The following is a 288,358-nucleotide window of genomic DNA, read 5'->3' as shown; positions in this document are numbered from 1 at the left end:
TACCTTTAGTTGTCTTCACTCAGCCGAGCCACCGATGGAACTGAAGAGGACATCCTGAGCGGAAGAAGTTAATCCTCCAAGCGGCGCTGAAGAAATCTTCCATCCGATGAAGTCATCATCCAGGCGGCGCTGAAGAAAAGTCTTCGATCCGGCCGATGTCATCTTCAAAGAGGCGCTGAAGAGGTCTTCTATCTGGGCGAAGTCATCTTCCAAGCCGGGTCTTGAATCTTCCTTCCGCCGACGCGGAACCACCTTCTTCACCGACGGACTACGACGAATGACGGCTCCTTTAAGGGACGTCATCCAAGATGGCGTCCCCTCAATTCCGATTGGCTGATAGGATTCTATCAGCCAATCGGAATTAAGGTATGAAAATTCTGATTGGCTGATGGAATCAGCCAATCAGATTCAAGTTCAATCCGATTGGCTGATCCAATCAGCCAATCAGATTGAGCTCGCATTCTATTGGCTGATCGGAACAGCCAATAGAATGCGAGCTCAATCTGATTGGCTGATTCCATCAGCCAATCAGATTTTTCCTACCTTAATTCCGATTGGCTGATAGAATCCTATCAGCCAATCGGAATTGAGGGGACGCCATCTTGGATGACGTCCCTTAAAGGAGCCGTCATTTGTCGTAGTCCGTCGGTGAAGAAGGTGGTTCCGCGTCGGCGGAAGGAAGATTCAAGACCCAGCTTGGAAGATGACTTCGCCCGGATAGAAGACCTCTTCAGCGCCTCTTTGAAGATGACATCGGCCGGATCGAAGACTTTTCTTCAGCGCCGCCTGGATGATGACTTCATCGGATGGAAGATTTCTTCCGCTTGGAGGATTAACTTCTTCCGCTCCGGATGTCCTCTTCAGTTCCATCAGTGGCTCGGCTGAGTGAAGACAACTAAAGGTAGGATGATCTTCAGGGGATTAGTGTTAGGTTTTTGTAAGGGGGGTTTAGGTTAGATTAGGGGTATGTGGGTGGTGGGTTTTAATGTTGGGGGGGGGGTTGTATTTTTCTTTTACAGGCAAAAGAGCTGTTTTCTTTGGGGCATGCCCCCACAAATGGCCCTTTTAAGGGCTGGTAAGGTAAAAGAGCTTTGAAATTTATTTAATTTAGAATAGGGTAGGGCATTTTTTTTATTTTGGGGGGGTTTGTTATTTTATTAGGGGGCTTAGATTAGGTGTAAGTAGCTTAAAATTGTTGTAATATTTTTAACATGTTTGTAACTTATTTTTTTATTTTTTGTAACTTAGCTTTTTTTATTTTTTGTACTTTAGTTAGTTTATGTAATTGTATTTAATTGTAGTTATTTGTAGGTAGTTTATTTAATTAATTTAATGATAGTGTAGTATTAGGTTTAATTGTAACTTAGGTTAGGATTTATTTTACAGGTAATTTTGTATTTCTTTTAGCTAGGTAGTTATTAAATAGTTAATAACTATTTAATAACTATTCTAACTAGCTAAAATAAATACAAAGTTACCTGTAAAATAAATATAAATCCTAAGATAGCTACAATATAATTATTAATTATATTGTAGCTATCTTAGGGTTTATTTTACAGGTAAGTATTTATTTTTAAATAGGAATAATTTATTAAAGTATAGTGTAGTGTTAGGTGTAATTATAACTTAGGTTAGGATTTATTTTACAGGTAAATTTCTCTTTATTTTAGCTAGGTAGCTATTAAATAGTTAATAACTATTTAATAGCTATTGTACCTGGTTAAAATAAATTGAAAGGTACCTGTAAAATAAAAATAAATCCTAAGATAGCTAGAATATAATTATTATTTATATTGTAGCTATATTAGGGTTTATTTTAAAGGTAAGTATTTAGTTTTAACTAGGATTCATTTAGTTAATAAGAGTTAATTTATTTAGATTTATTTAATTAATATTTAAGTTAGGGGGGCGTTAGGGTTAGGGTTAGACTTAGGTTTAGGGGTTAATAATTTTATTACAGTGGCGGCGGTGTAGTGGGGGGCAGATTAGGGGTTCATAAATTTATTATAGGTGGCAACGGTGTAGGGGGGGCAGGATAGGGGTTAATAGGTTTAATATAGGTTGCGGCGGGTTCAGGGAGCAGTGGTTTAGGGGTTAAACTATTTATTTAGTTGCGGAGAGGTGCGGGATCAGCAGGATAGGGGTTAATAATTTTATAATAGAGGGCGACGGTGTAGGGGGGGCAGGATAGGGGTTACTAGGTATAATGTAGGTGGTAGCGGTGTCCGGGAGCGGCGGTTTAGGGGTTAATACATTTATAAGAGTTGCGGCAGGGTCTAGGAGTGGCGGTTTAGGGGTTAATACATTTATAAGAGTTGCGGCGGGGTCTAGGAGCGGCGGTTTAGGGGTTAATACATTTATAAGAGTTGCGGCGGGGTCTAGCAGCGGCGGTTTAGGGGTTAGTAACTTTATTGAGTTGCGGGAGGCTCCGGGGGCGCCGGTATAGGGGTAGAACAGTGTAGTTTAGTGTGAGTGCTTAGTGACAGGCTAGCAATAAAGCTGGGAAAAAGCCGAAGGGCAGCGAGATCGGATGAGTGATAACTCTCACAGTCCGCTGCTCATCGCCCCGCGGCTTTTTGACAGCTTTATTTGATAACTTAGGCGTATTTTTTCAGGTCCGCGGCGGCGATGTGAGGTGAGCTTAGGCGGGCGTATTGGGCCGGCGAAGCCAGAAAAGTAGACGGCTTGATAACTACCCCCCTTAGTTACATGTATTATCACAAGTAAACATTGCCTAAATTGCAAGTGACAAGTCTGCATCGTCAGAGCAGACCCCTTTTTTTAAAGACCAGACCAACAAAAGGAGTTGAATAATTAGTTGTATTTGTTACAGCTTTTAAGCACATAAAACTCAATGCATCCTAAAAGTAAATAATTCTCCACAATGTATTATTCCCTTTATGCAATAAAGAGAAACCATATCCTACCCTGACAGAATTAATTCCATGCATATGCTCCCTCACATCTAAATAGGCAGGCTCAATTGTGGCAATGAGCCCACCCACCTGAAATCCTTATTGGTTAATATGATTAACCAATCTGGATTGAGTTCATTCTCTCTATTTAGAAGGGTATACCTTGTAATTGCAAGATGGCAGAGAGGATAAAGATGCTGGGCATTGTGTACTCCATAACTAGATGAGGCTGAGGACAGAAGAATTGTAAGTTTTTTCACATGATTATTTATTGGTTTAATAAAAATAACTAGAATGTGATTTTCCCAATATTCATTTAAGATTGTGATTTAGTGTTTGGATGTTTAAAAAAGGTTAATTTTGCAATTTATTTAAAATGAATATTCAGATCCTCCAATAGAGAAAATGGAAGGTTGGAGAGGCCTGAAAAGCAGGAAAGGCTTAGTAAATCTGATCTATACTATAATTGCGTTTGTAATGTCCGTCGCCGTTGTCAGTTGCGCACGCAGCTAAAAGAGTTCACCTGGATGCAGTGAAATAAATATAATATGTCAGTATATAGCTGGGTTATAATACAATATATTTATTAATTATTCTTTAAACAAACCCCCAATAAAATACATATACAAAACAATAAAATGAATATAAATTCCGAAATTCTTTATATTAGTTAAAATTTATAGACACATTGAATTATATCTATAGAAACCAGATTATGAATCAAACTATACAGTTTAAAACTGTTACAATATCCTTTACAAAGCAAACCAAATATATCTTTAGAATTAACCTTATTCACAATTGGATTGCATTAAAATACCACAATGAAATATCATAGTATCGGTCCCTAACTTAAGAGTGCCTAGTTAAATGATAAAACAAGACGCTTTAGCGGCCAATTTCTCTGAGCTGAAAAACTCTTTTTAGCTACAATTAAGGTAAGTTCTAAAATATAATATAGTTACCAATAACTTAATGCACACCAGAAAGATTTACTTACAATAATGGGCCTTACTAGAAATATGCAACACAAAGGATATTTATCTAGCAAATAAATTAATTACTTAGCATACAAGAGTGACTAGTTAAAACTACACAGGATTATGAATGCAAGCTAAAATACAAAATGCTCTTTTAAATCTGTTAACTGCAGTTTGATTGTAGCAATAATGAATGTATTTGCTTTAAAATATCAAACTATAGAATTCATACATTACCAACATGAGCCAATTTAGTATTCCAATCTTTTCTTGTTTCACCTCATATGAAAATAAGGGTATTTGCAATGTGGATAAGAAAAAGTAGCCCAATTTGCTTAAAAATGACTGTGTCCAAACGCAGCAAGTTATCAGTCCAGAGTTCAGCAAAAAGTCAGCCAGCCTCCTTCTCTTCTCTTGCATTCAGCTTATATATCTTAATCATTGGTGAAACAATTTGATAGGCCCTTTGGAAGCTTGTCCCTCTCATCGGTCACCTGGGAGATGCCTCCCTGATTGGCTCTGTATATGCTCTAATAGGCAATTCATTTGGCTGTCATACCAGTTTTAATCCCCTAGGGCGCAGCAAACAACCAGAAATATAGTCTTGCCATCCATTTTTGCTACAATTTAATACATCCTTATAACGTGATTATTTCCAACATATTATAATCTCTTGTATTAATAAATCATATGTTTCATATATGATCCACACAGTGTCACTTCCTCTGATCATTTTAAGACCAAACGTGAAGATATTCCACTTATAATATATTAAAATGCATCTAAAAATCCTATTTTCTATGAACGATTTAAAAGGATTATAATACCTTCATCATGAATATAATTACTTTTTCAGTTATTATCTTCATATGACATACGTACCTTGAGATCAGCAAACATATGTCATTTTCAAATAATTATATCTACATTGGATTACTATCCCATACAGATTAATATTTCATATCTGTATATTTCTTTTTTAAGTGTATAAAACATGGGATATTATTTAAAATACCAATTATATATGTACTTATCTGATGCCTGAAAAATATAAAGAAATAGGTTATTAAAATTGGCCATTTTAAATCCTTAAAACATTCTATGCTTTCAAAAAAAATACATAGGTTAAGACATGCTGAAATTCGGATTCTGAGGTTTTCAGCCTCCAATATTACCTTTCTTAGGCATAGACAATCTCCCAGATTCATGCGTTTATATTTAATATGTTGTCTGAATATATATATATATATATATATATATATATATATATATATATATATATATATATTAATTTGAGTATCTTAAACTTACATGAAGATTAGGCACAATTTCTATATTTGAGATCTAATTTCCCATGTCAGTTGGTACTTGAGTTCAGACATCCTATGTGTATTTAGATCTCAGCAAGGATAATTTATCATGTAGATGGTAAAAATTTAAATTCTTTGAGCCTGTTTGTATATTCAACCATTCTCACAGACGGACCGTCTATTCTCCACAGGGGCCTGTGAGTTCATTATCCATCTTGGGCAGGAAACCCATATATGGGCATACACTTCTGAGGCTCCATCATGCTAATATTTACTTTGAAGTAACTGTCTGATCTAAGATTTGCAATACACAACCATATAGATGACCATCTTTTTGAAGTAATTTGTCTTTCTTTGAAATGACTGCCTGAACTAATTAGGCCAAATGTTCCAGAGCAAGAAGAATGGGGGTTGTTTTATCCAGCCAAGACCATCTGGCAGAGAGGATTGCAATCTACAGTAAATAAAACTGATGCAACTAGTCTCATATATAATTAATCCTGTGGTCTTAACAACCATATATATGTTATATATACATATATATATATATATATATATATATATATATATATATATATATATATATATATATATATATAAATTTCATTTAATAATCTTCACAGATTTGTAATGTCCGTCACCATCAGCATTTGCGCGCGCAGCCAAACAAATTCACCTGGATTCTGAAAATGGCCACCACAGGTGGATTCTTTAACCACCCTGCCATTTTTGGAATCCATCAAAATGCAGCGAAGACAAACGGAGCATTAAAAAAAATAAAAAAAATACTGCCCGCAATAAGTATGATAAAAACACCTAACTGCACGCAATAAGTATTAAAAAAAAAATTACTGCCCGCAATAAGTATTAAAAAAAAAAAACTAAGCGCCCGCAATAAGTATTTTGAAAAAAAAAAATAACCGCCCATACGAAGTATTAAGACAAAAATAAACTAACTGCCCGAACAAAGTATTAAGAAAAAAAAACTACCTAATAAAATTATTAACCTCTAAATCCGCAAACCCCAACATCGCAAACTACCTAATACATCTATTAACCCCTAAACCGCCAACCCCCACAACGCAAAAAACTAGTTTAATGACTAAGCCTAACCTAACACACCCTAAATTAACCCCTTAATTACAATAAAAATAAACTACACTACAATAAAAAATACAAAAAAATTACATTAGATTAATCTAATTACAAACAATAAAAAAGGCTAACATTACAAAAAATAATAAACATATTATCCAAAATAAAAAAATTACACCTAATCCCTATGAAAATAAAAAAGTCCCCCCCTTAATAGGGCTTTTTGTAGGACATTGCCCTAAGTTAAACAGCTCTTTTAGATTAAAAATAAACAAAGTCCCCCCTAACAGTAAAACCCCCCTACCCACCAAACCCCCCAAAATAAAAAACCTAACACTAAAAAAACCTAAACTACCCATTGCCCTGAAAAGGGCATTTGTATGGGCATTGCCCTTAAAAGGGCATTTAGCTCTTTTTCACTGCCCTTAAAAGGGCATTCAGCTCTTTTTCAAAGTGCCCAAAAAAAAACCTAAGTTAAAAAAAAAAAAAAAATATTTAAAAAAAAAAAACTAACACTAAAGCCCCAACTAGGTACTCATGGTTCCTGAAGTCCGGCAGAGAAGGTCTTCTTCCAGACGGGTCCATCATCTTCATCCAAAGCAAAGGTGGCCCGGAGTGAAGGTCCAGAGCGGTCTTCTCAGATGTGGCAATCCTCGGGGGCAGTCATTTGCGGCGGGGGCGCTCCTCAGCAGCCGCGGTCCTCGGCGTGGAGGTTCCTCTTCATGCAATCATCTGCCGCACACTAAAGAAAGAATTCAAGGTACCCCATATTTATTGGGGTACCTTGAATTCCTATTGGCTGAAATTTTCAAAATCAGCCAATAGGATGAGAGCTACTGAAATCTTATTGGCTGATTTGAACAGCCAATAGGATTTCAGTAGCTCTCATACTATCGGCTGTTTTGAAAAAATCAGCAGCCAATAGAATGAGAGCTTCTGAAATCTTATTGGCTGATTTGAACAGCCAATAGGATTTTAGTAGCTCTAATCCTATTGGCTGTTTTTTAACTTAGTTTTTTTTGGGGCACTTTGAAAAATTGCTGAATGCCCTTTTAAGGGCAATGAAAAAGTGTTGAATGCCCTTTTAAGGGCAATGCCCATACAAATACCATTTTCAGGGCTATGGGTTGATTAGGTTTATTAGTGTTAGTTTTTTTTTTTTGGGGGGGGGTTTGGTAAGTGGGGGGTTTTACTGTTAGTGGGGACTTTGTTTATTTTTAATGTAAAAGAGCTGTTTAACTTAAGGCAATGCCCTGAAAAAGCCCTTTTAAGGGCTATTGGTAGTTTAGTATTAGATTAGGGGGTGTTTTTATTTTGGGGGGCTTTTTTATTTTCATAGGGATTAGGCTTAATTTTTTTATTTTGGATAGCTTTTTTTGTAGCTTGGGGGGTTGTATTTACAACATATAGACTTCCCTCTGGGCAGGCTTACCAACTAGTTAGCTATAAATTCAAAAACAAAAAAAAATTTAAGGTTATTTTTGCTCCATTAAAATGTTTTTGGTGTACTTTTGACATATGATCAGTACAACCATATTGCAATATCATTAATTCCACCTAAGGTAAAACCCTTCCCTTACAAATACTGTACTGAACCGAATCTAATGGACAGCAAATTATAAATGACTATAATGTGTACATAAACTATAATAAGACTAACTGAACCCTAATATATATTTGCTACCAGAAACAAGTGGAGTGGCACTTAACGCTCCCGCACTACCTCAGCTAGAAGTAAGGTTTTGGACGTCAAGTAGTTGAATGTAAAAAGTTTTCCCTTGCTCAATAACCCAATGCGTGCAAAAAGTCGAACTTTATTTCCCCCAAATTCCCCTATAGAATACAATGGAGCAAGTGAAGTAGTAAAAAAAATAACACCCTACTTGTGCACAAACCCCACATAAAAATATGAATATTTCCCATTCCAACTAACACCAACACCGTCTAATAAAAATTATTAAAAAAACATATTGCACACAAAGGTTATAAGGGCTCAAAGGTTTCAGGTGTTAGAAAGAAAAGACAGGCAAAGGGTTAAAGGGTTTAACATAGAGATACAAATACATGTCTAAAGATATATATATTGTAAATTATGTTTATATGTGTTTACGTATGAATTTATGTATTTATATTTGCATATATATATATATACACATACAAACAGATAAATACATATGTACACATATCTTGACATATATATATATAGTAAGCAAAGTTGTTAGTAACCCTAATGAAGCTGTGCGCTAAACACTACAAGCTGTCTTAGAGGCTATCAAGAGAAAGGGGACCGTCTCTAAATATAAGGGAGTATACTCACAGATGTGTGGCTGAAAACTCTCTCCCCCAGGTAAGGGAAAAAACTTACATCCGGATCCTAGGTTTTCTACTCCTCGAAGCTCCAATAACCACTACCATAACCTGATGGGAACCGAGGGGTGTTCACCTGACCGGAAGGTTACCTCCTTATCCTTTACGGTAAATGAGAAAGAAAGACTCTCCTTGCAGTCTCAGCTGACTCCTAAACTCCCACGCTGTCTGTAGCGTTCTGTAGCGTTCAGCATCTGAACGAAGGTCCTGCCCCTTTCTCTGCCTATCTGAATTTTGCCTCCAATGACCAAAGGAGCTGTGCTGCAACGGAATCTTTACGGACCTGAAGGTGCTCAGCCTAATGAGAAAAGTTCTTTAACGATGTGTTTGAAATAGAGTCCGCAAGCACTTAAAAGGATTGATAAAAGTAAAAAAATCACACAGCTTTAGGTAGCAAGAAAGTCCCACAGTTTAAAAGGATTGATAAAAGTAAAAAATCACACAGCTTTAGGTAGCAAGAAAGTCCCACAGTTTGAATACATCCTGGGAATATGAAGATTCACTGTATCATTGGTTAAGCATAGGCTCACATAGGTCTATCCACTCTTTGTGTATTACATTTATATTAGAGACCAGATGGCTTCAGATCATGCCGCACATGAGAAAAATTCATCAGGAGGGACTTAAAACTTTATGATATACAATACACAATGAAGGGTACATATATAACATTATGAGCATTAATACTATGTACTAACTAATATTGGTGAGACTAAGCAAGTGATAAGGGAAAAAGTAAGCACAATGTCCAGAAATTACAAGTAGTATCAGTCATGCCTGTCACAGAGTTCAATATAATATAACATATTAAAATAATATGTATTCTAATACAATCTAAATGTTATGATAGTGAAGGTGTTTAAAGTGATTATTTGTAGCGTTTGCCACCAGTGTCTATTCAAAATTCATTGTATACCCTATGTATATAGCGAAATACACTTATATGCTCACATTTGTATGCAAGCATGCCCACACTAACACCTAGACCTATATGTACGTATATATAATTATATATTTATTTGTATATCGGCAAGTGATATGTCACACAAGATATATTTGTTTATATATGCAATACTGCTTGAAAACATGAGAGGTTAAATTGAGGCGAGGTATATTGAGTGGCAACATAAACATAAATATAAATACATACAAAGATAGCAAAGTGTGTGTTTTTTGCAACATATGGTAGGCATAGGGTTAACAACCAAAGTAGGTGTTACTATTGCTGATTGTTTAAAGGGTATTTCAATGAACCAATGAGTAACAAGCTTAAGGTATAAATTTTAATGGCACATATGGTTTTAACTATGTCTATGATTAAGGCTACGGCCAAAACAGGTCAGACTTTCTTGCTACCTAAAGCTGTGTGATTTTTTTACTTTTATCAATCCTTTTAACTTTATGTTGAATAAACTTGAACTTTTTAAACGAAGATAAGTGCTTGCGGACTCTATTTCAAACACATCAATATATATACAAAGCGGTCAGACTATAACAGTACTAACCACATCAGTGTGATTTGTGAACTCTGTGGGCAGATCTTTTAGTCCCACCTCCACTATTAACACTGTCCTTACAATTGTCTGTGACGGTACACAGTATACCCATCAAAAGTTTGGACTGGTACATTATCATCAAGCACCAGGATCCTTTTATTACTACCAATTCTACTACACCTAAGGACACGGCTCCTCATGTTGTATACATGTCTATTACTTACCTCATACTGATTGAGGGATTTTAATGTAAGCGCATATTAATACTTAATAAATACTCACTTTGTGTAAAAACAATATTATGCTATGTGCTTCTGTTTTTTTCCTTTTATGAACAACATCCTGATTGCATACTGAGGGAACGGAGATTCTCACCACCCAAAGGCACCTCTCTCTAAGGGATATTACTAACAAGTATCAAGTATTCCTACCACCATCGAAGAAAGTTAAAAAAGACGGATTACAGTCTACATTCTTCCATCTAAAGAGAGTCCAGGATCTTCATTCCCATAACGGAAGGACCTATTCTGAACAACAGACCTCCAGGGATACCACCAGGACATAGAAGTGGCTTTACAGCGAATCACCTTTAAACCAGGGCAACTCACCTTACCTCATACGATTGAGGTAACAGCTGGTAAGCAGTAACTCCTCAATTGATTCAACTCTTGCGACCCTATTCACCAACGAGAGACTTATATTTGATATACATATATTTACAATTCATAATTTATATTGTATATATATATGTACATTGGAGCCCTTTGCCATTAAGAAGATGAAAACATGCAAAAGTATATTTATGCAATATTATTTTTAATAAAGGTTTTAACTATGTATTTACAATAAATATTTCACATTCAAATGTTCTGCACATAGCAGAATATGTTCTTTGTATTCAGTCTATTTAAAAAAAAACTACAACCCCCAAAGCTAAAATTACAAAAAATAAAAAATGTTAAATTACAGAAAAAAATAAGCAAAGCTATCCAAAATAAAAAATTTAAACCTAAACTAATACCCCTATAAAAATAAAAAATCCCCCCAAAATAAAAACACCCCCTAATCTAATACTAAACTACCTTAAAAGAACTTTTGTAGGGCATTGCCCTAAGTTAAACAGCTCTTTTATCTAAACAAATTACCAATTACCCACTAACAGTAAAATAACGCCACCCACCAAACCCCCAAAAATAAAAAAACTAACACTAAAAAAACTAAACTACCCATTGTCCCTAAAGGGGCATTTGCATAGGCATTGCCCTTAAAAGGGCATTTAGTTCTTTTACTGCCCTTAAAAGGGCAATCAGCACTTTTCCACCCATTAAATCCCTAATCTTAAAAATAAAAAAAATAAAAAATAAAATAAAAATCCTAACACTAAGCCCCAAATAGGTACTCACCATTCCTGAAGTCCGGCAGAGAAGGTCTTCTTCTAGGCGGCTCCATCATCTTCTATCTTCATCCGGAGCGAAAGCGGTGCAGAGCGAAGGTGGCGCAGAGCGAAGGTGGCGCAGAGCGGAGGTACAGAGCTGTGGATCCTCAACGGCGGTCCTCACCAGCAGCACTGAGCGGAGGTGCGGAGCTGTCTTCCCTGATGCATGGATCCTGCATTCAATCTTCAGTGTGCGATGGACGATCGCATGAAGAGGAGCCTCCATGCCGCTAAGGACCACCGCCGCCAAGGATCGCCATTTAGGACCGCTGCTGAGGATCCACGCATCAGGGAAGCCAGCTCCGCACCTCCGCTCTGCGCCGCCTTCGCTGCGGTTAAAAATAGAAGATGATGGAGACCTTCTCCGCCGGACTTCAGGAATGGTTAGTACGTATTTGGGGCTTAGTGTTAAAAAAATATATTTTTGTGTTTTATTTTTATTTTTAAGACTAAGGATTTAATGGGCTGGAAAAGAGCTGAATGCCCTTTTAAGGGCAATGCCTATACAAATGCCCTTTTAGGGGCGATGGGTACTTTAGTTTTTTTAGTGTTAGTTTTTTATTTTAAGGGTTTGGTGGGTGGGGGTTTTTACTGTTTTACTGGGGGGATTTAGTAATTTTTAAATGTAAAAGATCTGTTTAACTTAGGGCAATGCCCTACAAAAGGCCCTTTTAAGGACTATTGGTAGTTTAGTTTAGGGGGTGTTTTTATTTGGGGGGCTTTTTTATTTTCATAAGGGTTAGGTTTAAGTTTTTAATTTTTGATTTATTTTTTTGTAATTTTAGAGTTTTTTTTTGTAATTTTAGATTATTTTTTGTAATTTAGTGTTAGGTTTTATTTAAGTGTAACTTAGTATTGGGGTTAATTTAGGGGGTGTTAGGTTAGTGGTCTTGCGTTGTGGGGGGGTTGGCGGTTTAGGAGCTAATAGGTTAATTAGGTTTATTGCAATGTAGGGGTTTGGCTGCTAAACGGTTAATAGGTTAATTAGGTTTATTGCGATGTTGGGGGTTGGCGGTTTAGGGGTTAATGGGTAAATTAGGTTTATTTATTGTGGGGTTTGTCGGTCTAGGGGTTAATAGGTTAATTAGGTTTATTGCGATGTGAGGGGTTGGCGGTTAAGGGGTGAATATTTTAATTATGTTATATGTGGATTAGGGGTTAATTACTTTATTACTTTGTGATGTGGGGGTTTGCGGTTTAGGTGTTTGTTAATACTTTGTGCGGGCGAGAATTTTTTTTGTTATACTTTGTGCGGGTGGTTACGTATTTTTATTTAATTCTTGTGGGCAGTTATGTGTTTTTTCGATATTTCGTGTGGGCAGTTGCATGTTTTTTTTTTTTAAGGCTTCAGTTTTGCCTACACTGCATCCAGGTGAATTTCGAAAATAGCAGGGTGGTGAAAGAATCTACCAAAGGTGGATTGTTTACCACCCTGCCATTTTCAGAATCCTTCGGGATGCAGCTTTGATTCTTTTGGCTGTGCATGCAGCCAACATTCCTCTGAGAATGCGTGTGCAACTGGCGACACCTACAGATGCGTTACAAACACGATTATAGTATAGATATTCATATATATATATATATATATATATATATATATATATATATATATATATATATGTATATATCTATACCTATATATAATCATCTATATATATAGGTATAGATATATATTTTACCAATATACCATCAGATAAATGTAGATATATTTATTTATGAATAAATAGAACATATTCTGTTATTTGAAGAACATTGGAATTTGAAATATTTATATTTTCATGTTGGGTAAGCGCAAATGAGATTATGCGATCGCGTTTGCGCGAGAGTGGGGTGTTAAGTTTTTTCCATCTTTCTTTTCTCTATTGACTACTATAGGAAAATACACGAACGCGCATGTGATATGCAAACTTCTGGGGGTAGGTTTGCAAAAATCTTACTTCTAGCGTAATTAATGCTCAAGCAGGAGCGTTGAATTGCACTCCACTCATAATCTAGCCCAAAAAGTATTATTAAAGCATAAGATAAATTAATTATCAGAATTGAAAAATAAATCTAATTGTTCTTGATTTTGAAAAGCCTACGTTAACCTACCACATAAGTATGGAATGGAATGCAGGCATTTAGCTCGAAAGAATACACTTCTAGTTCTTGTCCTATTCAGCAAATAATGCAATTCCACTATATTGCCTTTAATATGTAATCTTAGAATCCCGCCTATTCTGTAGATAAGAGTTCTTCAAACCAGGGCTCGGGACCCATTACTGGGTCGTAACACCATGTTTATCGGGTCGTGACTTGTGTGTGTGTGTTGTAGGAGACTGTGTGTGGTGATTGTGTTATGTGAGAGTGCGTGTGGTGTGTGTTATATGAGAATGTGTGTGTGGTGTGTGTTATATGAGAGTGTGTGTGAGGTGTGTGTTATGTGAGAGTATGTGTGGTGTGTGTGTTATGTGAGAGTGTATGTGGTGTGTGTTATGTGAGAGTGGGTGTGGTGTGGGTGTTATATGAGAGTGTGTGTGTGGTGTATGTTATATGAGAGTGTGTGTGGTGTGTGTGTTATGTGAGAGTGTGTGTGGTGTGTGTGTGTTATATGAGAGTGTGTGTGGTGTGTGTGTTATATGAGAGTGTGTGTGTGGTGTGTGTTATATGAGAGTGTGAGTGGTGTGTGTGGTATGTGAGAGTGTGTGTTGGTGTGTGTGTTATGTGAGAGTGTGTGTGGTGTGTGTGTTATATGAGAGTGTGTGTGGTGTGTGTTATATGAGAGTGTGTGTAGTGTGTGTGTTATGTTAGAGTGTGTGTGTCGTGTGTTATATGAGAGTGTGTGTGTTATGTGAGTGTGTGTGTGTTATATGAGAATGTGTGTTTGTGTTGTATGAGAGTGTGTGTTTTATAATATTGTTTGACAACAATCATGAAATAAGGTACAGACAAATTGTTGTCACTTTGCCAAAAATTGTAGCTACCTTGTTGTATATTACTTCAGAAATTTTCAGATCAAGCATAAAAATAGTGTCACAAGGTATGTGTTATCTTTGCACTGGGTCTTAGGAAAAAAGTTTGAAGAACCCTGTTGTAGATCATGTTATAGAAAGTCGATTTCAGCAAACTGTAGCTCATAGGCAGAGCTCTCTATCCTTTATGGCTCATATATTGTATCTCTATTTGCTTGTTTTATTCTTCCGCCTTAAAGTACCTGAGAGTGCTTTTAACTTAAACATCTTATTTTATGACTTAATAAAAGTTATTATTTGCTTGTTACTAAACCTAATACACAGCACCTCCTACCCATAACGCAATTGCTATAAGACGCATTGGGGCATATTTATTAAGCTCCATATGGAACTTGAAGCCCGTGTTTCTGGCGAGCCTTCAGGCTTACCAGAAACACAAGTTATTGGAGCCCTTTGCATTCAATTGTCTAAAAACATGTAAAATCATATATATGCAATATTTCTGTTTAATAAAGTGTTTAACTGTGTATTTACTGTAAATATTTCACATTCCAATGTTCTTCACATAGGGGAATATGCTCTAAGTATTTTTAAATAGATATTCCTATATATATATATATATATATATATATATATATATATATAAAATCAAATGTAGATGAAAGGCGCACTCCCACTGGAAAATTCGATATAACACAGTCCAGTAATTGCACTCTCTGGATTTAACTCACAGCAAACTTTATTGTGAATGTTTTCGGAGCATTCACTCCTTCCTCAGACAATCAAAAACTGAACAAAACAGTGCTTAAATGGAAATACAGGACCCTCCCATATCCCCTGCAACCAATCACAAACTAGTATCACAAATCAGCATCATTGCATATAGGTGATAGAATCAACACATTAATAAGTGTACATAAACATGTCAATCATATCAGGATATGTAGTCCATATCATAAGTGCAAATCATATTCATAATCTTAACAAAATATACAGTGCATATATCTAGTGATGAATTATACCCTATATACATGTAAAAAACTACATCCAGGAGACAGATCATCACAACCGTTAATGTCATTAATGTTGTAATACCACGTCCGGCTGTACGGCTCAAAACATCCATGATTACATCAAGAAAAAAAAAAAAAATAATAAGAAAACATAAGAATACCCACCTTGCATAAAAACCTGCTATGCAAACAGTATCCAATCCATATTATTCTTCTAAATCGCCATAACGGACCCCATACAAACAAACATTTCCAGCATGGTGCTCAGAAACACGCTGTGTGAGGGGGAGGCGTGAATCCACATAACATGGCATGTCAGTGGCCAATAGTGTCTGCGTTACAATAAGCCACGCCCCTTTATATAGATAGCTAGATAGATATATATGTATATATCTATACCTATATACAATCATATATATATATATATATATATATATATATATATCAATATCCGTTCAACCCCTAAAGGCAGAGAAACGCTTCACTCTCCGGTCTTATCAAATATCCTTTATTAATTGGGATAGATATGTTCTGATTACCCATTGATAAAGATACCAACCGGTATCGAAACGTTTGGGGGATTTGTCAATTAATGCTGGATACCTAATAAAGGATATTTGATAAGACCGGAGAGTGAAGCGTTTCTCTGCCTTTAGGGGTTGAACGGATTTTGCTATTTGTCTTCTACGCAGCACCCCGGCGGATGCCTTGTGTCACAGTGAGTGCACCTGTTTGGATACTTGTGTATATATATATATATATATATATATATATATATATATATATATAGCTATAGATATATATTGTTCCAAAATACCATCATATATATAGAAATATTTATTTAAGAATAAATAGAACATATTCTGCTATGTGAAGAACATTTGAATGTGAAATATTAATATTTCATCTTGGATTAGCACACTTGCGAAAATGCGATGGGGTTTCCAAAAATAAGGGTGTTTTTTTCCACTTGTCGCACTCAATTGAAGTCTATGGGGTCTATTTATCAAAGCATTCGTTAGATATAGCCCGAGCGCCTCACCTCTGTGGGGGCTAGGATGTAATGATCAGTAAGGAATGTGATATACTGTATATGTGGCATATTTATTACTTAAAAATAAATATAGAGAATGCAAAATGTAAAACAACAGTTAGAAACAGTTACAGACAGTTAAAATTACAGAGTGTTAAAATTATAGGCAGATTATCATGGATCCATGCACAAAGTAACAGTGTTGTTACACACACATATATAGTCAGTGGTAACTAATATACACAGTAGACAATGCTCATATATACATATGACATATGAATTTCCTTTACTCCTAATGGGCACTAAACCATTTTTGTGGCTTTCTAATGTTGTACTGGACCCCTGGTGGGGTCTCCACAATAATGTTGTAAAGTCTCCAAGAATGTTTCTGTTAGTATTTTAGATTATCTAAATGATCAAAGGTGACCAAATCAGTCAGTATACTGAGTGTTATGTATAATCCCAGAGTAGGTGAAACTTCCCCTACTCTTTCCCAAGGTGTATTTCCAATAGAATAAGATCTAATTGTATTGTGTTAAAGATGGCTCCACACTTCAACCAAAGATAAGCAAATTAAAAATATGCAAGTGGAAAATAGAGCAAGTGAAAAATTTGTCTTTGTGTGCTAAAAATAAGTCAGTGGAAAAATATAAAAAATATTAAAAATATAAAAAATATGAAAGTGTAAAAAAACTAAGTTGTGAAAAATTAAGTTTCTCAAATTCCAAATGTGAAAAGAAAGTCTGCAGAGCTGATGCTGCGACCAAAGATATATAACCAGATTTCCTGGAGACTGTCCTGCTCCTAGGTGGGTTCTTCTGTGGAAGAAAATGAATATAGTGTAGTATGTTCAAATATAGATTTGTATATAAGAATAAGGCTTACCAGGTGCTTGGTCAACACGTTTCGGCCTCTCAAAGGCCTTTCTCAAGAGTCTTGACACTCATCACACTTTATTCTCATTTTACACCACTATCAGTGTGCAACCATCTTTAACACAATACAATTGGATCTTATTTTATTGGAAATACACCTTGGGAATCTTACATTGGAAGTTTCACCTACTCTGGGATTATAAATAACACTCAGTATACCGACTGATTTGGTCACCTTTGATCATTTAGATAATCCAAAATACTAACAGAAACATTCTTTGAGACTTTACAACATTATTGTGGAGACCCCACCAGGGCTAGGTTTCTATACATTTATAACATAATTTATGCTTACCTTATAAATTTATTTCTCTTGTGGTGTATCCAGTCCACGGATCATCCATTACTTGTGGGATATTCTCCTTCCCAACAGGAAGTTGCAAGAGGATCACCCACAGCAGAGCTGCTATACAGCTCCTCCCCTAACTGCCATATCCAGTCATTCGACCGAAACAAGCCGAGAAAGGAGAAACCAAAGGGTGCAGTGGTGACTGTAGTTTGAATTAAATTTTAGACCTGCCTTAAAAGGACAGGGCGGGCCGTGGACTGGATACACCACAAGAGAAATAAATTTATCAGGTAAGCATAAATTATGTTTTCTCTTGTAAGGTGTATCCAGTCCACGGATCATCCATTACTTGTGGGATACCAATACCAAAGCTAAAGTACACGGATGAAGGGAGGGACAAGGCAGGCTTAAATGGAAGGAACCACTGCCTGAAGAACCTTTCTCCCAAAAATAGCCTCAGAAGAAGCAAAAGTATCAAATTTGTAAAATTTTGAAAAGGTATGAAGCGAAGACCAAGTCGCCGCCTTGCAAATCTGTTCAACAGAAGCCTCATTTTTAAAGGCCCAGGTGGAAGCCACAGCTCTAGTAGAATGAGCTGTAATCCTTTCAGGGGGCTGCTGTCCAGCAGTCTCATAGGCTAAGCGTATTATGCTCCGAAGCCAAAAAGAGAGTTTGTCGAAGCTTTTTGACCTCTCCTCTGTCCAGAGTAAACAACAAACAGTGTAGATGTTTGGCGAAAATCTTTAGTAGCTTGTAAGTAAAACTTCAAAGCACGGACCACGTCCAGACTATGTAAAAGACGTTCCTTCTTTGAAGAAGGATTAGGACACAATGATGGAACAACAATCTCTTGATTGATATTCTTGTTAGAAACTACCTTAGGTAAAAACCCAGGTTTTGTACGCAGAACTACTTTATCTGAATGGAAAATCAGATAAGGAGAATCCCATTGTAAAGCAGATAACTCAGAGACTCTCCGAGCCGAGGAAATAGCCATCAAAAACAGAACTTTCCAAGACAAAAGTTTAATATCAATGGAATGAAGGGGTTCAAACGGAACCCCTTGAAGAACTTTAAGAACCAAGTTTAAGCTCCATGGGGGAGCAACAGGTTTAAACACAGGCTTGATTCTAACCAAAGCCTGACAAAAAGCTTGAACGTCTGGAACTTCAGCCAGACGCTTGTGCAAAAGAATAGACAGAGCAGAAATCTGTCCCTTTAAAGAACTAGCTGATAATCCTTTTTCCAAACCCTCTTGGAGAAAGGACAATATCCTAGGAATCCTAACCTTACTCCATGAGTAATTCTTGGATTCACACCAATAAAGGTATTTACGCCATATCTTATGGTAGATTTTCCTGGTGACAGGCTTTCGTGCCTGTATTAGGGTATCAATGACTGACTCGGAGAAGCCACGCTTTGATAAAATCAAGCGTTCAATCTCCATGCAGTCAGTCTCAGAGAAATTAGATTCAGATGATTGAAAGGACCTTGTAGTAGAAGGTCTTGTCTCAGAGGCAGGGTCCATGGTGGAAAGGATGACATGTCCACTAGGTCTGCATACCAGGTCCTGCGTGGCCACGCAGGCACTATCAAGATCACAGATGCTCTCTCCTGTTTGATTTTGGCAATCAGTTGAGGGAGCAGAGGAAACGGTGGAAACACATAAGCCAGGTTGAAGAACCAAGGAGCTGCTAGAGCATCTATCAGTGCCGCTTCTGGGTCCCTGGACCTGGATCCGTAACAAGGAAGCTTGGCGTTCTGTTGAGATGCCATGAGATCCAGTTCTGGTTTGCCCCAACGATGAACCAATTGAGCAAACACCTCCGGATGGAGTTCTCACTCCTCCGGATGAAAAGTCTGACGACTTAGAAAATCCGCCTCCCAGTTCTCTACACCTGGGATATGGATTGCTGATAGGTGGCAAGAGTGAGTCTCTGCCCAGCGAATTATCTTGGAGACTTCCAGTATCGCTAGGGAACTCCTGATTCCCCCTTGATGGTTGATGTAAGCCACAGTCGTGATGTTGTCCGACTGAAATCTGATGAACCTCAGGGTTGCTAACTGAGGCCAAGCTAGAAGAGCATTGAATATTGCTCTTAACTCCAGAATATTTATTGGGAGGAGTTTCTCCTCCTGAGTCCACTATCCCTGAGCCTTCAGGGAATTCCAGACTGCACCCCAACCTAGAAGGCTGGTATCTGTTGTTACAATTGTCCAATCTGGCCTGCGAAAGGTCATACCTTTGGACAGATGGACCCGAGATAGCCACCAGAGAAGAGAATCTCTGGTCTCTTGATCCAGATTTAGCAGAGGGGACAAATCTGTGTAATCCCCATTCCACTGACTGAGCATGCATAGTTGCAGCGGTCTGAGATGTAGGCGTGCAAATGGCACTATGTCCATCGCCGCTACCATTATGCTGATTACTTCCATACACTGAGCCACCGAAGGGCGCGGAATAGAATGAAGAACACGGCAAGATTTTAGAAGCTTTGATAACCTGGATTCTGTCAGGTAGATCTTAATTTCTACAGAATCTATCAGAGTCCCTAGGAAGGAGACTCTTGTGAGTGGGGATATAGAACACTTTTCCTCGTTCACCTTCCACCCATGTGACCTGAGAAATGCCAGAACTATGTCCGTATGTGACTTGGCAATCTGAAAGCTTGATGCCTGTATCAGGATGTCGTCCAGATAAGAGGCCACTGATATACCTCGCGGTCTTAGGACTGCCAGAAGCGATCCCAGAACCTTTGTAAAGATTCTTGGAGCTGTAGCTAACCCGAAGGGAAGAGCCACAAATTGGTAATGCCTGTCCAGAAAGGCAAACCTTAGGAACCGATGATGATCTTTGTGAATCGGTATGTGAAGGTAAGCATCCTTCAAATCCACTGTGGTCATGTACTGACTCTCCTGGATCATAGGTAGGATGGTCCGAATAGTTTACATTTTGAATGATGGAACTCTGAGGAATTTGTTTAAGATCTTTAGATCCAAAATGGGTCTGAAGGTTCCCTCTTTTTTGGGAACCACAAACAGATTTGAATAAAAACCCTGTCCCTGTTCCGTCTGTGGAACTGGACAGATCACTCCCATAATTAGGAGGTCTTGCACACAGCGTAAGAATGCCTCTTTCTTTATCTGGTTTACAGATAATCTCGAAAGGTGAAATCTCCCTTGAGGGGGGGAAGCTTTGAAGTCCAGAAGATATCCCTGAGATATGATCTCCAACACCCAGGGATCCTGAACATCTCTTGCCCACGCCTGGGCGAAGAGAGAAAGTCTGCCCCCTACTAGATCTGTTACTGGATACGGGGCCGTTCCTTCATGCTGTCTTAGAGGCAGCAGCAGGCTTTCTGGCCTGCTTGCCCTTGTTCCAGGACTGGATAGGTTTCCAGCCCGGCTTGGATTGAGCAAAAGTTTCCTCTTGTTTTGTAGCAGAGGAAGTTGATGCTGCACCTGCCTTGAAGTTTCGAAAGGCACAAAAATTAGACTGCTTGGCCTTTGATTTGGCCCTGTCCTGAGGAAGGGCATGACCCTTACCTCCAGTAATGTCAGCAATAATTTCCTTCAAACCAGGCCCGAATAGGGTCTGCCCCTTGAAGGGAATGTTAAGTAATTTAGACTTTGAAGTCACGTCAGCTGACCAAGAGCTGATCCAGAATTCTTAGCCATTAGTTTAGTCAAATGAACAATGTCATCAGAAACAAAAGAATTAGCTAGCTTAAGTGTTCTAAGCTTGTCAAGTATTTCAGTCAATGGAGTAGCTGTCTGAAAGGCCTCTTCCAGAGACTCAAACCAGAACGCCGCAGCAGCAGTGACAGGCGCAATGCATGCAAGGGGCTGCAGGATAAAACCTTGTTGAATAAACATTTTCTTAAGGTAACCTAATTTTTTATCCATTGGATCTGAAAAAGCACAACTGTCCTCGACAGGGATAGTGGTACGCTTTGCTAAAGTAGAAAATGCTCCCTCCACCTTAGGGACCGTCTGCCATAAGTCCCGTGTGGTGGCGTCTATTGGAAACATTTTTCTAAAAATAGGAGGGGGGGAAAACGGCACACCGGGTCTATCCCACTCCTTATTAATAATTTCTGTAAACCTTTTAGGTATTGGAAAAACATCAGTACACACCGGAACTGCATAGTATTTATCCAGTCTACACAATTTCTCTGGCACTGCAATTGTGTCACAGTCATTCAGAGCAGCTAACACCTCCCCAAGCAATACACGGAGGTTCTCAAGCTTAAATTTAAAAGTAGAAATATCTGAATCAGGTTTCCTCGAATCAGAAATGTCACCCACAGATTGAAGCTCTCCTTCCTCAGCTTCTGCATATTGTGACGCAGTATCAGACATGGGCCTTAAAGCATCTGCACGCTCTGTACTACGTCTAACCCCAGAGCTATCGCGCTTTCCTCTGAATTCAGGCAGTCTGGCTAATACTGCTGACAGGGTATTATCCATGATTGCCGCCATGTACTGCAAAGTAATCGCTATGGGCGTCTTTGATGTACTTGGCGCCATTTTAGCGTGAGTCCCTTGAGCGAAAGTCAAAGGGTCCGACACGTGGGGAGAGTTAGTCGGCATAACTTCCCCCTCGTCAGAATCCTCTGGTGATAATTCTTTTAAAGACAACAGCTGATCTTTATTGTTTAAAGTGAAATCAATACATTTAGTACAAATTCTCCTATGGGGTTCCACCATGGCTTTTAAACATAATGAACAAGGAGTTTCCTCTATGTCAGACATGTTTACACAGACTAGCAATGAGACTAGCAAGCTTGGAAAACACTTTAAATCAAGTTAAACAAGCAATATAAAAAACGTTACTGTGCCTTTAAGAGAAACAAATTTTGCCAAAATTTGAAATAACAGTGAAAAAAGGCAGTTAAACTAACGAAATTTTTACAGTGTATGTAACAAGTTAGCAGAGCATTGCATCCACTTGCAAATGGATGATTAACCCATTAATACAAAAAACGGATTAGCAAAACGAAAAAAAACTTTTTTAAACAGTCACAACTGCCACAGCTCCACTGTGGCTTTACCTTCCTCAATACACGACTTTTGAAGCCTTTTGAGCCCTTCAGAGATGTCCTATAGCATGCAGGGGACTGCTGAGGGAAGCTGAATGTCTCTGTAATTTTAACTGCGCAAAAAAGCGCTAAAATAGGCCCCTCCCACTCATATTACAACAGTGGAAAGCCTCAGGAAACTGTTTCTAGGCAAAAATCAAGCCAGCCATGTGGAAAAAAACTAGGCCCCAATAAGTTTTATCACCAAAGCATATATAAAAACGATTAAACATGCCAGCAAACGTTTTATATTGCACATTAATCAGAGTATATACCTCTGATAGCAAGCCTGATACTAGTCGCTATTAAATCACTGTATTTAGGTTTAACTTAGATTAATCCGGTATCAGCAGCATTTTCTAGCAATTCCCTAGAAAAACTTAAACTGCACATACCTTATTGCAGGATACCCTGAATGCCATTCTCCCTCTGAAGTTACCTCACTCCTCAGACATATGTGAGAACAGCAGTGGATCTTAGTTACTTCTGCTAAGATCATAGAAAAACGCAGACAGATTCTTCTTCTAAATGCTGCCTGAGATAAAATAGTACAACTCCGGTACCATTTAAAAACAATAAACTTTTGATTGAAGAAAAAACTAACTATTTTACACCACTTTCCTCTTACTACCTCCAGCTATGTTGAGAGTTGCAAGAGAATGACTGGATATTGCAGTTAGGGGAGGAGCTATATAGCAGCTCTGCTGTGGGTGATCCTCTTGCAACTTCCTGTTGGGAAGGAGAATATCCCACAAGTAATGGATGATCCATGGACTGGATACACCTTACAACAGAAATTATATTTATCAAAGCGTCAACTGAAAATACATTTGAATTCCACGTCGTATTGGTCGCGAGATTGATCCGCCGTAGTTATCAAAGCGTCAAGTTCGGCATGTTAAAATTTGTGATGTAAAATACAATCCCATGATCTCAATAATGCTTGCCTTAAATACAGATGTTTCAAATTCACATTCGACTCTATTTGACACTTTTCCCAATTTATCAAACATTTAACAGGTACGCTTGCGTCTATTCCAACACAGTGTATCTAGCTTTCAATCCGCCACCCTTGAGGTCATGGATGCCATAGAACTCAGTGGGAGTCTGGAAACACAGAAAGCTTATGTTCGATGCTGCAAGAGATTGAAGTATATTACATAATAAAAGTAAATTAGAAACTCTATTAAAATTGTATACCCTTTCTAAATTAAACAATATTATTGCTCCATATTTGGTGCACTAGTAGATATAGGGATAAAAATGAAAAATACATTACTACTTATGCTACAAATTTGTCTCTCATTACAAAGCCAGGGGACAATATTATTTCGACAATTTTGTTGAAAAGTTTTGCCCCAAACTTGTCGCACTAATAGATATAGAGATAAAAATGAAATACACAACATAATATAGATAACATCCTTTTTATTTTTGTCAAAAATCTATGTGCATAATGTTTAAGCCATGTAATACAAGTCACACTTTCCACTTTGCACCAATTTTGACTCAACACTTTCGCACCAATTATGAGGCAAACTCCTAAACAACCCACACACTAGTGAATTTTTCAACCACTTTTACTGGAATATGCATAATCACATGATTTATGACATCAGCCAATCTGATTCAAATATACATTTTAAACTATCCCTAACGAATCAAAATGCTTGATACTTGTGTCATTGATCACTCATCAGAACTTGTAATTGCCATTTGTTACATTGTGTATTATACTTTGAAAGTATGTATATGTGAATTTAGAATTAAAGATAAACATTGATGCTGACATTATGACACACAGTGTAATATTTTAGACAAGGATTTTAAAATTCGAATTGATGTTTAATTCAATGTAATCTTAAAATGATAGCTCAAATGGATAGCCCACCTAACATTAAACTGTCATGATTCAGACACAGCAGAAATTAAAATCACCTCTTTACTGTCATGCTATTTTCAGTGTTTTTCTTCCTTCTCTTGAATTTCTTTATCAGTAAGAAATGCCATCTTATAGGCCAGCCCATTTTATAACACCTGTGAAGGGGTGGTTTGTAAAGCTAGACTGCAATCAGGAGGGGTTACACAGGTACAGAGAGAAAACTGGCCCAGCTCTTAAAATACCCATTGATTGCAAATAAATAGATATGATACTCTGATAACATGTTATATTCATAATTATTCCTGCTCAGAATAATAATACATTTACACTATATACACACAGTAGTATAAATAAACACAGAGCTATGAAAGACAACATTGTTTAGAACAAAAAAAATTAATTTAGGGACATGTAAATATGTTTGCAAAAGATTTCTGACATAAAACACACACACGTGTATGTGTGTGTATATATATATATATATATATATATATATATATATATATATATATATATATATATATATACAAGTATGTGCTAAGATATATGTACAAATTCTAGCATTAATAATCATTTATAAAAATAAAAAAATGAGATAAAAGCATATCATGACTTCTAGAAATACAAATACACATTAATTTATGTGAAAGTATCATATAACAGATTTCTTTGTATAACAAATAAATATAAAAATAACTTTCTATGATATATTGCTTGTTGAGGTATAAATGTAGGTATTTCTTGGACATTAACAGTTGAAAAATAAAAGATTAGCTTTATAGAAATGTGCTTGTTCATGGAAATGGTATAAATAAAGTCGGGAAAAACCCGAATAACCGCAACATCGATGACTGTTAGTTAACAACAGTCCGATGCTCTTCGCACCGTACTTGACGCGCGTGTTTTTGACGGCTTTTTTGATAAATAAGGGTATCATATTCAGATCATTGTCAGCGATGTCTGGCTAGCGTATTGACGCCAGCGAATGCACTGAGATTAACGTTTTGATAAATTGACCCCTATGGGGGAATACGTTAACGCAGTTGCGATATTTTATGTTCAACTTTTTGTGCATGTCGGGTTAGCGCTCATGTGAAAACTTTTTGCTTTCAACTTGTAATACGCACAATACCTGACGAGCACAAAAAGCCTTGTCTAGAGGAGTTAAAGGGACATTGTACACTAGATTTTTCTTTGCATAAATGTTTAGAAGATGATCCATTTATATAGCTTATACAGTTTTTTTTTTTTAATGTATAGTTTTGATTATTATTAAATAACATTATGCTGATTTTCAGACTCCTAACCACGCCCCAAAGTTTTAGAAGTCGACTGTTGTCTACAGTACCTACTCCAGCTGGCTCCTGTTTGTGTAAAGGGTCTTTTCATATGCAGGAGAGGGGGAGAGTGTCTGCTATTTTGCTTTCCAGCCCCTTTCACTTGATGTCCCAGACTAACCTTAACAACAGTGCTAAACTGGGAGCTTCTAAGTAAGTTTTTAAACGGTTTTATACTGGATTTGTAGATCAGTATCTGTGCATATTCTTCTTTATAGTGGTGTCTATTACATGCAGTTATATAAAGACTGGTGTATACTGTCCCTTTAACACATAAACGGGAAAGCAAACTACCGCTCCACACATAATCTAGCCCTTTGTGTGATATGTCTCCATTCTTGTGAGTTATCGGTCCTTAGTCACCTTATTTTCCTTGCCTAATAGTTGTTGAATTAGTTGGAAACCCAGCTTTTTCCAACTTGTAAAAAGTTTAGAGACACAACCTTCAATCAAATCTTGATTGCCACACATAGAGATGAATTGATATGCATAGGTCTACATATATTATGCCACTCTACCAGTGGATCTCTGAATAACAATTTTTATTTTATGGATATTTGTAAATTATTATTTTTTATTTAAATAAGTGGAATAATTTCAAACTATCAGTTTCTACCATATTATTTTCTTTTTCCAACAATGTAGAGTGGTCAGTGTCTAAAAAACAATATGTAGCATTTTTATTCTATTAAATTGTATTTCTCAATATAAAGTAAGGATAATCCCAACCTTCCTTTCTGTGCACAAAATTTACTCTACCTAATCCTAACCTTCTGACCTTTCCAAATAAAATTATTTATTCTTAGTTTCCATCTTTTCAAATCTTAAATTTTCTGCATTACGGGTTAATAATGTAAAGTGTACCATCTCCCTGGAAATAGTGATATTTTTATCTAAATAAATAAATAAAAACATATTTAAAAGGACAGTGTACCCTAAATTGTTCTCCCCTATAATTTGTTCACGATGATGCTGAAGTGTATTAAATATTGTTTACAAATAGCTAAATTATCTTTATTTTATCAGTTGAAATAGCTGATTTTACCTGTGGTATCCCTACCTATATTGAAAGATTCTATACTTAAAGGGACAGTCAACACCAGAATGTTTTTTGTTTTAAAAGATAGATAATCCCTTAATTACCAATTCCCCAGTTTTGCATAACCAACACAGTTATACACATTTTACCTCTTTTATTACCTTGTGTCTAAGCCTCAGCAGACTGCCCCCTTATTTCAGTTCTTTTGACAGACTTACATTTTAGCCAATCAGAGCTGACTCCATGGTAAATTCATGTGCATGAGGTCAATGTTATCTATATGAAACACATGAACTAATGCCCTATAGTGGTGAAAAACTATTAAAATGCATTTATATTAGAGGTGGCCTTCAAGGTCTAAGAAATTAGCATATGAACCTCCTAGGTTTAGCTTTCAACTAAGAATACCAAGAGAACAAAGCAAAATTGGTGATATAAGTAAATTGGAAAGTTGTTTAAAATGACATGCCCTATTTGAATCATGAAAGTTTTTTTTGGACTTGACTGTCCCTTTGGTTATAGAAAAGTTGTGAAAACATAGGCAGTAGAAAACATTACAATCCCAATTTTTTTTAAATTATTCTCTCTAAGTATTAGGCTTTGGTATACATATAGAGATAATATAAAGAAGCATGTGTGTGTACAGAAAGTGGTAAAATAAGGAGATCTGATTTCCCTACAAGCTCAACCGATTGTAATTTAAAACATAGAATTTGACGATAGATAAGAACCAAAAGGCCCATCAAGCCTATCCATATTATATGTTCTTAGGAAAGCTTTATGCATGTTCCAGGCATTTTTATTAACTATTTTACAGTCCCTGTGTTTACCACATCTATTAGAAGTTTATTCCATGAATCCACCACTCTTTCTGTAAAGAAAAAGCTTCCTCACATTTTTCCTGAATCTGCTACCACTAAATACAATAGAATTACATAACTAACAATTGCATAATAAAAAGACAATGCAATAACACTCGGAATCATAAAATCTTTCTTTGTATGGTTTATATTTTAGACCACGTACTATTTTAGAAGCCCTTCTTTGGACAGTTTCTAGTTTATTTCTCATAAATGTTATACTATGCAACTAGTATAATATGTCATTGGAAACACGGAAAACAATGTTACAGTATACTGTCCCTTTAACCACTTTAAAAGGATGGCTTCTAATTTTTTATTATCCAAAGAAATCTCAGATTTCATTTGTTTAATTATATATCCCTAAACAGTACCACATGCATCATATACAGGGAGTGCAGAATTATTAGGCAAGTTGTATTTTTGAGGATTAATTTTATTATTGAACAACAACCATGTTCTCAATTAACCCAAAAAACTAATTAATATCAAAGCTGAATATATTTGGAAGTAGTTTTTAGTTTGTTTTTAGTTTTAGCTATTTTAGGGGGATATCTGTGTGTGCAGGTGACTATTACTGTGCATAATTATTAGGTAACTTAACAAAAAACAAATATATACCCATTTCAATTATTTATTTTTACCAGTGAAACCAATATAACATCTCAACATTCACAAATATACATTTCTGACATTCAAAAACAAAACAAAAACAAATCAGTGACCAATATAGCCACCTTTCTTTGCAAGGACACTCAAAAGCCTGCCATCCATGGATTCTGTCAGTGTTTTGATCTGTTCACCATCAACATTGCGTGCAGCAGCAACCACAGCCTCCCAGACACTGTTTAGAGAGGTGTACTATTTTCCCTCCTTGTAAATCTCACATTTGATGATGGACCACAGGTTCTCAATGGGGTTCAGATCAGGTGAACAAGGAGGCCATGTCATTAGATTTTCTTCTTTTATACCCTTTCTTGCCAGCCACGCTGTGGAGTACTTGGACGCGTGTGATGGAGCATTGTCCTGCATGAAAATCATGTTTTTCTTGAAGGATGCAGACTTCTTCCTGTACCACTGCTTGAAGAAGGTGTCTTCCAGAAACTGGCAGTAGGACTGGGAGTTGAGCTTGACTCCATCCTCAACCTGAAAAGGCCCCACAAGCTCATCTTTGATGATACCAGCCCAAACCAGTACTCCACCTCCACCTTGCTGGCGTCTGAGTCGGACTGGAGCTCTCTGCCCTTTACCAATACAGCCACGGGCCCATCCATCTGGCCCATCAAGACTCACTCTCATTTCATCAGTCCATAAAACCTTAGAAAAATCAGTCTTGAGATATTTCTTGGCCCAGTCTTGACGTTTCAGCTTGTGTGTCTTGTTCAGTGGTGGTAGTCTTTCAGCCTTTCTTACCTTGGCCATGTCTCTGAGTATTGCACACCTTGTGCTTTTGGGCACTCCAGTGATGTTGCAGCTCTGAAATATGGCCAAACTGGTGGCAAGTGTCATCTTGGCAGCTGCACGCTTGACTTTTCTCAGTTCATGGGCAGTTATTTTGCGCCTTGGTTTTTCCACACGCTTCTTGCGACCCTGTTGACTATTTTGAATGAAATGCTTGATTGTTCGATGATCACGCTTCAGAAGCTTTGAAATTTTAAGAGTGCTGCATCCCTCTGCAAGATATCTCACTATTTTTTACTTTTCTGAGCCTGTCAAGTCCTTCTTTTGACCCATTTTGCCAAAGGAAAGGAAGTTGCCTAATAATTATGCACACCTGATATAGGGTGTTGATGTCATTAGACCACACCCCTTCTCATTACAGAGATGCACATCACCTAATATGCTTAATTGGTAGTAGGCTTTCGAGCCTATACAGCTTGGAGTAAGACAACATGCATAAAGAGGATGATGTGGTTAAAATACTCATTTGCCTAATAATTCTGCACTCCCTGTATACTGTATCTACTATTGATTAAGTTATTTTTAGAAAAAGTTCCAATAAGTTTTATTAAATTATTTGTGCATATTATTAAAAATGGAATCTTTGATTTACTAATAATTATTCCTTCTATCAGATTACTTAATGATAAGGTTAATGACTCAAATGCAATGTTAACAAGAAGAGGGAAATTTGGCAACCTTTACGTGTACCTCCATATAGCATAAAACTAGTTGTATGAACTGAATTTATAATTAGCAAAGCAGTTGTGTTAGAAAAAATATACACCTAGATTTAGAGTTCTGTGTTAGCCATCAAAAAGCAGCGTTAAGGGCTCCTAACGCTGCTTTTGGCCGCCCGCTGGTATTTAGAGTCAGTCAGGAAAGGGTCTAACGCTCACTTTCAAGCCGCAACTTTTCCATACCGCAGACCCCCTTACGCCAATTGCGTATCCTATCTTTTCAATGGGATCTTCCTAACGCTGGTATTTAGAGTCTTGGCTGAAGTGAGCGGTAGACCCTCTACCGACAAGACTCCTAACGCCAAAAAAAGTCAGTAGTTAAGAGCTTTATGGGCTAACATCGGTTTAAAAAGCTCTTAACTACTGTGCTATAAAGTACACTAACACCCATAAACTACCTATGTACCCCTAAACCGAGGTCCCCCCACATCGCCGCCACTATAATAAATATTTTTAACCCCTAATCTGCCGACCGCACACCACCGCCACCTACATTATCCCTATGAACCCCTAATCTGCTGCCCCTAACACCGGTGACACCTACATAATATTTATTAACCTCTAATCTGCCCCCCCCAAACGTCGCTCCTACCTGACTACACTTATTAACCCCTAATCTGCCCTCCCTAACATCGCCGCCACCTAACTTCAAGTATTAAACCCTAATCTGCCGACCGGACCTCGCTGCTACTATAATAAAGTTATTAACCCCTAAAGCTAAGTCAAACCCTAACACCCCCCTAAATTAAATATAATTTTAATCTAACTAAATAAATTAAATCTTATTAACTAAAGTATTCCTATTTAAAACTAAATACTTACCTGTAAAATAAACCCTAAGGTAGCTACAATATAACTAATAATTAAATTGTAGCTATTTTAGGATTTATATTTATTTTACAGGCAACTTTGTATTTATTTTAACTAGGTACAATAGCTATTAAATAGTTATTTACTATTTAATAGCTACCTAGTTAAAATAATTACAAAATTACCTGTAAAATAAATCCTAACCTAAGTTACAATTAAACCTAACACTACACTATCAATAAATTAATTAAATAAATTGCCTACAATTACATACAATTAAATAAACTAAACTAAATTACAAAAAACCCCCACTAAATTACAAAAAATAAAAAAAGATTACAAGAATATTAGGCTAATTACACCTACTCTAACTCCCCTAAGAAAATAAAAAAGCCCACCAAAATAATAAAGGTCCCTACCCTATTCTAAATTAAAAAGTAATCAGCTCTTTTACCAGCCCTTAAAAGGGCTTTTTGCGGGGCATGCCCCAAAGTAATCAGCTCTTTTGCATGTAAAAAAAAATACAACCCCCCCAACATTAAAACCACCCACATACCCCTACTCTAACCCAAACCCCCCTTAAATAAACCTAACACTACCCCCCTGAAGATCTCCCTACCTTGAGTCGTGTTCACCCAGCCGGGCCGAAGTCTTCATCCGATGGGGCAGAAGAGGACATCCAGACCGGCAGAAGTCTTCATCCTATCCGGGCAGAAGAGGACTTCCGGACCGGCAGACATCTTCATCCAAGCGGCATCTTCTATCTTCATCCATCCGACGAGGAGCGGCTCCATCTTCAAGACCTCCGGCGCAGAACATCCTTTTTCCCCGACGACTACCCGACGAATGAAGGTTCCTTTAAGTGACGTCATCCAAGATGGCGTCCCTCGAATTCCGACTGGCTGATAGGATTCTATCAGCCAATCGGAATTAAGGTAGGAAAAATCTGATTGGCTCATTGAATCAGCCAATCAGATTCAAGTTCAATCCGATTGGCTGATCCAATCAGCCAATCAGATTGAGCTCGCATTCTATTGCTGATACTGAGACTGTAACCTAAGTTACAACATGGCAGCTCCCATTGTTTTATAGACACTAAAACTTTACACTTATTTGTCAATATTTATAAAACTAATGAAACTTAAAAAATTAAATCTACATGTTATTCTCCGTTTCTTTCAATGAATCATTCTATCTAGCATTTATTGTATCTGAGGATGCAATTGCTGCTCCATAATCATTGTGATCTTTTCTTTTGCACATAATAATGGGAAAATACAAGAAATACATTTTGTAGATTTGATACTTATGTCCTCCCATTCGTGGCCCCTGTTTGATTTTTAATCCTGGCTAAAAGCAGTTGGTTTGAATCTGCTAATATTTTTGTAACCATAATATAATCCATGTTTAAAGTGATTGAAAAGTATAATGAATAAGTGCCCAGTGAAAAGCAAACCTAGGTAGGCTCAGAAGCAGCAAAGCATTACTGGGAGCTAGCTGCTGATTGGCAGCTGCACATATATGCCTTTTATCATTGGCTCACCTGTGTTCAGCTAGCTCCCAGTAAAGCATGCTGCTCCTTAAACAAAGTATACCAAGAGAATAAATAGATTTGATAATAGGAGAGAACTTGAAATTTGTTTAACATTGTATGTTCTCTTCTGTTTGAATCATGAAAGAAACATATTGGATTTCATTTTAATATTTGAAGTGGCAGCACAAGTAATTAAGTGATTTCTGAAAAATGCAAAAGGGTGCACAAGAGGTATTGCCAAATTACCACAATAAATAATAAAAAAAAAAGTTCTCAGCACTTCAAAGGAATATAGTTTTAATCATCAATGCCCAAAAGAGCAAATAAATAACATGCCCAATACACTCTACAATCACACAGACCAATCTATCAAAAATGAAAAATAAAAAATGTGAACAAAATGCAGAAAAAATAAATCCTAGGCGTCCCCAGGGAAAAAAGGTTGCTATCAGCGTCACGAGAACAGATAAATGGATGATTACACAGAGTTAATGTCAAAAGTCTGTATATCCTTAAAGAAATGTCGCTTTAAGAATTTTATGGTTCAGACTAATATCAGTGTCAAAAGTCCATTTGTCGTCAGAATAATGTCCCTTTAAGGATTTTGTGGTTCAGACTTAGTAAAGTCTGTAGTAGGGTAAAACAATTTAATACACTCCAGCAGGTAAAGTAGATCATTGGGAACAAATTAAAGCGGACATTTTTTTTTGGAGTAATGATAATAAAAATAGTGGTGGCAATGAAAATGCCTGATTGTGATCTTATGGACATCAAAAGGGGAAATTATGGATTATAATCAACCTCATAATTACTAGGCTTGTGCATTTGCTTCATTACCATTAATGCAAATTTGTAACGAAAACAAGGATATTTGTTTTGTTTAATGGAACAAATATCGGAGCAAATGCACTCATTTAAAGAAAATTAAGAAATACTAATGAAATGTCTTAGTATTTATTGTTTCATTTAAATTAGCTTTAAAAGGTTAAATACTTACCTGTAGCATGCTGAAGAGCTGTGCTAATCCCAACGCTTCTTTACAGAGTCCTGGGCCCCACTAAAAGGAGCAAGCAGAACAGCACAGCTCCAAAAATCTGTGAGCGATCTCCAAACTCCTAACATGAGTGGCAGCGATAGAGGGATCAAGGCTGAAAGACTACAGATAGTCAAGAGGTTTAAAAAAAGCCACTGCGGTGCAGGTGCAAGCCTAACGGTTGGTCCTGCCGGGCAAAACAAAGTCAAAGATAGAAAGGCAGCACTCCGGTGATAATATAAATGAAAAAATACATCTTTATTGAAACGTCATTAAAACAGTCATATCCAGTAGGGAAGAGTATAGAATCCCTTTACGCGTTTCGTGCCCTGCAGCACTAATAGGAGGTTCAGCTTGATGAATCCCAGAGCCTGCACTAAAGGAGACGGTCCTCTAGCACAGACTCGGATCTGCTGCACAAACCTCCTATTAGCAAGACTGGGGGCTCTGTGAAGAAGGGTTGGGATTAGTATAAGGCTACATGTGAACTTTTCACCTTTAGCAAAGGAAGGTTTAAATCTTTTAATAATAATGAATGTAAATGTTCCCCCGATTATTGAGAATTTATTTCATTTTCAACAAAATGAATACCAAATAGTGCAGTAAATGAATATTTAGGAAACATTTTTATTCATATTTGTTCCGAAAGATTTATCCGAGACAAATTTTTTGCCACTGCACAAGTCTAATAAATACTAATGTTTTAAAGGGAACAATACAGAATAAAGGCAGCTCTCACTAAATATTATAATACTGGGCACAAAGATATAAGAATTCAGGATCAACATCTCATTTTAACATTCTGACCTTTCCTAAGGAACTGCGGCAGTACTGTCAGAAAATTATTATATTTTGACATTGATATTTGTAGTGAGAGGGCTCCAATGAAGTAAACAAATATAGGGAAAAAAAGACAATTTAGATGATGCCATTCTGTCATAAAATAATAACTTTAAGATGTTCCAGCAATGTAATTCATTAGGTATGTTTATGGAAATAAATTTGTAATTGATATCACCAGAATTTAAGAAGTTAAAATTATACTCAGTTAAAAAATAGAGGCATAACACTAGTTATGAATTCTTTAGTAATTAGACATATTGGTAACATCTCTGATTTACTGTAATTTGTAAAATTAAACTGCTGAAATTTTAGTGTAAGATTTTATGTAAATATATAGGACTAGATTACAAGTGGAGTGTGGAGCGCTAAATTATTGCGCTCCCACAAACAGGCAAATTTGCCCATTTGTGGGAGCTCAATAATTAACCAGCCATTACAAGGTCGCAGTAGCAGTTAGCGTTCTGAAAATTAACCAGAGATCCGATCTCTGGTTAATTTTCTAAAAGTGCTCCAAATGCCCTCAAAAAAGAGGGTATTGTAGCTTTTTATTAAAAAAAAAAAGTTTAGCATTATTTTTAATTAAAAAAAAACTGCACTAGGCACTTTTGGCACTTTAAAGTGGGGTGTTAGAGACAAACGGCACTGAAAAGTGCCTTTACATTGCGGTCTATGCGAACAGTGTGTATATGTGTATATGCTTATATACAGTATATGTATGTGTTAATATGTATTCAGTCATAAACATATATATTTAAAAATGCTGCCCATCGCTGCGCTACTTAGCTCCTTCGCTGTGCAAGGTTCCAATGCCATCTTTGAAGCGCCTTTGGAAGCATGCTCTCGTTAGCGCAATGCTTCCTAGCAATGCGAACAGGATCTCGCATTCGCATTGTGATTAACTTGCAATACTAGCGCACATTATCTTGCGCTGGTATTACAAAGTGGAATGCTAATATCGCTTGCATGCAAGCGATATGAAGCTCTCCACTTGTAATATGGCCCCTAATATAGGCTTACTTTGGCTAAACTGTGTTAGATTATTATATAGTTAAAAGTGAGAGTTCATTGTTCTCACAACTGAAAAAGTGCACTCTTTTTTATGAGTAAATACTTTCCCTTTTTTGAGTAAATGTTCCTTTTTTTTATTTTGTTATTACTATGTAATGCCCAGCAGGGGTAGCTCATATGAGACTTGAATGAACTTCTACCATTGTCACATCTGATGAGTTAAATGTTTACAGGCGATATGTTGTTTCAATTTAGAAATAAACCAATTAGAAAATAGTGTATTATCTAAATCCCTACTGAATTCCTAGTGGTTTAGTTCAGCATCAAACCTATTAGATTGTGGGGCAATTTACCCCCCGTGCATAATGTTTTTGTAAGTGTAAAAAGTTTTTAATTTATGAATTAATTTATTTCACTACTCTTAAAAAAAAAAAGAATGGAACACACAGAGTGATACATTGCTAGACAACTTAAAGGGACACTGAACCCAATTTTTTTTTCTTTCATGATTCAGATAGAGCATGTGATTTTAAGCAACTTTCTAATTTACACCTATTATCAATTTTTCTTCATTCTCTTGCTATCTTTATTTGAAAAGCATGAATGTAAGTTTAGAAGCCGGCCCATTTTTGGTTCACAACCTGTGTTGTCCTTACTGATTGGACAGCATCAATAAACAAGTGCTGTCCATTGTCTGAACCAAAATTAGGCTGGCAACTTAGCTTAGAGGCCTTATTTTTCAAATAAAGAAAGCAAAGTTGCATGCTCTATCTGAATCATGAAAGAAAAAATTTGGGCTTTGTGTCCCTTTAAGTGAGTCACATGCCCAACAGATAAGGCATACTTAGGGCAGCAGCAAACACTTCAGTAACCTCTGGGGCAGTACTGTGATACTCATTTCCAAAATATGATGTCTATAAAAAGCAGCACATAAAATGCAGCAAGGTCTAACAATTTTACATTCTTTGAAGCTAAAAAACTTGTTTAACAAGATTGTGTGTACACAAACATTTAAAGATAAGGTCATAGTCTAACTTGTTCACAAATATTTTTTGCCAATGAAGTCACATACGTGAAAAAGTGTTTGAAAAACTTTAATGATATGATGAAAATGTATATTAAAATGCGATTGTTCAGCTTTGTTTATTCAATTTTATGTTTATTATAAATTATATTGGGGTGCGGAGCCGACTGCCAATATGGACAGTCGCAAGTAGGAGAAGCTCCGTGCAACAGCTCATGTTAGGAGAAAGAAATAGTATGTAGCTGAAATTCTTTTTGCCATCAGACGACTGCCAACCCCTCATAAGCAACACCGCTGCGGCCAGAAACCCGTTTGACAGCGGAATCAAGCGCCGGAGCTGTACTGACACCGCGGCATTACACAGGCCGCATTGGAGCCGAGAGCCTCGGCGGACTGGCACGGAACTTAGACCCGGAGCTTGAGAGCCCTGTCTTGTGCAGCAAGGGGAGAATCGTAAGTGGCGACATAACACATAAGCAGCGCAATACCTTCCTGCACACACCCGGGTGCCTGGAAGCTAACCGCGCCATCTTCCCTTCCTCCCCCTAGCATATTAGGCCACAGCATCATAAATTTCTAGCGCGGGAACAGAGCAAATACACCAAGAGGGGGTGCAGGTCTGGGGCTAGAGGGACAACAGGGCTCTGCATAACAAGTATAGTTTTCAAAAGGACATTTATAGCAATCCGTGGAGGGCAGGAGACAAGAAAGACAAGACAACTCAAGCACCCACGTGGCTACACACGATAACAAAGCCACACACAGCTACACGCAGAACCGCAGCAAGGACAGCTCTTAGCTCAGAGAGGTGGATATACTGCAAGAAACTATATGTGACACAACATGACAACAAAAAGACAGGCCAGAGTGGACCAGACAGCTAAACTTACCACGAACGCTGCTACTAAGTTAAATACCTACTTTAAAGCATTAAGTACCTCGCAGCACTCTGATATTGATCCAGAGGGAGAAGCAGAAGAAATGTTAAACACACCATCTCCTCCAGCTGCTACGGCAGAGAAAAATGCCCCATTGACCAAAGCAGACTTGGAGACCTTGCCAACCAAAGATGACTTTAACACCTTATTGCACCAAGTGGCAAAAATAGTGAAAGATGGTTTGGCAGAGGTTAAGAAGGATTTGGCGGAGATGGGTGAGAGGATAGATTACATAGAGGAACAGGTTAACAACACTAACAACACTATAGATGGACATTCTCATTGTCTCTCAATTCAGGATATTCAAATTCAGCAACTTAAGAGCCAATTAGAAGATTTAGACAACAGGGGAAGGAGGCAGAACCTAAGAATCAGAGGCATTCCAGAGTCCATCACATCTGACCTCATCCACCAATATCTGCAAAGGCTTTTTCAGCACCTAACTAAAGATACCACATCGCCTCCATATCAACTGGACAGGGCACACAGGGCACTGAGGCCCAAGCCGAGGGAAACCGAGCCCCCACGAGATATCATTATGACATTTCACCAATACCAGGATAAGGAGCTGGTAGCACAAGCGTCGAGAAAGATGTCACCTCTGACCTTTGAAGAGCACGTTCTCCAGATATATGCGGACTTAAGCCCGATGACTTTAAATAACAGAAAAGAAGCTAGATATCTTACAGACCACCTACGTGAGCAGAAAATACAATACAGGTGGGGATTTCCCTTCTGTTTGAAGGTCAATAAAGGAAATAACACCATTACCTACAAGTCACCGGATGATCTAGAGGAGTTCTGCAGGCTACTTGAGATTCCTTTACCCACTCCGCCATCTCTGCACAGCAATGACTCTAAAGGGAACAACAGACCACTGGATAAGCAGCTCCCTCAGAGACCTCATTGGCAGAAAGTCAACCAAAAAAGGCAAAGAAACCAGACCCCAGCTGCTACTTCCAGAACCAAGGAAGCTGAGATTACATGAAAAAGCATCAAAAGAAGTAAAAGAACTCTATAAAAGACATTAAAAGAGAGTCCATTCTCCATTGATATGATAAGTTACATAAATGAAGTGCTCCAGCACCTGCTGGAATTTTATTTGTGGTTAGTGATGGCTGTTTTTGCTGTTTCTATTTGTTATGTTCTTTTATACCCTAATACAAATATGCAGGGCTCGTTAGACTTACTGGACTTAATAGGCATACATACATAAAACTGTTACCAGATAGCCATCTCCAAGGTGAGCTACAATAGTGATTTAGTTACTATTCACCCCCCAAGTAGTCCAGACACTACAGTGTCTGATTACTACAGGTTGTTAATTGTTAGTTCTAAGTTTTCTGTTACTGTGTTAATGTTTATATTTGTTCTTGTTATTTTGTTTTCAAGAAGTCAGCTACAAGCATACCAACAGCACCACTTGTGTTCACCCACCACTCAAATTCACATGGGTTTGAGATATCCTGCTGAAAGCCAGCTAAGAAGCAGAGTGAGCGGGGGTAAGTGTCCTTTGTATATCTGGGGGGGGGGGCTGAGCATTTTCACCATACACCAGATGATAACACGCTATTTCAACAGTGTAGATTCCCCAAACCATATATATCATGGCTAGCAATCCATTAGTGTTTTTGTCTCAGAATTGCAGAGGCCTCAACTCTCCCACGAAGAGGTCTATAGCACTAAACCACTTCCGTAAACTTAAAGGGGACATAGTCTTCGTACAGGAGACTCACTTCCTAAGAAACAACACGCCCAAGTTCTCTTCCCAAGACTACCCGGTGGGTTTCTTTCACTCCAACCTACATAGAAAGGTCGCAGGTGTGGGAATACTGTTTCATAAAAATGTGCCCTTTCAGCTATCCGACAAACATGAGGATTTAGAGGGAAGACTTCTTATACTGCAGGGCTCTATATTTGATACATTAGTTACACTGGTATGCTTATATGCTCCAAACACGAAACAGGCTAAGTTTATTAGAAAGATTAGTGATAGAATACTTGAGATCAAAAAGGGAGTGCTTGTAGTTGGTGGTGATCTCAATGTGACACTTGATCCAGGTTTGGACTGTTCCGCCTCTAGATTACGCGGAACCTCCAGTACCGGTAGCAGTGTTAAAGATAGCCTTAGGCTGATGACAGTGGTATATGTTTGGAGGTTGCAACACGCACGCTCCAGAAATTATACCTTTTTTTCCCATGCACAGAAATCATTCTCACGAATTGATTATATACTGTTGGACCATCACTACATTTCCCTGGTATCCCATACAGAGATTCTACCAACAGCTTGGACAGATCATGCAACAGTCACACTATAGATAGGTTGGCCAACGAGACCCCAGAGACACTCACAGTGGAGACTGGATGACTCACTACTTCACGACCCAGACATTGTGCTAGACATTAAACAAAAATTAGAGGAATACTTCAGACATAACCTACACTCGGTAGACAGCAAGGGAATCTTATGGGACGCCCATAAGGCGGTAATAAGAGGTAATTTCATATATCATAGTATAAGGCTGAGAAAAGCTCATGACCAGACTTATAAAAAGCTCTCTTCAGATCTTTATCAGGCGGAATTGGCACATAAACAGACTCATACCAACAAACGGTCCCTTAATAAACTTACGGAAGCAAGGCTAGAATTAAACACTTATCTTGAAAAAGCTGCTCACAGGAAGGCATTGTTTTTAAGAAAGATCTACTTTCAGGGGGGAAATAGAGCAGGAGCCCTATTAGCGAAAGCTTTGAGGAAAAAGACAGCAAAGAATCATATTTTTAATATAAAAGATAACATGGGCAATATAAAACACGATAGTCAAGAGATAGCCGAAGTCTTCAGAGACTTTTATGACCAAATATACAATCTATCCAGGTCCATTTCCCCTCCAGACAACAAAGATATTGCAGGTTACCTAGAGACTTTAGACCTCCCACAATTAAATGATCAACAGAAATCCACACTGGAAGTTCTGAAGGCTATACACTCATTGCCTATAGGTAAAAGCCCAGGCCCTGATGGCCTTACAAATAAATATTATAAGACCTTTAGCGAATTACTAGTGCCACACTTACTATCCCTATTTGGAGCCCTAGATGGATTTGAGCAGTTTACCACCTCAACTAAAGAGGCGCATATCGCGGTAATCCCTAAATTAGAAAACTTATCAGATTCCCCCTCTAAATTCCGACCGATCTCGCTTTTAAATACAGATCTAAAAATTTATGCAAAGATATTAGCAACTAGGATTAGTCCTCTCCTTCCAACATTGGTACATACTGACCAAGTAGGTTTTGTCCCTGGAAGGGAGGCCAGGGATAATACTATCAGAGCCCTGCAGTTGATTGAGTATGCTAAGTTAAAGGGAATAGGTTCCATATTATTAACATCAGACGCGGAAAAGGCTTTTGACCGCCTTAATTGGTCTTTACTGTTTGCCACCTTAAAGAAATTTGGTTTTGGAGATTTGGCCATTAAGAGAATACAATCTCTGTATGTCAGACCCACGGCAAGAATAAAATTGAATGGCGTACTGTCAGAAGCCTTCCAGATAGGGAATGGTACAAGACAGGGGTGTCCCCTGTCCCCCCTTCTATTTGTACTGGGGATTGAAACATTGGCGACACGCATAAGACAGAACGAGCAGATAAGGGGCATACCTCTAAGGCCAAATGATTACAAAGTTTCGCTATACGCGGACGACGTACTGTTGTCTCTTTCCTCCCCGTCCACATCCTTACCCGCAGTGTCTGAGGAGTTTAAGGAGTTCGGGAGACTTTCATACTTTTCGATCAATCATCAAAAGTCAGAGATACTGAATGTAAACCTGCCGAGGGCAGAACTCGAGGCTTTGATGGAAAACTGTCCTTACCAACTCCAGCCTAGGGCTATTAAATACTTAGGTATTAGACTTACCCCCAACAATAACTTACTCTTCAACCTAAATTACACGTCGCTATATAATACTACACAGACTGATTTGAGAAAGTGGGCTCAGAAACCTTTCTCCTGGTGGGGCAGGATCCAAACCTTAAAAATGACAACTCTCCCGAGAATTTTATATACTATGCAAGCACTCCTAATCCAGGTTCAGATCAGAAGCCTACAGGTAATGCTGAATAGATACGTATGGGGTTCAGTTAAGCCTAGGGTTAACCGGAACACACTCTATAGAACACTTGCTAATGGAGGAGTTGGTCTCCCTTGCTTGGAGACATACTATAAAGCCGTCAGTATACAAAGGATACTGGATTGGCATAGGAATGCTTCCGTGAAAGCCTGGATAACTATCGACTCCCACATCTTAAAAATTCCCCAGGTTGGAGCCCTGTGTTGGATCCCTAAATCACATAGACCGGAAGTAGCCTGTTCGTGCAAAATCTACACCTCAGTGTTCACAGTCTGGGATGAGATATTGAAATCGCAGCCTTACATATCCACGTCTTGGTCGCCATTAACTCCGGTCTCCCCGAACACGGAATTCGTGGGAGGGTTGGAGTATAGACAGACTGATAATCTGCCAGAAGAGTTTGGTTATACTGTGCCAATTCATTCAATTTTAAGTGGACAGAGGGTGAAAGCAAGGCAAGAGCTAGGTGGCATACTAAATGGGGCTTTCACAAATTGGTTAAAGTATAGACAACTTCAACACATGGTAGACACATCTAAACATAAATCTGACTGGACGAGACCTCTGACACGTTTTGAAGGTATTCGCAGCTCCCAGGGCCCCCTTAGGCACACTCTATCACTGGCAAAATCTATACTAACAGCACACAACAGCTTATCGCGACCAACATATACATACAAATGGCAACAGGACCTAAACATAGAACTTAGTGATAAGGAATGGAACCGTATTTATTCTCTAGTTAAAAAATTCTCATCATCAACGAAGATGTTAGAGCTCAATTTTAAAGTACTATCTAGGTGGTATTTGACCCCCTCACGTCTAAAAAGCATATACCCACTCTCGTCCGACATTTGTTGGAGAGGGTGTAAACAGAGAGGATCAATGTCACACATGTGGTGGAGCTGCCCTATAATCAAGCCCCTATGGCAGGAAATTGAAACCTTCCTAAAACACTTATTAGGTGATGCATTTGAGTTGACACCTGAAATGGCCCTCTTGAATGCTCTCCCCAAAAACATGTGTCAACTCAGACAAAGAGTGTTCGCCCTGAATTCGGCTAAGTCCTTAATAGCCAGTAAATGGAAAAACCCAGTGTCGCCTACAATTAGTGAATGGCTGAAACACGTAGAAAACACCCTCCAACTAGAGGAATACGGTTACTTTAAAACACAGAGAAAGGAGGTCTTTCTGGACATAAAACTATACTGGGATCTGACAAAATCCCGGTTCTCACAAGCCCGGTCTGCTCAGCCCTCCCCGGCCCTGGTATTGGACACTGGTCCTAGATAAAGTAGTTAGGAATGAGAGAGTTGTGATGAGTTGGGTTAATAACTGATACGAATATTTATGAAAATCTCTCATTTACTCCAAATCTCAATTTGAAAATTGACTTCTGTAAAGTTGAATTTGTTTTTGTTCATTTTGTGTTTCTGTTTTATTTAAGTACTAACACGTGCACTCAAGTATCAAGACTGTATGTATAGCGATGAAACTCAATAAAACCTTTTTTGAAAATTATTATAAATTATATTTTATTTAAAAAGAGCATGAAAAATAGCATCTCATAAAGTGATTTTAAAGTGAATGTAAAGTTGACGCAATGCGTTAAAGTCACACGATAGAAGTTTCAAAATGAATGAGAGTTTAATACATGAAATCTTTACTATATGCTTATCTTTAGAGATATTTCAATAGAAACACTCTACTGATAAGAGCCGATCCTCCAACCAGAATAATCAGCAATTGATTGACAAATTACTCATCTGCAATCAACTAATTGTAGTATCCACCCTGGGGCATTCAGCCCCTTTACACAAACGTCACTGCCCAGGGGGAAACAATGATTAGTTGATTGCAGATGAGTAATCGGTCAATCATTTGTTGAATATAGGGACCGGAACTTCAGTTCTTATCCATAGAGCGTTTATATTGAACTATCTCTGAAGATAAGTATATAGTAAATATTTCATGAATTAAACTCTCATTCATTTTGTAACTTCTATCGTTTGACTTTACCGCATTACGTTAAATTTACATTCACTTTAAAAATGTCAGTTTACATGACCAAATCAGTATTTTTAACTATTATGTTCCTTATCAATAAATTATTGAAAACCAAAATATAAAAACAAAGGGGATTCTGTTACTGTTTGACGGTGACTGCACCTGAAAACTCATCCATTACGTATTTTCTGGTGGTTGGGACCAGTTTCCAGAACCATTTAGTTTATAAAATAAATAATGCTGGCAGTTAGAAGTTGCCAGATGAATGAGTGTTAGATTGGTATTCTTGCCCATAGTTAAAAACCATATCATTATTATTATCATTTTTTTGTATAGTAACACAACATTCTGTAGTGCTGGGCACAAAAGTTGAGAATAGAGTCTCTAAACAGTAAGAGAAATTTCATATGTGGTATGTCTAGGAGTGGGGGGAATTAGAAGCAGCTCATTCTAACTTAAATTTGAGCTGCTGTCCAGTTGCTCCTCTGCGCCCTGAAGACTTTTTCTATATGAGATAAACGTCTTGGAAATAAACAGCTGGAGCATTATAAGCATTGTCCGAAGCTGGATCGTTCCAGTATTGAAGTAAAGTATACATATGAAAATAAAAGAATGTTTATTAATGTTAAATAAAAAATAAAAAAAGCAGATGATTGGTAGTGATACATTAAACATATTGCACTACTTTGTTTTGCTGTTGCTACTATTCAATCAACACATGTATGATAACAAGACAATGCAATACCAGTGAACTTCAAATGAGTAGTAGACTTTTTTCTCCTCCTCCTGTGCCATGTGACAGCCATCAGCCAATCACAAATGCATATAAGTATATTCTGTAAATTCTTGCACATGCTCAGTAGGAGCTAGTGACTCAAAAAGTTTTAATATAAAAAGACTGTGCACATTTTGTTAATGGAAGTAAATTGGAAAGTTGTTAAAAATTGCTGCTCTATCTGAATCATGAAAGTTTCATTTTGACTTGAGTGTCCCTTTAAGTTTACACATCTCGTTGATTTCTGTCCGCGGCCTCAGAGCAGGTGGACAAGTTATGGAGCAGCGGTCTTTAGACCGCTGCTTCATAACTTCTGTTTCCGGAGTGCCTGAAGGCTCTCCAGAAACAAGGGGCATCAAGCTCCATTTGGAGTTTGATCATTTGGCCCCATGGAATGTGATTGAACCCTCTCTGTGCTTTGTCGAGATCCACATAGTGAAGGTTAAAAGGAAAATCTATATTTTATTCATGTTTCAGCTATTTGTACTTAGATTAGGATAATGCACATAGAAAACAAAAATCTCTATAGTGCCCTTGTAACATGCAGTGACATTGCAAGACCTTGTGTCATTCTTTTAAAATAGCAGATTTATGTATTACAAACATTTTTGTCACGCAAGTTACAGATTTACAATTGAGATAACATTGGTTTACTTTGTAGTGAGTGTTTATTCAGTTTAAATATGTCACATAAGGTGGGATCTCTATCCTATATACACTACTCAACAGCACTTCACAAGATAGCAAGCCACCAATAATGCTAAAATGGGAAAATGACACAGGGAAAACCTGGTCTATAGAGACATGGAAGGAGAATTTAGCCAGTGGGTTATCTTTCTCACAAAATGCGGCTCTTAAGGAAAACTTCGTTAAGGTAGCCTTCAGATGGTATTTATTCCCAACTAGGTCGGGGGGAGGGGGAGACCCTCTCACCAAACTTTGCTATAGAGGGTGCGGCGGAACTGGGACATATGCCCACATGTGGTGGGACTGTAGACTAGTCAAGGAAGTTTGGAATCAGACCTCCTCCCTGGTGAGTGAGATTCTCCAAAAACCAATAACGCTGACAATGGAGCAGGCTCTCCTCCACTTCCCGATCCCAGGAATTTCCAAACATAATAATAAGTTAGCGAGATGGATCTGTACTATTGTCAGACTGAGCATAGCCCAATTTTGGAAGGGAACCCCCCCTAGTTTTGATATGATCAAACAAAAGATGACATATCACTTTGATATGGCGAGCGCCACAGCAGAATATCTAGACGATAAAAAAACATTTCTTCAGCAATGGGAACCCTTCATACATTACTATGAAGCCTCGAGGAGGAGGGGGGGGGGCAGGAATGGACTAGGCCAAGCAAAACATATATAAAATAGAACCACAAAACATCCTAGGAGAGTGAAGACACATTTGTATTCATATGTCAAAGTGCTTTTCTTTGTAAAGTATGTGATTTGTACCGAGCGACTTGAGAATGCTGGAACTTTTGACCACTGTTTACTGTTTTTTGTATTTGTAAAAATTTATGAATAAAAATATTTTCACCATAAATATGTCACATCATAATTAAATACCATAAATTGAACAGGATTTATGCAAATATATTTTTTCCATTAATTTTCAAAGAAGTGGCGTAGTAAGGGGCAATGAAATGTATTAACTGTAAAATAAATATTCATATGGGTCAACTACCAGTAATCTATGTCATCAATATGTCTGATAAAAGCCGCAGGAATGTTATTGTAACATTACTATGGAGAATGTCTTTTTGCTGGAGAGAGAATATGATCAAATTTTCTACAGAATCGGTTAACTATCTAGCTGTCACCATAAGTCTATTGTTATTTCCACAAGGAGGTAATTCTTGGAGAAGAAAGAAAGAATGTTCTGCAAGCTCTAAATTCTGTGGAATGCTAGTAGTTGTAATAGATTATTTGTAGTTGCAGGGGATTTGTAGGGATAATCAAATGTTTTTTTAATTTGTTTGCTCTAACTGAACTTTGAATTTTTGCTAAAAATTCAACAATGTTTTATTTCAAATTAATCTTAACGTTCCCTAACACTTGAATATCAAACATAACATTCAGATATGTCATTATTGATATTCAAATGTTGATTTTCAAAAGACTAAAGAAGAGTTTAAATGAACTTAAATTAGAATTAGAGCTCAAGTGTGAACATTTGCTCTACAGAAACATTTGAATGACAAAATTCCACCATCCATTAGGCCTCAGTGTTTTAACCAGAAGAAAACTGCCAGTGCCGAGTGCATTGAACTATTGATTACCAGAGAGAGTTGTAAATGTGTGTAGGGTTGCAGCCCTTTTCGGCATCCAAGGGTTTAGCAGAATTTAAAGGGACAGTCTACCATAGAATTGTTATTGTTTTAAAAGATAGATAATCCCTTTATTACCTATTCCCCAGTTATGCATAACTAACACAGTTATATTAATACACTTTTTACCTCTGTGATTACCTTGTATCTAGGAACTTTCTTCCAGCCCCCTGATCACATGACTGTGACTGTTTATTATCTATTGTCTAAAATTTAGCATTGTGTTGTGCTAAATCTTAAATAACCCCCTGTGCTTGAACACAGTGTTATCTATATTGCCCACGTGTACTTTCTGTCTCTTTGTGTTGAAAAGAGATTTAAAAAACATGTGATAAGAGGCAGCCCTCAAAGGCTTAGAAATTAGTATATGAGCCTACCTATGTTTAGTTTAAACTAAGAACACCAAGAGAATAAAGCAAATTTGATTATAAAAGTAAATTGGAATGTTGATTAAAATTAAAAGTCCTATCTGAATAATGAAAGTTAAATTTATACTAGACTGTCCCTTTAAAGCTTGAACTGTATTTTCAAGCTATCACCTTATGTTTATTAATTTGTTTAATTAAATCTCAGATAAACTAGCTACAACTAACACAATGAAAAAGAACCAGTTTGGATGACAAGTTTTTTTGCACCTGAATGGCTTCTAATGACTCTTTAACTAAGTCAGACAGTCATCTGATAATGCATAGTAGCTGCAGGGGTTGTAACACCTGTTTTGCTAGGTTGTAAATATATACAGTCATGGCCAAAAATATTGGCACCCCTGCATTTCTGTCAGATAATGCACCACTTCTCCCATAAAATTGTTGCAATTACAAATATTTAGGCATTCTCATGTTTATTTCTTTTGTTTGTATTGGTATGACACAAAAAAAGTTGAGAAAAAAAGCCAAATTTGACACATTCCACGCAAAACTCCAAAAATGGACTGGACAAATAATTGGTACCTTCTTAAAATTGTAAGAAATAATAGCATTCCAAGTTTGTGATGCTCCTGTAATTTGTAATTAAACTCACCTGTATCAATTAGCAGGTACTGACAATATAGAAATCCCGCTGGCAACCAGTTAAAATGGTGAAACATTTACTCAACCTTTCTGTTGTGTGTCTGTGTGCCACACTGAGCATGGAGAAGAGAAAGAGCAGCAAATAATTGTCTGAGGAAAAGCATGGACAATCTCAAGGTTACAAGTCCATCTCCAGAGATCTTAATGTTCCTGTGTCCAATGTGCACAACATTGTGAAGTAGTTTACATCCCACGGCACTATAGCTAATCCCCTGGACTTGGGTGAAAGAGAAAAATTGATCAAAGATTGCAACGAAGGATTGTTTGAATTGTGGATAAAGAACCTCGATCAACTTCCAGACAAATTCAAGCTGTCCTTCAGGCACAGGGTACAAATGAGTCAGCTTCCACTATACGTCGCCATCTGAATGAAAAGGGACGCTATGGTAGGAGACCCAGGATATAAATATGTATATATATGTCAGCATCAACCATTTCACTGTGCCTTTAAGTCAAGTTCTCCTCCCCTCAGGTAGACTATTTAAACACACTTTACCCATAAGACATTGCTTGATTATTAAAGAGTGTTTTGAGACAGCATCTTGTCTCTTTATATCTTAAAGAATAATTAGCCTTGAGCAATCCTTAATATTGGAGGATAATTTCAACCTCTCTCTTTCTAAAACTTTGCTCACTTTTTGGCTTTTATTTTGATGGCTTTAACTTTTCGCTATAACTTGATTTACTAAGTTGAAGGGGAAATCAATTTCACTTATTCTTTTTCACCTGTGTCAAGCTGCATCTCTCTTCGTTACCAGTATTCAAACGGACGCTCAGACTATTGCTGACGTCACCTCCGACTCTCAGAATTCACTGCGCAGCACGCCGGAGTTGCTCACACGCTGCAGGCATCAGACGCTGCTCTCCTGTCTCCTTAGACATTGAACTAAACACCATATCCAAGTAAGACACGCTGTATCTGTAACTAATTTCACTTATTCAAGGTATGTGCACCATCGATAAAGTATATAAGCATGCTAGGACAACTTTATAAAGGGTAATGCATTACTGAAATTCCTATGTTTATATATTTGGAAATCGTCAGCTTTCACTGCTCAATTTCTATTATGTGTCATATCAAACTCATTACTTATATCGAATCTCCAAATCTTAACCTACTTTCTGAGAAGTTCATTCATAACATACATATCTCAATATATAAATTATCTTTGTCTATAAATAAATCATATGAGTCAGTCACAACTACAGAGAATCATAGTTGTGTCAATAAATACTAAATCCACCATTAAAACTGAATACACACAGGAACCTTATATCTAAGTAATGGTATTAAGGAGATTGTGTATTCATACAAAACCTTTATCAGGTAAACTTCAATTGCTTACTGATAATATTATTAAAATCAAAACTGTATCCTCACAATATATATATATATATATATATATATATATATATATATATATATATATATATATATATATATATATATATATATATATATATATATATATATATATATATTCTGCATATATACAGTATATATGTATATATATACACACACAACCCCCATTCCGGAAAAGTTGGGACAGTATGAAAAATGCAAAAAAAAAAAAAAAAAGAGTCATTTGAAAATTCAATTCACCCTGTACTATATTGAAAACACATTAATAACAAATCATTTGATGTTTTACTTTGTGAATTTAATGTATTTTTTCAAAATATACACTCATTTCAAATCTGATGACTGCAACACATTACCGAAAAAGTTGGGACAGGGGCATTTTAGGACTAAGCAATGTGACAAGTTAAAATAAGAAGGTGATGTGAAACAGGTGATGCAATCGTGTAATCATAGTATATAAGGAGCCTCCAAAAAAGGCCTAGTCCTTCAAGAACAAGGGTGGGTTGAGGCGTCAGTGAATAATCCGAAACTTTGAGAACAATATTCCCCAAAGTCAAATTGGTACGATTTTGGTCATTTCACCTTCTACAGTGCACAATATATTTTATTTAAGATTCAAGTAATCCGGTCAAAACTCAGTGCATAAAGGGCAAGGCCAAAAACTACTTCTGAATGTGTGTGATCTCCAATTCCTCAGACATCACTGTCTCAAAAACTCTGTAATGTCTGTAATGGATAGCCTGACATGGGCTCGGTAATACTTTGGTAAACCTTTGTCAGTCAACACCATTCACCGCTGCATCCACAGATGCAAGTTAAGGCTTTACTATGCAAAGCAGAAGCCATACATCAACACTGTCCAGAAGTGCTGCCGATTTCTCTTAGCTCGGTCTCATCGGAGCTGGACAGTAGCACAGTGGAATTTTGTTTTGTAGTCAGAAGAGTCAACCTTTCAAATAGTTTTTGAAAAAAAGCAGCCGTCGTGTTCTCCGGGCCAAAGAGGAAAAGGACCATCCAAGCTGTTATCAGTGCCAGGTCCAAAAGCTAGCGTCTGTCATGGTATGGGGGGGTATCAGTGCCCATGGCATGGGTAGCTTGCACATCTGTGAGGGCACCATTAATGCAGAAAGATATGTATAAATTTTGGAGCAACATATGCTGCCATCCAGACATCGTCTTTTCCAGGGACGTCACTGCATTTTCCAGCAGGACAACGCCAAACCACATTCTGTCTGGATTACAAGTGCATGGTTGTGTAAGCAGAGAGTATGGGTGCTAGCATGGCCAGCCTGCAGTCCTGACTTGTCTCTGATTGTATTTTCAGTGCCCAAAAGCGTAATAAGTGTTATTAAAAGAAAAGGTGATGTTACACAGTGGTAAACAGTCGACTGTCCCAACTTTTTTGGAGTGTGTTGCAGTCATCAGATTTGAAATGAATGTATGTTTTCAAAAATTCATTAAATTTACAAAGTAAAACATCAAGTAATGTGGTAATAATGTGTTTTCAATATAGTACAGGGTGCGTTAAATTTTCAAATGATTCTTTATGTTTGTTTTTTGTATTTTCCATACTGTACCAACTTTTTCTGAATTGGGGTTATATATGTATATATATATATATACACACATTATTTTGTTTGTGTAGGTTTCTAAGCAAACATTTGGTAGTCCTTATACATAGATAGGAATATAAACAGAAAATAAAAACATATTTTAAATATCAGTGTTACAATATGAGTAATTTGCTAAATATGATGAAATTATATATATGTATTTGTGAGTGTATATATATATATATATGTGTGTGTGTGTGTGTGTGTGTGTGATGTAACTACTTGATGTCCAGCTTAGTCTGTAAAATCCCAGAGGGGGATATATAAAGGTGCGCTATAAAGGAAATATATTTGTGAAATACAATAAATAATTATTAGATGTGTTGTGAGACGGAACTACCGTATTCGGCTCTCAGGATCTAGCCATAACAGCTAATGTTCATATGGTGTATTCTCAGCCGGTGTTTCTTTGGAAAAGGCAGCTCCTCCTGGTCCCAGAGAGCGGGGATGATACTGTTAAAAGATGCAAATAGAAAGAGGGCGCCACATAGCGTAATAACGTTTCATCAATGTGATTGTGAGCTTAAAGGTAATGCGCTTACCATAATCTGTAGCACTGTGCTGTGACCAGTGCAATTTTGCCTGCTAGCACTTAATCAGTGGCTAGTACACTGCAAGTGGATACGCCTCCTGAAGGTTTCCCCTTTTTTTAGTGAAGGTTCTGTGAATGCCTTCAGTCGTAGCCGTAAGATTCTTTGTTTAAAAACAGGAACAGTCTGTTAAATGTGCTTGACAGCACTGTGATAAAACGAGGTGAACAACTTCCAAAGTTTAAAAAATAAACAAGCTTTATTATGACGCGTTTCTCAACCACCAAGGGTCGTTTCATCAGATACAAAGCGAATAAAATTAGTAACTAATCATAACAATATATAAACATTTGTTTGATTTAAAACGGAAGTTGTCACTGCAAGTTTTAACCAATAAAATGACCTAAAATATTCAGCTGCGATGCCGTACTAGGTTCACAGCTGTTACAATCAGAACCATGATCAGTCAGTCCCATACATAAACAAATGAAACTCCAAATATCAGCTGGCGAGTCATCACAGGCTCGCAGCCGTTACATATGAAACAGTGATCACACATTGCACTTAAAGTAAATCACACATCCCAAACTTAACTTTTGTTACAAATCAGTGTTACTAAAAAGATTTTCCTAACCTGTCTATGATGGCTATGTCTATAAGTCATTTTTCAGTTCGATCGTTTGTATAAAAATGTCATGATAAAAACATTTTTAAAAAAAATATCTATGATGGTTGTGTGGTTTTAACCTGTTTATGATGATTGTATGATTTTAACCTATTTGTAATTATCGTTACTTCACTCATTCCTATCATTAATGTGAAGGTGCCGTAATAATTCTGCCATATATGTAATAGTATTAACTTCTCTATAGTGTTATCACTTTGTTTTTTCTTTTTTTGTATCCTTTATATAAGAATGTAAAGGTGGTTTCAACTATTTTTGATGAATCGACTCACATCTAATTTAACTTATAATCATATATATATATATAAAAGTATACCTATGCCATAACTAATCCTTTATTGTTTTTGTGATACTTAAATTAGTATCTAATCGAGAATCTATTTAAGACGTACTCCGGGCGAAACAAGTTGAGCATTTTGTCCACTTCATGCCCCCGTAGCAGGCTGCTGGAACAGGTGTTAGTAGAGGATTGGAAATTTGCAGAGATCGTGAACACCGACTTTGGAACCGACAGCTAACTGACCACTACAGGGAGGATTTTGTTATATAATGACAGCTAGCATATGAATTCCGGGTTCTCTGAGGATATTCAACTGCTTCTATGCTAAGGACACAGTGTGCTGGACCACTGCAAAGTCTCAGCCCGCTCCATTTGCACCAGCTGGGTGCATTTTGTTTGTGAGTAATTTTATTCTTCTGTGCTGCTGTTCTTATTTGTATTGGTGATATTACGCCATGGTGGCGCCTCTGTGTTTTACTCTCTTCCAGATTCTATACATCAGGACAGCCATCCTTTGACAGAGTGCTGCCTCCACGTTTGGATTACTGTATCACCTCGGACTTATAGACTTTTATACAATTTATATATTTTTGGGTTTGTTTTTTATATATTTTCAAATTTTCTTATTTATTCTCATTATTTTTATATATATTTATATATATTGTTTTTTTGTTATTTTGCACTGTATATCCTGCTGATAATATCATATGGTTGGTGTATAATACACACAACTGTATGATCACTCAATCAAGAGTTTTCTACAAGTCCCTCACATATCTGCTGTGACTATTCATATCAAGGAAGCGCCCCCTAAGGGCATGATGTGTTGCTAGCTTACATCACTCTCTTTTATTCTTCATTTTATTGGTTAAAACTTGCAGTGACAACTTCCGTTTTAAATCAAACAAATGTGTATATATTGTTACGATTAGTTACTAATTTTATTCGCTTTGTATCTGATGAAACGACCCTTGGTGGTTGAGAAACGCGTCATAATAAAGCTTGTTTATTTTTTAAACTTTGGAAGTTGTTCACCTCATTTTATCACAGTGCTGTCAAGCACATTTAACAGACTGTTCCTGTTTTTAAACGAAGAATCTTATGGCTACGACTGAAGGCGTTCACAGAACCTTCACTAAAAAAGGGGAAACCTTCAGGAGGCGTATCCACTCGCAGTGTACTAGCCACTGATTAAGTGCTAGCAGGCAAAATTGCACTGGTCACAGCACAGTGCCACAGATTATGGTAAGCGCATTACCTTTAAGCTCACAATCACATTGATGAAACGTTATTACGCTATGTGGCGCCCTCTTTCTATTTGCATCTTGATGTCCAGCTTGCTGAAAGTCTCTCAAGGACACACCTGTTTATGTACAGAGATAGGGCAATAAATTCCTTTAGTTAAAATAGTTTAGTGAAAAAGTCCAGAAGACAGAAGTCATGTAAGCAGCTGTCCAACCATCAGAAATAGCATACAGAGACAGGTAAAATGCTGAGATACAATTTACTTTAGAAACAAAAATATACATTCAGCTCTTATGAACCAATCACACTCTTAGCCAACACAAAGCATCCACCATTATCCATTTTTGGGTTGTATTAGCTGAAGAGGCCTGTCAGTATAGGTATATAAGGTATAGGGAGAAGGGAGAGAGTAGTAGAGTAGTAGAAGACAGGAAAGGAAGGAGAGAGAGAGGTTACAACCTCTTACTGGGCATCAGAGGTAATTATATTATGCACTTATTTACTTTATAGCTATAAGGTTGTTTTTATGTCTGTTTGCATTTGATGTAAGAAATTGTATGCAGTTATGTCAATGTGTTTTATGTAATTTATTTAATGTAACTCATATTAATGGTACCATATCAAGAAGCATAGAATATCATATCGTGTGATCTAAGATTTTGGGTGCTGTGACTAATAAAGTTGTTATATTAAGCTGTCTTTCTCACAAGCAAAATCTTTCATAAATAATAGTTATTATTATTATTATTATTATTAATATAAATATTATATTCCAAAATTAATAATTAATCTTCAATAATTGGCGACCGCTTGGGTATTAGAACTTGTCGTGTCCATTAATGTATAAGATCCGGCATGTATGTTTTATACATATGATGAGGCTTTTAGATGTGTTGGGGTGTTTCAGTCCAATAACAGAATCATAGCATATTCTGCTTATTGTTCTAATAGTAAGTTATATCTTTTTGGAACGATTACTTCTATTCAAAGAATCCTCACAGATTAAATTTGGTTATAATATTTATTTTATTTTAATATTTATATGGGTTTAAATATACATTTATATATGTTTATGCAATAGTCACACATTTGTGCGGAATAAAATTCTAGTCATTTTAATTGTAAGCTGCACATGTTACTTTGATATAGAAATATCTAGTCCCATACTATAGAAATATTGTATTGTGGCCCCACTAATTAAAACAATAAGCCAGAATTTATATAGTTATATCATGCATGGTCATGTACTGTAAGTATATACTTCTGGATTAATTAGTATTGAATTGTTAATTTTTCCAATGAGCCACAGGAAGCTATGTAAATAAATAGTTAAAATCTTGTGGACATAAGCTAAATTGTCACATTGAAATAAAACAATTACTATTGCATTAATATATACGCCTAAAGTATTGTATATTATGTGATTTGCTGTTTTGAAACAAATAAATAATTGTGTCTGTGAGAAATTCAGTATAATTTTTAACAACGTCTAGCTTTGTCAAGGAAGAAAACCTAGCAAAAATAGAATATTAGGTGATGGAAAGGATTTAAAACCTACCCCACGCTAACAAAATCATGATATATATTGTTTAAAAGTGTTTGATTAGAGTAACCCTTACGACTAGTGAACATAAGGGAGAGGATCTACACTGAAAATTAAAATTTCCCAAATAATATTTTAAAGCATATAAGTATATTAGAAGAACCTGTAAGTGCTGGCCAACTTAATGGGGAGGATATACAAACAAAGAAAAAGTGAATCAATTAATTTTAATTTAAGTTTTTTTTCTCAAGATGGCTACATTATCTGCTTTGGAAAGCTTTGTACCTACATACATCACAAGCCATAAAAGTAATGATTGTGCTTGTGATGTTTATGACAACGAGAATCCCTGGAAATATGTCCAGGATGTATTTGAAAAAGAGATTAATATCTCACAAAAGTCCAAAAAGACAAAAGGAAAAGCAGTTGCAAGTATCTTTGCAGCATGCTTGGCAATGATTGCCAAAATAGAAACATTGAAAAATGAACTGCAAAGTTCCAAAAATATAATAAACAAAAAAGAAAAAGAGATTGACCAATTAGAAATTCAAGTGCAATCTCTAACATCCCTTAATTGTGAACATAACAAATCCAAACAGGAGAGTGATAAAAACTGCTTAAATGCAGAAAAAGAATTTGAGATTTGCAAAGAAAAATTATTTGAAACAGAAAAAGAAAAGGATCAAATATGTAATGCATATTCTGTGGTACAAAATGAATTGGAAAATATTAAATTGGGGAATTCTGCTGAAAATTCCAAGTGGTTTAATGTGCTGCAGCAAAGCACTTCAGTTATTATCAATAATGATGATTCCTCCACCTTCACATTTGTATGCTTAACAGACAGTAATGATACAGTAAGGAGTGGTGGAGAATGCATTTCATCTAGCCAATTCAGCTATGATTTACCTCTTGCCACAAGTAAAGCTAATAGCAAACTCACAGGGGACTGTTCCATTATTATGGATACAGTATATAGTGGCAATGGAGAATTTAAAAACATAAATAAATCTACTGCTGTTGTAATATCTGTGTGTCCTCCTACTGGTGGTCAGAATACACAGTTAGAAAATATAAGTGTGAGGCATCTAACAGCATGTCTGACTAATTTTCAAACCTTTGACACACAATCCCCTAAACACTCATGGTTGTGGGTAATTCAGTGGAATCTATAAATATTCTTAGTGCTAACATGTCAAAATCAGCCAATGTTCTGGGAGCCAAATTCCCAACCAACAATTCTGCAAATTTCAAAAATGCAAATAATCCACCAGAAAAAGGCCTAGAAATGTCAAATCCTCTAGAGCTAAATGCTTTAAAAAATGATTTACAGAGCAACAAATGGGTAAACATAATGGACACAGTCAATGGTTTTACACTGATGCTGGGTAAACACTATCCACACTGTGAATGTATTTTTTTACATTCTTTGGATAAACAAAAATACACTTGGTGCTTGGATGTATCACATGGTCACCCAGAATTAAATGCAGAATATAAGATCATTCTCACTAAGCTGTCTTCCCTAGAAAGTATGTTTCAGGCTCCACAGGAAAAACACTCAGGAAATGGAATTAAACAGCAGCAAAGGCACCGCAAACACTCATCTATGGACATAAAAGAAATAGGAAGTATGCCTTCAACTACGGTGAGTGCATTGACATTGGTGTCATCCCTGATAGTAATATACCATTTGGTTCCAAATATATTTAGCTATCCCCATTTCTTTAAAGAAAATAGTTTTAAGCAACAATCGTGCCCAAGGGGGGGGGGGGGAGGTTCACTTGCTTGAAAAAGAGTGTTCCCATTTGGGCACTCTTATTTGCTAAACGTTAACAACAAAATAGTCTGTACCTGAATTGAGTATTGTAAAACTTAGGCCATTCAAACACCATTTTATTCTATAAGACAGATTCAGGACAGACCAAACCCCAAGTTATTTTAATGTATATATTATATGTAGATTTACATTTTATATTTTTGTTTAACAGGTATCACAAAAAAGGAATGACTGATACCAAAAGCAGAGCCATGACTGACATCAGATACCAGAGGCACAATTGCATCTAGAGAATCTCCATCTTAAAATAACAGAACTAAAGCTGATTGCTATAATTTAGTTTGTAATAGAACATAACCATATAAAGGTTACTAACAAGTACCTTTACAATGAGTCAATTAATCCTTGTTCCAGCATTTACTGAAAACTCTCACATATCTATGATGATTAAACTACTGTTCCTATATGTAAATGTATATTTTTACAAAATGTATATGGTACCATAGTATATCCCTGCAGGTTTTCATTGTTCATCATACTATTCCATGTAAAATCACAATAGGTGCTAACAGGACTCAGGTAAACTAAGCAGAATGATATACCCTATAGTTTAATAGTCTAAATTTGCAGACTATTATTTTATCTTTAGAATGTCTAGGTCTTAAGATAAAATAATTAAACAACATAGTTTTAAAATTGGTAATTATTTCTTGCTTATTTAATTCAAGAGGGGTATCCTTTTAAATCATCATTGCTACAGTCCTGTTAAATATTATGTTAAGCTATTTACCTGGTATTTCTCAGTAACTGTTGAATATATATGGCAATCATATGTAATGGAAATCAGTCAGTGTTATAGATGCAATAATTCCCACTGTAGAAAAATAAGATATACAGTATGTAGATGTAGGGATATTAGTGTAGGTATTAAATAGCCTCTATTGTAATTATTAACTGGTGTCTATTTAGGTACAGGATATATGTATGAATGTATGTGTTTGATTTATACAGTTTCTGTAGAGTACCAAATGGTGGTCTGTTCAATCCTAAATTAGGAATGAGGTGAATGTGACTAGGAAATTCTCAGGAGATACATTTAGGGTTTTTCTACCCTAACATTGGCCACATAGACACTGACACCACATTCAAATATAATCCTCAGTCTTTTGCTGATAAAGAAAAAGATTTCTCACAAGTTTTCCACTATTATGACAGTAGATGCTCATCCATCAGCCTTCAAAATGGTGACAACAAGAAACACACAGACCAGCTCCAGACCAGAGAGAAGTATACTGCCAGCAGCGACAACAAGAAACCACAGACCAGCTCCATATAAGAGAGTAGTGCACTGCCAGCAGCGACAACAAGAAACCACAGACCAGCTCCATATAAGAGAGTAGTGCACTGCCAGCAGCGACAACAAGAAACCACAGACCAGCTCCATATAAGAGAGTAGTGCACTGCCAGCAGCGACAACAAGAAACCACAGACCAGAGAGAAGTCTACTGCCAGCAACAAGTAATAAACTACTCCAAAAAGATGACTGCAAAGCCAAAAGTAAGAGAGTGTTTCAAAAGGATGCTGCCTGCAAATTAAAGTCCTCACCATCTGCACAAGAGGGAAGCATATTAGCTGGGAAAAGACTTAGAAGAAAAGCCCAGACCAACTGTAGGTGAGAGAAGTTTCCAATATAATTGCTGCATCAACAAGAGCCTCTGTGAAACTACGGAAGTCATTAAGGAGAAAAGCTTTCTGAAAAGTAAAAGGACATTCCCACTTTATGCTTTATTAAATGGGAAAATAAGGGTTACAGAAGTTTATTTGTTGCTGCCAACCCCAACAGTGAGAAAGAGCCTCTGTGACATGGGTGATTATAGTCTCAGACATCATCAAGAAGGAAAGACTTGCAAAAAGAAAAGGAAGAAAAGAACATTACCATTTTACAGGTGCCATGGTCAATGACTTATGAGAAGAAGTATTACAGAAGCTAAAGTGTTTTTGCCAAACATGAGAAAGAGGCCTATATGGGTCGGTCGTGTACTGTTTCTATGCTAAATTATGCTTCACCTCACATGAACACATTACCATTGGTTTATATATAAAAATAGATCATTGTTAGTTTTGTAATTTTCTTTTAATAATTTAGATAGCGAAACTCATAAATAAATAATAATTTAGGATGTTAACAGATAAGATACAAGCAATTACTCTCATAATGTGTGGCCAATCCAAAAATGTCTCATGGCCACAATGGAGCGACTGTTACAATATGAGTAATTTGCTAAATATGATCAAATTATATATATGTATTTGTGAGTGTATATATATATATATATATATATATATATATATATGTGTGTGTGTGTGTGTGTGTGTGTGTGTGTGTGTGTGTGTGTGTGTGTGTGTGTGATGTAACTACTTGATGTCCAGCTTGCTGAAAGACTCTCAAGGACACACCTGTTTATGTACAGAGATAGGGCAATAAATTCCTTTAGTTAAAATAGTTTAGTGAAAAAGTCCAGAAGACAGAAGCCATGTAAGCAGCTGTCCAACCATCAGAAATAGCATACAGAGATAGGTAAAATGATGAGATACAAATTACTTTAGAAACAAAAATATACATTCAGCTCTTATGAACCAATCACACTCTTAGCCAACACAAAGCATCCACCATTATCCATTTTTGGTTTGTATTAGCTGAAGAGGCCTGTCATTATAGGTATATAAGGTATAGGGAGAAGGAAGAGAGTAGTAGAGTAGTAGAAGACAGGAAAGGAAGGAGAGAGAGAGGTTACAACCTCTTACTGGGCATCAGAGGTAATTATATTATGCACTTATTTACTTTATAGCTATAAGGTTGTTTTTATGTCTGTTTGCATTTGATGTAAGAAATTGTATGCAGTTATGTCAATGTGTTTTATGTAATGTATTTAATGTAACTCATATTAATGGTACCATATAAAGAAGCATAGAATATTATATTGTGTGATCTAAGATTTTGGGTGCTGTGACTAATACAAGTTGTTATATTAAGCTGTCTTTCTCACAAGCAAATTCTTTCATAAATAATAGTTATTATTATTATTATTAATAATATAAATATTATATTCCAAAATTAATAATTAATCTTCAATATCAGTACATTTTATTTCCTTTATCCCTTTACAATACACTCGGCTAAATCCATACCTCTCCAGCAAATTTACCAAAGAAAAGTCATCACTCCATTGTTTAGTGAATCAATTCTATAGATTAAAATACAGACTGGTAAAGCTAGAGAGACAGCTTAGTAACTGTTCGTATGTTTCCATTTAAAGGGATACTGAACCCATTTTTTTCTTTCATGATTCAGATAGAGCATGCCATTTTACGCAACTTTCTAATTTACTCCTATCATCAATTTTTCTTTTTTCCCTTGGTATCTTTATTGGAAAAATCAGGAATGTAAGCTTACAAGCAGGCCCATTTTTGGTTCAGAACCCTGGGTAGTGCTTGCTGATTGGTGGCTACATTTAGTCACCAGTCAGCAAGCGCTACCCAGGTACTGAACCAAAGACGGGCCAGCTCGTAAGCTTACATTCCTGCTTTGGCAAATAAAGATAACAAGAGAAGAAGAAAATTTGTTAATTGAAATAAATTAGAAAGTTGCTTAAAATTGCATGCTCTTTCTGAATCATGAAAGAAAGAAATTGGGTTTGGTATCCCTTTAACTCAGCATTTGGTATTAATTTGAAAAACTATGTCCTAAATATATCTAAAAACTGTCTTTTAAAAACTTTATATACCCTCCCTACTCATGTAATTGCACACCTAAAATGACTACTTTAATTTTTATTGAAAGTATGTTACAATATGTTAGAGAGATGGTAATTACAGCTATCAAAGATCAGTAGATCATAGCAAGATGGCAGCATAACCCAGCATTGTCTCAGGATATTTTGTTATTATTATTATTATCCGTTATTTGTAGAGCGGCAACAGATTCTGCAGCGCTATAAACAAAGGTGGAGTACAACAAAACAATTATAGGGATCAAATGGGTAGAGGGCCCTGCCAAGAGTTGCACTGTTGTAGTCAACTCTTAAGAAGGTGATCTACAAACAGCTGTACTCTTAGGCTTACATGCTAAGGGGGTTCAGGGGATAGCAATGAAGGAGAGGAACTGGTATAAAGTAAGGTTAGTGTAGTTTGTATGCATCCCTGAACAGTAGAGTCTTTAGGGAGCGCTTGAAACTTTCAAAACTAGGGGAGAGTCTTGTGGAGCAAGGCAGAGAATTTCACAAGATGGGAGCCAGTCTGGAGAAGTCCTGTAAACGGGAGTGTGATGAGGTAACAAGGGAGGAGGAGAGTAGGAGGTCATGAGCAGAGCGAAGGGGAGAGTATCTGGAGACAAGGTCTGAGATATAGGGGGGAGCAGTGCAGTTGAGGGCTTTGTATGTCAGAGTGAGAATTTTGTGTTTGATCCTAGAGGCAAGAGGAAGCCAGTGAAGGGATTAGCAGAGAGGTGCAGCAGATAAAGAGCGACGTGTAAGGAAGATGAGTCTGGCAGAGGCATTCATTATGGATTGTAAAGGAGCTCGGTGGCAGGTGGGGAGACCAGAGAGGACAGAGTTGCAGTAATCGAGACAGGTAAGAATGAGAGAGTGGATTAAAATCTTAATTCTGTCTTGTGTAAGGAAGTGTCTTGCGGTACTCCGACAGAAAGTGGTGACGGGGCAGAGGAGGCCCCAGAGAAGGCTACAATAAAGGTACAGTTTGACAGGTAGGAAGAGAGCCACAAGAGGGCTGTGTCACAGATACTGAAGGGTTGGAGGGTTTGGAGCAAAAGAGGGTGGTCAACAGTGTCAAAGGCTGCACATAGATCAAGGAGGATAAGCAGAGAGAAGTGGCCTTTTCATTTTGCTGTAAGTAGGTCATTGGTAACCTTAACAATTGCTGTCTCTGTGGAGTGAGGGGGACGAAATACAGATTGTAGTGGATCAAGAAGGGAGTTTAACGTAAGGAAATGGGATAAGCGTGCATATACTAGTTTTTCGAGAAGCTTTGAGGCAAGAGGGAGGAGGGAAATAGGGCGGTAGTTGGATGGGGAGGTAGGATCAAGGGAAGGTTTTTTGAGGATAGGTGTAACCAGTGCATGTTTCAGTGATGAGGGAAATAAACCGGTGCTGAGGGAGAGGTTTAAAATGTGTGTTAGTATAGGGGTAAGGGTAGCGGAGAGGGAGGGGAGTAGCTGTGAGGGGATAGGGTCAAGGGGACAGGTAGTGAGGTGAGAGTGCAGTATAAGTGCCAAAACTTCTTCCTCAGCAACAGGGGAGAATGAGATAAGTTTAAGGTTATGTGGGTTGTGGTTGATTGAGAGCATTTGAGGGGGTGAGAGAATGGAATTATGTTGAGAGCTGATTTAATTTCTGATGGAGTTGGTTTTGTTATTGATGTGGCTGTCAAAGTCTTGAGCTGACAGAGAAGTTGTATTAGGAGGTGGCGGAGGCAGGGGGAAGAGAGAGTGTTTAGGAATAGGTAATGTTCATGAGTACAAAAGTAAGGTGAGTTTAAGAGAGATGGGCTAATGAACAGTGCAGGTGGAGAGGGAGAAGGAGTAATTGAATAATGTAGTTTGTTATAGAGACAAGAGGTAGCAAAAATGATTATGAATATATTGAGCATTTTTACAAAAGTGGGAACCAGTTAAACACATAAGACTCAGTATTAAAGTAGCAATTGCATAAGAAAACAATAAGGTATATAAAACATAATTTTACAAAAGATCTTGCCTTGTGTCTTGCCCCTTGCCCAATCCTTGTTCAATTCTTGCTAATACATTATAAAGATCATCACATGGTACCAGAAGTGGGGTGAAAAGTGACATGGCAGCAAACAGCAACACAAAGAACATTCCTTCTCTGGATTTAGAGTCAGGGAACATTTCTGATAATTGGTCAAAGTGGAGGGAGCTGATTGAACTTGTGTTTGCAGGCCCAGATGCATACAGATGGACTGAGCAACAGAAGGCAGCACACTTTTTGATATGTGTGGGACAAAAGGGATGTGATGTATGCAGAGCCTGGCAGGCAAGTGGGGATATCACTGCAGATGACAAAAAAAACCCAGAGGTATTGTTTGCAAAGTTTGAAGCATACTGCAATCCAAGGAAAAACATCACAGTGCAGAGGAAAATGTTTTATGAGAGGAATCAGTGTGGAGGTGAATCTGTGGATGAATGGGTGACACAGCTGCGCTTGCTTGCCAAAGACTGTGCTTTTTATGATGCAGGTGATATGATAAAAGACCGTATTCTGATGGGCAGTAAGTTTAAAGAAGTTCAGGAAATGCTGCTGCAGGAAGAAGATTTAAATCTTGAGAAAGCCCTCAGGATTGCTAGAGCATATGAAATGTCAAGAAAGGACATGCAGGTACTGGAAGGAACACAACACCAGATCAGTGTTATAGAAAATCAAAGCAGCAGATACTGGCAAGAAAGAGGACACAAGGGGATAAAAGGCAAGTGGGACACTGGGACAAGTAACACACAAGCAACCTGTGGCTACTGTGGAAACATGCACAACAAAAATGCTGCCTGCCCTGCAAGGTGGCAGATATGTAATAAATGCAAGAAAAGAGGACATTTTGCCAGGGTGTGTAAACTGTTTTCCCATATTGCAAGGACACAAACACAGGCTGTACATGCAATAGAGGACAATGATGACAATGCAGGGTTAGACTCAGATTGCACCCCAATATATCTTGCAGCAGTACAGAAATCACACAAGTCTGCAGATGAAGCAAATGTAACCCTACAGATAGGGGCTCACAAAACTCCAATCACATTCAAAATAGATACAGGGGCACAAGTAAACTGTGTGCCAAGCCACACATACCTGGAACTCCTTAGAAATGAATTCCCCTTAGAGACTCAAGACCTACCAAAACTGTTGGGATATGGTGGTGAAAAGCTGAAAGTGATGGGTCGCTGCCATGCAAAATGTTTTTACAAGGGATCTGAAAAGGTCTTACAATTGTTTGTGATAGAAACAAAAGCCCCAGCAGTATTAGGTCTAAAAACAAGTAAAGATATTGGACTTGTAAAGATCATTATGGCTGTGGATGGTGGGTGCAGCGAACTGTCAAAGGACAACATTAAGCATGAGTACAGTGATCTATTCAAAGGCCTAGAGTGCCTCCCGGGGATTAGCCGCATACGTATAAAAGAGGGTGCACAGCCTGTCATTCATGCCCCAAGGAAAATACCTCTATCCCTTGAGGCTAAAGTCAAACAAGAACTAACTAGGATGGAGAAGTTGGGGGTAGTAAAAAAGGTCACAGAACCATCAGAATGGGTCAGTTCTATGGTTGTGGTAGAGAAGAAAAACACAGGCGCAATTCGTATTTGCATTGACCCACGTGATTTGAACAAAGTAATTATGAGAGAACACTACAAACTCCCCACCATAGATGATATAGCTCACAAGCTAGTAGGAGCAACAGTGTTTAGTGTACTAGATGCACAATCTGGTTACTGGCAATTGTGTCTTGATGAACCCAGCAGTCACCTGACCACTTTCAACTCCCCCTTTGGACGATGGCGTTTCACAAGGGTACCTTTTGGCATTGCTTCTGCTCAGGAGATATTTCAAAAGAAATCACATGAGTTGATTGCTGGTCTACATGGTGTTGAAGTAATAATTGATGATTTGCTGGTTTATGGAAAGGATCGTACAGAACATGACGAAAACCTTATTGCCTTACTCAAGCGATGTCGGGAGAAAAATCTTAAACTCAATCCAAACAAAATGCAAATTGGGGTAGAAGAGGTTACATATTTTGGACACCTTCTAACCAAAGAGGGTTTAAAGCCTGTCATATCTTATGTACCAACATGGGTTAACTTTTCTGCCTCTGATTCATTTCCCTCCTATAAAGGGGTTTTACCAATCCTCTATCATTGCTTGGTATAAGCTGTGATTTCCCAGCTTCCTGCTGTTGCTAATCAAGCTTCCTCTCTGAACTCAGTCTGCTGTAGTATTCACTACCTGGCTACTCCCTCTCCCTTCTGGTTCTCTGGAGATTGCTTCTATCTGAACGCTTAACTGAGGCTCAGAACTCTGAGCGTAACATCGGACCGCTCCTCTTCCAACAGCTGACTGGTGGGTGACGTCACCGACTGCCGCTTCACACACACTACCGTGTTTGCCACGCCACTGAGGACAAGCTGTAATTCTACAGCAGCTAAGAACTTGTAGATTACCTCCGCTCCCATCCTGAGCCGAAACTTTAACATATCCTTTACCACGCTTGGTAAGAGAACTTTAACTTACTCAATTTGCACATTATTTGATTACATATTTCGTTAATGAACGCACCTCCTTTTTGTCATATACTGTTAAATGACATGCTTACCACTTCATCTCTCCCTGCACAGAGTTGAAGATAGTAATCTTGTGGTTTCTCTATATCAAAGACAGGATTTACTAACCACAAGGAACTATATAAACTTCCCAGTATAACAGTTATTAGGACAGGATAATTCCTTCTAACCAAACAACTGGGAAAACACACCTTATGCTTAAATGAATCTCTTAAGTATATTTACATTGTGGATTATATTGGAACATTGTAACTTAAAGTATATTTGTAATTTGGATTGTTACAAAGCCTGATCCAAAGAAGATAACAGCAGTTATTAGCATGAAGGCCCCATCCTCCAGGAAGGAACTAGAGACATCATTAGGCATTTTTAATTATCTATCCAAGTTTTCTCAGGGCCTCGCTCAGCTGACAGCCCCAGTACGTGCATTGCTACAAAGGGATGCTATTTGGTCTTGGGACGCAAACATGGAAAAGACATTTGAGAAAGTAAAAAAACTGATCACTAAACATCCGGGGCTAATACTGAAATATTTTGACGTAAACTGCAACATTGTGCTTCAAGTGGATGCATCCCAGTTTGGGTTAGGTGCTGTGCTAATGCAACAAGGACATCCTGTTGCATATGCTTCACGAGCTCTGACAACAACACAAGCCAATTATGCTCAAATTGAGAAGGAGATGTTGGCCATTGTAAATGGATGTGAGAAATTTCACCAGTATATCTATGGTTGCCCAGTGGTTGTGTAAACTGATCACAAACCATTGGAGTACCTCATGCAAAAACCACTATCTGCTATACCTCCACGCCTGCAGAGGATGGTTATGAAACTACAACAGTATGATATCACAGTGAAATATAAACCAGGAAAGGAAATTCCGATGGCAGATACGCTGTCTAGGGTGTTTCCAGAAGGACATGAAGCACGGGATGAACCTGAATTGGAAGAACAGGTACATACAGTACTAGTAAATATTCCAATAGCTGATGTACGGCTGGAAAAAATTAGACAAGATACCAAACAAGATAAAGTACTAGAAAAACTAATTTGTGTCATGTGCAATGGCTGGCCAGAAAAACGAAAGAAGCTTTCTCCTGAGTTGCAGGGATTCTGGCCTGTGAGAAATTAACTATCCTTTCATACGGATATCATATTCATGGGTGACCGTATTGTTATTCCTAAATCACAGCAGGCAGAAATATTGGAGCAAATTCACCAGGGACATTTGGGCATTACTCTTTGTAAGCGCAGAGCACGGGATGTGGTTTACTGGCCTAATTTGGACCTTGATATTGAGACACTTGTGAAGACATGTGAAACCTGCCAGACATTTCAAAAAAACAATGCAAAAGAACCTCTCACACCATGAAACACTCCTTCACGGGCATGGCAGAGACTGGCCACAGATATTTTTCATTTTGAGGACAACCACTACCTGATAGTAGTAGATTACTACAGCAAATTCTTTGAGTTAGTACAGCTGAGAAATCTAAAAGCATCAGCAATCATATGGGCTTTCAAAACAATACTCTCAAGACATGGAGTGTGTGAAGAACTTGTGTCTGATAATGGCCCGCAATTCTCAAGTGCTGAATTCCAGTGCTTTCTGCGTGAATGGGGAGTCAGGCACAAACCAGTAAGTCCGTATCACTCACAGGCCAATGGTTTAGCTGAGAAGTATGTTGGCATAGCCAAATCCATTATCCGAAAAGCACAATCATCAGGGCAGGATGTGTACCTAGGTCTGTTAAACTATCGTGCAACATCCATGGAGGGTTTATGTTCACCTGCACAGCTGCTCATGGGTAGAGCACTGAGGACCACAGTGCCTATTGCACCACAGAAATTGCAGCCTCAGACTATCCCACAGGATCAGGTAACAGGTCAGAGGAACATAAACATGAAAAAGCAAAAGCTGTATTTTGACAAATCTACCAAGTTACTTGGTCCACTCAGGGCTGGGCAAGCTGTGAGACACAGAGTCACTGGGGATACATGGGAACCTGCTCGAATTGTCAGTGAAGCTAATTCACCAAGGTCATATATAATCAAAACCAAGTGTGGACAGAAACTGAGACGCAACAGGCGTCATCTTCGACCAGACACTGCAGCTGATACTCTTCTCTGGGAACCAAGCAGCAATGACAATAAAGAGCAAAGCAATGAATGCACAGAATTCCCTAACATGGATGTAAAGTCTACTGAGGACTTGGAGGACAACATAAGTGTATCAGCTTGCGATAATGCTGGGAATGACTCTCAACCTGACACTGATTGTACTGCTAGTGAGCCAGCAGTTACTTTCTCTCGTTATTGTCGAGCTATCAAACCAAAAATATGGGAAGACTTTGTCTCATATTAAGTGTTTCATATTTGAAGGGGAAGATGTAATGATGTGTATGCTTTATGTTATAGTTTAAGTTCAATAGTTATGCTTAGTTCACTCTGTGCACTACAAACAGGTAACATTTTAGTCATGTGATTGGAGGGGGCGGGCAGTTATTGTTAAGATGGATGCTGCTGAATAAAGTCTGTATTCCTGTTCTCTCTCCTTGCTGTTTGCTAATACATTATAGAGATCATCACAATATGTATATAAGCATATACAAATATATTTACAGGGAACACACAGTTCATCATAGACCACAATGTAAAGTCATTTTTCAGTGCCTTTTTTTTTTCCAAACACCCCACACCCGCCACTTTTCTCTCCTAAAAACTGCATGGTGCAAAAAAAAAAGCTAATGTATTTTATTTTTTAAAGCTAAAACACACTTAATTTTGGGGGGCAATTGGGGGACATTTTAAAAATTATCCAGAGGTCTTAACTCTGGTTAATTTTTTAGCACTAACTGTTACCGCAAGTTGTATTGGCTGGTTATTTATCAGAAGCCCGAATTTGCCCGTTTTAGGGCATATGTTAAATTTGTCCTCCACTTGTAATCTTGCTACTTGTTTTGCAAAAACTTTTTTACTGATTCTTGTGGATAATTAACCCTTGAGCCGGCAGCCCCCCAATGCAAAATAACCAACTAACATCTAAACCCCCTAAGCTAACACCCCCTAAGTTAACCCAAAATAGACTACTAACCTTTACCAACAAAAACCTAACTTTAAAAAAATAAAACTTACTTGTGAAAGTAAAAAAATCAAATTTTAACTTTTAAAATACAAAAAAAAACTACCATTAGTATTAAAATAAAAAACCCTATTAAAATAAGAAACCTAACATTACTCAAATAAAAACCTACCACTATTTTTTAATACATTACTTTAAAAATAAAACCCTAACATTACATAAAAAACAAAACACTAACATTACAAAAAAATAAACAAATTACCAAAAATAAAAAAAAGTTATGCCTATTCTAAAACCCCAAAATAAAAAAAACACAGCCAAAAATAAAAAAAAACTATTCTAAAACTAAACTACAAAAACACCTTAAAAGGGCCTTTTGTAGGGCATTGCCCTAAAGTGATCAAGTTTTTTTTTTAAAAAAAAACTACATCCTTCTAACATTAACCCCTCCAAAGCAAAACAAAAAACTATCTACAAAAATGGCATTTAGCTCTTTTGTTACCCAGATTAAAAAAAAAAACAACCCCCCCCCAAAACCCCCCCCCAAAAAAAACTAACACTAAAGCCCAAGATGGTACTCATCAAAAATAATGACGGCAGTGCTGCATCTTTATCCGCCGCCTGCCCATCTTCTTATCTTCATTCCGACAACTGTAGTGACGGAAGCAGAAGCGGTGGACTTCATCTTTAGAGCTTGAACACGGAGGTCCTTTTCACGTGGTCACTGAATGCGAGCTACCAGTTTTATATCCTTGAATTCGTATTGGCAGATTTGAACTTGAACATGCAAATCAGTCAATAGCAATGCAAGGGTACCCCTAAAAAAAGTGGAACCTCACATTCCAAATTCACTGTGCTGCTGGTGACCACATAAAGAGGACCTACCTCCATGTTCAAGCTCTGAAGATGAAGACCACCACTGCAACCGCCGCGGGGATGAAAATGTAGAGCGCCATCATCACCTTTGGTGAGTACCATCTTGGGCTTTAGTGTTAGGTTTTCTTTTGTGTTGGTGAGGTTTTTTTTTAAGATTAGTTGTTTTTATTTATCTGGGCAAGAAAAGAGCTAAATACCCTTTTAAGAGCAATGCCCAGCCAAATGCCCTTTTAAGGACACTTTTTAGATTCGTTTTTGTTTGAGGGGGATTATAGTTTTTTTTTAAGAAAAAAAAAACTTGATCACTTTAGGGCAATGCCCTACAAAAGGCCATTTTAAGGGCTATTTGTAGTTTAGTTTTAGAACAGTTTTTTTTTTGGGGGGTGGGTATTTTAATTTTGGGGTATTAGAACAGGCATAACTCTTTATTTTTGGTAATTTCTTTGTTATTTTTTGTAATCTTAGGTTGTTATTATTTTAGCAATGTTAGGGTTTTTATTTTAAAGTAATGTAATTTGTTATTGCTTTTTGGTAATGTTAGTTTTTTTAAATTTTAATAGTAATGTTAGTTTTTTTTATTCTAATAATAATGTTAGTTTTTTTTTAATTCTAAAAGGTAAGATTTGATTTTTTAAAAGGTAGTTAGGTTTTTTGGTAAAGATTAGTCTAATTTGAGTTAACTTAGGGGGTTTAGATGTTAGTGGGTTATTTTGGGTTGGGGGATGTTGGTTTAGGGGTTAATAGTGTAGAGGTTTAGTTTGCAATGTGTGGTGTGGTTATTTAGAGGTTAATAGTGTATAGAGGTAGTTTGGGATGTGGGGGCTGGCGGTTTAGGGGTTATCAGTGTAGAAGCTTACTTTGTGATGGGAGGTTGGCAGTGTAGGGGTTAATAGTGTAACGGGGTAGTTTGCAAAGTGGGGGGTGGTGTTTTAGGGGTTCATAGTGAAGTTTAGTGCAACTGTTTCATCTGGACAAACTAGCATCAGGCACACTATGAAAAAGTGTTACATCCATTCTTTAAATTTTCATTGTCTAATTAACATTACTTAACATAACTTGATATATGCACATAATATAAATAAATAAAATATATGTAGTTATAGTGCACAGACAAAAGAAATAATTTTTCATGGGGAAAAAAATGTCTTGTTTCTTTCAAGATTAGTTCAGAGGGTTGATTGGTTTTGTAAAACATTATTTATTTACATAAATTAATTAACTCCAAATTTTCTATGAGGAATGTCTTTAGGGCAGCAGAAGAGTAGCTAGACAGGAGTCTAACTTAAATAAAGTTTAAAAAGTAGCTAGTGCAACTGCTACAGGCAAGCAACACAAAAACATTTTGCTAAATGCATTTTTAAATGGGATCATGTTTTTCAAGAACAAATTGAGGCTTCCATACAAGAAAGTAGTTGAATCATTATTAAATAGTGTAAAACTGTAAATTTGAAGTATTTTCCTGCAAAAAGATTAAGCTTTTTTAAGGGGATGTGGGGTGTTAGAAAAAAAAAAAGGCACTGAAAAGTGCCTTTACATTGCAGTCTATGGGGACTGTGTTTATACTTTTAATATATATGTATATGCTTCTGTAAATATATATTTATGTGTTAATATGTGTATATACACATAAATATATATGTATATATTCATATACATATATATTTTAAATTTGTTGTCCAACTCAGCGCGACTTGCCCCCTGCACTGCGCTAGGTTCTCTGCCATGTCTTATAGCATGAGAATGAGGCCCAGGCAATGCGAACACGAGGTTTAATTTGCATTGTGCATTGTGCTTAAAGGAATATGAAAGTCAAAATGTAATTTTAAGACAATTTTAAATTCACTTCTATTTTCAAATGTGCTTCATTCACTTGGTATCCCTTGTTGAAAACAAATACACACATATCCTACACTAGTGGGAGCTAGCTGGTGATTGGTGCCTGCACATATTTGTCTCTTGTGATTGGCTGACTATATGGGGCCCATCTATCAAGCTCCGGACAGAGCTTGAGGGCCCGTGTTTCTGGCGAGCCTGTAGGCGCGCCAGAAACACCAGTTATGAAGCAGCATATTAAAGACCACTGCTCCATAACCTGTCCGCCTGCTCTGAGCAGGCGGACAGACACCGCCGCAATTCAACACGATCAAGTATGATCGGTTTGATTGACACCCCCCTGCTGGCTGCAGGGGGCTGCGTTGCACCAGCAGCTCACAAGAGCTGCTGGTGCAATGCTGAATACGGAGAGCGTACTGCTCTCTGCATTCAGCGAGGTCTGTCGGACCTGATCCACACTGTCGGATCAGGTCCGACAGACCTTTGTTAAATAGGCCTCATTGTGTTCAGCTAGCTGCCAGTAGTGCAGTGCTGTTCCTTCAGCAAAAGATAACAAGATAATGAAGCAAATTTGATAAAGGATGTAAATTGGTAAGCTGTTTAAAATTGTATGTTCTATCCAAATCATTAAAGAAAATGTTGGGGTTTCCTGTCACTTTAACTTGTAATAACAGCGTGCACTGGTATTACTGAGTGGAGCACAAATTTCATGCTTTGCCTTAGTGTTTAATGTCCCTTTAACCTATTCATTATATTTTGAGATAACTCAGCTTTAGGAGATTGATGATTCTACTGGTAAATGATCAGACAGTATAAGTATATTTGCTTAATATAAACCTAAGCCTCTGGCGTTTAACCACAAAAAAAGATTAAAAATGCCTAGATTGAAACATTTTAGGTATTCATTAGCAATACTATTTAATTAGCCATCATTTGTTACTTTGGTCTCGTGTATTTACTTCCATGAAGGTCTGTGAGATTCCCTGTAAAACCCTATAGGAACGTGTATTGTTTTTAAACCAGATTTTCCTGTAATATTGTATATATAATCACTTGGCTTTTCTAATTAAATGGTCCGGCATCTTATAGATTGTAACAGCTTAGAAAATAAACCCAAAATTCAAGTTATTTCCTCTTCTAATTAAGTGGAATAGGCTCCACTGAGATTTAAAGGGTTTTTTTCCGTATAAAATACAGGTACATTATGTTTACTAATTCATTTTCTCTGCAAATTATTTTTCCTATATATTTGTTTGCAAACAAAATAATTCACCATTTTGAATTTTTACTTAAGTTATTTAATTTCAAAAAAAAATATTTTAACATAGTGTCAGTTTTAGAGATCACAAAAGCATAGGCTATTTTGTTTAATATTATATGGTCATTAGGACATTGATTTCTAACATCCTTTTGCACATCCATTTTGTCTATGCATACAGTATATCTGCTTGAGATGGTGCAAAAATCACCAAAGTTAACAGAATAGAAAAAAATACAGATCTTATTATTGTACGAAGCTAGAAACCATCAAATGTTATAAGTCTAACAGCCTATTATTACGCATGTTGACAAGCTGTCTCTGATATGTACTCTGCTATGACCTTTAATGACTTGACTTAAATACTGGTTAAGCAAATGTCAGCTTGCTGGAAGTCTTGTATTATCTTTCCAACCTTTATTTTTAAGTGTCTTGATATTTTCGGAAACTGAGAGTTGAGTGTGATTTTTAGTTAATACTCAATTTGCATACTCGTGCTAGAGAAAGGTCTGTCACCCACCCGAGCGTGCGAGTTCAGGGTGATTTCTCTCTGCCCCCACTGCTTCTAACATTGCGGGAAGCAGACTCACATGTGCAAACCTGCCCTGCAAGGGCTCCAGGAGCAGTTTATGCTGCTTAGTATATGGAGCCTAAAGAACAGATTAGGACCTGCACAGCACTATTGGTCCCGAGCGGAAACGGCAGCTGTGAGGCTACAGCTTATTTGTGAGCCAGTTTTAACCACCAACTATAGAGATTCCAAAGACAAGTGTTACATGTAAAACCCCTTCCCCAGGTGAAAAAACAACAAATATGCTGCCATGGTGACAACAAAAACAAGGGTAAAATAAGAATGACAAAAATGAAGGTATGATAGAGGATAGAGTGTCAGATAGACAGGAAGACAGACAGGTAAACAGGCAGATATATATTCATCTAATAGATTTTGTTTCTAGTGCAAATGTTTTCATATAAAGAAACTAGTAAAATTAAAACTTAAAGGGACAGTCTACTCCAGAATTGTTATTGTTTAAAAAGATAGATAATCCCTTTATTGCCCCTTCCCCTGTTTTGCATAACCAACACAGTTATATTAATATACTTTTTACCTATGTGATTACCTTGTATCTAAGCCTTTGCAGACTATCCCCTTATTTCAGTTCTTTTGACAGACTTGCATTTAGCCAATCAGTGCCCTCTCATTTGTAACTTTAAGGGCATGGTCACAATATTATCTGTATGTCACACATGAACTAATGCCCTCTAGCTGTGAAATACTGCCAAATGCATTGAAATTAGGGCCTTCAATGGCTTAGAAATTAGCATATGAGCCTACCTAGGTTTAGCTTTCAACAAAGAATACCAAATGAACAAAGCAAATTTAATGATAAAAGGGAATTAGAAAATTGCGTACCCTATCTGAATCATGAAAGTTTGATTTTTACTAGACTGCCCCTTTAACTTCATAATTGTTTGCAATGTACTTTTATCATAAAAGTTAGAGCAGAATATGGGTTTTTCACTAAAAGTAACCAAAACAGTACATGTTCTTATCATACATGTTGTCCATACCATGATGCTCTAAGCAGGTGGGACAACCAATCAGAAGCGTGCCTCATTGATAATAGAGTGCATTGCCACATCCTCATTCACTGGCGGCATGGAATGATTGTCAGGTCTTGCAAGCACTAAAGTGCACCTAAACCTTTCACACCAAAACAAAACAGTGAGTCTCAGTTGATATTTGAACACTTCAGATAACAAGTTTCCATTTTTGCAGGATTTTGGACTTTTCAAATTCTACAACTTTCACGTAAAGAAAAAACCATTTTTAAGGCATACATTCCCCCCCCCCCCCCAAAGTTTTTGCTCAGTATTAATTCCAATAGAAGCCTTAGATTTCAAAGCTCTAAGCAATTCGGTAGCATAATAGAAATAAATGTGCCTGACTTTTTAAACAATATAATTTAAGTCTCTATAGAAAGCAATTGCAAATGTTTAACTGCAGGCACATTTGAGTGTAGCATCCTTCCAGATTAAACTGCAGAAACTTGTTCAGTCTCTGTTTTGGTGCAGTCTGTTTGGGAAATAAATTATTTGCAGGCAGCTCTACCTATTAATATGATGCAGTTATCTCTCCACATCCAGAACACTACATACCGAGATAAAATGCTCTCAAGCTAAAATTTGCATTTCTAAAATGCAGTGAGGCACCTCATAGTACTGATGAGGTGTCAGTTAATTTTGCCAGGCCAGGGATCTTTAGAGAATTGGGCTCGAAACCTTCCGGGAGCAAGTGCTTCTCATTCTTCTTCAACAAACTTGATTGTTGACCATTCTCCTGGAGCAGCTAGCTCTAAAGCTAAGAGAAACTGCTCTTTGGATCCTTTCCAGCTGAGGTCCTGGTGTGATACCTTCTTTACTCTGGGGAGGAAACAAGCTCCTTCCTCCACCTGGTCCTGTGCAGCACTGATTCCTCCTGTACAGATTGTACGGCCATCATTTTTCCATAATGACTAATATAGTGAATGATAGTTGGTGTGGTATCAGATATATCATACTATAATAAAAATATTCTATTATGAGTCCTTACTGTTTATCTTATTTTCTGTTAGAAAAGTTTTATACTAAACTTTAGAATTGTTTGAAATATAAATGAATTAATATAAAAGTTTAATCAGCATGTGTATTTTTCACTAAAAGCAACCAAGACAGTGCATGTTCCAGTCTTACATGCTGTCCATACGTTGATGCTCTCTCTAAAGTCTAAGCAGGTGATACAACCATCAGAGGCTTTTCCTCATTGATAATAGGGCGCGTTCCAACAACCTGATTTACTGGCAGCATGGAGTAATTGTCAGGTCTTGCAAGCGCTTTAGTGGAGCTAAACCAATCACACCACAGAAAACAGTGAGTCTCAGTTGATATTTGAACACTTCAGATAACAAGTTTCCATTTTTGCAGGATTTTGGAATTCAAATTCTACAACTTTGACTTATGGAAAGACCTATTTCAAGACACAGATGTTGTCTGAACATCTTTCTTTCTTTTCAAAGGTTTTATTCAGGCTCAGTTCCCATAGAAGCTTCAGTTTTCAAAGTTCTCAGCAATCCGGTAGTATAATAGACTTGCACAACAATTTAGAATGTGTTATAATAGCTTTAGAGTTTTGTTTTTTTTAATTTATAAAGTGATATAATAATTGATATACACACATACAGTTGTAATCAAAATTATTAATTGCAAATCAGGTTTATTGTCAATGGCAATGAGGGTTGAATCATTTTGATTACGACTGTGTATATATACTGTATATATATATATATATATATATATATTGTGATGAGAGTGGGAAGTGACGTCACCGGATGGGATGGGGGCGTGGTTTAGGGCCGTTATTGTCTATGTCGCAGTTACTAAGTTAGATGTGCTGTGCAAGTTGTATACTTCTATGCTTTGCAATAAAATAGCGTTGTACCTTCTATGCTGTGTCCTGCATCTCATGTAATGCCTTTACTTTCCAAGAAGGGGAAGAATTTAACTTTGAAATAGTTATGAATAAATTCAGTGCCTACTTTGTGCCCAAAAGAAATGTGATTCATGAGAGGGCTTGTTTTCACAAACGTGCTCAGCGTGTGGGAGAATCCGTGGAGTCATTTGTGCGCAGCCTGTATGAACTAGCTGAATTCTGTGAGTTTGGTGTTGCTAAAGAGGAGCAAATCAGAGACAGAATACTCATAGGAATTGCAGATGCTGAAGTCTCACTGAAGCTACAGTTGGAGACTGATTTAACATTGGACGGGGCTATTAGGATGGCCCGCCAGAGTGAACTGGTGAAAAAGCAATGTGCTGATCTGAGGTCTGAGAGTATTGTGGATAAAGTGCAGCAGTTCAGGGGAGCTGCTAGTGAAAGGCACAGTGTGAGCAGTAGACCAAGGGCAACAGATAGGCCCAGAAGCGGATGGGCGCAGCATGCTCGCTGCACGTGGTGTAGCCGTACCCATGATCAGTGTGTCGTATGCCCTGCTAAAGAAAAAAGATGTAGAAAATATAACCCAATGGGCCATTTTGAAGTGGTGTGTAAAACGGAATACATTAAAGAGATGCAGGTGGATAGTGACCAGGAGGGTCAAGAAGTGTCCTTTGTTGGGTCTGTTGTTGAACGGTCTGGTTCAGATGAAGATTAGTGGGATACTCTTACGGTAATGGGAGCCAAAGTTGACACAGGACAGCATTCACGAAACTGCCTCGTCAGCCTCAGCTCGCAAAAGTTACAACAAAAGTTCATAGTCCTGGTGGCAGCATCGATTGTGCGGGGAAATGTCTTGCAGAGGAAATTCACCATGTGGGTACATGTGATTAGAGGTCAGTGTGTTAACAAACTATTAAGCAGGAAAGCAGCCTGTGGTTTGGGCCTGGTCGCCAGAGTGAATGAGATTTTCAGAAGACATGTTTGGTGAATTGGGCCTACTAAATTGCAACCCAGTCCGAATATCACTTAAAGGTGACGCTGTCCCATACAGCATTACTACTCCTCGTAGGATTCCATTCCCGCTCATGCCTCAAGTGGAGAAGGAACTTCTGCGTATAAAGAATATGGGAGTAATTGAAGAGGTTGTTGAAGCAACTGACTGGTGTGCCCCTATTGTGCCTGTTGCGAAGAAAAACGGGAAGGTACGCATCTGCGTAGACTTGAAAAGGCTGAATGAGGCGGTGAAGAGCGAGAGAGATGTGCTGCCGACACTTGAAGACATAACTCCGAAATTGGCTGGGGCGAAGTTCTTCTCTACACTGGATGCTTCCAGCGGCTTCTGGCAGATACCTTTAGATCCAAAGTGCCGCAAACTGAGTACCTTCATTACACTGGTAGGTCGGTTTTGCTTCTGCAGACTCCGCTTCGGGATATCCTCTGCTCCTGAAATCTTTCAAAGAGAGATGAGTTCTCTCCTAAGGGACCACAAGGACACGGCAGTCGTCAAGGATGACATTTTGGTGTATGGGTCTACAGTGGAAGAACATGATCAGCGATTGAGCTGTGTGCTGCAGACCATTAGAGAGTTCGGGCTGAAATTAAATTAGGAGAAATGCCATTTTAGGAAAGCTGAGTTATGTTACTTTGGGCATATCATCAATGGGGATGGCATCAAGCCGGACCCTGATAAAATCAGTGCTATTGAACAGATGAAAAGTCCTTTGGATGAACATCAGCTGAGACAAATATTGGGCCTTGTAAATTACATGGGCAGGTTCCTTCCAGATTTATCCACAATACTACACCCTATCAGAGGGTTGCTAAAGAAAGATGTTGCCTGGGTCTCGGGACCTTCACAGGAAGAATCTTTTGTGCAGGTCAAGTCCCTGCTGGGGTCTGCCCCAGTGTTGGGGCTCTATGACCCTTCCAAAAAGACTGTGGTTAGTGCCTATGCAAGCAGTTATGGGTTAGGGGCTGCCCTCCTGCAGTTGAATGAGAACAAACTACAGCCCATCGCCGACTGTTCCCATACACTGATGGCTGCTGAGTCAAAATACGCCCAAATTGAGAAAGAGTGCCTGGCTGCAGTTTAGGCCTGTGAGCGCTTCCAGCGTTGCCTAGTGGGTTTAGAGAAATTTAGTCTGGAGACTGACCATAAACCGCTAATCCCTCTAATCAACTCCTATGATATTGACAAAACACCGCTAAGATGCCAGAGACTTCTGATGAGGCTGCTCAGGTTCAACGTTCAGGCAGTGCATGTGCCGGGGAAACAACTGGTAGTGGCAGATACACTTTCCAGGCTCCCGCTGGCTGCTGCTGAAGAATCTTCAACGGAATCAGATGTGAAAGTGTATGTAGATTCAGTTCTGGCATCCAAATCCATTTCGTCAGGGAAGCTAGAACAAATAAGAAAGGAGACATATTTAGATACTGACCTTCAAGAAGTTATTAAGTACATAAAAGAAGGTTTGCCCGAGAGCAGGGCAGCCTGAATGTCTTTAAGTTCATACCAGTCAGAAAGGTCGCTGCTCACGGAACTGGATGGGTTGGTGCTTTTCCAGGTCCGCATTGTTATTCCTGTTAGCATGCGGCAGGAGATGTTAAGCAGGATTCATGATGGCCACTTGGGCATTACAAAGTGCAGAGAAAGGGCAGCTACGGCAGTATGGCGGCCTTGGATCAGTTCCGATATCGCAAGCCATGTGTCAAAATGTGCCTTTTGTCGGGAACGCTGGCCTACTCAGAGAAGGAAGTCTTTGATTTCTACTCTGCTGCCTGCAGGACCGTGGCAGAAAATAGCTGCGGATTTGTGCGAACTGCACGGTAAAAAGTACCTAGTGGTGATTGACTACTATTCAAGGTATTTGGAGATTGCACCTTTGAATGAGATTACAAGTCAAGCCGTTATCACTCGTCTCAAGAGCTTGTTCGCCCGATGGGGTATACCAATGGAGTTAGTGAGTGATAACGGAATGCAGTTTGCTTCCACAGAGTTCAGTTCTTTCAGCAGTGAATATGATTTTGTCCATTCTACATCGAGTCCACATTACCCGCAGGCCAATGGAATGGCTGAAAGGGCAGTTCAAACAATAAAGTTCATTTTGAAGCAATCTGAGCCGTACCTAGCCCTCTTGTCCTATAGGGCAACTCCCATTCAAGCCACGGGTTTTAGCCTGGCACAGCTGATGCTAGGTCGTCAGATTTGCACCACTTTACCCTCTGTGGGTGTCTTCCAGCCAACTAGGGACAAGGTCCTTAAGAGGGGTGAAGAGGCTAAAAGGGGCTATAGTTTCTTCTACGACAGGAAACACTCTGTGGGGTACTTGCAGGATCTGAATGTGGGGCAAAGTGTCAGAGTTAAACTGGATGATGAGAAGAAATGGAAGACGCCTGCTATGGTAATTGGACGCTCTCCAGAACCAAGGTCTTATGTAGTCCTTACTGATGGAGGGACAGTCACACATCAAAATCGAAAACATCTTCAGCCAGTACCTGAGAGTTTGGGACTGGATGCCTCAGTACCACCGCTGGTGGGATCCCCTGTTTTAAGAGGGGTGCCTTCCCCTCAGCAAGATCACAGCAGGGGATACTTCTTTGCTTCCAGCAGACTCTCAATCACCTTCTTCTGTATCAGAGGACAGTTCATGTAAAATGACATCAAGTGGAAGAGTGGTGAAACTTCCCGCCCAATATCGGGATTAGCATTAGTTAGAGCAGTGACCGGAAGTATGGGCAGAATAATCCCATGGTCACTGTGCACTAGGGTAGTCTACCACGATGTTCAAGTCAGTATTGTATGTCATGTTGTTTATATATATATTCTCTTTAACTTGTTATTCGTTGTATACTAAACAAAACTATTTCTGTATGCTTTTTGTATACCTTGTTATTTGATGTATTCAAAGGAAAAAAAAAATGTATGCTTTGCCCTTTGAAAAGGGGGAAGATGTGATGAGAGTGGGAAGTGACGTCACCGGATGGGGGCGTGGTTTAGGGCCGTTATTGTCTATGTCGCAGTTACTAAGTTAGATGTGTTGTGCAAGCTGTTTACTTCTATGCTCTGTAATAAAATAGCGTTGTACCTTCTATGCTGTGTCCTGCATCTCATGACATATATATATATATATATATATATATATATATATATATATATATATATAACACAAATAAATCAAAATAAATTACCTTTATTCCAAAAAATGTGACATTTCAGGACTTCACCCCTTCATCAGACCAACCAGACATGTGGAAAGACAAAATTTTGAAGCCAAAATAGGCTCCTCCTCTCAAGAAACTTGCGTCCAAATCTCTGGTTGCTATAGCATCGTGAAGTAAATAAAAGTGAACGCTGACAAAAATTTTGACAGCTCATAGTGCAACAAAAATAATAATAAAAGTAAGTGTAATCACCTGAAGTGTACAAAAATTTAGCCAATTCAATCGAAGCTGCATATCTGGTTACATAGCTTAAAAAAAGAGACAGTATAGCAATATTAATTCTTGCTCTCAAAAATACTAGACCGTGCCTCAATTCAGTGTAAATGTAAATGCTGTCAAGATCTTGAAATTTCAAGTACCGGTGTAGGGAATGACAGTTTAATAGTATATACTAAGACAAATTGGGCAGCAGAGTCTACTATTTGTTCAGTGTAAACATACTTACTGGTCTTAAATGTTGTTAATGTAAATGTATCAGAAAGCATTCATGATATATCTCGATGTTACAAAAAACAACTATCCAATCTGATTGGATAAGTTGTTTGAACTATGCAAACTAGTAGTATGGTAAAGGTGGATCACTAGTGTTAAAGGGGTATAAAAAAAAAGGTGTATTTGTAATAATGTAAAGCTATTCTGGTTGCGTAGACAACATATTTAAGTATGTTACCACAGTAGATGTATTATTTACTTTTGTTCATACCGTGTCTACATATCTATTGATACATTAATGAAGGTAGCTTGCAGAACATTTTTGAATTTGAGTTATTATGATTTTATAAAGAAAGTTTGACTGATAGGTTACTATCACCCTGATTGACCGTTGCTATACTCAACGAATGATCCGATTATAGTGAGGTTGATAATCTTGTCACAGGGTATATATAAATTTACAGAATTTTACCCTGAATGACACTTGTGATAACTGACTAATGATCTTGTTAATGTGAAGTCAGTTATAGTTAATCATCACAGGGTCATTGTACATATATTTGACCTTTGCCTACTATTCATTTACTAAGTTGTAAACTGTTATTCGATGAGGTTAGAAGGCTGCTTTATAAACACAGCTTTTTGATACCCCTTTAACACTAAAGATCCAACATAGGTCACACACCTTAAAGGGATATGAAACTCAAAAAAAATATTTTGGGATTCAGACAGAGCATACAATTTTAAACAACTTTCCAAATTACTTTTATTATTTAACCTAGGTTCTAGCTGCTGATTGGTGGCTGCATTATATACCAATTGCCATTGACTCACCCATGTGTTCAGTTAGAAACCAATAGTACATTGCTGCTCCTTCAACAAAAAATACAAAGAGATCAAAACAATTTAGATAATAGAAGTAAACTGGAAAGTTGTTTAAAATCACCTGCTCTTTCTGAATCATGAAAGAAAATATTTGGGTTTCATGTCCCTTTAGCCATACTACTAGTTTACATACAATTATATTGCAGAATCAATGCTTAAGAGTAAGCCCCTACACAAAGCCTATTATGATTTATATTGGATAGATAATCTCTATTCCCAACTTTTCTTGCCTGTTAATTATTGGGGTTCTCTGTTAACCTTATGAATTGTGCTATTATGATTGCAAGATAAAAACTGCTGTCACCAACCATTATCAACATTTAATACACACTCATCATTGTAGCTGCATAGTTGAGACATTTGTCACATACATACAGATATCACTTTGCACTTATAATTACCTTGATGCTTCTAGTAAAAGTTAATACTCTTTTTCTGCTGCATATGTACATATCCTGTGAGGGTCTGTGCACCTGTATTCAAACACCATGGGATAAATTTATCATATGCAGGGCGGACACGATTCGCTTTAGCGAATCATGTCCACCTGAGATTGCTAAATGCCGACAGCATACGCTGTCAGCATTTAACATTGCACAAGCATTTCTTGTGAAATGCTTGTGCAATGCTGCCTCCTTGATATTCGCAGCCAATCGGCCGCTATTAGGGGCTGTCAATCATCCCAATCCTATCGGATCGGGATGATTGCAGTCTGCCACCTAAAAGGTGATGGACAGGTTAAGGAGAAGCTGTCTTACAACTGCTGCTTCTTAACTTAAGTTTCTAGCGAGCCGGGAACTTCAGGGGTAGAAAGCCGCATCTGCCGCTTGTTAAATCTACCCCCTATCTATTAATCAGATATGTGCGTATGACATTGAAAAACAGCAATAACTTTTACTAGAAGCATTCAAATTGAAATGTACCCATGCACATTTTATTTTTGACCTTTCTATCCCTTTAATGTTGTCTTTTATGTTTTATGAAGATGTTAAGTAAGGAATTTTCTAAAAACAAAAATGCTGTCAGACAAGATTTTATTCTAAAAAAAAAGTCATTATTAAATTAGTAACAGTTTCCTGGTAAGCGAAGTCTAAAATTAAGGAGATATTCTATGCTTGAGTCATGTCTTAAAATGACCACAATAAAACAAGCAAACAATATGAAAACTAGAAGCAGCAATGACCACTACTAGATATAATGGCCTCTAGTTATCAACGTGTCTACTTATCTGCCATCGCCGGCCCCAATACGCACGCCTAAGCTCGCCTACCATCGCCGCCGCGGACCTGAATACGCTCTCCAAAGTTATCAATAAATCTGTCAAAAAGCCGCACACCAAGTACGGGGCGATGAGCAGCGGACTGTTATAGTTATCACTCATCCGATCTCGCTGCTCTTCGGCTTTTTTACAGCTTTATTGACAAGCTGTCACTAAGCACCCACACTAACTATACTGTTCTACCCCCTATACCGGCGCCCCCGGAGCCCCCCACAACTAAATAAAGTTATTAACCCCTAAACGCCGCTCCTAGACCCCGCCGCAACTCTTATAAATGTATTAACCCCTAAACCGCCGCTCCCGGAGCCCACCGCCACTCTAATAAACTGATTAACCCCTAAACCGCCACTCCCGGACCCCGCCGCCACCTACATAATACCTATTAATCCCTATCCTGCCCCCCCTATACCGCCACCACTAATAATAAATAAATTAACGCCAATCATGCCAATCCCATACCCGCCGCAACTAAATAAATTGTTTAACACCTAAACCGCCGCTCCCGGACCCCGCCGCCACCTATATTAAACGTATTAACCCCTAATCTGCCCCCCCTATACCGTCGCCACCTATAATAAATTTATTAACCCCTACCCTGCCCCCCCTACACTGCCGCAACTATAATAAAATTATTAACCCTTAAACCTAAGTCTAACCCTAACACCCCCCTAACTTAAATATTAATTAAATACATCTAAATATTATAACTCTGAAAACCCAGAAAGGTTATGTTAGATGCTGCAAGAGACTGAAGCTTATCACATATTTATGTAAATTAGAAAGTTGGTTACAATTGTATACTCTTTCTAAATCATACAGAAAACAAAGACGCATGTTCAGTATCTAAATAATATATTAAATAATATTATAATCACATGTAATTTCAAAAATAGATTTAATGACAGGTAATGTCTGTATGGTAGCAGGACTAGTAGATATAGGGATACAAATGAAATAAATACATTACATACTATAGCTAACTTCCTTTTTTTGATCAATCTAATTTCACCATGTTTAACGCATGTAATAAAAGTCCCACTGCATTTCGCACCAAATTTGACGCAATACTTTGCACCAAATTGGACGCAATACTAGAACTCCTAAACAACCCACAAACTAGTGAAATTTTCCACCACTTTTGATTGGGAAATGCATAATGACATGATATATGACATCAGCCAATCTGGTTTAAATATACATTATATACTATCACTAACGAATCAAAGTGCTTGATACTTGTGTCATTGATCACTCATCAGAACTTGTAAGTGCCATTTGTTACATTGTGTATTATACGTTGAAAGTATGTATATGTGAAATTAGTATTAAAGTTAAACATTGATGATGACATTAGGACACACAGTGTAATATTTTTGACAATGATTTTAAAAATCAATTGATGTTTGATTCAATATAATCTTAAGATGATAGCTCAAAGGGATAGTCCACCTAACATTAAACTGTCATGAATCAGATACAGCAGAAATTAAAATCACCTCTTTACTCTCATGATATTTTCAGTGTTTTTCTGCCTTCTCTTGAATTTCATTTTCATTAAGAAATGTCATCTAATATGCCAGCCCATTTTATAACACCTGTGTAGGGGTGGTGTTTAAAACTAGACTGTAATCAGGAAGGGTTACACAAGTGCAGAGAGAAAACTGGCCCAGCTCTTAAAATACCCATTTATTGCAAATAAATACATATGATACCCTGATTACATGTTACATTCACATATTATTCTTGCTCATAATAATAATACATTTACACTATATACATATAGTTGTATAAATAAACACAGAGATATGAAAGACAACATTGTTTAGAACAAAATAAAATATAGGGACATGTAAATATCTTTGGAAAAGATTTCTAACATAACACACACATATATATATATATATATATATATATATATATACACGTATGTGCATTAATAATCATTTTAAAAAAAGAAAAAAACACGAAATAGTCATATCATGATTTCTAGAAAGGCAAATACACATTAATTTATGTGAGAATATCATTAACAGATGAAAAATAAAAGATAAGCTTTAGAAAAATGTGCTTGTTCATGACAGTAATGATATGGTATGAATAAAGTTGGAAAAAGCAGAATTTCCACAACATCGATGACTCTTATTTATCAACAGTATCTACTTGACACGCGTGTTTTTGACAGACTTTTGAATAAATAAGGTTATCGTAAGTGGATTCGCGGCAGCAATGTCTGGTGATGTCTGGCGAGCGTATTGACTCCAGCAAATGCTCCGAGATTGAAAAATGGCCCCTCAGGCTGTTACATTGTTGCAGCAACCAATCGTCACTCCTCCTGAGAACGGAATGGATCCTGGGGGACTGTCTGAGTTGCTAGGCGGCACATCCCCCAGTAAGATCCAGTGATCAGGAGGCATTGAGAGGGAGCAGGACGCCGGAACAGTTAGGATTTTTCATGCCGTCCTAAAGGCATTAAAGCCGGGTTCTTGCTTCTAGGGGTTAAATTTAAGTCATGAAATCTGTTACTTTTACGTTTTACATTCAGTGTACATAAAAAAGAAAAACATCTGAGTCATGCAATTAGCACTGCTGATTGGATTAGTAGGGGGTTCTGCTTGGAACCAGCAATGCACTGCGGGTCACTAGTGGCACTTCTAATGTGTGTTTAAGCCCTTTGTGGGTGCTGAACACACAGAAGAGCAGGGTCGATAGTCATAAAATGACATGCTCTAATGGATTAGAGAATGTAATTTTTCAACTATTAAGGCCCTTTATGGGTATGTCAAGGAGGTAAAAGTGTCTCAAAAAACATATGTAAAAAAAAATAAAAAGAGGAAGGAAAAGAACGGAAAAAATTGTCTCAAAAATCACTCGTGAAAAAAAAGGAAAAAAGTAATAGTTCCTGATTCCATACCTCATTTTTCCCTCCTAATCATCAAATCTCCATTTAACTCTTGCCCTTTCCTCTTCTTCAAACATAGAATTAACAAAAGGACATAATATTTGGTTTTGACTTAAAGGGACAGGAAACCAAAAAATATATTACATGATTTGGATAAAACACAATTTTAAACAACTTTCCAATTCACTTCTATTTTCAATTTGGCTTCATTCTCTTGTTATCCTTTGCTGAACAAACAACAATGCACTACTAGCAGCTAGCTGAACACATCTAGTTAGCCAATCACAACAGACAAATATGTCCAGGAACAAATCAACATCTAGCTCCAATTAGTGTAGGATATGTGCATATTCTTTATCAACAAGGGATACCAAGAGAGCAAACATCGCTCTAGCGCAACCTATATTTCAATGGAGATAGGAAACGCCTTAACGTGTGCTCATATTACAAGCAGAAAGTTATAAGCTGCACTCAAGTGAAAGTCAAAACTGCAGTAGAATATTTAGCACATCTTGAGTCCTACAGTAAAGTTATAGGGGCATATGTATCAATGTGCGAGCGGACATGACACGAAGTAGAGTATCATGTCTGCTGCACATCGATAAATGCCGACAGCATACGCTGTTGGCATTTATCTTTACATCAGCAGTTCTTGTGAACTGCTGGTGCAATGCCACCCCCTGCAGATTTGCGGACAATCGGCCGGTAGTAGAGGGTGTCAATCAATCCGATCATAGTCGATCAGGTTGATTTCTGTCCGCTGCCTCAGAGCAGGCGGACAAGTTATAGAGCAGCAGCTGAAGAATGAAGTTTCCCTTTAAGTGACGTCATCTAAGATGGCGTCCCTTACATTCCGATTGGCTGACATAATTCTATCAGCCAATAGGAATTAAAGGTGAAAAAATCCTTTTGGCTGTTGCAATCAGCCAATAGGATTTAACTTTCATCCTATTGGCTGACACAATCAGCCAATAGGATTGAGCTCGCATTCTATTGGCTGATTGGAATAGCCAATAGAATGTGAGCTCCTATTAACTGATTGGAATGTTGCAATCAGCCAATAGGATTGAGCTTTCATCCTATTGGCTGATACAATCAGCCAATAGGATTGAGCTTGCATTCTATTGGCTGATTGGAATAGCCAATAGAATGCAAGCTCAATCCTATTGACTGATTGCAACAGTCAATAGGATTTTTTCACCTTATTGGCTGATTGAATTCTATCAGCCAATCGGAATGTAAGGGACGTCATCTTGGATGACGTCACTTAAACGGAAACTTCATTCTTCAGCGACCATCGGAAGAAGAGGATGCTCCGCGCCGGATGTCTTGAAGATGGATCCTCTCCGCACCGGATGGATGAAGATAGCAGATGCCATCTGGATGAAGACTTCAGGCCGCTTCGATGAGTACTCCTGCCCGCTTTGATGAAGACGTCTGCCCACTTGGATGAGGACTTCTCCGGCTAGATGAGGATGGATGTCCGGACTTCGAAAACTGTAAGTGGATCTTCAGGGGTTAGTGTTAGTTTTTTTTAAGGGTTTTTTGGGTGGGTTTTATTTTAAGCTTAGGGTTTGGGCACTTTGTAAAAGAGATGATTGCCCTTTTCAGGGCATGCCAAAAGCAATGCCCCTCCAAATGCCCTTTTCAGGGTAATGGTTAGCCTAGGTTATTTAGATAGGTTTTAATTTGGGGGGTTTGGTTGGGTGGGTGGTGTGTTTTACTGTTGGGGGGCGTTTGTATTTTTTTTTACAGGTAAAAGAGCTGATTTCTTTGGGGCAATGCCCCGCAAATGGCCCTTTTAAGAGCCATTGGCAGTTTAGTGTAGGCTAGGGGTTTTTTTATTTTGTGGGGGCTTTTTTTATTTTGATAGGGCTATTAGATTAGGAGTAAATCGTTTTTATTTTTGATAATTTTGTTTTTTATTTTTTGTAATTTAGTGTTTATTTTTTTGTAATTTAGAAAATTGCATTTTATTCATTTAATTTATTTTATTGTGATGTTAGATTTTAGTGTAAGGCAGGTTAGGATTTATTTTACAGGTAACTTTGTATTTATTTTAACTAGGTAGTTAGTAAATAGTTAATAACTATTTACTTACTAGTCTACCGAGTTAAAATAAATACAAACTTACCTGTGAAATAAAAATAAAACCTAAGCTAGCTACAATGTAACTATTAGTTATATTGTAGCTAGCTTAGGTTTTATTTTTACAGGTAAGAATGTATTACGTTTTAAATAGGTTATTTAGGTAATAATTGTAAGTTTTATTTAGATTTATTTTAATAATATTTAAGTTAGGGGGTGTTAGGGTTAGACTTAGGCTTAGTGTTACGTTAGGGTTAGGTTTAGGGGTTAATATATTTATATAGTGATGCGGGAGGGCGGCGGTTTAGGGGTTAATAGGTTTATTATAGCGGTGGTGTGGGCGGACGGGAGATTAGGGGTTAATTATATTTAAATAGTGTTTGCGATGCGGGAGGGCGGCGGTTTAGGGGTTAATAAGTTTATTATAGTGGCGACGATGTCGGGGAGCGGCGGAATAGGGGTTAATACATTTTTTAAATGGCGGCAATGTCCGGAGTGGCCGATTAGGGGTTAATTAATTTATTATAGTGTTTGCGATGCGGGAGGGCCTCGGTTTAGGGGTTAATAGGTAGTTTATGGGTGTTAGTGTACTTTTTAACACTTTAGTTATGAGTTTTATGTTACAGCTTTGTAATGTAAAACTCATAACTACTGACTGTAGATGGCGGTACGAATCTAGTGGTTATAGGGTGTACCGCTCTCTTTTTGGCCTCCCAGGCAAACTTGTAATACCGGCGCTATAAAAGTCCCATTGAAAAAGGAATTTTTAAAAGTGCGGTACTGACGTTGGATGACGGCCAAAAAGGTGTACGGTTCACCTATACCTGCAAGACTTGTAATAGCGGCTTTAGGGAAAAAGCATCGTTATGAAGCATAAAGATGCTTTTTCACTCATAACGCAAAACTTGTAATTTAGCTGAATATGTTTTTATGTGTGTGTGTGTGTATATATTTATATATATGTATATAGAAATATCTGTGTAAAAATAAAAAGAACATTTTCTTCTGTGAGTAACATAGGAATGTACAGTATTCCTAGTGCACCTTTGGCTTTACCACAGTTGATCTAGCGCAGTGTTGGATTAGTGCGCAAGTGATAACTAATAGACTTTTTTTAAGCGCACCCCATAAAAGTCTATGAGGAGAAGGTGTTAGTGTGTAATATCCAAAGTCCTTTCAACTTGTAATATGTGTGCTAATTCGGCCAAGCTAAGTTTTTACTTTGAGCGCAGTTATCACTCAAATAGAAAAAAAATAACGCCCCACTTGTTATCTTGCCCTTAGTGCAGGGATAGGCACGGATCAAGGCTGTGGCGGACATTTTCCAAAGTACAGACCTTAGTGAAGGACACCAAGGTACGTTTCAAATTAAAAACATCAAAAAAATACTCTCTTTACCGAGAGGTTAGTGGATGCATGGTGGAATAGCAATCCAGCAGAAGTGGTAGAGACAGTGAAGGAGTTTAAAAATGCATCGGATAGGCATAAGGCTATGCTAGATATAAGATAAGGCCAGGAACTAATAAAAGTATTCAGAAAATTGGGCAGACTAGATAGGCCGAATGGTACCTAACTGCCAACACATTCTAAGTTTCTGTAAGTCAGAAGAGCAGCACTCTGCTGTCAAATGGGCTGCTTGTTGGATGCCCCTGGTCTAGTTCCACAAGTACAAATTAGTCATCTAATCAAACAAGTTTAAAATAACATTTATATAAAGACTGCTTGTAGTATACTAGTATAAAATGTTTTCAAAATTCTAACCTTTCTTTCTTTTTTTTTTTGTATTAAGAGTCTGCAACTCCTAACCAAACTCACCCACCTTGATGTTAATCGCATGATCATCATGGTTGGTTACCTATTTGGCTAGGTAAGGTTTATAAGAGTAGGAGGCGGTCTTCTACACACCAGCACCATGCTGCCGCACAGATCAGGGAATTGGGACGGATCACGGCTCACGGGTGGTTGACACAGGCTGCACTGCAGGCAGCTTGCTTTTTCCCTCTCTCTCACTCACTTTCCCACTACTAGGCGGCGTCCTGTGGGTGCGGCCCCAACCTCGCAAAACATGGTGCCGCCTGCGTCAAGGAGGAGTCAGGACCAGCATTCATCTGTCCTACTCCTCCCTCCCGACCGCAAAATGGGTGGTGGACACTGCACGGGCCAGTCACGGACACCAGTGTCTGTGTACGGACACCTTGCCTATCCCTGCCTTAGTGTTTAATGTCTTTTTAAAGGGAATAATTTCTTAATTTAATTTAAAAGAGCATTTTTTAATTAGAGCAAATTGAATTAAAGTGCTTTTTTTTTTCTTTTTTTAAAAACTAGATATTCCTTTGTTAAATAAGCTTATTACAAATGACATTTACACTTCCTGATTTACTTTAAATTTAAACAGCTTTTATTTAACCTCTCTGTTGCTGTGTTGCAGACATATAATTCTGAGTAGAATGTTCCTTTAAAAGTTTGCTTTGTTTTTTTTGTGTTTTGTTTTTAAAGTGACGGATTGGTTTGCCATAGAGACCTTTACATGGGTACATAGTAGAAAACTTTTACATACTGCAATGCAAAAAGAAAGTTCAGCAGACATGACAAACTCCCAATACTCTGGTACAAAGATCACACTTTAGGATTATATTTTGCTTATTCCAGAACATAGAAGTTACCATTGTGTCAGAATTGTATCAGTATTTTCTTGCAGGCTGAGAATAAGTAAACCTAACAGCAAATCTTAGACCAGGCATAGAAAAAGATATATATTTGTTTTTGTAATTGTGAAGATAAGGTTAAAAGCAAGGCCGCTCCTCTAATTATCACAGTTGGATCAGAAAAAATATCAAATTGCTATGGTTTGCCTGGAAAAGACAAAAGAGGGTGCCAGACAGTGTATACCATTTTACTAAATTCCAAATTTGTCTTGAAAATGTAGCTCACTCACAAATGTAAGGAACCAAAATCTAGGTGCAAGGCAAGCAAACATACATCACACAGCTTCTATGCTAACTGCCCATTGGTCCATACTCTTCTAATTAATATCAACCCTCTTTCAGACAAGGAGTTGGCAAAACACTTTTTTGAGCAACCCTCTTGCAGAGTTTTTAAGGGACAGTAAACAGCTTGTGATTGGAACATGTCTGCAGTCTTAAGAAAAAAGAGGTATTGGGTACACACTGTTACATATAAATTAAAGGGACACTTAACCACATTTTTTTCTTCTGTGATTCAGATAGAGCATGCAATTTTAAGCAACTTTCTAATTTACTCCTATTATCAAATTTTCTTCGTTCTCTTGCTATCTTTATTTGAAAAAGAAGGCATCTAAGCTTTTTTTTGATTCAGTACTCTGCACAGCACTTTTTTATTGGTGGATGAATTTATCCACCAATCAGCAAGAACAACCCAGGTTGTTCACCAAAAATGGGCCGGCATCTAAACTTACATTCTTGCATTTCAAATAAAGATACCAAGAGAATGAAGAAAATTTGATAATAGAAGTAAATTAGAAAGTTGCTTAAAATGTAATGCTCTATCTGAATCACAAAAGAAAAAAATTGGGTTCAGTGTCCCTTTAACTTTTATTTAGATTACAATCTGCAAATAAATAGTGATAGGCTATTTTATGAGTATATATAAGAAAGCAGGCCCCAAACAGATCTATAATTACTTTAACTCTTCTTTAAAAGCGATAAAAATATAAGAACATAGAATTTGACAGTAGATAAGAACCAAAAAGGTCAGTCTACCCATATCACATGTTGCCGTTTCTTAGGATAGCCGCATGCATGTCCCAGGCATTTTTAAATTAGTCTTTGTGTTTACCACCTCAATTGTAAGTTTATTCCACGAAACCACCACCCTTTCTGTAAAAAAGGGTGGTAGATTCATGGAACAAACTTCCAGTTGAGGATAATCATAACTGAAAGTGGGCCCTCTGTCAGAAAATATTAGATCCGAAAAATCTGAAGGAAAAAAACAGGTCAACCGCTTTCCTGGCCGATAGCTGTAATTGTCGGTGTCAGATGTGGACGACACCCTTTCAGAACTATCTAAGTAGTCCAAAAAAGGAGAAAAAGCAAAAATAAGGCCATAACGTGTTTCGACCGGAAAACAGGCCTTTGTCAAAGCCAAAAAGTAATGTATAACTCCAGGCTGGCAAACATTTAAGTTTAAAAAGTCTACAGTCTTCTAATAGATTAACGTATAAGCAGAACTATATTAGAACAGATTAACACCTTGTTTGATTTGTTGTTTTTATTGGTCAAACTTCACCCACTACTTTCTTTACTTGAAGGAACTAAGCTGGAATTAAGTTTGTAGATGGTTGGGCTTGCCACTGTCATTGTGTCTGCAACATTTCCATTGTTTGTCTTCATCAGTATAGATTATATAGCAAGCTGCTAATTAGGGATAGATATGTGGCAGGGTTAGGCTTGTGAAGTCTGCCGTGTACTTTGTCAGGAGTAGAAAATCTCAATTTTCAGACTTAAATTACAGGAAAATAAACAATAAAAGTTTATTACAAATTTGTTTTACTGTGCATAATTAAGAATGAAAGACACATAAATCTCAGTGTTTTCTGTCCCTTTAAGGAATAAAAATAGCACAGTAAAGAAGAGGCTCCTAATGCAGTTGAATCTTTTTTTCTACAATAGGTTAGAAGAATGTTCTGCTGATATGTAGGTTTAGTTTGTACCCAGCAATGAGGTTAAATCGTTTAAAAAGGGTTTAACATCCAAAATAATTGAGCAATTGGTTACAAAATGAATGCTTCATAAAATAATCTTCTACAAATGTTGCATGTAAATGAAAGGATAATTAACCACTTGCATCCTACAATGACATTTTTTGCATACCTCTTGTAATCTGGCACAAGGTGAGTTACAATTGTCTTGAAAAAGGCAGACTAAATCCAAGATATAGTAATATAGAACTTGGTGTTGAAAATAATTTAAGCGGCATACGCACATATGATATTAGCGCCTGTGCACCAAGCTCAGAGAGCTGGAGGAGGCAGGTATTGTGCCTACGGAGACATAGGGCCAGATTACAAGTGGTGCGCTAATTAATATTTACATTCAAGCGTTAATTGCGCTAGAAGTAAGCTTTTTGTGCGTGTCGGGTTGCGTTTGCATTATGAGTTGAAAGTAATCTGTTTTCGCTCACGCTCTAAACCGATGAGCGCAAAAAACGAGCGCATTCATGTATTCCCCCATAGAAGTCAATGGAGAAATACAAGTAGAAAGAAACCTCCCCACTCTTATGCTAACCCGACATGAAAATATGAATATTTCACATTCCAATGTTCTTCACATACAAGAATATGTTCTATATATTCATAAAAAGTTAATGAAGAAAAGGCTAGCTACAAAAATGTGAGTGTTCCTTTCAGATATTCATCTGCCCAAGACCGTGAGCTTGTACACTCTCTATCCCCCCTGCCTCCCTTGAACCCGGAATTTACCTTGTCCGATTAAATGTCCTTAAGAGTAAGGACTCGATGCATCCTCAGCTGGACTCTTATCGTGTGCTTCACGAACCGGGTACCTCCCGGTAGCTATATCAGCTATCGCCCGGCACTGCTGTGTTTGCACGCTTCTGCGTTTCCGGAAGAGGGATGGTCCTTGTATGACGTCCGAAATGACGCATCCACAAGGGGGGAGTGCAGAGGTACCTGGTGAACAGTGGCAACCCGACCAGGCGGGTACAGCGTCTCAGTAAACTGGAAGAAATGTAGAAATCAAGGATGAAGAGGCGCTGTATATAAAACGTAGAAATTGTATTTGATACGATTAAAATCCAGGAAGCATCCCACAGTGATAGGTAAAAAGGCGTACCACTGCTAGGTACGCCTTTTTACCTATCACTGTGGGATGCTTCCTGGATTTTAATCGTATCAAATAAAGTTTCTACGTTTTATATACAGCGCCTCTTCGTCCTTGATTTCTATATATTCATAAATACATATTTATATATATATATATATATATATATATATTCATAAAGACATATTCCTACACAGATCTGATGTTTTTTTTTTTTTGTACAATATATATATATATATATATATATTATATATATATAAAATTTGTTTAAACAACTTTTTGATATGGGTCTCTAAATTTCTTTTAAGCTCCTATGGTTTTAAAAAATTGTTTTGGAATATAATTTTACTCTAAGAACAGTAACTAGTCTTACTATACTATATAGTCTCTTTTTTTCTTCTCTATCATTTCTGCTCTTTCTCTTAAATAACAAAAAAATATGGTCACAGTATATAAGTCCAGAACAACTTATCTTTGTTTTGATGGCTTGGTAACGATCCAGATCAAGAGCTACACATCTTTGTCAGGAATATATTTATATGCATGGAATATGGAAAATCACTTTATTTTGTTCTTTTTTGATTTGTTATATATGAATATCTTGTGTTCTTTGTATATTTGCTATCTGATGTATCTTTTTTGTTATTATTCTTATTTTTTCCTTCTTAAAATGTCTAGACATGTATGCAAGTCCATTTAATCTGTTTTAAGATATATGACCACAAAAAAACTTATTGAAAAAAAAACTAGAAAAGAGAGAAAAAACACTGCAAAGCCAAGGTACTATAGAGAATCAATTAGACAAAAATAAAAATGTCTCATTTGTTTTGATACAAATATAGGGGCCTATTTATGATATTGCAAGCGGACATGATCCGATATAGCGGACCACTGCTTCATAACTTCTGCAGGCTCGCCGGTGTTCTGTGAAGGGACCTAACTTTTCAAAAGAGCGAACCATGTAACTTCCTGTGACGTTTCATCAGCTGTTGCTCTCATATTGCCCCTAATACGCATGCGTGCCAGCGTCTTCACATACCTGGCCGCATACGTCACAGGAAAACTATTTAGACTTGTTAAATTCTGAAACCATTGTATAGCGCATGCGTAGCCTTTTCTATCATAAATGGAGGTGTTTTATTAAACGATGTTTATTCAACACTGTATGTGCATTATGGTGTGAAACAGAAATAAATGTATAGTTATTCAGAAATATTTATTTATATATAACCTCAAACGCATACATTCAAAGCATTTCACTTTATGTTGACATGCAGTGGCGATATCCAAGTGGCTGTTTGTCATGCAGGGACCAATTAACCTAAATAAATATTTTTACATAACTATACATTTATTTCTGTTTCACACATACAGTGTTAAATAAACATTGTTTATGCACATACAGTGTTGAATACACATCGTTTAATAAAACACCCCCATTTATCATAGAAAAGGCCACGCATGCGCTATACAATGGTTTCAGAATTTCAGAAGTCTAAATAGTTTTCCCGTGACGTATGCGGCCAGGTATGTGAAGACGCTGGCACGCATGCGTATTAGGGGCAAAATGAGAGCAACAGCTTATGAAACGTCACAGGAAGTGACATTGGTCGCTCTTTTACAAAGTTCGGTCCCTTCATAGAACACCGGAAACACGGGCATCAGGCTCCATATGGAGGTTGATAAATATGCCCCTAAAAGTCTACTGCATGTATTAAACAGATAAGATCCCAGAGATAGAATAAACCACCTTACTTAGCAAAGCAAATCAATTTATTACACACAAATGAAAATAAAAAATGTATTAATATAAACGTGTTGGTTATGCAAAACTGGGGAATGTGTAATGAAGGGATTATCTATTTTTTTAAACAATAAAATATGGATGAATGGTATCTGTGCAAACAAACATTTTCATGTTTACATATATTCATATATTTAATCAGTATGCAGATATATGGATTTAACTAAGTCATCATTTTTTGTTTATTGTAAAAAAAAAAAAAAAAATAGATAATCCCTTTATTACCCATTTCACAGTTTTGCATAACCAACACGGTTATATTAATGCATTTTTTACGCCTGTGATTACTTTGTATCTACGCCTCTGCAGACTGCCCCCTTATTTCAGTTATTTTGACAGACTTGCATTTAAGCCAATCAGTGGTGACTCATAAATAACTCCACAGGAGTGAGCAGCATGTGATCTATATGGTACACATGAACTAGCGCTGTCTAGCTGTAAAAAAAGTCAAAATGCACTAATATAAAAGGTGGCCTTTAAAGTGAATGTAAACTCACTGTCACCTCTCATCCTCATGTTGTGAATCTCGTAAAATAAAGGCTAGTTTAATTCATCATTTTTTTTATAAATGCATAAGAAATACGAATATAAAAAGGTATTTATCAATATTTTTCTTACTTTATTCCTCCGCCCGCCATCTTGTCCCGCATTTCTCAGGTGATTGACCATTCCTTAAACAAATAATCGATTGCACCCCGTGGCGTCCAGCCCCTTTTTTTCTACGTCACGCGATGTAACTGCGCATGCGTTCCCTGCAGATTCGTGATTGACAAGCAATGAGATTGCAATAAAAATTTTGCCGTGCAATGTAATTTTCTTTGCGGATAACGATTCTCAATGGATCAGGGAACGCATGTGCATATTAGACATCGATTTAAAACGCATTTGCAAATGGAGTCCTCGTCGTGAAGGGGGTTTCAGAGGTGGGACAGCTCTATACGCAATGTTGTCTGAATAGAGGAAGTCCAGGATGGGAGGAGTTATCCTTCAAAACGGAGATAAGTTCTCATATAAATTATAATATGATAAAAATAATTTTTATGAATAAAAACATTGCGGTTTCAATGAGATGTTTATTGAGAATTGGTAGTGTAGATTAAAAAGTTTAAAATTTACATTCATTTTAAGGGCTTAGAAATTAGCATATGAGCCTACCTTGGTTTAGCTTTCAACAAAGAATACCAAGAGAAAGGGCAAATTTGATGATAAAAGTAGATTGGAAAGTTGTTTAAAACGGAATGCCCGATCTGAATCATGAAAGTTTAATTTTGACTAGACTGTCCCTTTAACTATATATGGCGCATTAATGAGGTTGGCAAAATCCAAGAAGCACAAGAATCAAATTCACAAATTGTAGGATGCAATTACCAGGGATCACACATTTTTGTCTTTACATATATTCATTTATTTAGTATAGTTGAATTTATTGCATGTCCACATTTGAATACAAATTTGAAATTATGTAGTTACCCTAATATCAGTGGACCATGTGTTAGGAGCTGACAATTTTCGCGCTATGTGCATTTTGTTTACCGACATCTTTTCTAATCCACCTTAAGGGGACAGAATCTGATTCATAAAAATTGACATATCGTGCCAGGGAAACATACACATATATGAGTTCTATTTACGCAGAACATATACAGCTGAACAAGTCTAAATGATATGAACATAACTACTTATTTTATTAAAATCAGCTCTATTATTTTAATAAACAAAACCTTTATAAGGAACAAAATGCTTATAATTTTGTTTCCTTTTTTGTGTTCAGTCAACACCACAAAATCTCTTCCACCTTAAAAGAGTAAGAAAGGAGAGAGGCGTTTTACGAGTTGACTGATGGTTCAGTAAAAGGATAGAGAATCTGATACTACACCAGCTCAGTCTGGCTGGATGACAACCTGTGATTGGCTCTCAATGACATCAGATGCTGCGCTCTCTAACACTGGATTCCAACTCCAGCACTTGATAAACCACCTTCTGACCACGCCCACCTGGCTCCAGCCAATACCACAGCAGTAGAGGTCAAATAGCCTCCTCCCCTCAACAGTGCGCAAAAGTGTCAGTCATCTCCAAATGCCCGCCCATTTAGAATCTTTCATTACTCTGAAAAAGAGAAAGTAACAATGCTTCAGCTGGAGATCAATGGATCCACATGAATGGAACCTTTAAATATATAAATCAATAGCTGCAGGACAAGAGCCAAATGCCGGAAGGGCACACTAATTTCTGCAAAGTAAGTGAGATGATATGTTGATCAACACTTAGGGGCACCTGATGATTATCATGGCTAGAAATGTTACTGTCATTTAATTATTTCGTATTTACTAACACTGAGGATACTAGACCTAGTTGATCTGTCTGACACATGGGGATGTGGGGCTTGTTTATAGTCTGCTACTGCTTTGCTGGAGATTGCTGCAGTGGGTGAGGTGAGTTATCATGAATTCATCATACTGACCTATCTGGACTGCCTTAGCCTTCCCTTCATTCAAGCATTTGGGACGTGAGAAAGTGGGAGGGATGGATATTTGATTTATTGCATCCATTTATTTTTACCAATAATATGAGCAGCAGCCTTACCATGGTATTATCCAGAGGAAAACACAAGAGCGTCTGCTGCATGGATGCGGATGTTATTAGGCTCACTTTTGACAGCGGATCAAAATGAACTTCTCGGCTATAATACTGCATGCAGGTAGTTTAAATGAGCCCACGGGAGCTTCTGAATGAGTGTCTGGCTCTTAGATGTTCTTGCAATATATGTGATTAATTGCTTATGAAAGGGGATAATGCAGAAATGTCATTAGAAAATGCATGTCTATGTTTATTGCATTTATTTGTATTTATTTGTATTCACCTCTGTTTATTTTAATTTAGTCAAATACAATATCTCACCATATTTTTATATATATATATATATATATATATATATATATATATATATATATATATATATATATATATATATATATAAATTAAATAAAAAATATATTTGTGTGTATATGTGTGTGTGTGTATGTATATATATATATATATATATATATACTGTATATGTGTGTATAATATATATATATATATACATATATATATATATATATATATATATATATATATATATAATGAATTAAAAAAATGTGTGTGTGTATATAATAAATATATATATATATATATATATAAATATACCTAATTCTTAAATTATATGTTCATTTCTTGGTTGATCTGGTGAAGTATAACAAAGCATAATGATATATTACACATATGCAGATAGTGTTCTGGCATGCATTCTGAGATATCTGTTATCATGCCCTTCATAAGGCATTTGAACCCAAGCACTGTCTAATGCCTTGTAGATATGTTTGGTTTAATTCCAAGGCCTTACAAGCAGTTCATCTTGTCTAAAAATGGGTATCACAGTTCACCAACAGAATTCTATATATGTGTGTTAAACACTTTCAGCAGTGCCATTAAAATTAGTTTATTTTTAAGAGAACATTGTGGATATACTTTGCATGCAAAAAAGTAAACTAAAAAGTAATTTTATTTAAACTTGCATAGCTGAGCTATACGTCCACAAATTATTTTATTTATTTTATTATTATTGTTTGCTGCTTTCGATCCCTACAATAAAAAAAAAGTCTTCCCTTTAGTTCTCTTTTTACTTGGAATGTGTATAGCAAATGTCAGAATGGCTTATTTAACTTCAATAAACATATCAAACTGATTGTATCTCATGTTGATGCAAAGCAAAAATATTTATTAGAGCACTCAGATAGAAATGAATTACTTTTATGTTTTGTGACAACTGTTACTACAAAACTGACTAGACTGGCATACATCTTTTCAGTTAGAATTCTGAATATGTGCTTAATTGTTACTTTTTTTTTTCAGATTGGTATCTTATGTTCTACTTGAATTGGCAGATTTCAGCTTCCTCATGCCTCCTTCTCCTTTAGACGACAGGGTTATTGTAGCACTTGCAAGACCAGTAAGACCCCAGGATCTGAATCTTTGTTTAGGTTCTGCCTATCTTGATCCCACCTCTTTGGACAACTGTAAATCTCTCCTCAGCACAAGTGTAGTGTGTCTAAACTCTGCTAATCTGACGTATATGCCCTCATCTACTGGATCTGCACGCTCTCTGGGTTGTGGATGCAGCAGCGCAAGTTGCTGCACTTTGGCAGCGTACGAAAAAGACAGTCAAACCCAAAGTCAGGCAATAAGCAGTACTACAATTTCCAGCACTATTGCAGGAGGTTCAACCACTTACCCACCAAACCAAATGGTCAATAATAATGAAAATTCTGGCACTCTGAGTCCATCTGGTGGTGTGGGAAGCCCAGTTTCAGGTGCTTCAAAGCAGTTTGCCAATGTAAAAATCATTTATCCTAATGATTTGGCCAAGAAGATAGCAAAATGTAGCAAAACACACTTACTGAACCAAGGGCCTGTAATCATTGACTGCAGACCCTTTATGGAGTATAACAAAAGTCACATTCAAGGAGCTGTTCATATTAATTGTTCAGATAAAATCAGCAGGCGAAGGCTTCAACAGGGCAAGATAACTGTTTTGGATTTGATATCCTGCAGAGAAGGCAAGGACACTTTCAAGAGGATCTTTTCCAAAGAGATAATAGTTTATGATGATAATACCAATGAACCCAGCCGAGTAATGCCTTCCCAACCACTCCACACTGTCTTAGAGTCCCTGAAAAGAGAAGGAAAAGAGCCCATGGTTTTGAAAGGTATATCTATTGTTTTCACAATAAATTAGAGGTACTAATTTCTAATTGAGAAATGAACCCCTTAGCTGCCAAATTGCTTCTCATTGCATTTAGACTTCTCAGGCAGCGAGGGTATTTGTGGTTATATTTTTATCAGCCTGGAAAAATAAAGATTCATACACCGCAAGATGGTACTGAGTAATGGCATCAAATTTAATGCTTTAAAGGGACATAGAATTCCAAAATTTTCTTTCACGATTCAGATAGATAATATAATTTTAATTAACTCTCTAATTTACTTCTATTATCTAATTTGCTGCATTCTTTAAATATTTTTTGTTGAAGAAATAGCAATGCACATGGGTGAGCCAATCTCATGAGGCATCTATGTGCAGCCACCAATCAGCAGCTACTGATCTTATTTATATATGCTTTTCAACAAATGATATGAAGCAAATTAGATTATAGAAGTAAACTGGAAAGTTGTTTAAAATTGCATGCTCTGTCTAAATCATGAAAGAAAAAAATGTGGGTTTCATGTCCCTTTAAATCAGTTGACACTGAGGTATCTGCACAATCAAGTTCAGAAAAGCCAACTGTGTTTTTTGTTTTCGTTCTCAGATAAAGCAGTGTTGGCTTAAAGGTACTCCTTAAACTATGATTAAAAGAATTCTGTTATATAATAACATGGTTTGCTTAATTTGTTTAGATGAAAGTTCCCAATATAAAACTAAAGCACATATCATTGATTAAAGAGGTTGAGATCTGAAATCTTGATTTAAAACAAACACGAGTGTTAAGCTGTTAGGCAATTTAGGCCCATCCTTAAGGATTTGCAAGGGTGTTTTTTTGGCTTAGCACCACTAACCTTATATTGCCCTACATCACCTATTCAAGTTTTAAACCAGCATGACATAGTCAAAAGTAAACATGTCCCCCCTTGGGTCCAAGCACTGTATACTGCCCTTTCTTACTGCTTTTTTTTTTTTTTTTTTTACCGGACTTCTTCTCCAAACTGAATGCGTTGTATATTTGATACAGAGAGAATTAATTTTCTTTACTTTGATTTTTTTTTTTAAAGAGAAATATCCTCAAGTAACAAATATTTACTGAGGAAGATAAGAAATCTGAAAGTTCTCTTGTATGCATCTGTCTGGGTGTCCAACTGTCCATGTATTTGTCCCTAATGTTATCAGGCAGATGCCATTTGTTTAAAGGGATACAAAACCCAAACATTTTCTTTTGTGATTCAGACAGAGCATGCCATTTAAAAAAAAGTTACCAATTTACTTATATTATCAAATTTGCTTTGTTCCCATAATATTTGTGTTGAAGAGATACCTAGGTAGGCATTTGCACCAGTACATGGCAGGAATTCGTACTTTCATCTAGTGCTCTTGCAGAAGGATATCATTCTTGCAAAACTGCTGCCATATAGTGCTCTAGTAAAAGGTCAGCTCCTAAGCATATGTCCCTGCTTTTCAACAAAAGATACCAAGAGAGCAAAGAAAAATTGATTATAGAAGTAAATTTGAAAGTTGTTAAAGTATCATGCTCTATCCTGAAAGAAAAATGCTGGGTTTCATATAAACCAAGAAAAGGTATCTACTCAATAAAACATTGCTCATTTTATATTTTGTATTTCTTTCTTTTATAAATAATTATGGTATTATTTTTATCTGATTTGTAGCTTTTTAAAAATTTGTTATGTGCTAAAAATTTCAATCATCCCTCATATTACTCCTGGCCACAAGTAAATTCATATGTCTGGAGTATAAGTGATATATATCTGTTGCACCCACAAACGTACTCTGAGCGGCACTGGTAAAGTTAAGCAACAAATTGATTTTGTTGTATATAGATCAACTGGTATTTTATATCCAGGACTCATTAAAGGGACAGTATACTATAAAATTGTTTTTCCTTTAATGTGTTTCCAATAATTTTTTTACCAGCTGCAGAGTATAAAATGTATGAGATTTGCTTTTTTAAGGCTTATTTGTGTATATGAATTAGCTGATTTTGTGTTTTGAAGCCACAACCTAATAAAATGGGTTGAGCTTGTAGGTATAATCAGACCATATTACTTTATCACATTGTGTACATATACCTGCTTCTTTATCTTATATCTGTCCATAAACCAACCACCAATACTGAACAATGGAAAATTAACATTTTATTACCTTATCTCTTCTATAACCCACTGGGAGTGCAATTTCCTCTACTGGCTGTGTTAAAGGGACAGTCAAGGCCAAAAAAAACTTTTATTTTTCAAATAGGACATGTAATTTTAAACAACTTTCCAATTTACTTTTATCAACAATTTTGCTTTGTTCTCTTGGTATTCTAGTTGAGAGAAAACCTAGGAAGACTCATATGATAATTTCTAAGCCCTTGAAGGCCGCCTCTAATCACATGCTTTTGTATTTGCTTTTCACAACAGGGGAGAGTAGTTCAGGTAAAGCATATAGATAACATTGTAATCATGCCCGTGGGTTGTGGCAGACACTGCACTAATTGGCTAAACTGCAAGTCAATAGATAATAACTAAAAGTCATGTGATTAGGGGCGGTCAGAAGGTGCTTAGATACAAGATAGTCACAGCAGTAAAAAGTGTATTAATATAACAATGTTGGTTATGCAAAACTCGGGAATGGGTAATAAAGGGATTATCTATCTTTTTAAACAACAAAAATTCTGGTGTTGACTGTCCCTTTAACACAGCTTGGCCTCAAGGCCAAAAACTTTTAGAATAGGTTGGGATACCACAGGCTAAATAAACTAATTAAAATGCCAATATAAGGTAAATGGAAATACTTGTAAACAATTTAATACACTCCAGCAGGTAAAGTGGATCATTGGGAACAAATTAAAGGGGAGACAATTTTTGAGTAAACTGTCCCTTTAACCCCTTAACGACCAACGACGTATGGGGTACGTCCTGCAAAAAAATGCAGTTAACGACCAAGGACGTACCCCGTACGTTGTTGGTCTTTGAAAGCAGTGGAAGCGATCCTGATCACTTCCAACTGCTTTCATGTTATAGTAGTGATGCCTCCATATTGAGGCATCCTGCTATAACACTTTTTAGCCGTCTGATGCAGAGAGAGCCACCCTGTGGCTGGATCGAGTGCGGGAGCGTGCGCGTTCATGGGGGCGGGTGCGTGGGCGGGTGGGAACCCTACACTATGGAACAACTGTAAGGTGGGAGAGAGGGTGGGAATATTACAAATTTCAGTCATCTGGGAGAGGGTGGGGGGTTGAGGGGGGGCAGCTACACTACAGAAAATAGTATTTTTAAAATAAAAATTAATAAAAAACTATATTTGATTTCAAACTGGGTACTGGCAGACAAACACACAGAAGGGCGCCTCCTAGTGTAATAAAGTACAGATGGTGTACAAATATGTGATAACAGATGTTCAGGTACTCACAAGTGTGGCAGCACTCACACGTGCTTAGTAGTGCATACTGGAATCTCACAGTGTCCCAGCTCACTGTTCTTTTCCCACAGGTCTCAGTCAAGGCTGTAGTCTCCAACCGCAAACAAACATGGACAGGCTCTCAGTCAAGTGATAAGTTTTAAAATCACTTTTATTAAAACAATGGTCTTTAAAAGCACAGTGTATACATATATCACTGTGTATTAAAATGCAACTAGTTTCTCAGCTAGCTTGCTGTTTCCTCAGGCATCTCTGAGGAAACAGCAAGCTAGCTGAGAAACTAGTTAACCCCTTCACTGCTGGGCATAATACGTGTGGTGCGAAGCGGCATTTACCGGCCTTCTAAATACTAAAAAGCAACGCCAAAGCCATGTATGTCTGCTATTTCTGAACAAAGGGGATTCCAGAGAAGCATTTACAACTATTTATGCCATAATTGCACACGCTGTTTGTAAATAATTTCAGTGAGAAACCTAAAATGTTGAAAAATTTGACGTTTTATTTTTATTTGTTCGCATTTGGCGGTGAAATGGTGGCATGAAATATACCAAAATGGGCTTAGATCAAAACTTTGGGTTGTCTACTACACTACACTAAAGCTAAAATTAACACTACAAGCTCCCTACATGCTCCCTAATTAACCCCTTCACTGGGCATAATACACGTGTGGTGCGCAGTGGCATTTAGCGGCCTTCTAAATACCAAAAAGCAATGCCAAAGTCATATATGTCTGCTATTTCTGAACAAAGGGGATCCCAGAGAAGCATTTACAACCATTTATGCCATAATTGCACAAGTTGTTTGTAAATAATTTCAGTGAGAAACCTAAAGTTTGTGAAAAAGTGAACAATTTTTTTTATTTGATCGCATTTGGTATTGAAATGGTGGCATGAAATATACCAAAATGGGCCTAGATCAATACTTTGGGATGTCTTCTAAAAAAAAAATATATACATGTCAAGTGATATTCAGGGATTACAGAAAGATATCAGTGTCCCAATGTAACTAGCGCTAATTTTGAAAAAAAGTGGTTTGGAAATAGCAAAGTGATACTTGTATTTATTTCCCTATAACTTGCAAAAAAAACAAAGAACATGTAAACATTGGGTATTTCTAAACTCAGGACAAAATTTCGAAACTATTTAGCATGGGTGTTTTTTGGTGGTTGTAGATGTGTAACAGATTTTGGGGGTCAAAGTTAGAAAAAGTGTGTTTTTTCCATTTTTTTCTTCATATTTTATAAAAAAAATTATCGTAAATTATAAGATATGATGAAAATAATGGTATCTCTAGAAAGTCCATTTAATGGCGAGAAAAACTGTATATAATATGTGTGGGTACAGTAAATGAGTAATAGGAAGCTAAACATAAACACAGCAAAAATGTAAAAATAGCCTTGGTCCCAAACAGACAGAAAATGGAAAAGTGCTGTGGTCCTTAAGGGGTTAAAGACTCTTTCTAGCCTTCAAAGCTGCTTTTCCCACGCTTGAAGTGTTTGGGTGTGATCAGTCAACACCTTTTTGTTGGTTTATTTTTTTATACTGCAATTTCACATCAGCGATTGTAATTGTGCACTTGCCATTATCTCATGATGTTTTTGTTTGTTTACTGTGCACAGTATTTTGAACTTCAATAGAAACAAAAAGTAGTACATAATATTATAAATCCATTCTCACCTGTTTATTGCTATTTTTTTTAAACATTTTTTTTCTTCTTATAGATAAACAGTAGCTGTATATGTCATACTAAGTCTCTGCTGTGAATCTATCTATTAATGTCAAATTTGTAGAATTTGTGCACGTGTGTTTGTATTATGGTCGACTGTGTGCATTTGTTTGCTTCAGCTTGTTACTGTTGAAATTATCCCCAAACATAGAACATTTTTAGATGCACAAAAAGTAAGACTTTTTTTTAAGAATATCATTGATTAGTGTACTATATAGTTGTTTTTACAAAATATTATGTATACATGTTGTGAATACATTGTTTTGTGCTATTAAGCCCTTTGACTACTAGTGATAGTTTACAGTGCATAATGCAGCCCTTGCTGGTCTATGGTTTAACTTTAGAAGTATTTAAAGGGACAGTATACATTCATTGTCATATAACTGCATGTAATAGAAACTACTATAAAGAATAAGATGCACAGATACTGATATAAAAATCCAGTCTAAAACTGTTTAAAAACTTACTTAGAAGCTCTCAGTTTAGCTCTGTTGAAAAGGTAGCTGGAAAGCCCACTGCAAGTGGGAAATAAGACACTCCCCCCTCACCCTTCTTTTGAATATGAAAAGACCCTTTACACAAACAGGAGCATGCTGGAGAAGGTGTCTGACGGTATTCACATGAAACTTTGGGGCTTGGTTAGGAGTCTGAAAATCAGAGCAATGCTATTTAAAAAATAAGCAAAACTATACATTTAAAAAAAACAAAAAAACTTTATGGGCTATATAAATAGATCATCTACAAAACATTCATGCAAAGAAAAAATGAGTGTATAATGTCCCTTTAACTTGATTTGAAGTAGCTCTTTTTACTTTGTGTGTGTGTGTGTGTGCATATATATATATCCCCAGAGGCAGAACATTTTTTCACTTTCTGCTATGAGAATTTTTTTATTGAAAGTTTTTCTGCAGGTCATTTTAAGTTAGGAAGTTACACTAAAGCACCAGTTCAATTGCAATGTGTTGGTTAACTAAAGAATAAAACAATTTTTAATGTTTTATAATGTAGTGCAGTAGATGAAAATTGCATTGCAAGTTAGCTGCAGACAAAAAAATGAAACTGTAAAATGTCTCTTGAATAAATTTGTTTCCTTTTCTCTTGGTCTAACATAGAAATGTAGTAATTAAAAAGGTGCAATGCTTATAAGAACATTTTACATTCAGAACAAACAGCTTTGCAGACTGGGAAAGGCTAGGGGAGGGTTTGAAAAAAAAATCTGAGAGCCAGTAAATAATCAATGCACTGCTGCTTTGCAGTGCTACTGCATATATGACTGTTAACTTTAAACAGCACTTTGCTCTGGATGCACAACTCTGTTTGAAGAGAACTGTCTAATGTGGAAAAGAGCTGCAAAGTTAAAGCACTAACAGTACTTGCATGGGTTCTGTTCTTTCTGCAGACATGCTGCATTTTCTTCGATGGCATCTCAGATCACTGTATGTTCTGCCGTGGGATATATATATATATATTCCATAAGTCTCAAGCCACTAATGATCCAAAATATTCTAATCTGGTTCAGTTTCAGCAATTAAATGTCTAATTTTGACCCTATCTTTCTGTCACAGTGCTGCTCAGATTTAAAGAGACATGAAACATATCTTTTTTTTTTTTTTCTTTCATGATTCAGACAGAGAATGCGGTTTTTAACAACTTTCCAATTTACTTCTATTATCTAATTTGTTTTGTTATCTTGGTATCCTTTATTGAAAAGGATACCTAGGTAGGCTCAGGAGCTGCTGATTGGTGGCTGCACATGTTATTACATGTTATTGGCTCACCTAATGCATTCATCTAGCTCCCGGTAAATGCATATCCCTTTAAGAAGTATAATCTGTGTGGTTATACTCTAACCAAACATTATTGTTATTAATAATAATAATTATTATAGTGTTTTAAATACAAATTCCTTTTTTTTCTCTAAATAAAGATACATACAGTGATTTGCCCCAAATTTACTGGCATTACCACTTAATAAACCAATCTCATACTGTATGCCTTTTAAACCCTATTTGTTCAGGAATGTGTATTAAACAAATGGCTATTCAAATACCTTTTCTAAGCACTGAGTTATTAAATATAATGTTACACACGCACTGTTTTAGTTACATTTGTTTTATCTGTAAGAATTATATGATTTTTCTTTGGGATATAGAGATATGCTGAGTAATATAATCTTATCTGAAGAGACTAGAAGCAGAATTATTTTACAAATACACTGACTTTGGACTCAGTGGTGTTAAGTAGATTTGGTATTGGGCTCGCTTAATTGAGGACATGTAGAGTAGCTACAACTTACTAAAGAAACCAGACTATGTATAAACATGTTGGTATAGTTCAGCTGTTTCAAAGAAAATACTTATTCTATGCGTCCTCCCATTTATTTAATAAGATTAACCTGTTGTTTCATTATGCGTAATTAAAGGGACATGAAACCCAAAATTTTGCTTTCATGGTTCAGATAGAGATAACAGAAGTGAATTGGAAAGTTGTTTAAAACAGTTATCTAATTAGCTTTATTCTTTTGGTAACCTTTGTTGAAGAAGCAGCTAAGCCCTCCTGGGAGTTAGATGAACACATGTCCCTTTTACATTGCGTGGTACCTCTACGGAACTATAGTTACTACTCATCATGCTATTGTTTTTATATTTGTGCCTGCAGATGCCTTCATTCTCTTATTTTAACCCATTATTACTTGGTAAAGTTTTCATCTTTATTACTAGGCACTGCCATCTTGGTACGCACGTATTGCAGCATACTGTGTCAGAAGCAGTGCCCTTTCTCTGGTCAGCTGGATTAGCTTGCACAATAAAACACTGAAGAGTCACATTTTTTGCTGTTTTTAACCTATAAAAGATAGTCTTTAAGAATAATATAGAGAAATTGCAAAAAACTGAAGTGCATGATACGGCTTATTAACAATATGACTGGCCTGTGAATGTGCACTGCTTTTTGTCAATGGGTGTGAGAATACTAACACTCCAAGATGGCGGCGCCCCGTGTCACGATACAGAATGTCACTGACGGGCAGTTGTAAAAGGTTAAAATAAGAGATCTGCAGATACAGAAAAAAATACATTAGCATGGCAAGTAGTAACCTCGCTACTTTAGTTGTACCCAGTAGTTTAATGTCCCTTTAAGTGTCCTGTATTGTGTGCCTTTTACAAATGAGAAAACCATACAATTACCAATAAAGGGCCAAATTATGAGTTGAACGAAAATGTGTTCTCCCGCTAGCACACTATAGGCACTAGAAATAATTAAAGTTTGCGTGTCGGGTAGCGCTTATATTGCAGATTGAATGCAATGTTTTTGCGCATGCGCACTACCCGATGCATGTTAAGCCCTCTACTGGAGAACTTGGGATTGCAAGATCACACTATGAGGCCCATTTATCAAGCTCCGTACGGAGCTTGAGGGCCCGTGTTTCTGACGAGTCTTCAGACTCGCCAGAAACACATGTTATGGAGCAGCGGTCTAAAGACCGCTGCTCCATAACCCTGTCCGCCTGCTCTGAAGAGGCGGAAAGGAATCGCCACAATTCAACCCGATCGAGTACGATCGTGTTGATTGACACCCCCTGCTGGCGGCCGATTGGCCGCGAAACTGCAGGGGGTGGCGTTGCACCAGCAGCTCTTGTGAGCTGCTGGTGCAATGCTGAATACGGAGAGCGTATTGCTCTCCGCATTCAGCGATGTCTGTCGGACCTGATCCGCAGTGTCGGATCAGGTTCGACAGACACTTGATAATTCGGCCTCTATACCTATAGACTTCAATGGAGCAGAATTTTACAAGAAACAAATACCCAGTTATGCGCTAACCCGACTGGAAGATTTCATATTATATATATATATGTGTGTGTGTGTATGTAAATACTGTATATATATCAGGGCTCGAAATTTCAATTCCTAAGCTACTAGCCAGGACAAAATGTTACTCACCACTTCTATTCCCACCATCACCACACCCACTACTTGAACCCTCTTTGCTTATGTTTAGCTATTGTAAAACATTTTGTAATATTGTTTTTATTTTATACCATAATAAATTAAATAATGCTACATACAGTAATAAATAAACAAAAATATGTTCATAGCAGTTAGAAACAGGTTCGGGGGAAGACAACAGCTTCCTCTCTTTTTCTCTCTTTTCCTCTCTTTTCCTCTCTTTTTCTCTCTCTTCCTCTCTTTTTCTCTCTCTTCCTCTCTACATTTGTTGAACACAGTTCTATACAATGATTGTTTGATTAGTGCAGGAGCTCATTTGAATATAGTGGTATGTCTCTCAATTTTAAACAATATATATTGTGCTTTATATTTATTCTTTAAAACAATTATCAAGTACTGATATATAATATGCATATATAAAAAGCATTTTACTTGCCCTTTAAGTCAGCTGACTTACACACCAGCATAGCTGATATTCTATAACAGTAATAACTGTACAAAACTATTTTTCGTTCATGATTCAAAACATACACATTTTATTGGTATCCTTTTGTTGAAAGAGCAGCAATTCACTACTTGGAGCTAGCTGAACACATGGTAAGTGCTGTATATGTGCAGCCACCAATTTGCAGCTAGTCCCCAGAAGTGCATTAGTGCTCATGGTATGCCTTTTTAACAAATAAAATTACATGCTCTATCTAATTATGATTTTACTATCCCTTGTAATTACATGTATGTTGTCTTGATATAGAATACCATATCTATCAAGTCTGCAATTGTTTTTTTAGTAGCCTAGTTCCAGCCACCAGTTGCATCATGTGGAGGAGCCATTCTAGCCTTAATTCTGGAGATGACAAGACTTGCCACAGTCATTGTGGTAGCATAGACTGAATTGTTTTACAATTATTATCTACTGGAGCCAATTAGAGAAATATATGTAGCAGGGTTAGCCATGCAGAGTCTGTGTACATTGCAATTTGCGAGAATGAGAAAATCCACAATTTTACATGAAAAGGGGGCAAACAATATTAAAAGTATATTGCAAAACTATTAAAGGGTCATGAACCCAAATTTTTTTCTTTCATGATTTAGAAAGAGCATGTAATTTTAAACAACTTTCTAATTTACTTCTGTTATCTAATTTTATTTATTCTCTTGATATCCTTTGCTGAAAAGCATATCTAGATAGGCTCAGTAGCAGCTGATTGGTGGCTGCACACAGATGCCTCGTGTGATTGGCTCATCCATGTACATTGCTATTTCTCCAACAAAGGATTTCTAAAGAATGAAGCAAATTAGATTTTAGAAGTAAATGGGAATATTGTTTAAAATTGTATTCTCTACCTGAATCATTAAAGAAACATTTTGGGTTTAGTGTCCCTTTAACTACACAACACCATTTTATATTAAAATCTCAAGGCGTTTACTGTCTTTTTAAAATGTTATAAGAAAAATGAAGCCAATGTAATGTTTACAATAAAACAAAATATTAAACTATTCTTGTAAAACACAATGTGACCACAGTGTGACCACAGATAAATTTGTCATTCCCAGTGCAGAAAATTGTATGTGTAACACTGTGACAGCCGTTTCCATTCACTGAAAGGATTATAGCAGCATTATTGGAAAGGAAACAGATTTAATTATTTTTCTATGTAAACATTCTCCTAGAACAGTAGAACATTTTGCACATTTCTTAGGAGGACACTGCAACCAAATACTTACTCCTCTTTTGCTACATTATGATCATAGAACCAATATAAAACGTTGCCTTCATCTTCTGAGCTCACAATATCAAAACATTTGCTCTTCTTTTTCTTATATATCAACAACACATCTTAAAAGGACACTAACCCCAAGTTTTTTTCTTTCATGATTCAGATAGAGCATGCAATTTTAAGCAGCGTTCTAATTTACTCCTATTACTCCTGGATAGTGCTAGCTGATTGGTGGGTACATTTAGCCACCAATCAGCAAGCGCTACCCAGGATCTGAACCAAATATGGGCCGTCTCCTATGCATTACATTCCTGCTTTTCAAATAAAGACAACAAGAGAATGAATAAAAATTGATAATAGGAGTAAATTAGAAAGTTACTTAAAATTGCTTGCTCTATCTGAATCCTGAAAAAAAAAAATAATTGGGTATAGTATCCCTTTAAAAGAGGTGCATGATAATTTAGAATGCATGTGCTGTTTAATGCTTTATTTATTTATTAACTCAAAAAATGTTGTTGCTTTTTTTATATAATGCCAGTTATTTTAAACAAATGTTATTTTTTCATTTTTGGTGTGTTTTCTGCAAGTACTTGTAATCCATATGAAGGCTTTTTTTCTATATTTAAGTGACAGTGCTCTTTCGTACGAGTCAGTTATGCAGCTGTAAGCTGAATTTGACTAAAATACCCTCTTTCTTTTTTTATATGTGGCTAAATTAGAGTCATTTTGTATATTCTGTAATTTCAATGAAAACAATTGCTGAATTAGTTTATTTGTGTAAAAATATATATATATATATATATATATATATATATATACATTGCAGCCCTTCATTTGAATCAATTGGAAATGTTAACATATTGGCATCACTAATGATGTAGCAAAATGATTCCTCTAAGGTAGTAGGTCAGTTAATGGTTAAAGCCAAGCAGCCCACCAGGAAATAGCTTGCATGACTTCTTTGTGAAATGCTGTTCCATTCATGATTCTCCTGACCAGTTTTTAACCTGATAAAGGGAAGCTCATCACAGAAAATATCGCCTTGTCGGCGAGCAGTTATTTACAGGTGTGGGAAAGCGTTCCTACAAAGACAATAGCTCGGGCTATACAGCCTCTGATTATTTTTCTATACTTGTGTCACCAAAGAACATTGCTCATATTATACAAGAATATAATTATTATATGAACTCTGATAAGGCTAGACAAATCATGGGTACCAGTGAGCCAATCCTATAGGTCTGCTTGCATTTTGATTTTACCTTATTCTATCTATAAACACCCAATCCTGGTTTATTAAAAAAAAAAAAAAAAGTGTATGATTTGCTCTTAAATATTCTTGCTGGCTCCTATATTGGAAATCAGTTTGTAAACCCCTAAGCTATGGAGTATGTATAGTCTGTATTATAAAATATGCACTATCAAAAAACAAAAGAGATTATGCTTGAATACCTTTCCACCTTTGCACTATATAATTGTGACACCCTACGCTATGGGATGTGCCGACACAGTTGTATACCGGATGTGCCGACACAGTTGTATACCGGATGTGCCGACACAGTTGTATACCGGATGTGCTGACACAGTTGTATACCGGATGTGCCGACACAGTTGTATACCGGATGTGCCGACACAGTTGTATACCGGATGTGCTGACACAGTTGTATACCGGATGTGCCGACACAGTTGTATACCGGATGTGCCGACACAGTTGTATACCTCTCAAAACTGAGATAGACAATCCTGTAGGACAGTTTTGGAGCACTGTTGTGGGAATTGCTTTCCAGACAGAGGACAGATATCCTGTCAGGGAATGCCATACATTTTGTATGTAGATAGAGGCAGATAAATAATGTAAGATAGGAAACTACAGAGCCAAATGAAAAATAAATAAATCAATTACTTATCCTTATGTCTGAAGTTGGACAGCCATGGTCTATAACAATAATTGTGAAAACCTATTTTATGTAAAGGGACTTCTTAATAGAATATCATAAAATGCTTAATAATAATAACAATAATGCCTTAAGTGAGATATATATACTGTATGTGTGTATATATATATATATATTTTGGGGTTTTATCCCCTTCCTCAGAGACAAAAAATATAATTATATTATATTTTTGTGTCTGAGGAAGGGGATAAAACCCTGAAACGTTACACTATTAAAATGGTGTTGATTTGAAAAATCCTGGAGAGTGCATCCTTTTGTTCTTGGAGATGTTTGTTACTTGGAAGCACCCTTTGTACTGACCATAGGAATAGTGCAGAAAGCTAAAGGTGCCCTTTTATTTGCCGGGTGTAAAAACAATTTTCCATTATGACCCAAACATGAACTAAGACTTTAAATGAAAAACAAAGTTATATATCTTTTCTAGTGCAGTGTCCGTGTTTATGCAGAATTGTAGGGCTGTTTTATTTTGGGACAAGTATTTTTGCTCTTTGCAGCTCAGTGTCATAATTTATTTCTGAGACAACTGATCCCCTGTTTAATGTTTGTAAACACTGGTTGCTAACCTGCTGGTCCAAGATTCAGACTCCATCCCCCAGCTGGTGCCACACATTCCATGTTTGGTGTGACTTGTCAAGCAGACTGCTCTATTGCTTTTTCAGTAGTGCAAGATCACATTGGGGAGAGATTAGTCAGAAGAGCTCAGAGCCACCGAGATTATATTACTGCCTCAGTTTTAGCTACCTTACAGCGGTAATTTGGGCATAATGCTCAGAGCACATAAAATAAAAAATTTGATGAAATAAATAAGGACCAGATCTGTCTGTATTACAATATGGATATTGATACAAATATGTTTATACGCTCATTCAAAGATACAAATGAAGAGCATTAAAGGAATATTTCAAGTAGTTTTATATATTCTTAGTTTAAAAACATTTATACACTGCTTTACAAAAGCACTGCATAAAAATAAATATTTTAGCAGCATTTAGAACCGTCATTTTGTTTAAATGGTTCTTCTCCTTAGAGCAGTCCAGGTAGAAACTGCTTGTAAATCCTTTTGAGTATGTGCATCCTGTTTCATTTGCATACAGTAAGAAAATCACTCTGCCAGGAACGAACAACAGCTCAGTAGCTTGTTCTATGACGAGTTACCACCTAGGAGCAGCCTCTTTTAGCCCAATTGTGCTTTTCACAGAGGATTTGTATTATGACCCTGGGGAAGTCTCCCTAAGGGTGATGGGGGAAACCAGACGTGAACTCCTTGCCCAATGAGCTTAGAGAGATATGGCTACTCCTTACTGATGAAGCCCAATGAAGGCTGAAATATCGTCTGTGGTGGACATGTTCCTTGTTCAGAGGAGAATTGCCTGGTATTTCGGGGGTTGGACTGACCTTACTTGGTGGGATCAGACTGATATACTTCAGGAAAGTTCTCCTTTGTGAAAAGCGCAATTGGGGTAAAAGAAGCTGCTCCCTCGTGTTAACCGGCCATAGAACAAGCTACTGAGCTGTTTGTTCCCGGTAGAGTGCTTCTCATTCTGTACGCATCCTGTTTTATATGCCATGGCAATTCACATGCTAGATTTAAATACGGTTGGGCAATCACTGTTAAGCATGGAGAAGGGTTCTTAGATTGAGCATATTGGGGTAGTGGAAAACAAACAATTTTTGGAGGTAAATTTAGGCGAGGTGCAGACAATATAAAAGGAATGTAAATGTAATTTATTTTCTTTATTAATATTTTTTATTTGTAAATTTCTAATTCTATTTCCTTGTACAATATTCCTGATGATTTAAAAGACGATCGCATCCTAAATTAGTAAGCACTCTGATGTTGCCTTTTAGGGAGTGTGTGGTTTTATTTAAAGTTTGCTTTGCAATGTTCCCTGTTGTTATCTTTATATAATAAGAAAGAAAAAAATACAGAGATGATATAGAAAATCTAAAGACAAATGCGGCCTTAACTCAAGCCTTGAACTACAAAAGTTAGTAGTTTTGCTCATGAAGGGAAAGTGCTTCACTATATTGGAATTAGCTGGCTTCTTGTATGTTAGTCTTGTTCCTACTTTGTTTTTATTCTGCATATGTCTAGATATATATTCTCAATTTTCTTATATCCAAATTTTAAAAAAATCAACCCCTTATACAGAGAGCCATATTTCAGTAGTAAACAAAGAGTTCTTTGACAACAAATTATCAGAACTCCCAATCATCAAAAACTTTTATTTAATAGTATTGTCCTGAATTGAGTGGTGTGTCTTGCTGTCCCTCCTTGATCTATTCAATTACTATTTATGTAATTTTGATTGTCTCCCAAGTTCAAACCCCACCTCAGAATATCCAAATCCCAACCCCAAACAGTCTAGACTTCATCCTTAATATTTGTTCTCTTCACTCCCTGGTCTGCTCAGACTTCTCATCTGGGATTCCCTGTATCACCCCTTTATGCCCACTGCTAGATTAAAAATAGTGTATGCTTGAACAAATGCATTGTTATTTTTTTTCATAGCTTTTCACATTTTGGTTTGGTGCACTAATCATTACATCAAACACTTTCAGTTCAGATATAAATTTTGAAAAGCTAATTTACTGTTTTGATTCATCTAAAAATGTTATACAAAATGATCTTCCTTAGAAACCTCAGAACACATATATCAAGCAAATAAATGTTTAAATGTTTTTTTTTATAGCTTTTACATTTCTAGTTCTGATCCATACATAAAAATATGATTCACAAATTTTTATTTCTGATACCGAGTTATGTTCAAACTCAACAGTCAACATAAAATCTTAACATACAAAAAAAATTAGCCTGGGGCTTTGTCGGGGTTTACAATTTGGGAGGAGAAAAAGTGTCAAAAGACTGTTTTTTAATGTAATGAGACATGCAGGGCTCCCAACCATAACACATCATGCAAGATGGTCACATTTTGGTATACTTGTCTCATTGGTCCACCTACCAAATGTTATGTCCTGTTTTAAACCACTTTAGCCATACAAACGTAATCATTTCCAACTATGGTCAGTTGCCTGGATTATTCAGCTCTCGCACAACCTTGATTATCCCCCACTGTCTCTGTCACAGTCCACCGACAGACTGACCTGACTTTGCCCATCTCTGGTAATGCATTAGAACATGTATGACATCACTAAATAAGGGTGAAGACAATAAATGTCCATTGCCTACCACTATATTGGGATCTGGCCGCATATACAATTAAACCTTTACTAGAAAAGTGATGAATTTTAAAATAATTTATAGTAGGTACACATCTATATTACAAAGTGCGTTGAATTAAAATTGAAGCGCACTGCAGTAAAAACATTTTATAAATTAAAGAAAGGATGGATTTATGGACTAACAGCTAAATGGGACTTTTGGGAATTACGGCAAATATTTTTACACTGCCATCAAATGCTTTGATTCACTCCTTCACTGCATTGGTGGCAGCCTTACTCTGAAAGGTTGTGATTTCGAATATTGTTTTTGTAGCGTTGTCATGATGATGAGGTCACCTTGGGTAGACAGCAACTTATCACCTAGAGTCTCTTGTTTTTTGATTTAGCTAATGTTAGATTCAAACATTAAAAAGCATGGTAGTTATGAAGTTTAACTACTCCATCAAATAATATTTTTTATTATAATAATTAAATATGTGGGTCAGAGGAGTTTAATTTGAAAATGTCCATGTTTTTTAATGTTTGATAGGGAACTGGCATTGAGAGTAGTTTTTGTTTTTGCCACTGACAGAGTTTTTAACCGACCACATTCTGCGGGGAAGTCAAGGTTTTGGAGCTCTTGTCTGTTTTGCCTCTTGCATCTATTTCACTTTGTTGTAAATGTCCCAGTTTCCAAAGTAAAACCAAGGACTACCCAATTTCCACCAATGACATACCTGACCCTGCCCATGAAACAAACCAACAACTATTAGTCTAAACTATCAATCTCCAATCCATTTAGTTGTCTGGTGCAGTACATTTTTCTGTTGCTCTTGGTAATAGGGTTTTCAATGTTAAGAGATAGGGAAAACTATACATTTTTGAACACTTAAAGGGACAGTCAAGTCAAAATAAACTTTTTTGATTCAGAAAGAGCATGCAGCTTTAAGACACTTTCCAATTTACTTCCATTATCAAATTTAGCACAGTATTTTTATATTAACATTTTCTGGGGAACAAGATCCTACTGAGCATGTGCACAAGCTCACAGGGTATAGGTATACTAATCTGTGATTGACTGATGTCTGTCACAGGATACAGGGGGCCGGAATATGGAAGAAAAAAAACATTTTTTACTGCTTATCTGAAATAATTCAGAGTACATATTAATAATTGTCTTTTCATTATGCACTTGTTAATTATGCAATTCTACTGCATTGAGTGGTCTTTTTAAGAACTCCAAAAATATTTTTACAATTTAGCTCATATTAGCCCCCAAACTGGTACCTCTCCAGGGAATATATTACCAACCACCCACTTTACTTTTTAAACAGCACAATATATATGTTGCTCCTCAATATGCTAAATGACTCATATGTTTCATATACTTTGAAATATACCATAAGCCACTGCCATAATGTAGATAATGAAGACTAATACAAATGACCAGACTATGGTCTAAGGAGCTCTTGTCCTATCTTTGCTAGAGTGAAATGCAGTTTGTGAGTAAATAAGTTATTCTATAAAAGTACAGTGTTGTACTAATATGCATTATGTATGTGCACACTGTCAGCCATGTCATCTCATGCAGAATTTCCTGTGATAAGAGGCAATACAGTTTTGGAATTCAGTTCAGGCTTTTACTTCTGTAAGTGTGAATGAATTATTGATTTTTTTTCCCTGCAAAGGGAATTGTAAGGACATCGTATACGACTGTGGTTTAAAGAAAAATACATCATAAACTATTTCATGGTAAAAATAAAATGCTTACAGAATATACTTGTCATGTTTGTTCAATCCATGTTTTCTTAAAAGCTTTCTGAATAGTTATAATGTTATTTTAATTGTATCTTGCACTATACATGTGTATATACATTCAGTCTTTTAGTGTTATACCCTTTACCCTGATGTTTATGTGTACATTTACAATAATCCTAAAATATACACTAGGGAACAAACTCTGAATCCATTACCATAATTAGCTTTTATTTCAGAATTTATGAAAAATTGCTTAAAGGGATAGGCTAGTCATAATTACATTTTCATGATTCAGCTAGAGCATGCACTTTTAAGCAACTTTCTAATTTACTCCTATTATCAATTTTTCTTCATTTTCTATCTTTATTTGAATTTAAGCTTAGGAGCCAGCACATTTTTGGCTCAGCACCTGGGTGGCGCCTGCTGATTGGTCGCTACATTTAGACACCAATCAGAAAGTTCTACCCAGGTGCTGAACCAAAAATGGGCCAGCTCCTATGCTTCCATTCTTGCTTTTTCAAATAAAGATACAAAGAGAACGAAGGAAAATTGATAATAGGAGTATCTGAATCATGAAAATTTAATTATGACTAGACTATTCCTTTAAGCAAATTAGTTTTTCATAAATTCTGAAATAAAAGCTAATTATGGTAATGGCTTCAGAGTTATTTTAGGATTATTGTAAATTTACACATATGACTTGACTATTCCTTTAACAAACTATACAATTTTGTTTCTCATACAAAGAATACATAATTTAACCAATACAAGAAAAAGGTTGGTTAGTCTGTAAATAGTAATTTTTTTCAAGATTTAGTATGGTCACTATTTTCCTTAATGACACATTCTAGCATTGATTCTACTTGTTGTTGCAGAATTGTACAATCCACATTATTCCTGCTCTGCTTTAGAGCATCCCAGAGAGTTTCTAAATATGTCAGTGTGTTTTTCATTTTAAAAATGTTTCTAAATGCTAATTAGGGTTGTGAATAGAATGGTACTTACTTGTCTTCTATTGTGAAATTTCTGTATTGTTTGGCCAATGCTAAATGTTTACTCTTTCTTTTTCTTTTTTTTAATTAAGTAGTTTATAGACAATTACTCTCCCATGAAGACCACACTTTTCCATTTATCTTTTGACTGTTCTTTGGCTTACTGGGTTAGGCATTCCTGGTTCAGCTGAGCTTGAATTGTAGCTATAGACACTGCTCTCTTCCATAATGATGTTACCTTAATATAATCGTCTTCTTATGGTGTGGTTTCTGTAGGTCTGCCTGGTCTTGCTTTGGATGAAAATGGTTTGGTTTTAGAAAATGATTTCAGTGTGGGTTGAACTTTCCCCTTTAGGAATATTCAACTTAGCTGCAATTTGAAAGTTTTTTCAGGAGAACAACATTTCCTTGTATATCTTAACTAAACTACTTTGACATAAATGCAAAAGGTATTTCAACTAGTGTGCCCATTTAAATTCTCTAACATGAGCCCTAGCAGTAGCACTAGCAGGACCATACTAATAGAATAAATGTAAGTTATTAATCACATGTTTGAAAACGTTTACACAAATGGTGCTTAAAGACATTATTTATTTATGTGAGGCAAGAGTAGAGTCTGGGAGCAGCCTAGCTGCCTCACCAACTCAAAACTTCCCCAGCTGCAACTGGTTATGAGTAAGTTGTTTTACAGCTATAGAAATATAATAATACAAATTTATAATTTTATGTCCCTTTAAGGGGACATGTAAGTCAGTAGTATGCTTGCGTGGTATAGTTCTGGATTCTGCAGGATGCTTTTTAATCCTGCCGGGGGCATTGGAAATCCACAAAACTAAAAAACAAATACATTGCAGGTGGGTTTTTTTTGCATTATGCATAAACATTTAATTTATTGTGAATGTATTATTTGTAATGTCCTTTTTAAAGGGACACTGCTTACAATAGAGTGGCATTTAAATATACATTATATAATGTTATTTAAAAGCTGTTTAAAATTCATTTCTAATCAAAACTAGCTGGTAAAGACAATTGTCTCTGTCTTAGTGGTTGATAGAGCATTCAATTTAAATTTTATTTCAGTTATCAAATTTACTTTGTACCTCTTGGTATCCTTTATTGAAAAGCATACATAGGTAGGCTCAGGATCAGCAATGCACTTCTGGGAGCTAGCTGCTGATTGGTGAATATACTTATGCCTCTTGTTGTTGGCTCACCAGATGCATTTAGCTAGTTCCCAGTAGCCCATTACTGCTGGAGCTGTGTCACATACACAATTTATGCAAGCAATAGTAAAATGCTTCAACACAGAGCATTTTTTAATTAATACTTTTTGTTCCTTTAACTTACTCTATTTCTTTTTTTAAATATAGGTCTTTATTATTATTTGTCACAGCAAGTTTTAAATGGCAAACATGCAGCAGACTAGGGTGACTTTTTTCATGTGTAACCTACATGCAGCCTACGGAGGTGACTTTTTCATGTTTAATCTACATGCAGAGACTAGGGTGACTCTCATATTTAAACTACATGCAGAAACTAGGGTGACTCTTTCATGTTTAACCGACATGCAGCAGACTAGGGGGGACTTATGTGTAACCTACATGCAGCAGAACAGGGTGACTCATGTTTAACCTACATGCAGCAGACTAGGGCGACTCTCATATTTAACCTACATGCAGCAGACTACGGGGACTCTCATATTTAAACTACATGCAGCAGACTAGGGGGACTCTCATATTTAAACTACATGCAGCAGACTAGGGTGACTCTTTCATGTTTAAACTACATGCAGCAGACTAGTGTCACTCATGTTTAATCTACATGCAGCAGACTAGGGTCACTCATGTTTAACCTAAATGCAGCAGACTAGGGTCACTCCTGTTTAACCTACATGCAGCAGACTAGAATGACTCTTTCATGTTTAAACTACATGCAGCAGACTAGGGTCACTCATGTTTAAACTACATGCAGCAGACTAGGGTCACTCATGTTTAACCTACATGCAGCAGACTAGAATGACTCTTTCATGTTTAAACTACATGCAGCAGACTAGGGTCACTCATGTTTAACCTACATGCAGCAGACTAGAGGGACTCTCATATTTAAACTAAACTACATGCAGCAGACTAGGGTGACTCTTTCATGTTTAAACTACATGCAGCAGACTAGGGTCACTCATGTTTAACCTACATGCAGCAGACTAGAATGACTCTTTTGTGTTTAAACTACATGCAGCAGACTAGGGTCACTCATGTTTAACCTACATGCAGCAGACTAGGGGGACTCTCATATTTAACCTACATGCAGCAGACTACGGGGACTCTCATATTTAAACTACATGCAGCAGACTAGGGGGACTCTCATATTTAAACTACATGCAGCAGACTAGGGTGACTCTTTCATGTTTAAACTACATGCAGCAGACTAGTGTCACTCATGTTTAATCTACATGCAGCAGACTAGGGTCACTCATGTTTAACCTAAATGCAGCAGACTAGGGTCACTCCTGTTTAACCTACATGCAGCAGACTAGAATGACTCTTTCATGTTTAAACTGCATGCAGCAGACTAGGGTCACTCATGTTTAAACTACATGCAGCAGACTAGGGTCACTCATGTTTAACCTACATGCAGCAGACTAGAATGACTCTTTCATGTTTAAACTACATGCAGCAGACTAGGGTCACTCATGTTTAACCTACATGCAGCAGACTAGAGGGACTCTCATATTTAAACTAAACTACATGCAGCAGACTAGGGTGACTCTTTCATGTTTAAACTACATGCAGCAGACTAGGGTCACTCATGTTTAACCTACATGCAGCAGACTAGAATGACTCTTTTGTGTTTAAACTACATGCAGCAGACTAGGGTCACTCATGTTTAACCTACATGCAGCAGACTAGGGGGACTCTCATATTTAAACTACATGCAGCAGACTAGGGTGACTCTTTCATGTTTAAACTACATGCAGCAGACTAGGGTGACTCTTTCATGTTTAATCTACATGCAGCAGACTAGGGTCACTCATGTTTAACCTACATGCAGCAGACTAGGGGGACTCTCATATTTAAACTACATGCAGCAGACTAGGGTGACTCTTTCATGTTTAAACTACATGTAGCAGACTAGGGTCACTCATGTTTAATCTACATGCAGCAGACTAGGGTCACTCATGTTTAACCTACATGCAGCAGACTAGAATGACTCATGTTTAACCTACATGCAGCAGACTAGGGGGACTCTCATATTTAAACTACATGCAGCAGACTAGGGTGACTCTTTCATGTTTAAACTACATGCAGCAGACTAGGGTCACTCATGTTTAATCTACATGCAGCAGACTAGGGTCACTCATGTTTAATCTACATGCAGCAGACTAGGGTCACTCATGTTTAACCTACATGCAGCAGACTAGAATGACTCATGTTTAAACTACATGCAGCAGACTAGGGTCACATGTTTAATCTACATGCAGCAGACTAGGGGGACTCTCATATTTAAACTACATGCAGCAGACTAGGGTGACTCTTTCATGTTTAAACTACATGCAGCAGACTAGGGTGAATCTTTCATTTTTAACTTACATGCAGCAGACTAGGGTCACACATGTTTAACCTACATGCAGCAGACTAGGGGAACTCATGTTTAAACTACATGCAGCAGACTAGGGGGACTCTCATATTTAAACTACATGCAGCAGACTAGGGTCACTCATGTTTAATCTACATGCAGCAGACTAGGGTCACTCATGTTTAATCTACATGCAGCAGACTAGGGTCACTCATGTTTAACCTACATGCAGCAGACTAGAATGACTCATGTTTAACCTACATGCAGCAGACTAGGGGGACTCTCATATTTAAACTACATGCAGCAGACTAGGGTGACTCTTTTTCATGTTTAAACTACATGCAGCAGACTAGGGTGACTCTTTTTCATGTTTAAACTACATGCAGCAGACTAGGGTCACTCATGTTTAATCTACATGCAGCAGACTAGGGTCACTCATGTTTAATCTACATGCAGCAGACTAGGGTCACTCATGTTTAACCTACATACAGCAGACTAGAATGACTCATGTTTAAACTACATGCAGCAGACTAGGGTCACATGTTTAATCTACATGCAGCAGACTAGGGGGACTCTCATATTTAAACTACATGCAGCAGACTAGGGTGACTCTTTCATGTTTAATCTACATGCAGCAGACTAGGGGGACTCTCATATTTAAACTACATGCAGCAGACTAGGGTGACTCTTTCATGTTTAAACTACATGCAGCAGACTAGGGTGACTCTTTCATGTTTAAACTACATGCAGCAGACTAGGGTGAATCTTTCATGTTTAACTTACATGCAGCAGACTAGGGTCACACATGTTTAACCTACATGCAGCAGACTAGGGGAACTCATGTTTAAACTACATGCAGCAGACTAGGGGGACTCTCATATTTAAACTACATGCAGCAGACTAGGGTGACTCTTTCATGTTTAATCTACATGCAGCAGACTAGGGTCACTCATGTTTAACCTACATGCAGCAGACTAGGGTGACTCTTTCATGTTTAATCTACATGCAGCAGACTAGGGTCACTCGTGTTTAACCTACATGCAGCAGACTAGGGTGACTCTTTCATGTTTAAACTACATGCAGCAGACTAGGGTGACTCTTTCATGTTTAAACTACATGCAGCAGACTAGGGTCACTCATGTTTAACCTACATGCAGCAGACTAGGGGGCCTTTTTCATATGTAGCCTACATGCAGCAGACTAGGGTGACTTTCTCTTGTTAAGTGTGTTCAGTCCACGGGTCATCCATTACTTATGGGATATATTCTCCTTCCCAACAGGAAGTTGCAAGAGGATCACCCAAGCAGAGCTGCTATATAGCTCCTCCCCTCACATGTCATATCCAGTCATTCTCTTGCAACCCTCAACAAAGAAGGAGGTCGCGGGAGGAGTTGGAGTTTTTACTTAATTATTCTTCAATCAAAAGTTTGTTATTTTAAATGGCACCGGAGTGTGCTGTTTTTCTATCTCAGGCAGTATTTGGAAGAAGAAACTGCCTGCGTTTTCTATGATCTTAGCAGGCGTAACTAAGATCCACTGGCTGTTCTCGACATTCTGAGGAGTGGGGTAACTTCATAACATGGGAATAGCATGCGGGGTCCCCCGCAAATGAGGTATGTGCAGTACAATATTTTCTGGGAATGGAATTGACTAAGAAAACACTGCTGTTACCCGTATGATGTAAGTACAGCCTTAAATGCAGTAGTAGTGACTGGTATCAGGCTGATAAATGTATGCACAGTAGAGTTATTTTCTAGGGACTAGAATTTGACTGGGAATATACTGTTAATACTGAAATAATGCTTAAGCCTTATCTGCAGTGGAAGCGACTGGTAGCAGGCTTAGTGATAACTTTGCATGACATTAAAAGAAGTTTGTTTTTAAAACGTTTACTGGCATGTTATTCGTTTTGTGAGGTACTTTGGTGATAAATCCTTTTGGGCATGAATTTTTTTCCACATGGCTAACGTATATTTCTACATAGAAACCGTTATATCAGGTCTCCCACGGTTGTAAATGAGTGGGAGGGGCCTTTTTTTAGCGCCTTGTTGCGCAGTTAAAATTCTAGCACAGTCTTCCTGCTTCTTCCTCCTTGATCCAGGACGTCTCTAGAGAGCTCAGGGGTCTTCAAAATTCGTTTTTGAGGGAGGTAATCAGTCACAGCAGACCTATGACAGTGTGTTTGACTGTGATAAAAACGTTAAATCTTAATTTGATATCCGTTTTTTTGGGTACTGAGGGGTTAATCATCCTTTTGCTAATGGGTGCAATCCTTTGCTAATTAATATATTTAAAGAATGGTTGACTATAACTGAATTAGTTCTTTGTTATTCAACTGTGTTTAAAAAAAAAAAAAAAAAAAAGCGCTGCAGCGTTTTTTATATTGCTTGTAAACTTATTGAAAGTAATTTCCAAGCTTGCTAGCTTCATTGCTAGTCTGTTTAAACATGTCTGATACAGAGGAATCTGCTTGTTCATTATGTTTAAAAGCCGATGTGGAGCCCAATAGAAATATGTGTACCAATTGTATTGATATTACTTTGAATAAAAGTCAATCTGTACCGATAAAGAAATTATCACCAGACAACGAGGGGGAAGTTATGCCGTCTAACTCTCCTCACGTGTCAGTACCTTCGTCTCCCGCTCGGAAGGTGCGTGAGATTGAGGCGCCAAGTACATCAAGGCCCTTACAAATCACTTTACATGATATGGCTAATGTTATGAAAGAAGTATTATACAATATGCCCGAGTTAAGAGGCAAGCGCGACCGCTCTGGGTTAAGGACAGAGCGCGCCGATGACACGAGAGCCATGTCTGATACTGCGTCACAATTTGCAGAACATGAGGACGGAGAGCTTCATTCTGTGGGTGACGGTTCTGATTCGGGGAGACCGGATTCAGAAATTTCAAATTTTAAATTTAAGCTTGAAAACCTCCGCGTGTTGCTAGGGGAGGTGTTAGCGGCTCTGAATGATTGTGACACGGTGGCAATCCCAGAGAAATTATGTAGGCTGGATAAATACTATGCGGTACCGGTGTGTACTGACGTTTTTCCTATACCAAAGAGGCTTACAGAGATTATTAGCAAGGAGTGGGATAGACCCGGTGTGCCTTTTTCCCCTCCTCCGATATTTAGAAAAATGTTCCCTATAGACGCCACCACACGAGACTTATGGCAGACGGTCCCTAAGGTGGAGGGAGCAGTTTCTACTTTAGCCAAGCGTACCACTATCCCAGTGGAGGATAGCTGTGCTTTCTCAGATCCAATGGATAAAAAATTAGAGGGTTACCTTAAGAAAATGTTTGTTCAACAAGATTTTATATTACAGCCTCTTGCATGCATTGCGCCTGTCACTGCTGCAGCGGCATTCTGGTTTGAGTCTCTGGAAGAGGCGATTCGCACAGCACCATTGGATGAGTCTTTGAGCAAGCTTAGAACCCTTAAGCTGGCTAATGCGTTTGTTTCGGATGCCTTAGTGCATTTAACCAAACTTACGGCTAAGAATTCCGGATTCGCCATACAGGCGCGCAGAGCGCTATGGCTTAAATCCTGGTCAGCAGATGTAACTTCTAAGTCTAAACTACTGAACATTCTTTTCAAAGGGCAGACCTTATTCGGGCCCGGATTGAAGGAAATTATTGCTGACATTACTGGAGGTAAGGGCCACACCCTTCCTCAGGACAGGGCCAAATCAAAGGCCAAACAGTCTAATTTTTGTGCCTTTCGTACTTTCAAGGCAGGAGCAGCATCAACTTCCTCCGCTCCAAAACAGGAAGGAACTACTGCTCGTTACAGACGGGGTTGGAAAGGCCGCCAGTCATGGAACAAGGGCAAGCAGGCCAGAAAGCCTACTTCCGCCCCTAAGACAGCATGAAGCCAGGGCCCCCTTTCCGGAGACGGATCTAGTGGGGGGCAGACTTTCTCTCTTCGCCCAGGCTTGGGCAAGAGATGTACAGGATCCCTGGACGTTGGAGATTATATCTCAGGGATACCTTCTGGATTTCAAAACTTCTCCTCCACAAGGGAGGTTCCATCTGTCAAGATTATCAACAAACCTAGTAAAGAAAGAGGCATTTCTACAATGTGTACAAGACCTCTTAGTGATGGGAGTGATCCACCCAGTTCCGCGAATGGAACAGGGGCAAGGGTTTTATTCAAATCTGTTTGTGGTTCCCAAAAAAGAGGGAACCTTCAGACCAATTTTAGACTTAAAGATCTTAAACAAATTCCTAAGGGTTCCATCGTTCAAGATGGAAACCATTCGGACCATCCTACCCATGATCCAAGAGGGTCAATATATGACCACAGTGGACGTAAAGGATGCCTACCTTCACATACCGATTCACAGAAATCATTATCGGTACCTAAGGTTTGCCTTTCTAGACAGGCATTACCAGTTTGTAGCTCTTCCCTTCGGGTTGGCTACGGCCCCGAGAATTTTTACAAAGGTTCTGGGCTCACTTCTGGCGGTACTAAGACCACGAGGCATAGCGGTGGCTCCGTACCTAGACGACATTCTGATACAAGCGTCAAGTTTTCAAAATGCAAAGTCTCATACAGAGATAGTTCTAGCATTTCTGAGGTTGCATGGGTGGAAAGTGAACGTGGAAAAGAGTTCTCTGTTACCACTCACAAGGGTCCCTTTTCTAGGGACTCTTATAGATTCTGTAGAGATGAAGATTTACCTGACGGAGTCCAGGTTATTAAAGATTCTCAATGCTTGCCGTGTCCTTCACTCCATTCCAAGCCCATCAGTAGCTCAGTGCATGGAAGTAATCGGCTTAATGGTCGCGGCAATGGACATAGTGCCATTTGCGCGCCTACATCTCAGACCGCTGCAACTATGCATGCTAAGTCAATGGAACGGGGATTACTCAGATCTGTCCCCTCTGCTAAATCTGGACCAGAAGACCAGAGATTCTCTTGCCACCTGTCAGCGATCTACATCCCAGGCGTGGAGAACTGGGAGGCGGATTTTCTAAGTCGCCAGACTTTTGATCCGGGGGAGTGGGAACTTCACCCGGAGGTATTTGCTCAACTGATTCATCGTTGGGGCAAACCGGATCTGGATCTCATGGCATCTCGCCAGAACACCAAGCTTCCTTGTTACGGATCCAGGTCCAGGGACCCGGGTGCGGTGCTGGTAGATGCACTAGCAGCCCCTTGGGTTTTCAACATAGCTTATTTGTTTCCACCTTTTCCGTTGCTACCTCGACTGATTGCCAGGATCAAACAGGAGAGAGCATCTGTGATTCTGATAGCGCCTGCGTGGCCACGCAGGACCTGGTATGCAGACCTAGTGGACATGTCGTCCTGTCCACCGTGGTCTCTACCCCTGAGGCAGGACCTTCTAATTCAGGGTCCTTTCAACCATCCAAACCTAATTTCTCTGAGGCTGACTGCTTGGAAATTGAACGCTTGATTCTATCAAAGCGTGGGTTTTCGGATTCAGTTATTGATACATTAATACAGGCTCGGAAACCTGTTACCAGAAAAATTTACCATAAAATATGGCGTAAATATTTATATTGGTGTGAATCCAAGAGTTACTCATGGAGTAGGGTTAGGATTCCTAGGATATTGTCCTTTCTACAAGAGGGTTTAGAAAAGGGCTTATCCGCTAGTTCACTAAAGGGACAGATTTCTGCTCTGTCTATTCTTTTACACAAGCGTCTGGCAGAGAATCCAGACGTCCAGGCCTTTTGTCAGGCTTTGACTAGAATTAAGCCTGTGTTTAAAACTGTTGCTCCTCCTTGGAGCTTAAACTTGGTTCTTAAAGTTCTTCAGGGTGTTCCGTTTGAACCCCTTCATTCCATTGATATTAAACTTTTATCTTGAAAAGTTCTGTTTTTGATGGCTATTTCCTCGGCTCGAAGAGTCTCTGAGTTATCTGCCTTACATTGCGATTCCCCTTATCTGATCTTTCATTCAGACAAGGTAGTCCTGCGTACTAAACCTGGGTTTTTACCTAAGGTTGTTTCTAACAGGAATATCAATCAAGAGATTGTTGTTCCATCATTATGTCCTAATCCTTCTTCAAAGAAGGAACGTCTTTTGCATAATCTAGACGTGGTCCGTGCCCTGAAGTTCTACTTACAGGCAACTAAAGATTTTCGGCAAACTTCTTCTCTGTTTGTCGTTTACTCTGGACAGAGGAGAGGTCAAAAGGCTTCGGCTACCTCTCTCTCTTTTTGGCTTCGTAGCATAATACGTTTAGCCTATGAGACTGCTGGACAGCAGCCTCCTGAAAGAATTACAGCTCATTCCACTAGAGCTGTGGCTTCCACCTGGGCCTTTAAGAATGAGGCCTCTGTTGAACAGATTTGCAAGGCTGCAACTTGGTCTTCGCTTCATACTTTTTCCAAATTTTACAAATTTGACACTTTTGCTTCTTCGGAGGCTGTTTTTGGGAGAAAGGTTCTACAGGCAGTGGTTCCTTCTGTTTAATGTTCCTGCCTTGTCCCTCCCATCATCCGTGTACTTTAGCTTTGGTATTGGTATCCCATAAGTAATGGATGACCCGTGGACTGAACACACTTAACAAGAGAAAACATAATTTATGCTTACCTGATAAATTTATTTCTCTTGTAGTGTGTTCAGTCCACGGCCCGCCCTGTCTTTTTTGAGGCAGGTTCTAAATTTTAAATTATAACTCCAGTCACCACTGCACCCTATAGTTTCTCCTTTCTCGTCTTGTTTCGGTTGAATGACTGGATATGACATGTGAGGGGAGGAGCTATATAGCAGCTCTGCTTGGGTGATCCTCTTGCAACTTCCTGTTGGGAAGGAGAATATATCCCATAAGTAATGGATGACCCGTGGACTGAACACACTACAAGAGAAATAAATTTATCAGGTAAGCATAAATTATGTTTTTTCATGTTTAACCTACATGCAGCAGACTAGGGGGGCTTTTTATGTTTAACATACATGCAGCAGACTAGGGGGACTCTTTCATGTTTAAACTACATGCAGCAGACTAGGGGGGCTTTTTCATATGTAGCCTACATGCAGCAGACTAGGGTGACTTTTCATGTTTAACCTACATGTAGCAGACTAGGGGGGCTTTTTATGTTTAATCTACATGCAGCAGACTAGGGAGTCTTTTTCATGTTTAACCTATATGCAGCAGACTAGGGTGACTCTTTCATATTTAATCTACATGCAGCAGACTAGGAAGACTCATGTTTAACCTACATGCAGCAGACTAGGGTGACTTTTTCATCATTAACCTACATGCAGCAGACTAGGGAGACTTTTTCATGTTTAAAGGGATACTAACCCCTCATTTTTTCTTTCATGATTCAGATATAGCATGCAATTTTAACTTTCTAATTTACTCCTATTATCAATTTTTCTTTGTTCTCATGATATCTTGATTTGAAAAAGCATTAATAAAAGGTTAGAAGCCGGCCCATTTTTTAGTTCAGCACCTTGGTAGAGCTGCTGATTGGTTTGCTACATTTAGCCACAAATCAGCAAGTGCTAACCATGTGCTGAACAAAAAATGGTCTGGCTCTAAAGCTTACAGTATTGCTTTTTCAAATCAAGATAGCAAGAGAATAAAGAACAATTGATAATAGGAGTAAATTAGAAAGGTGCTTAAAATCTCATGCTCTACTTGAATCATGAGATAAAAAAAAATGGGTTTAGTATCCCTTTAACCTACATGCAGCAGACTAGGGAGACTTTTTCATGTTTAAGCTTCATACAGCAGACTAGGGAGACTTTTTCATGTTTAACTTACATGCAGCAGACTAGGGTAACTCTTTCATATTTAAACTACATGCAGCAGACTGGGGGGGGGGGGGCTTTTTCATATGTAACCTACATGCAGCAGACTAGGGTGACTTTTTCACGTGTAACCTACATGCAGCAGACTAGGGTGACTTTTTCATTTGTAACCTACATGCAGCAGACTAGGGTGACTCATGTTTAACCTACATGCAGCAGACTAGGGAGACTTTTTCATGTTTAACTTACATGCAGCAGACTAAGGGGGGCTTTTTCATGTTTGACCTACATGCAGCAGACTAGGGTGACTTTTTCACGTGTAACCTAAATGCAGAAGACTAGGGTGACTCATGGGTAACCTACATGCAGAAAACTAGGGGGACTTTTTCATGTGTAACCTACGTGCAGCAGACAAGGAGGACTTTCATGTGTAACCTACATGCAGCAGACTAGGGTGACTCATGGGTAACCTACATGCAGCAGACTAGGGTGACTCATGTTTAAACCTACATGCAGAAAACTAGGGGGACTTTTTCATGTGTAACCTACATGCAGCAGACAAGGAGGACTTTCATGTTTAACCTACATGCAGCAGACTAGGGGGACTTTTTCATGTTTAACCTACATGCAGCAGACTAGAGGGACTTTCATGTGTAACCTACATGCAGCAGACTAGGGAGACTTTTTCATGTTTAACCTACATGCAGCAGACTAGGGGGACTTTTTCATGTTTACCCTACATGCAGCAGACTAGGGGGACTTTTTCATGTTTACCCTACATGCAGCAGACTAGGGTGACTTTTTCACGTGTAACCTACATGCAGCAGACTAGGGGGACTTTTTCATGTTTACCCTACATGCAGCAGACTAGGGGGACTTTTTCATGTTTACCCTACATGCAGCAGACTAGGGTGACTTTTTCACGTGTAACCTACATGCAGCAGACAAGGGGGACTTTTTCATGTTTACCCTACATGCAGCAGACTAGGGTGACTCATGGGTAACCTACATGCAGCAGACTAGGGTGTCTCATGTTTAACCTACATGCAGAAAACTAGGGGGACTTTTTCATGTGTAACCTACGTGCAGCAGACAAGGAGGACTTTCATGTGTAACCTACATGCAGCAGACTAGGGTGGCTCATGGGTAACCTACATGCAGCAGACTAGGGTGACTCATGTTTAACCTACATGCAGAAAACTAGGGGGACTTTTTCATGTGTAACCTACATGCAGCAGACAAGGAGGACTTCCATGTTTAACCTACATGCAGCAGACTAGGGGGACTTTTTCATGTTTAACCTACATGCAGCAGACTAGGGGGACTTTCATGTGTAACCTACATGCAGCAGACAAGGAGGACTTTCATGTTTAACCTACATGCAGCAGACTAGGGGGACTTTTTCATGTTTACCCTACATGCAGCAGACTAGGGGGACTTTTTCATGTTTACCCTACATGCAGCAGACTAGGGGGACTTTTTCATGTTTACCCTACATGCAGCAGACTAGGGTGACTTTTTCACGTGTAACCTACATGCAGCAGACTAGGGGGACTTTTTCATGTTTACCCTACATGCAGCAGACTAGGGGGACTTTTTCATGTTTACCCTACATGCAGCAGACTAGGGTGACTTTTTCACGTGTAACCTACATGCAGCAGACAAGGGGGACTTTCATGTTTAACCTACATGCTTATTTAAAACTAAAACAAACATGCTGAAAATACCTAAAAAATTAGTTATGAATAATTTTACTTTACAACATATTTTTTATCTGCAGCAAAAGTAATCTAGTATTATTTTGTATCACTGGTGGTTCTGGTGTATCCGTACACTTCTGTATTTGTAAATTTTCAATTTCATATATAACTGAGTTTTTTTTTTTTTTTGTTTTTTTTTTTTTTTTTTTTACAGGGCACTAATGTCCTTAAGACAAAATTGCTTACGGTGCATGAACATTTCCCTTGAATGCTGCACAGTTTAAGGCTATCTCTGTTGTCACATGCTATTTGTCATAGTGGGACAAAGTTAAAAATAGACTAATCTATTACCTACTTTATTAAACAGTATTTAGAGGGAAAGTAAACCCTTTGTAATTACAAGATGTTTCTGTTGTACTGCTAAAGAATATCAGCCAAGTCTTAGCGTTCTTAAAACAAATTAACATCATTTTTTAATAGCCAACCTGCACCCACCATTTGCCTTATGTGGAGGAACCAATCTGGTCTTTAGTATTTAGTATAAAATGCATTTATTTTGCAGTTATTAATTAAAGCCAATTAATGAAAGATATGTAGCAGAGTTAGCCTTTAAAAGTCAGCAGGGTGCGTTCCATGTTCTGAGAATTAGAAATTGCTCAATTTGCAGAGCTAAATTACATATAAGGGGGGGGGGCAAAAGAAATATTGAAAATATATTGTAAAGTAATTTCAATATGCGTAAGTAAACATTTTATATATAAATCTCAAGGTGTTTACTTTCCCTTTTAAGTTTAGTTTTTTTCAAGATTATTAGGGGATATATTTTTACAAGATTATTAGGGGATATATGCTATCTATCTATCTATCTATCTATCTATCTATCTATCTATCTATCTATCTATCTATCTATCTATCTATCTATCTATCTATCTATCTATCTGAACTACTTTACATTAAAAAAAGTTTTTCTTCAATATTATCTAACTGAAGTGCTCTAAGTACAAATAGAAATCCCTTCATGCACTTTAGATAAACCTGTGAAAATAGTGCAAATCCAACAAGAAAGCCCAAAAATACTGCCATCCCAAAATTGCCTCAATCATACATCCTGGGTCACTGTAGCTTTCTGGTCAGCAAAAATAGGTTACAAAGTTAGCTAAATAAATATGTGCAAACAGAATATCAAATTGAAGATCAATAATCAATAAAACAATAAACAATAGAACTGGGTTTATCAACAAGGCGCTAGATTACCAGTGGAACATTATTTAGCACTCCACCCTGAGCGTTAACTTTGCTAGACGGAGACTTTTTCTCCCATAGACTTCAATGAAGTACTAAACTTCAAAAAACCTTACACATACTCGCACGCTAACCCAACCACGTATATTGAAGAGCGCAAAACCCGACATGAAATATTAATATTTCACATTCCAATATTCTTCACAAAGCAGAATCTGTTCTATTTATTCTTAAATACATATTTCTATATATAGCTGTATATAACTATGTATCCCTATAGATATATAGGTATAGATATGCATTTTACATGTATTTAATAATAAAAATGACATTATTTTCTGTGGCCTAGATTTGGAGTTTGGCAGTAGCCGTGAAAACCAGCGTTAGAGGCTCCTAACGCTGGTTTTAGGCTACCGCCGGTATTTGGAGTCAGTCAAAAAAGGGTCTAACGCTCACTTTTCAGCCGCGACTTTTCCATACCGCAGATCCCCTTACGTCAATTGCATATCCTATCTTTTCAATGGGATCTTTCTAACTCCGGTATTTAGAGTCGTGTCTGAAGTGAGCGTTAGAATTCTAACGACAAAACTCCAGCCGCAGAAAAAAGTCAGGAGTTAAGAGCTTTCTGGGCTAACGCCGGTTCATAAAGCTCTTAACTACTGTGCTCTAAAGTACACTAACACCCATAAACTACCTATGTACCCCTAAACCGAGGCCCCCCACATCGCCGACACTCGATTAAATTTTTTTAACCCCTAATCTGCCGACCACCACCTACGTTATACTTATGTACCCCTAATCTGCTGCCCCTAACACCGCCGACCCCTATATTATATTTATTAACCCCTAATCTGCCGAGCAACACAACGTCGCCTCCACCTGCCTACACTTATTAACCCCTAATCTGCCGAGCGGACCGCACCGCTATTATAATAAAGTTATTAACCCCTAATCCGCCTCACTAACCCTATAATAAATAGTATTAACCCCTAATCTGCCCTCCCTAACATCGCCGACACCTAACTTCAAACATTAACCCCTAATCTGCCGACTGGAGCTCACCGCTATTCTAATAAATTTATTAACCCCTAAAGCTAAGTCTAACCCTAACACCCCCCTAAATTAAATATAATTTAAATCTAACGAAATAAATTAACTCTTATTAAATAAATTAATCCTATTTAAAGCTAAATACTTACCTGTAAAATAAATGCTAATATAGCTACAATATAAATTATAATTATTTTATAGCTATTTTAGGATTTATATTTATTTTACAGGTAACTTTGTATTTATTTTAACCAGGTACAATAGCTAAAATAGTTAAAATAATTACAAAATTACCTGTAAAATAAATCCTAACCTAAGTTACAATTAAACCTAACACTACACTATCAATAAATTATTAAATAAAATACCTACAATTACCTACAATTAAACCTAACACTACACTATCAATACATTAATTAAATACAATATCTACAAATAAATACAATGAAATAAACTAACTAAAGTACAAAAAATAAAAAAGAACTAAGTTACAAAAAATAAAAAAATATTTACAAACATCAGAAAAATATTACAACAATTTTAAACTAATTACACCTACTCTAAGCCCCCTAATAAAATAACAAAGACCCCCAAAATAAAAAAATGCCCTACCCTATTCTAAATTACTAAAGTTAAAAGCTCTTTTACCTTACCAGCCCTGAACAGGGCCCTTTGCGGGGCATGCCCCAAAGAATTCAGCTCTTTTGCCTGTAAAAAAAAACATACAATACCCCCCCCACAACATTACAACCCACCACCCACATACCCCTAATCTAACCCAAACCCCCCTTAAATAAAAAATAACACTAAGCCCCTGAAGATCTTCCTACCTTATCTTCACCATACCAGGTTCACCGATCGATCCAGAAGAGCTCCTCCGATGTCCTGATCCAAGCCCAAGCAGGGGGCTGAAGATGTCCATGATCCGGCTGAAGTCTTCATCCAAGCGGGAGCTGAAGAGGTCCATGATCCGGCTGAAGTCATCATCCAAGCGGGAGCTGAAGAGGTCCATGATCCGGCTGAAGTCTTCTATCAACGGCATCTTCAATCTTCTTTCTTCCGGATCCATCTTGTAGACCTCCGACGCGGAACATCCTGCTGGCCCGACGGACTACCGACGAATGAAGGCTCCTTTAAGGGACGTCATCCAAGATGGCGTCCCTCGAATTCCGATTGGCTGATAGGATTCTATCAGCCAATCGGAATTAAGGTAGGAAAATTCTGATTGGCTGATGGAATCAGCCAATCAGAATCAAGTTCAATCCGATTGGCCGATCTGATCAGCCAATCAGATTGAGCTCTCATTCTATTGGCTGATCGGAACAGGTAGGTAGATCTTCAGGGGCTTAGTGTTATTTTTATTTAAGGGGGGTTTGGGTTAGATTAGGGGTATGTGGGTGGTGGGTTGTAATGTTGGGGGGGGGGTATTGTATGGTTTTTTTTACAGGCAAAAGAGCTGAATTCTTTGGGGCATGCCCCGCAAAGGGCCCTGTTCAGGGCTGGTAAGGTAAAAGAGCTTTGAACTTTAGTAATTTAGAATAGGGTAGGGCATTTTTCTCCAACATAGGTGTGTCCGGTCCACGGCGTCATACTTACTTGTGGGATATTCTCTTCCCCAACAGGAAATGGCAAAGAGCCCAGCAAAGCTGGTCACATGATCCCTCCTAGGCTCCGCCTACCCCAGTCATTCTCTTTGCCGTTGTACAGGCAACATCTCCACGGAGATGGCTTAGAGTTTTTTAGTGTTTAACTGTAGTTTTTATTATTCAATCAAGAGTTTGTTATTTTGAAATAGTGCTGGTATGTACTATTTACTCAGAAACAGAAAAGAGATGAAGATTTCTGTTTGTATGAGGAAAATGATTTTAGCAACCGTCACTAAAATCCATGGCTGTTCCACACAGGACTGTTGAGAGCAATTAACTTCAGTTGGGGGAACAGTGAGCAGTCTCTTGCTGCTTGAGGTATGACACATTCTAACAAGACGATGTAATGCTGGAAGCTGTCATTTTCCCTCTGGGATCCGGTAAGCCATGTTTATTACGATTGTAAATAAGGGCTTCAAAAAGGGCTTATTAAGACTGTAGACTTTTTTTGGGCTAAATCGATTGATTATTAACACATATTTAGCCTTGAGGAATCATTTTATCTGGGTATTTTGATATAATAATATCGGCAGGCACTGTTTTAGACACCTTATTCTTTAGGGGCTTTCCCAAAGCATAGGCAGAGCCTCATTTTCGCGCCGGTGTTGCGCACTTGTTTTTGAGAGGCATGGCATGCAGTCGCATGTGAGAGGAGCTCTGATACTTAGAAAAGACTTTCTGAAGGCGTCATTTGGTATCGTATTCCCCTTGGGGCTTGGTTGGGTCTCAGCAAAGCAGATACCAGGGACTGTAAAGGGGTTAAAGTTCAAAACGGCTCCGGTTCCGTTATTTTAAGGGTTAAAGCTTCCAAATTTGGTGTGCAATACTTTTAAGGCTTTAAGACACTGTGGTGAAAATTTGGTGAATTTTGAACAATTCCTTCATGTTTTTTCGCATTTGCAGTAATAAAGTGTGTTCAGTTTAAAATTTAAAGTGACAGTAACGGTTTTATTTTAAAACGTTTTTTGTACTTGTTATCAAGTTTATGCCTGTTTAACATGTCTGAACTACCAGATAGACTGTGTTCTGAATGTGGGGAAGCCAGAATTCCTATTCATTTAAATAAATGTGATTTATGTGACAATGACAATGATGCCCAAGATGATTCCTCAAGTGAGGGGAGTAAGCATGGTACTGCATCATTCCCTCCTTCGTCTACACGAGTCTTGCCCACTCAGGAGGCCCCTAGTACATCTAGCGCGCCAATACTCCTTACTATGCAACAATTAACGGCTGTAATGGATAATTCTGTCAAAAACATTTTAGCCAAAATGAACACTTATCAGCGTAAGCGCGCCTGCTCTGTTTTAGATACTGAAGAGCATGACGACGCTGATATTAATATTTCTGAAGGGCCCCTAACTCAGTCTGATGGGGCCAGGGAGGTTTTGTCTGAGGGAGAAATTACTGATTCAGGGAACATTTCTCAACAAGCTGAACCTGATGTGATTGCATTTAAATTTAAGTTGGAACATCTCCGCATTCTGCTTAAGGAGGTATTATCCACTCTGGATGATTGTGACAAGTTGGTCATCCCAGAGAAACTATGTAAAATGGACAAGTTCCTAGAGGTGCCGGGGCTCCCAGAAGCTTTTCCTATACCCAAGCGGGTGGCGGACATTGTTAATAAAGAATGGGAAAGGCCCGGTATTCCTTTCGTCCCTCCCCCCATATTTAAAAAATTGTTTCCTATGGTCGACCCCAGAAAGGACTTATGGCAGACAGTCCCCAAGGTCGAGGGAGCGGTTTCCACTTTAAACAAACGCACCACTATACCCATAGAGGATAGTTGTGCTTTCAAAGATCCTATGGATAAAAAATTAGAAGGTTTGCTTAAAAAGATGTTTGTTCAGCAGGGTTACCTTCTACAACCAATTTCATGCATTGTCCCTGTCGCTACAGCCGCATGTTTCTGGTTCGATGAGCTGATAAAGGCGGTCGACAGTGATTCTCCTCCTTATGAGGAGATTATGGACAGAATCAATGCTCTCAAATTGGCTAATTCTTTCACCCTAGACGCCACTTTGCAATTGGCTAGGTTAGCGGCTAAGAATTCTGGGTTTGCTATTGTGGCGCGCAGAGCGCTTTGGTTGAAATCTTGGTCGGCTGATGCGTCTTCCAAGAACAAGCTACTTAACATTCCTTTCAAGGGGAAAACGCTGTTTGGCCCTGACTTGAAAGAGATTATCTCGGATATCACTGGGGGTAAGGGCCACGCCCTTCCTCAGGATCGGCCTTTCAAGGCAAAAAATAAACCTAATTTTCGTCCCTTTCGTAGAAACGGACCAGCCCAAAGTGCTACGTCCTCTAAGCAAGAGGGTAATACTTCTCAAGCCAAGCCAGCTTGGAGACCAATGCAAGGCTGGAACAAGGGAAAGCAGGCCAAGAAACCTGCCACTGCTACCAAGACAGCATGAAATGTTGGCCCCCGATCCGGGACCGGATCTGGTGGGGGGCAGACTCTCTCTCTTCGCTCAGGCTTGGGCAAGAGATGTTCTGGATCCTTGGGCGCTAGAAATAGTCTCCCAAGGTTATCTTCTGGAATTCAAGGGACTTCCCCCAAGGGGGAGGTTCCACAGGTCTCAGTTGTCTTCAGACCACATAAAAAGACAGGCATTCTTACATTGTGTAGAAGACCTGTTAAAAATGGGAGTGATTCATCCCGTTCCATTAAGAGAACAAGGGATGGGGTTCTACTCCAATCTGTTTATAGTTCCCAAAAAAGAGGGAACGTTCAGACCAATCTTAGATCTCAAGATCTTAAACAAGTTTCTCAAGGTCCCATCGTTCAAGATGGAAACCATTCGAACTATTCTTCCTTCCATCCAGGAAGGTCAATTCATGACCACGGTGGATTTAAAGGATGCGTATCTACATATTCCTATCCACAAGGAACATCATCGGTTCCTGAGGTTCGCATTCCTGGACAAACATTACCAGTTCATGGCGCTTCCTTTCGGATTAGCCACTGCTCCAAGGATTTTCACAAAGGTACTAGGGTCCCTTCTAGCTGTGCTAAGACCAAGGGGCATTGCTGTAGTACCTTACTTGGACGACATTCTGATTCAAGCGTCGTCCCTTCCTCAAGCAAGGGCTCACACGGACATTGTCCTGGCCTTTCTCAGATCTCACGGATGGAAAGTGAAAGTGGAAAAGAGTTCTCTATCTCCGTCAACAAGGGTTCCCTTCTTGGGAACAATAATAGACTCCTTAGAAATGAGGATTTTTCTGACAGAGGCCAGAAAAACAAAACTTCTAGACTCTTGTCGGATACTTCATTCCGTTCCTCTTCCTTCCATAGCTCAGTGCATGGAAGTGATCGGGTTGATGGTAGCGGCAATGGACATAGTTCCTTTTGCACGCATTCATCTAAGACCATTACAACTGTGCATGCTCAGTCAGTGGAATGGGGACTATACAGACTTGTCTCCGAAGATACAAGTAAATCAGAGGACCAGAGACTCACTCCGTTGGTGGCTGTCCCTGGACAACCTGTCACGAGGGATGACATTCCGCAGACCAGAGTGGGTCATTGTCACGACCGACGCCAGTCTGATGGGCTGGGGCGCGGTCTGGGGATCCCTGAAAGCTCAGGGTCTTTGGTCTCGGGAAGAATCTCTTCTACCGATAAATATTCTGGAACTGAGAGCGATATTCAATGCTCTCAAGGCTTGGCCTCAGCTAGCGAGGGCCAAGTTCATACGGTTTCAATCAGACAACATGACAACTGTTGCGTACATCAACCATCAGGGGGGAACAAGGAGTTCCCTGGCGATGGAAGAAGTGACCAAAATCATTCTATGGGCGGAGGCTCACTCCTGCCACCTGTCTGCTATCCACATCCCAGGAGTGGAAAATTGGGAAGCGGATTTTCTGAGTCGTCAGACATTGCATCCGGGGGAGTGGGAACTCCATCCGGAAATCTTTGCCCAAGTCACTCAGCTGTGGGGCATTCCAGACATGGATCTGATGGCCTCTCGTCAGAACTTCAAAGTTCCTTGCTACGGGTCCAGATCCAGGGATCCCAAGGCGGCTCTAGTGGATGCACTAGTAGCACCTTGGACCTTCAAACTAGCTTATGTGTTCCCGCCGTTTCCTCTCATCCCCAGGCTGGTAGCCAGGATCAATCAGGAGAGGGCGTCGGTGATCTTGATAGCTCCTGCGTGGCCACGCAGGACTTGGTACGCAGATCTGGTGAATATGTCATCGGCTCCTCCTTGGAAGCTACCTTTGAGACGAGACCTTCTTGTTCAGGGTCCGTTCGAACATCCGAATCTGGTTTCACTCCAGCTGACTGCTTGGAGATTGAACGCTTGATCTTATCGAAGCGAGGATTCTCAGATTCTGTTATCGATACTCTTGTTCAGGCCAGAAAGCCTGTAACTAGAAAGATTTACCACAAAATTTGGAAAAAATATATCTGTTGGTGTGAATCTAAAGGATTCCCTTGGGACAAGGTTAAGATTCCTAGGATTCTATCCTTCCTTCAAGAAGGATTGGAAAAAGGATTATCTGCAAGTTCCCTGAAGGGACAGATTTCTGCCTTGTCTGTGTTACTTCACAAAAAGCTGGCCGCTGTGCCAGATGTTCAAGCCTTTGTTCAGGCTCTGGTTAGAATTAAGCCTGTTTACAAACCTTTGACTCCTCCTTGGAGTCTCAATTTAGTTCTTTCAGTTCTTCAGGGGGTTCCGTTTGAACCCTTGCATTCCGTTGATATTAAGTTATTATCTTGGAAAGTTTTGTTTTTAGTTGCAATTTCTTCTGCTAGAAGAGTTTCAGAATTATCTGCTCTGCAGTGTTCTCCTCCTTATCTGGTGTTCCATGCAGATAAGGTGGTTTTACGTACTAAACCTGGTTTTCTTCCAAAAGTTGTTTCTAACAAAAACATTAACCAGGAGATTATCGTACCTTCTCTGTGTCCGAAACCAGTTTCAAAGAAGGAACGTTTGTTGCACAATTTGGATGTTGTTCGCGCTCTAAAATTCTATTTAGATGCTACAAAGGATTTTAGACAAACATCTTCCTTGTTTGTTGTTTATTCCGGTAAAAGGAGAGGTCAAAAAGCAACTTCTACCTCTCTCTCTTTTTGGATTAAAAGCATCATCAGATTGGCTTACGAGACTGCCGGACGGCAGCCTCCCGAAAGAATCACAGCTCATTCCACTAGGGCTGTGGCTTCCACATGGGCCTTCAAGAACGAGGCTTCTGTTGATCAGATATGTAGGGCAGCGACTTGGTCTTCACTGCACACTTTTACCAAATTTTACAAGTTTGATACTTTTGCTTCTTCTGAGGCTATTTTTGGGAGAAAGGTTTTGCAAGCCGTGGTGCCTTCCATTTAGGTGACCTGATTTGCTCCCTCCCTTCATCCGTGTCCTAAAGCTTTGGTATTGGTTCCCACAAGTAAGGATGACGCCGTGGACCGGACACACCTATGTTGGAGAAAACAGAATTTATGTTTACCTGATAAATTACTTTCTCCAACGGTGTGTCCGGTCCACGGCCCGCCCTGGTTTTTTTTTTTTTTAATCAGGTCTGATTATTTATTTTCTTTAACTACAGTCACCACGGTACCATATGGTTTCTCCTATGCAAATATTCCTCCTTAACGTCGGTCGAATGACTGGGGTAGGCGGAGCCTAGGAGGGATCATGTGACCAGCTTTGCTGGGCTCTTTGCCATTTCCTGTTGGGGAAGAGAATATCCCACAAGTAAGGATGACGCCGTGGACCGGACACACCGTTGGAGAAAGTAATTTATCAGGTAAACATAAATTCTGTTTTTTATTTTGGGGGTCTTTGTTATTTTATTAGGGGGCTTAGAGTAGGTGTAATTAGTTTAAAATTGTTGTAATATTTTTCTGATGTTTGTAAATATTTTTTTATTTTTTGTAACTTAGTTCTTTTTTATTTTTTGTACTTTAGTTAGTTTATTTCATTGTATTTATTTGTAGATATTGTATTTAATTAATGTATTGATAGTGTAGCGTTAGGTTTAATTGTAGGTAATTGTAGGTATTTTATTTAATTAATTTATTGATAGTGTAGTGTTAGGTTTAATTGTAACTTAGGTTAGGATTTATTTTACAGGTAATTTTGTAATTATTTTAACTATTTTAGCTATTGTACCTGGTTAAAATAAATACAAAGTTACCTGTAAAATAAATATAAATCCTAAAATAGCTATAATATAATTATAATTTATATTGTAGCTATATTAGGATTTATTTTACAGGTAAGTATTTAGCTTTAAATAGGATTAATTTATTTAATAAGAGTTAATTTATTTCGTTAGATTTAAATTATATTTAACTTAGGGGGGTGTTAGGGTAAGACTTAGCTTTAGGGGTTAATAAATTTATTAGAATAGCGGTGAGCTCCAGTCGGCAGATTAGGGGTTAATGTTTCAAGTTAGGTGTCGGCGATGTTAGGGAGGCAGATTAGGGGTTAATACTATTTATTATAGGGTTAGTGAGGCGGATTAGGGGTTAATAAATTTATTATAATAGCGGTGCGGTCCGCTCGGCAGATTAGGGGTTAATAAATATAATATAGGGGTCGGCGGTGTTAGGGACAGCAGATTAGGGGTACATATCGATAATGTAAGTAGCGGCGGTTTACGGAGCGGCAGATTAGGGGTTAATAATAATATGCAGGGGTCAGCGATAGCGGGGGCGGCAGATTAGGGGTTAATAAGTGTAAGGTTAGGGGTGTTTAGACTCGGGGTACATGTTAGAGTGTTAGGTGCAGACGTAGGAAGTGTTTCCCCATAGCAAACAATGGGGCTGCGTTAGGAGCTGAACGCGGCTTTTTTGCAGGTCAAACAGCCCCATTGTTTCCTATGGGGGAATCGTGCACGAGCACGTTTTTGAGGCTGGCCGCGTCCGTAAGCAACTCTGGTATCGAGAGTTGCAGTGGCGTTAAATATGCTCTACGCTCCTTTTTTGGAGCCTAACGCAGCCATTCTGTGGACTCTCAATACCAGAGTTATTTTAAAGGTGCGGCCAGAAAAAAGCCAGCGTTAGCTACGCGGGTCGTTACCGACAAAACTCTAAATCTAGCCGTGTGTGAAGAACATAGAAATGTAAAATATGCATAACGCGCATTGTGCTTTGCGATTTAGATTTTAGCGAGGTCGGGTTAGTGCACATGAAAACCTAAGGTGCGTTATTGACATATTACATATAAAATATTTTAAAAAAATTATTACAATTATAAAATATTAAATATATATAAATATTAAATATACTGTAAAATATTCTTAATACTCCATAGAATATATCTATATATTTTACAGAATGTTTAATCATTTTTAATACAGTAATATATCTCTATGTTAAAGCCCTTATAACACATATAAATACATATGTACATACACACACGCATATATATATATATATATATATATATATATATATATATATATATATATATATATATATATATATATATATATATATATATATATATATATATATATATATAAATATACAGTGGTATGCAAAGGTTTAGGCACCACTGACAATTTACATGATTTTCATTTACAAATAATTGGGTGTTTGGATCACCAATTTCATTTTGATCTATCAAATAACTGAAGGACAAAGTAATATTTCAGTAGTGAAATGAGGTTAATTGGATTAACAGAAAACGTGCAATATGCATCAAAACGAAATTAGACAGGTGCATAAATTTGGGCACCCTTGTCATTTTGTTGATTTGAATACCTGTAACTACCTAGCACTGATTAATTTGGAACACACAATTAGTTTGGTGAGCCCATTAAGCCTTCAACTTCATAGACAGGTGCATCCAATCATGAAAAAAGGTATTTAAGGTGGCCAATTGCAGGTTGTTGTTCTCTTCAACTCTCCTCTGAAGAGTGGCAACATGGGGCCTCAAAACAACTCTCAAATGACCTGAAAACAAAGATTGTTCCACATTATGGTTTAGGGAAAGGCTCCAAAAAGCGATTGCAGATGAGGAACATAGTGAGGAAATGGAAGACCACAGACACAGTTCTTGTTAAGGACAGAAGTAAAATATTAGAGAGGCAAAGGCAAAGTATGGTGAGAACGGTCAAAAACAGCCCACAGACCACCTCCAAAGACCTACAACATCATCTTGCTGCAGATGGTGTCATTGTGCATCATTCAACAATTCAGCGTATGGGAGAGTGATGCGGAAGAAGCCTTTTCTGCACACACGCCACAAACAGAATCGCTTGAGGTATGCAAACGCACATTTGGACATGCCAGCTTCATTTTGGAAGAAGGTGCTGTGGACTGATGAAACAAAGATTGAGTAATTTGGTTATAACAAGGGGCGTTATGCATGGCTGCAAAAGAACACAGCATTTCAAGACAAACACTTGCTAGCCACAGTAAAATTTGGTGGATATTTAATCATGCTGTGGGGCTGTGTGGCCAGTGCTGGTACTGGGAATCTTGTTAAAGTTGAGGGTCGCATGGATTCCACTCAATATCAGCAGATAGTTGAGAATAATGTTGAGGAATCAGTGACAAAGTTGAAGTTACGCCGGAGCTGGATATTTCAACAAGACAACGACCCAAAACACTGCTCAAAATATACTCTGGCATTTATGCAGCGGAACAAGTACAATGTTCTGGAATGGCCATCCCAGTCCCCAGACTTGAATATCATTGAAAATCTGTGGGGTGATTTGAAGCGGGCTGTCCATGCTCGGCAACCATCAAACCTAACTGAACTGGAGATGTTTTGCAAGGAGGAATGGTCCAAAATACCTTCATCTAAAATCCAGACACTCCTTACAGGCTACAGGAAGCGTCTAGAGGCTGTTATTTCTGCTAAAGGAGGCTCTACTAAATATTAATGCAATATTTCTGTTGGGGTGCCCAAATTTATGCACCTGTCTAATTTCGTTTTGATGCATATTGCACATTTTCTGTTAATCCAATAAACCTCATTTCACTACTGAAATATTACTGTTTCCTTCAGTTATTTGATAGATCAAAATGAAATTGCTGATCCAAACACCCAATTATTTATAAATGAAAATCATGGAAATTATCAGGGGTGCCTAAACTATATACACATACACACACAAATTATACATACATATACATATTTAGAGATGTATATGTATGTATGTCTATGTTAAAGCCCTTTGACTGCCTTTTTTTTTCTCTAACACTTGAGACCTCATATTTTTGAGCCCTTATAACTTTTTAATGCAAGTTTGTTTTAAAATAATTATCAGACAATGTTATCATGTAACTGCAACTTTTTTGTCTCGCGTAACAGTTAACCAGAGCTCTAAAGTCGCACTAACCAGACGCGCCTTGCATTTCATTGCACTCAAGTGAATGGTTTTAATCTCAGCTCGTAATTTACTGCCTTGATGAAAGAGCCACAATATAACCCTTATCACCCTCGCGCTACACTTAGCGGTAACACTCGTAATCTAGCCCAAAACTAGGTTGGGTTATTTCCAACAGTGTAAGAAAGTCAAATGCTTAACTTACATAGAATCAATATCTCTTGAGCTAAACTGTGTTTTTATCCTCTGGAATAACTAAGTGGATACATATGCTATCCCCTGAACCCCCTTAGCATGTAAGCCTAAGAGTCCAGCTGTTTGTAGATCACCTTCTAAAGAGCTGACTACAACAGTGCAACTCTTGGCAGGGCCCTCTACCCATTTGATTCCTATAATTGTTTTGTTGTACTCCGCATTTGTTTATAGCGCTGCGGAATCTGTTGGCGCTCTACAAATAACCGATAATAATAATAATAATGAATGAGTTTTAATGAAAAGTGTACACAGATAGTGGATAATTGGTAAGGCTGTTCAAGGTATTATTGGGTCTTTGGGAGAATTCCAAAAACCATGGAGGGTAGAGAAGTCAATTAAAGGGACATTCCGGTAAAAATGTAAATGCACATAGATTAATTACATGTTTGGATAGAAACATATTTGCAATATTCAAGTATTGACAAAAATGCTTCTAGTAAAAGTTATCACTGTTTTAGTGTTAATATTTTTCTCTGCACGTGCATGTGAAGCTTAGCTAGATAGTCTCAGTGCACCAGAATTTTAAATACTGCAGCTGCTCAGAATGCAAGTGGGGCTTGTATCATGTCAGCAATTAACAAATTGAGTCATTACCAGATGATACAAGCACCTTAGGCTCTCTGAGTAAGTGCTGTGTTTAAAATGCTGGTGCCCGGTGCATACTTAAATACACATTTGAAACAGCTATAGCTTTTATTAGAAGCATTTTTGCTAATACATGTATATTACAAATACACTTCTATTCAAAACTGAAATGCATCTGTGTGGATTAAAATTTTGGCTGGAATGTATCTTAAATGCATTTCTAGAGGGCTTAGTCTGATAGTTAAATAAACACAATGACATAACAGCTTCTTAAAGGAACAAATTAATGTTCAGTCTAGATTGTCTTCATACATTCATTTGTTGTGAATTTTGAAACGGTTTCTATCCCAAAAGTATATCTATATCCCACAGAGATAATTTAGCTTTAACATTGCACAAAGCTCATTACTTAGTTTTTGTTTGCTTGTAAAGTTACATCATTTGGTTAAGCAAATTTCTAATTTACTCCTATTATTTTTTTTTTTTTTTTGCTTTCTTGGTATCTTTATTTGAGAAAGCAAGAATGTAAGCTTAAACGTAGCCACCAATCAACAAGCGCTACCCAGAGCTCTGAACCAAAAATGGGCCGGCCTAAGCGTACATTCTTGCTTTTTAAAATAAAGATACCAAGAGAACAAAGAAAAATTGACAATAGGAGTAAATTAGAAAGTTGCTTAAAATTGCACGCTCTATCTGAATCATGACTATATATATATATATATATATATATATATATATATATATATATATATATATATATATATATATATATATATATATATATATAGACTATATCTCTTTAACATATTCATATTTGTGGTATACATAACAGAGTCTGCTAATGTATAAAGTGATGGAAAAACATATATAGGTCTATCATTAGCTCCAAATCTTGCAGGGAAAAAGCTTTTTAGGGCTATATTTGTAGTTTAGTTTTTTATTTTGGGGTGTTATTTTTTTTAAGTGTGGTTTTAGAAAAGGCATGTTTTTTTTTTTTTTTTAATTAATTGTAGTTTTTTTTTATAGGTAAGGTTGGTCTGTTTTGGGGTAACTTAGGGGGTGTTAAGTTAGGGGGTTTAGATGTTAGTGGGTTTATCTTGCGGTAGTGGGGTGTCTGTTTAGGGGTTACTAGTGTAGAAGGTTACTTTGTGATGTGGGGGTGTGGTGGTTTAGGGGTTAATAGTGTAGAAGGTTACTTTGCGATGTAGGTGTATGGTGGTTTAGGGGTTAATAGTGTAGAAGATTACTTTGTGATATGAGTGTGTGGCGTTTTAGGGGTAAATAGTGTAGAGGGGTAGTTTGTGATGTGGGAGTGTGGCGGTTTAGGGGTTGGGTTAATAGTGCAGTTTAGTGCAACTGTTTCCTAAGTGATCACATTTACTTTAAATTTGTAATACGAGCGCACATTACCGCTCAACGCTACCCATTGAAAATATGGGGAACTTAAAGGGACATAAAACAAGTTGAGTTAGAGACAAAATATAATAATATGTACATTAATTACTTTACCTGCAAATTTATACTGCAGTGCCTCACCATTAACCCTTTCTTTTAAGTTTCTAAATTGTACAGCTCTAACTCGCCCCAACACAATTCCTTTTATGGCTGTAGCTATATCCATTGTTTTGGTAAAATACACAAATGAATAGGGATTATCTACTGGAGCATGCCTAGAAGCTGTGAACTCAGTTGAAATACAATGCCTGTGCCTAAACTCTGATAAGAGGGATGGATCACAGTGTCCAGACAGCTTAGCTATTTTAAAGGGCCATGATACCCAAATGTTGAAACACTTGAAAGTGATGCAGCATATCTGTAAAAAAGCTGACTAGAAAATATCACCTGAACATCTCTATGTAAAAAAGAAATATATTTTACCTAAAAATTCATCAGTAGCCACATCGCATTATAAAGGACTTCTAAGCAGCAAATCAGTATGTCTGTCCCGGGACAGCTAAGGGAGTGAGCTTTCATGCACTCTCATCTTTCTGAATTAGTTTACTATGAAATCTCATGAGATCACAGTAAAAGAGTTCATAACCTCAACACTTTTTTTTTACCTGCAGCTGGGAGCAGCTGAGTATAACTTTTTACACAGAACTTACTCTGCTTAGCTGAGGAAATTGTGAGGTAAAATATCTTCCTTTATACATAGAGATGCTCAGGTAATATTTTCCTGTCAGCTTTTTACAGCTATACGGCATCAGTTTCAAGTGATTTTGCATATGAGTATTATGTCCCTTTAAGTATTTTTGCTTATTTTTGAAAATTATTTTAAAATGCTTCCCAACAATTTTTAAACATTTTTTTTAATGCAAACTATTTCTACTTAATTAGCCCTTTTAGTATATGCACAGATCTCAACCTGTTTTATGGTACTTTAAATTACCGCAGGTTTGCGCAAACATATTTGTGGTAATTTTAACTGTGTGCCACTTGTAATATGGAGCATAAAGAACACTGCGATCTTGTGATAACAATAGTCCTATTTCAGTAGGAGCATAGTTAGCTAGTTTAACGAATGTGGTATCCTGTCAATAAACATTCTTTAAATACTCTGGATAATCATGACGGCTAATTAAACAACCATGTAATCTTTTCTTTTCTTTCCTCCTAGTGGACATTTAACGGTAGATTAAAAGTAATTTAAATACAACTTTTTTTCTGCATGTTGGCAATACATTGACATACTAGATGGCTGTGACAATGTTATAAATGCATTTACACTTTGTTGCAAATAGATAAAGGTAAATGAATTAAAAGAGGAAGGTCAGATGAAAACATAAATACTTTGGAGCTGCTTTGTAGTCTTTAGGTTTTTTCATTTTTTTTTAAAGTGACCTTTATATATACATCAGGGCACAGTGCTGCTTTTGAAAATGTTCCAGGTACCAAGTAAGATACCCTGGTCCTGCTTGTAGGGTGGGGAGAAGTGTGGGGCTACTGCCTTTTGTAGGTGCTCTAGTAAAACAGCCGCCCATCCCTTCAACCTGGCTTTGCCTCTTCCCTATGATAGCTCCACACTTGGTACTGATAGAGACAATGTAATATGAGCAGCCAATCGGTCAAATCATTGCTGTGTGTATTCTTTGCAATGAGTTGAGCCATTGAATGCCCATCAATTTCTGCTGAGTCCTGTACTTTTAAAGGGACACTCAAGTCAAAATAAACATTTATGATTCAGATTGTGCAAAATTTGATAATGAAAGTCATTTGGAAGGTGCCTTAAAACGGCATGTGCTGTCTTTTCATAGTCACACTTTCTGGGGAACAAAATCCTACTGAGCATGTGCACAAGCTCACAGGGTATAAGTATACTAGTCTGTAATTGGCTGATTGTCTGTCACATGATACAGGGGGCCAGAAAATGGGAGAAAAAATAAATTTGTCAGAAAAAAATCTACTGCTTATCTGAAATTCAGAGTAGGTTAAATCATTGGCCCATATTTATCAAGGTCTGTCGGACCTGATCCGACAGTGTGGATCAGGTCCGACAGACCTCGCTGAATACGGCGAGCAATACGCTCGCTGTATTCAGCATTGCACCAGCAGCTCACAAGAGCTGCTGGTGCAACGCCGCTCCCTACAGACTCGCGGCAAATAGGCCGCCAGCAGGGGGGTGTCAATCAACCCGATCGTATTCGATCGGGTTGATTTCCGGCGATGTGTGTCCGCCTGCTCAGAGCAGACGGACAGGTTATGGAGCAGCGGTCTTTGTGACCGCTGCTTCATAACTGCTGTTTCTGGCGAGCCTGCAGGCTCGCCAGAAACACGGGGCATCAAGCTCCATTCGGAGCTTGATAAATATGCCCCATTGTCTTTATTATGCCCTTGTTAATTATTCAATTCTACTGCATTGAGTGGTCCTTTAGGTGAGGGTGAGGTTTTTTATATTTAACTCTAGAAGTTATGGGAAACCATTAAGAATTAACGTAGTAGCAGAAGTAATGAAAACTTACGTGAGATTGTTTAGGGGGAGAGTTGTTAAAAGGGCGACACAATAGAGAATTTGGGGTATAAGTGAGTGGATCAGAATGGCTTTTTTTTTTGTTCAGTCTCATGTGAAAAGAAAACCCATAGGTGATATAAAAATATGAGATGTGATGGCGGCTGCAGACTTGTGATGCTAGCATGGTGGTTAACAAAGAAGGATTGTGCAAGGGAATGGTAGAAACTTTTGCTTTGATCTTTGGATCTTTCAGTGGTGAGATGACATCTAGGAGGAGACACTGAGAGATATAAGTGACATGAGATAATAGGAAGAGGGTAAATCGTGAAGTCAAATATAATCAGAATGTAAGTTGTACTGCTTTCCTTTTTATCTTTCAAGTGACAAGTGTATATTAAAGGAACATACTTGAAATTTTGTATTGTTTAAAAAAAAAAAATAGATAATCCCTTTTATTACCCATTCCCCCGTTTTGCATAACCAACACAGTTATAATAATATACTTTTTACCTCTGTAATTACCTTGTATTTAAGCCTCTGCAGACTGCCCCTTATCTCAGTTCTTTTGTCAGACTTGCATTTTAGCCAATCTGGGCTGACTCATAAAAAAACTCTTCATGAGTGAGCACAATGTTATATATGACACACATGAACTAGCTGTGTCTAATTGGGAAAAGCTAATGAAATGCACTGAAATAAGAGGCGGCCTTCAAGGGCTTAGAAATCAGACCATGAGCCTACCTAGGTTTAGCCTTTAACAAAGCAAATAAAATAAAAGTAAATTCCAAATTTGCTTAAAATTGCATGCCCTATCTGAATTATGAAAATTTAATTTTGATTTGACTGTTCCTTTAAGTAGGGCAAAAGGGCATTTTGGAAATAAAATCCTTCTGACAAAAGAGACTTTGAAGGAGCAGATGAAGAGAGAACATTTGAACCATGTGACATTTTCATAGCTTCAGAGGTTATTAATGCGTTTTGATATGTATTTTCATTGAACATCACTTTGATGTTTCATCTGCTATACATACATAAGTGCTTAGTTTGATAACCTCATTCAACTTTGAGTGTAGGTAGATCTTTTGTTAAAGGAACAGTCTAGTCAAAATAAAACTTTCATGATTCAGATAGGTAATGCAATTTTAAACAACGTTCCAAATCACTTTTATCATCAAATTTGCTTCGTTCTCTTGGTATTCTTTGTTGTAAAGCTAAACCTAGGTAGGCTCATATTCTAATTTCTAAGCCCTTGAGGTCGCCCCTTATTGCAATGCATTTGGCCATTTTTCACAGCTAGAGGACGTTATTTCATGTGTGCCATACAGATAACATTGTGACCATGCCCGTGGAGTTACACATGAGAGGGCACTGATTGTCTAAATGCAACTGTGTCAAAAGAACTGAAATAAGGGGGCAGTCTGCAAAGACTTAGATACAAGGTAATCACAAAGGGAAAAAGTATATTTCTATAACAGTGTTGGTTAAGCAAAACTGGAGAATGGGTAATAAAGAGATTATCTATCTTTTTTAAAACAAAAAAAATCTGGTGTAGACTGTCCCTTTAAATCTTGTAACATAGTAACATAGTAGATGAGATTGAAAAAAGACAAGTCAATCAAGTTCAACCTATATAAATTAGAGTTGCACAGATACCATTTTTTTTAAGACTGAGTACAAGTACCGATACTTTTTTTAAAATACTCGCCGATACCAATTACCAATACATATTTTATGTCATGTGACAGTTTCCCAAGCACAATACAGACTAATGATTTAAGATAGCTTCTTTATAATTATAAATGAACTGTAACTCAACAGAAATTATAAAATAATAAAACAGTTTTATTTGCTTGTTGTCACTAAGTTGTAAAAACTAAAAGAAATATTACGATAAAATATATTAATAATAACAACAATAAATAAATGTAAAATCACAACCAACCAAAGTGCAATACAGTAAAAAATATAACAGTGCACTATTTAATCACGGGGAACAACACTATGGGCTCTGATCACATTTCCAACTAAAGCTTACCAGTCAAATGTGATCATTTGACTGGTAAGCTTTAGTTGGAAATGTGATCAGAGCATTGGTAAAGCTTACCAATTAAATGTAATTGAAATCTAGTCCTTTAATTGTAGGATGAGTGTTCATAGGAATTAACTTAATGTTTCCTATGAACACTCTTCCTGTAATGATATAATTTTAAAATGTTCCTCAGAGTACAGTATGTTTTGAACATAATAGTGCAAGATGAGAACTAGCAGTATAACGGACAATCTAGCAATTAGAATAATTTTTCAAAAGTTAGTGTCAAATTCTTTTTAAGGAGCAGAAACATCTCTGCATATTCAGCTATAAGTCTGTTTCTGGAGGTATTGGTTTAAGTATCAGAGCATTTGGACGAGTACATGTACTCATGCAAATGCTCTGTATTGGCACCAATACCGATACTAGTATCGGTATCGGTGCAACCCTAATACAAATCTTAATATTCTTAGAAAAAATCTCCAGTTGAGCTCAAATTAATCCCATTGAAAAAGGTGACCCAGTTAACACAAGCAATCATATCCCTGAATTTTGCTTCTAGCCAGAAATGTATCATATTTCTCCAACATAGGTGTGTCCGGTCCACGGCGTCATCCTTACTTGTGGGGATATTCTCTTCCCCAACAGGAAATGGCAAAGAGCCCAGCAAAGCTGGTCACATGATCCCTCCTAGGCTCCGCCTACCCCAGTCATTCTCTTTGCCGTTGTACAGGCAACATCTCCACGGAGATGGCTTAGAGTTTTTTAGTGTTTAACTGTAGTTTTTATTATTCAATCAAGAGTTTGTTATTTTAAAATAGTGCTGGTATGTACTATTTACTCAGAAACAGAAAAGAGATGAAGATTTCTGTTTGTATGAGGAAAATGATTTTAGCAACCGTTACTAAAATCCATGGCTGTTCCACACAGGACTGTTGAGAGCAATTAACTTCAGTTGGGGGAACAGTGAGCAGTCTCTTGCTGCTTGAGGTATGACACATTCTAACAAGACGATGTAATGCTGGAAGCTGTCATTTTCCCTATGGGATCCGGTAAGCCATGTTTATTAAGATAGTAAATAAGGGCTTCACAAGGGCTTATTAAGACTGTAGACTTTTTCTGGGCTAAATCGATTCATTATTAACACATATTTAGCCTTGAGGAATCATTTAATCTGGGTATTTTGATAAGATTATATCGGCAGGCACTGTTTTAGACACCTTATTCTTTAGGGGCTTTCCCAAATCATAGGCAGAGCCTCATTTTCGCGCCGGTGTTGCGCACTTGTTTTTGAGAGGCATGACATGCAGTCGCATGTGTGAGGAGCTCTGATACTTAGAAAAGACTTTCTGAAGGCGTCATTTGGTATCGTATTCCCCTTTGGGCTTGGTTGGGTCTCAGCAAAGCAGATACCAGGGACTGTAAAGGGGTTAAAGTTAAAAACGGCTCCGGTTCCGTTATTTTAAGGGTTAAAGCTTCCAAATTTGGTGTGCAATACTTTTAAGGCTTTAAGACACTGTGGTGAAATTTTGGTGAATTTTGAACAATTCCTTCATATTTTTTCGCAATTGCAGTAATAAAGTGTGTTCAGTTTAAAATTTAAAGTGACAGTAACGGTTTTATTTTAAAACGTTTTTTGTACTTTGTTATCAAGTTTATGCCTGTTTAACATGTCTGAACTACCAGATAGACTGTGTTCTGAATGTGGGGAAGCCAGAATTCCTTCTCATTTAAATAAATGTGATTTATGTGACAATGACAATGATGCCCAAGATGATTCCTCAAGTGAGGGGAGTAAGCATGGTATTGCATCATTCCCTCCTTCGTCTACACGAGTCTTGCCCACTCAGGAGGCCCCTAGTACATCTAGCGCGCCAATACTCCTTACTATGCAACAATTAACGGCTGTAATGGATAATTCTGTCAAAAACATTTTAGCCAAAATGAACACTTATCAGCGTAAGCGCGACTGCTCTGTTTTAGATACTGAAGAGCATGACGACGCTGATAATAATGGTTCTGAAGGGCCCCTAAACCAGTCTGATGGGCCAGGGAGGTTTTGTCTGAGGGAGAAATTACTGATTCAGGGAACATTTCTCAACAAGCTGAACCTGATGTGATTACGTTTAAATTTAAGTTGGAACATCTCCGCATTCTGCTTAAGGAGGTATTATCCACTCTGGATGATTGTGACAAGTTGGTCATCCCAGAGAAACTATGTAAAATGGACAAGTTCCTAGAGGTCCCGGGGCTCCCAGAAGCTTTTCCTATACCCAAGCGGGTGGCGGACATTGTAAATAAAGAATGGGAAAGGCCCGGTATTCCTTTCGTCCCTCCCCCCATATTTAAAAAATTGTTTCCTATGGTCGACCCCAGAAAGGACTTATGGCAGACAGTCCCCAAGGTCGAGGGAGCGGTTTCCACCTTAAACAAACGCACCACTATACCCATAGAAGATAGTTGTGCTTTCAAAGATCCTATGGATAAAAAATTAGAAGGTTTACTTAAAAAGATGTTTGTTCAGCAGGGTTACCTTCTACAACCAATTTCATGCATTGTCCCTGTCGCTACAGCCGCGTGTTTCTGGTTCGATGAGCTGGTAAAGGCGGTCGATAGTGATTCTCCTCCTTATGAGGAGATTATGGACAGAATCAATGCTCTCAAATTGGCTAATTCTTTCACCTTAGACGCCACTTTGCAATTGGCTAGGTTAGCGGCTAAGAACTCTGGGTTTGCTATTGTGGCGCGCAGAGCGCTTTGGTTGAAATCTTGGTCAGCTGATGCGTCTTCCAAGAACAAGCTACTTAACATTCCTTTCAAGGGGAAAACGCTGTTTGGCCCTGACTTGAAAGAGATTATCTCTGATATCACTGGGGGTAAGGGCCACGCCCTTCCTCAGGATCGGCCTTTCAAGGCCAAAAATAAACCTAATTTTCGTCCCTTTCGTAGAAACGGACCAGCCCAAAGTGCTACGTCCTCTAAGCAAGAGGGTAATTCTTCTCAAGCCAAGCCAGCTTGGAGACCAATGCAAGGCTGGAACAAGGGAAAGCAGGCCAAGAAACCTGCCACTGCTACCAAGACAGCATGAAATGTTGGCCCCCGATCCGGGACCGGATCTGGTGGGGGGCAGACTCTCTCTCTTCGCTCAGGCTTGGGCAAGAGATGTTCTGGATCCTTGGGCGCTAGAAATAGTCTCCCAAGGTTATTTTCTGGAGTTCAAGGGGCTTCCCCCAAGGGGGAGGTTCCACAGGTCTCAGTTGTCTTCAGACCACATAAAAAGACAGGCATTCTTACATTGTGTAGAAGACCTGTTAAAAATGGGAGTGATTCATCCTGTTCCATTAGGAGAACAAGGGATGGGGTTCTACTCCAATCTGTTCATAGTTCCCAAAAAAGAGGGAACGTTCAGACCAATCTTAGATCTCAAGATCTTAAACAAGTTTCTCAAGGTTCCATCGTTCAAGATGGAAACCATTCGAACAATTCTTCCTTCCATCCAGGAAGGTCAATTCATGACCACGGTGGATTTAAAGGATGCGTATCTACATATTCCTATCCACAAGGAACATCATCGGTTCCTAAGGTTCGCATTCCTGGACAAGCATTACCAGTTCGTGGCGCTTCCTTTCGGATTAGCCACTGCTCCAAGGATTTTCACAAAGGTACTAGGGTCCCTTCTAGCTGTGCTAAGACCAAGGGGCATTGCCGTAGTACCTTACTTGGACGACATTCTGATTCAAGCGTCGTCCCTTCCTCAAGCAAAGGCTCACACGGACATTGTCCTGGCCTTTCTCAGATCTCACGGATGGAAAGTGAACGTGGAAAAGAGTTCTCTATCTCCGTCAACAAGGGTTCCCTTCTTGGGAACAATAATAGACTCCTTAGAAATGAGGATTTTTCTGACAGAAGCCAGAAAAACAAAGCTTCTAGACTCTTGTCGGATACTTCATTCCGTTCCTCTTCCTTCCATAGCGCAGTGCATGGAAGTGATAGGTTTGATGGTAGCGGCAATGGACATAGTTCCTTTTGCGCGCATTCATCTAAGACCATTACAACTGTGCATGCTCAGTCAGTGGAATGGGGACTATACAGACTTGTCTCCGAAGATACAAGTAAATCAGAGGACCAGAGACTCACTCCGTTGGTGGCTGTCCCTGGACAACCTGTCACAAGGGATGACCTTCCGCAGACCAGAGTGGGTCATTGTCACGACCGACGCCAGTCTGATGGGCTGGGGCGCGGTCTGGGGATCCCTGAAAGCTCAGGGTCTTTGGTCTCGGGAAGAATCTCTTCTACCGATAAATATTCTGGAACTGAGAGCGATATTCAATGCTCTCAAAGCTTGGCCTCAGCTAGCGAGGGCCAAGTTCATACGGTTTCAATCAGACAACATGACAACTGTTGCGTACATCAACCATCAGGGGGGAACAAGGAGTTCCCTAGCGATGGAAGAAGTGACCAAAATCATTCTATGGGCGGAGTCTCACTCCTGCCACCTGTCTGCTATCCACATCCCAGGAGTGGAAAATTGGGAAGCGGATTTTCTGAGTCGTCAGACATTGCATCCGGGGGAGTGGGAACTCCATCCGGAAATCTTTGCCCAAGTCACTCAACTGTGGGGCATTCCAGACATGGATCTGATGGCCTCTCGTCAGAACTTCAAAGTTCCTTGCTACGGGTCCAGATCCAGGGATCCCAAGGCGGCTCTAGTGGATGCACTAGTAGCACCTTGGACCTTCAAACTAGCTTATGTGTTCCCGCCGTTTCCTCTCATCCCCAGGCTGGTAGCCAGGATCAATCAGGAGAGGGCGTCGGTGATCTTGATAGCTCCTGCGTGGCCACGCAGGACTTGGTATGCAGATCTGGTGAATATGTCATCGGCTCCACCATGGAAGCTACCTTTGAGACGAGACCTTCTTGTTCAGGGTCCGTTCGAACATCCGAATCTGGTCTCACTCCAGCTGACTGCTTGGAGATTGAACGCTTGATCTTATCGAAGCGAGGGTTCTCAGATTCTGTTATCGATACTCTTGTTCAGGCCAGAAAGCCTGTAACTAGAAAGATTTACCACAAAATTTGGAAAAAATATATCTGTTGGTGTGAATCTAAAGGATTCCCTTGGGACAAGGTTAAAATTCCTAAGATTCTATCCTTCCTTCAAGAAGGATTGGAAAAAGGATTATCTGCAAGTTCCCTGAAGGGACAGATTTCTGCCTTGTCTGTGTTACTTCACAAAAAGCTGGCAGCTGTGCCAGATGTTCAAGCCTTTGTTCAGGCTCTGGTCAGAATCAAGCCTGTTTACAAACCTTTGACTCCTCCTTGGAGTCTCAACTTAGTTCTTTCAGTTCTTCAGGGGGTTCCGTTTGAACCCTTACATTCCGTTGATATTAAGTTATTATCTTGGAAAGTTTTGTTTTTGGTTGCAATTTCTTCTGCTCGAAGAGTTTCAGAATTATCTGCTCTTCAGTGTTCTCCTCCTTATCTGGTGTTCCATGCAGATAAGGTGGTTTTACGTACTAAACCTGGTTTTCTTCCAAAAGTTGTTTCTAACAAAAACATTAACCAGGAGATTATCGTACCTTCTCTGTGTCCGAAACCAGTTTCGAAGAAGGAACGTTTGTTGCACAATTTGGATGTTGTTCGCGCTCTAAAATTCTATTTAGATGCTACAAAGGATTTTAGACAAACATCTTCCTTGTTTGTTGTTTATTCCGGTAAAAGGAGAGGTCAAAAAGCAACTTCTACCTCTCTCTCTTTTTGGATTAAAAGCATCATCAGATTGGCTTACGAGACTGCCGGACGGCAGCCTCCCGAAAGAATCACAGCTCATTCCACTAGGGCTGTGGCTTCCACATGGGCCTTCAAGAACGAGGCTTCTGTTGATCAGATATGTAGGGCAGCGACTTGGTCTTCACTGCACACTTTTACCAAATTTTACAAGTTTGATACTTTTGCTTCTTCTGAGGCTATTTTTGGGAGAAAGGTTTTGCAAGCCGTGGTGCCTTCCATTTAGGTGACCTGATTTGCTCCCTCCCTTCATCCGTGTCCTAAAGCTTTGGTATTGGTTCCCACAAGTAAGGATGACGCCGTGGACCGGACACACCTATGTTGGAGAAAACAGAATTTATGTTTACCTGATAAATTGCTTTCTCCAACGGTGTGTCCGGTCCACGGCCCGCCCTGGTTTTTTAATCAGGTCTGATATTTTATTTTCTTTAACTACAGTCACCACGGTATCATATGGTTTCTCCTATGCAAATATTCCTCCTTAACGTCGGTCGAATGACTGGGGTAGGCGGAGCCTAGGAGGGATCATGTGACCAGCTTTGCTGGGCTCTTTGCCATTTCCTGTTGGGGAAGAGAATATCCCCACAAGTAAGGATGACGCCGTGGACCGGACACACCGTTGGAGAAAGCAATTTATCAGGTAAACATAAATTCTGTTTTTTTGTTTTTATGTTTGTAGAAATCGGCAGGTAAATGGCTATGGAAGTACAGATGCACATATGCAGTGCTAAACCTGTCATGTCTGTGCTGTGAATATGATGTTGAATCTTAACATATATTTACAATCTACAGTTCAGTTGAATGACATTTACCTTTGGCATTTACTTCTGCTCTCCCATGATAAAAGGAAACGATTTACCTTCTGCACAAAAGACATATTCTTGTTCTGTTTGCTTTTGTATAAGTAAAAAAAAAAAGAATTTGAATTTGCTGAATTATAAAAGCTTTGTTCTGTGATTAAAGGACAATAGTGAAGAGACTTGTGCAACAAATGCTGTCATTTAGTGTTTCTGCATGTTTTTTTTTTTTTTTTTTAAGCTGTTGGGGAAAACCCTAATACGATTCACAATGGTCACAAATCCATTTTTTTGAGCTGGTTTCTTTAAATCAGGAGCCAATATATAGTCATATAAAAGTGTTTATGGGCTATGAAAGTCGCTTTTCTGAGATGATGTATTGCAGCTTTGATGGTTGAACGCCTTAGTCAAGTAAAGAAAACTAATTTATCTCTGCTGTTATTATTGAAAATAGATTCAATATTCTTCCTAAATATTTTAAAAAGTTTAAAGAGCCATTATAGTTGAAAAATGACGTGCTCTAATTTTTTTCAAAGGGGTTAAATACACAGTAGTGGGACTCGCAGTGCACTGCTGGTGCCAAGGGGAAACTGTCGCTGATCCAATCAGCAGCGCTAGTTGCACATTAGTCATGTGACTAGCACAGCTGATTGGATAAGCAGTGGGTTCTGCTTAAGACCAGCAGTGCTCCTCGGGTCCTGAACGGCTCTTCTTCTGTGTGTTTAACCAATTTGCAGTTATTAAACACACAGTAGTGCAGGGTCAATAGTTTTAAAATTGCACGCTCTAATGAATTAGAGCATGTTATTTTTTTACTTTTATGGCTGTTTAAATAAATTATTCCAGATTTGTGTCTGAGGGAACACTACAATTTCAAGTTGTGTGATGAAGAAAGTGATCTGATCTGCAATAGTCGAGGTACTAATATTAATCTAAATATTTTAGTGCAACACATAATACTCCAGTTGAGCACATAGCATTCCATGCACTATTATTAGTATAAGCTAAAAAAGATGTCGGCCGCTTTAAGATTCTCTTTTTAACATTTTTTTCCATCCCCTTGTAATAGCAGATCGTACTATATTCTTTGTGCAATTTGCTCTCCACTTGTAATCTTCTCTGTAATATTTGAAATTTACTAACTTATTTTTTTACTTTTGTATTATTATAGAGGTCCTGTTCCTTTTGAGATTGTTGTTTTCATTTTTTGGTAACTGAGGCTTTAGAAAATGATGTGAACTAAACTGGTCTTCCCAGATTGTAAGTATTAGTTTATGTATCTGATACACCCACAGTGAAAGGTTAACAAAGGTGGCGTAGTCTACAGATTGTCAACATGATGATCAAACACCTGCCATATGTCTAAATGACTGTATAATATAACAGCATTTAAGGCTGCCAGGATTTTCTGTTACAGTGTAAATATATAATATCTAATCTTATCTGGGAGAATACATTTTGTTTATGCAAAATCACTGAAACATTCTCTTAAAGGGACACTGAACCCAATTTTTTTTCTTTCGTGATTCAGATAGAGCATGCAATTTTAAGCAACTTTCCAATTTACGCTTATTTTTAAATTTTCTTCATTCTCTTGGTATCTTTATTTGAAAAGAAAGAATGTAAGTTTAGATGCCGGCCCATGTCCAGGGTTCTGAATCAAAAATTGGCTGGCTCCTTAGCTTAGATGCCTTCTTTTTCAAATAAAGATAGGAAGAGAACGAAGAAAAATTGATAATAGTAGTAAATTAGAAAGTTGGTTAAAATTGCATACTCTATCTGAATCACAAAAGAAATACATTTGGGCTCAGTGTCCCTTTTAACCATGCAAGGGAAGCAGTTGATAATCACAGTTTTGTTTTATATTTATTTAAAGGGATAGGAAAGTCAAAATTAAACTTGCATGATTCAGATAGAGCGTGTCATTTTAAGACACTTTTAAATTCACTTCTATTTTCAAATGTGCTTTGTTCTCTTGGTATCCCTTGTTAAAAAAGAATATGCACATATCATACACTAGTGGGAGCTGCTGCTAATTGGTGCCTGCACACATTTGTCTTTTGCGATTGACCACCAGTAGTGCAATGTTGTTTTTTCAGCAAAGGATAACAAGAGAACTAAGCAAATTAGATAATGGAAGTATATTGGAAAGTTATTTAAAATTGTATGTTCTTTCCTAACCATTAAATATTTTTTTGGGGGGCGTTTCCTGTCCCTAACTAGATATTAAACAGTAAATAAATGCTAAATATTTATTGTTTTTTGTTACAATTATGTTAGTTGTTTAAATATTGAAGACATAAGTGTAATGTTTTAGTTTCTGTAAAGCACATTAGTTTCTATAAAGTAATGTGTGCTGTCATGTTAAAACCTAGGTTTCCCCTCATCCAATTTATTTAAAAAACAGAATTTATGCTTACCTGATAAATTACTTTCTCCAACGGTGTGTCCGGTCCACGGCGTCATCCTTACTTGTGGGATATTCTCTTCCCCAACAGGAAATGGCAAAGAGTCCCAGCAAAGCTGGTCACATGATCCCTCCTAGGCTCCGCCCACCCCAGTCATTCGACCGACGGACAGGAGGAAATATATATAGGAGAAATCATATGATACCGTGGTGACTGTAGTTAGAGAAAATAATTAATCAGACCTGATTAAAAAAACCAGGGCGGGCCGTGGACCGGACACACCCTTGGAGAAAGTAATTTATCAGGTAAGCATAAATTCTGTTTTCTCCAACATTGGTGTGTCCGGTCCACGGCGTCATCCTTACTTGTGGGAACCAATACCAAAGCTTTAGGACACGGATGAAGGGAGGGAGCAAATCAGGTCACCTAAACGGAAGGCACCACGGCTTGCAAAACCTTTCTCCCAAAAATAGCCTCCGAAGAAACAAAAGTATCAAATTTGTAAAATTTGGCAAAAGTGTGCAGTGAAGACCAAGTCGCTGCCTTACATATCTGATCAACAGAAGCCTCGTTCTTGAAGGCCCATGTGGAAGCCACAGCCTTAGTGGAGTGAGCTGTGATTCGTTCAGGAGGCTGCCGTCCGGCAGTCTCATAAGCCAAACGGATAATGTTTTTAAGCCAAAGGGAAAGAGAGGTGGAAGTTGCTTTTTGACCTCTCCTTTTACCAGAATAAACAACAAACAAGGATGATGTTTGTCTGAAATCTTTAGTAGCCTCTAAATAGAATTTTAGAGCACGGACAACGTCCAAATTGTGTAACAAACGCTCCTTCTTTGAAACTGGATTTGGACACAAAGAAGGTACAACTATCTCCTGGTTAATATTTTTGTTAGAAACAACTTTAGGAAGAAAACCAGGCTTAGTACGCAAAACCACCTTATCTGCATGGAACACCAGATAAGGAGGAGAACACTGCAGAGCAGATAACTCTGAAACTCTTCTAGCAGAAGAGATTGCAACCAAAAACAAAACTTTCCAAGATAGTAACTTAATATCTACGGAATGTAAGGGTTCAAACGGAACCCCTTGAAGAACTGAAAGAACTAGATTTAAACTCCAGGGAGGAGTCAAAGGTCTGTAAACAGGCTTGATCCTAACCAGAGCCTGAACAAATGCTTGAACATCTGGCATAGCTGCCAGTCGTTTGTGTAGTAAGACAGATAAAGCAGAAATCTGTCCCTTTAGAGAACTTGCAGATAATCTTTTCTCCAAACCTTCTTGTAGAAAGGATAGAATCTTAGGAATCTTTATCTTGTTCCATGGCAATCCTTTGGATTCACACCAACAGATATATTTTTTCCATATTTTATGGTAAATTTTTCTAGTTACAGGCTTTCTAGCCTGAATCAGAGTATCTATTACAGAATCTGGAAACCCACGCTTTGATAAAATCAAGCGTTCAATCTCCAAGCCGTCAGCTGGAGGGAAACCAGATTCGGATGTTCGAATGGACCTTGAACAAGAAGGTCCTGTCTCAAAGGTAGCTTCCATGGTGGAGCCGATGACATATTCACCAGGTCTGCATACCAAGTCCTGCGTGGCCACGCAGGAGCTATCAAGATCACCGAAGCCCTCTCCTGATTGATCCTGGCTACCAGCCTGGGAATGAGAGGAAACGGTGGGAATACATAAGCTAGGTTGAAGGTCCAAGGTGCTACTAGTGCATCTACTAGAGTCGCCTTGGGATCCCTGGATCTGGACCCGTAGCAAGGAACCTTGAAGTTCTGACGAGACGCCATCAGATCCATGTCTGGAATGCCCCATAATTGAGTTATTTGGGCAAAGATTTCCGGATGGAGTTCCCACTCCCCCGGATGGAATGTCTGACGACTCAGAAAATCCGCTTCCCAATTTTCCACTCCTGGGATGTGGATCGCAGACAAGTGGCAGGAGTGATCCTCCGCCCATTGAATTATTTTGGTCACTTCTTCCATCGCCAGGGAACTCCTTGTTCCCCCCTGATGATTGATATATGCAACAGTCGTCATGTTGTCTGATTGAAACCTTATGAATTTGGCCTTTGCTAGTTGAGGCCAAGCTTTGAGAGCATTGAATATCGCTCTCAGTTCCAGAATGTTTATCGGGAGAAGAGATTCTTCCCGAGACCATAGACCCTGAGCTTTCAGGGGTTCCCAGACCGCGCCCCAGCCCACCAGGCTGGCGTCGGTCGTGACAATGACCCACTCTGGTCTGCGGAAGCTCATTCCCTGTGACAGATTGTCCAGGGTCAGCCACCAACGGAGTGAATCTCTGGTCTTTTGATCTACTTGAATCGTCGGAGACAAGTCTGTATAATCCCCATTCCACTGTTTGAGCATGCACAGTTGTAATGGTCTTAGATGAATTTGTGCAAAAGGAACTATGTCCATTGTTGCAACCATCAATCCTATTACTTCCATGCACTGCGCTATGGAAGGACGAAGAACAGAATGAAGTACTTGACAAGAGCTTAGAATTTTTGATTTTCTGACCTCTGTCAGAAAAATCCTCATTTCTAAGGAATCTATTATTGTTCCCAAGAAGGGAACTCTTGTTGACGGGGACAGAGAACTTTTTTCTTTGTTCACCTTCCATCCGTGAGATCTGAGAAAGGCTAGGACGATGTCCGTATGAGCCTTTGCTTTTGACAGAGACGACGCTTGAATCAGGATGTCGTCCAAGTAAGGTACTACTGCAATGCCCCTTGGTCTTAGAACCGCTAGAAGGGACCCTAGTACCTTTGTGAAAATCCTTGGAGCAGTGGCTAATCCGAATGGAAGTGCCACAAACTAGTAATGCTTGTCCAGAAAAGCGAACCTTAGGAACTGATGATGTTCCTTGTGGATAGGAATATGTAGGTACGCATCCTTTAAATCCACGGTAGTCATAAATTGATTTTCCTGGATAGTAGGTAGGATCGTTCGAATAGTTTCCATTTTGAACGATGGTACCCTGAGAAATTTGTTTAGGATCTTGAGATCCAAAATTGGTCTGAATGTTCCCTCTTTTTTGGGAACTATGAACAGGTTGGAATAAAAACCCATCCCTTGTTCTCTTATTGGAACTGGATGAATCACTCCCATCTTTAACAGGTCTTCTACACAATGTAAGAATGCCTGTCTTTTTATTTGGTTTGAAGATAATTGAGACCTGTGGAACCTTCCCCTTGGGGGTAGTTCCTTGAATTCCAGGAGATAACCTTGAGAAACTATTTCTAGCGCCCAAGGATCCTGAACATCTCTTGCCCAAGCCTGAGCAAAGAGAGAAAGTCTGCCCCCCACCAGATCCGGTCCCGGATCGGGGGCTATCCCTTCATGCTGTTTTGGTAGCAGTGGTAGGCTTCTTGGCCTGCTTACCCTTGTTCCAGCCTTGCATTGGTTTCCAGGCTGGTTTGGGTTGTGAAGTATTACCCTCTTGCTTAGAGGATGTAGAATTAGAGGCTGGTCCGTTTCTGCAAAAGGGACGAAAATTAGGCTTATTTTTAGCCTTAAAAGACCTATCCTGTGGGAGGGCGTGGCCCTTTCCCCCAGTGATGTCTGAAATAATCTCTTTCAAATCAGGTCCAAATAATGTTTTACCCTTGAAAGGAATGTTAAGCAATTTTGTCTTGGAAGACACATCCGCTGACCAAGACTTTAGCCAAAGCGCTCTGCGCGCCACAATAGCAAACCCTGAATTTTTCGCCGCTAATCTAGCTAATTGCAAAGCGGCATCTAAAATAAAAGAGTTAGCCAATTTAAGTGCTTGAACTCTGTCCATAACCTCCTCATACGAAGATTCTTTATTGAGCGACTTTTCTAGTTCCTCGAACCAGAAACACGCTGCCGTAGTGACAGGAACAATGCATGAAATTGGTTGTAGAAGGTAACCTTGCTGAACAAAAATCTTTTTAAGCAAACCCTCTAATTATTTATCCATAGGATCTTTGAAAGCACAACTATCTTCGATAGGAATAGTAGTGCGTTTGTTTAGAGTAGAAACCGCCCCCTCGACCTTGGGGACTGTCTGCCATAAGTCCTTTCTGGAGTCGACTATAGGAAATAATTTCTTAAATATAGGGGGGGGGACAAAAGGTATGCCGGGCCTTTCCCACTCTTTATTTACTATGTCCGCCACCCGCTTGGGTATAGGAAAAGCGTCGGGGGGCACCGGAACCTCTAGGAACTTGTCCATCTTACATAACTTCTCTGGAATGACCAAATTGTCACAATCATCCAGAGTAGATAATACCTCCTTAAGCAGTGCGCGGAGATGTTCTAATTTAAATTTAAATGTCACAACATCAGGTTCAGCTTGATGAGAAATCTTTCCTGAATCTGAAATTTCTCCCTCAGACAAAACCTCCCTCATGGCCCCTTCAGATTGGTGTGAGGGTATGACAGAACAATTATCATCAGCGTCCTCTTGCTCTTCAGTGTTTAAAACAGAGCAATCGCGCTTTCTCTGATAAGTAGGCATTTTGGATAAAAGATTTGCTATAGAGTTATCCATTACAGCCGTTAATTGTTGCATGGTAATAAGTATTGGCGCACTAGATGTACTAGGGGCCTCCTGTGTGGGCAAAACTGGTGTAGACACAGTAGGAGATGATGTAGTATCATGTTTACTCCCCTCATTTGAGGAATCATCTTGGGCAATATCATTATCTGTGGCATTACTGTCCTTACTTTGTTTGGACACTATGGCACAATTATCACATAAATTTAAATGGGGAGACACATTGGCTTTCATACATATAGAACATAGCTTATTTGATGGTACAGACATGTTAAACAGGCTTAAACTTGTCAACAAAGCACAAAAAACGTTTTAAAATAAAACCGTTACTGTCACTTTAAATTTCAAACTGAAAATTACTGAATATGTGAAAAAGTATGAAGGAATTGTTCAAAATTCACCAAAATTTCACCACAGTGTCTTAAAGCATTAAAAGTATTGCACACCAAATTTCAGAGCTTTAACCCTTAAAATAACGGAACCGGAGCCGTTTTTACATTTAACCCCTATACAGTCCCAGCTATATGCTTTGCTGAGACCCAACCAAGCCCAGAGGGGAATACGATACCAAATGATGCCTTCTATAAGCTTTTTCAGTGATTCTTAGCTCCTCACACATGCATCTGCATGCCTTGCTCTCCAAAAACAACTGCGCATTAGTGGCACGAAAATGAGGCTCTGTCTATAACTAGAAAAGGCCCCCATCTGAAAAAGGTGTCCAACACAGTGCCTGCCGTTTTTCTAAACAATCCCCAAGATTATAATAACCATTATTAGTTAGAATCTGCATAATATGCCTAGTAAAGCAATCGTTTTAGCCCAGAAAAATGTCTACCAGTTTTTTAAGCCCTTTTTGAAGCCCTTTATTCTTTTATGTTTAACTAAGAAAAATGGCTTACCGGTCCCCATGAGGGGAAATGACAGTCTTGTTAGAAATATGGCTAGTCATACCTTAAGCAGAAAGGTCTGCTAACTGTTTCCCCCAACTGAAGTTACTTCATCTCAACAGTCCTGTGTGGAAACAGCAATCGATTTTAGTAACTGTCTGCTAAAATCATCTTCCTCTTACAAACAGAAATCTTCATCCTTTTTCTGTTTCAGAGTAAATAGTACATACCAGCACTATTTTAAAATAACAAACACTTGATAGAAGAATAAAAACTACATTTAAACACCAAAAAAACTCTTAACCATCTCCGTGGAGATGTTGCCTGTGCAACGGCAAAGAGAATGACTGGGGTGGGCGGAGCCTAGGAGGGATCATGTGACCAGCTTTGCTGGGACTCTTTGCCATTTCTTGTTGGGGAAGAGAATATCCCACAAGTAAGGATGACGCCGTGGACCGGACACACCAATGTTGGAGAAACAGACAGTAAAGTGTCTAAACACTAACCTGTATGTAATACAATGTTAAAGCAACTATCTAACAGGGATTCCCCTTAGCCATAGTTTGCACAGTTCAGTGTTAGAACACAGGCAATAAAGTGTCCAATCAGATTAGCAAACGTATCAGATCAGCAAACGGAAGTGATTTTACCGCAAATACTCACCGCGCATGCGTTCCTCCGCATCATCGCATTCCAGTCTCAGCACGTCACAAATTACTATCTTCCGATCAATTTCTTGGCCACTTTTAAAGTGCATGCGCACACAGAGGTGTAGTTTGTATATGTAAGGCATGATGGGTAATGTAGTTTTAGTTTCACTATAGTACCTTTTATTTATATCGCTGTAATATACAGTTATAACAATTCACATACTCCCAACTGATTTGTATTAAACTTGTCAATAAATCTGGTTTAAAAAGATCAGCATCTAATTCTTTACAATACTAATACTACAGAGAGTGCAGAATTATTAGGCAAATGAGTATTTTGACCACATCATCCTCTTTATGCATATTGTCTTACTCCAAGCTGTATAGGCTTGAAAGCCTACTACCAATTAAGCATATTAGGTGATGTGCATCTCTGTAATGAGAAGGGGTGTGGTCTAATGACATCAACACCCTATATCAGGTGTGCATAATTATTAGGCAACTTCCTTTCCTTTGGCAAAATGGGTCAAAAGAAGGACTTGACAGGCTCAGAAAAGTAAAAAATAGTGAGATATCTTGCAGAGGGATGCAGCACTCTTAAAATTTCAAAGCTTCTGAAGCGTGATCATCGAACAATCAAGCGTTTCATTCAAAATAGTCAACAGGGTCGCAAGAAGCGTGTGGAAAAACCAAGGCGCAAAATAACTGCCCATGAACTGAGAAAAGTCAAGCATGCAGCTGCCAAGATGACACTTGCCACCAGTTTGGCCATATTTCAGAGCTGCAACATCACTGGAGTGCCCAAAAGCACAAGGTGTGCAATACTCAGAGACATGGCCAAGGTAAGAAAGGCTGAAAGATGACCACCACTGAATAAGACACACAAGCTGAAACGTCAAGACTGGGCCAAGAAATATCTCAAGACTGATTTTTCTAAGGTTTTATGGACTGATGAAATGAGAGTGAGTCTTGATGGGCCAGATGGATGGGCCCGTGGCTGTATTGGTAAAGGGCAGAGAGCTCCAGTCCGACTCAGACGCCAGCAAGGTGGAGGTGGAGTACTGGTTTGGGCTGGTATCATCAAAGATGAGCTTGTGGGGCCTTTTCGGGTTGAGGATGGAGTCAAGCTCAACTCCCAGTCCTACTGCCAGTTTCTGGAAGACACCTTCTTCAAGCAGTGGTACAGGAAGAAGTCTGCATCCTTCAAGAAAAACATGATTTTCATGCAGGACAATGCTCCATCACACGCGTCCAAGTACTCCACAGCGTGGCTGGCAAGAAAGGGTATAAAAGAAGAAAATCTAATGACATGGCCTCCTTGTTCACCTGATCTGAACCCCATTGAGAACCTGTGGTCCATCATCAAATGTGAGATTTACAAGGAGGGAAAACAGTACACCTCTCTGAACAGTGTCTGGGAGGCTGTGGTTGCTGCTGCACGCAATGTTGATGGTGAACAGATCAAAACACTGACAAAATCCATGGATGGCAGGCTTTTGAGTGTCCTTGCAAAGAAAGGTGGCTATATTGGTCACCGATTTGTTTTTGTTTTGTTTTTGAATGTCAGAAATGTATATTTGTGAATGTTGAGATGTTATATTGGTTTCACTGGTAAAAATAAATAATTGAAATGGGTATATATTTGTTTTTTGTTAAGTTGCCTAATAATTATGCACAGTAATAGTCACCTGCACACACAGATATCCCCCTAAAATAGCTATAACTAAAAACAAACTAAAAACTACTTCAAAAACTATTCAGCTTTGATATTAATGAGTTTTTTGGGTTCATTGAGAACATGGTTGTTGTTCAATAATAAAATTAATCCTCAAAAATACAACTTGCCTAATAATTCTGCACTCCCTATATTTAATGTCCCTTTAAGGCAGAGCTTTCCAAACTTTTCATGTTGGTGACACACTTTGTAGACCTACATAATTTCGTGACACAGTAATTCAGTTGTACTAGCAAACAGGAGGTTAAACTAACTTGTTTTAAAAGATACGGACACATACATAAATTATATAATAACAAAATGTATTTACAAGTAACAGTAAGTATGTGCAAGAATTAAAAAAAAATGTTTAATATCACCAATAGCTACTATTTTAATGGGATGTATGAGGCTGATGAGATGAACACAGTTTCTGAATATTTGGTGGAATATTAGATAAATACACTCACATTTCATCATCAAGCATTTTTAAGCTTCCACTTCCTATCCATATTTCAAGAGCAGGAGCAGCAATGCACTACTGGAAGCTAGCTGCAAAAAAATCCCACTGACTTCAGCTCAGCATTTAAGCTGCCACCCTCAGAGCTCTGTGAGTCTGACTGACTACTGCCCGCGCAATTAAGGAGACTACATGTGCAGCCAGGAGCCAATGTGTCGCCAAATCTGCCAATGGTAATAGTTTCAGTTCCCATTGAGCTGTGCCAATTGGTTAAGATGATCTGTGACCCACTAGGTATCAATCATGTGTTAACCATGTGATATGCGTAGCAGGCAGGTGGAAAGTCAGAAACCAAAAAACAATTTAAAAAAAAAAATTAAATTTAAAAAAAATTGTGCTGAAGCAGGGACACACCTACACACTGCTGCCGACACACTAATGTGTCCCGACACACAGTTTGGAAAGCACTGCTTTAAGGTGACATGATAGGCAGTTAATCTTTATGGCATTCCAAACTGCATTGTAGCTTAAAAAAAAAAAAAGAAAAGAATGTAAAAAGTATTTCTATGCTTGATAAATATAATTTTCCTTATTAAGCATAAAGAAATCTGGCAACTAATGCATCTCTAGATATGACACTTACAAAGCTGTCCAAGCCTTAAAGTATATTTAAACGTTAGATATTTGTTCTCTTCTGCGCATAAATATAGAATGTTTGCTTTCCATGACATTTTAACTACTTTTAAAACATAAAATGAAAGTTCTAATTGAAAAACAAAAAACAAATGATAGGTTTGCAATAAACCTGTGTAAAGCTGATTATAGTATAGTTCCACTTTTTTCTCTCTTCTTGTAAAGGGTAAGTTAAGCATATAAATCAATCATTCATAAAACAGAACAGGCACAATAAAACCAGAAAAGAATGGTAAAAAATTATTGGCACTAAAATAAGCATTTCAGAAAGTACATAAAAAATAATCAGGTTTAAAAAATAAAAGTACCCGAATAAGAGAGCTGTGAAAAACTAAATAAATCCCAATTGTAGATAGTTTATAAGGGCTAGCACATGGAATGTGAAAAACTTAAAGTATTATATTACTATCAATACATACAATTAATTTTAAAAATTAGAAAAAATATTTCCCATTAATAATACACTATAAACATCAACTTTTTAGTAGTCACAACACCTTACTGATTTTACTGATCACCGGCTAAAATTTAAAGGGATAGTCTAGTCAAAATTAAACTTTTATGATTCAGATAGGGCATGCAATTCTTTTATTTATTTTTTAAAGACATTTTTTATTGAGGTTTTGAAAAATAACGAAAAATAAAGTGTGTCCGTAAGACAATTCCAACATAATAATAACATGCATATACATATCAAACAAGGTGCCAGCATGAGAGATAACATCCAAATACAAATATGGTAGTCATATCTACCCTATCCAAATTATTATGAAGCTATAACCTTGAATTAGGATAATTAATGTACAATAACAAAGCGCTTTCTTAAAAAAGAGGGTAACTGCTATCAAATGCCATGGTACCACCTACACATTCCTTATGGATATTCAGAGGAGAGACACCATAACTGATGTATATTTCAGGGAATCATCTAGGACATAGAACTATGAAACCTCATTTTTCTTTTTATAGCAATAGTATTCCATCAGATGGTAATAGAAGGCAATAAGTCACTAGGACATGTTTGGGTATATGGTACTATCAATATAAGAGTAGGTATGGTTGAGTACATCTCTGAAAAATAAGAAGTAAGATTAAGTTGTACTCCTAGGGTTACGAATAGAGAGGTACCTCTATTCCAATTGAATAAGATGAAAAAAAAAGAGTAATCTAACATTGCAAGGAATAGTAGCTTATCAGGTGCCATCTGATAGTGATTATAGGAGATATTTAACAGTGGGCAAGAGCCGCTCTGAGTGGGGGAGGGGAGGAGAGGGGGCGAGGCTTTTTAAATTAGCAAAGGGTTTTAGAAGATGTAAAGAAAGGAATGTTTGCACCGTAAGAGAATGGAGGGAGATATACATAATACAATATCTGACCATAAACTTCACTAGTGGCATGTACTACAAAACTGGCATGTACTACAAACTATCTTAGTGGATATTATTTAGATCTTGGGTGATGCATGTACTGTATATACAAATAGGGCTCAGAGGTATTGCAGAGAACTCAGAAAACCATAGTAAGAGGTCAGAATACAGGCAGCGTAAAGATAAATTTCACAAGAATAAGTTGTTTTAAAATATAGTGTATGGTGTATGTTCTTTTACAGTGGTAACCAATATGCTAGTTACTGTCAAGCCTAAATATTAAAGTACCTAGAAGAGTGTGCAGGTAGCTCAAAGCTATAAATTATCACAGAGAATAGTTGGTCTGAAAGCAGAGGCTAAGCAGAGTAGATTAACAACATTATACAGACCCGGAAGCATTATACAACAAATTAACCTGTACATCCTAGATAAAGTTAAATTAGTAGCAATATTTTGTTTCAGCACAGGAAGATGTTTAACCAAGTAAAAATCAATACATGGAAAAATGTCCTTGCTCTATTAGATGTACCACATAAAAATGGCTTTAATATCCCTTTAATATATTGAATGTGTTCCACTGAACACAAGACCAGATCAAAATATTATCCATACAAATTGTTTAGCATTTTATTAATTTTACAAATAATGTCAACAATGAATCTTTTCATCATTATGCTTTATAGATTGATTCAGACTGTGGTAGACATATGGCTTTATAAAATGATATAGGCCTATTTTATATTCAGGCACAAGTGTCATGATTGTCTATGTTCCCTTTTTTAAGTTGGGTAAATAAAGTCCGAAGCCACCTGTTAGCATTACATCATGTGTTCCAAAGTTACACGGAGAGCGTTAAACAAAGTAGTTCTTCTTGTATTGTTTGCACTCAAAGAGTTGATGTCATGCCAGCTGATGTCATTGTATGCTTTTGTATTATTACTATAGTAACCAGGCAGATGGGATGCCTACAGTTGGTGTAATTGCAAAAAAAAGTGTCAAAACATAGTTAAATTGCCTTTAAACATGTATAGCAAAGGATGTACATTTACTGTTTTTTAATTCTTTGTTATAGTCATAACATTAAAGGGACATGAAACCCCAAAAAATTCTTTCATGATTTAGGTAGAACATACAGTTTTAAACAACTTTCCAGTTTACTTCTATTATCAAATTTGTTTCATTCTCTTGGTATCATTTGTTGAAAGAGCAGCAATGCACTACTGGTTTCTAACTGAACACATGGGTAAGCCAATGACAATCGGTATATATATATGCAGCCACCAATCAGCAGCTAGAACCTAGGTTCTTTGCTGCTCCTTAGCTTGCCTAGATAAACCTTTCAGCAAAGGATAATGAGAAGGACACAAATTAAATAAAAGAAGTAAATTTGTACGTTATTTAAAATTATAAGTTCTGTCTGAATCATGAATGTCTAATTATAACTTTTGTCCCTTTAATGATTTTCTTAATAATTTAAAGGGACATTAAACCGGAAACGTTTATATCCTGTTTCTGAAACAAAATTAAACATGTTAACAATACTTTTTTTTCTGTAAACAAAATTTTTTAAAGGGACAAAAGTGTGAAAAGAAAAGGTTTTTATGTAGTATAATATTTTATTATTGCACAGTTGGTATGAATAACCCCTGTACTCAGTAAAATTCAACTCCACAGTAGCATTAGTAAGAGATAGCTGGACACATCTGGTTAGCCATTGACAAGTGACGTGCCATATGTGTGTAGACCATGGCTTGGCACATATATTTTGGAATCAGAAACTTTTGACCATCCCTATCAGATATAGATACACACATATAATAATAATAATAATAATAATAATAATAATTTAAAAAATTACATCATTTTAGATGTGGCTAGTGGCAGCCAATGAGAGGCCTCTTGATTTTATGTAATAATTGTTCTTCCCCAAATGGGTTTCAAAATTATTTAAACCAGCTATTTGGTTTGCAGCATTGGCAGGTTACAGAATTTTGCTTTTTGGCCTCTCTAGGGATTGTGGGTCTATCACAATTTTTACATAAATGCAATGTGTTTCAAATGTACAGGTGTTCCATGTGATGCTTTTATAACAAATTTCCTCCTTCGGAGAAGTACATTTATTTAACCACACATTTTACAATTTATAAAGAAAATATATATGTGTTTACTTTTTAAAATTTTATTATTTAACAATTTATTTTATATTTTTTATTTCAATTCAGAAAAAAATTATATGTGTGTAGCTGTGCTATCCAGTGAAAGTATAGAGCGCTCTAAAGAGATGTCGGCTGCGCTAAACAATCTCTGGTAATTCTTTTTTACCATTCACCAGATGGTTCACTATTCTTATTATTCAAGCCTGCGATATTGTGATATAGTGCTCCACTTATAATCTGGCCCTATGTGTTTAAGCTCTTAATTTGCAAAACCTGCAATTGCAATTTCAATAACAAAATGACATCATTAAATCATTTAAAACATATATTGTTTATGAATTGCTTTATTGATGATACATGCTGTGAATTTAATATCCCTTTTACAGTGTCCACTTCCCTTTCGTATTTACGTTTTCTTTTATGTTAATTTTATTCTCTATATTTCTAATTATAGCTTCACTTTGGCATTTTTTCTATATACTTGTCCTAGTAGCATGAAGCCAAAACAATCTTTTCTGTTGTTTATTTCACTTCCATTATTAAACCACACAAACAACAGCTCACCCTCATTATATAAACCATATCTTCCTCATACTTTAAGACCAACACCCTTATTTAGGCTAAACAGAGTTCATCTTCTCATGTATGGGTGTTTTCCAATTTGACAGGTTCTAAATATCATATGTCTATCTCTGTAACAAATGAGTCATATCTTAAAGCTTTTGAGACTTGAGGGAGTGTAAACACAGACACAGGTGCTGGACCAGAGCAATATGTGAGCATATTAAATGATTTGCTTATTTAAATCTGCATAGTACTTAGTAGTCAAAAAGCAGCACAGTAAATGGGGATTTTCTTCAAAAAGCCGTTAACTTAAAGTTTATCTGAGCAGAAACGGCATGGTGCATAAAAAAGTGATGTCAAAAGTACTTAGAGCTACCTAGCAGCTACAAACAATGGCCATATTGCAGTGTGTGTCTTTATAGTTCCTTTTTGTTTTTTTAAATTACAAAAAAAATAAAAAATATTTCTATGAAAGGCTCATATATACACATGAATTAACAAATGCAGAATACAATTTTTTTAAAAAAAGTTTACTCCTATTATCAAATTTGCTTTGTATAACAATGTATAACACTGCAACATTGTTGCAAACACTGCTGCCATAGAATGGTAACACTAGCATGCTCTCTTGAGCCTACTTAGGTTTACTCTTCAACAAATGCTAAAATGGCATGCTCTATCTGACCATTTAAAGGACAGTAAATTAAAAATGAAACTTTCATGGCTTAGATAGAACATGCAATATTAAACAACTTTCCATTTTACTTCTATAATCAAATTTATTTTCTTCTTAAAAGGGAAGAGTCCACAGCTGCATTCATTACTTTTGGAAATTCAGAACCTGGCCACCAGGAGGAGGCAAAGACACCCCAGCCAAAGGCTTAAATACTCCTCCCACTTCCCTCATCCCCCAGTTATTCTTTACCTTTCGTCATAGGAAGTTGGCAGAGAAGTTTTCTGAAGTTCGAGATTTAAGTAGTTTTAAGTAATCCTGTCAGCCTCTCAGTGAGAGCATGGCGGAAAGTTAGAGTTCGGAGATGCACGGAGAGTTTTCCTGCGAATCCATCCCGACTCATAGTAACATCTCCTTGGTAATCAGCGTTGACGAGTTTCGCTGCCTACCTTTCTTCACTCAAGTCCATGTCAGAAGCGAGGCTACTATCTGTCACACTTGAAGGGCCATGTTCCTGTTTCCACGGCGTAGATTCCGGTAAGATTGTTTAATTTTATTTCAATATGAGATGTATTGGTGAAACAAGGTAGGGTCCCAGTGGGACTCCTTTTATCTTAAATGAGAAATCATAGGTTAATACCTCCTAAGGGGGTTATTGAACAGGGGGGACTTTAATCATGTTTGTTATATGGTTCTATCTGCAATGTGTAGCTATACTTAGGCTCACAGCCTTTACGGAACATAACGGCCTTCTTTTAATGACACAATCTCTCAAGATTGCATGCCCTATTGTGACTGGCACAGTGCACCTCGTGACGGTGTGGTTATGTTATTTTTTTCACTTACGTATGCTGGCTGTGTGCGACCGAGAGAGTCTACCTCGTGGGTTGTCTGGTTCACAGGAGGGGGTGAGTGCCCCAGCCATTGGGGGTGTGAAAGTGTGCCAGTTAGTTTTGTCTTTTTGTAATCCCAAGATTATGGAGGATTCTTATATACTCGACACAGATGCCTCTGATACAGAGGATGTGTCTTGTGATGAATATAAAATCAATGCCCATCAGTTATGTTCCGGGTGCCGTCCTAGAGTACTCTCTTCTCCTGAATCTAGGAGTTTAGAGTGTGTTGAGCCATCCGCCTCCGAGGTTTCCATGACCCTTGGGACATGTGCCCAAGACCCTTTCCCGGCTATGCACGCAGGTGTCCCTATGGCCTTCGCTCCTTCTCCGGAGAATGGCTTGTTTTTGCCAGAGGTTACAGTACGGTTCCCATGGCCATTTCTATGGCCTGAATAATTAATATTTCCCAAGTGAAGTATTTCTACAATACTGTCCGTGTTCTGTTAACCTAGGTCCATCGAGTGTGGGATCGCCCGATTCAGTTCGGCCTTCTGGGGAAATGTTGACCCCTGAGGCTTCAGGGGCCCCAATCTCGGAGCCAGAGTCTTCAGTAGATCCGGCGAGGGATGATTTTGCCTTCTGTTATAGACTGGCTCGCCTTCGGGTTCTTTTAAGACATGTTTTGGCATCCCAGTCCTAGAGGGCAGAGGGATCCGGGGCCTTAGAAGCTGGATGGCAAAATGTATATGACATTGGGGGATGAAAACAATCTCCTTATCGTCTTCATTTTATGTTTATTTATGTTTTTCGGTTCCAGTTCTGAGCTTGGGTGAATGGGGCTTCTACGGCTGGTTCTGTTGTCGTTCTCATTCTCCTTGGGCGTTAACCCGATAGTTGCTGCCTTCATTTTATTTGTGATCCGGATGGATGTGTTTTATTTGTTTTCCTTAAGCTCAGGTCTGTTAGATATTCGTTTTATGAATGTTCTTTTCTGGAACCGATATTTGCGACAAGTGGTTGCGTGGGCACTCCCTCGGGAGTTGCGCACTTGTTGAATATTAAAATTTTGTTGATCCTTCGGGACAAATTTTTCTTGGACCTTGAACAGTTCCAGAGTGTCCTTATACCAGGCTGGTACTGGTCAGGCGCTTTTTTGTCTGTTACCAGGGTTCATGTCACCTTTGTGGTGCTCTGAATGTCTCTTGGCCTATTCTTTGGACTCCGGGCTCGGAAACCTACCGAAGTATGAGGCCTGTGGTTTATATGCAACTCCTCCGGACGGAGGGTTGTGCGTGCCAATCTAAGGTTGGTTGGTTTGGGCTACTCGCCTGGGCTATGGATCTGCTTTCTTGCAGATGGCATCAGGGTTCTTCAGGTCCCCGGGGACTAAGAACCATTAAATCCATTCTTTGGAAGTTGGGAGATATGTGTGACCTTTATGGTCTGGTGTGCCGTGTGATTAACGTTTGTGTTTTCACTCAAAGTTCTTCCACACGCTGACTCTTTAGCCTATTGCGCACTTTCTTGCGGTGGTGGAGTATCACCCTTTTCCGCTTTTGGGTGGATCATCTAGTTTGGATGTACGGGCATGTTTGTCTTCCTCTGTTCCAAGTTGTATTTCTATGAGAGGTGGTGTGCAGGGGTTCCCTGCCTTCTGTGGGGGCTCCAGCGTTTGCCTGCTCAAGGTAGTTTTCCTTGAAAAACAGTTCCTTCAGAATCTCTGACTGTTGTCTATTCCATTTTAATACCCTTGGTCGGACTACGGTCTTCAACGTTCTAGTATATTGCATCCTCACTGTTACGCTAGCCTTAGGGCTTGTCAGTAGAAGAGTCGAGGTTGGGTACGGATGGCTGCCCTTTGAGGGTCAGACAGTTTTCCTTCTTTCCTTGATGTTCCGTTTGGGGTTTCGTGTGCGGTGCCTTCGGTTAATTCTATGAGATGGTGAGCAGGACCCTAGGTTATCATTTGCTCGGATATTGATGTTACCCTGACTGTGTGTGTGTAGCACGTGTTGCCGCTTGCCTACGAAATTTCTTGAGGCTATTTCTAGATCGCCAAGTCTACAGACTTTAGAGGTGCGCTTTTCTTTGGAGAAGGCAGCTTGGGGTTCTTCCGGAATTTGGATCTTTTGATCGACCATTGTTGAGGACCCTGGCCTTGGGCCATGTCTCTCCAGGGATGGGTGTGGACAGTTCGGTTTCACACTTCATGTTTGTGGTTCCGCTAGCCCCTTTCATAGGGGCTGAGGCTCTGTGAGAGATGCCTGTTTGACTGTGGCTTAGGCTTTAGGTCTTTCTGACGGGTCCCTACTAGTTTTTTGGTACATTTCCGATGTTCCTGTAGACTCCATTGAGGGGGTCTCGCCTCTAGGGTGCAGTGTTTATCCCGTTGTTTTAATTCCCTTCTCTTCCAGAGTAGGGTTTGGGTTCTCCGGGTTCAGAGTTACTTTAGTATTTGTGGAGTCCTGGGGGTCCTTGGTCTTACCTTGCAGGGTTTTTTTTTCCCTTCTTGCTTATCAGGATCCTGGAAGGGGAGCTGTGATGTAGTGTCTGGTTCCTCCGTTCCTGCAGCGGGAGGCTGAGGGTTTGCTCCCGTGAGGGCTTCTACTATGTGTATCCTATATATTGATGCTGAGGTTTTTGGAAAACTTCCTCCCTTGGGAAGTGTGCCCTTTTTGCCCACAAATGCATGTAGGGGGTCTTGTACCTGTGCACAATGTTTATCCTGTCTCACGGTAGCATGCCGTTTGTAGCAGCAGTTTAACTGGGGACTTTGTTCCTTGTTTATCCTTTTTTCTTTTCCAGTAGTCTGGGACTCTTGTCTTCGGTCTTTTAACTAGCCTTTGGGCTGGGACCGTTATCCTGGAGGGAAGGTTGGGGATCGGTTACTCTATGCTGTGTTGACCGTTTCTACTGTTGGTCCTTTCCTTTGAGGAAGGATTTTGGATGTCCTCCTCCTTTCCACTGGTGCCGGGAGGGGGCACTCTTTGGAGCCGCTCTTTGGAGGGCTGTAAGCCCTTAGAGCAGAGTTTTCCAAACTTCTCATGTTGGTGACACACTTTTTAGACCTACAAAATTTTGCGACACAGTAATTCAGTTGTACTAGCAAACAGGAGGTTAAACTAACTTGTTTTAAGAGCTACGTACACATACATAAATGATATAATAACAATTTACAAGTAACAGTATGTATGTGCAAGAATTAAAAAAAGTTAACACCAATAGCTAGTTACTATTTTAATGGGTTGTATGAGGTTGACGGGATGAACACAGTTTCTGAATATTTGGTGGAATATTAGATAAAGACACTCGCATTTCATCATCAAGCATTTTTAAGCTTCCACTTCCTATCCATATATCAAGAACAGGAGCAGCAATGCACTACTGGGAGCTAGCTGCAAAAAACCCCAAAATACTTTGACTTCTGACTTCTGCTCAGCGTTTAAGCTGCCGCCCTCAGAGCTCTGCGAGTTGCACTCACTACTGCCCACACTGCAAACACACTGCTATCCCACTCACTGACTACACATGACATGCAGTCACGAGCCGATTGAGGAGACTACACGTGCAGTCAGGAGCCAATGTCCCACCAAAGTCGCCAATGGGAATAGTTTCAGTTCCCGCTGAGCTGCGCCAATAGGTTAAGATGATCTGTGACCCCCTAGGTATCAATCACGAGTCAACCATATGATATGCATAGCAGGCAGAACGTCAGAAACCAAAAAAAAAATGTAAGAAAAATTTTAAATTAAAAAAAATTTGTGCTGAAGCAGGGACACACCTACACACTGCTGCCGACACAGTAATGTGTCACGACACACAGTTTGGAAAGCACTGCCTTAGAGGTTTGCAGTTGGGACCATCTACAGCTTGTTGCTCATTGATGGTGTAACCAGTTACAGGTAATTGCTTTTGTCCAGGATGCTAACAAGCTTTGAAGCGCCTTTAGGAGGTTTGATTTAGCTATAGGGTCAGCCTTCCTTTTGGAGGCTGGTCTTTGAGGAGTCCTGTTCAGGCAGTTTGAGTTTCTCTTGGAGAGCTCTTTTTTAGCTGCTGGGATAGTTATCCTGTTTTGTGCTGTCTCTGCCTATCTAGCCTCCAGATCTAGATATATTGTGGGGCATCGGAGGATTTATGATTTTCCTGGAGTACCTTAGGGTATGGTATGGGATTAGGGACATGAGGGGTTCCTCGAGTCCTTTTTGGGACATGTTTCCTGGATGTATGGCTCTTTTCTTTTTCCGTCCTTGTGTTCTAGGGAGTTTGTCTCCCTGGGTGTTGCCTTTGTAAGACAACCATGGGTTTTTCTCTAGGTGTTGAGTGGGAAAAGTTCCTTTGGATTTTCCTGGTTCCCTTTTGGGGAGCAGATGCAGTCCTTATCTTTGGCCGGGTTCCTACTTGGGTGTCGTGACCCGTGGCGCGGACGCCTTGGAGGTTGTTTGGGCCTGACGGATTCTAGGTCTGAGTGGTCTCTAGTTTGGCTTTGCCGGTGGTGTAACTGATGTGCAGTTCCCTGGGCTCGGGTTTTCTCCCATGTCGTTTATAATTAAAATGTTTAAGGTGTTGAGTAATTCAGGCTGTTGTGCCTTTCAAAGGGGCCACATTTTGTAGTCACCCGTTGTTTGCATTCTGTGTCCTCTAAGCTTGGGTATTGTTTTCCCAAAACTAATGAATGCAGCTGTGGATTCTTCCCTTCAGAAGAAAATGAAATTATCAGGTAAGCATAATTTATGTTTTTGTTCTCTTGGTATCCTTTGTTAGAGTACATAATAGGAACTCTTGAGAGTGCATATATCTTAAGCACTCATTGCTGTAATGTTGCAAAACACTGCTGCCATGGAGTTGTAAAAACTTCAAACAAAGGATACCAATAGAACAAAGCAAACTTGATAAAAATAAGAAGTAAATTGGAAAGTTGTTTATTATTCTATAATTTACTGTGTCTTTAACGTTGAAAAAAGCTATGTGAACAACCAAACAGGCAAGAAAATGGACTTCAAGTGTTTAAAGGGACACTGATGTCACAAAAAAACTAATCACAGATACAAAAAAAGTACTAAAACAAATTTACAATGCCCTATCTGTTTTAAACACTTACCGTTTTGAAGAAAAGTGTCTCCAAATTTTTAACCCTTTCCAAACCCACTCCGTTGTTAGCTTTTAGCGTTCTCCAATCCTGGCTGACAACCCAGGTTGGAAGATGATGACCGTTATCTGTGATGCGCATGCGCAAAATATTGCCACGTCATCGAATAAGTCACTCTCTTCATGTCTGTTCTGGATTCAGTAGACCCGCTCTATCGATCGCGGATCCGAAGAGTTTGCTGCACTGTAAAGGTAAGTTGTTTGCGTGCGTGCATGCGTGCGTGTGCGCTTAGATAATCTCCCTAGAATTAACAAGCAATCATAAACTCCCAATGGTTAAATCAGTTGGGTAACTGGCATAGAATAGTTAGGGGTGAGAGATGAGTCCATTTGACAGATAACTCTTGCTTTGTGTATGTGTAAAAGTATTAGTTAAACTTGGAGTTGGTTTCCCTCCTTGTAAACCTCAATTTGGAAGAAAAAAAGTGCCAAGTGAGATCTTAAATGTGAACAATTTATCTGAATTACAGAGTAAAAAAACAAGCAGTGAAATGAAGGCAATAAACAAAGCATTTGTCTTGGTGGACTATGCAGTCTAATAATAGTAGACTTATATTTGTTTCACAGTATTAGCCTACACCAGATAGTCTTTGGTCTCATAAGGGATTCAACAGGGGCAATTCTTAACTTGTAGGAATAAAGCTATAGATTCGGTCTGCAGATACAAGCTCACTTTGCACTAAAATGAACTTACTGAGGACAGTATGAAATAGCAAGTGGGCTTAGCGACCTTATTAGTATGGATAATCCCACCCCACTGCGGTTACACAAGGTAAATTCTCCAGCAAAGTCTTACTGTGTAGTTCTTGATCTTCGTATCTGCACCGTAACCAATGTTAGATATTTCTATATCGATAAGGCATTAAAACATAAAATTGTTTCTATTGCCCATAAAAAGTCTGGATAACCGATTACATGGATTATGATGACCAATGCACAAACGTGATTAGTATTTATATATGGGTAATTTTGGCTTCATAAGGAGCAATCACGCATGCACGATTGGAAGGATTAAAGTGCGCATGTGCAATGCTACGCAATCGGCTTATAATGAGATGCTAAAAAGAGAAATCCAATAGGTTAATGCTTCGGGACATGTACTGCCCATATTGGAGGGCTGGATTACGTGTCTTCCTCAGCAAATAATAAAAGTTTATTTTATGGCGTTATGCAGCTTCGTTTCTGAATCAAAGTAGGTCAGTTATTTATTATTATTATTTATTGTTGATATATATGTGTTGAAATGTGGGTTTCGTTTTTGATATAAAACATAAAAGTTAGTAACCCTTTAAGGAAGTTGAATGGAAAAGTCCAAAAATTATGCAATATTTGCTTAAACATAGTTTTCTGATTTCTCTCAATGCAAAGTATTATTTTCTTCCTCCCTTGTACCTAAACAGAGTCTCTCTGGCCGCCCACAGCAAAACACATTTTTGTCATTGAGGTGACGTTTCTACCAATAGCCGTGCTTTAGTGCAGTATGGCTAGCACAGCTATTGGCTAAGAAGTGGAAATGTCACCTCATTGAAAAAAAATGAGTTTTGCCGTGGGCAGTGGGAGAGGCTCTGTTTAGGTATAACGGAAGAAGAAAATAAAGCTACCTTTTTTCATTGATTTAACTAACGTTCATGAAGAAAGTAACCTTTATTGCACTGGTAAATCCTAGTGTTTATATATATAAATGCATAGTATATATCAGAAACTGAGTACCACTCTAAAAAAAAAAGACCTTCATTTAAAAGAAAATGTGGTACAACTACTATTTTTACACAAAGCAAGAATTTTATTTTACAATTTTTTTTCAGTGGGGCCTATCTATCAAGCTCCGAATGGAGCTTGAGGCCCCGTGTTTCTGGCAAGCCTACAGGCTCGCCAGAAACTCCAGTTATGAAGCAGCGGTCTAAAGACCGCTGCTCCATAACCCTGTCCGCCTGCTCTGATGAGGCGGACAAGAATCACCGGAATTCAACCCGATCGAGTACGATCGGGTTGATTCACACCCCCTGTTGGCAGCCGATTGGCCACGAGTCTGCAGGGGGCTGGTGCAATGCTGAATACGGAGAGCGTATTGCTCTCCGCATTCAGCAATGTCTGTTGGGCCTGATCCGCAGACATATGATAAATAGGCCTCAATGTGGTGACATTTCCACCTCTTAGCCAATAGCCCAGCTAGCCGTACCGCGCTAAAGCACAGCTTTTGGCTACGAGGTAGAAATGTAACCTCAATGAAAAAAGAAGGGAGGCTCTGCATAGGTACAGCGGAAGAAGAAAATAAAGGTACCTTTTTCATTGATTTAGCCAATATTTATGAAGGAGCGTACCTTTTTATTTATTGCACTGGTAAATTCTACAATTTGCTATCACTTTTTTTTTGCACTTTTATTTCTCTTTAAAGGGACATGAAACCCAAAATGTTCTCTCATGATTTAGACAGAACATACAATTTTAAACAACTTTCCAATTTAATTCTATTATTTAATTTGCTTCCTTCTCTTATCCTTTGCTTGAAAGGTTTATCTAGGTAAGTTCAGGAGCAGCAAAGAACCTAGGTTCTAGCTGCTTATTAGTGGCTGCATATATATATACTGATTGTCATTGTCTCATCCATGTGTTCAGTTAGAAACCAGTAGTGCATTGCTGCTCTTTCAACAAAGGATACCAGGGGAACCAAAAAAATTAGATAATAGAAGTAAATTGGAAAGTTGTTTAAAATCACATGCTCTATCTGAATCATGAAAGAAAATATTTGGGTTTCATGTCCCTTTAAGTTAGCAAGATGCTTCACCTGCTGTTGTAACAAATATATATAGATAGATAGACAGACAGATAGATACAATTATATTTTCATTGCTGAAGCTTTCACCATTTAAACTTAGTGCTATAACACTTTACTTTATTTGGAACTAGAGGCCTTGCCTAGTACATATGCACCCCTTACATTCTGAAGTGTCTGTTCATTGCTTGATAAATTAAGCCATTTTAAGTGCCTTGATTGGCTCTGCTATTTATGACTCTCAGAAGATTCTTCCATATTCAGTATGCTTGGCGTAGGATTATCTCCCCACCATGCATAGTAAGCTGAGCGTTTCACCATCTCTCAATATAGCATATATTATCAATCAAACATTTTCTATTTTTAAAGAACTCTCATTGTGCCAAAAAACTGCTTCACCAATCTCACTGATCAAAATTTTCTGCTGTGAAATATTGGTTTACAATCCCTACAGGTTGCCATAATTGTTATTATGCATTTAAAATTGCAGGTTTTCCATATTTTGTATTATTACTTGTGTGAACAATGAGTGCTGTAAAAATGTAGCAATATATTGTAGTCCTTTTTGGCAGTCAAGGGGTGCAGTTATTTAAACAAATGTTGGGTCCACTGTGGAATTGTTTGAGGTTTGTTGTGTAGAAATCAGTGACCACATTAGCTGAGTTAACTAGTTCTTTGTAGATAACTCCATCTGCAGGGAGCGTGGGAATGCCTATTGAGCATGGTACAGAAAGCATCCAATTTATTTATTAATTTACCTCTTTATCTTGTTATCCTTTTTTGAAGCTCCATATAGCAGTAGCATGTGTAGAACTTGTATACAAGCGACCTGTAGAGAGAGCTGTAGCAGGCAGTGCAGAGTGACAACGTAGAACACCCACAGCTCTGCCTTCACTTATTACTACTGTACGCGCTGAAAGTCTCCTGTCCTAAGATAGAAGTACTATCAGATTGTGTTCAGTCTTCTTCTAAACAGTGCTTCTAGCTATAAAGTTTGCTTCCTTATAGTTTTACTGTGACTGAACCTATTGCACTCAAAACCTTCTTCTGCAGGTTGATTGTCTAACTTTGCTGCACACATTACTGACACAGTCCTCTTGATATGTGTATGCTCTTGAGGCTACCTCAGTATGCCATCATGGAAAGGGGTGAAGTTTGAACAAAGAAAAGGGAAATAAATTGAAAGTTTAAGAATGTATACTTTTATCTGAAGAATGAAAATAGAGTGGAACTACATAATATTTATGTATTTATTTATAAAATATTTTACCAGGAAGGATACATTGAGATTTCTCTTGTTTTCAAGTATGTCCTGGGTCCACAAAACATTGCATTGATACAATAGGGTACAATAAAATACAAAAACAATATTAATACATAATATATGCAACATTTAAAATAGAACAGGTAGGAAATATATAATCAACCATGACAGGTGCATTCTGTTTTGAGATATGTAGAGAGGGATCTCTTAAAGGATATTAGGCTTGGGGAAAGTTTGAAAGGGTGCGGGAGGTCATTCCATAATTGTGGTGCTCTGTAGGAAAAGGAGGATCGAGCTGCTTTCTTTTTGTATGGAGGCAAACTAAATAATGTGCTGGTACTGGATCGGAGGTTATAGGAGGTGGGAACAGCCGGGGAGAGCATTCTGCTCAGGTAGGGTGGGAAGTTCCCAGAAAGGCTCTTAAACACAAGGCAGGAAAGATGGAGGGTGCGTCTGGATTCCAGCGACGGCCAGTTTAGTTCTTTTAGCAAGTCACAATGGTGGGTCCTGTAGTTACATTGTAGCACAAAGCGGCAGAACGAGTTATACAATGTATTAAGTTTATTAAGGTGAGTTTGTGGTGCAGGTGCGTATACTACATCCCCATAATCCATGATTGGCATCAGCATTTGCTGTACAATCTTTTCCTTTACTGTAGGGCTGAGGCAGGATTTGTTTCTGTACAGGGCACCTAGTTTTGGATAGAGTTTAGATGCAAGTTTTTCTATGTGGAGGCCAAAAGATAGATTGGGGTCTAACAACATACCTAAGTATTTAAAAGAGTGGACTGAGGTCAGTGTGTAATTTGATTTTGTTTTTATGCGTAAATGGGAATTTTGTAATTTGTGTAATTTAGGTCCCATTCCAAAGATCATTGTGACTGTTTTGTCAGTGTTTAGGAAGAGTTTGTTTTTTGAGATCCACTTTTCTACCTCTGTGAACTGGTCTTGGAGCACTGCCTCAAGCTGCAGCAGATCAGGGGGTCGATCCGATATAAAGCGTCGCCCGCAAAAGCCGGCGACGCCAATAATTGCGCGGATTTGGTATCCTATATACGGCGTAAGCTAGAAGTTACGCCCGTATATTTCTGCCGTCGCCCGCAGTTTTTTGGGCCATAGGCAGGTATACCAAACCCGCGCAATTTGGTATCCAATATGCAGCGTAAGGACTTACGTGGCGAGAATGGAGAAAACTTACTCCATTTTCACCTCGCCACAAAAAGCAGCCGTAAGAAGCCTTACGCTGACTATTGGAGCCCCGTAACTCCCTAAACTAGCTGCTAAAATAAACCTAACACCTAACGCATGCGCAATGTCTATCTCCCTGTCAACCGCGATCTTCTAAAATAAACCTAACACCTAACGCATGCGCAATGTCTATCTCCCTGTCAACCGCGATCCCCCCCCCCCCCCGAAATCCCTAATAAAGTTATTACCCCCTAAAACGCCGCTCCCGTACCCCGCCGCCAGCTATATTATATCTATAACCCCCTAAAGTGAGCCCCTAACACCGCCGCCATCTATATTACAATTATTAACCCCTAATGTAAGCCCCTTACACCGCCGCCATCTCTATTAAAATGATTAACCCCTAATTTAATCTACCTACCCCGCCGCCAGCTATGTTATCTATATTAACCCTAAGTATATTATAGTTAATATAGTTATTACATTATATATATTAACTATATTAACCCTAATTATATTAGGGTTAATATAGTTACTATAGTATTTATATTAACTATATTAACTCTATCTAACCCTAACACCCCTAACTATATTTATATTAAATTAATCTAATTAATTTATAAACTAAAATATTCCTATTTAAATCTAAATACTTACCTATAAAATAAACCCTAAGATAGCTACAATATAATTAATAATTACATTGTAGCTATGTTAGGGTTAATATTTATTTTACAGGTAAATAGTTAATTATTTTAACTAGGTATAATAGATATTAAATAGTTATTAACTATTTAATATCTATCTAGTTAAAATAATTACCCAATTACCTGTAAAATAAATCCTAACCTAAGTTACAAATACACCTACACTATCAATAAATTAAATAAACTACAAACATCTATCTAAAAATACAATTAAATTAACTAAACTAAATTACAAAAACAAACAAACACTAAATTACAAAAAATAAAAAAAGGATTACAAGATTTTTAAGCTAATTACACCTATTCTAAGCCCCCTAATAAAATAATAAACCCCCAAAATAACAAAACTTCCCTGCCCTATTCTAAATTAAACAAATTTCAAAGCTCTTTACCTTACCAGCCCTTAAAAGGGCCTTTTGTGGGGCATGCCCCAAAGAATTCAGCTCTTTTGCATTCAATAAATACAATCCCCCCCCCATTACAACCCACCACCCACATACCCCTATTCTAAACCCACCCAAACCCCCCTTAAAAAATCCTAACACTACCCCCCTGAAGATCTCCCTACCTTGTCTTCACCACACCGGGCCGAACTCCTGATCCGATCCGGGCGATGTCGTCCTCCAAGCGGCAAAGAAGAAATCTTCCTCCGGCGATGTCGTCCTCCAAGCGGCAAAGAAGAATTCTTCCTCCGGCGACGTCTTCCTCCAAGCGGCAGCAAAGTCTTCATTCTTCCGGCGGCATCTTCAATCTTCTTTCTTCGCTCCGCCGCCGCGGAGCATCCATCCCGGCCGACTGCTAAACTTGGAATGAGGTACCTTTAAATGACGTCATCCAAGATGGCGTCCGCCGAATTCCGATTGGCTGATAGGATTCTATCAGCCAATCGGAATTAAGTTAAAAAAATCTGATTGGCTGATTGAATCAGCCAATCAGATTCAAGTTCAATCCGATTGGCTGATCCAATCAGCCAATCAGATTGAGCTCGCATTCTATTGGCTGTTCCGATCAGTTTAGTTCTAAATTTGCCCCCTCGTATGCTAATCTCTATCTAGCTGAATTTGAGGACAAAAAATTGTTCAATGTTGCAAATCCATTTAAGAAGCATATCACCTATTATACACGCTTTATAGATGATATGCTTTTATTATGGAGTGGAGACGATAGAATCTTAGTTAAATTTGTGCAATATCTAAATCAGAATGATGCTAACTTAAGTTTTACATTTAGTCACTCTAAGGATGCCATACCATATTTAGATGTTAAACTTAGTCACAGTGCAGAGGGCATTGTTACTGAGGTCTTTAGGAAAGAGATCTCTGGTAATACTATTCTTAGAGCAGATTCTTGCCACCCATTTCACTTAAAAAAGGGGATACCAAAAGGTCAATATATCAGATTACGGAGGAATTGTAGCAACATAGAGAGTTATAAGAAACATGCAGAAGATCTAACTATTAGACTGAAAGAGAGAGGCTATGATGAACAAAGTTTGTTGAAGATATCGGAACAAGTGAGTAATTTTGATAGAAATAGTCTACTGAAAGATAAGGTTAAAGATATTGGATTAAAAGATGGTGTGAATTTTATTACATCTTATAGCAGACAATTTGATGACATCAGTAGAATTATTAGGAATAGATTACCAATCCTAGATAGGGATTCAGATCTAAAACACATCTCTAGTAAATGTAATTTTATCTCTCGTAAAGCTAAAACCATTGGTGATATGGCTAGAAAGGATTTTAGCAAGAAGAGCTTACACACCACACAGTCAACTAATTGGTTAACATCTAAACCAGGCTTTTATAAATGCAATGTCAGACCTTGTAAGAGTTGTAGCTATGTCACATGTGGCGATACTTTTACCTCGACTTGTACAGGACAAACATTTAAGATTAAAGAGCATATTACTTGCACTTCTACTTTTGTTATATATCTTTTGACCTGCAAGTCTTGTAATTATCAATATACAGGGTTAACATCTAGAATGCTCAAAGATCGCATAAGAGAGCATTTACTTTCCCTGGAAGCAGAAATTCCCAAAACCCCTGTGGCTAAGCACTTTGCTTTACATGGAAATAGTTCAGCTGGTTTTACATTCCAAGGGATTGAGGTAGTTAAACTAGGACCCAGAGGAGGCAATAGATATGCAGCACTGAGTAAACGAGAAGTTTACTGGATTCACACTTTAAAAACTGGTGCTCCTTTTGGTATTAATAAAATAAGTGACATCAAATTGTTCATTGACAATACATAGACCTAGGATCTGGATCTTATAATAGATATAAATTCTGATATCGCCCAGATTATATATAAAATCTTAGTGATAAACTATTCAAGTTTGGTCACCCGGAGAGCAGGCAGTATGTGTTTTTTGAATGTGTTTATACTTTATAGCATTTGACTTTTATATGATGTAATACACATTGGTAAACTTAACTGCTTATGCTCTCTATGTGTTACCTAATATATGTATATACAATGTACATTTCACATCGTTTATTTACTAAGGTATATTAGAATATCAGTTCCCTCTTTGTATTTCCATATTATATGTTTTCAACATGTTTAAATTAACTTCAGTACACTGGGATGTTATTAATTGACGAATATTCATGTATTTAGTTACAGTAAGAATCGTTATCCCCCACACATTGAATTGTACTATCGTTTTTAATGTGCCTATTGAATGATACAATTTTATATGAAAGCATAGTCTTAGTGTATAATAATGTATATATTTTTTTTTTTTGTTTATGATCGATATTTTCAAGTTTATTTATTATGCATAATGTTTATTATTGTTTTACACGTTGGATTGGATGTTTATTTCACAATACACACAAAATTTCCATTTTTTGTTATAATTAATTATGCAGCAGGTGTGCAGGGCTTACATCCTGTTTTTAAGGAGTCCTTACACACCTGTTAGGTAGCTCTGATGAAGTGCCCAATAGGGCAGGAAACGCGTCAGCGGTAGTCAGGTCTGTGTGCTGTGCCTTTGTTTTTTACTCACGGAATTTCAATTAAAGGTGAAGTTTTAACACTTATTTCATCAGCCTTTCTGTTTTTTCGATTATTGGGTTCTATTTTTGTTACAATCAGAGGTGTTGAACTAATTTCTGTTTACTTATCATTACAAACGAGGGCTTAGCAGGGGAGCCCTTCTCAACACCTGTGTAACAAGCCGTGATGCTGCTATGAACACAGGCAGTATCTGTGACTGTTGCTACAAATTGCGCTACTAACAGTGAATATAACAGTTCCGTTTTCCTGGATCTCATCTGACATTGGATCTCATCTGACATTGGATTTCATTCTCAGAATCAAGTGAGTTTGTTATTGCTAGAACTGTCTAGCTTATGTTTTATTTATAACGATGAGTCTTGCGAATGTAAGGGGTTAACGGTCTTGGTAATCAATTGCAACAATCAACACAGGTTTACTACAATTGTTTCATAATTGGACAAAGCGATACATTGTTTCAGCTAGCACACACGAATATAATGTGCTGCTCATTTAACATTATTTTTTGCTTTTGATCCTTGCATTGAATTGCACAGCCCGAGCTGTCTGTTTGTAATTTAGAATAGGGCAGGGAAGTTTTGTTATTTTGGGGGTTTATTATTTTATTAGGGGGCTTAGAATAGGTGTAATTAGCTTAAAAATCTTGTAATCCTTTTTTTATTTTTTGTAATTTAGTGTTTTATTTTTTTTTGTAATTTAGTTTAGTTAATTTAATTGTATTTTTAGATAGATGTTTGTAGTTTATTACATTTATTGATAGTGTAGGTGTATTTATTTTACAGGTAATTGGGTAATTATTTTAACTAGGTAGATATTAAATAGTTAATAACTATTTAATATCTATTATACCTAGTTAAAATAATTAACTATTTACCTGTAAAATAAATATTAACCCTAACATAGCTACAATGTAATTATTAATTATATTGTAGCTATCTTAGGGTTTATTTTATAGGTAAGTATTTAGATTTAAATAGGAATATTTTAGTTTATAAATTAATTAGATTAATTTAATATAAATATAGTTAGGGGTGTTAGGGTTAGATAGAGTTAATATAGTTAATATAAATACTATATTAACTATATTAACCCTAATATAATTAGGGTTAATATAGTTAATATATATAATGTAATAACTATATTAACTATAATATACTTAGGGTTAATATAGATAACATAGCTGGCGGCGGGGTAGGTAGATTAAATTAGGGGTTAATCATTTTAATAGAGATGGCGGCGGTGTAAGGGGCTCACTTTAGGGGGTTATAGATATAATATAGCTGGCAGCGGGGTACGGGAGCGGCGGTTTAGGGGTTAATAACTTTATTAGGTTGCGGCGGGGTAAAGGAGCGGCGGTTTAGGGGTTAATAGCATTTTTATTGTTAGGCTAGTGAGGGGGGATAGCGGATAGAGGGTTAGACAGTGCGGGCTATGTTAGGGAGGCGTGTTAGACAGTGCGGGCTATGTTAGGGAGGCGTGTTAGACAGTGCGGGTGTTTTAGACTTTAGTCAGGTTTTATAGGCGCCGGCAGATTCTAACGTGGCGCAAGTCACTGGCGACGCCAGAAATTTGTACTTACGCAGATTTCTGGACATCGCTGGTTTGTGAGACTTACGGCACGTTAGCATCTGACGGCGACTTATATGGGATGGCTCGAGTTGCGAGCTGAAACTGCGGGCGACGCCGGTCTCCTCGCTTGCGCCGCAAACTGCGATCGATATCGGATCGCGCCCCAGATTTGTTTGCATAGATTACTGTGTCATCTGCATACATGTGTACAGTTGAGGATTTGCAGACATTAGGCAGATCATTTAGAAATAATGTGAACAGTAGGAGGCCGAGAATGGAATCTTGGGGAACACCACACATGACTGGGAGAGGGAGGGAGTGGCTGTCAGAAATGGAGACATACTGTGATCGATCAGATACATATGATCGAAACCAGGTTAGCGGACGATCACCAATACCTGAGTTTTTTAGTTTGAGCAGTAGTATGTTGTGGTCTACTGTGTCAAAGGCCTTTGCAAAATCAAGGAAAATAGCTCCAGTTAGGTCTCCTTGTTCCATGTCGTTGCAAACTTTTAGGAGGGCAATTATAGTGATTCGGGCGAAAACCTGATTGAACATCGGTCAGATAGTTAGATTGTTGGTATTACTCACGTAATTGCGTATGGATGCATTTTTCTATGATTTTTTACAATAAAAAAAAAACACATAATAAAAAGAAAATACAATAGCACTTACTCAGATTTTTTTTGTTTTTTTTACAAATTTAAAATTTTACTTCAATTTGCGGCTCCCCTGTATCATGTGACAGCCATCAGCCAATCACACACACTCCTATACTGTACATATACACTGTGAACTCTTTAACAAACTCAGTAGTAGTGGGTGCCTCAGAAAGTGTGTATATAAAAAGACTGTGTACAGTTTGGTAATGGAAGTGAATTGTAAAGTCTCTTAAAACTGCATGATCTATCTGAATCATGAAAGTTTAATTTTTTACTTTAGTGTCCCTTTAATTTTCACTACCATGTTCCTTATGGAAATTACTGTACACTTTACTCATAGGCCCATATTTATCAAGCTCTTGTGAGCTGCTGGTGCAATGTTAAATGCGGAGAGCGTATTGCTCTCCGCATTTAGCGAGGTCTTGCGGACCTGATCCACAGTGTATTTATTAAAGGTCTTGCGGACCTGATCCGACAGTGCGGGTCAGGTCCGCAAGACCTCGCTGAATGCGGAGAGCAATACGCTCTCCGCATTTAACATTGCACCAGCAGCTCACAAGAGCTGCTGGTGCAACGCCGCCCCCTGCTGACTCACGGCCAATGGGCCGCCAGTAGGGAACTGTCAATCAACCCGATCGTACTCGATCGGGTTGATTTCCGGCGATTCCTGTCCACCTGCTCAGAGCAGGGGGACAAGGTTATGGAGCAGCGGTCTTTAGATCGCTGCTTCATAACTTGTGTTTCTGGCGAGTCTGAAGACTCCGCCAGAAACACGGGCCCACATGCTCCATACGGAGCTTGATAAATGGGCCCCATAGGCTCTAGTAATGTTGCATAAAATAGTCTTGTAGTGTTCCAATGGTTACCAACACCAAAACCATTAGTATATAGGAGTGAAAAGAATCCATAGTAAGTGCATAGCAGAAGAAACAGTTTCCAGTAACATTTCTGAACTTAGCAGGCACCCATGCATTCTCTGTAGAAGCAGCTAGTTTTACCTGCAATGGGCAATGACCAAGCTAATTTGAGACTTTATTAGAATTTGTTTTTACATATCTTTTTTCTACCTTCAAAGTACAGTCTAGTCAAAATTAAGCTTGCATGATTTAGATAGGGCATGCAATTTTAAACAACTTTCCAATTTTACTTTTAAACAATGCTCCAGTTTACTTCTGTTTTCTAATTTGCTTCATTTTCCTGGTATCTTTGTTGAAAAACATACCTAGGTAGGCTCAAAAGCAGCAAAAGCAATACCGAGAGCTAGCTGCTGATTGGTGGCTGCACATATATGCCTCTTGTTATTAGCCACCAGTAGTGTACTGCTGCTCTTTCAACAAAAGATACCAAGAGAATGAAGCACATTTAACAATAGCAGAATAATCATGAAAGAAAACTATTGGATTTTATGTCCCTTTAAGTACATAAAAGGTTTCTCACTTCCATGTCTAATCATTAAAAAATATACCTTGTTCCAGTAGAGCAGATTTCCTTACTATGTGCTTGTAAACAGCAATCTTTTTCATACCACTTTACAATTTGAAATACTTTGTTTATGTGACCATGTCAAGAGAAATGACACAATTCAGCCTTTTCCCCCCAATTCCCCTGAATAACATATAATTTAGCATTTTTTCCCTTGCAATCTCTAGCTGCCAGATTGACTATAAGCATTGTTGCTATGTTAGAATTTCTTATAACTTAAATTGCAAAACTGGTCCTTTTTGGCAACTTTTAGCGATTCTGGAAGACACTTAATCCTTTAATATAAGATGTAGTTTGTATGTATTATTTGTAGGGCTCAGGCTGTTGATAAAAAAATTATCTGATGTGCTTGATGTTCAAATACAGGAAACGCAAGGGATACATTTTCTTGTTTACCAGTGCCAATATAGAAATTATCTTTAATATTCCTCTAAAGAAAAATATGCTGTATTTTGTTATGTGAATTTTTTTTAACAAAAATAAAGATGTTTTATTTTTAAACATTGCCAATATAAAACCGGCCACTTTATTAGGTACAACTTGCTAGTACCGGGTTGGACCCCCTTTTGCCTTCAGAACTGCCTTAATTCTTTGTGGCATAGATTTAACAAGGTGTTGGAAACATTCCCCAGAGATTTTGGTCCACATTGACATGATAGCATCATGCAGTTGCTACAGATTTTTCGGCTGCACATCCATGATGCAAATCTTGTTCCACCACATCCCAAATGTGCTCTATATGCTTGAGATCTAGTGACTGTGGAGGCCATTGGAGTACAGTGAACTCATTGTCATGTTCAAGAAACCAGTTTGAGATGATTTGAGCTTTGTGACATGGTGCATTATCCTGCTGGAAGTAGCCATCAGAAAATGGGTACATTGTAGTCATAAAGGGATGGACATGGTCAGCAACAATACTCAGGTAGGCTGTGGTGTTTAAATGGTGCTCCATTGGTACTAAGGGGGTCAAAGTCTGCCAAGAAAATATCCTTCACACCATTACACCACCAGCCTGAACTGTTGATGCAGGGCAGGATGCTTTCATGTTGTTTACGCCAAATTCTGACCCTACCATCTGAATGTTGCAGCTACAATCAAGACTCATCATACTAGGCAACGTTTTTCCAATCTTCTATTGTCCAATTTTGGTGAGCCTGTGCGAATTGAAGCCTTAGTTTCCTGTTCTTAGCTGACAGGAGTGGCACCCGGTGTGGTCTTCTGCTGCTGTAACCTATCTGTTTTAAGTTTTGACGTGTTGTGCATTCAGAGATGGTATTCTGCATACCTTGGTTGTAACAAGTGGTTATTTGATCATTCTCCTCTGACCTCTGACATCAACAAGGCATTTTCGACCATGCAACTGCCGCTCACTGGATATTTTCTCTTTTTTGGACCATTCTCTGTAAACCCTAGAGATAGTTGTGTGTGAAAATCCCAGTAGTTCAGCACTTTTTGAAATACTCAGACCAGCCCGTCTGGCACCAACAACTGTGCCACGTTCAAAGTCACTGATGCTCGGTTTGAACTTCAGCAAGCCGTCTTCACCACATATATATACAGACATAATATGTATACATACAGGTACAAATGCCCAAATCTGGAATTCCAGACATTTAAAAAACAAAAACAAAAACTTTTTAATTAATATTATGAAAAAAATAATTATTTAATTATCAAAAAATACTTTTTTTCCCTGTCTGTAAGTCATCATCTTCACTGCTTATGTCTATGGTTTGATTTATGTGTTCCAAAATACAAATAATGGTCTATTTATTTAAAACAACAAATATTACCTTTCTGATTACAGTACTGTACTATCTTTCTGATGGTACTATGTAACCAAAAGTTGTGAAAATTAGATAAAATGGGGGACTCTTCCGGGTTGTGGCCATGATGGCTGCTTTCTTCAGAGGCTGTGAGAGGGAGTAGATAAAACCGCTGCTTATCATATGCACTAATGGTCATCTATCCTGCTACGATACAGCATTGAATACTGCAGACTTTACTGCTCAAAATTATCTGAGCATTTCAAGGGAAGATCTTGCCCTGAAGAACTGGAATGGTAGAACTGGCTGCAGTGGCCCTTTTCATCAGTGGGAAGACCTTTTATATAAAATTAAGGTTTCTACTATAAGTGTCTAACATTTCATTGGTTGATCAACTTCGTTATAATGATTTGTTTCTTCTTTCTTAATTGAAATATGCCTATGTATGTCTTTTTTGTGTTATGACACATGTAATATGTATGCCATAAACAAACCCTTAGGATTAGGATAACCCATTATCAGGGGTAAGGGTTAGTGAAAGAGGTTAGGATAGGGGCACTTAAAGTAGCGAGCCAACAGGTAGGCGTGTGTAATTACCAACGCTGTGCTAAGCCTCACAAATTTATTTGCAAGGAATGGGGAACAAGTGCGGTGTAACCCCACATCTAGCGGGTGACTTACCCTGCGAACCGGTGTGTCCCTAACGCCAGTCTCTGCTGTCGCGCTCCCAGCCTTCAGCCCCCAATGATGACGTCAGCCTCGATGTGTCTAGCGGTATCTCCGATGTAACTGATACGTCTCCTAGTATACCCTCCTGTCAATGACGGTATTGCACAGGCCAAGAGGAAGAAACAGCTTACATGGGACACTGGTGACCAATGAAATTCAGTAGTGAGAAGATAAAAAGTCCCAAACGTAACGATTCTTTAAAAAAATCATAACTTTTATTCCAAAATCTTTAAAAACAGCATAGTAGTGAAAAATAAAAACAGGATAGTACTAGACTGACTGTCTAACGCGTTTCAGCTCCATGAGCCGTATTCATAGACATGTCTAGTGCTATCCTGTTTTTATTTTTCACTACTATGCTGTTTTTAAGGATTTTGGAATAAAAGTTATGATTTTTTAAAAGAATCGCTATGTTTGGGACTTTTTATCTTCTCACTACTGGATTTCTCATGTAATATGTAACCATCTTATAAAAACCTCAATAAAGATTATAAAAAATGTAAAAAAAGAGATAAAACTACCTTTAGGTTACATGTTTAAGTTGTATTATTACATGTAAATATCCCTAATGACATAAGATATTGTTGTTTACACTTGGTCCCATCCCCTTTCCAAACTGTCCAATTTTACAGATGCAAATATTACAAAAACCAAACATTTTCTGGTCCCAGGCAGTTAGGATAAAGTTTTTTTTTTTTAACCTGTTAATATATATATCTTGTTTTGTAAATTTTGTTTGCTCGTGATTTTAATGTACTCAGCTTAACTGAGTCATAGAATCATTAAAAGAAATGTTATAAAAAATATAAATTTTAGAGCATTTTTTTTTTTTTTTTTTTACAAACTGGCCTTTGAAATGTTTTTAATAGACATGATTACCTATAAAAAAATAAGCTTGCCGCATTTTCTTGCAATATGCTCACAGACACCCACTGAGATGCTGTAGGCGCTCATACAGTGAATGACACAGATCAACATGTTTATTTTATTTAATGACTTATCGCTAAGAAATGTTTTAAAATGGCAGTCTGCCAAAAGCAAGCAGGTTTATTTCCTGACTGTTGTGTACATTGTTGTCTCTAAACCTACCTAGGGATACCTACCTACTAAGGATACACATAGAACAAAATACGTTTGATAATAGAAGTAAACAGGAAATGTGTTTACAATTGCAGGCTCTTTCTGAATCATGAAAGTTACATTTTTACTTTCCCTTTAACAAAAATTAAAGGGACACTCAAGTCAAAATTAAACTGTCATGATTCCGATAGAGTAGCAATTTTAAACAACTTTCCAATTTACTTATTTTAACAAAATGTGCAGTCTTTTTATATTTAAACGTTTTGAGTCACCAGCTTCTACTGAGCATGTGCAAGAATTTACAGAATATACGTATATGCATTTGTTATTGACTGATGGCTGTCACATGATACAGGGGAAGTGTAAACATACATAACTGAAATTTGTCAGAAAAAAATCTACTACTCATTTGAAGTTCAGACAATGGGGCATATTTATCAAAGTGTGAGCGGACAACATACACTGTCGGCATTTATCATTGCACAAGCAGTTCACCAGAATTGCTTGTGCAATGCTGCCCCCATTTGGAGCTTGATAATTCAGCCCCTAAGTGCTATTGCATTGTTTTGTTATCATGCATTTGCTGATTAAAGGGACAGTATACACCAATTTTCATTCAACTGCATGTAATAGACACCACTATAAAGAATAATATGCACAGATGCTAATCTAAAAATCCAGTAATTTAAAAAAAAAAAAACATACTTAGAAGCTCCCACTTTAGCTCTGTTTGAAAGGTTAATGGAACACCCACTGAAAGTGGGAAATAGCAGACCCCCCCCCCCCCTTTCTTTGCATATAAAAAGATCCTTTACACAAACAGCAACAAGCTGGAGTAGGTATACGTCGGTATTCTCCTAAAACTTTGGAGCTTGGTTAGGAGTCTGAAATCAGAGCAATGTTATTTAAAAGTAAGCAAAACTATATACATTAAAAAAAAACAAAAAAAAAAACTTTATGGGCTATATAAATGGATCATCTACAAAACGTTTATGCAAAGAAAAATCTAGTGTATAATGTCCCTTTAAGCAAATTTACTGTATTTACTGGTCCTTAAAGGGACACTAAACTCAATTTTTTTTATTCAGATAGAGGATACAATTTTAAACAACTTTCCAATTTACGTCTATTATCTAATTTGCTTCAATCTTTAGATATCCTTTGTTGAAGAAATAGCAATGCACATGGTTGAGCCAATCACATGAGGCATCTATGTGCAGCAACCAATCAGCAGCTACGGAGCCTATCTAGATATGCTTTTCTGCAAAGTATATCAATAGAATGAAGCAAATTAGATAATAGAAGTAAATTAGAAAGTTGTTTACAATTGCATGCTCTTTCTAAATCATGAAAGAAAAAAATTGGGTTTCATGTCCCTTTAAACTGAAATTTGGTGTGTGTGTGTGAATAGTATCGACTGAAATTTGTCTTATAAACAGGTTTAGGTATTTGTTTTTTTATTCAAAACGGTGTGAAACCGAGCAGTAAGTTATTTTGATAAATTTGTTTGCAAATGGTTTTTCCATTGGAAATAATGAAACTCAGTTTCATGAACATGCAGTTGTTGTCAAGATAGTGCTGCACTGAAAGAATATCTTTCCCCCAGTGCTTATTGTTTTGTATTGGAGTAACCAGTTTGGCTTAAAAATCTATTCACCATGAGATATTTAAAGTGATTTATTCCATTTGATTAGAAGAACCAAGTGAAGTGTTTTGCTGGGATTTTCAAATCCACAGCCATTCAGATCCACAGAGAAATAGAAGACATTTCACGTTTTCATATGATTTGAGTTTTTCTAATTTAATATGCTGACCACTACAAGCATGAATAGTTTTAAAGTCACAAGAAAAGCCTTAGGTGTGGGCACATTTTGCACACATGCAACAATTAATGTAAGTCAGTATAGCTAGTATCTTTTTTAACGTCCAGAAACCTGGACCCTAAATTAGCCATATCTAATTATCCTTAAAGGGACAGTCTAGTCCAGAATTTATATTGTTTAAAAAGATAGATACTCCCTTTATTACACATTTCCCAGTTTTTTATAACCAACTCTGTTATAATAATACACTTTTTACCTTTGTGATTACCTTGTATCTAAGCCTCTGCAGACTGCCCCCTTATTTCAGTTCTTTTGACAGACATGCATTTTAGCCAATCAGTGCTGTCTCCTAGATAACTCCACATGCGTGAGCACAATGTTATCTATATGGCACACATTAGCTAATGCCCTCTAGCTGTGAAAAACTGTAAAAATGCCTTGAGATAAGAGGAGGCCTTCAAAGACTTAGAAATTAGCATATGAGCCTACCTAGGTTTAGCTTTAAACAAAGAATACCAATAGAACAAAGCAAATTTGAGGATATAAGTAAACTTGAAAGTTGCCCTATCTGAATCATGAAAGTTTAATTTTTACTAGACTATCCCTTTAAAAAAATCCAGTAAGACATTCTGCTGATATTGTGACCCTGACAGTTTACCATGGCTATAAACCTGACAAGAAAAACATGAAGAATAAGCTAACAAACTATGGAACATCATTTAAAGGGACACTTAACCCACATTTTTTTCTTTCATGATTCAGATAGAGCATGACATTTTAAGCAACTTTCTAATTTACAACTATTATCAATTTTTCTTTGTTCTCTTGATATCTTTTATCTTATTGGAGGCTTACATTAACCCACCAATAAGCAAGCATAACCCAGGTTCTCAACCAAAAATGGGCCGACTCCTATGCATCACATTCCTGCTTTTAAATAAAGATAGCAAGAGAACGAAGAAAAATTGATAATAGGAGTAAATTAGAAAGTTGCTTAAAATTGCATGTTCTATCTGAATCATGAAAGAAAAAATGTGGGTTTAGTGTCCATTTAAGGATAAGTACATTAGATGTATTACATATAATATGGGGTGAACAGAATGGATAAACCGCTGTAAGCATGCTTATGTAACTGTTTTTATATTTAAAATCATATTTAATGTTTTTCTTCATTTATAAAATGTATTTACATCTTGTTTATGTTTTTTTCTATTAAACTAGTGAAATGTTGCTGTGAAAAAACAACTCTTTTAGATTGTCATGTTTTGTTATTTTAAATAAAGTTTATTTAATGAATGAGCCCTTAAAAGCAAATGAAACAGTCTGTTTCATTGTTGTAATAAAATGCTGTAGCACATGAAAGAGAAAATATCACCTGAACATCTTTATGTAAAAAAAAAAGTACCTCACATTTCTTCAGTAGCTACATCCAATTGTAAAGGGACTTTAAGCAGCTAATCAGGATGCTAGTCATGGGACTTGCAAGGGAGTGTGCATCTGGCATGTGCAGGCACAATCATGTTGTTTCCCTCCTAAATTTAAGTAAGTACTATGAAATTTCATGAGATTATAGTGAAATTTCATGAGATTATAGTGAAATTTCATGAGATCACAGTAAAGCAAAGTGTGACATCAACACTGATTAAGCTGAATGGCTGTTGTTTTATTAAATATGCATCTTACAGTAGCTGTTTCTTTTTAGGTTTACTTTGATTTAACATATTTGTTTTTACTAAAGGAGCACTGTTTAATATCCCTTAAAGGGACAGTCAAGTCCCAAAAAAACTTTCATGTTTCAAATAGGGCATGTAATTTTAAACAACTTTCCAATTTACTTTTATCACAAATTTTGCTTTGTTCTCTTGGTATTCTTAGTTGAAAGCTAAACCTAGGAGGTTCATATGCTAATTTCTTAAACCTTGAAGGCTGCCTCTAATCTAAACGCATTTTTATAGTTTTTTACCACTAGAGGGCATTAGTTCACGTGTTTCATATAGATAACATTGAGCTTGTGCACGTGAATTTACCATGAAGACAGCTCTGATTGGCTAAACTGCAAGTCTTTCAAAAGAACTGAAATAAGGGGGCAGTCTGCTTAGGCTTAGATACAAGGTAATTACAGAGGTAAAACGTGTAAAATTATAACTGTGTTGGTTATGCAAAACTAGGGAATTGGTAATTAAGGGATTATCTATCTTTTAAAACAAAAAAAATTCTGGTGTTGCCTGTCCCTTTAACGTAAACTTAAAATTAAGCAAATTTATGGGGCATGATAAATCTAAAGCTTTTGTTTTACCTCTTGGCATTGCAGGTTAATAATTTTACTGGCCGCCTATTCAGAGCTAATTTGGAATCTTACATGTCATGTATCTTTTTAAATGAAGAGCTTTGAAAGACATACAGATAGCAGAGGGTGAATATTTTTAGAAGCACAAACACATTTAAGGTTCTAGGGGAATACTAAAGAAGACTACTTTTTTTTTATCAAGGATTCTATATTCCAGATCTGTCTATCTATCGTATCTGTCACAGCCAAGGAGGTAGTCCCACTTTTTTTTGTAACTCACCATAATTTGTATTGAGACCTGTTTGGATGCTTTGTATCTCCTTCTCTATTTAGCTAGCAGCTGATAAAGGCCTCCATTTATTAATGTGCAGGTGGACAGGTTCCTGATTAGGGAATTTGTCCTCCGTGATCGTGGGTAGTGGGCAGCATCCAGTTGTCTGTATTAATCATTGCACATGCAGCCAACCCCTACTCTCACATGACCATCAATAACCCCAGTCGGACAAGTCTATGGTGACTTTAAACTGTCAGCTCTGAGCTGCTGATGACCACTGCTTCATTACTATGTGCTGCAAGCATGCTCAATATCTAATAAGGGCGAAACAGCTGCCCATGTATGATTTATCTTGCTTGCCTTTTCTATCCATGCAATGTTTGAAATGTAATAATAAACAAGAACAGTCCAGCACAACAGACCACTGCACACCAACCAGGTCTCCACCACCAAGACCAAATAGTGTCCAAAAAAATCAAAATAGGTAGGCAGCAAACTGTGGAATACAATTATTTATTGAGCACAAACATAACAAAGTAGCAACGTTTCGAGAGTAAACCTCCCTTAATCATGCAATTAAGAACACTGATACAAAGTGAATTTATATACCCTACCGCCACAAGAGGGCAGTAATGAGTATTCACAAAGTTAACCATTTCATATACTTAACACTAAGCAATCCTTAAAACAGTGTTAGATGAACTTAACATAAAACAGAAGCATATGTAGATATTTTTTATAAACAGTAGAATTAATGAAAAGATCAATTTATAAAGCTATACTCTAATAAACATCTACAATATAAAATATTACCAGCAAGAACAGGGAAAATATCACAACATATTCAAAAATATACCAATGAATATAAATATATCAACAGGAATATACATTTATGTTCTTATAAAAATACAGAGAGATCACAATCCCTATTCATACCATCAGGCTCTCTAGTGCCTAATTCATAGATCCAAAAACTTTCCCTTTGTTTCAATAATAGATTTCTGTCACCACCCCTCCTTGGTCTAGGGACAAATTCAATGATCTGAAAAACGTAGCTGATTAACAGCATGTCCCATTTCTGAGAAATTACATGAGACAGGGGCAAGTACATTGTTGTTTCTAACAGAGCTCTTGTGTTCGATAATTCTGTCTCTGATGAAGCGAGTAGTCTCGCCCACATAGCCACGCCCACAAGGGCATTTAACAAGATATACCTCATGTTGAGTATTGCAAGTATGGAACCCATTAATTTTCTACCTTTTACCAGATTTAGGATGAGAAAAAGATGACCCTTTGGTCATATTTCCACAGCAAGAACAGCCAAGGCAGGGAAAACAACCATTGTTTTTAACAGTTAAATATCTTTGTTTATCAAGCACATTTGTAGGCCCAATATCTGATCTTATTAACTTTTGTTGGATATTAACCCCTCTTTTAAAGGCTGGCATAGGTACATCAGCAAATTCTAATATGTTAGGATTACATTGTTTTAAAATTCCCCAATGTTTTTTAATGATATTTTGTATTAAGTGGCTTTGAGAGTTAAACTCAGAGACAAAGACCATCCGCTGACTCTTGGACTTTTTGGGCCAAAAAGGCTCTCTCTTGGAATGTGTGATACAACATCCATTTGTTTTTCAATTAGAGTCTGAGGATAGCCTCTCTCAATGAAGCTATCCCTCATTTCCCTCAATCTAAGATCAAATAGATTTTCATCAGTGACAATACGTCGAACTCTCAGTAACTGGCTTCTCGGTAAAGCTTTCAAAAGGGATAATGGATGGGCACTGTCAAAGTGCAATAGGCTATTTCGATCTGTAGGCTTCCTAAATAAATCTACCTTAAGGGAATCAACAAACTTGATAATTTTGTTATCTAAAAACACCAACTCCTCTTCACTATAAGTGAGAGTAAACTTTAAATGAGTAGTAGATCTGTTTAAATCATTAACAAAAGAAACAAGGGTTCCAACGTCGCAAAGCCAAATACCAAAGACATCATCGATGTAGCGCCACCAACAGGCGCCACATCGAATGAAGTCTAAATTAGAAAATACAAATTTCTCTTCAAACATGTTCATTAATAAATTAACATAATTGGGGGCGACGTTGGAACCCATAGCAGTACCTTGTATCTGTAAATAATAAACATCCTGAAATAAGAAGTAATTATAATACAAAACAAATTCCAATAATAAAACAAGGAACTCAATTTGAGCAGTAGAAAAATCCCCACTGTTACTTAGAACAGATTTTGCAGCCACCCACACCACTGACGTGGGTGATTGAGGTATACAAACTTTCAACATCAAGGCTGAAAAAGAGGAAATTTACTAGTGCTTAAATCCAAAGCCTCAATTTTTAACAGAAAATCACTATTCTCTCTAAGAAATGAACTTGAATTTTCAACAAAAGGTCTTAAAACTTTATCTAAATAAATTGTATATTAGAAGACACTGAGCCAATACTAGAGACTATTGGGCGACCTGGGGGTTCCAAAGGATTTTTATGAATTTTAGGTAAAGCATAAATCACTGGAGTTTTTGGATGTTTAATTTCTAAAAATCTTGCTAAATCTTTGTCGATGATACCGTTATTGATAGCATTAAGTAGAATTTTACCTAGTTCTTTCTGAAATAAAAAAATAGGATCATAGGCTAACTTCCTGTATACCATAGTATTATTCAATTGGCTTTTAACTTCATTAATGTAATATTCCTTGTCTAAAATAACAATGGCTCCGCCTTTGTCATCACTTTTTAATATGATATCATCCCTCGATTTAAGAGATTTTAAAGCTACAGAGTCTTTCTTAGAAAAGTTATTATATTTAATAGGGACTTCAAAATAATTACTTTTAACATGGGGTTATTATAACCTTTATTACTACCCTTACTAGCCATTTTATTCTTTTCCAATTGTTGTTTAAGTAAATCAATATCACTTAATACCAAATTTACAAAAGTTTCAACACTGTGATTGTTCTGATTAGGCATAAAAGAGCTCTTATTTTTTAAACCCACTTGTTTTAAATTCAACATATTATCGATCTTAATAGCAGTTCCCATATCTCTATCAAAAGAAAGAGTTTTTAATCTGATGTTTCTGAAAAATCTAAACAAATCTTTGTGCAATTGAAAAAAATTACTATTATTACGAGGGCAGTATGATAAACCCTTATTTAATACACGAGTTTCATCATCAGAAATAGAAAGGCCTGATATATTAACCACAATATCTTTAGCATAGGTGTTAGATACGAACTGTCCACAAAAGAACAAACAGTCTCTCTATTTAAATTGGTATTAGTACACAATGTTTGAAATCTAGAGCAACACTGTTTAAAACACTTATATATATTTTAACAGACAAAACACCAGAACAAGGGGTATTGATTTTGGGTTCATAATTATTATGTATAAGTACTTATTTATTGGAAGAGTGGTTGATTCACTTACAGTTGAGGTTGTAAGATCAAATATTGTAGAGGAACTCAAACACCTGTGAGGGGCACGAGGCTGTCCAAAGAATTAATTAAGCTTATATTTCAGAATGAAACCAGACAGATACCATGAGCCTTCTGATTCTTATCTGTGTAAAGAGGAGAGAGACACTGGGACTGAAGGTGCAATAGGGCCCTGAGAATCCATCATGTTCACAGAACTTCAGAACAGAAATCATCAGAAGAGTAGAGGAGCACATGAGGAGAATGAGAGAGCTAGACAGACTAAAGCATTACACAATCACTGTTATGCCTTCCCCTGCTCTGCTGAATGGATGATTCCTCATGTACCCATAATTCACAAGTAAGAATAGCTAAATAAAAAGATAATAGAACACTCTGCTGTCTGTCTGTCTATTGGTTAGGCAGTATGGCTTCTGATTGGTTGTACCTCCGTCTCACACTATACAGAAAAAAAAATCCTCAAGGAGGGAAAAGGTGCCTTATGATGTAGTATTTAGTGTATTTAAGTTATGGCCTTTATCTGAGCTGCCTTGAAGACTATGAACAAGCTGCAGGGTTCCACAGGTAGTTACATGGACAACTTATTGGATCCTGCATACTGGTACTGCACCACACTGGTGCTTGTTGATTGTGAGTGTTCTTATTCCTAATTATTAACTATTATTTTAAAAACCTTTTCTCTCTTTGCTGAATTTAATTATTCTAGACAGTGACCCCTGCTGCCAAAGGTCTTTACTGGAGTGGATTTCTTTTTTTTTCTTTTTATTATAATACTTGTTCAGAAACTTTTCAGAAACTGTTTTCTGAAACTATTTATACCTTTTGCTAGCACCCCATTTATAATACTGTTTTTTGTAGAATTTGGATTAACTATACAGAAAAAAACTGCCATAAGCTACCGGGAGCTATTGAGATGAGTAAACAGTCACATAAGACTCTACTAAACATGCCTTTATATTGAGAAACTCAATACTTAACCATTTCCCGCTGGAATTTTTTTCTACATCGTAACTGTAAACAAATAAGTAAAAGTTTAAATCACCCGATCGTTTATGCAATCGCCTGATTTCAATAATGGGATCAGGTCAGGGTGAGTCACTATGCCGCTAGGCTCGCCCTCCAGCTCGCAATCGCATTTAGCAAGTGGCTATGGCTTCAGGACTGCCAAACGGCTAGGACGTTCCATGCCGTCCTAACTGTGCTAAAACCCAGCTTAGTTAGGACAGCATGGAACGTCCTAACGGCTGGAAAGGGTTAACTTCATCCTGCTATGAACTGCAAAAATATATATGTTTAGTTCCTTTAACACAACCAGATACTCTTATCGCCTGTTAAAAATTATTGTTATGTATTGTAGCATGTTCACATTAAGCAAAGCAACAAAAGATCCTGCTTTGTTCTCGCATATATTTTTTAGATGAATGGCTGTGTATATAAATTCCGCTTTTCTTTTTTGCAGAATGTTACTCTATAAATGATAAACAAGAGATGAAGCTTTAAAATGAATTCAAGCATGTAAACAGAACATATTGTTGTGTATGAAGCAGGAATATTTAGCAGGAAACAGATTATTAAGTGGATTGCAAATATATATTTTACTTGAAATCACAAATCTTGTGTAAAACTGGTGATAAATATGGAATTATTTTTTTGTCTCTCTCTCTCTCTCTCTCTCTCTCTCTCTCTCACTCTCTCTTTCGGTTTCTCTTTCTGTCTTTCTCTGTCTCTCTCTGTCTCTCTCTCCTGTGTGATTGGAGTCTAGGGGGAAAAGCAGACTGTATAGTGAATAAAGAATGTCAAATACGGAAGGGTAAACTTCTGCCACACTACAAAATAAGAGATTGCTAGCTCTTCTGCCACACTGCAAAATAAAATATTGTTAGCTCCTCTGCCACACTACAAAATAAGAGATTGCTAGCTCTTCTGCCACACTACAAAATAAGAGATTGCTAGCTCTTCTGCCACACTGCAAAATAAAATAGTGTTAGTTAGCTCTTCTGCCACACTACAAAATAATAGATTGCTAGCTCTTCTGCCACACTACAAAATAAGAGATTGCTAGCTCTTCTGCCACACTGCAAAATAAAATATTGTTAGCTCTTCTGCCACACTACAAAATAATAGATTGCTAGCTCTTCTGCCACACTACAAAATAAGAGATTGCTAGCTCTTCTGCCACACTGCAAAATAAAATATTGTTAGCTCTTCTGCCACACTACAAAATAAGAGATTGCTAGCTCTTCTGCCACACTACAAAATAAAAGAGATTTCTCCAACGGTGTGTCCGGTCCACGGCGTCATCCTTACTTGTGGGATATTCTCCTCCCCAACAGGAAATGGCAAAGAGCCCAGCAAAGCTGGTCACATGATCCCTCCTAGGCTCCGCCTACCCCAGTCATTCTCTTTGCCGTTGTACAGGCAACATCTCCACGGAGATGGCTTAGAGTTTTTTAGTGTTTAACTGTAGTTTTTATTATTCAATCAAGAGTTTGTTATTTTGAAATAGTGCTGGTATGTACTATTTACTCAGAAACAGAAAAGAGATGAAGATTTCTGTTTGTATGAGGAAAATGATTTTAGCAACCGTAACTAAAATCCATGGCTGTTCCACACAGGACTGTTGAGAGCAATTAACTTCAGTTGGGGGAACAGTATGCAGTCTCTTGCTGCTTGAGGTATGACACATTCTAACAAGACGATGTAATGCTGGAAGCTGTCATTTTCCCTATGGGATCCGGTAAGCCATGTTTATTACGATCGTAAATAAGGGCTTCACAAGGGCTTATTAAGACTGTAGACTTTTCTGGGCTAAATCGATTCATTATTAACACATATTTAGCCTTGAGGAATCATTTTATCTGGGTATTTTGATATAAGAATATCGGCAGGCACTGTATTAGACACCTTATTCCTTAGGGGCTTTCCCAAAGCATAAGCAGAGCCTCATTTTCGCGCCGGTGTGGCGCACTTGTTTTTGAGAGGCATGGCATGCAGTCGCATGTGTGAGGAGCTCTGATACTTAGAAAAGACTTTCTGAAGGCGTCATTTGGTATCGTATTCCCCTTTGGGCTTGGTTGGGTCTCAGCAAAGCAGATACCAGGGACTGTAAAGGGGTTAAAGTTTAAAACGGCTCCGGTTCCGTTATTTTAAGGGTTAAAGCTTCCAAATTTGGTGTGCAATACTTTTAAGGCTTTAAGACAGTAACGGTTTTATTTTAAAACGTTTTTTGTACTTTGTTATCAAGTTTATGCCTGTTTAACATGTCTGAACTACCAGATAGACTGTGTTCTGAATGTGGGGAAGCCAGAATTCCTATTCATTTAAATAAATGTGATTTATGTGATAATGACAATGATGCCCAAGATGATTCCTCAAGTGAGGGGAGTAAGCATGGTACTGCATCATTCCCTCCTTCGTCTACACGAGTCTTGCCCACTCAGGAGGCCCCTAGTACATCTAGCGCGCCAATACTCCTTACTATGCAACAATTAACGGCTGTAATGGATAATTCTGTCAAAAACATTTTAGCCCAAATGAACACTTGTCAGCGTAAGCGCGGCTGCTCTGTTTTAGATACTGAAGAGCATGGCAACGCTGATACTAATATCTCTGTAGGGCCCCTAACCCAGTCTGATGGGGCCAGGGAGGTTTTGTCTGAGGGAGAAATTACTGATTCAGGGAACATTTCTCAACAGGCTGAACCTGATGTGATTGCATTTAAATTTAAGTTGGAACATCTCCGCATTCTGCTTAAGGAGGTATTATCCACTCTGGATGATTGTGACAAGTTGGTCATCCCAGAGAAACTATGTAAAATGGACAAGTTCCTAGAGGTGCCGGGGCTCCCAGAAGCTTTTCCTATACCCAAGCGGGTGGCGGACATTGTTAATAAAGAATGGGAAAGGCCCGGTATTCCTTTCGTCCCTCCCCCCATATTTAAAAAATTGTTTCCTTTGGTCGACCCCAGAAAGGACTTATGGCAGACAGTCCCCAAGGTCGAGGGAGCGGTTTCCACTTTAAACAAACGCACCACTATACCCATAGAGGATAGTTGTGCTTTCAAAGATCCTATGGATAAAAAATTAGAAGGTTTGCTTAAAAAGATGTTTGTTCAGCAGGGTTACCTTCTACAACCAATTGCATGCATTGTCCCTGTCGCTACAGCCGCATGTTTCTGGTTCGATGAGCTGATAAAGGCGGTAGATAGTGATTCTCCTCCTTATGAGGAGATTATGGACAGAATCAATGCTCTCAAATTGGCTAATTCTTTCACCCTAGACGCCACTTTGCAATTGGCTAGGTTAGCGGCTAAGAATTCTGGGTTTGCTATTGTGGCGCGCAGAGCGCTTTGGTTGAAATCTTGGTCGGCTGATGCGTCTTCCAAGAACAAGCTACTTAACATTCCTTTCAAGGGGAAAACGCTGTTTGGCCCTGACTTGAAAGAGATTATCTCTGATATCACTGGGGGTAAGGGCCACGCCCTTCCTCAGGATCGGCCTTTCAAGGCAAAAAATAAACCTAATTTTCGTCCCTTTCGTAGAAACGGACCAGCCCGAGGTGCTACGTCCTCTAAGCAAGAGGGTAATACTTCTCAAGCCAAGCCAGCTTGGAGACCAATGCAAGGCTGGAACAAGGGAAAGCAGGCCAAGAAACCTGCCACTGCTACCAAGACTGCATGAAATGTTGGCCCCCGATCCGGGACCGGATCTGGTGGGGGGCAGACTCTCTCTCTTCGCTCAGGCTTGGGCAAGAGATGTTCTGGATCCTTGGGCGCTAGAAATAGTCTCCCAAGGTTATCTTCTGGAATTCAAGGGACTTCCCCCAAGGGGGAGGTTCCACAGGTCTCAGTTGTCTTCAGACCACATAAAAAGACAGGCATTCTTACATTGTGTAGAAGACCTGTTAAAAATGGGAGTGATTCATCCTGTTCCATTAAGAGAACAAGGGATGGGGTTCTACTCCAATCTGTTCATAGTTCCCAAAAAAGAGGGAACGTTCAGACCAATCTTAGATCTCAAGATCTTAAACAGGTTTCTCAAGGTTCCATCGTTCAAGATGGAAACCATTCGAACTATTCTTCCTTCCATCCAGGAAGGTCAATTCATGACCACGGTGGATTTAAAGGATGCGTATCTACATATTCCTATCCACAAGGAACATCATCGGTTCCTAAGGTTCGCATTCCTGGACAAGCATTACCAGTTCGTGGCGCTTCCTTTCGGATTAGCCACTGCTCCAAGGATTTTCACAAAGGTACTAGGGTCCCTTCTAGCTGTGCTAAGACCAAGGGGCATTGCTGTAGTACCTTACTTGGACGACATTCTGATTCAAGCGTCGTCCCTTCCTCAAGCAAAGGCTCACACGGACATCGTCCTGGCCTTCCTCAGATCTCACGGATGGAAAGTGAACGTGGAAAAGAGTTCTCTATCTCCGTCAACAAGGGTTCCCTTCTTGGGAACAATAATAGACTCCTTAGAAATGAGGATATTTCTGACAGAGGCCAGAAAAACAAAGCTTCTAGACTCTTGTCGGATACTTCATTCCGTTCCTCTTCCTTCCATAGCTCAGTGCATGGAAGTGATCGGGTTGATGGTAGCGGCAATGGACATAGTTCCTTTTGCGCGCATTCATCTAAGACCATTACAACTGTGCATGCTCAGTCAGTGGAATGGGGATTATACAGACTTGTCTCCGAAGATACAAGTAAATCAGAGGACCAGAGACTCACTCCGTTGGTGGCTGTCCCTGGACAACCTGTCACAAGGGATGACATTCCGCAGACCAGAGTGGGTCATTGTCACGACCGACGCCAGTCTGATGGGCTGGGGCGCGGTCTGGGGATCCCTGAAAGCTCAGGGTCTTTGGTCTCGGGAAGAATCTCTTCTACCGATAAATATTCTGGAACTGAGAGTGATATTCAATGCTCTCAAGGCTTGGCCTCAGCTAGCGAGGGCCAAGTTCATACGGTTTCAATCAGACAACATGACAACTGTTGCGTACATCAACCATCAGGGGGGAACAAGGAGTTCCCTAGCGATGGAAGAAGTGACCAAAATCATTCTATGGGCGGAGTCTCACTCCTGCCACCTGTCCGCTATCCACATCCCAGGAGTGGAAAATTGGGAAGCGGATTTTCTGAGTCGTCAGACATTGCATCCGGGGGAGTGGGAACTCCATCCGGAAATCTTTGCCCAAGTCACTCAGCTGTGGGGCATTCCAGACATGGATCTGATGGCCTCTCGTCAGAACTTCAAAGTTCCTTGCTACGGGTCCAGATCCAGGGATCCCAAGGCGGCTCTAGTGGATGCACTAGTAGCACCTTGGACCTTCAGACTAGCTTATGTGTTCCCGCCGTTCCCTCTCATCCCCAGGCTGGTAGCCAGGATCAATCAGGAGAGGGCGTCGGTGATCTTGATAGCTCCTGCGTGGCCACGCAGGACTTGGTATGCAGATCTGGTGAATATGTCATCGGCTCCACCTTGGAAGCTACCTTTGAGACGAGACCTTCTTGTTCAGGGTCCGTTCGAACATCCGAACCTGGTTTCACTCCAGCTGACTGCTTGGAGATTGAACGCTTGATCTTATCAAAGCGAGGGTTCTCAGATTCTGTTATCGATACTCTTGTTCAGGCCAGAAAGCCTGTAACTAGAAAGATTTACCACAAAATTTGGAAAAAATATATCTGTTGGTGTGAATCTAAAGGATTCCCTTGGGACAAGGTTAAGATTCCTAAGATTCTATCCTTCCTTCAAGAAGGATTGGAAAAAGGATTATCAGCAAGTTCTCTGAAGGGACAGATTTCTGCCTTGTCTGTATTACTTCACAAAAAGCTGGCAGCTGTGCCAGATGTTCAAGCCTTTGTTCAGGCTCTGGTTAGAATTAAGCCTGTTTACAAACCTTTGACTCCTCCTTGGAGTCTCAATTTAGTTCTTTCAGTTCTTCAGGGGGTTCCGTTTGAACCCTTACATTCCGTTGATATTAAGTTATTATCTTGGAAAGTTTTGTTTTTAGTTGCAATTTCTTCTGCTAGAAGAGTTTCAGAATTATCTACTCTGCAGTGTTCTCCTCCTTATCTGGTGTTCCATGCAGATAAGGTGGTTTTACGTACTAAACCTGGTTTTCTTCCAAAAGTTGTTTCTAACAAAAACATTAACCAGGAGATTATCGTACCTTCTCTGTGTCCGAAACCGGTTTCAAAGAAGGAACGTTTGTTGCACAATTTGGATGTTGTTCGCGCTCTAAAATTCTATTTAGATGCTACAAAGGATTTTAGACAAACATCTTCCTTGTTTGTTGTTTATTCTGGTAAAAGGAGAGGTCAAAAAGCAACTTCTACCTCTCTCTCTTTTTGGATTAAAAGCATCATCAGATTGGCTTACGAGACTGCCGGACGGCAGCCTCCCGAAAGAATCACAGCTCATTCCACTAGGGCTGTGGCTTCCACATGGGCCTTCAAGAACGAGGCTTCTGTTGATCAGATATGTAGGGCAGCGACTTGGTCTTCACTGCACACTTTTACCAAATTTTACAAGTTTGATACTTTTGCTTCTTCTGAGGCTATTTTTGGGAGAAAGGTTTTGCAAGCCGTGGTGCCTTCCATTTAGGTGACCTGATTTGCTCCCTCCCTTCATCCGTGTCCTAAAGCTTTGGTATTGGTTCCCACAAGTAAGGATGACGCCGTGGACCGGACACACCTATGTTGGAGAAAACAGAATTTATGTTTACCTGATAAATTACTTTCTCCAACGGTGTGTCCGGTCCACGGCCCGCCCTGGTTTTTTTAATCAGGTCTGATAATTTATTTTCTTTAACTACAGTCACCACGGTACCATATGGTTTCTCCTATGCAAATATTCCTCCTTAACGTCGGTCGAATGACTGGGGTAGGCGGAGCCTAGGAGGGATCATGTGACCAGCTTTGCTGGGCTCTTTGCCATTTCCTGTTGGGGAGGAGAATATCCCACAAGTAAGGATGACGCCGTGGACCGGACACACCGTTGGAGAAAGTAATTTATCAGGTAAACATAAATTCTGTTTTTAGCTTTTCTCATGTCCATGCGTATTCTAATTTTACTATTTCTCTTTCAGGTGGGCTCAGCAGTTTTAAGCAGAACCATGAAAACCTCTGCGATAACTCCCTTCAACTTCAGGACTGTTCAGATGGAGGTGGAGCTTCAATGGTGCAAATTTCACTACCTCAGTCCTTCCCCATGACTCCAGATATTGAGAATGCAGAGTTGACCCCTATTTTACCCTTGCTCTTCCTTGGAAATGAAAATGATGCCCAAAATTTGGAAAAAATGCAAAGGATGAACATAGGCTTTATAGTCAATGTCACAACGCACCTCCCTCTTTATCATTATGAGAAAGGAATCTTTAATTACAAACGATTACCAGCAACAGACAGCAATAAACAGAATCTCAGGCAATACTTTGAAGAAGCATTTGAGTTTATAGGTAAGTTGTTCAGTTTGGTAATATGGTCATTTATTTTATTGATTATCATTAGAAGAAAACTGGAATTCTGACATTAAATTTTAAGAGGATATCAAAGGTATACAAATTCTGAAAGAAGAAAAACTAAATCCTTGTAAAATACTTTGCCATTAAAATGTTAAACTGCTGTATATAATAATGATCCTGCAGTTTGCATGTTCATTGGCTAATGGGGCCTCAACAAATAGAAGAAAAGAAATGTAGATTTGCTTAGCTCTAAAACATAATTTATTTTATGATCCCATTTCTTGAATGCAGCAAATAAAATAATTGGCTTCTGTGTCCCTTAAAGGGACAGTCTACAATATATTTGTATTGTTTTAAGAGATAGACAATCCCTTTATTACTCATTCCCAAGTTTTGCATTACAACACAGTTATATTAAGCATCTTCTGACAGCCCCCTGATCACATGACTTTTTATTTATTATCTATTGACTTACATTTAATACTGTATTGTGCTAACTCCTAAATAACTCCTGGGCGTGAACACAATGTTATCTATATGGCCCACATGAACTAACAGTCTCCTGTTGTGAAAAGCAAATAAAAACGCATGTGATAAGAGGCTGTCTGTAGTGGCTTAGAAACAGGCAGACATTTAGAGGTTTCACTATTATAAAATATAATAATATTGAAATGTTGGTTGTGCAAATTATCTATCTTTTCAAACAATAACAATTTTAGTGTAAACTGTTCCTTTAATATATGCAAACTTCTTTTAAATCCTTAGTATTATGCAATTCTGTTTTGGTTATTATTGTGATTGGCTATAGTCTTAAAGTGAATGTAAATTTTGATGCTAAAGTGCCCGTTTTTGAAAAATTAGATTAAAAACAGGTGCACTTTAATTGATCAAAATTTACATTTCACTCATTGTGAAAAAATACTTATCTTTTAATCTTGACAGCCTCTCCAGCTTCCCCCGGTCTTCGCAAAGCCATTTCTGACGTCAGAAATGATGGATAGGTCATCCTCCAATCACGGCTTCCCCCGGGTGAATCAGTGTCTGATTCGAAGCCGTGATTGGAGGAAGCTGGATTCCTCATTTTAGACCCAGGAAGAGGCTTTGCGACGGGCGGAGGAAGCTGGATCGACTGTCAAGATTTAAAGGTAAGAATTTTTTTACATCACGAGTGAAATGTAAATTTTTATGAATTAAAGTGCCCCTGTTTTTAATAGAATTTTTAAAAACCGGGGACTTTAGCATCACAATTTACATTCACTTTAATTCTGATAGATGCCATTATAATTTAAAATTAGTTATCAATTATTTTATTAAAATCATAATTGCTGCTCATGTTTTAGACTAAGCATTCAAATAAAATAAAGTTTATTATTCAAGGGATATGAAACCGAAATTTTTTCATTCATAATTCAAATAGAGGATTCAATTGTCAGCAACTTTCTAATTTACCCCATTATCATTTTTTCTTCGTTCTCTTAGTAATTTTATTTGAAAAGCAGGAATGTAAGCTTAGGAGTCAGCCCATTTTTGGATCAGCACCTGTAGCTTGCTGATTGGTGGTTAAATGTAGTTACCAATGAGCAAGCGCTACCCAGGGTACTGAACCAAAAATGGGTTGGCTCCTAAGCTTACATTCCTACCTTTTCAAATAAAGATACCAAGAGAATAAAGACAAAATGATAATAGCAGTAAATTATAGTTGCTTTAAATTGCATGCTCTCATATTCCTTTAAGGACTGTACAAAGTAAAGATTGTGTTTATTTTCATGGAGATGTTATTGAATTTATTAGAGAAAAGTCTTGGATTTTTCTTACCCTGCAGAGCTAATTCACTATGATTTGAAAGATGCCTCCCACTCTCCTATGAGGCAAGAAACAAATATTTTCTTAGTGCAAAAAAAAAAGTAATTTTCTCTTTTACGCTACAAAACACCTGCACTCCTCCAACCTCTGTTCCCAAATAATACACTTCACATACAGAGTGAATACACATTACTTTGCTGCGGGTTCAATATAAGTATTAAAAAGTACAATGTGGCCTTTTTATGAAAGAAAAAAAAAATCTGTCAGACTGATCTTTAGACAAGCTTACAGCTCTGCGTTGTTTGAAGTGCTGCCGCCTGTAATATTCGCAAGTTTGATGATCACTCGTTCGACAGCTTTAAAACTACTAGAAGAAACAAGTCTTAAACTCTCGTACTTTAGAAATAGCCAGTAGACTATATAATATATTTAAGCTTCTCTAAGAAGTAATTGTACATGGTATTCTAGTTAAAAAAACATATATGGCCCAAAAATAATGTTTGAAGCAACATTACAATACATAATTTAAAAAAAAAAAAAAACAGCAAAAAAAAGCTTTTTTCAGTTTAAGATCATTTACATAGCCATGGTCCTAGATTGGATCATAGACAGCCAATGAATGATCCATATTCACCAGTCAGAAGCTTAAGATGCTCAGAGATTGGCATCTTAAACACAGTTCTCATGATGATCTTGGAAGTTAAAAAACAAAGTGTAACAACCTAATTTATCAATAGACATATGGACAATGTTCCAAGCTAGGTAACCTGTCTGCTTTCTTCATGTTGAGGAGGCAACCGTTACCCCTGCTCTTATGTGACCTGTCACCCAAATGAACAAGGTTATATGACAGCTGCTTCTTAAAGGGATAGTAAACACCAAAAATGTTATTGTTTAAAAATATATATAATCTTTTTCTTTCCTATGACATGGAGAGTCCACAAAACATTCTAATTACTAGTGGGATATTCACTCCTTGCCAGCGGGAGGAGGCAAAGAGCACCCCAGCAGAGCTGTTAAGTATCACTTCCCTTACCCATAACCCCCAGTCATTCTCTTTGCCTTGATCACGGGAGGATGGAGAAGATGGTGTCTGAAGATTTTAATCCTTTTAATGGGTATTTTTCCCTGCAAGCAAGGATTGAGGCTATGCTGTGTCCATGTCAATCTCTTGGCGAGATGGCGAGGTAGTCTTTGCTTAAACTTATAATATTATTGCTACCCCTATTATAGAAAGCCAGAGTTGGTTACTCTGTTCTTTCTTTTCTATAGGTCCCTGGTAGATATGGTGAAGCTGCCACACCCTAGAAAACAGCTCCTGTATGACAGAGCAGGATCCACAGGTAAGTGCTCTCCCTTCTAGGTTTGAAGGTACCGGCACTATAGTGGTTAAATCCTTGTGGAAAGTATTTAAATCTGTTTTAGGGGCACTGCTTTTATGTGAAAAGAGGAATCATTTTTTATTGGGGGCTCAGAGATGGGAGAGTGTATGAAGTGTTTGACAGGTGTTTGTTTTACTTCTTACTTGTTGCAATCACTTTTCAGCTCAGCTTATTGGCCCAATCATTTTTGCTGTGCTGCTATTGGTTTTCGCACCGTTTTTTGTTTTTTATTACGGTCACGTGACCGCTCCTCGGCACTTCTGTTCAGATCGGAGTTTGCCGCAGCGAGTGTGGAGGCTGTATTTTCTTCTATCTACAGTGGCAAGTGGATTTGGATTGTTCCGGCAACAAGGAGGTTTTTTTTGCAACCGGATGTTTCTGATTTTCTTTGCTAGTGGGATAGCAACTTCTGGAGGGGTAAGACCTCAGCAGAGCTAAGGGTTTTAAGTGCTTATTTATGTTTTATTGCTTCATATAAATAAACTTAATTTGGCATTTAAATTTTTTTGTTAATTGTGAACTGATACCCAATTATAGACACTAATACTGAAGTTGATTCATTTGAAAAATGCTTATTGTGTTTGGAGGCTAAGATAATTCCTCCTGCACAGTTTTGCTCTTCATGTTTAAATAAAACTTTAAAGTTTAAAGATAAGATGTCTCTCCCTGAGCCTCCTGTCTCTCAGGTTAGTGCTATCCTAGCTACAGTTCAGCTTTCCCCTCAAGCTTCCCAAGCTTCACATGCAGTGCCCTGCGGTTCCTCTCAACCTCCTGGGGGGGGGGGGGTTTTACCTGGGGATTTCCCTGTGCAGATTACTTCTGCTGTTTCTGCAGCTTTATCAGTTTTTCCAAAGGTTTCTGGTAAACAACAGAGGAAATCTAAACATATTGATGTTAGTTGGGCTGACTCCGCTAAAGCTGCGTTAGTCAGTTTGTCTCAATTATCTGATGAGGATGATTCTTCAGTGGCTTCTGAAGGGGAATTGTCAGATTCTGATACTGTAGTGACAAATTTTGCAGATTCAGAGGAGATTAATTTTAGATTTAAGTTAGAACACCTTCGAGTTCTTTTGAAGGAGGTTCTTGCGACTTTGGAAGAATCTGTTGCGTAGAATCCAAAGAGGTCCAGTAAGCTTAAAGGGACACTGAACCAAATGTTTTCTTTCGTGATTCAGATAGTTGTTTAAAATTGCATGCTCTTTCTAATTTACTCCTAATATCAAATTTTCTTTATTCTCTTGGTATCTTTATTTGAAAAGCAAGAATGTAAGTTTAGATGCCGGCCCAATTTTAGGGAACAACCTGGGTTGTTCTTGCTGATTGGTGGATAATTTCACCCACCAATAATCAAGTGCTGTCCAGGGCCTGAACCAAAAATGGGCTGGCTCCTTAGCTTAGATGCCTTCTTTTTCAAATAAAGATAGCAAGAGAACAAAGAAAAATTGTTAATAGGAGTAAATTAGAAAGTTGCTAAAAATTGCACGTGCTATCTGAATCACAAAAGAAAACATTTGGGTTCAGTTTCCCTTTAATAGGGTATATGATGTACCCTCATCTGCGGAAGTATTTCCAGTTCCAGACCGTATGGCAGATATTATAACTCAGGAATGAGATAAACCAGGGATTCCTTTTTCCCCGTCCCCTGTTTTTAAAAAGATGTTTCCTGTTGCTGACTCTATTCTTGACTCGTGGCGTACGGTGCCAAAGGTAGAGGGAGCTATCTCTACTCTGGCTAAGAGAACTACTATTCCAATTGAAGATAGTTGTTTTTTCAAGGATCCCATGGATAAGAAGCTTGAGGCTTTTTTGAAGAATATGTACATTTATCAGGGATTACAGTGGCAACCTGTTGTTAGTATTGCTACAGTTGAAGGGGCAGCATCTTATTGGTGCAATGATTTATTTAATCTTATCCTAGAAGAGACTACTATAGAGGAGATCCAAGACAGGATCAAGGCTCTCAAGCTAGCCAATACCTTTATTTGTGATTCCAACATGCAAGTTCTTAGGTTGGGTGGTAAGATTTCTGGTTTTACTGTTTTAGCTCGCTGAGCTCTCTGGTTAAAATCTTGGTCTGCAGATGTTACATCCAAGTCCAAGCTTTTATCACTGCCTTATAAGGGTAAAACCTTGTTTGGACCAGGTCTGGCAGAAATTATTTCTGACATTACAGGTGGAAAGGGTTCTTTCCTACCTCAGGATAAAAAGAATAGACCTAAGGGTCGCCAGAATTAATTTTCGTTCCTTTTGTAACTTTAAGGGACAGAAGTCTTCCTTTTCCAAGTTGGATCAATCCAAGTCTTCTTGGAGGTCCAGTCAACCTTGGCATAGGGGGAAGCAAGCTAAGAAGCCTTCCGTTGATTCTAAATCAACATGAAAGGGCCGTCCCCGATCCTGTAGTGGATCAAGTGGGGGGCATGCTTTCTTTTTTTCAGCAGGCTTGGATACGCGATGTTCCAGACCCTTGGGCCATAGATATTGTATCCCACGGTTACAGAATAGGAGTCAAATCTTGTCCTCCATGGGGCAGGTTCCACCTCTCAAGGTTATCTGTGAATTAGATAAAGAGAGAGGCCTTCTTAAACTGCGTAAAGGACCTATCATTCCTGGGAGTGATTGTTCCCACGGGTGGAAAGTGAATCTGGGAAAGAGTTCCCTTGTTCCAGATACAAGGGTTTGTTTCTTGGGAACAATCATAGATTCCCTATCCATGAAGATCTTTCTGACGGACGTCAGAAAATCCAAGCTTCATGTTTCTTGCCTGTCTCTCCAATGTGCTATTCGTCCATCTGTGGCTCAATGCATGGAGGTGATTGGACTGATGGTTGCCTCCATGGACATCATTCCTTTTGCTCAGTCAATGGAATGGGGACCACTCAGATCTCTTGCAGAAGATCAATTTGGATTCCCCAACAAGAGTCTGTTTTGTCTAGTCCTCAGGAACCTCTATACCCTTGTGTTATCTTCTTTTTCCATTTCCCTTCAGCCAAATGACTGGGGTTTATGGGTAAGGGAAGTTATACTTAACAGCTCTGCTGGGGTGCTCTTTGCCTCCTCCTGCTGGCCAGGAGTGAATATCCCACTAGTAATAAGAATGTTTTATGGACTCTTCATGCCCGGAAATAAATAAATGTTTCAGGTAAGCATAAAGTTTATTTACCATTCCCCAGATTTACATAACCAACACATTTATAGAAATATACTTTTTACCTCTGTAATTATCTTGTATCTAAGTTTCTGCTGACTGCCTCCTTATCTCAGATCTTTTGACAAATTGCATTTCAGGCAATTAGTACTGACTCTTAAATAACGCCACGTGAGCACAATGTTATTTCTATGAAACACATGAACTTACGCCCTCTAGCTGTGAAAAACAGTTAAATGCTTTCAGATAAGAGGCTGCCTTCAAGGGCTTAGAAATTAGCATATGTGCCTACCTAGGTTTAGCTTTCAACTAAGAATACCAAGAGAACAAAGCAAATTTGATGATAAATGTAAATTGGAAAGTTTTTTTAAATTGACGTGCCCTATCTGAATCATGAAAGTTTAATTTGGACTTTACTATCCCTTTAATTTGCAGTAAGCAGAGCCCACAGCTCAAAAAACAGCTTCCATTTCTTAATAAATGAAACCCTAAGTATTATTATTATTAATTTTGCTATGTATGCTGCAAGGTAAAATTGAAGTCTTACCTGAGGAAAAAAAAAAGTATATTGTTGCACTTTGGTGATTTCTACAGTCAAAATTGATAGAAAGAAGTAAATTGGAAAGTTATTTAAAATTGCAAGCTCTATTTTTTTTTACTTTTCTATCCAACTATAGTTCCTACTTTGTAATAAACAATGTTTCCTTCTTACAATGTATACTACAATGTGTTTTTCCTCTTTAAAGTGAAAGTCAATCCTAGCATTTAACAAACGCTAGGATTGACTTTTGAAACAAATAAAGGGGACTTTCATTCATGAAGTATAAGATACTTCATGTAGAAAGCTCATTTATTTCATTCAATCGATCACCGTTTTTACCTGGTACAGCAGCCCACGTCTAAAAAAAAACCCTCTTAGCCAACAGCCATGCGGTAAACCCGGCTCCCATGGGCGCCAAGTCGGATTTACCGCACGGCTATTGGCTAAAAGGTGAAAACCTCACCTCTTAGCCAAAAATTTTTTTAGCCGTGGGCTGCTGTACCAGGTAAAAATGGTGATCGATTGAATAAAAAAAAGGAGCTTTCTACATGAAGTATCTTATACTTTATAAATCAAAAGTCACCTTTATTTGTTTCAATAGTTTCAATAGTCACTCCTAGCGTTTGTAAAACGCTAGGATTGAATTTCACTTTAAAATCAGAAAACCCTGTGTAATCATAACACATTAATCATACACTGAAGGCAGAACAAGATCATAAAAATGTGAAACACTGAATGAAGCAGAAAGCATAAGATGCGAAAATAAATAAATACATTTTTTTTAAAAAATCGCACTCTGCTGTCTACACCTGTTTTTTAATATAATAAACTGCAAAATATTACTTTTTAAAATAAGAAAGAAAATCAATTTGGACTTTTTGTGACATAGTTAATAACCATATCGGTTCTCTTTTGCTTTTTTTCTGAGGTTATTTATCACTAAGTGCTAAATTACAAGTCAAGCGCCGTATGTGTTATAGCAATAGGTTTCATGTCAGCGCAAATATGTAAAGCCGTTCTAATGCAAAACCACTGCTTAAGTAATGTAGCTTTCCATTTATTTCTTAGCTATACGCTTTCCATGCTTGCTCAGTTTTACATATTAGACTTAAATAGACAGTAATGTCAAAACTTAAATGTGTATAGTTCCATTAGCAAAAATACTTCTAGTAAAAGTTATTACTGTTTAAACAGCATATGCACATATGCTTTGTGTGACTAGAAATCAGGATTCAAACATGTAGCCACCAATCAGCAAGCACTACCCAGATGCTGAACCCAAAAATATGCCGGCTTCTAAGCTTACACTCAAATAAAGATAGCAAGAGAACAAAGTAAAAAATTATAATAGGAGTACATTACAAAGTTGCTTAACATTGCATGCTCTATCTGAGTCATGAAAGAAAAAATGTGCGTTTAGTATCCCTTTAAATTTAAAATAATTGACTTGAGATATAATATATTCTTTAAGCAACCTTTTAAGATTTCTTGTAGATTCAAGCGAAAAGTGTTTAAAAAGTGGATTAACTATATTGTATATGCATAAATATACAGAAAGAATATATACATAAATAAACAACAAACAAAAAGATTTAAGTTCACATATTGACAAATTACTTGTCAGACAATGAGATTTTTTTTAACCATTGCAAAGTTAAAGTGATTGTAAAATTCAATTAATTACTGCCCAGTATCTATAAATAATCTTAAAAACAGGAGCACTTTAACTCATTAAACTTTACAAAGACACTTCTTTTTTAAAATATTTACGTTAAACACACCACCTTTCCTTCACCCGCATCTCCTACTGTATTAAGCATTACGATGACGAATCTGGCTTCCTCCAATCGTTGCGTGCCCCACAAGGGTGCACGCAATGATTGGAGGAAACCGGATTCATAATCGATTTGCTAAATAGATAGTGGGCAGTAATTCATTAAACTTTACAATCACTTTAAGTTCTAGTCTTCATTGTTGCCAATAGTTATCTACAGTATATTAGATAATATTGGATACTTTCCATTTTAATCCCATCCAATTCCAGATATTGATTAAATAATTTTCTGAAGAGTTTATTAAATACACATTTGTAATTTTTTTTCTGTTTCTACTGGCCTTAGCCCCAGTGCTTCTAAGCAAATGTTTTTTTTCTAATTGTGGTTAAAGACTGTTGGAATTTAATGAAAGTCTAGGCTTTAGCCTAACACTGCATAACAAAAACAAAATTCTGAGGCCCTTTCCATGTTCGACTAACTATTCACACTTTCCTAGATTCCTAAGCTCAGAAACAAATTGAATCAGAAATATCAATATTTTTATTGAATAGCTGTTTTTGTTGAAACCCAACATAAGAAATATACTGGTAATTTATCTGGCACACACAAAGATTAGAATTTGCTAATTAATTTTATGTTTTGTTTGTTTTTTGTTTGTTTCAGAGGAAGCTCATCAGTGCGGAAAAGGGCTTCTTATTCATTGCCAGGCAGGAGTTTCCCGCTCTGCCACCATTGTGATTGCTTACCTGATGAAGCACACAAGAATGACAATGACCGATGCCTATAAGTTTGTCAAAGGAAAACGACCAATTATTTCTCCCAACCTGAACTTTATGGGGCAGTTGTTGGAGTTTGAAGAAGACTTAAATAATGGAATTACCCCACGAATTCTAACACCAAAACTAATTGGAGTGGAAACTGTGGTGTAGGCAAAATTCTTTGCAATAGTTATCAGCACTTCTTCAGAAAACATGAAATCCTATATTTATATTGGATATAATAAAACTGTATATGAAACAAGAAAAACAAACCATTTTTTACATTAAATATGGTTGAGTTTGTTGGATGTCTTCCTGATGTTTTCATAGAGAGAATTTCAAGTCTAAAAGTTCTTGGAAGAAAAAAAAAAGAGCTATTAGTATACTATAAATCCCACAATGCATAGTCTGTGCAGGTTCACAGGCTGAGAGAGGTACCTATAAGATATGTCCGAACTTGGAAGACCGTGACTCCAAATATATTGACTCAAGTGTAATGAACAATAAAATAAGATTTGCCATTAACACAAAATGACAAAGCTAATGGTAAAAACATCTAAACTGTTAATTATGGGTGTGTTATGTTAAATTTTTGTTATTGGGTTGATAATATTTCGTCAACAAAGAATTTGACCATCACAAGCCCGCAGTGGCTTTTTGTGCAATAATTTCATTTTGAGTGTGAGATTTGTTAGTTGATTGAATGGTGATCTGTGCCAGCACTAAAAATGAAGGCATAAACAAAAGCAATTACTTTTTCTTTTTCATTTGATTCATGTTATGGTGCCATAAATCTTGTTAAATATGTATATCAGAATGTAAAAAAAAAATAAGAGGTTTTATTTTAACTATTTTTTGCATAAAATATAGGAGTGTTTCTGTTGTCTAAGTAGAATGTCCATTTGACTATAAAACTGATAAAAAAAAAGTTTTTTGAAAATTCCTTGTGTCTATTATTTAAAAAAAATGATTCATAAAATGTTGTTTTTTATTTTAGCATCTTTTGGTAAAGCAACATTTCAATACCTTTGTTCCAACTAATAGATTTCAAATTTATTTATTATTATTATTATTTTTTTTAAACGTATGTTCTTGTTCTAAGTTTATCAACGTTTTCACACTTGCAGGGAGTGTTCTATATATAATTTAGAAATTAGCATATGGGCCTACCTAGGTTTAGTTTTCAACTAAGAATAGCAAGAGAACAAAGCAAATGTGTTGATAAAAGTAAATTAGAAAGTTGTTTAAAATGACATGCCCTATCTGAATCATGAAAGTTTAATTTGGAATTAACTATCTCTTTAAATAGCGATTCACTTGTAATCTGGCCCAAAATGTGACAAATAGTGAAATAAAAAAAAGCTGTGCTTTTAATCCTGTGCATCAAAGAATAAGACTTGTTGCACAGTTTATTTCACTTTTAAACTATAAAAAAAAACTACAGTGTGTAATATATTTTCCATAAGGTAAGAGTGGTGCTATGGGACTGTTAAAAAATAATTGTGGTTTGGACATTTTTTTTAAGAGTTTTTTTGGACTCAATGATCAAAAACTCACTGGCATGAACAAAAATCACCAGAAAAAAATAAATTATATATATATATATATATATATATATATATATATATATATATATATATATATATATATATATATATATACACACACATATATATAATATCTTTTTTAAGCGTTGTATGGTAATGTAGGTGCCCTTCCTTTACATCTAGACCTCTGCAGAGTGAGATAAATGGTTTTGAAGCTAAGATTTTACTTTTTAAATGTCTTTGAAGACCCTAGCAGTAATTAAAGACTTCTTAAAGGGACAGTCAAGTGCAAAAAAACCTTTCATGTTTCAAATAGGGCATGTCATTTTAAACAACTTTCCAATTTACTTTTATCACCAATTTTGCTTTGTTCTATTGGTATTCTTAGTTGAAAGCTAAACCTAGGAGGTTCATATGCTAATTTCTTAGACCTTGAAGGCCGCCTCTAATGTAAATGCATTTTGATAGTGTTTCACCACTAGAGGGCATTAGTACACGTGTTTCATATAGATAACATTGAGCTCATGCACGATAATTTACCATGGAGACTGCTCTGATTGGCTAAAATGCAAGTCTGTCAAAAGAACTGAAATAAGGGGGCGGTCTGCTGAGGCTTAGATACAAGGTAATTACAGCTGTAAAATGTGTATAATTATAACTGTGTTGGTTATGCAAAACTGGGGAATTTGCAATTAAGGGATTATCTATCTTTTAAAACAACAAAAATTCTGGTGTTGACTGTCCCTTTAAATAATCTCACCGGGCCAAAAGCTTTAGTTGTTCGGGTTGTTTGTAATATGTTTTACCACTACCAGAAAGTAAAGTTTACAACTGCAATAGAATCTAGATTTGACAGACAGCATTATGCATAAATAGTGCAGTTATGCATTGCAATTTTTATATATCTATATGTTTATACGTGCTTGTGAGAGAAATAGCTACAAACATTTACTTATTTTATTGAAAAGAGAGATCGTACAGCTTTATCCCACAAAAACTGAGTTTTAGGATAAGGTTCTGAGCTTAGCAAATCCTAGGTGACATGGTTCTTGGTTCCGGCTCAGAAATTTAATATAAATTAGTTAACCCTTTGAATAAGTTGGATATGCAACCTCTGCAATTTCATTAACTCTAAATAGGAAGAAACTTTCCACTTTGAAAAGAAAGATGCTTAATAGCATAGGGATAGAAAAGTATCCTCTCGTGTGATATTTTCTAAACAAAAATCTTTGGTGTATGTAGGCAAAAATCTGGTATAGCAATAGTGGGATTCTTAACCTTTTAACGCCGTTATGCCGTTCTATTCCGTCATATTTACACTGGGCTTTAAAGCCGTTATGACGGAATAGAACGTCATAACAAACGGCTGTCCTGAAGCCTTCTGTGCTTCAAGGACTTGATCGCGGTCTGGAGGGCGTTCCTAGGGTTGTAGGGACGCCCCCCAGATGCGATCCAATAATTGAACAGGTGTTCCGATGTAGACACTTTAACCCTGTCACGAAAGGGTTAAATTAAAAGGACATCATATTTAAATGCTAAATCACTTAAAAGTGAAGCAGCATATCTGTAAAGAGCTGACTAGAATATTTCATGAACATCTCTATGTGAAAAAGGAAGATATTTACCTTATAATTTCCTCAGCAGCCACATCTTTATTTTAAAGGGACACTGAACCCAATTTTTTTTTCTTTCATGATTCAGACAGAGCAGGCAATTTTAAGCAACTTTCTAATTTACTCCTATTATCAATTTTTCTTTGTTTTCTTGCTATCTTTGTTTGAAAAAGAAGGCATCTACGCTGAGGAGCCAGCCAATTTTTGGTACAGAACATGGACAGCACAAATCAGCAAGAACAACACAGTTTGTTCACCAAAAATGGGCCGGCATCTAAACTTATATTCTTACTTTTCAAATAAAGCTACCAAGAGAATTAAGCAAATTTGATAATAGGAGTAAATTGGAAAGTTGCTTAAAATTGCATGCTCTGTCTGAATCATGGAAGAAAAAAAAGTTGGGTTTAGTGTCCCTTTAAGGAGTCAATCAGAATGCTAATCGTGGGACTTGCAAGGGAGCACGCATCTGGCATGTGCAGGGTCAGTCATTTTACTTCCCTTCTCATTTTAAGAAGTTTTACTATGATATCTCTTAAGATTATGGTGAAATCCCACAACATCACAGTAAAGCAAAGTGTGAACTCAGCACTGATCATGCTAATTGGCTGTTGTATTTTTTCACCATGCAGATCACAGAAGGATAACTGTTCAGTTTTACATTGAGATGTGCATGTGATATTTTATAGACAGCCTTTTATAGATAACCTGCATCACTTTCAAGTGATTTAGCATTTAGTTATCATGTCCCTTTTAAAGGGACACTGTATTCAATTACCTAAAACCTTTAAGCATTGGTAGGAACTGCTGAATTTTCTTTTATTAAAAAATAAAAAAAATGCCAGTCTGTCATATGGAGACAGAAATGTTTGAGTACTTCTGATCATACTTGGAAATGTGTCCAATCCTGGTGTAGCTTTCCTTTCACTTAAAGGGACATAAAACCCATTTTTTTTTCTAGATAGATCATGTGATTTTAAACAACTTTACTTCTATTATCTAATTTATTTTGTTCTTTTTATACCCTTTGTTGAAAAGTCTACTTAGGTAGACTCAGAAGCTGCTGATTGGTGGCTGCACATATATGCCTCATGTTATTGGCTCACCCAATACATTCAGCTAACTCCCAGTAGTGCATTGCTGCTTCTTCAACAAAGACTACCAATTGAATCAAGCAAATAAAACAGAAGTAAAATTGGAATATTGCTTAAAATTGTTTTTTCTATTTGAATTATGAAATAACAAATGTGGGTTTCATGTCCCTTTAATCTCATGGGTTGATTCTTTGTAAACACTCTCATAAGGTATTTGAAATACTAAGTAGTTTTTTTTTTTTAAAGACGTGACTAGAATAAACAATGAGTTGTGTTTATCTTTTGTATTGCAATTTAGACTAAGGCTAGGTGTCTTATGGTTAGTATCAGGCTTATTGCTAGCAGCATGGTTAGATCATGGGTTCTTGTACTTAGAATGAGCATTTGTGAAGGAAGCAGGGGAGATGCTTAAATGTACTAAAATGTTGGCGCTGTTCTCCTGCAGCTGTGGTAAGCAGTTTGTAATACATAAGTACTTAGATGTATACACACTGCTTGACTATAGTGCATAACAGGTGTTGTGCACACAACTGTCACGTTACAGCTATCAGCTTACATTTAATCTATTGCTACTACTTGTGTCTGGGGTTCTTAAAGAGACAATTCTAAAACTGTTTCCAATGCTTATGAAAGAGCACTATCTAAATGATAATAAAAATGTGTTTTTCAGGAAAAAAGGTTAAGGCGATTTATTTTTATTTTTAAGCTAAGGGAAATTGCAACTTCCTTAAAGGGGCATGAAACTCAACATTTTTCTTTCATGATTCAGGCAAAGAATACAATTTTTAAAAAGTTTCTAATTTACAAATTTGCTTTGTTCTTGTGTTATTCTTTGATGAAGGGATACCTAGTTAGGTAGTGTGCACGTCTGGAGCACTACATGATAGGAATTAGTGCTACCATCTAGTGCTCCTGCTATTGTTGCAAAGCCCCTGCCATACAGTGCTGTAGACATGTGCACACTCAGGAGCTTATCTTCCTGCTGTTCAACAAAGGATCACAAGAAAACAAAAACTCCTTTAACCAAGGATACTAAGAGAACAAAGCAGATTTGATATTGACAGTAAATTGAAAAGCTATTTACAATTGTATTCTCTATCTGAATCATGAAATAAATAAATTGGCTTTCATGTCCAGTTATCCCTGATTGCTCTCTGGCCAATAAGCAGAACCCCAAGTGACACACCTCAGAGCAGTAAAGGAACATCTGTTAAATAAATAAAAATAGATTACAAGTGGAGTGCTAAATTATTGCGCTCTCGCAAACAGCAAATGTGAACGTTTGCAGGAGCGCATTACAAGTGGCTTGTTATTGCTACCGTGAGTTTGCGGTAGCAATTAGCACTCTGAAAATTAAACAAAGATCAGATCTCCGGTTAATTTTCTAAAAGTGCCCCAAATGCCCTCAAAATAGAGGGCATTATATGTTTTTTTTATTAAAAAAATTATTCATTTTTTTTAATAAAAAAAAACTGCACTAGGAAGTTTTGAGGCTTTAAAGTTGGTGAGAGTGGAGTATTAAAAAAAAAAAGTGGCACTGAAAAGTGCCTTTACATTGCGGTCTATGGGAACTGTGTGTTCTCATAGACCGCAATGTAAATATATATGTATATGACTATATACATATATATTTATGTGTGCAAGCGATATTTAGTGCTCCACTTGTAATCTAGCCCTTTGTGTCCTTTTAACATGCTGTAACACCTAAGGAAAACGTACACCTGTAAACCGTCAAGCGATAGAAAACCCCACAATTTTTAAACAACTTTCCAATTTACTTCTATTATCCAATTTGCTTCATTCTCTTGTTGTCCATTGCAGAAAGAACAGCATTGCACTACTGGCAGCAAGATGAACACATCTAGTTAGCCAATCACAAGAGACAAATGTGTGCAGGCACCAATCAGCAGCCAGCTCCCACAAGTGTAGGATACGTGCGTATTTGGGATAACAAGAAAACGAAGCACATTTGAAAATAGAAGTGAATCTGCTTAATCTGGTTCCCACTGAGTTGTAAAAGTCGAATAAGGAAGAAGAGAAGCAATTTGTCTTGGAGACACCTTTTTATGCAGGTGCTGCCCAGTCCAGAGTTACCTACAATCAGCGACTTGGACTGCGCGTCTTTACCATACCAGCTTGTCTCCCTAGAAAACTGGAACCTAGTCCTTCCTGACACGCACCGCACGCGGCTAGACAATATTACAGTACGAAATATATGTGTACATCCTGAAATCAAATGCATATAAACTTGTATTTCTCCAACATAGGTGTGTCCGGTCCACGGCGTCATCCTTACTTGTGGGATATTCTCTTCCCCAACAGGAAATGGCAAAGAGCCCAGCAAAGCTGGTCACATGATCCCTCCTAGGCTCCGCCTACCCCAGTCATTCTCTTTGCCGTTGTACAGGCAACATCTCCACGGAGATGGCTTAGAGTTTTTTAGTGTTTAACTGTAGTTTTTATTATTCAATCAAGAGTTTGTTATTTTGAAATAGTGCTGGTATGTACTATTTACTCAGAAACAGAAAAGAGATGAAGATTTCTGTTTGTATGAGGAAAATGATTTTAGCAACCGTCACTAAAATCCATGGCTGTTCCACACAGGACTGTTGAGAGCAATTAACTTCAGTTGGGGGAACAGTGAGCAGTCTCTTGCTGCTTGAGGTATGACACATTCTAACAAGACGATGTAATGCTGGAAGCTGTCATTTTCCCTCTGGGATCCGGTAAGCCATGTTTATTACGATTGTAAATAAGGGCTTCAAAAAGGGCTTATTAAGACTGTAGACTTTTTTTGGGCTAAATCGATTGATTATTAACACATATTTAGCCTTGAGGAATCATTTTATCTGGGTATTTTGATATAATAATATCGGCAGGCACTGTTTTAGACTCCTTATTCTTTAGGGGCTTTCCCAAAGCATAGGCAGAGCCTCATTTTCGCGCCGGTGTTGCGCACTTGTTTTTGAGAGGCATGGCATGCAGTCGCATGTGAGAGGAGCTCTGATACTTAGAAAAGACTTTCTGAAGGCGTCATTTGGTATCGTATTCCCCTTGGGGCTTGGTTGGGTCTCAGCAAAGCAGATACCAGGGACTGTAAAGGGGTTAAAGTTCAAAACGGCTCCGGTTCCGTTATTTTAAGGGTTAAAGCTTCCAAATTTGATGTGCAATACTTTTAAGGCTTTAAGACACTGTGGTGAAAATTTGGTGAATTTTGAACAATTCCTTCATGTTTTTTCGCATTTGCAGTAATAAAGTGTGCTCAGTTTAAAATTTAAAGTGACAGTAACGGTTTTATTTTAAAACGTTTTTTGTACTTGTTATCAAGTTTATGCCTGTTTAACATGTCTGAACTACCAGATAGACTGTGTTCTGAATGTGGGGAAGCCAGAATTCCTATTCATTTAAATAAATGTGATTTATGTGACAATGACAATGATGCCCAAGATGATTCCTCAAGTGAGGGGAGTAAGCATGGTACTGCATCATTCCCTCCTTCGTCTACACGAGTCTTGCCCACTCAGGAGGCCCCTAGTACATCTAGCGCGCCAATACTCCTTACTATGCAACAATTAACGGCTGTAATGGATAATTCTGTCAAAAACATTTTAGCCAAAATGAACACTTATCAGCGTAAGCGCGACTGCTCTGTTTTAGATACTGAAGAGCATGACGACGCTGATATTAATATTTCTGAAGGGCCCCTAACTCAGTCTGATGGGGCCAGGGAGGTTTTGTCTGAGGGAGAAATTACTGATTCAGGGAACATTTCTCAACAAGCTGAACCTGATGTGATTGCATTTAAATTTAAGTTGGAACATCTCCGCATTCTGCTTAAGGAGGTATTATCCACTCTGGATGTTTGTGACAAGTTGGTCATCCCAGAGAAACTATGTAAAATGGACAAGTTCCTAGAGGTGCCGGGGCTCCCAGAAGCTTTTCCTATACCCAAGCGGGTGGCGGACATTGTTAATAAAGAATGGGAAAGGCCCGGTATTCCTTTCGTCCCTCCCCCCATATTTAAAAAATTGTTTCCTATGGTCGACCCCAGAAAGGACTTATGGCAGACAGTCCCCAAGGTCGAGGGAGCGGTTTCCACTTTAAACAAACGCACCACTATACCCATAGAGGATAGTTGTGCTTTCAAAGATCCTATGGATAAAAAATTAGAAGGTTTGCTTAAAAAGATGTTTGTTCAGCAGGGTTACCTTCTACAACCAATTTCATGCATTGTCCCTGTCGCTACAGCCGCATGTTTCTGGTTCGATGAGCTGATAAAGGCGGTCGACAGTGATTCTCCTCCTTATGAGGAGATTATGGACAGAATCAATGCTCTCAAATTGGCTAATTCTTTCACCCTAGACGCCACTTTGCAATTGGCTAGGTTAGCGGCTAAGAATTCTGGGTTTGCTATTGTGGCGCGCAGAGCGCTTTGGTTGAAATCTTGGTCGGCTGATGCGTCTTCCAAGAACAAGCTACTTAACATTCCTTTCAAGGGGAAAACGCTGTTTGGCCCTGACTTGAAAGAGATTATCTCGGATATCACTGGGGGTAAGGGCCACGCCCTTCCTCAGGATCGGCCTTTCAAGGCAAAAAATAAACCTAATTTTCGTCCCTTTCGCAGAAACGGACCAGCCCAAAGTGCTACGTCCTCTAAGCAAGAGGGTAATACTTCTCAAGCCAAGCCAGCTTGGAGACCAATGCAAGGCTGGAACAAGGGAAAGCAGGCCAAGAAACCTGCCACTGCTACCAAGACAGCATGAAATGTTGGCCCCCGATCCGGGACCGGATCTGGTGGGGGGCAGACTCTCTCTCTTCGCTCAGGCTTGGGCAAGAGATGTTCTGGATCCTTCGGCGCTAGAAATAGTCTCCCAAGGTTATCTTCTGGAATTCAAGGGACTTCCCCCAAGGGGGAGGTTCCACAGGTCTCAGTTGTCCTCAGACCACATAAAAAGACAGGCATTCTTACATTGTGTAGAAGACCTGTTAAAAATGGGAGTGATTCATCCCGTTCCATTAAGAGAACAAGGGATGGGGTTCTACTCCAATCTGTTTATAGTTCCCAAAAAAGAGGGAACGTTCAGACCAATCTTAGATCTCAAGATCTTAAACAAGTTTCTCAAGGTTCCATCGTTCAAGATGGAAACCATTCGAACTATTCTTCCTTCCATCCAGGAAGGTCAATTCATGACCACGGTGGATTTAAAGGATGCGTATCTACATATTCCTATCCACAAGGAACATCATCGGTTCCTGAGGTTCGCATTCCTGGACAAACATTACCAGTTCGTGGCGCTTCCTTTCGGATTAGCCACTGCTCCAAGGATTTTCACAAAGGTACTAGGGTCCCTTCTAGCTGTGCTAAGACCAAGGGGCATTGCTGTAGTACCTTACTTGGACGACATTCTGATTCAAGCGTCGTCCCTTCCTCAAGCAAAGGCTCACACAGACATTGTCCTGGCCTTTCTCAGATCTCACGGATGGAAAGTGAACGTGGAAAAGAGTTCTCTATCTCCGTCAACAAGGGTTCCCTTCTTGGGAACAATAATAGACTCCTTAGAAATGAGGATTTTTCTGACAGAGGCCAGAAAAACAAAACTTCTAGACTCTTGTCGGATACTTCATTCCGTTCCTCTTCCTTCCATAGCTCAGTGCATGGAAGTGATCGGGTTGATGGTAGCGGCAATGGACATAGTTCCTTTTGCACGCATTCATCTAAGACCATTACAACTGTGCATGCTCAGTCAGTGGAATGGGGACTATACAGACTTGTCTCCGAAGATACAAGTAAATCAGAGGACCAGAGACTCACTCCGTTGGTGGCTGTCCCTGGACAACCTGTCACGAGGGATGACATTCCGCAGACCAGAGTGGGTCATTGTCACGACCGACGCCAGTCTGATGGGCTGGGGCGCGGTCTGGGGATCCCTGAAAGCTCAGGGTCTTTGGTCTCGGGAAGAATCTCTTCTACCGATAAATATTCTGGAACTGAGAGCGATATTCAATGCTCTCAAGGCTTGGCCTCAGCTAGCGAGGGCCAAGTTCATACGGTTTCAATCAGACAACATGACAACTGTTGCGTACATCAACCATCAGGGGGGAACAAGGAGTTCCCTGGCGATGGAAGAAGTGACCAAAATCATTCTATGGGCGGAGTCTCACTCCTGCCACCTGTCTGCTATCCACATCCCAGGAGTGGAAAATTGGGAAGCGGATTTTCTGAGTCGTCAGACATTGCATCCGGGGGAGTGGGAACTCCATCCGGAAATCTTTGCCCAAGTCACTCAGCTGTGGGGCATTCCAGACATGGATCTGATGGCCTCTCGTCAGAACTTCAAAGTTCCTTGCTACGGGTCCAGATCCAGGGATCCCAAGGCGGCTCTAGTGGATGCATTAGTAGCACCTTGGACCTTCAAACTAGCTTATGTGTTCCCGCCGTTTCCTCTCATCCCCAGGCTGGTAGCCAGGATCAATCAGGAGAGGGCGTCGGTGATCTTGATAGCTCCTGCGTGGCCACGCAGGACTTGGTACGCAGATCTGGTGAATATGTCATCGGCTCCTCCTTGGAAGCTACCTTTGAGACGAGACCTTCTTGTTCAGGGTCCGTTCGAACATCCGAATCTGGTTTCACTCCAGCTGACTGCTTGGAGATTGAACGCTTGATCTTATCGAAGCGAGGATTCTCAGATTCTGTTATCGATACTCTTGTTCAGGCCAGAAAGCCTGTAACTAGAAAGATTTACCACAAAATTTGGAAAAAATATATCTGTTGGTGTGAATCTAAAGGATTCCCTTGGGACAAGGTTAAGATTCCTAGGATTCTATCCTTCCTTCAAGAAGGATTGGAAAAAGGATTATCTGCAAGTTCCCTGAAGGGACAGATTTCTGCCTTGTCTGTGTTACTTCACAAAAAGCTGGCCGCTGTGCCAGATGTTCAAGCCTTTGTTCAGGCTCTGGTTAGAATTAAGCCTGTTTACAAACCTTTGACTCCTCCTTGGAGTCTCAATTTAGTTCTTTCAGTTCTTCAGGGGGTTCCGTTTGAACCCTTGCATTCCGTTGATATTAAGTTATTATCTTGGAAAGTTTTGTTTTTAGTTGCAATTTCTTCTGCTAGAAGAGTTTCAGAATTATCTGCTCTGCAGTGTTCTCCTCCTTATCTGGTGTTCCATGCAGATAAGGTGGTTTTACGTACTAAACCTGGTTTTCTTCCAAAAGTTGTTTCTAACAAAAACATTAACCAGGAGATTATTGTACCTTCTCTGTGTCCGAAACCAGTTTCAAAGAAGGAACGTTTGTTACACAATTTGGATGTTGTTCGCGCTCTAAAATTCTATTTAGATGCTACAAAGGATTTTAGACAAACATCTTCCTTGTTTGTTGTTTATTCCGGTAAAAGGAGAGGTCAAAAAGCAACTTCTACCTCTCTCTCTTTTTGGATTAAAAGCATCATCAGATTGGCTTACGAGACTGCCGGACGGCAGCCTCCCGAAAGAATCACAGCTCATTCCACTAGGGCTGTGGCTTCCACATGGGCCTTCAAGAACGAGGCTTCTGTTGATCAGATATGTAGGGCAGCGACTTGGTCTTCACTGCACACTTTTACCAAATTTTACAAGTTTGATACTTTTGCTTCTTCTGAGGCTATTTTTGGGAGAAAGGTTTTGCAAGCCGTGGTGCCTTCCATTTAGGTGACCTGATTTGCTCCCTCCCTTCATCCGTGTCCTAAAGCTTTGGTATTGGTTCCCACAAGTAAGGATGACGCCGTGGACCGGACACACCTATGTTGGAGAAAACAGAATTTATGTTTACCTGATAAATTGCTTTCTCCAACGGTGTGTCCGGTCCACGGCCCGCCCTGGTTTTTTTAATCAGGTCTGATAATTTATTTTCTTTAACTACAGTCACCACGGTACCATATGGTTTCTCCTATGCAAATATTCCTCCTTAACGTCGGTCGAATGACTGGGGTAGGCGGAGCCTAGGAGGGATCATGTGACCAGCTTTGCTGGGCTCTTTGCCATTTCCTGTTGGGGAAGAGAATATCCCACAAGTAAGGATGACGCCGTGGACCGGACACACCGTTGGAGAAAGCAATTTATCAGGTAAACATAAATTCTGTTTTTTCTATCTCATCAGCATGGCCCACCGCCAAATGGTCGTGGTTTTGAGTTAGGCTTTTACAGTAGCTTGCAGGACCTGTAAGTTAAAGAGCCATGTGTGCTTCCTAATGTTAACTTCTGGGCTGAGTCAGATTATTGCAGGCTGTTATCAACTGTGTTTAGTGCAGTCATGAATGTGCTGGTCAGGCTGAAGGTAGCTTTCAAAGTCAAGCCCACTGTTAAAGGGACAGTCTAGTCCAAAATACACTTTCATGATTCAGATAGGGCATGTCATTTTAAACAACTTTCAAATTTACTTTTATCACCAATTTTGCTTTGTTCTCTTGGTATTCTTACTTGAAAGCTAAACCTAGGAGGTACATATGCTAATTTCTTAGACCTTGAAGGCCGCCTCTTATCTGAAAGCATTTTGACAGTTTTTCACCAATAGAGGGTGTTAGTTCACGTGTGTCATATTGATAACACTGTGCTAACGCACGTGAAGTTACCTAGGAGTCAGCACTGATTGGCTAAAGTGCAAGTCTGTCAAAAGAACTGAAATAAGGGGGCAGTTTGCAGAGGCTTAGATACGAGATAATCACAGAGGTAAAAAGTATATTAATATAACTGTTGGTTATGCAAAACTAAAGAATGGGCAATAAAGGGATTGTCTATCTTTTAAAACAATAAAAATTCTGGTGTAGACTGTCCCTTTAATGTAACCTGTAGCAATAGTATGCACACACGGGCTCATTTTATGGGAATTATTGTTACAATTTAATATACTTTTTTACTAGTTTCATCTGTCTCTAGTTTTGCTAAAGATATTTTGCCACCAGTCACATTTTTTTAAATGGTTCTAATTTATTGGTGTTTTTTTATCTTATGTTATTTTAATATGTTCTAGTTCAGGCCATGCAGGCCAATCAAAGTCAGAGTTGTTTACTCTTGGTCCTGTCCCTTCTCCAACCTGTCCTATTTTACAGATGCAAATATCCAAATATTTGATAGCCAAAATAATTCCAAAATCCAAACCTTCTCCGTTCCTAAGCAGTTTGAATAAGGGCTTTTGTACCTGTACAACAATAGGATTCCACCCATTGTATGTGACTCTCTTCTCAAGGCTGCCTTATTGTTTCTTATATTTAGTTTAGTTGAAGAAATAGTTTAGTTCTTCACATAATATAAAATTGCTAATTGGGCCCAATTTGGACATTTCCACTTAGGGGTGTACTCACTTTTGTTGCCAACGGTTTAGACATTAATGGCTGTGTGTTGAGATATTTTACGGGGACAGCAGATTTACACTGTTATATAGGCTGTACACTCACTACTTTACATTGTAGCAAAGTGTCATTTCTTCAGTGTTGTCACATGAAAAGATATAATAAAATATTTACAAAAATGTGAGGGGTGTACTCACTTTTCTGAGATAATGTGTATATACTGTATATGTGTGTATATATATATATATATATATATATATATATATATAAATATATATATATACATACATACATATGTACACATGCATACATATACATACATACACACAAATTTATAGATACATACACATACAGTATATAAAAACACATATATAAACAAACACATATATAAATACGCACAATACATTTAAACATTTGAGCTCTTCCCCAGTCCAAAAACTTGGCATATACAATACCTCTTTAATTATATCACTGTTAACACACTTTTATTAATAGATAGATGATAGATAAATAGATGATAGATAGAGGAAAATGTAATTTTCCCTCCCTGGTGTCATGTGACTCGTTAGTGTTACAAGGTATCAGGTGTGAATGGGGAGCAGGTGTGTTCTCACACTCATACTGGTCACTGGAAGTTCAACATGGCATCTCATGGCAAAGAGTTATCTGAGGATCTGAAAAAAAGAATTGTTGCTCTACATAAAGATGGCCTAGGCTATAAGAAGATTGCCAAGACCCTGAAACAGCTGCAGCATGGTGGGCCAGACCATACAGTGGTTTAACATAACAGGTTCCACTCAGAACAGGCCTCGCCATGGTCAACCAAAGATGTTGAGTGCACATGCTCAGCGTTATATCCAGAGGTTGTCTTTAAGAAATAGACGTATGAGTGCTGCCAGCATTGCTGCAGAGATTAAAGGGGTGGGGGGTCAGCCTGTCAGTGCTCAAACCATACGCCGCACACTGCATCAAATTGGTCTGCATGGCTGTCATCCCAAAAGCAAGCCTCTTCTAAAGATGATGCACAAGAAAACCTGCAAACAGTTTGCTGATGACAAGCAGACTAAGGACATGGATTACTGGAACCATGTCCTGTGGTCCGATGAGACCAATATAAACTTATTTGGTTCAGATGGTGTCAAGCGTGTGTGGCGGAAACCAGGTGAGGAGTACAAATTTTTATTATTATTATTATTATCAGGTATTTGTAGAGCGCCAACAGGTTCCGCAGCGCTATGAACATATGTGGTATATAAAAACGATTACAGGGATCAAATGGGGAGAGAGGGTCCTGCTGAGAGTTGGACTGTTGTAGTCGGCTCTTATGAAGGTAAATTACAAACAGCTGGGCTCATAGGTTTACATACTATGGGGTTTTAGGGGATAGCAGTGGAGATAGGAAGGCTAGTGTAGGTTGTAAGTGTCCCTGAATAGTAGAGTCTTCAGGGAGCACTTGAAGCTTTTAAAACTAGGGGAGATTCTTGTGGAGCGAGGCAGAAAGTTCCATAAAATGGGAGCCAATATGGAGAAATCTTGTAGACAGGAATGTGAGGAGGTAACAAGAGACGAGGAGAGTAGGAGATCATGAGCGGTGCGAAGGGGATGGGAGTGAGAGTATCTGGAGACAAGGTCTGAGATGTAGGGGGAGCAGTGCAATTGAGGGCTTTGTGTGTCAGAGTGAGAATTTTGTATTTAATCGTGGAGGCAAGAGGAAGGCAGTGAAGGGATTGGCAGAGAGGTGCGACAGATGAAGCGTGACGTGCAAGATGAGCCTGGCAAAGGCATTCGTTATGGAGCTAGGTGGCAGCTAGAGAGACCAGAGAGGATAGAGTTGCAGTAGTCGAGGCGGGAAAGGATGAGACATGGATTAAAATCTTTGTTGTGTCTTGTGTAAGGAAATGTCAAATTTTAGCAATGTTTTTAAGGTGGAAGGGGCAGGCTTTAGCCAAGGACTGAATGTGAGGAGTGAAAGAAAGATCTGAGTCCAGTGTGACCCCAAGACATTGAGCATGTAAGGTTGGGGTAATGATGGATTTATCAACAGTTATAGAGACATGGGGGGTGGAGATTTTGGAAGAAGGGAAAATAAGGAGCTCAGTTTTGGAGAGCTTTAGCCTGAGGTAGTGAGAGGACATTCAAGATGAGATATGAGAGAGACAGTGACACAGGTTTTCAAGGAAGGAGATCGTTTTGGTGCAGAGAGGTAGATTTGGGTATCGTTGGCATACAAATGATAATGAAACCCGTGGAACTTTATTAAGGAACCTAGTGAGGACGTGTAGACTGAGAAGAGAAGGTTACCGAGGACAGAGCCGTGCGGTACCCCAACAGAAAGAGGTAATGGGGCAGAGGATGCCCCAGAGAAGGCTACACTAAAATTACGGTTAGATAGAAGAGAACCAAGAGAGAGCTGTGTCACAGATGCCAAAGGATTGGAGGGTATGGAGCAAAAGAGGGTGGAAGTTTAATGTAAGCAAATGGGTTAGACATGCATATACTAGCTTTTCAAGAAGCTTTGAGGCAAGAAGTAGTAGGGAAATAGGACGGTAGTTGGATGGGGAGGTTGGATCGAGAGAAGGTTTTTTGAGGATAGGTGTGACTAATGCATGCTTAAGAGATGTGGGAACTATACCAGTGCTGAGGGAGAGGTTGAAGATGTGTGTGAGTATAGGGGTAAGGGTAGAAGAGAGGGAGGGTAGTAGTTGTGAGGGGATGGGGTTGAGGGGACAGGTAGTGAGATGAGAGGATAGTATAAGGGCAGAAACTTCAATCTCTTTAACAGGGGCAAAAGAGCAAAATGTATGGCTATGTGGGTTTTGGATTATTGTGAGCTTTTGAGGGGATGGGAGACCAGTAGTATGTTGAGAGCTGATTTCATTTCAGATGGAGTCGATTTTTTTGTTGAAGTAGCTGGCAAAATCTTGGGCTGAGAGAAAAGTTGTGGTGGGAGGTGAGGGTGGGCGGAGAAGAGTTTTGAATGTGGAGAACAGAGATTTTGGGTTTGAAGAAAGAGTAGAGATAAGAGTGGAGAAGTAATGTTGCTTATTATAGATTAAGGGCAGAATAGTAAAAGTTCAAGATGAACTTATAGTGAAGAAAGTCAGCAGAACTCCGAGATTTCCCCCAGTGTCACTCAGCAGTACGGGAACATCTGCATAGGTACCGTGTCAGAGGAGTATGCCAGGGCTGAGGATGAGTGTATGTTATGGTAGGTGGGGCCAGGTTATCAAGGACCAATGTAAGGGTGGAGTTATAATGGCAGATGGATTCATCAGGACAGGAAAAGGAGGGGATGGAAGAGAGAAGAGGTTCGAGAGAGCTAGCAAGCTGTTGCTGATCTAATGACTTGATTCTTCTGTGAAGTTTAGTGTGAGGGGTAGAAGGAGGGAGAGTTGTAGGGAGGGAGGTGATGGAACAAGTGAGGAGGTGGTGGTCAGAAAGAGGAAAAGGCGAGTTTGTGAAGTTTGAGATAGGGCATCGATAACTGAAAATCAGATCAAGGGAGTGACCATCTTTGTGAGTGGGACAAGTGTGTCTTTCCTACAGTCAAGCATGGTGGTGGGAGTGTCATGATCTGGGCCTGCATGAGTGCTGCCGGCACTGGGAAACTACAGTTCATTGAGGGACCCATGAATGCCAACATGTACTGTGACATACTGAAGCAGAGCATGATCCCCTCTCTTCAGAGACTGGGCCGCAGGGCAGTATTCCAACATGATAACGACCCCAAACACACCTCCAAGATGACCACTGCCTTGCTAAAGAAGCTGAGGGTAAAGGTGATGGACTGGCCAAGCATGTCTCCAGACCTAAACCCTATTGAGCATCTGTGGGGCATCCTCAAACGGAAGGTGAGGGAGCGCAAGGTCTCTAACATTCACCAGCTCTGTGATGTCATCATGAAGGAGTGGAAGAGGACTCCAGTGGCAACCGGTGAAGCTCTGGTGATCTCCATGCCCAAGAGGGTTAAGCAGTGCTGGAAAATAATGGTGGCCACACAAAATATTGACACTTTGGGCCCAATTTGGACATTTCCACTTAGGAGTGTACTCACTTTTGTTGCCAACGGTTTAGACATTAATGGCTGTGTGTTGAGTTATTTTGAGGGGACAGCAAATTTACATGGTTATACAGGCTGTACACTCACTAACTTACATTGTAGCAAAGTGTCATTTCTTCAGTGTTGTCACATGAAAATATATAATAAAATATTTACAAAATTGTGAGAGGTGTACTATTTTGTGAGATAATGTATATATGTATGTATGCATGTGTGTACATATGTGTGTATATTTATGTATGCATGTGTGTACAAATGTGTATGTATGTATATATACAGTATGTATGCATGTGTGTACAAATGTGTATTTATGTGTCTACATGTGCGTACATATGTGTATGTATATATATATGTATGTATGTGTGTACATATGTGTATTTATGTGTGTACATATGTGTATTTATGTGTGTACATATGTGTGTGTGTGTGTACTGTATGTATGTACAGTATATATGGCAATATTGTAGTCTGGCAAACAAATGCCTGTGGATATAGCACAAAAATGGCTACCCTGGAATAAGAGGTCAGTTCCTATAAAACTCTAATAGAAATGCAAATCAAGTGAAATCAGGGAGCGCTAATGAAAGCTGCTATAAAGAGGGGTTTGAATAGATCACGGTGAAAAATACATAGAAAATAAATGTGAATTACAAAAAGATACTAATAAATCACATTTAATAAAAAAGAAATATATATAACAATTAAAATGAATGCATGCAAGTCGGTATGAATTAATACAAAAAAAAAAAAAAACCCACCGGAGTTGAGAAAAAAATGAGGAAATAATATATATATTGTGGAAAAAATATATATAAATATATGTATGTCCAATATAAAAATAGGAATTACAATGTCCCTTCAGTGGAGGAAAAAAATATGTCTCTTGGATGGAAGAAAGAACACACATTGGCCTCTAGTTATCAAGCCGTCAACCGCAAATATGCTGGAATTCCGCAGCGTATTTGTGGCGAGGCTGATTTGCTGTAGTTATCAAGCCCTACAGACCGGCAAAAGTAGAATCTAGTGACGTAACCATACGATCCACCGGACTCAGTCTGACACAGATCGATGGTCACATCACTCCAGATGTTCCGAACGCAAGTTCGGCAAAATCTGACTACTTTTGCTAGTTACCAAAGAACTAGCAGGTACGCTCGCAACTATTCCGGGCCAGCGTACCTGGTTTTCAATCCGCCGCCCTGGAGGCGGCGGATCCCATAGTAATCAACGGGAGTCTGACAGCAGCGAGAGCTCATGTTCGCTGCTGCCCGCTATCCCATTGATTCCTATGGGAAGTGACTGCACCTAACACCCTAACATGTACCCAGAGTCTAAACACCCCTAATCTGGCCCCCCTACACAGCCGCCGCCTACATTAAACTTATTAACCCCTAAACCGCCACTCCCGGACCCCGCCGCCACCTACATTACATTTATTAACCCCTAATCTGCCCCCCTACACCTCCGCAACTCTAGTAAACTTATTAACCCCTATCCTACCAATCCTGGACCCCGCCGCAAATAAATAAATTGTTTAACCCCTAAACCGCCGCTCCCGGACTCCGCCATATCTTGCTCTGCTTGTACTGGTCTGTCCTAAGAGACTGTCAAGTCCTGTACTGTGTCCAAGTTGCTGATTCACTTAGTCCTGACGAATAGATTGCCAAGCCTTTGTTTAATTCCATCTGCCCTAAGAAATGGTGAACTCCTCCCCTATTTGCTAGTTGCTGACCTAGTCTGTCCCAGACTATAATATTGCAAATCAAGTGAAATCAGGGAGCGCTAATGAAAGCTGCTATAAAGAGGGGTTTGAATAGATCACGGTGAAAAATACATAGAAAATAAATGTGAATAACAAAAAGATACTAATAAATCACATTTAATAAAAAATAAATATATATAACAATTAAAATGAATGCATGCAAGTCGGTATGAATTAATACAAAAAAAAAAAAACACTGGTGGATAAAAATATAAAAAGAGTTGAGAAGTTGAGAAAAAAATGAGGAAATAATATATATATTGTGGAAAAAATATATATAAATATATGTATGTCCAATATAAAAATAGGAATTACAATGTCCCTTCAGTGGAGGAAAAAAATATGTCTCTTGGATGGAAGAAAGAACACACATTAAGTTTAGTGAGTCTGAGGCGGAATGAAAAGGACAATCAGTGCAAACTTGTTGCAGACTTGGCAATCCTGCACAAAATGAGAAATGACTCACCCAGAATTTGAAGCAGTTACAACAATGCTTCTCTGGAGAAGCATTGTTGTAACCGCTTCGAATTCTGGATAACCGCTTCGAATTCTGGATGACCGCTTGTGCCCGGCTGGGTGAAGATGGCTCAAGGTAGAGTGATCTTCAAGGGGGTAATGTTAGGACTTTTTAAGGGGGGATTGGGTGGGTTTTAGAGTAGGGGTGTGTGGGTGGTGGGTTTTAATGTTGGGGGGGTTGTATTTCTTTTTTTTTTTCAGGTAAAAGAGCTGATTACTTTGGGGCAATGCCCTGCAAAAGGCTCTTTTAAGGGCTATTTGTAATTTAGTTTAGGGTAGGGAATTTTATTATTTTGGGTTTTTTTTTTATTTTATTAGGGGGCTTAGATTAGGTGTAATTAGTTTAAAATTCTTGTAATTTTTTTTATTTTCTGTAATTTAGAGGTTTTTTTTGTACTTTAGTTATTTTTAGTTAATTTTATTTAATGTTAGGTAATTGTAGTTAATTAATTTAATTTATTTAATGATAGTGTAGTGTTAGGTGTAATTGTAACTTAGGTTAGGATTTATTTTACAGGTAATTTTGTAGTTATTTTTACTAGGTAGCTATTAAATAGTTAATAACTATTTAATAACTATTGTACCTAGTAAAAATAAATATAAATCCTAAAATAGCTACAATGTAATTAAAAATTATATTGTAGCTATCTTAGGGTTTATTTTATAGGTAAGTATTTAGTTTTAAATACGAATAATTTATTTAATTATAGGAATATTTATGTAGATTAATTTAAATAATATTGAAGTTAGGGGGGTGTTAGGGTTAGGGTTAGACTTAGGTTTAGGGGTTAATCGATATAATGTAGGTGGCGGTGGTATAGGGGGGCAGATTAGGGGTTAATAAATGTAATGTAGGTGGCGATGGGCTCCTGGAGCGGCAGTTTAGGGTTAAACAATTTATTATAGTTGCGGCGGAGTCCGGGAGCGGCAGTTTAGGGGTTAAACAATTTATTTATTTGCGGCGGGGTCCAGGATTGGTAGGATAGGGGTTAATAAGTTTATTAGAGTTGCGGAGGTGTAGGGGGGCAGATTAGGGGTTAATAAATGTAATGTAGGTGGCGGCGGGGTCCGGGAGTGGCGGTTTAGGGGTCAATAAGTTTAATGTAGGCGGCGGCTGTGTAGGGGGGGCCAGATTAGGGGTGTTTAGAGTCTGGGTACATGTTAGGGTGTTAGGTGCAGTCACTTCCCATAGGAATCAATGGGATAGCTGGCAGCAGCGAACATGAGCTCTCGCTGCTGTCAGACTCCCGTTGATTACTATGGGATCCGCCGCCTCCAGGGCGGCGGATTGAAAACCAGGTACGCTGGCCCGGAATAGTTGCGAGCGTACCTGCTAGTTCTTTGATAACTAGCAAAAGTAGTCAGATTTTGCCGAACTTGCGTTCGGAACATCTGGAGTGATGTAACCATCGATCTGTGTCAGACTGAGTCCGGTGGATCGTATGGTTACGTCACTAGATTCTACTTTTGCCGGTCTGTAGGGCTTGATAACTACAGCAAATCAGCCACAAATACGCTGCGGAATTCCAGCATATTTGCGGTTGACGGCTTGATAACTAGAGGCCAATGTGTGTTCTTTCTTCCATCCAAGAGACATATTTTTTTCCTCCACTGAAGGGACATTGTAATTCCTATTTTTATATTGGACATACATATATTTATATATATTTTTTCCACAATATATATATTATTTCCTCATTTTTTTTCTCAACTCTTTTTATATTTTTATCCACCGGTGGGTTTTTTTTTTTTTATTAATTCATACCGACTTGCATGCATTCATTTTAATTGTTATATTTATTTCTTTTTTATTAAATGTGATTTATTAGTATCTTTTTGTAATTCACAATTATTTTCTATGTATTTTTCACCATGATCTATTCAAACCCCTCTTTATAGCAGCTTTCATTAGCGCTCCCTGATTTCACTTGATTTGCAATATTATAGTCTGGGACAGACTAGGTCAGCAACTAGCAAATAGGGGAGGAGTTCACCATTTCTTATAGCAGATGGAATTAAACAAAGGCTTGGCAATCTATTCGTCAGGACTAAATGAATCAGCAACTTGGACACAGTACAGGACTTGACAGTCTCTTTGGACAGACCAGTACAAGCAGAGCAAGATGTGGCAATTTATTAGTCAGGATAGGCCATGCCAGCAACTTGGAAATAGGACAGGACTTGCCAGTCAGAATGAGAAATACTGGCAATGCAGAGCCAGCTTTAATAGGAAGTGCTTTCATGCTTTCTTATGTGCAGACACTGCCCCTTTAAAGCTAGCACTAGCTTTGCATGAGTCAGTGCATCAGCAGCAGTGTGTGTCTTTTACAAACCCTGTAGAGACAGAACACCATGAACGTAAAGACAGATAGCCAAGGAGGTTCCTAATCATCTTCTAACAACACTGGGCCAGATTACAAGTGGTGTGCTATTTAACACTTTCGCTTATGCGCAAACACTGCCAGAAGTAAACTTTGAACATATGCGGGTTACTGCGCATATTACAAGTTGTTTGCCAAATCCAATGCGCACTAACTTTATGACTTCGGATATCGCAAACGTGTTAACTTTGCCCCATAGACTTAAATTGGGCGTGAAACTGAAAAAAACAACACTTATTGCATACTAAGCCGAGACACATTAGACCAACTGCACTAATTTGAAGGTAGTTATGAATGTTTTACATTCCAATGTTCTTCACATAGAAGAACATTTTCTATTTATTTTTAAATAGATATTTTTATGTACTGTATATCTGAAGTTGGCACATTGTATTTGCAGACTGTACACTCCTATTGCAGCACTGATAAACACACATTTTGGGGTATTTGCTAAAACTATTATCTAAAGGTATATTAAATAGCCATGAAAGGGCAAGGATATGTTATTCCTCTATGGCTGTAGGTAGGGTTGCACCGATACCATTTTTTTAAGACTGAGTACAAGTACCGATACTTGTTTTCAAATACTCGCCGATACCAATTACCGATACTTTTTTTTTTACTGTCATGTGACAGTTTACCAAGCACAATACAGACTAATTATTTAAGATTCCTTCTTTATAATTATGAAGGACTGTAGCTCAAAAGACATTATGAAATAATAAAACAGGTTTTATTTGTCACATAGTTGACAGAACATGTTTAGAAATAAAAATATTACAATAAAATATATTAACAACAAAAATAAATAACAAATATAAAATTGCAACCAACCAAAAGTGCCATACAGTAAATAATAGAACAGAATACTGTTTAATCATGGTGGACACTACATTTGACTGGCAAGCTTTACCAATGCTCTCATTACATGTCCTACTCTATTAAAGGCTATGGAGTTGGAAATGTGAACAGAGCATTGGTAAAGCTTACCAATCAAATGTAATCTAAATCTAGTCCTATAATTGCAGGATGAGTATTCATTGGGATTAATTTTATTTTTCCTATGAGTACTCTTCTGCAATTCTATAAGCTAAGATGTTCCTCAGAGTACAGTATGTTTTGAACATAATTGTGCAAGATGAGAACTAGCAGTATAAAAGGCAATCTAGCAATTAGAATATTTTTTCAAAAGTTAGTGGCAAGTTCTTTTTAAAGGGATACTAAACCATGAAAAAAGTAATCTTCAATTGCAAGTTTATTATAGATTACATATATTTGTAATAGGCTTTGTGTTTCCAATTAATACCATTTCTTATAAAATCAAGATTGAAAATTTAACAAATTCCAAACCCACCGCCAGCTAGTATTTTTCAATCTTCAAATCCGGACCGATAACCCAGGTTATCAAAATGGATGACAAATGCCGCTATGCGCATGCGCGATATTCAGTCCATAGTATACGTCACCAGCAGACCCTCTGTATCGGGTAAGAACTGAGCGCTGCGCTGAGAGAATCTCCCTAACAATAACGAGCATTAGGGTCTGGTGACGAGATAGGATATGCGAGTCAAGGAACACAAAGCGCATGCGTCTGGTGACGACAGTCACTTAATGATATGCATGATATGCATAAAATGGGAATCGGATTGGCAATTGTGTTTGGTAGTGCACGGCCCATATTAGAGGGTTGACTGTACTGACGTCATGCTCTAAATATAAATTATAATTTTAAAGTCTTCTGAAAAATCGTTTTACTGAAAAAATAGGTAAGATATGTTATATAAACGTTTGTTGTTTGAAAACGATAGTCAGGTTGGGCTGAAAATAATAAAGTTTTGGAATCCTTTAAGGAACAGAACAGAAGCATCTCTGCATGTTCAGCTATAAGTCTGTTTTGCTATCAGTAAGGAGGCTCAACTTTCCACACTACTGCATGGGGCAGAAAGATATTTTTGGGCCATTTTAGCCAGAGCTGGAAATCTCAGTTTATTAACTGCCCAGTACTTCAGGGGTTTGTCTTTACGCAGTACAGTGATCTCTCCTACAATAATACAAATAAGAGCAATTTGTATTGGCAGAACAGTAGTAAACAATTTTTAGTTTAGTCTCCACTCCAGCTTTAAATGAAATGGGAACATGCAGTTTGAAAAAAACACCACAAGATAGCATATGGGTAGTAAGTGGAGGTATCGGTTTAAGTATCGGTGCATTTTCAAGAGTACAAGTACTAATGCAAGTGCTTGGTATCGGTACCGATACCGATACTAGTATCGGTATCGGTGCAACCCTAGCTGTAGGGACCACATTAGTGCTTAGGCTGTTACTGCTGAGAGGGTAAATGGGGCAGAGAGAGGGATTGCAGAGGAAAAGTTATAGTGGAGAAGAAGGCAGTGTTAAGAGAGAATGGAGGGTAAAAAAGAGTGAAGAGATATGAGAGAGGAGAAAGAAAGAGTATAATGAGAAGATATAGAGGCCTATTTATCAAGCTGTCAACCGCAAATACGCTGGAATTCCGCAGCGTAATTGTGGCGAGCCTGATTTGCCCTATTTATCAAAGCCTACAGACAGGCAAAAGTTGAAATTTGTGACGTAACATACGATCCGCCCGTCTCAGTCCGACACAGATCGATGCTTACGTCATTACAGATGTTCCGAATACAAATTCTGCACTATCTGGCAACTTTGCAAGTTATCAAACTTCTGGTGGTAGAGGGGAGCGGCAAAATAGGCTGAGGAAGGGGACTGGGGGGACTATGAATCTACAATACTGAAATACAATAATAAAAGTATTAAAAACCTAAAATTTATTAGCAGTAGTGTTAAAATATATAAATGAGGTCCTCACAAAAAAAAAAATTAATAAAAGGCAATCCATGGATCCATGTTACAATAGTCAACAATAAAAAACAGTAGAAAAGCACATAAAAACAAAGGATGAAAGAGTGGCCTGCAGTGCCGACCCTATAAGATGAATGGATGTTAGTATGCTCAGATTGCACAGTGAGTAGTCCTGAGGTAACTAATAGTTCATATATGTCCAAACACGTTGTAGAAAATGTTGAAAAATGTTGAAAAGAGTTGAAAAAATCCAAAGCAATAGTGAATGTTCAGTGTCCTATCCTGTGTCCAAAAAATGTGAATAATCAGTGTCCTATCCTGTGTCCAAAAAAATGTAAAATATGTGATGAAAAAAAGTGATGAATAAGATGATATGTAGTGATACAAAAAATTCCAAAATAGTGATGAACTGTTCCAAAAAGCTTGAACAACTTTAAAAACTTAAAAAACTGTGGAAAACATATTTGATTGTTGAGTGTCTATCAATCCAAAACCATAAAGTGGTTACAGTGCAATAAAAAAGTGGTTGGATGTAAAACATACAAAAATACGAATATAAAAACCTGAAAAAAAAGAACAAACAATACTATAACATATACAAACTGTTAAGTGCATATATCAGTATTTGGCTTACTCAAATCAGTCGACGCGTTTCGGCCTTCTACTCCTGGCCTTTATCAAGACTGGTGTTATGAGCAAGCTTTACAGAATTTATAATAAATGTGGCTGATGTTTGGGCGCCAAAAATGTATAGGCCACGCCCCTTTCCTGTTGAAATGTATTGTGGGTATGGGCAAGAGTTCCACTGACCATATATCATCAAAAAAAATTTGATACTTACATCTATTAAAATGTTCTGTCTGTATTCCCTGAGACTGTTCATATAACCTACTTTACCAAACTGTTTATAAATAATCTATGATTGGTTAGTAGGCTTTCTTTACTTTACATATGTGTGTTTGTTTCTGTTTATATTTTATTTGTTTACTTCCGGTTTTTATTCTCTTTTCTATTTTCCATTTTCTCAAACTCTTCCAATTTAAATTTATTGACATCAGATACATTCTTTACTGCTGTGTAAGGATAAGGCAATCATACCTATGTAATTCCTATTATTTAGTCTTGTTTGTCTACGGATATTTAACTGACTTTGTTTACTCTTTTGTGTTCCGGTTTCGCTATTTTAGCTTCCGGTTTCGCTATTCCAACTTCCGGTTTCGGAGCTTACAGGTGGGAGTGTTTACTAGATGCTTTTGTTTATCTTTCTGACTTCCGGTTTCACTATTTTAGCTTCCGGTTTCGCTATTTCAACTTCCGGTTTCGGAGCTTACAGATGGGAGTGTTTACTAGATGTTTTTGTTTACCTTTCTGACTTCCGGTATCGCTATTTCTAGCGCTTCCTTAGTTCCCTACTTTGTGTTGTACTAAATACACTGCTTGCTACCATTTTGAGTATGGATTCTGAGTCCCGGGCTAAATATGTTAATACAAATATGACAGTAAAAACAGTGTGGAAATAGTGCCAATTTTAAAAGACACTTATAAACCACCCTTAACAAATAAAATACACTTAACAAATGAACCTAGCCATAATGACTGGGTCTTGATTAGTAACAATATTGGTCTAAGAATACATGTTGAAATCATGATAAAGATCATAATAAAAAATCTCAATATAAATCCTCACTATAAAATTCCAGTTTAAGATCATAGTCTATTGAAAATAAAAGTATAGTTTTAAATCACAATGTATAAAATCACATTGGAGATCACCCTACAAGACCATAAAATACAAAATATACAAAATATATAAAAAATCTAATAAATATATTAAAATTGTTTCAAAATATTCTTAAAAGACACATTATGAAAAACACAGTATGAAACATGATAAAACGTATATACACTGTTTTATTTGATAAAACCTGAGAGAGCAGGTGACATCACCTCAAATGATAAGGGAAATGATGACGATGGGGAGATTGTGATTAAATGCTGGACTTCTACTAATAACTTAAGAATGGAGGATAGAATGTCTGTAGAAATGTATCTGGAGCGCCAAAGAGAGAAACTTGATGTGCTGTATAGGTTATCTTATCAGACAAAATAATGATAATACATGCAAAAATTGATAGAATGGGAGCTTAATCATTGGAGTGGGTACCCATTGATCAAAGTGAGATATGGGAAGGAATGCAACTTGTATATCACTATTGGCTACTAAATGTGCCTTATTTCGTAAGATTAAATAGATGAGAGAGGTCTTCTTTGTTATTTAAGCCCTTAGGATAAAGACAGTTTAGGGAAAAAATCCATTTTGATTCTTGTAAAAGTAATTTATGTTCATGATTCCCTCCTCTCCAATATTTTCTCACTATTTCTATTCCGCAGAATTTCATATCCCTGATATTTCCTCCATGTTTTGTGGTAAAGTGTTTGTATAGTGCTGTTTCTATTCTCTTTTTCTCTATACATAGTATGTGCTCTCTCATTCTATCTTTCAATTGTCTGGAAGTTTGTCCTATGTACTGTAATTTACATGGGCATTCAATGAGGTATATAACATTCTGATCACCACATCTTATCAAGTTATTAATCATAAATTTTTCTTTAGTATGTGCAGATGAGAATGAAGTTGTTTTCCAGCCATTTTTGCACACTTTACAGTTCGGACATGGAAAGAAGCCTTTTATTCTCTTGTTACATTGATCCACCACAGCACCTATTTTCTGTTTGGGGACACTCGGAGCCAGTCTGTTCTTTAAATTACTTGTCTTTCTGTAAACGAATTTTGGATGTGGCATTAATTTTTCTCCCAAGATGTCATCGTCCTTCAAAAGTGTCCAGTGCTTTCTAAAGATTCTTTCTAAAATATGTTTATTCTCACAGTATTCTGTGATAAAAGGAACATTAATGATGTCATCCGATAATGCTGTCTTCTCTCTAGTTTTATATTTTAAGAGGGTTTTTCTATCAGTGGCCTTAACTTCTTCAATTTTTTTCTTCTAATAGTGTCTCATTATATCCTCTCTCTATAAATCTTTGTTTTAACACCTGTGTTTGTTCTTCCCACTTTATTGGATCCGAACAATTCTTTTTTATTCTCAATAGTTGCCCCTTGGGAATATTCTCCTTCCAGATTTTGTGATGGCAGCTTTCATTGTGAATGTAATTGTTGCAATCGACCTCCTTAAAGAAGGTCGAAGTTTCAAATTTTCCATTTCTTGTTTCTATTTTAAGGTCCAGAAAATGTATAGACTTTTTGTTACATTCATAGGTGAATCTCAGGTTCTTCGTATTCCTATTCATGACTTCGATGGTATAATGTAAGTCCTCTGCAGAGCCTTTCCAAATCAGGAAAATGTCATCAATGTATCTTACATAGAGGACCAGGTCCGCGCTAGCCGGGCAGGACTCCCAAAAAATTTGCTCCCACTGCCCCATATAAAGATTAGCGTAGCTAGGCGCGAACCTGGTCCCCATTGCTGTCCCACACTGTTGGTGGTAAAACTTCTTGTCATGGTTAAAATAATTGTGGGTTAAAATGTAATGTATACTATTTAAAACAAAAGTGCATTGTGCTTCAGGGATACATGGGTCTTTTGAAAGAAAAAACTTTACAGCTTCAATACCTCCTTCATGCGGTATACTTGTATAGAGCGAAACTACATCACAGGTTGCCATGATGAAAGACTCTTCCCATTTAAGGTTTTCCAATATTGTCAAAATTTGTGTAGAATCCCTCAAATAGGATGGAAGGTTCGTAACCTGTTTTTGAAGGATTTTATCTACATATTCTGACAAGTTACTTGATATTGACCCAATTCCCGATATAATCGGTCTCCCTGGGGGCTTTGTTACCGAATTATGTATCTTCGGGAGTTGGTAAAACACTGGAGTTATAGGGTATTTCACCATTATATAATTGTATTCTTTCTGGTTAAGTATCCCCAGTGTTTTAGCTTTTGTGGTCAAATCCTCCAAATCCTTTGTAAATTTAACTATTGGGTCGCTGAGTAACTTCTTGTATGTTTTTGAATCACTTAAAATTCTATTGCACTCTTCCTCATATTTGCACTTATCCATCACCACGATTGCTCCGCCTTTATCGGCGGGTTTAATAATTAGATTATAATCTTTTTCAAGTCTTCTAATAGTATTCATCTGAGATCTGGATAGATTGTGTTTCACCTTCTTGAGTTTATTCTGACTTAATTCTCTGATGTCATTACATACATTTGTCTCAAAGGTTTCAATCGCACACCCTTTACTTCCCACCGGGTAAAAGGTGGATTTCGGTCTCAGATCTGTATGTAAAAATTGATTGTTATTGGTTGGGGCAATATAGTTGCGTTCAATTGGCGATTTCAGGAAATACCGTTTGAGTGTTAGTTTCCTCACAAATTCCTTCGTACTAATAAACGCCTGGAATTTATTCAGGCAATTAGTAGGTGCAAAGCTTAGACCATGAGACAAGATGGATTCTTCTTGTATGGTTAGTTCTCTCGAACTTAGATTGTATATACCATTAGTCACCTTTTTTGTGACTATTGGGTCAGTCTGCGATGTGTGAGGAACCTCTTTACGTGTGCACTCTTCGTGCTGCAACTCCTTTCACTTTATTTTCTTTGTTTTTATACCGCTTCTTTTTCCTCTACAGGTCTTCTTTTTTGTTGGGTAGCATTTTCCTGGTCCTCCGAATCTGTGTTTTTCCTCTTTCTCTGTGTTTTTTCTTTTACTTTTGGTGGTAAGGGGTTTCCCCCTAAAAAAGATGACTCTGAGGTAGAAGCTGGGTTGTTAGTTACTTCTGTAGTATAGGTCACTTTATCATGTCTTTCTTGTAGTTTTGAACCTTTGTTGTAGTTCCTTTGTGGTGTTAAATCTTGCACCCTTGATTTTCTTCTTTCTTTGTCATGATATTGGTCTCTTTGTTCGACGTTCTCATAATGTCCTCCTTTTCTGTTCGTACTATAGTCAGTACTTCTATGTCGATAGTTATGGCGAAAGTAGCCTCTAGGTTCTCTTTGGTCAGAATCTCTTCTCCTGTAGTCAAACACATCATCTCTATCTTCCAGGTGAGGAAACCTTCTGTCCTCTCCATTCCTCGTTTGGAATCTGGGTCTATCAGATTCTCTATCTTCATATTGGTAATCCTTCACTTGGTATGGTGTATGTGGGTGTCTTTTGTAGTGATACGGTCGGTTATCGGGGTTCCAATAATGGTTGAAGTTACGTTGATTCTCGTGATTTTGATAATGCCTGTTGTTATTTCTCCTCTGGTAAGTGTGGTTACGGCCGTATGTGTTCTGATGATAGTTACGTTCATTATATTGTTGAATCGGCCTGTCCCATACTTCACGATTACGGTCATGAAATTGTGCATTATACGAGTCTTTCCTTCTCTTGTATTGGTTCGACTCTTGATGTTTATTATAGTTGTTTGATTGTTTCCTACCGTGTCTTACTACATTCCATCCATCTCCTGTTTCTTTATCCGAGATGCTTACAGCTTTCTGTAGAGTGGTTTCTCCATGTTTTTCACTCTGGGATGATGTGTCTAACTGGACTTCAGTGGGGTCGGTTCTTTTAATGTTCTCCAATTCTCTATTTAGTTTTTTCATTTTCTTTGCAATGATATCTTCCCTCACTTTAGTGACCTTCTTGAACATTAAATTCTTTCTTTCTGTAATTTCTTTTTCTTCTACCTCTGTGACCTCAATATTATTTAACATTGTTTCGTCATTTTTAATGTCTAAGTCTAATTTGGTTAGGAGGGAACTCCTATAATCAATAATGAGTTTAATCAAATTCCTAGACGCCTCCAAGAGTATATTTATCCATTTGTCTACATATAATGGATCTGATATTAAGAAAGCACAATCTTTATGTATGTTCAGACCTCGGGGGATGAGGTCTAGTTCTAAGCATTTTTTCAAAAACAAAATCTCTGCCTTATATTTTACTTCGGAGACTAAAGATTTCTCTAAATTTCTAAATAGCAAAGTAATATCTAATCTGTCTGGATCTATATCAGATGAATTGTCCATGTCAGTATGGATATCTAGACTTATTTCTCTCCTTAATATATGTAGATCTTCCATAATGTACTATAGTCTAAGTGGTGTGGAGTCTGTTTTTGCTGCTGGGTGTACTAACTAGGAAAATAAATAATAGAATGGAAAGGTGTATCCTGCGCAAAAAACAGAGAAAAAAGGGTGGTTTATAAGTGTCTTTTAAAATTGGCACTATTTCCACACTGTTTTTACTGTCATCTTTGTATTAACATATTTAGCCCGGGACTCAGAATCCATACTCAAAATGGTAGCAAGCAGTGTATTTAGTACAACACAAAGTAGGGAACTAAGGAAGCGCTAGAAATAGCGATACCGGAAGTCAGAAAGGTAAACAAAAACATCTAGTAAACACTCCCATCTGTAAGCTCCGAAACCGGAAGTTGAAATAGCGAAACCGGAAGCTAAAATAGCGAAACCGGAAGTCAGAAAGATAAACAAAAGCATCTAGTAAACACTCCCACCTGTAAGCTCCGAAACCGGAAGTTGGAATAGCGAAACCGGAAGCTAAAATAGCGAAACCGGAACACAAAAGAGTAAACAAAGTCAGTCAAATATCCGTAGACAAACAAGACTAAATAATAGGAATTACATAGGTATGATTGCCTTATCCTTACACAGCAGTAAAGAATTTATCTGATGTCAATAAATTTAAATTGGAAGAGTTTGAGAAAATTGAAAATAGAAAAGAGAATAAAAACCGGAAGTAAACAAATAAAATATAAACGGAAACAAACACACATATGTAAAGTAAAGAAAGCCTACTAACCAATCATAGATTATTTATAAACAGTTTGGTAAAGTAGGTTATATGAACAGTCTCAGGGAATACAGACAGAACATTTTAATAGATGTAAGTATCAAATTTTTTTTTGATGATATATGGTCAGTGGAACTCTTGCCCATACCCACAATACATTTCAACAGGAAAGGGGCGTGGCCTATACGTTTTTGGCGCCCAAACATCAGCCACATTTATTATAAATTCTGTAAAGCTTGCTCATAACACCAGTCTTGATAAAGGCCAGGAGTAGAAGGCTGAAACGCGTCGACTGATTTGAGTAAGCCAAATACTGATATATGCACTTTTTTTCAGGTTTTTATATTCGTATTTTTGTATGTTTTACATCCAACCACTTTTTTATTGCACTGTAACCACTTTATGGTTTTGGATTGATAGACACTCAACAATCAAATATGTTTTCCACAGTTTTTTAAGTTTTTAAAGTTGTTCAAGCTTTTTGGAACAGTTCATCACTATTTTGGAATTTTTTGTATCACTACATATCATCTTATTCATCACTTTTGTTCATCACATATTTTACATTTTTTTGGACACAGGATAGGACACTGATTATTCACATTTTTTGGACACAGGATAGGACACTGAACATTCACTATTGCTTTGGATTTTTTCAACTCTTTTCAACATTTTTCAACATTTTCTACAACGTGTTTGGATATATATGAACTATTAGTTACCTCAGGACTACTCACTGTGCAATCTGAGCATACTAACATCCATTCATCTTATAGGGTCGGCACTGCAGGCCACTCTTTCATCCTTTGTTTTTATGTGCTTTTCTACTGTTTTTTATTGTTGACTATTGTAACATGGATCCATGGATTGCCTTTTATTAATTTTTTTTTTGTGAGGACCTCATTTATATATTTTAACACTACTGCTAATAAATTTTAGGTTTTTAATACTTTTATTATTGTATTTCAGTATTGTAGATTCATAGTCCCCCCAGTCCCCTTCCTCAGCCTATTTTGGCGCTCCCCTCTACCCCCTATCTACTGTTAAAATTGCCGGGTCCACTAGGGTACCCACAGAGGAGAGCTAGAGGAGTATCCCCTGTCCCCTTCCCTCTCTGTTTTTTGTGCAGGATACACCTTTCCATTCTATTATTTCTTTTCCTAGTTAGTACACCCAGCAGCAAAAACAGACTCCACACCACTTAGACTATAGTACATTATGGAAGATCTACATATATTAAGGAGAGAAATAAGTCTAGATATCCATACTGACATGGACAATTCATCTGATATAGATCCAGACAGATTAGATATTACTTCGTTATTTAGAAATTTAGAGAAATCTTTAGTCTCCGAAGTAAAATATAAGGCAGAGATTTCATTTTTGAAAAAATGCTTAGAACTAGACCTCATCCCCCGAGGTCTGAACATACATAAAGATTGTGCTTTCCCAATATCAGATCCATTATATGTAGACAAATGGATAAAAATACTCTTGGAGGCGTCTAGGAATTTGATTAAACTCATTATTGATTATAGGAGTTCCCTCCTAACCAAATTAGACTTAGACATTAAAGATGACGAAGCAATGTTAAATAATATTGAGGTCACAGAGGTAGAAGAAAAAGAAATTACAGAAAGAAAGAATTTAATGTTCAAGAAGGTCACTAAAGTGAGGGAAGATATCATTGCAAAGAAAATGAAAAAACTAAATAGAGAATTGGAGAACATTAAAAGAACCGACCCCACTGAAGTCCAGTTAGACACATCATCCCAGAGTGAAAAACATGGAGAAACCACTCTACAGAAAGCTGTAAGCATCTCGGATAAAGAAACAGGAGATGGATGGAATGTAGTAAGACACGGTAGGAAACAATCAAACAACTATAATAAACATCAAGAGTCGAACCAATACAAGAGAAGGAAAGACTCGTATAATGCACAATTTCATGACCATAATCATGAAGTATGGGACAGGCCGATTCGACAATATAATGAACGTAACTATCATCAGAACACATACGGCCGTAACCACACTTACCAGAGGAGAAATAACAACAGGCATTATCAAAAACACTAGAATCAACGTAACTTCAATCATTATTGGAACCCCCGATAACCGACCGTATCACTACAAAAGACACCCACATACACCATACCAAGTGAAGGATTACCAATATGAAGATAGAGAATCTGATAGACCCAGATTCCAAACGAGGTATGGAGAGGACAGAAGGTTTCCTCACCTGGAAGATAGAGATGATGTGTTTGACTACAGGAGAAGAGATTCTGACCAAAGAGAACCTAGAGGCTACTTTCGCCATAACTATCGACATAGAAGTACTGACTATAGTACGAACAGAAAAGGAGGACATTATGAGAACGTCGAACAAAGAGACCAATATCATGACAAAGAAAGAAGAAAATCAAGGGTGCAAGATTTAACGCCACAAAGGAACTACAACAAACGTTCAAAACTACAAGAAAGACATGATAAAGTGACCTATACTACAGAAGTAACTAACAACCCAGCCTCTACCTCAGAGTCATCTTTTTTAGGGGGAAACCCCTTACCACCAAGAGTAAAAGAAAAAACACAGAGAAAGAGGAAAAACACAGATTTGGAGGACCAGGAAAATGCTACCCAACAAAAAAGAAGACCCGTAGAGGAAAAAGAAGCGGTATAAAAACAAAGAAAATAAAGCGAAAGGAGTTGCAGCACGAAGAGTGCACACGTAAAGAGGTTCCTCACACATCGCAGACTGACCCAATAGTCACAAAAAAGGTGACTAATGGTATATACAATCTAAGTTCGAGAGAACTAACCATACAAGAAGAATCCATCTTGTCTCATGGTCTAAGCTTTGCGCCTACTAATTGCCTGAATAAATTCCAGGCGTTTATTAGTACGAAGGAATTTGTGAGGAAACTAACACTCAAACGGTATTTCCTGAAATCGCCAATTGAACGCAACTATATTGCCCCAACCAATAACAATCAATTTTTACATACAGATCTGAGACCGAAATCCACCTTTTACCCGGTGGGAAGTAAAGGGTGTGCGATTGAAACCTTTGAGACAAATGTATGTAATGACATCAGAGAATTAAGTCAGAATAAACTCAAGAAGGTGAAACACAATCTATCCAGATCTCAGATGAATACTATTAGAAGACTTGAAAAAGATTATAATCTAATTATTAAACCCGCCGATAAAGGCGGAGCAATCGTGGTGATGGATAAGTGCAAATATGAGGAAGAGTGCAATAGAATTTTAAGTGATTCAAAAACATACAAGAAGTTACTCAGCGACCCAATAGTTAAATTTACAAAGGATTTGGAGGATTTGACCACAAAAGCTAAAACACTGGGGATACTTAACCAGAAAGAATACAATTATATAATGGTGAAATACCCTATAACTCCAGTGTTTTACCAACTCCCGAAGATACATAATTCGGTAACAAAGCCCCCAGGGAGACCGATTATATCGGGAATTGGGTCAATATCAAGTAACTTGTCAGAATATGTAGACAAAATCCTTCAAAAACAGGTTACGAACCTTCCATCCTATTTGAGGGATTCTACACAAATTTTGACAATATTGGAAAACCTTAAATGGGAAGAGTCTTTCATCATGGCAACCTGTGATGTAGTTTCGCTCTATACAAGTATACCGCATGAAAGAAGTTTTTTCTTTCAAAAGACCCATGTATCCCTGAAGCACAATGCACTTTTGTTTTAAATAGTATACATTACATTTTAACCCACAATTATTTTAACCATGACAAGAAGTTTTACCACCAACAGTGTGGGACAGCAATGGGGACCAGGTTCGCGCCTAGCTACGCTAATCTTTATATGCAGGCAGTGGGAGCAAATTTTTTGGGAGTCCTGCCCGGCTAGCGCGGACCTGGTCCTCTATGTAAGATACATTGATGACATTTTCCTGATTTGGAAAGGCTCTGCAGAGGACTTACATTATACCATCAAAGTCATGAATAGGAATACGAAGAACCTGAGATTCACCTATGAATGTAACAAAAAGTCTATACATTTTCTGGACCTTAAAATAGAAACAAGAAATGGAAAATTTGAAACTTCGATCTTCTTTAAGGAGGTCGATTTCAACAATTACATTCACAATGAAAGCTGCCATCACAAAATCTGGAAGGAGAATATTCCCAAGGGGCAACTATTGAGAATAAAAAAGAATTGTTCGGATCCAATAAAGTGGGAAGAACAAACACAGGTGTTAAAACAAAGATTTATAGAGAGAGGATATAATGAGACACTATTAGAAGAAAAAATTGAAGAAGTTAAGGCCACTGATAGAAAAACCCTCTTAAAATATAAAACTAGAGAGAAGACAGCATTATCGGATGACATCATTAATGTTCCTTTTATCACAGAATACTGTGAGAATAAACATATTTTAGAAAGAATCTTTAGAAAGCACTGGACACTTTTGAAGGACGATGGCATCTTGGGAGAAAAATTAATGCCACATCCAAAATTCGTTTACAGAAAGACAAGTAATTTAAAGAACAGACTGGCTCCGAGTGTCCCCAAACAGAAAATAGGTGCTGTGGTGGATCAATGTAACAAGAGAATAAAAGGCTTCTTTCCATGTCCGAACTGTAAAGCGTGCAAAAATGGCTGGAAAACAACTTCATTCTCATCTGCACAAAAAAAAATTGGAGAGGAGGGGAATCATGAACATAAATTACTTTTACAAGAATCAAAATGGATTTTTTCCCTAAACTGTCTTTATCCTAAGGGCTTAAATAACAAAGAAGACCTCTCTCATCTATTTAATCTTACAAAATAAGGCACATTTAGTAGCCAATAGTGATATACAAGTTGCATTCCTTCCCATATCTCACTTTGATCATTGGGTACCCACTCCAATGATTAAGCTCCCATTCTATCAATTTTTGCATGTATTATCATTATTTTGTCTGATAAGATAACCTATACAGCACATCAAGTTTCTCTCTTTGGCGCTCCAGATACATTTCTACAGACATTCTATCCTCCATTCTTAAGTTATTAGTAGAAGTCCAGCATTTAATCACAATCTCCCCATCGTCATCATTTCCCTTATCATTTGAGGTGATGTCACCTGCTCTCTCAGGTTTTATCAAATAAAACAGTGTATATACGATCATGTTTCATACTGTGTTTTTCATAATGTGTCTTTTAAGAATATTTTGAAACAATTTTAATATATTTATTAGATTTTTTATATATTTTGTATATTTTGTATTTTATGGTCTTGTAGGGTGATCTCCAATGTGATTTTATACATTGTGATTTAAAACTATACTTTTATTTTCAATAGACTATGATCTTAAACTGGAATTTTATAGTGAGGATTTATATTGAGATTTTTTATTATGATCTTTATCATGATTTCAACATGTATTCTTAGACCAATATTGTTACTAATCAAGACCCAGTCATTATGGCTAGGTTCATTTGTTAAGTGTATTTTATTTGTTAAGGGTGGTTTATAAGTGTCTTTTAAAATTGGCACTATTTCCACACTGTTTTTACTGTCATATTTGTATTAACATATTTAGCCCGGGACTCAGAATCCATACTCAAAATGGTAGCAAGCAGTGTATTTAGTACAACACAAAGTAGGGAACTAAGGAAGCGCTAGAAATAGCGATACCGGAAGTCAGAAAGGTAAACAAAAACATCTAGTAAACACTCCCATCTGTAAGCTCCGAAACCGGAAGTTGAAATAGCGAAACCGGAAGCTAAAATAGTGAAACCGGAAGTCAGAAAGATAAACAAAAGCATCTAGTAAACACTCCCACCTGTAAGCTCCGAAACCGGAAGTTGGAATAGCGAAACCGGAAGCTAAAATAGCGAAACCGGAACACAAAAGAGTAAACAAAGTCAGTTAAATATCCGTAGACAAACAAGACTAAATAATAGGAATTACATAGGTATGATTGCCTTATCCTTACACAGCAGTAAAGAATGTATCTGATGTCAATAAATTTAAATTGGAAGAGTTTGAGAAAATGGAAAATAGAAAAGAGAATAAAAACCGGAAGTAAACAAATAAAATATAAACAGAAACAAACACACATATGTAAAGTAAAGAAAGCCTACTAACCAATCATAGATTATTTATAAACAGTTTGGTAAAGTAGGTTATATGAACAGTCTCAGGGAATACAGACAGAACATTTTAATAGATGTAAGTATCAAATTTTTTTTGATGATATATGGTCAGTGGAACTCTTGCCCATACCCACAATACATTTCAACAGGAAAGGGGCGTGGCCTATACGTTTTTGGCGCCCAAACATCAGCCACATTTATTATAAATTCTGTAAAGCTTGCTCATAACACCAGTCTTGATAAAGGCCAGGAGTAGAAGGCCGAAACGCGTCGACTGATTTGAGTAAGCCAAATACTGATATATGCACTTAACAGTTTGTATATGTTATAGTATTGTTTGTTCTTTTTTTCAGGTTTTTATATTCGTATTTTTGTATGTTTTACATCCAACCACTTTTTTATTGCACTGTAACCACTTTATGGTTTTGGATTAATAGACACTCAACAATCAAATATGTTTTCCACAGTTTTTTAAGTTTTTAAAGTTGTTCAAGCTTTTTGGAACAGTTCATCACTATTTTGGAATTTTTTGTATCACTACATATCATCTTATTCATCACTTTTTTTCATCACATATTTTACATTTTTTTGGACACAGGATAGGACACTGATTATTCACATTTTTTGGACACAGGATAGGACACTGAACATTCACTATTGCTTTGGATTTTTTCAACTCTTTTCAACATTTTTCAACATTTTCTACAACGTGTTTGGACATATATGAACTATTAGTTACCTCAGGACTACTCACTGTGCAATCTGAGCATACTAACATCCATTCATCTTATAGGGTCGGCACTGCAGGCCACTCTTTCATCCTTTGTTTTTATGTGCTTTTCTACTGTTTTTTATTGTTGACTATTGTAACATGGATCCATGGATTGCCTTTTATTAATTTTTTTTTTTTGTGAGGACCTCATTTATATATTTTAACACTACTGCTAATAAATTTTAGGTTTTTAATACTTTTATTATTGTATTTCAGTATTGTAGATTCATAGTCCCCCCAGTCCCCTTCCTCAGCCTATTTTGGCGCTCCCCTCTACCCCCTATCTACTGTTAAAATTGCCGGGTCCACTAGGGTACCCACAGAGGAGAGCTAGAGGAGTATCCCCTGTCCCCTTCCCTCTCTGTTTTTTGCGCAGGATACACCTTTCCATTCAGTTATCAAACTTCTAACAGGTATGCTCGCCACTATTCCGGCCCAGCGTACCTGCTTTTCAATCCGTCACCCTGGAAGCCGCGGATGCCATAGGAATCAATGGGAGTCTGAAAGCACAGAAAGCTTATGTTCGATGCTGCCAGATATCCCATTGATTTCTATGCTAGAAAACCAGTAAAGTTTACACCCAACACCCTAACATAAGCCCCGAGTCTAAACACCCCTAATCTGTCGCCCAGACATCACTGCCACCTACATAATGTTATTAACCCCTATACCACCGCTCCCCTACACCGCTGCAACTAAATAAATTTATTAACCCCTATCCCGCCAGTCCCGGACCCCACTGCAAATAAATAAATGTATTAACCCCTATCTCGCCGCTCCCCGAGCCCACTGCAACTAATTAAATGTATTAACCCCTATCCCTCCGCTCCCGGAGCCCACCGCAACTAAATAAATATATTAACCCCTAAACCCCTGGCCTCCCACATCACTACCACTTACTAAACCTATTAAGCCCTAAACCGCCAGCCCACCACATTGCCATAAACTAAATTAACCTATTAACCCCTAAACCTAACAACCCGCTAACTTAACATTTAATATTAACTCATGCCTTTCTTATAAGAAATTTAAACTTACCTTTAGATTTAAATTAAACTATATTAAACTATTAATTAACCTACCCTAACTATTATACTAAAATTACATTAAACTAACAATTAAAAAAACTGTATTATATATTTATAAACTTAACCCTACTCAAATTATTTAAATCTACTATTAAAAATTACTAAGTTACAAAAAAATAACAAGTAAGTTACACAAAATAAAAAACACTAAGTTACACAAAATAAAAAACACTAACACCTAGATTACGAGTTTTGCGGTAACAGGGGTGCGGTGCTAACGCTCAGTTTCAGCTCACCTACAAACAACGCTGGTATTGCAGGTTTTTTCAGCGCGGTGTTAGCCTCTAAAAAGTGAGCGAAGAGCAAAATTTAGCTCCACATCTCACCTCAATACCAGCGCTGCTTACAGTAGCGGTGAGCTGGCTAAACGTGCTCATCCACGATTTCCCCATAGGAATCAATGGGGCAGCATCGGCTGAAAAAAAAAAGCAGCGTTCAGCTCCCAACGCAGCCCCATTGATTCCTATGGGGAAAGAAAATGTATGTCTACACCTAACACCCTAACATGAAACCCAAGTCTAAACACCCCTAATCTTACACTTATTAACCCCTAATCTGCCACCCCCGACATCGCCGACACCTGCATAATATTATTAACCCCTAATCTGCCGCTCCGGACACCGCTGCCACCTACATTATACTTATGAACCCCTAATCTGCTGCCCCCAATATCGCCGAACCCTACATTATATTTATTAACCCCTAATCTGCTGCCCCCAATGTCGCTGCAACTATATTAAATGTATTAACCCCTAATCTGCCGCCACCAACGTCGCCGCCACTATAATAAAGTTATTAACCCCCTAAACCTAAGTCTAACCCTAACCCCCCCTAACTTAAATATAATTAAAAAAAATCTAAATAAAATTACTACAATTAAATAAATTATTCCTATTTAAAACTAAATGCTTACCTATAAAATAAACCCTAAGATAGCTACAATATAACTAATAGTTACATTGTATCTAGCTTAGGGTTTATTTTTATTTAACAGCCAATAGGATTTTACCCCCTTAATTCTGATTGGCTGATAGAATTCTATCAGCCAATCAGAATGTGAGGGACGCCATCTTGGATGACATCATTTAAAGGGAAACTTCATTGTTCAGAACACGTCGGAAGAAGAGGATGCTCCACTCCAGATGTCTTGAAGATGGAGCCGCTCCGCGCCGGATGGATGAAGATAGAAGATGCCATCTGGATGAAGACTTCTGCCGACTTGGATGAAGACTTCGGCCCGCTTGGATAAAGACTTCTGCCGGCTTCGCTGAGGACTTCTACCGCTTCGTTGAGGATGGATGTCGGGTCTTCAAAAACTGTAAGTGGATCTTCGGGGGTTAGTGTTAGGTTTTTTTAAGGGTTTATTGGGTTGGTTTTAATTTTAGATTATGGGTTTAGGCAGAAAAAGAGCTAAATGCCCTTTTAAGGGCAATGCCCATCCAAATGCCCTTTTCAGGGCAATGGGGAGCTTAGGTTTTTTAGAAAGGTTTTTATTTGGGGTGTTGGTTGTGTGGGTGGTGGGTTTTACTATTGGGGGTATTTGTATTTTTATTTACAGGTAAACAAGTTTACAAAAGGCCCTTTTAAGGGCCATTGGTAGTTTATTGTAGGCTAGTTTTTTTTTTTTTTTTTAGGGGGGCTTTTTTATTTTCATAGGGCTATTAGATTAGGTGTAATTAGTTTAAATATTTGATAATTTATTTTTTATTTTGTGTAATTTAGTGTTTTTTATTTTGTGTAACTTAGTGTTTTTTATTTTGTGTAACTTAGTTGTTAGTTTTTTGTAACTTAGTTGTTAGTTTTTTGTAACTTAGTCATTTTTAATAGTAGATTTAAATAATTTGAGTAGGGTCAGGTTTTTAAATATGTAATATAGTTAATTTAATTATTAGTTTAATGTAATTTTAGTATAATAGTTAGGGTAGGTTAATTAATTAATAGTTTAATATAGTTTAATGTAATTTTAGTATAATAGGGTAGGCTAATTAGTAGTTTAATATAGTTTATTTTAATTCTAAAGGTAAGTTTAAATTTATTATAAGATAGGGATGAGTTAATATTTAATGTAAAGTTAGCGGGTTGTTAGGTTTAGGGGTTAATAGGCTAATTTAGTTTATGCCTATGTGGGGGGCTGGCGGTTTAGGGGTTAATAGGTTTAGTAAGTGGTAGTGATGTGGGAGGCCAGGGGTTTAGGGGTTAATACATTTATATAGTTGCGGTGGGCTCCGGGAGCAGCAGGATAGGGGTTAATACCTTTATTAAAGTTGCGGCGGGGTCCGGGAGTGGCGGGATAGGGGTTAATAACTTTATTTAGTTGCAGTTGGCTCCAGGAGCCGTGGGATAGGGGTTAATAAATTTATTAAAGTTGCGGCGGGGTCCGCAGCGGGATAGGGGTTAATAACTTTATTAGAGTAGCGGTGGGCTCCAGGAGCAGCGGGATGGAGGTTAATAACTTTAGGAGCGGCGGGAGAGGGGTTAAACATTTTAGTATAGTGGTGGTGTTTAGTGACAGGGTTTAAATCGAGTTGGGAAAAGTCAAATAGCAGCGAGATTGATGACTGTTAGTTAACAACAGTCCGCTGCTCATCGCCCCGTACTTGGTGTACGGCTTTTTGACAGCTTTTTTGATAAATAAGGAGAGTGTATTCACGTCCGCGGCCGCGATGTTAGGCGAGCGTATTTGTGCCGTTGAATGCAGCACAGTTGATGGCTTGATAAATATCCCTCATAGTCTTAGAGAGAAGGGAGAGGGTGAAAAAAGAGATTGAAGAGAGGAGGGCATGGAGAAAGAAGGGAGAGATGTTAATTAGTAAAATAAAATCTCCAGATCTGCTATGACCTTCCATGACTGTCAGCACTCTCTGCATTCTCTATGTTAAACAACTTCCATTTTCTATCCAGCTGTTGCCTTCCCCAGAACATCTAGTTGATGTTTCTAACTGCTATGAACTTATTTTTGCTAATTTATTACTGTATGTAGTATTATTTATTTTGTTATGATATAAAATAAAAACAATATTACAAAATGTTTCACAATGGCTAAACATAAGCAAAGAGGAGACGAAGCAGTAGGGAGTGGGTGGGATTAGAAGTGGCGAGTAACATTTTGTCCTGGCTAGTAGCTTTATATATATATATATATATAAATAAATTAATATATATTTAAATATACATCGCACATTTTGCCCTATGTGTAGAACGCTGGAATGTAAAATATTTACAGTACATACACAGTAAAAAAATAAAATTAAATATTTAATTTGATAAAAAAAATATTTTTCATGTTTTTAGGTATTTGAGTGGTAAAGGTTCCAAAGTATATATACATATGTATATATGTCTTTATATGTATGTACAGTATATACATATATATATATACATATAAACATAAGCAAAAGTTAGAAACCCCTGTGAGCCTATGCTCAATTAACAAGCAGTCAAAAAGTTAATGTTAACGGAAGAAAGGGGACTGTTCGTACCAGAAATAGATCACATACGATCCCGGGACTCCCCCAGGATAAGGGTAAAAACTTACATCCAGTCTCTCAGAGCATTCTGCCTCACATTGTCCCAACGACCGCTACCGCAGCTCTATGAGACACGGGGATTGCTTCACAAACCGGAAGGTTACCTCCTTAACCTCTCTGGGGAGTGCACTTGATTCTCAGCATCTGAAAGATCCTACCCCTTTCTTTGCCTGATGACCAGTACCGCCTCCAATGATCACCTCCTGTGATCGAGTAGAACAGATAGAACTGTGCTGTGCTGTAAAGTTTTCTGAACGGACTCAAAAAGGTGCTCAGCTTTGTAGAGAAAGTTCATGAATAGAAAATTTAAAGATAAGCCGGCAAAGCACTTTCTTCTTGATAAAAGTCCATATTTATTAAGCATCCATTAAAAGGAGAACAAAACAAACAAAATTGTATTTACAAACAGCTTTAAGGTAATAGTTTGTCTGACATGTTTCGGCCCCAGCCTTAATCATAGACATAGTTAAAACCATGTGTGCAATTAAAATAAATACCCTTAGCTTTTTGCTCATTGGTTCAAATTGTATCAATTAAAAGTCATAGATGTTAACACCCTAGAGTGAATTTAACCCTTTGTCAGCTCAATATCAAAAACTGACCTAGCTATTATAAGTGATATTCCATTATATACCATAAAGTACACCACAATATACAACATAGACACCTTAGTTTAGTGGCATAAACAAATTTTAGCATTTTAACTTTTTAACGGTACCATATCAAAAACCTCTAATTTTTACTTTTTATTTTTTACATAAACCATTGTATTGTAAAGCTTATTAATAATACTCTTCAAATAAGCTGATATTAATCACTATAGGTACTTATGTTGATATCTTTTGGTTAGTCTTTAAGCATTATATACTGTATGTTGTATATACAGTATATCCTGGTTAAGCAAGTGCTAATAGTTACTATATAAATCCACTGTACCTCAATTGAAAATTAATTAGATTGACATTATTTCTAATGTTTCCTTATTCATAATTGTTTTTGGTTAGAGTTTTCCCTTTTATGCATATCATCATTCATACCTTAAACATAATGATAGGAATGACTTAGGATCATCTCTAGAATTTACTTTAATTTTAGTATCATTTGTAACTCTATCAAATGCTCAATCGTTGCAATCCTAAAATAATTGTATACTGGAACAGCAACACTGTTCTGATTAAATTTGAATATATATATGAAGTGATATTACAGACATGGGGGCATATTTATCAAGCTCCGAATGGAGCTTGATGCCCCGTGTTTCTGGCGAGCCTGCAGGCTCGCCAGAAACAGCAGTTATGAAGCAGTGGTCACAAAGACCGCTGCTCCATAACCTGTCCGCCTGCTCTGAGCAGGCGGACAGACATCGCCGGAAATCAACCCAGAGTACGATTGGGTTGATTGACACCCCCCTGCTGGCGGCCCATTGGTCACGAGTCTGCAGGGGGTGACGTTGCACCAGCAGCTCTTGTGAGCTGCTCGTGCAATGCTGAATACGGTGAGCGTATTGCTCGTCGTATTTAGCGAGGTCTGTCGGACCAGATCCGCACTGTCGGATCAGGTCCGACAGACCTTGATAAACAGAGGCCATTATCGCTATCAACCGATCATTGTACATTAGTTAGATCCTATCATCATATAGGAGTGTACTCCTATTCCCAAAAATTGACAATGTCGTAAATGGAATTAAATCCATTGGGAACCCTGGTCATCAGGGAGAAAATACAAAAGGCCTCTCTTTTGAACAATAATTTGTTCAAATCTCCATTTATACATATGTATATATATATACACATATTTAGACATGTATATGAATTTATATATAAATTATATATAAATTATAGCCCTTTCCATTCAAATGTCTTGCTATATACCACATACCTTTTAACCCTCTTAACTTTTTTATATTACTTTTTATATTCATATTTTTATCAGATAGTGTTTTATGAGTGTAACACATTATTTTATTGGATTTAATGTTGTGTTTGGTGAAACTTTTTATTTAGCCCTAACCTTTTATGCAAGGTCTTCAGTTGTGCTAACCCGATAAGTGAAAATTTAGTTTGTACTTTTCTGGTCGTGTTTACTTTTAACTTGTAATATTGCGTACATGCTACATTACCGCACCACTTGTAAGCTAGCCCACTATTGGGAACAACTCTGTTCAGAAGAATTACACAGAATCATCTTTCAAGCACACAGCAGAGAATGTCTGGGATGACATTCTTGTTGCCTTCAACATTCAAGATGTGTATAAATATAAATGATGAAATTACATAAAGTTATATAAAAATGCTATTTGCACACATTCTTGAATTCTTAGTATTGGCTAAATGGGAACGTTGCATTCAAATCTATATCATACTGTACTTAATTAATTGGTGTTTACATAAATCTGTAAAAAAAAAAAAAAAAGATTTTTTTTTAATCTAATGTCTATTTAATGTAAAATTCTTTTACAAATGTTAATCTTATTTTATACATTTTATAATATTCATAATGTATTGATCTCCATGAAATATTATCTTTAATAGCCTAAAGACCTTAGATTATTGAAAAAAAACTATCAAGGATTAATTTTGGCACTATATTTAGTAGCTTAAATATAACTTCCAGTTGTTCAGTCAGCCACTAAGTGACTTGACCTTTAAATTGGTCACGATGGGGAGAGCACATTTCTATGTATCCATGCACTATACAGTTTTTGAGGTAATTGTTTTTATTAACTATAGATTATAGGGTTAGTAAAATCCACATTTAACACCCTATAAAGGGCAGGGTGTGTTATCCTTATCACAACCGTGCACTAAGAATAGCGCACAATCTGGTATTACGATTGAATGGTAAAAAACGTTTACCAGAGAATCTTAATGCGGCTGACATTTTTTTAGGGTGCCCTATTCTTTGAATGTATAGTGCAGATTGCACTACTTTTGCTCATTTTGCAAGCGGTGAGTTAAGTTTTAAGTGCTCAAGTGCAATACAAAACAGTGCTGGACAATTTAGAGTCTTTGGACTCCTGAAGTAAAGTGTTAGCGCTTAAATAAATGCATATCAAAGCACAAGTATAATATATTTAAATACAGTATTTCACTCACATTTAAACACATTAAATACTAGACATGTTTTCATAAAATTAATATCCAAACAAATGCAAAAAACTCATTTAAATGCAATTAATATATACTAATGAAGTTTGTTTCCTTTAAATTAGCTTTAAAAGGTAAAATACCTATCTATAGCGTGCTGGGGGAGCCGCACTTATCCTTACCCTTATTCATAGAGCCCATGGGTCCTATTTATCAAAGAGTCAACTGAAAATACGATAGAATTCTGCGTCGTAAATTTTCGCCAGATTGATCCGCCGTAGTTATCAAAGCGTCAAGATCGGCAAATGTTGAAATTTGTGACATAAAATACAATCCCGCAATCTCAATCCAACGCAGATCGATGCGAGTTTAAAACTGTGGTATTCGAGCGCAATCGTGTTCATTCGCCCTCCTAATCAACACTATTTGAAGCTCTCACAAAGTTATCAAAAATTCTACAGTTACGCTTGTGTCTTTTCCGACTCAGCGTACCTAGTTTTTAATCCGCCGCCCTTGAGGTCGCAGATGCCATAGAACTCAAAGGGAGTCTGAAAACACAGTAAGCTTATGTTGGAAAAATCCATGTGCACCATGTTTAAGCCATGTAATACAGATCCCACTCTCCACTTCGCGCCATATTTGACTCAACACTTTTCTAACAAACTCCTAAATAACCCACACACTAGGGAATTTTCCACCACTTTTGATTGAAATATGCATAATCACATGATTTATGACATAAGCCAATCTGATTTAAATACACATTATAAACTATCACTAACGAATCAAATTGCTCGATACTTGTGTCATTGATCACTCATCAGAACTTGTAAGTGCCGTTTGTTACATTGTGTATTATACTTTGAAAGTATGAATATGTGAAATTAGTATTACAGATAAACATTGATGCTGACATTAGGACACACAGGGCGCGATCCGATATACGGCGCAGGTTTTGGCGCAAGTGTGGAAACCTGCGCCGCCCGTAGTTTCAGCTTGCACATCGAGCTCATATACGGCGCCGGCATTTGCTAAAGTGCCGTAAGTCGGACAAACTAGCGATGTCCAGAAATCTGCGTGAGTATAAATTTCTGGAGTCGCCAGTGACTTACGGCACTTTAGAAACTGTCGCCGCCTACAAAAACTGACTAAAGTATAAAATATCCCGTAACTGTCTAACACGCCTCCCAAACATCATCCCGACGCGTATACCCCTCTATCCGCAATCCCCCCTCTCACTCCTAACAATAAATATATTAACCCCTAAACCGCCGCTCCCAGACCCCGCCGCCAGCTACATTAACTATATTACCCCCTAATATGATCCCCCTACACCACGGCCACCTATTTTAACTATTTTACCCCCTAATGTGAGCCCCCTACCCCGCTGCCACCTATTTTAACTACATTACCCCCTAATCTAATCCCCCTACACCGCCGCCACCTATTTTAACTATATTACCCCCTAATGTGAGCCCCCTACCCCGCTGCCACCTATTTTAACTACATTACCCCCTAATCTAATCCCCCTACACCACCGCCACCTATTTTAACTATATTACCCCCTAATGTGAGCCCCCTACATTGCCGCCACCTATTTGAACTATATTACCCCCTAATGTGAGCCCTCTACACTGCCGCCACCTATTTTAACGACATTACCCCCTAATGTGAGCCCCCTACACTGCCGCCACCTATTTTAACTACATTACCCCCTAATCTAATCCCCCTACCCCGCCGCAACCTATATTAACTATATTACCCCCTAATCTAATCCCCCTACCCCGCCGCCACCTATAATAAATGTATTACCCCCTAAAATACTAAAATGTCCCTACCCTAAACTAAATTACAAATAGCCCTGAAAAGGGCCTTTTGCGGGGCATTGCCCCAAAGTAACCAGCTCTATTACCAGCCCTTAAAAGGGCCTTTTGCGGGGCATTACCCCAAAGTAACCAGCTCTATTACCAGCCTGTAAAAGGGCCTTTTATGGGGTATTGTCCCAAAGTAATCAGCTCTTTTACCAGTAATCTAATCCCCCTACACCGCCGCCACCTATATTAAATATATTAACCCCTAATCTAATCCCCCTACACTGCCGCCACCTATATTAAATATATTAACCCCTAATTTGACCCCCCTACACCACCGCCACCTATATTAACTATATTAAACCTAATTATATTAGGGTTAATATAGTTAATATAGTTATTATATTATATATATTATTAATATAATTAATAATTAATATAGTTATTATATTATATATATTAACTATATTAACCCTATCTAACCCTAACACCCCTAACTTAATTATTATTGCAATAAATCTAAATAATATTAATATTATTAACTAAAATATTCCTATTTAAAACTAAATACTTACCTATAAAATAAACCTTAAGATAGCTACAATATAATTAATAATTACATTGTAGCTATTTTAGGGTTTATATTTATTTTACAGGTAACTTGGTATTTATTTTAACTAGGTACAATAGCTATTAAATAGTTAATAACTATTTAATAGCTACCTAGTTAAAATAATTACCAATTTACCTGTAAAATAAATCCTAACCTAAGTTACAAATACACCTACACTATCTATAAATTAATTAAATAAACTACAATTATCTAAACTAAAATATAATTAAATACACTAAACTAAATTTCAGGGCTATTTGTAATTTAGTTTAGGGTAGAGACATTTTAGTATTTTAGGGGGTAATACATTTATTATAGGTGGCGACGGTGTAGGGGGATTAGATTAGGGGGTAATGTAGTTAAAATCGGTGGAGGCGGTGTAAGGGGATTAGATTAGGGGGTAATGTAGTTAAAATAGGTGGTGGCAGGGTAGAGGGCTCACATTAGGGGGTAATAATTTTAATATAGATTGCGGCGGTGTAGGGGAATTACATTAGGGGTTAATAATTTTAATGTAGGTGGCGGCGGTGTAGGGGGATCACATTAGGGGGTTAGACATTTAATGTAGGTGGCGGCGGGTTCTGGGAGCGACGGTTTAGGGTTAAACACTTTATTAGGGATTGCGGTGGGGGATTGCGGTTGACAGGTAGATAGACATTGCGCATACGTTAGGTGTTAGGTTTTATTTTGCAGCCAGTTTAGGGAGCTACGGGGCTCCAATACTCAGTGTAAGGCTTACTACGCCTGCATTTTGTGGCGAGGTGAAAATGGAGTAAGATTTCTCCATTTTTGTCACGTAAGTCCTTACGCTGTATATTGGATACCAAACTGCGTGGGTTTGGTATACCTGTCTATGGGCCAAAAAACGACGGCCGAAGGCAGAAATATACGAGCGTAACTTCTATGTTACGCCGTATATGTGATACCAAACCAGCGCAAAATTTGGCGTCGCCGGCTTTTGCGGGCGACGCTGCATATTGGATCGGGCCCACAGTGTAATATTTTAGACAAAGATTTTAAAATTCAAATTGATGTTTGATTCAATAGAATCTTAAGCTGATAACTCAAAGGGATAGCCCACCTAACTGTAAACTGTCATGATTCAGATACAGCAGAAATTAAAATCACCTCTTTACTGGCATGCTATTTTCTGTGTATTTCTTCCTTCTCTTGAATTTCATTTTCAGTAAGAAATGTCATCTTATATGCCAGCCCATTTTGTAACACCTGTGAAGGGTTGGTTTTTAATAATAGATTGCAATCAGGATTAGACAGGTGCAGAGATGGCCCAGCTCTTAAAGGGACAGGAAACCCCAAAATATTCTTTCATGATTTGGATAGAACATGCAATTTTAAACAACTTTCAAATTTACTTCTATTATCAAATTTGCTTCATTCTCTTGTTATCCTTTGCTGAAGGAACAGCATTGCACTACTGGCAGCTAACTGAACACATCTATTTAGCCAATTACAAGAGACAAATGTGTGCAGGCACCAATTAGCAGCTAGCTCCCACTAGTGTAGGATATGTGCGTATTCTTTTCCAACAAGGGATACCAAGAGTATGTGCAAGGATATATGTACAAATTATAGCATTAATAATAATATAAAAAATAAATAAAAAATATGACTCCTAGAAATACAAATACACATTAATTTCTGTGAAAGTATCATATAACAAATAAATATAAAAATAAAAATAAATCTATTTCTTGGACATTAACATATGAAAATAAAAGACTAGATTTAGAGAAATGTGCTTGTTCATGGACATTAATGAAATGGTATAAATAAAGTTGGGAAAAACCTGAATAACCGCGACATTGATGACTGTTAGTTAACACCAGTCCGATGCTCTTTGTAATGTACTTGACGTGCATGTTTTTGACAGCTTTTTTGATAAATAAGGAGATCGTATTCAGGTCCGTGGCGGCGATGTCTGGCGAGCGTATTGACGCAGGTGAATGTAACATAGTTGACGCTTTGATAAATAGGCCCCCATGGCTGTACTAATAGGAGGCTTAGCAGGGCGAATCCCGAAGCCTGCACTAAGGGAGAAGGTCCTTTAATGCTCTGGGATTCACCATGCTAAGCCTCTTATTAGCATAGCTCTGGGCTCTGTAAAGAAGGGTCAGTATAAGCTTTCATGCAAACGATATTAGCGCTCTACTTTGTAATACTAGCGCACGATAACGTGCACTGGTATTACAAGTAAATCGCAATGCAAACGCAAGCTTGCATTCACATTGCTAGGAAGTATTGCACTCACAAGATCACGCTTCCATAGGCTCCTATGGGATCCTCGTTCTGATGTCATTAGAACCTTGTGCATCGAAGGGGGCAAGTAGCTCAGTGATGGAAAGCATTTTTAAATATATATGTATATGCTGATATAAATATATATTTATGTGTTAATATGTGTATATACATATATATATATATATATATATATATATAAAAACATATACTGTACATATATATTTACATTGTGGTCTATGGGAACACACAGTTCCCATAGACCGCAATGTATAGGCACTTTTCAGTTCCCACCAACTTTAAAGCCCCAAAACTGCCTAGTGCTTTTTTTTTTTTTTATTAAAAAAATAAAAATAAATCTAGATTTTTATTTTAAACAAAAAACTATAATGCCCTCTATTTTGAGGGCATTTGAGGCACTTTTAGAAAATTAACCAGAGATTGGATCTCTGGTTAATTTTCTGAGCGCTTGAAATGGCTGGTTAATTATTTAGCTGTAATTTTCCTCTTACTCATTTACTGTACCCACATATATTATATACCGTTTTTCTCGCCATTAAATGCACTTTCTAAAGATACCATTATTTTCATCATATCTTATAATTTACTATAAAAAAATTATAAAATATGAGGAAAAAATGGAAAAACACACTTTTTCTAACTTTGACCCCCCAAATCTGTTACACATCTACAACCACCAAAAAAACACCCATGCTAAATAGTTACTAAAGTTTAGAAATACACAATGTTAACATTTTATTTGCTTTTTTTTTTGCAAGTTATAGGGCCATAAATACAAGTAGCACTTTGCTATTTCCAAACCACTTTTTTTCAAAATTAGCGCTAGTTACATTGGAACACTAATATCTTTCAGGAATCCCTAAATATTCCTTGACATGTATATATTTTTTTAGAAGACATCCCAAAGTATTGATCTAGGCCCATTTTGGTATATTTCATGCCACCATTTTACCGCCAAATGCGATCAAATAAAAAAAAATTGTTCACTTTTTCACAATTGTTTTTACAAACTTTAGGTTTCTCACGAAAATTATTTACAAACAACTTGTGCAATTATGGCATAATTGGTTGTAAATGCTTCTCTGGGATCCCCTTTGTTCAGAAATAGCAGACATATATGGCTTTGGCGTTGCTTTTTGGTAATTATAAGGCCGCTAAATGCCTCTGCGCACCACACATGTATTATGCCCAGCAGTGAAGGAGTTAATTAGGGAGCATGTAGGAAGCTTGTAGGGTTAATCTTAGCTTTAGTGCACTATAGTAGATAACCCCAAGTATTGATCTAGGCCCATTTTGGTATATTTCATGCCACCATTTCACCGCCAAATGCGATCAAATTAAAAAAAAAAAACGTAAAAAGTTTCACAATTTTAGGTTTTTCACTGAAATTATTTACAAACAGCTTGTGCAATTATGGCACAAATGGTTGTAAATGCTTCTCTGGGATCCCCTTTGTTCAGAAATAGCAGACATATATGGCTTTGGCATTGCTTTTTGGAATTAGAAGGTCGCTAAATGCCGCTGCGCACAACACGTGTAATATGCTCAGCAGTTAATTAGGGAGCTTGTAGGGAGCTTTTATGGTTACTTTTAGCTTCAGTGTAGTGTAGTAGATAACCCAAAGTATTGATCTAGGCCCATTTTGGTATAGTTCATGCCACCATTTCACCGCCAAATGCAATCAAATAAAATAAATCGTTCACTTTTTCACAAACTTTTTCACAAACTTTAGGTTTCTCACTGAAATTTTTTACAAACAGCTTGTGCAATTATGGCACAAATGGTTGTAAATGCTTCTCTGGGATCCCCTTTGTTCAAAAATAGCAGGCATATATGGCTTTGGCATTTCTTTTTGGTAATTAGAAGGCCGCTAAATGCTGCAGCGCATCACATATGTTTTATGTCTAGCAGTGAATGGGTTAATTAGGTAGCTTGTAGGGAGCTTGCAGGGTTAATTTTAGTTTATTAATAATAATAATTGTGCTGTGTAGGATCCCCCCTTAGCCCCCAACCTCACTGATCCCCCCCAAACAGCGCTCTACCCCCCCCCGCCTTATTGTGCACCAGTACCCAGTTTTAAATCAAATGTTTTTTTTTTTTTTTTTAATTTAAAAAAAATGATTTTCTGTAGTGTAGCTGCCCCCCGTCAACACCCATCCCCCCACCCTCTTTACCAGATCACTTAATATTTTTTATTCCCACCCTCTCTCCCACCGAGTCCCACCTTGTCCCTCCTTACACTAGTTCCATAGTGTAGGGTTCCCACCCGCCCGCGCACGCACACGCACACGCACCCACAAGCAATCCCACAATATCGAGGCATCACTGCAATAACAGGAAAGCGGCTGGAAGTGATCAGGATCGCTTCCACCGCTTTCAAAGACCAACAACGTCAGTCGTTAACTGTATTTTTTTGGAGGACGTACCCTGCACGTCTTCGGTCATTAAGGGGTTAAAGGAATACTGAACCCAAATTTTTTTCCTTCATGATTCAGATAGAGCATGCAATTTTAAGCAACTTTCTAATTTACTCCAATTATCAATTTTTCTTTGTTCTCTTGGTATCTTTACTCGAAAAAGCAGGAATGTAAAGCTTATATGCCAACCCATCTTTGGTTTAGCACCTGGGTAGTGCTTGCTGATTGGTAGCTAAATGCAGCCACCAACTAGCAAGCACTATCCAGGCTGCTGAATCAAAAATGGGCCGGCTCGTAAGCTTTACATTCCTGCTATTTAAATAAAGATAGCAAGAGAACGAATACAAATTGATAATAGGAGTAAATTAGAAAGTTGCTTAATATTGTCTACTCTATCTGAATCATCAAAGAAAAATGTTGTGTTCAGTGTCCCTTTAAGCATCGCTCCACATCTGCCGAACCTCTTTGCAAAACATCTCCATTGGCTTCCCTTAGCCTCAATAATAAAATTAAAAATGTTAACCCTAACATACAAAGCCCTCTTCAACACTGCACCGTTCTATATCTCTACCCTTGACTGCAAATACTCCCCAAACCGCCCCATTTAATGTCTGCCCTTGTCTGCAAATACTCCTCAACCTGCCCCCTTTAATGTCTGCCCTTGTCTGCAAATACTCCACAACCCGCCCCCTTTTAATCTCTGCCCTAGTCTGCAAATACTCCACAACCTGACCCCTTTCCAGCCAATTAGCAGCAGACCCTCCCACCTCCTGGACAGCATCCATTTTAGATTCATTTGGAAGCTGCATTCTTAGTGAGAGGAGGGACAGTGTAGCTGCTGCTGATTTAATAGGGAAATCGATAGCTAGGCTAGTGTATTCAGTGTCCACTACAGTCCTGAAGGACTCATCTGATCTCTCCTGTAAGGACAGCACCCCAAAAAGCCCTTTTTAGGGCTAGAACATGTCTGCTTTTTATTTTTTTTTCCTGTGTCATCTAATTGCAGTTGCCTGCCTGCCAGCGTGTGTGTCAGGCTCACAGCGTATATTGTGCCCACTTGCCCAGTGCCACCACTCATATCTGGTGTAACAATAGTGTACATTTAAAAAAAAACCCACTTTTTTGACTGTGAAATAATAGCAGTCAGTTTCCTCCACATGTGTGCGTTTCAGTGTCTGCCAGGGCACAGTGTCACCCCAGTGCAACTCATATCTGGTGTAACAGTAGTGTACATTTAAAAAAAAAAAACACTTTTTTGACTGTGAAATAATAGCAGTCAGTTTCCTTCCCACGTGTGCGTTTCAGTGCCTGCCAGGGCACAGTGTCACCCCAGTGCAACTCATATCTGGTGTAACAGTAGTGTACATTTAAAAAAAAAAACACTTTTTTGACTGTGAAATAATAGCAGTCAGTTTCCTTCACATGTGTGCGTTTCAGTGCCTGCCAGGGCACAGTGTCACCCCAGTGCAACTCATATCTGGTGTAACAGTAGTGTACATTTAAAAAAAACAACACTTTTTTGACTGTGAAATAATAGCAGTCAGTTTCCTTCACACGTGTGCGTTTCAGTGCCTGCCAGGGCACAGTGTCACCCCAGTACAACTCATATCTGGTGTAACAGTAGTGTACATTTAAAAAAAACAACACTTTTTTGACTGTGAAATAATAGCAGTCAGTTTCCTTCACATGTGTGTGTTTCAGTGCCTGCCAGGGCACAGTGTCACCCCAGTGCATCTCATATCTGGTGTAACAGTAGTGTACATTTAAAAAAAACAAACACTTTTTTGACTGTGAAATAATAGCAGTCAGTTTCCTTCACGTGTGTGCGTTTCAGGGCCTGCCAGGGCACAGTGTCACACCAGTGCAACTCATATCTGGTGTAACGGTAGCGTACATTTAAAAAAAAATACAATTTTGACTGTAATAGATTGAATAGCAGTTAGTTGTCTGCAAGCGTGTGTGTCAGGCCTACAGCGTCTACTCTGCCAACTTCTGCCAGTGCACAGTGCCACTAATATCTGTTGTCACAGTAGCTTGCACGCATAGTACCACTAATCGAAAAAAAAATGACAGGCAGAGGCAGGCCACCCCGCAGGGGCCGTTGTGGTCATGGTGCTGTGATTCCCTTTGGCCCTAGAATAATGCCCAGTGTTCAGAGGCCACGTACCCTGAACTCGAACAGTTCTGAGGACATAGTTGACTGGCTAACACAGGACACCCAATCTTCTACAGATTCCGCTCGGAACCTTGACGCACCATCCTCCTCCAGCTTAGCTTCGGCCACCTCTCAAGTTACCACTCGCCCGCCTGCCGCCACCACCACCAACACTAGCACCACAGCCGCTTCACTTGATCTGTCAGAGGAGTTATTTACACATCAGTTGGAAGAAATGAGTGATAGTGATGCGCAACCATTATTGACAGAGGATGTAGATAACAGGGATATGTCTCAGTCAGGCAGCATTACACACATGGACGTACGGTGTGATGATGATGATGATGTTGTACCCGCTGCTGCTTCCTTTGCTGAGTTGTCAGATACAAGTGAAGCGGTTGATGATGACGATGCGTCCGTGGATGTCACGTGGGTGCCCGCTAGAAGAGAAGAAGAACAGGGGGAAAGTTCAGATGGGGAGACAGAGAGGAGGAGGTGACAAGTTGGAAGCAGGGGAAGGTCGTCGCAAGGAGCTAGTGGCACAGTCAGACAGCATGCATCGGCACCCGGGGTCAGCCAGACAGCACACCAATCAACGCATGCTGTTGCCACCACCAGAATGCCGTCAATGCAGAGCTCAGCAGTGTGGCATTTTTTTGGTGTGTCTGCCTCTGACAACAGTGATGCCATTTGCAACCTGTGCCAAAAAAAACTGAGTCGTGGGAAGTCCAACACCCACCTAGGTACAACTGCTTTGCGAAGGCACATGATTGCACATCACAAACGCCTATGGGATCAACACATGAGTACAAGCAGCACACAAACTCAAAGCCGCCATCCTCCTCCTGGTCCAGCATCTTCAGCCACGTCAACCACTGCTGTCCTCCTTGCCCCCTCTCAACCATCCACCACTCCATCTCTCGCCTTGAGCAGTTCCTGCTCATCTGCCCACAGTCAGGTGTCTGTCAAGGACATGTTTGAGCGTAAGAAGCCAATGTCACAAAGTCACCCCCTTGCCCGGCATCTGACAGCTGGCTTGTCTGAACTCTTAGCCCGCCAGCTTTTACCATACAAGCTGGTGGAGTCTGAGGCGTTCCAAAAATTTGTAGCTATTGGGACACCGCAGTGGAAGGTACCCGGCCGAAATTTCTTTGCACAAAAGGCAATCCCCAACCTGTACTCGATTGTGCAAAAGGACGTAATGGCATGTCTGGCACACAGTGTTGGGGCAAGGGTCCATCTGACCACTGATACCTGGTCTGCAAAGCATGGTCAGGGCAGGTATATCACCTACACTGTGCATTGGGTAAACCTGCTGACGGCTGCCAAGCATGGAATGCGTGGCTCTGCAGAGGAGTTGGTGACACCACCACGACTTGCAGGCAGGCCTGCTGCCACCTCCTCTACTCCTCCTACTCCATCCTCTTCCATAACCTCCTCGGCTGTGTCCTCTTCTGCTGCTGCGTCTTGCTCCACATAAACGGCACCCCCCAGCTCCTCAGGTACTATTCCACATCCTGGATACGGCAGTGTCACGCCGTCTTGGGGTTGACTTGCCTGAAAGCAGAGAGTCACACTGGACCAACACTCCTGTCCGCCCTGAACACACAGGTGGATCAGTGGCTGACTCTGCACCAACTGGAGATTGGTAAAGTGGTTTGTGACAATGGAAGAAATTTGTTGGCGGTATTGAATTTGGGCAAGTTGATACATGTGCCGTGCATGGCACATGTGTGTAATCTGATCGTACAACGCTTTGTGCATAAGTACCCAGGCTTACAGGACGTCCTGAAGCAGGCCAGGAAGTTGTGTGTGGCCATTTCAGGCGTTCCTACACGGCCATGGCGCACTTTTCAGATATCCAGCGGCGAAACAACATGCCAGTGAGGCGCTTGATTTGCGACAGTTGGAATTCAACACTCCTAATGTTCGACCGCCTGATCCAACAAGAAAAAGCCGTTAACGACTATTTGTATGACCGGGGTGCTAGGACAGCCTCTGCGGAGCAGGGAATTTTTTTGCCACGTTACTGGATGCTCATGCGCAATGCCTGTAGGCTCATGCATCCTTTTGAGGAGGTGACAAACCTAGTCAGTCGCACCGAAGGCACCATCAGCTACATCATACCATTTGTTTTCTTCCTGGAGTGTGCCCTGCGAAGAGTGCTGGATCAGACTGTAGATGAGCGTGAAGAGAAAGAGGAAGAGTTGTGGTCACCATCACCACCAGAAACAACCTTATCAGCATTGCTTGCTGGACCTGCGGCAATGCTGGAAGAGGATTGTGAGGAAGAGGAGTCAGAGGAGGAATGTGGCTTTGAGGAGGAGGAGGAAGACCAACCACAACAGGCATCCCAGGGTGCTCGTTGTCACCTATTGTCAGGATTTCCTCTGGATACCTGCCTACTTCTGTTAACCCCTCCTACCTTACCTTCAAATTCTGTCTACGCCCTGTTCCTAGTGCTTAGTAATTTTGATTCCCTGAACTGAGAAGTCATATCTACCTAAGCTGCTTTCCTCATTGGATTCCCACAAATTCTTCTTATTACAATAAGGATTTAATCAATTGGATTTCTCTCCTACTCTAATGTGGATTACAACCGCCATTTCTCTAAACAGTGTCCCAGAACTGTAAACTTTAGGACACTCTAATTAGATGCACCTCCAGATCCCTCAAGTGCTTAAAACTTGCTAGGTCACTAAGGCCTAGATTTGGAGTTTGGCGGTAGCCGTGAAAACCAGCGTTAGAGGCTCTTAACGCTGGTTTTAGGCTACCGCCGGTATTTGGAGTCAGTCAGGAAAGGGTCTAACGCTCACTTTTCAGCCGCGACTTTTCCATATCGCAGATCCCCTTACGTCAATTGCGTATCCTATCTTTTCAATGGGATCTTCCTAACTCCGGTATTTAGAGTCGTGTCTGAAGTGAGCGTTAGAAATCTAACGACAAAACTCCAGCCGCAGAAAAAAGTCAGTAGTTAAGAGCTTTCTGGGCTAACGCCGGTTCATAAAGCTCTTAACTACTGTACTCTAAAGTACACTAACACCCATAAACTACCTATGTACCCCTAAACTGAGTCCCCCCCACATCGCCGACACTCGATTAAATTTTTTTAACCCCTAATCTGCCGACCGCCACCTACGTTATCCTTATGTACCCCTAATCTGCTGCCCCTAACACCGCCGACCCCTATATTATATTTATTAACCCCTAACCTGCCCCCCTCAACGTCGCCGCCAGCTACCTACACTTATTAACCCCTAATCTGCCGTCCGCACGCTGCCGCCAGCTACATTATAGCTATGTACCCCTAATCTGCTGCCCCTAACACCGCCGACCCCTATATTATATTTATTAACCCCTAACCTGCCCCCCTCAACGACGCCTCCACCTGCCTACACTTATTAACCCCTAATCTGCCGAGCGGATCTCACCGCTACTATAATAAAGTTATTAACCCCTAATTCGCCTCACTCCCGCCTCAATAACCCTATAATAAATAGTATTAACCCCTAATCTGCCCTCCCTAACATCGCCGACACCTAACTTCAAGTATTAACCCCTAATCTGCCGATCGGAGCTCACTGCTACTCTAATAAATTTTTTAACCCCTAAAGCTAATTTTAACCCTAACCCTAACACCCCCCTAAGTTAAATATAATTTTATTCTAACGAAATAAATTAACTCTTATTAAATTAATTATTCCTATTTAAAGCTAAATATTTACCTGTAAAATAAACCCTAATATAGCTACAACATAAATTATAATTATATTATAGCTATTTTAGGATTAATATTTATTTTACAGGCAACTTTGTATTTATTTTAACCAGGTACAATAGCTATTAAATAGTTAAGAACTATTTAATAGCTAAAATAGTTAAAATAATTACAAAATTACCTGTAAAATAAATCCTAACCTAAGTTACAATTAAACCTAACACTACACTATCAATAAATTAATTAAATTAACTACCTACAATTATCTACAATTAAACCTAACACTACACTATCAATAAATTAATTAAATACAATACCTACAATTATCTACAATTAAACCTAACACTACACTATCAATAAATTATTTAAATAAAATATCTACAAATAACTACAATGAAATAAACTAACTAAAGTACAAAAAATAAAAAAGAACTAAGTTACAAAAAATAAAAAAATATTTACAAACATTAGAAAAATATTACAACAATTTTAAACTAATTACACCTACTCTAAGCCCCCTAATAAAATAACAAAGCCCCCCAAAATAAAAAATGCCCTACCCTATTCTAAATTAAAAAAGTTCAAAGCTCTTTTACCTTACCAGCCCTGAACAGGGCCCTTTGCGGGGCATGCCCCAAGAAATTCAGCTCTTTTGCCTGTAAAAAAAACATACAATACCCCCCCCAACATTACAACCCACCACCCACATACCCCTAATCTAACCCAAACCCCCCTTAAATAAACCTAACACTAAGCCCCTGAAGATCTTCCTACCTTATCTTCACCCTGCCAGGTTCACTGATCCGTCCTCGGAAGTCTTGATCCAAGCCTCGGAAGTGTTGATCCAAGCCCAAGCGGGGGGTTGAAGAGTGACATCCATCCTCGGGCTGAAGTCTGGATCCAAGCAGCGACTGAAGAAATCCATCCTCGGGCTGAAGTCGGAAGTCCATCATCTGGATGAAGTCTTCTATCAAGCCGCATCTTCAATCTTCTTTCTTCTGGAGCGGAGCAGAACCATCTTCTTCCAAGCCGACGCGGAACATCCTCTTCAACCGACGACTAGACGACGAATGACGGTTCCTTTAAATGACGTCATCCAAGATGGCGTCCCTTGAATTCTGATTGGCTGATAGGATTCTATCAGCCAATCGGAATTAAGGTAGGAATATTCTGATTGGCTGATGGAATCAGCCAATCAGAATCAAGTTCAATCTGAATGGCTGATCCAATCAGCCAATCAGATTGAGCTTGCATTCTATTGGCTGATCCGATCAGCCAATAGAATGCGAGCTCAATCTGATTGGCTGATTGGATCAGCCAATCGGATTGAACTTGATTCTGATTGGCTGATCGGAACAGCCAATAGAATGCGAGCTCAATCTGATTGGCTGATTGGATCAGCCAATCGGATTGAACTTGATTCTGATTGGCTGATTCCATCAGCCAATCAGAATATTCCTACCTTAATTTCGATTGGCTGATAGAATCCTATCAGCCAATCGGAATTCGAGGGACGCCATCTTGGATGACGTCATTTAAAGGAACCGTCATTCGCCGTCTAGTCGTCGGTTGAAGAGGATGTTCCGCGTCGGCTTGGAAGAAGATGGTTCCGCTCCGCTCCAGAAGAAAGAAGATTGAAGATGCGGCTTGATAGAAGACTTCATCCAGATGATGAACTTCCGACTTCAGCCCGAGGATGGATTTCTTCAGTCGCCGCTTGGATCCAGACTTCAGCCCGAGGATGGACGTCACTCTTCAGCCCCCCGCTTGGGCTTGGATCAACACTTCCGAGGCTTGGATCAAGACTTCCGAGGACGGATCGGTGAACCTGGCAGGGTGAAGATAAGGTAGTAAGATCTTCAGGGGCTTAGTGTTAGGTTTATTTAAGGGGGGTTTGGGTTAGATTAGGGGTATGTGGGTGGTGGGTTGTAATGTTGGGGGGGTATTGTATGTTTTTTTTTTACAGGCAAAAGAGCTGAATTTCTTGGGGCATGCCCCGCAAAGGGCCCTGTTCAGGGCTGGTAATGTAAAAGAGCTTTTTTAATTTAGAATAGGGTAGGGCATTTTTTATTTTGGGGGGCTTTGTTATTTTATTAGGGGGCTTAGAGTAGATGTAATTAGTTTAAAATTGTTGTAATATTTTTCTAATGTTTGTAAATATTTTTTTACTTTTTGTAACTTAGTTCTTTTTTATTTTTTGTACTTTAGTTAGTTTATTTCATTGTATTTATTTGTAGATATTGTATTTAAATAATTTATTGATAATGTAGTGTTAGGTTTAATTGTAGGTAATTGTTGGTATTTTATTTAATTAATTTATTGATAGTGTAGTGTTAGGTTTAATTGTAACTTAGGTTAGGATTTATTTTACAGGTAAATTTGTAATTATTTTAACTTTTTTAGCTATTAAATAGTTCTTAACTATTTAATAGCTATTGTACCTGGTTAAAATAAATACAAAGTTACCTGTAAAATAAATATAAATCCTAAAATAGCTATAATATAATTATAATTTATATTGTAGCTATATTAGGATTTATTTTACGGGTAAGTATTTAGCTTTAAATAGGAATAATTTATTTAATAAGAGCTAATTAATTTAGTTAGATTTAAATTATATTTAATTTAGGGGGGTGTTAGTGTTAGGGTTAGACTTAGCTTTAGGGGTTAATACATTTATTAGAATAGCGGTGAGCTCCAGTCGGCAGATTAGGGGTTAATGTTTGAAGTTAGGTGTCGGCGAAGTTAGGGAGGGCAGATTAGGGGTTAATACTATTTATTATAGGGTTATTGAGGCGGGAGTGAGGCGGATTAGGGGTTAATAACTTTATTATAATAGCGGTGCGGTCCGGTCGGCAGATTAGGGGTTAATAAGTGTAGGCAGTTGGAGGCGACGTTGTGGGGGGCAGATTAGGGGTTAATAAATATAATATAGGGGTCGGCGGTGTTAGGGGCAGCAGATTAGGGGTACATAGGGATAATGTAAGTAGCGGCGGTTTACGGAGCGGCAGATTAGGGGTTAAAAATAATATGCAGGTGTCAGCGATAGCGGGGGCGGCAGAATAGGGGTTAATAAGTGTAAGGTTAGGGGTGTTTAGACTCGGGGTACATGTTAGGGTGTTAGGTGCAGACGTAGGAAGTGTTTCCCCATAGACAACAATGGGGCTGCGTTAGGAGCTGAACGCGGCTTTTTTGCAGGTGTTAGGTTTTTTTTCAGCTCAAACAGCCCCATTGTTTTCTATGGGGGAATCGTGCACGAGCACGTTTTTGAGGCTGGCCGCGTCCGTAAGCAACTCTGGTATCGAGAGTTGAAGTTGCGTTAAATATGCTCTACGCTCCTTTTTTGGAGCCTAACGCAGCCATTCTGTGGACTCTCAATAGCAGAGTTATTTTAAAGGTGCGGCCAGAAAAAATCCAGCGTTAGCTACGCGGGTCGTTACCGACAAAACTCTAAATCTAGCCGTAAGTAAGGATCGCATCATTAAGGAACCTAAATACCTCTTCAGTCCTGTGCCAAACATACTTGAAGGAACTTGTAATAGACGCTTTCACACTGAAGCGTTCCTCTGCCGAGACCGCCGATCAGCTGCTGCATCTGCAGCTTGTGACGTCACGTGTCACTCAAACACGCTACTGCTCGCTCACGCCCACAAACACGCTGCAGAACCACAGCTCCTGCTCGCTCTCACAGCACATTACCTGTGTCTACTCTTGGCAAGTTGATTATATCAGATCTCAATCTGAACTCTCCACTTAAACATATGCTTACCTAAAACTGATTGTAATAGTAAATATTATTGCAATACGAATCTCCACTCTATCAATTCCACTTCCTAAAAAGGCAACTATTCAAGATAACATTTGCCATAATAGTTAGTGGTACATTCACTATAGAGAAGGTTTGCATTTGTGATCTGCAATTTAACTTAGGGATAAGAATACAGATAACATATTTCAATCAAATCCTGTATCAACCTTACACCTATCTGGTACCCATGGTGTTGTACGTGGCTGGGGGGAAGAACATACCTTCAGTGAGATCACTGAGGAGATCACTGAGGACGAGGAACGGGACATGAGTAGCTCGGCATCCAACCTTGTGCAAATGGGGTCTTTCATGCTGTCGTGCCTGTTGAGGGACCCTCATATAAAAAGGCTGAAGGAGAACGACCTGTACTGGGTGTCCACACTACTAGACCCCCAGTATAAGCAGAAAGTGCCTGAAATGTTACCGAATTACCGCAAGTCGGAAAGGATGCAGCAGGTCCAAAATAAATTAAAAAGTATGCTTTACACAGCGTATAAGGGTGATGTCACAGCACAACGGGAATCTAACAGGGGAAGAGGTGAAAGTAATCCTCCTCCTCCAACAACCACGCCGGCAAGGACAGGACGCTTTACTTTGTTGTTGATGGAGGACATGCAGAGCTTTTTAAGTCCTATGCATCGCCACAGCCCTTCGGTGTCCACCCTCAGAGAACGACTCGACCGACAGGTAGCAGACTACCTCGCCTTAACTGCAGATATCGACACTCTGAGGAGCGATGAACCCCTTGACTACTGGGTGTGCAGGGTTGACCTGTGGCCTGAGCTATCCCAATTTGCGATAGAACTTCTGGCCTGCCCCGCTTCAAGTGTCCTGTCAGAAAGGACCTTCAGTGCAGCAGGAGGTATTGTCACTGAGAAGAGAAGTCGCCTAGGTAAAAAAAATCTAGATTACCTCACCTTTATTAAGATGAATGAGGGATGGATCCCGAAGGGACTGACAGTGGGCGATACATTTGACTAAAAAAGGCCTGATGAGATGAGCTGCCTTGGGCTAAAAATGGTCCACACGCTGCTGTATTTTATCTGTGAATGCCGGATGACTTGCGTGACTTATCCGCCACCAACTAGGGTTCAAGCCGCAATGTTTATGGGCACTTTCTGCCTGGGAAACAAACATCAATTTTTCTGGCCACTGCTATAGCAGCGGCTGCAACAATAGCTAATTTTTCAGGCATGTGTACATGCCTAATTTTTCTGGCCTCTGGTGCTGCAGTGTGGCTTCAAAAACCAAACCAAAAAAAAGGCACATAACAGGGATTAAACTGATAGGAATAGTACTACTTAACACACCTTATAATACCGCAGAGAGAGGAGTCTGAAGAAGAGGAGTCAGAGGAGGAAGGTGGCTTTGAGGAGGTGGAAGACCAAACACAGCAGGCGTCCCAAGAGGCTTGTTGTCACCTTTCGAGGGACCCTTGGTGTTGTACGTGGCTGGGTGGAGGAAGAGACCTTCAATGACATCAGTGAGGACAAGGAACGGGACATGGCTAGCTTGGTATCCAACCTTGTGCAAATGGGGAGTTTGCGGTTGTGCAAATGGACTGTTTGCGGTTGTTTGCAGTGCGTTAAACGAGGAGTTTGGTCTGTCATTGTGAAGCGGGCGTAACTCTTACACTACCTGATCGATACAACATCATAGCTTATGTTTTAAAGCACGTTATTCCAAACAATTTAGGAATGTTAGGTGATTTATGCCCTTTATGGATTAAAACCAGACTCTGCATCAACTATGTAATTTTCCATGGGAGTTTTGCCATGGATCCCCCTCCGGCATGCCACAGTCCAGGTGTTAGTCCCATTGAAACAACTTTTCCATCACTATTGTGGCAAGAAAGAGTCCCTGTGGGTTTTAAAATTCGCCTGCCTATTGAAGTCTATGGCGGTTCGTGAACATTTGCGCAAGTTCGCGTTCGCCGTTCGCGAACTGAAAATTTTAGGTTTGCGACATCACTAATCCTGACTTAACAGTACAGTCCAGCCCCGAAATACCAGGTAATCCCTCTCTGAACGAGAGAAACGGTAAAACCTTTTATGCTATTGTACGTTCCAAAGTTGAGCGCTTCTCTCTTTTTATTTATTTATTTAAGATTGCTCAGTGTTTGAAATGAGACAGGTTAACTTAAAACTGTTCAGTTTACACTACAGCTGACTTAATTTTGAAATACATACCAACATGCCTAAATCCTGCATTTACCCAGATCTAATGGTATGAGTACCACAGCTTATGGTTCCACCAAGACCATATAGAGTACAGCATTTTCAAAATCCATAAGAACAGCTGACAGATGGGAACATTTGTACACTATATTTGAAGTGGTGCTCTTGGTTCGGGAAAATGGGGAAAAAACAAACAAACATATGTCAACCTTTTAAAAGTACTTTTCTTCATCTAGCCATCTACCCAGATCATTAATGTACAATTTTGAATTCACAGAATTATTTTTGTTCGCACATTTACAAGTATGATTCTTTAAAAAGTGATATCTTAATTTCTGTATTTTTTTTTATCATGCATGTCACACACTGTTGATTTAGGGGATGCAAGGTGCATAAATGTTTCCTCCTGTGAGTGTTTCTGTGGGTGTTTGTGTTTATGTCTTTGTGCTTTGGTTTGTGTCTCTATGAGTGTGTATGTATTTTTTTCTCTGTGGGTCTCTCTGTGAGGGTGGGTGTGTATGTCTTTAAGCTTTTTCTATGGGTGTCTCTGTGAGGGTGTGTGTATGTTTGTCTTTGCGTATTTTCTCTGGATGCCTCTGTGAGGGTGGGTGTGTATGTCTGTGTTT

At 38.2% G+C, this 288,358-nt stretch overlaps 1 protein-coding gene across 2 annotated transcripts; it reads left to right on the top strand.

Moving 5' to 3' along the window:
- Positions 1-97,137: 97,137 nt before the first annotated feature.
- Positions 97,138-223,119, top strand: DUSP10 (dual specificity phosphatase 10). Of its 2 annotated transcripts, none has more exons than XM_053712518.1 (4): positions 97,138-97,295; positions 98,951-99,804; positions 212,401-212,769; positions 222,085-223,119. In XM_053712518.1, the coding sequence occupies exons 2-4, from the start codon at positions 98,997-98,999 to the stop codon at positions 222,348-222,350; spliced, it is 1,443 nt and encodes a 480-aa protein (XP_053568493.1). In that variant the 5' UTR covers positions 97,138-97,295; positions 98,951-98,996; the 3' UTR covers positions 222,351-223,119. The 2 variants fall into 2 exon arrangements, with proteins under 2 accessions (XP_053568493.1, XP_053568492.1); XM_053712517.1 differs by lacking the exon at positions 97,138-97,295 and adding an exon at positions 97,619-97,757.
- The last annotated feature ends 65,239 nt before the right edge of the window (positions 223,120-288,358 follow it).

Source organism: Bombina bombina, chromosome 4 (genome assembly GCF_027579735.1).
Source record: "Bombina bombina isolate aBomBom1 chromosome 4, aBomBom1.pri, whole genome shotgun sequence".
In the NCBI taxonomy this organism is placed as follows: domain Eukaryota; kingdom Metazoa; phylum Chordata; class Amphibia; order Anura; family Bombinatoridae; genus Bombina; species Bombina bombina.
This window is presented reverse-complemented; position numbering and strand designations above follow the sequence as displayed.

Excerpts from the sequence above, each read along its gene's own strand:
- DUSP10 (XM_053712517.1), top strand. The coding sequence starts at position 97,687 with ATGCGGATGTTATTAGGCTCACTTTTGACAGCGGATCAAAATGAACTT. Across the intron at positions 97,758-98,950 it reads GGCTATAATACTGCATGCAG|ATTGGTATCTTATGTTCTAC; the intron begins GTAGTTTAAATG and ends TTTTTTTTTCAG. Across the intron at positions 212,770-222,084 it reads AGAAGCATTTGAGTTTATAG|AGGAAGCTCATCAGTGCGGA; the intron begins GTAAGTTGTTCA and ends TGTTTGTTTCAG.